Source organism: Nematostella vectensis, chromosome 1 (genome assembly GCF_932526225.1).
Source record: "Nematostella vectensis chromosome 1, jaNemVect1.1, whole genome shotgun sequence".
NCBI lineage: Eukaryota > Metazoa > Cnidaria > Anthozoa > Actiniaria > Edwardsiidae > Nematostella > Nematostella vectensis.
The window spans coordinates 6,968,609-7,220,731 of record NC_064034.1 but is presented as its reverse complement, the minus strand read 5'-3'; the positions used below and the strand labels follow the sequence as shown (position 1 = coordinate 7,220,731).

Below are 252,123 nucleotides of genomic sequence, written 5' to 3'. Positions count from 1 at the left end.
GAAACATAAAACGAAATCCTGTTTCGGTTGAAATAAAGGTTGCCAAAAAGCAACAAATGGCTAGAGACCAGCTAAAGAACGCCTTCTATCTAATAAACGCCCCCCTAAGCTTACAAGTTTGTAATAAACGCCCCTCTCTATAAAACGCCTCCCCCTACCCTCCCTTATAGCTTAAAAAAGAAACGACATAGGAATTTCGGTAATATAAATCAAATTTAATTAATCAGAGTTTGGCATCTACCGGGTGAGACTAGCTTAATGTCAAGAACCGCTTCAAACTTTTTCTCTTACAATATTTACTGTGTATCCAAAAATACAAATTGGGGAATACACATCAAAGCTGCGAATTAATTGCACATAAAGTTCAAAACGTCATCAGGCCAAATGCAGTAGTAATTTCATAGTCCTACAAGTATTTTACGAGATTTGAAGCAGGCGGATCACAGTATTTGTGATCTTGGACGCGATGTTCCCCCAGAACACCATGTTAGAAGGTTGTAAAAATAGCTCGCTTACACATTACTTGATGTCAGCCGAGGTGGTGCAAGCCATGGCATGTGATGTTGGCGCTAGATAGGTTTTCACCGCGCTACAAACAGCCAATCGCAAGAAAGTCAAAGATCAGCAAAATACTACAAACAAACATGGAAACTGTGTGTCAGAGAACAAGCATATGGAAAGAAGCGGTTTTATTTAGCATCTCTTGAATTTCGCTATTTACATACACATCTTTAATTTTCTTCTATTTTTAATTCACAACATCTTATCACAGCCCTTTGACGCAGTTCGGGAATCTGTAATCCATAATTCTTATCAGAAAATCTTTTTAATAGACGATTCTATGTCCACACGATTCCAATACTCATCTAATAACCATGTCTCAACCATGCCTTCCATTCCGACGCCCCCCCCCCCCCCCCCCAACCCCCATGATGCAACTCAAACAAACAAGAATTATGAAGGCAATTTATACAACTGGTTTACCTTTTGGGTCCCATACTTAAATTTTAAGTCCATCCGCTTCATGTGACAGGTTGTCATGGCCAATATGTCACGATTCTATATAAATATTTAAATCACTAGCTCCAACTACAAAATAACCGGCTAAAAAGGCTGCGTCACGAGTTCTACCCAACAAACTGACACCGTAATGGATACTTCGAGATACTGCCACTCAAATGGATAGTGAAGAACCTGAAGGGCCCCACATGATTTTCCTAGCCATTATCTTGGCCTTATATACCCATGTCAAATAAAGTTGCACTGTTTTGTAACTCACAGTGCTTCAGTGTAATCAAATAAACAAGTAATGGCCGTGGATCAAACAAATCCAGTTTTGAAAAAGCTTCATTCTTGTTCGTGTACTTGATTCAACCATTTATACGTAACATAGAGCCACTTCGGAATATGATACACGGATTCTTGAGTGCAAACTTATTTGAAATAAGTGTATATTGAAACTAGAATCATGGGGGTTTGGAGGGGGAGGGGGGGCTACGGAAGACTGATGAAAAACCGGTAAAAGCGATTGAATTCACATGAGTCGTAGTAAACTTGTGGTACCTTATCAAGCAGCTATACCCTTGGGACCAAAACAAGTGAACATTTAATTTTTTTAAAGAAACCTTATAGAGGTATCTAAATAAAGGATCTCAAGGATCGGGACTATTTATAGTGACCGCAGAATATACGAGTTTGGCTTGCATTATTAGTTGGGCCTATTGATCATTTCATACGACTGCGCTGTCAGGAAGTCGTGGATACACTCGTTCACAACTTCGGGTTCCTCTTGCTGGACCCAATGGGACGCACCGTCAACATACCTGAACAACAAACAACACAGGAATGTGATAAGGAAAGGATAATGATCCACCCTCAACAAATAAGAACAAAAACCAACACAGGAATGGAATGAGGAAAGATAAGAGGACCCATACGAGCCTTATTGCTCCTGAATTTATTATTATTTTAGGTTTCGCACCGTGTACCACGTACTACCCAAATTCCCAAACTGGTAAGAGTGTTCCGTTTACGCATTAACCATAATGCGGCCTCCAGACACTTGCCATAGGTTAATTTAGGGTATTAGTTATTGATGCTTTTAGTTTTCAGAGTCATACAATTCAAGGTTCTCACCTGATTGTCAAATTTGGAGCGAAGTCAGCAGTTCCTTCAAGCATACCAGATTCAAGAGCACGATCGCCAGTTCCCTGAAAAAAGACAGAAAATTACCAGACTCAAGAAAAAATAATCAGTTCCCTGAGAATGGGTTAAACTGAAAATTACCATTTTTTCCTAGAGGGCGCAACAATGAATTCTGAGTCCTGATTGGTTCACCGGTAGCCGAAGCTCTTTATTTGTCTCTATTGATTTTACGGTAAACATAGGGCGACAAACAAAATTAGTAAACATTAAAAACTACTTGTTGAAAAGACGTGTGACGTGTAGTCTAGTGTTGTGTTTATGTTTATTTTTTGCGTGTTCTTTAGCCGTATTCAAGCGCCTTTTTCAAGATTCAAAATTCACGATTTAAAATTTTTAACGAACGAAGTGAGGATTTCGCCTTGATTTGAGCGCCATTAAGCGGGAGGAAGTGTGTTTTTTTAGGACGGAATGTGAGGTATTTCCAAAATTACTTTCCTACCACTTCGTTCGTTTAAAATTTCAAATCGTGAATCTTGAATCTTGAAAAAAAGGCGCTTTAATACGACCAAAGAACACGCAAAAAAAGTAAACATAAACACAACACTAGACTACACACGTCTTTTCAAAAAGTTTTTTTTTCTCACTAATTTTGTTTTTTGCCCTATGTTTACCGTAAAATCAATAGGGACAAATAAAGAACTTGGGCTACCTGTGATTGGTTCAAAGAGCGTGCGCGGTCATTTTCGGAAGGCTGCCCCATGCTAGCTACTTTACATCATTTAGAGAGCCTGATGGCCAGCTCTCATTTGGGGTATTTTGAATTTTTTTGTTTTCAAACGCACAGAGGCCATGGTTTTCTGCCGCCGATGGTTCCTTTGTGTACCACATGTTTCACAATTTTAGTGCATCCTCAATGAAAATAGGAGCCACATTGTTAAGAATATTACCTCCCGTAAACTTACCCAAATGACAAGGACGGGTTTCCTAAATCTTGCCTTAAATAAGTCCCTGTCACTCTTGGTGCGGACCAGCACATTGCGGTAGTAGTTCAGGGGAGGTGTGAGAGCCCCTTCGCGGCTGAACATATATCTATATGCTGCCAGATCTTCGTCTGTTAAAGATCCTGGCTTTCTCACTCCCTGAAACATAACAAAAATGCTAACTAAACTTTCAATTTTCGTGACGTCAAACTTTTTTGAAATGCCTATATTTTGCGATACATTATTTTTGCAATTTCACTATTTTCGTAAAAAAACTGGTAACTTTATTTTTGCGATTATGGGGATTAGAGTAAAAAATAACTCTAGCAATGAAAAAAAAACAAATTCAATTTTTTCCAATTAATTTGTGTGTACGATTCATTTTTGGCGTCATTTTATGTTTGCGTTAACTTATTTTCGAGGATTTTAAAAATAGTATATATTCTAAAAAACGGGTCCTCTCGTGAGCCGGGTTCAAATCCCTTCGGGGCGGTTATCTACGCGCTTGGTTTGGCATTCAGTAAACCTGCTTTTTTTGTCGGGAAAAAGCATGTAGCGAGAAACAATCGGAGTAATCACACTGGAAATGATAACAATCTTTGAGGCTGGTACATTTTTTGTTGTTTTCTAAAGAAACTGAGAAATAAGGCAAATTATTCAGCTTTTTTTGCATTCTTTAGGTTTTTTACTCATTACTCGCACTTTTCGTAGAAAAGTGTCAAGTATTAAATTCAGTGTTCTTTTTGTTCATCTTGGTCAATAAAATAAAGTACGTCATCATGTAACTATAGAAACGTTTCAACCAATTACAGATAACTACAAAAACAAAGCCGATCATCACAAAAACAAAGCCGATCATCACATGGTCGATCGGCCATGCATGACGAGACTGTCATAGGAGCCGCCATATTGTAGTATTTCAGTAGGTCGAAGTTATGGATAAGCTATCGCTACCAAGTACGCTCAAATCACTTACAGATGCACACACCGTTCGCGGTAGACCCAACCTAAAAGATGTCGAGCGATTTCGAAACGGGTCAAACCATTTGAGAGGCCGCGAACTCATTGAGAGACTTGTTTTACGAAAAAAATCTGGACATGCCTATGCCTTAGACGATAATCATAGTACAATGTAAATCCCCAGCTCTCTACACAAAGAAATTCACAAAATCATATTTTAATTTTACTTCCAGAATCATGAAGTTTTCTGATCGCCGTTCTTATTTTCTTGAGACTCATACTGTACACGAACGGGTTCACAACACATGTCCATTGAGACAGTGCTGAACCGAGAGGTATTGCTATAGCTCTGAGCTCCGGACTTGGCGAACCAATTTTACCACTATTTAGAAAAAAGAGCACAGCAATAACAATATAGACTGTAAAGTGGAAAAGCGTCACGAGACAAATGACCGTTGCATGCTTTGTGTCTCTTATCCTGGCTTTACGATCCTCTATGTCGGCCATTTCTTCAGTGGAGGGAGCGACAGCTAGGCGTTTCTGCTGCTTTCTCGCCGTAACATACACTGCGATCCACATCACAATACGAAGACCAAAGGCTGATGCTAGAGCTTGATTGGAACGCTAATTAAATGATCAAGCTGGGTTTTCATGAGAGTTAAAACTGTATTATAAGCCATCACAGCGAAACACCAGCTGACCATAAAGACTGTGTTGGTTATCCATGCACCGTACCAGTAAGGAAAGTGGATCACAAGGAATCGTTCGACGTTTACGGCTAAGAGTGTAGCGAGCCGCAGTCCAATAGATAGGGTGTAGATGTAATCCATGCCATCGAATAAGTCACAGTCCAAATGGCCTCTAAGATCGTTCACTCTTAACGCGATAAAAATGGGCTGTACCAGCGTACCCATCACCAGATCAGAAACTGACAGACAAACCAAACCCAGCATTTGGTTGAGTTCTTGAAACTGGGGCGTTCGTAACACAGCTACTATGAGGACGCTATTTAATAAAATGGCGAAAATAACCCCGGGAACAGAACAGCCGATCATTGCCTGGAACGCCGATTGTAAAGCAAGGCTGTTCTGCAACACCCATGTGTTTCGGGCATGGATATCGCAGGCAGTACTGGGGAAGGTGGCGTTTCTCTGACTGAACTGGTCCATTTTCGTGTTTGTGACGAATAAACTTGAGCTTACCACGTGAAACATCCTGCAGGTGATTGGACTTGTGCAAGTGAGGATTTGGAAAGAATAAGACTTTAACAATACATTAACATCCTCATTATAGGACATCTGCACAGCGAAAAGTTATTATTTCATACTCAACAAATTACAAAAACATTACAGAGAGGAAGGGAATTTTTACTTGAAAGATTGTATGAATAAAAAATCCTTCATCCAAATGAAAAATACAGTGAAAACAAAGGCAAGTAGCTTTTATTAAAAATGGCTAACAGGAAAAAAATAGGGAAGGCAACTTCATAATTGATCGCCGGGTACTTTGTTAGGGATTGGTACTAATTGAGTATTCAGAATAAGGTGGGAGTCAAAGTTAAATAACAACATTCTTAACAGCACCAAAATACTTTATGAATTTTACTTTTAGTTTTCTACGTTCCGTGCAGACAAGATTAAGTGCCCGGATATGAGGATGAAGTAACAACAAAGCAGCCCAAAGAATGCAATGATACAAAACTGGACTTGATTGACATGTGGAAAAGTTTAAAATATGCAAATCAAATCGATTCGCCCTTTGGATTTCAGTTCCTAAAAACAAGGCAATAGCTACCTGGTAGTAAGAAAAGCCATCTTAGTAACAATGACAATATTAGCGCAATTGAAAATATATATTGTATTGACTATAAAACAGAAAAGCGAAAAAAGGTTCGAATTCTTGACATCGCGGTTTGACACCGCTTATAGGGTATAAAGCTCTTACCATAAGGCTTATTCTATATAAGGATAAAAACCTGTTAACCGGGTTTGAAATCGCTTATAAACGATAAAGCTGTTACCATAAGCTGTTCTTTACAAAAAAAAAAGGACAAAAAAAACCCTGTTAATCTGGTTTGATACCACTTATAGAGAACAAAGCTCTCACCATAAGGCTTTTTCTTTATAAGGATAAAAACCTGTTAATCAGGTTTGATACCTTACCATTTGTTCTCCCCTGAACATATCCTCAAAAACTTCATAGTTATTGAGAGCTATCCAGAACTCGGGTAGGTAGGGTAGCTGGAAGAAGTAGACATACTGGGAAACAGACACACTGAGTTAACAATCATTTATAAAGCAGGACTGGAAAAGAGTGATAAAGCAGGTCTGGAAAACAGACACGATGAGTTAACAATAGATAAAGCACATAGCAAAAAACCGGGAAAACATAAAGCGGGAGTCAAATATAGATTTCAGCTTCTACACATTTATTTCAATAACGCAGTTCAAGTTTCCATAATCAGTTCGAGCTTGAATCTGACTCTTCTGTGCACTTCAAGCTCGATTATTGAGATCGAGAACCAAAACAGAGTAGCAAAATATGCCAGTGTTTCCTACTTTTATTTAGTCCTTCTCCATGGCAAAATGTCGGCATATTTTTCGACCCTATTTTGATTTTCCATTTTAATCCTCATATACACACAAACCAAGGCATCCCATAGGTTCCAAAGAGCATAGCTGTTTGCTCAAATCATTTTTTCATCAAATAAACTAGGGTACTGGTAACGTTACAGTTGAGTTACCCGAGTAAACTAGTGCATATTTGTTGCTACAAAGAGTATTCCCTGGAGGGATACTTTTTTATATTTCAAACCTTGCGTGAGATTTAGGGGTTTTCAAAAGTGAGATAGGTAAGACGGCAGGTAAGGCTGTTTTGGTTTTCGACACCCCACCTCCCCTTGGCTGACCTTCTCTTCCATAACTCCTCCCAGACAACAAGTGCCATTAAAATGAAAATGTTTCACTGTTTTTTGTGATCTAAGAATAAACGAAATAAAAATACTCCTAACATCCCACTCAAAGTGAGTATACTTATTAGTCTATTTATTTATTTATTTATTTATTTATTTATTTATATATTTATTTATATATTTATTTATATATTTATTTATATATTTATATATAAAATGATGGTTGAAGGCTTTCATAGAAAGTGCTCAATACTCGAAAGTAGAGCGGTGTATAGTGTTGGTTTGAGAAAAATACAAACTACATAGGTTTCCCTACAGGTCTGTTTCGTGGTTGCCCCCTGATGAGTGGGCAACCACGAAACAGACCTGTAGGGAAACCTATGTAGTTTGTATTTTTCTCAAACCAACACTATATATATATATATATATATATATATATATATATATATATATATATATATATATATATATATATATATATATATATATATATATATATATATATATATATATTTATTTATTTATTTATATATTTTTATTTATTTATATTGTTAAAATGTCACCCTCGTAAAATGAAGGATATTGAATTGTATTGTATTGGTTTTAACATTAAAGCTGTCTTTTATCAAAACAATTTCGCAGGCCAGTTTGTTTAAACATTTAGAGGTGGATGGTTCTTCAGAATCCCCCGAATTCCCCCTGGCTATGGGCCTGTTTAGGTGCAACTCCATAAAGGACTTTATGTGCATGACTCACCCACGATCTCAACAACTGTGATGGATGGGTAAAGACGTATTTCTCAGCAGCCCTGACATTACAATAGCATAACGACACAATAAGTGTGAAAATCTGATAGGTAAAAAGTTTAGCTAAATGATTATGCTTACATTGGGTGTGGACAGTTGACAATAATCAGTCTCTCCACCATATCTGGAAATTGATGAGCAAATGTCCTGAAATGAATATTCATAACATATATTACTAAAACTCTCTACAGAAGGGCATCCAGCTATCTGGGAAATGAATAATTTTTCTGTCATCACTGTGTAATAGTAGCTGATGACATCTATCACGTGCCTCCTGAAGTGATCTCTTAGACACCACTTTTCACCCAACCAGGTGTCTACCATCCTTCATTGTAACTCTGCCATCTGAAGCCCCCCCCCCCCCAATCCACACACCAACTCCCCCCTTTACTGCCCAATTCACCAAAATGCAAGAGTGTGTTCAGAAGTGATTTAGACTTACCATCCAATGAACCCTCCCCAGTCATGACAGGCCAGGATACAAGATGAAAACCCTAGGCCACTCATCTAAAAACAATGATTCCAGATGAGTGTTTTACATGCATGATAACATAGCCAAATTTAAGACCTGGCTAAACATGTTTGTCAAACATTGAAATATCCCATTCATATTTACAGTCATTTATTATACATTTATGTGCATGTATTTCTTTGACCCTTTGTTGTATTCTAATCACCATGTACACCTTACACCTTATAAGCCATTTTTGCTTCTGGTCTATACCTTCCCTACCCACTGTCCCCTACCCTACCCCACTATACACTTCTTATACCTCCCCCTTCACCCTAGATGACATGGTATGTATACCCTGTTTTTACCAACAACATCTGCCTTTTACCCACACCCTTATAACCCTGTACCCTACTGACAGCCCAACTCCACTAAGCACTATCTCCATAATTACCCTCCCGTTCTCAACCCTGCCACCAACCTCTACCCATACCACTATTCCCCTTTTATGGCCCCTTTACCCTGGGTTCCATGGCCCGAATACCCGTTTAAAAAACGATTATAATGAGATTGAGACTGTATAGATTAAGACTACTTACAACTTCCCTGACATCTTGTGTTAATTTTGTCATTACATATTCACCTCTTCCCTTAGGGTGGTCGCTTTCACCATATCCCCTAACAAATGCATTCAAGAATTAGTTTTATCTATTCATCTGTCCAGAAACAATTTAGAAGCAGACCTGGATTCTTCCTTCTTTTTTAGCATGAGTGTATAAACTCCACCAGGTCTACAAGAGAGGTTCTTTATAGCTCAAGCGCATGAGAAATATGAAAAATAATGTTAAAAAAGTTGCACAATAGAGAGTCCATGAAGTCATTGGAGGGAGAGGAGAGGGCATAATAGTTTAGACTGATAATCTCAAAAAAATGTATGAAAATTGAAATCTAGAAATTCATCATATATAAATATATTTATATATTGATGCCTGCCCCCTTTCTTTAAGATGCCCTCACCATCTAAAGGAGTTCTCTCCCTCCCCCCCCCCCTCCCTCCCTCCCTCCCCCCCTCCCTCCCTCTCACAAAAATTCTTGGATCTTCCACTGGTTGTACCTCATGTCCATTGCAACAACTCTATAATTCTCACTAAGCCATTGAAGCTGATATCTCCAAGAATACCAGAACTGTAAAAAAGATCAATAATGCTTGTTTTTTTTTCTGGAAAAAACCAGGATTACTGTATTTTGTACTTAACTTAAAGAGATCTATTGATAAAAAGAGAACATCAAATGCTGGGTAATCTTAGGATATCTCATACCTCAGGGAACCCATGCAGGCAGAGCATCAACGGTTTGTTTAGATCACCTTTGGCGACATAGTGGAAGTTTAGGCCTGATGGTGTACGCATATAGCAGTGCTCACCAAACTCAGGGTTGGTCAATGATGTAGGAGCTTTAAAAAAATCAAAAGGTTTGTAATAAAGTAATACAATGCATCTTTAGCTTATTACAAGGGGCACTCCTCCACAGGAATCTTAATCAGAAAAAAAAGAGCCTTTTTGAGATTTGGACTTCCTGTGTAACATGGTTTTTGTTCTTTTTTGTATAGGTTATTTTCCAGATTAAGAGTCATTTCGAGGGGGCAAAGGCACTTGCATGGTTGTAGCAAAGGGCACTTGTAGCCTCCTCCATAGGCATCTTAATCAGAAAAAGAAGAAAAAAGAGCTTTTTTTGAGATTTGGGCTTCCTGTGTAACATGGTTTTTGTTCTTTTTTGTATAGGTTATTTGGGCTTTGTGTTTGAGGTTCAGGGAACATTACACCTCAGAAAAACAGGGTTTCTTTCTCTTTTTATATAGGTTCTTTTTCAGATTGGGAGTCCTGTTGAGGAGGCTAGAGCACTTGCATGGTTGTAGCAAAACAAATGTGACAAAGAGTTAGACAAAACATCCAATAAATAAACACAAAGAAACTAATTTCCCCCAAAAAGATGCAAGAAAAGCAAAGTCCTGAAAATCATTGTTCAGGCCAATAGCAAGATCAGCGTTAAATGGACGCAACATCAAGGAGGTAGATTCCTTTACCTATTTAGGAAGTTTATTGTCAGAATTCCTTACAAAAGATTTGGGCCCCTCAAAATATGCAACACAAACATCGAGCAGTCTTGCTATAATGGAGCAGATATGGGCAAATGACAGCGAAGACAATAAAGAAACATACATGAAGCACTGTCTTTGCACAACTCTTAAGATACACTGGTCAGACAAGATCATGAAAGAAGAGCTGTGGGAGAGAGGAAAAAAACCAGGTGAGGAAAAGGAAGTGTGAGGCCCACTGACACTTGAGATGGAACCCTTAGGGCAAAAGAGAAAGAGGTTGTCAACACCTGGAGTAGGGACACAGAGAAGAAAATACAGGTTCTTGACATGAATTGGAGGGAAACAGGACAACTGGCACAGCAGAGGAGACATTAGAAGAGCTTAAGTAAGTAAGAAAGTTTACACAACAACATGACGACACTCTTTGTTAGAAATCGGAGGAGTTGATATGATAATTGGACACTATTCGCTAAATATTTTTAAAACATTTTTTTATTTTTTTAATATCTTTTAATTTAATTTTTCACTAAATACTTTATTAAAAATTGGAGGAGTTGGTATGATGATGGTTTGACACTCTTTGCTAAAATTGGCACTAGCGTTGACACATTGACAGTAATGCCTGGTGCACACTAGTGACATAACGACATAACAACTTTGGTGCGCACTCTGTAGTTTTTTTCTCTTATGGCATTATGTCCATGTCATTATGTTGGGCCTATGTCAAAATGTTTAACCATTCACAATTAAGAAGATAACAGTTCACGCACCCATGTCATTATGTCACTAGTGTGCACCAGGCATAAGGGATAATCATTCAGTGGGAGTATGCTGCAATATATCCCAGTACACAAAGCCTGGCACAAAAGGGGCAAAAAAACAAAAATGTCAAAAGCATTAAGATATACATGTATGTATATATGATGTATGAGATGTTTCCTGGAGTTCTACAAGATCAGCTGTAACCTTTCCAGTCTATGAAGATTTTATCAATTTCATTAGATTTCGCATATTTGAGTCATCATCCTAAATCATAGGCACTCGCTTTGCATAATTTCTGCGCAATTTATGCGGTAACTGCGAAGGGGAGGGGGGGGGGGGGTTGACAAGAAATCTGAATTCTGGAAGCATGGGGGGTTAAGGTAGTTCAGAATTCCTAAGACAGGGGGGGGGGGTTAGCATTCTGGAATTTCTAGAAGCATGGGGGGTAAAAAAAACGAAGCCTACGGGTACGGATATTTTCTGGAATTAGTCTAAGGAATAACTTAGGAATGAGTCTGCTGTTAGACAAATATCTAAGGGTTCCAGAATGAGCTTCAAAAAGACAAAATAAATAAAAGTTATAGCAATCTAAAAAAAAATATTAACAATTGTTTGCTGTTTATACTATAAGTAATAATTACTACAATTGGTCTACCCTTAGCTATGGCAAGGGTACTAAACGAAATGATGTTGCAAATCGTATAAGTATAATAAAAATACTTACATTCTATCTTAATATTTGTGTTGAAAATCAAACGAATTATGTGCTTACCATAATAATCTAAAAGAACTGTTGCATACCTGTGATTTTGACCGCCTTCAAGGCCGATGGGTTACGAATTATTGTCCAGGCAATTCTCAACAATACCAGACAGCCAAAGAACAGGGCAAGGATATGAACCAAAATAAACGATATTACGGAGAATGACTCGAAGATGGACATAGCTTGTCTGTAGTCTATGGTCTGCCGGTCTACCTATGTCAATTACGATGAGGGCTGCTAATGTAATAATAAAGTAAAATTGCACAAAACAAGATGGCTGACATAAGTCCAGTGTAGGAAGACTGGGTCGAGTCGTGAACAAGCAAACTTCCCCCCACCCCACCCCTTTACTTCTTGATTGGTTTTTCTTGAGCAACTTTTTTGCGACTTTCTTAAATTATCATTGTTAAATCAAAGGTACTTAATATTATTTTAGCTTTTTTTTACATTTTCCTGAGCTCAATTGGACCAATTAGAAGATCGTCAAATTTGTTTGTTGAGGCTAGGCCGTTCTTTTTTTTTTTCTTTTTTTTGGAGCATTAACAGTACAGGGCTGAAAGTTCTTATATATTTATTTATATTATATATATTTAGTTTTTTTTTTTTTTCAAATTGCTATGTTGATTTTCGAATGTGTGTAATAACTAACACCGTCAAGCATACATAAGTATTAGAAACACAATTTGATTTTACATTTCAGAACGCATTACTCTATAACAAAATAGGCTTTTCGTTTGTTGCTTAATTAAGCCAGGGTATGTTATGAGAATTTCTCAGACTGAACGTCCTATTTTCGTTTCCGCAAGCATAGACCGGATAATCTAGACTCGGAAATAACTTAAAGTATAGGGTTATACCGAACAGACCACATTTCACCTTCTTGGAATTAAAGGAATTGATAATGACAGTCAGCAGGCAAGCAAAACTCCAAAACGAGCACAAGGCAACAAAACAGCTATGAAGCAAAGCCGTCTTTGCTGTATGTTCAATGCTTTTCTACACCATTTGCATATATTTTATCGAGTGTAGAAGCTTTGAATATGTCATATTTAAAATGTTCCTATGAACCTAGTTGCGGTGATGCGTTGTATTTGTTTTTGTTTCTCTGCAAACCTCGAAGTAAAGTAAACCACACTGCCTAGTACCAACGACATAACTCGTAGAAATTTTGACACCCTCTCGTTGCCCTTCGCCGCACACCTAACCTTCCCGACATTCTTTTAAACCTTAAACTACGATCTTCCTTATCTGTCACCATCTGTCGCCCGGTGCTTTCCGTTTGAAAAAAAAAAAACTGTTTAACCTGTCCTTCATATCATAAGTGACGGCTTTTCAAAAACTCTTCTCAACAGTCAAAACACGATTTTTAACTTCTCAATAACCAGCAATACATATAGAACGTGATTTATAATGGTTCAATGTTACTGATGAGATTTCAAAAATAGGTGAAACTAATAAATGGAAGATTTAAAAGTTGATTTTACAAACATTGCAGAGCTGTAGACTCGCAATGAACTACGAGGTCGCTGGATATTCTCTTAAACCTTATCATTCCACTTTTAATATAGGTATTACACCAATAGAAAAAGGCTATCGTGATCCCACTCGCAAGCTAGAGAGGCCACACTCATAGCTTGTGCAGGCACGCTAGAACCCTCAATAGACACGCTGATATACACCTACTTCAATAAAGGTTATCAGTTTGGCGAATGGCAATTGCCAAATGGCAGTTCTACCACCGAAAGGTGTTTATGGGTAGCTTTTTTTTGTAAAAATAAAGGTGATAAATAAACTCAAGCGATATCAGAAGCATTTATTAATTATATTAAATGGATAGCTGTATGTTAAATTTACATATTTTTTTAATTTGGAACAAATATTATGGGAACCATGAGTCCTTTCGGTCGTAGAACTGCCAATTGTGGATGGCCATTTGCCATTTGCACTGACAACGTTTATTGAATTAGGTGTACATCATTTCCTCCTGTAATACATATATTTTTATTTTTGCTTGCTTTGTTTCTTGATTGTTAAGTATAGTCGAATTTGCTCATATTGGCGTGAAAATGCCATTGTATTCTTTTGACTGTAAAAGTCGTAAGTGTAGAAAGCAACTTTACGTTGTGTTGACTTTTAAAGTCCACTCCCTGGCTGTGCATTTGGCACCCAAAAGAAAGAGGCCAGATGGGGGGGGGGGGGGGGGGGGCTTTGTCCCGGCATAGTACATAGTACGAAGTGCTATCTTGATCTAATGCTGTTAGTTTGAGTTATTCATGTCAAAAAGAGCTAAAGCGTCGTTCAGATATAAATTTTCAGCCACAGTCTAATGCGCGCGGTGATTTTTGACCTGTTTTGTAGATGGATATCTAGTTGCGTCTTGCGGGGGCAATTGGGAGATGCCGCTGTTACTCACTTGACCTCTGATTTCGTATCAAAGATAATCTTACGTCAACTTCTGGAATTTCACCAGACTACACTCTTCTACTGCCAACAGTAGTCTTTAGTACTCTAGATTTAAAGCGACAAACGGACACGGGCGTTATTCTGTTGGTGGTTGTCGCTGAAATCTTCTTATCATGGCCTTTTCGAAAAGTCGAATGCTGGTGTTTGTGATGAGTGTGTTCCTAATGAACAAGTGTTTAGGTAAGTGGCCACGTTCGGCTTAACGCATTTGTAACATTTCTAATTGTAGAGCCGCATTGCACAAACTGAACTCGCAGTGCGCTTTTCAATATTTCGAAGCATAGTTCGAAGGCAATTTATAGTTAACCCTGTCTTCATTAGACCTAAATAAATAACTTGAGATGCCATCTTATATAACGATGATATACCTCCCAATTACTACAATGCTTTTTATCATATCTTACCCTCTCTTGATCGCTTACTCTTCACACAGATAATGCGTTGTCAGAATTGGCTGATAATTGTCCGATCCCGCGAATATAACTACACAGAATTCTGTTAAAATAATAATGACGATAACCTAAAAAGCTTCTAGCGCGCACTTTTCATGACAATGTAATAAAGTGCGTACTGAATAGTATCTAATCAAAAGTCACGCGCTCCAACAGCTAATAATTGCTAAACTATAAGCAATTGTACACAGATTAAGAAGTTGAAGAAAGTACATTTTCAAAATAGCTTTAATAACGATATTGTTCACTATGTACGTATGCCGTTGAAATATATAATTGTCCATTTCAGTGCGTTAACTGCGTCATGCCTATTCGAATGCCCCCCACCCCACACCCCTCGATACTTCGCCATGTCTAGTCACACAACCCACCCCACACCCCTTAGTACTGTGTCTCGTTAAGTTGCAAACTTCGTCCCTCCCTCTCGGTTGTTATTTATCAAGTCTAGACCTTAAATCCACGGGTCTGATTTACGCCGAATCGCATACCCCACCCTACACCCCTAAGTACTGCCATGTACCAAAACCCACATCCCACCCCACACCCCTAAGTATTGCAGTCATGTCAATTCGCACACCCCGCCCCACACCTGCTGACAGATTTTTCCTGTGTTTATCACGTGTTTTTGAATACTTTCCCATAAGGCGTGTCGGTCCCACGGCGAAAACCTCGCGATAGCCCGTGCACAAGTGCCAATTATAGAAAATCGCCGAGGGATTGATAATGCTTATTTATATTAACACACAATGCCAAGGCTAAATCTTGACTTTTTTCTTGATTTTCAAGATTATGTGGATTATATCCTACTACTCCGAATTTTAACTAAAAACCATAGAATGACCTTATCAGTATGGTTTGAATGACGAGCTGACTCCCCTCGGGGAATTAACTTCTTAATGCCACTATGCCCTGTCTGGAGCCTAATCCATTTCACGTGTAGCCCACACGTCTGAGAAGGGTTTGAGCCACGAGATTTGACTTTACAATACAATGAAACAAGATATCCATTTGCGGTTTTACCTTGGAAAATATTTACATTCTTTACACACGTGCTATTCGCGCGTGTGATTTACAATTCCAGGCTCCACCGCTTCCCAATAGTTTTGGTTGGTCGAGCCATTAACCATGCTGCATGGAAGAAGATGACAGCAGGGTTAAAACGATTAGGATTATAGGCTAAGGGCTTGGCATTATCTTCTAACAAGGGTACTTAAAATAATATATTTTTGAGCAGGTGAGCTCCAGTTGCGACTTAGGGGTGGCCTTAGCCCTTCGGAGGGGCGCGTTGAGGTGCAGTATCGAGGGGTGTGGGGCGCGGTGTGTGACGATTACTGGGAGCTAAATGACGGCCACGTGGCATGCCGTAGCCTCGGCTATCGGCTCGGCGCGGAGAGTGTCTCGTGCTGCTCCCGGTACGGACATAGTGCTTCTGGACGCATCTTTCTCGACGATGTCAACTGTCAAGGGCACGAGGATTCGCTAGACCAGTGCAAAAGCGAGCCACTTGGAACACACGACTGTGACCCTATGAGAGAGGCGGCGGGGCTGGTGTGCAGGAGTGAAACTAGAAACACGCCAGGTATGTAGATGTGGTTTCTGTTAGTGCTTGTTAAAATGTCTTTAATGCCTGGTGCACACTAGTGACATAACGACATAGCAACATGGGCGCGCGTGCTCTTTTAACTCCGACATAACGACATTGGCATAATGACATGTTTTTCTCTTTAGTCGTTATATCCATGTCTTTATGTCGGGCTCATGTCTAAACATAGGAGTGTGCGCGCCTATGTCGTTATGTCACTATGTCGTTATGTTGTTATGTCGTTATGTCACTAGTATGCGCCAGGCATAAGCGCTTCACATTACTGACCGTTATTAATATAATAATACTGATCTTCTATTGTAATACTGACCTCCTCCCTGCTGTTTTAGAGATCCCAGTACGTCTTATGGACGGGGCTGACTTGACCGAGGGTCGAGTGGAAGTGATGTACAAAAGGGAATGGGGAGCAATCTGTGACGACATGTGGGATATGCGCGACGGTCACGTGGTCTGCCGCATGCTTGGTTTCGATTCTGCTACAAGTACTTCTTGCTGTGGAAAGTAAAAAAGCATGCTCATTATAATTTTCTACCAAGCTATTATTCTTTAGAGTTTTCCGCTATATTCTCGAGTGTATGCTCATACTCTTTCCTCTTTTCCTGATTGATCCAAAATTGATATAATTGTAGGTATGGTCCCAGTAAAAGCAGGCGTGTCTGGTTGGATGACGTTCAGTGCAAGGGCGAGGAAAAGTCTATTAGCGAATGCAACAAGCGAGAGTGGGGCTCCAACAACTGCAACTACCACGAAACAGCCGGTGTGGTCTGCAAACGAGCCAAACCGACCACCGTACCAAGTAAGTAATAGTAGTGATAGTAGAATAAAAGAAGTTGAATAATGGTTTGGTCCAAGTCAAGCTATTAACAAAAAACTTAGTATTTGCTTGCTAAAGTCATCCTTCATTCAGTCTTGTAGCGTTCGTATAACTCATTTGGCTTTAGCTAGTTCCGATTTGACCCCTAACCCTGCGATCGGGCAGTGAGATAAATGTGCCAAGGCATAAGGCCTCTTCTTATTTAGCGATTTGAAACACTATCACCTTAGGTAGGTCTGTCGTCGCGATCGCCGACTGAGGTGATCTTGGGACGGCGTTTGGCCTTTCCATGGTTAGCGGATGGGTGATTGGCGATCGGAGAATCCTTCTGCTCAATAAGGACACATTCTCTCTTTTCCCGCGGATTCCTCGTGATAAAACAATAATTAGCATTAATAGGAAACACAAATGCTTCTTTAATTAGTAAATAATATGAAGACCCGGAGCCCGCGGGTCAACCCACTAGTCTGATACGAGAATAGTCCATTGACTAGAGAGAAGAATCCTAGCCTTGGGGCAGTATGCCCTACGGCCACACTCCCTTTCTCGACGGGGGTATTTTTTATGACAACTCACCGTTTCTTACTAGAACTTTCCTATTTTTTTACCATACAGAAGTCAAGTTTCGGCTAGAAGGAGGTCGATCTCCAAACCAGGGTCGCCTTGAGGTGGAGTACAATGGGCAGTGGGGAGGCGTATGCGATGATCACTGGACACTTAGCAACGCACATGTCGTATGCCGAGAGCTGGGCTTCGAACGAGGCCTCAGCGTGGCCTGCTGTTCCAAATATGGTACCAGTCTATCCAACCGTATATGGCTCGATGATGTTATTTGCGATGGTAATGAAGAGAGCTTAGCATCATGCTCGCATCGACCTTGGGGACGACACAACTGCGACACGCTGAAAGAGATGGTTGGGTTGGAGTGCGTTGGAGCCACACTGCTCCCTACCCCTCCCCCAACACTTGGTAAGTATTTAACAAATAGATCTCATTCTTGCGTGCGTCTGTCCTCTAATAGATGCGCAGATGACATCACAGCGTGTCCTGAACAAACAAGTACGTGCGTGACTGTTGTTTATACAACGTTACAATATTGTTTTTGCGAGCGCGCGCGCATACTGACGCCAAGCGTGCACGAGTGTTGTTGTATAAAGGATAATACCGCTTACCAATGGATATCGGTAACCCGGCTCTCACCCCAAAAACTTGCTCTTTTATCGCAGTTTCTTGCTAGAGGATAATTTTACTTAAAATAATGGATATTTGCGCTGGCTCCTACTGACTCTTATTGACTGCATTCTTGCCCCGCAGCACCTTGCCCAAATGGTTTAGAGCGGACGCTGGATGGCTCCATTTGTACTGGTAATGTTATAATATCGCTCATCTGATGCGCTTAATAATGTGAAGTCATTTCAATGTTTAGTGATTTTGTTGTTGCATAAACAATATGTTCCAGGCCCTTGACTGTGAATTTGCATTTTTGCAGAGCCTTGCGCAGAGGGTTATGAACGATCAGTCTTGGGATCTAGCTGTGTAGGTAAACATACAAAATCTTGGGTTTTAAGTCTTTCTTTAAATAAAGCAAATACAACACAAAGATTAGGGGGTAGCATTGCAAGCGTTTTGAAGTACAAAATAATGATTAAAAATGACCAACAGCTAAACAAGGTAAACAGGCCCATAGCCAGAATTTTGAGGGTGTGGGGATAAGGGGGGGTTCGTTTACCCACAAAGCGGACCATTCTCTCTCAGGCATCCTCGGGGACCCAGGGCGTCGCGGAGATCGGGCACACAGGGAGCGCGCGAGAAAGAAAGAGCACTGGATAGACCAGGCCCATAGCCTGGATTTTGAGTGTGTGGGGGGAGAAGGGGTCGTTGACCCATAAAGCGGACCATGCTCTCTTAGGTAGATCGTCCGAGCTCGCAGTGGTACTCAATTTTCCTTCATTAAAGCGGACCTTCCAGTCGAGTGTGTGTGTGTGTGTGTGTGTGTGTGTGTGTGTGTGTGTGTGTGTGTGTGTGTGTGTGTGTGTGTGTGTGTGTGTGTGTGTGTGCGGAGGGGTGTGGGTGGGGGGGGCTTGATGACTCAGACTGGTTTGTTGGAGATAAACCTGTCTGATTGCTGTGTTACAGATGTGAATGAGTGTAATAACAGTGCCCGTGTTGCCTGTCCATACGAGTGCATCAACACCGTCGGAAGCTTCACGTGCGTTTGTCCCGAGGGGTACGAGGGCGATGGCCAAATGTGCACAGGTATTACACGAATAATAAGCACTGCGATGGCCACACCTATCCACCCTATCATTTCTTGTGTCATTCATTAATTTTCCTGGTCATGGTGACCTTCAATATATAACTACCCTATAATTTCTCTTGTCAACTATATATGTTCCTGGTCCTGGTGACTTTCCATACATAACTACCCTATCATTTCTCGTGTCAACTATATATCTAGTTCTTGCCATGGCGATCTTCAATATATAACTACCCTATCATTTCTCGTGTCAACTATATATCTAGTTCTTGCCATGGCGATCTTCAATATATAACTACCCTATCATTTCTCTTGTCAGTTATCTCTATTCCCGGTCCTGGCGACCCTCACGTGCGCCTTACAAACGGGCCTTCGCCAAATGAAGGGACGGTAGAGGTTTTTAGGGACGGTCAGTGGGCCACCGTGTGCGATGATTTCTGGGATCTTCGCGATGCTCACGTTGTGTGCCGGATGCTGGGGTATACGCATGCTGACCGCGCGTATTGTTGTGGGAGACACCGCAGTAACATTACGCGGGCGATCATGCTGGATGACGTGCAGTGCCGCGGAGATGAGGAGTCTATTTTCCAGTGCCGTACTAGTGAGTGGGGAGTGCACAACTGTCAGCCGGGGCAGGAGGAAGCTAGTGTTTCGTGCGTCCATGTGGCTAGCTTCCCTTCCACGCCACCTCCGAGTAAGTTCAGCTTGATGTGCACTTGACAGTGTTAACGTGATTCCGTCCTTCTATTCTCTGTATACCAAAGATACAATGGTAGGCTAATCATCATATTCTAATTCGATTAATTTCTTTAAACATTAGTTTCATAGTGTTGAAGACACATTTAAGAATGTCAAATTTAATCAACATATTAAAAAAATGTTTCTTGGAGGTCAATGCCTTTTTTACATATTTATGTCTAAACATGTCTGTTTTTCTGTGCTTACCTATTATTCCATCAGCCCTGTACGCTCCGACCGACGTGGAATTCCGTCTCACCGGTGGGCCTAGCCCTAACGAAGGCCGTGTTGAAATGTTCTACCGTGGGGAGTGGGGTGCGGTGTGCGATGACAACTGGCGCCTCAGAAATGGTCACGTGATTTGCCGTTACCTAGGATACCAGATGGGTGCTAGAAGCGTGTCGTGTTGTAGTCGCTATGCTGCAAGTGCATCCCGCAAAATTTGGCTGGATGATGTTGTTTGCCGTGGAACGGAGAAATCGTTACTGCGCTGTATTCATCGCCTAGGATCAAGTAATTGTAATAACTTTGAGACCGCTGGTGTGGTGTGCGAGCGTCCCACTACTGATCCCCCCACCACTACGCCCATACCGACAACTGAGGCGACCACTACACGCTCGCTTTATTGTAAGTCTCTTAAAACCTGTTAGTTATAGCTCTTTCTAAGTCTAGATCTCTGTCACGTCTGCACGGGCTACTGTAATCAGACTGCTATTTTTATTACTCATTGATTGATCACAGGCCCGTAACCAGGATTTTTTTCTTGGGGGGGGGGATAAGTTCTTCGATAAAAATCTGACCATCCCCGAAAGAACAAAAGGTATTTTTTATGCCTATGGAGTATCTCCACGGGACGTTTTTGTCGGATTTGGCTAGGTACCGGAGTGGTCTAGCTTATGCTTGATAGTTTTGATTACAAAATATACGTCCATTGGGAACCGAAAGTGGACCTTCGGCCGTTTTGGGGGGTGCGTTCGCATCCCCCTGGGTACGGGCCTGGATCATATATCTTTTGAACGTCCAAAATAGCTGAATAAATGACTTTCTTCTAGACACACTTAAGCGGAAGTCGCAGACCGTGCGCCTTATGAATTTCGGCGATCATCGCGGTATGGGTCACGTGGAGGTCTTGCGTAACGGAGTGTGGGGCGCAATCTGTGACGAAGGCTGGGATATTAACGACGGTCACGTGGTATGCAGGTCGCTAGGATACCGCGAGGCGTCGTTTGTCTCGTGTTGCAGTAAGTACGGATCGACGTCCACAGGGCGCGCGTGGATGCGAAACGTGCAGTGCAAAGGGACGGAAGAGACACTGGACCAGTGCCCGCATCAGCGTGTGGAGGGGAGGCATAAATGCAGCAGATTTACCCTGGCAGGAGTGGTGTGCGAGATGTATGGACCAACCTCTGCCGGTACGCGTTACCTGTATATATATAAATATTATAATATATATATAAATAATGATTTTTATTCACCCTTAAGGTGTTCAGAGTCTCGTCGTCATGCCAAAGTCTTAAAAATTGACCCGGTGAAACATCACAATGTTTTTGTAGCCTTTGTGTGCCTGTTCTTTTGTCTTGTGTAGTGATGCGCTTCAAGTGCGTTCTCGTTGTTCACTTCACGGCCATGTCTACAAAAAGGCTTTCTTTGTGTGGGATGTATTGTTACATTGTAATACATTTTGAGACGTTGTTTTATGTTGTTGTTTGATAATAATAATGATTATGTTGTTATCAATTATAATTGATAATAAAAATGAAAAAAAAATAACAATTGATATGATGCACCATGTTATCCAGTTTGTGACGATAATTTTAACATCGCAAAATTTATATATTTCCTCGTAGCACCGACCCCTCCCCCGTACGTGTGGGTGCGCCTTGTAAATGGCAACCGTCGCGAGGAAGGGGCAGTCATGGTGCGCCTTAACAACGAGTGGCGTTACGTGTGTGACGATAACTGGGGCCTGGACGAGGGTCACGTGGTATGTCGCATGTTGGGCTACACGCACGCTGTGAGGACGCCTTGCTGTAACAGGTTAGAGTCACTAAATACACGATGCACACACGCTGTAAGGGCGCCATGCTGTAACAGGTTAGAGTCACTAAATACACGATGCACACACAATGTAAGGGCGCCATGCTGTAACAGGTTAGAGTCACTAAATACATGATGCACACACGCTGTGAGGACGCCTTGCTGTAACAGGTTAGAGTCACTAAATACACGATGCACACACGCTGTAAGGGCGCCATGCTGTAACAGGTTAGAGTCACTAAATACACGATGCACACACAATGTAAGGGCGCCACGCTGTAACAGGTTAGAGTCACTAAATACACGATGCACACACGCTGTAAGGGCGCCATGCTGTAACAGGTTAGAGTCACTAAATACACGATGCACACACAATGTAAGGGCGCCATGCTGTAACAGGTTAGAGTCACTAAACACACGATTCACACACGCTGTAAGGGCGCCATGCTGTAACAGGTTAGAGTCACTAAATACACGATGCACACACGCTGTAAGGGCGCCATGCTGTAACTGGTTAGAGTCACTAAATACACGATGCACACACGCTGTAAGGGCGCCATGCTGTAACATGTTAGAGTCACTAAATACACGATGCACTCACGCTGTAAGGATGCCACGCTGTAACAGGTTAGAGTCACTAAATACACGATGCACACACGCTGTAACAGGTTAGAGTCACTAAACACACGATGCACACACAATGTAAGGGAGCCATGCTGTAACAGGTTAGTGTTACTAATTTACCGAGCAAACTTTTTATATTATTGCCTCCATTTGCCTGAAAATACACATTCTCTGACCTGTCACCATGCTGCAACAGCTCAACTCACGATGTTTTCTTTATTTGCCCTGTAAATACAATATTCTACGATTGGGTAGTAGTCTATATTTTGGCAATATTCTATTGTTGTTGCCGTTTAGGTTGCATTTCTATGTCTTCACACTCTGCTTTGTTTACCATCTAGATACAATGCTCCTGAAATGGAGTCTTTCTGGATGGATGACGTCAGATGCACCGGTAACGAGACAAGCATTTCCGCATGTCGCCACCGGGGATGGGGAGAACATGATTGCCGGAAGTCAGAGATTGCGGGTGTGCAATGCTTCACGGGAACTACCACAGTGTCGCCATATCAGCACCAACGTATGTATTATCACTAAAGATTTTCATTAGTAGAGCTCCTAGCTATATACAGAAGCCTTATTACAAATTGTACGATGTAGTATTATAACAAACAGAAGCAATAAATGTTTTCGTACTTATTTTACAGGGGGAGGGGAAGGGAAGGCTCGGGGGGTTAGGAGGACCACCCCACTTGACTGGAAAGTCCGCTCAAATGAATGACTGAGTGAGAATATGATACACTAAATGGTTAAAAGAACCCCCTCTCCCTTCCCCGTTTCTCAAAATACTGGCTACGGGTCTGCTGTCATCACTAAAGCTTTGTGCTAGACAAACAAACAAACAAACAGAGTGTAATCTATTTTTGTGTTTACATGCTGCAAAATGACCATAATTATTTTATTTTATTCTTTTTGCAGTGACTTCAAGTCCACGTGTCGTGAAATTCCGGCTGACAGGCGGTTCTCGCGAGAGTGAAGGCAGAGTGGAGCTCTTCCACCGAGGAGAATGGGGCTCAGTGTGTGACGACAACTGGCGCATACGTAACGGGCACGTGATTTGTCGTCACCTTGGCTACCCACGTGCTTTAAGCGTGTCCTGCTGTAGCGAGTTCGGTATCAGTCCCTCGCGACGTATTTGGCTAGATGACGTCATATGTCGTGGAAATGAGAAATCATTAATGGACTGCCGACATCGTGAATTAGGTTTGAATAATTGCAACCAGTGGGAGATAGCAAGTGTTAAGTGCGACCCTGGATCCAATACTGCTTCGCCGGTGTTCACTACAGTTCCTGTTACATCGACAGGTGCGTTTAGCTAGTTAACCCTCGCGTTTAGCTTAACCCTCACCTTGCTGTCCTAGCTGTGATGAACACCTTTTCTCTGGCGAAAATTGGAATCAAATTATTTATTATTTATTAAGAACACGAGGGTGTTATGAATAAACGAAAGTTAACTAACAGTAATCTCCATTGTCTATACCATCTTATGCCTACCCTTAAATCATTAATTTACCAGTCTGCGTTCCACAAGTTTTAGCCCACATTTAACGAGTTTCACATTTTTTCATATTTTCATGTGTTCTATCTCATGTCGCTCCCATAAATTAATTCACAGCTCTTTTGCAGCTCCTTCTTTTAGTACCAGGGCACCAGTCCAGCGCGTCCGTCTGGTTGGCGGCGCTAGTCCAAACGAAGGTCGCGTCGAGATTTACCATAATGGGGAATGGGGAGCAGTTTGTGATGATTTCTGGAATCTGCTGGATGGTCACGTTGTTTGCCGTATGCTCGGGTTCCCCAAGGTATAGATAAGGTGGAACAAAATGGAAGAAAACAGATTCTTTTATAAAAGCCTCCTTGCATTTTTGTATACCGTGCGCGCGAGAAGTGGGACGTATATTTATAAGTTCAAGCATGGTGCGAAGGAAATTTCTTGATTAAATTTCCCAGACCGCAACCCAGGCTGGGGTAATCTGGCCCCAACTTCCTGTTCCCTCCATGTTCATAGTGTCTCGTGCTGTAGAACATACGTGTCTCGCTGTCACAATGTGTGTCGTGCTGTAGAACATTCGTGTCTCGCTGTCACAATGTGTGTCGTGCTGTTGTACATACGTGTCTCGCTGTCTCAGGCAGAGAGTGTGTCGTGCTGTAGTACATATGGGTCTCACTGGGCCAGCAAGATGCTCCTTGACGACGTCAAGTGTTCTGGTATGGAGTCCAGCCTGTTAGACTGCTCGCATAAAGAAATTGGCCAACACGATTGCCATCCAGGTGAAGAGACCGCAGGCGTTCATTGTCAGCCATTCATCTCATCAACTACTCATCGAGGTCAGATAAGTGAAAAGATAAATCATCAGGCATGCCCGTAAAAATACGCTTGTTACCATTTAGTAGTAAGGTAGCATTTTCTTTATCCGCTTCCAGTTTCAGTTCCGACGACTCAGCCGGCCGTGCAGGTAGCCGTACCGGTCCGTCTGCGGGGAGGACGTTCAGCACATGAGGGCCGGATTGAGGTGTACCACGAGGGCGTGTGGGGTGCGGTATGTGACGATGGCTGGAGGATACCGCATGGAAACGTCATTTGCCGTATGCTGGGGTACGAAAAGGCTACCGCGGTCACGTGCTGTGGAGCCTTCGTTCATGACCCACCTTCAAATATATGGCTAGACGACGTACGTTGCCGTGGAAACGAGCGTTCGATTTTCCGCTGTGCACATCGTCCTTGGGGGATTAATAACTGCAATATGAAGGAGTTGGCAGGTGTGGTTTGTCACCTGGTCGGTGCCACGCCTTCTCCTCCTGGTAAGTACCATCTTATTTTCTATGTTAGTACATTCACATATAAGATATTGTTAGTGCATTATAAACTATATCAGAATGCATTTTAAATCCAGAACTAACAGCCAGCATTGCCTTTTCATTCTTCGTCCGCGAAAATGTTCGGCCGTGAAGACCACCTTGGTCCTAGCCTGCTTACAGGCGTTTACCCGGTGTTTTGTTCGCTATGTGCCGAGTCGGGGCCGCCATCTTGTTTTGTTTTGACCGCGCGAAAGCCGGAACGAGCGCAAAGTGCCAAGCCAGCGCGGCGAAAAACAAGATGGCGGCCGCGAAAAAACACCGAGTAAACGCCTGCAAGCAGGCTATCTTGGACCACGTAAGCTGCTAGGCCGGGGTAGAAAAGAGGGAGCTATTTATCAATTTATGTTCCAGCATGCGGGATCAAGCCAAGCCTTCCCTCAACCGGATTCGCCCGAGCGGGTCCCGCCCGGCCAGAAGACTGGCCATGGCAGACGATGATTCTTAACCGGCGACGGTTTCCATTTTGTAGCGGCGTTTTGATCTCGGCCCGTCACGTGATCACTGCCGCTCACTGCTTCGACAGGATTATCCGAACTGACCAGATCATTGTGAGGTGGAGATCTATTTTATCATAATCGCATTGAAATTTCTTCGTTATATTGCTTGTTTTGTCCGTTTATATAGTCTAAAAAGTTCAAGGCTCGTTCGTACGTTAACACTAGTTCATTTTGTTTTGTTTTGTTTTCTTGGTCGTCAGACTCGGAGCCTACATAGCGCGGTCAGGGAGACTGGACTGGGGAATGGGTAGCCGCTGGGAACAAGAGATTGCGGTCGCAGCAATTCATAAGCACCCTAGCTACCAAGCCCCCACACGCTGGGCCAATGATATTGCTGTATTGAAGCTCGCGCGACCAGCGATCCTCAATAAGCGAGTAAACGTGGTTTGCATGGAGAACGAAACAAACATTTTCCCAGGTAAGGACTGGATGTAGGAAAAGAAGGGGAGCGGATACTTAGATAGTTAGAGCGGATAGTCAACATGCATGACTATCTGTTTGTCACGCCTTCTCTTATTCGTAGACACTCTCTGTTTGACAACAGGGCCTACTTACTATATTGTTATTGTCACGCTTTCTCTTGTTCTGGGGCCTTTGTCACGCTTTCTCTTGTTCTGGGGCCTACTTACTATAATGAGTTTGTCACTATTTCTCTTGTTCAGGGACGCCCTGCTGGACAACAGGCTGGGGGCTACTTGGCGTTCTCCCTGGAGATATGCGGATAATCCAGCAAATCTCAGTCCCAATCGTGTCCTTTAGGACGTGCCAAAAAAACTACCCGAGTATCCACCGCTCCATGACATGTGCTGGGTACGACGATGGGCGAGGCGTGTCGTGCTCAGGGGACTCGGGGAGTCCATTGGTCTGTCAATCCGCAGGACAGTGGCATCTCATCGGTGTTTCAAGCTGGGACGGTGGTTGTGGGTGGCCACGATTTTACGGGGTGTACACCACAGCATCGTACTTTGCTAGCTGGCTTACGAGTCGGACAAGCTCTTAGTGCTGGCTATTGCTCTACTATTGCGTCTGCTATTTATAGATGCTATGTGTCTGATTCTTGTGTCAGGACTGATTATGGATGTATGCGTCTGAATGCCCCCCCCCCCCCCCCCCCCTGCCTGCATGATGTAATGAAATGGAAGTAGCAATTCTCTTTTTGTGGCGGCGAAGGAAGGAATCACTGGTATGTCAGACATTAAGACAATTACCATATAAGTCCTATGTAAAACAAAGAACGGGAGAACGATGGTCGTATTACACGATTGCTACAATTTTCTAGCCGGTCGGGACTTATAACGCTAAGCCTCGTCACGCTAGGCCTCGTCACGCTAGTTCTCGTCACGAAAGGCCTCGTCACTCCAGAACTTGCCACGCTAGGGCTCGTCACGCTAACTTTTGGCACGCTAAGCCTCGTCACGCTAGGCCTCGTCACGCTAGGCCTCATCACGCTGGGCCTCGTCACGCTAGTTCTCGTCACGATAGGCCTCGTCACGCCAGAACTCGCCACGCTAGGGCTCGTCACGCTAACTCTTGGCACGCTAAGCCTCGTCACGCTAGGTCTTGGCACGCTAAGCCTCGTCACGCTAGGTCTCATCACGCTCGGCCTCATCAAGCTACGCCTCGTTACGCTAGGCCTCATCACGCTGGGCCTCGTCACGCTAGTTCTCGTCACGATAGGCCTCGTCACGCCAGAACTCGCCACGCTAGGGCTCGTCACGCTAACTTTTGGCACGCTAAGCCTCGTCACGCTAGGTCTCATCACGCTAGGGCTCGTCACGCTAGGTCTCGTCACGCTAGGCCTCATCAAGCTACGCCTCGTCACGCTAGGTCTCGTCACGCTAGGTCTCGTCACGCTAGGCCTCTTCAGGCTAGACCACGTCACGCTAGGTCTTTGCACGCTAAGCTTCGTCACGCTAGGACTTGGCACGCTTAGCCTCGTCACGCTAGGTCTTGGCACGCTAAGCTTCGTCACGCTAAGCCTCGTCACGCTAGGTCTTTGCACGCTAAGCCTCGTCACGCTAGGTCTTTGCACGCTAAGCCTCGTCACGCTAGGTCTTTGCACGCTAAGCCTCGTCACGCTAGGTCTTGGCACGCTAACCCTCGTGCCGCTAAGCCTCGTCACGCTAGGTCTTGGCACGCTAAGCCTCGTCACGCTAGGTCTTGGCACTCTAAGCCTCGTCACGCTAGGTCTCGTCACGCTAAGCCTCGTCACGCTAAGTCTTGTCACCATAGGTCTCGTCACGCTAGGTCTTGGCACGCTTATCCTCGTCACGCTAGGTCTCGTCACGCTAAGCCTCGTCAAGCTAAGTCTCGTCACCATAGGTCTCGTCACGCTAGGTCTTGGCACGCTTAGCCTCGTCACGCTAGGTCTTGGCACCCTAGGTCTCGTCACGCTAGGTCTTTGCACGCTAAGCCTCGTCACGCTAGGTCTCGTCAAGCTAGGCCTCTTCACTGCCTCGTCACGCTAGGTCTTGGCACGCTAAGCCTCGTCACGCTAGGTCTTGGCACGCTTATCCTCGTCACGCTAGGTCTCGTCACGCTAAGCCTCGTCAAGCTAAGTCTTGTCACCATAGGTCTCGTCACGCTAGGTCTTGGCACGCTTAGCCTCGTCACGCTAGGTCTTGGCACCCTAGGTCTCGTCACGCTAGGTCTTTGCACGCTAAGCCTCGTCACGCTAGGTCTCGTCACGCTAGGTCTCGTCAAGCTAGGCCTCTTCACTGCCTCGTCACGCTAGGTCTTGGCACGCTAGGTCTTGGCACGCTAAGCCTCGTCACGCTAGTTCTTGTCACGCTAGGTCTCGTCACGCTAGGGCTTGGAGAATAATCCCGACCTAATTGATCCAACGAGATCGAACAAATTTTATCGGTGGAACGCCAATCGTTCGATTGGTTTTGATTGAGTCCGATAATCGAACATAATCGATAAAAAAAAAACCCTGTTAAATTACTGGGACGATTTTAAGGGACGATGCCATTATGTTGTGACACTTTAAGGGGGGGGGGAGGAATTTGTTGAGGGCTCTGAAAATTTTACAAAGGCTTCGAAAAATAATACTAGGGATTGTTAAAGGGAGCAGGGGTGGGGGGGGGGGGGGGGGGGTGAAGAGTTACACTGAAGTGGGGCTCTGAAATTTTAATGGTGTCCCGAATGTTTGATGCGTCACATCAGGAATAATCAATCAACAAGTTCAACCTAAACAACATCAGGAGATGCTGGGATGAACCCAAATATTTGAAACCGTCTTCAGATCGTTTTATTTTCATGCGAAAAGCGCTGCTGCAAGTATCTTATTTTAGCCCCGGATAGGGCTATCTGACCAAGAACAGGCATTTACTATGGTCAGATGTCACATAGCAATTTCACGTAAGGTCCTTCATTCCATTCATATAAGCAATATTTGGATGAGATAAACAACTTTTACATTCGACTTTGCACAATGCCTTCTCAAGTTACCCCCTCGTACTCTGAATTATAAACTATAAAAGGTACTCGCCTAAAAGCAGAACAGTAAGATATTGTCAATAGCATTTTCAAAAATATGGTTTAATACACGAAGAAATACGAGCTTGATGAGCTGCTTGGACTTTACAATGCTGGCGCTGGGCCAGACCGGGTTACTATGTGAACTGACATGACCCCTTTAACCCTTGATAAAGATGTGATAAGTAAAAACAAGTCAGAGTACATGTTGATGAGTGCAGCAAGATGTTTTTTACTGCATGATTTGTTTGCAGTGCGCCTCATGGACGATCTCTACTTATGATTTACGTAACTCTGTGTGTTTTCGTTGTTCAGGATCCCCGTTTTTTGGTCGCCACAGGAATCCCGACACCCCCAAAACAGGAATTTCCGAATTAACCCACTGGAGAGCCGAATCATAGGCTATGATTTAGGTAAATAACGACGTAAATAATTGACGAATTATCCTTGCAATTAAACTCACAACTATGGATTTATATTTCCATAGGAAAAATATAATCTGACCACTAGAGTTGGATAAATAAATAAAAATGTTCGTTTTATATTTGCGGTATCTTGAACGGATTGAAACGGTTCAAAGGTGTTCCATTATCGATGAATTTTCCGTTAGCTAAAAAAAACAAATTTATAGAATAAAGGACTCTCGAGTGAAATGCCGTTTCTGGCCTGAACGCACACTTGAGACAATCTGGAATGGACCGACTGGAAGTGATGGACTACTACCGTGTCTTTTTAGGCTGGAGTGCCAGAGGCTGTTGGGCTTGCACGGCTTAGCTCCTCCAGTGAGCAAACACTCCGACCCGAGCTTGACAGCTTCCGCCGGCATTTATTAAAGGCTTCTTTAGCAGAAACTAGCTTTTCACTGTAGTAGCTAGAGCTACTAATTTCAACCGAACAGGGTCGCTCCGAGTTATCCCTTGCAATCCATGACAGGTCCCTTGTGAGCGATATCGCCTTAGCTAGGAGAAGTTGAGCTAGCCATTCATTTCTCTCTTCTTCGCAAAAACAGGACAGTAAAATAGATCGTACTCCTGAGACCGAGCGTTTGACTATTCTAATACAGTACTTGGTTTTCGGTTGCTTATCCGAGATCTCCTCTATGTAAAGTGACATGTCGTTAAAGAATATCACTTCTCTTGGGGTTTCTTTCTCGGATTCTTTTTCTGTTCTGTAGTAACACAGGCATTCTCTGGTCAGCACGAAGTACCTAAGGTGCCATTGGACCTTGATCATGTCTCCTTGTTTTAGTAAATAACCATCCTTTAGCACTGCACCATTGTTTTGCTTGATTATTCCCATCTTCGTGTCTCTAGAAGTTCGTGTCTCCAGAACCTCTTTTAGACAGTGCAAAAAACAATACAGGCAACTACAGGCAATGAACTACGTGCTATTTCAGAAGTAGTGTAACAGGCATGATCTAGCAAATCCCTTGGGCGCTGTCTAAAATCTTGTAGCAAGCAAAGAAAGGCTTACAGGAATAGTGTAACACGAATCCAATCGCCCCATATCCAATCACCCCATAAATGTGAACTGGAGCTTAAGATCTTCAAAAGAACTTATCTAGATGATCGCTAAAAGCCTCTGCTCTGACAAGGCGTCCCCTCAGTTTGACTTGTCATTTCTAAAGTTATGTTATTTGTAATGCCAATCACTTAGGCTTTGGCCAATAGCCTTCGATGACCTGACCCTTGTAAAGTAATGGTTTCATCGCTTCATAGTAATCTTATACCAAAAAACCTAGAAGGCTTAAATTTTAGCATTTATTTCATTGTTGGTATTTGTTACACAAATAACTAGAGAGAGGCGGACCATTTAACCTATATGAGATCGCCGTGGGGGTAGGGTGGGGACCGTTGCGACTATTGAGGTATCTGGGCGAGAGAGTCTGGAAACTAATCATCTTGAATAAGCACATAAGCAGATAAGTGTAAACATATTTTACATATTTTAGGTCAACTATTTAATAAAAGCTCCCTAATGAGAGGACTATCCTATTACCTCCGAGCATGACATGCCATTACATGTTTAAGAATTCTTAATCAGAGAGCATTTTGTCGAGTGCAATTTTGATCCAAAAAAATTTTAAGAACCCTGAATCTCACCCACTTTACTAGAAAAGGTTTTTTATTACGCCCTTTTCTATATATTTTTGCCAAATTTTATGAGAAAAAAATGCTTGTTTTGATATATTCTTGGTCAATTCATAAAATGACCAGACTAAATGTTCCGTCAGTTAGTTTGCTGTTGTTATTGTACTAGTCACGTGTTTAGTATCAGTGTGACCGCTATGGGATCGCGGGCGCACTCCTTTTCTCTCTCTCTCTCCCTTTCCCCACCCTCTTCCCTCTCTGTCTGTCTGACTGTCTGTCTGTCTGTCTGTCTGTCTGTCTGTCTGTCTGTTTGTCTCTGTCCCTCCGTCCGTCCGTCTGTCTGTCTGTCCGAACGTCTGTCCGTCCCTACCTACCTACCTCCTCCCCCCCCCCCCCCCCCCCTACTAGCCTACCAGCAGTAGTCATGATATTGCAGCGCATAACCAGGATTTTCACACGGTGTGGCATGTATGAAGTCTACATGCCAACACATTGTTCCGGAAGTTCCGTTTCTGTGAACCGGAAGTTGTTACAGTTATTAGTTTATGATCACCAATTATGTAATATGTAATTAGTAATAGGATCGCGTATCGTTGTACCAGGCACGGGGTAAACTCGTGAGAGGGAAAGACAGATTGTAGAGAGATTGAGAGCTGATTCGAATAAAGGGCGAAGAAAGACCATTGCTGGTTTCGCGATGACCGCGGCAAACTACGGCGCTGCTATCGAAATACTTCGCAAGCTATATGGCAAAACCGAGGCTATACAGCGGTCGCACATTAACGACCTACTTAACCTGTCGCCTGTTTTTAACGATGGGGACTTAACGAGGCTGAGGCGGTTGTACGATGTAGCGGAGAGGCATTTCCGGGCTGATCCTCGGTGTAAGAACCTCACAACTGACGTCACAAGCCACTAACAGTGTTTATGCTGATAACATGTTATATCAATACCTCAACTGCATAAGTTATCTCAGGAGAAACTGACTCGATGGAACGCTAGATCCGCATATCTTTAAATCGCTAGACCGTTGGGTCGATGGATCGCTAGGCCGATGAATATCTGGGCCGATGGATCGCTGGGCCGATGGTTCGCTGGGCCGATGGTTTGCTGGGTCGATGGATCTCTGGGTCGATGGTTCGCTGGGCCAATGGATCGCTAGGCCGATGAATATCTGGGTCGATTGTTTGCTGGGTCGATGGATCGCTGGGCCGATAGATCTCTGGGTCGATGGATCTCTGGGTTGATCGGGTCGATCGAAGAGGCCGCGTTTTTTGGTCTGCCTGTGTGGCTAGGGTCCAGTCGAAGAGACTTCACGGCCAAGATGGCGGCATCAGTCCGACTTCGTGTTCGGCGTGTAACAAACGAAGAAATCACTTATATGTGGGTAAATGGCCGTAGTTAGTGAATAAGGTCACAATGTTGCTATTTTCAGTTATTCTGGACATTTTATTTTATTTCAGACAATTTAAAATACGGCTGCGCAGGAACCCTACCGATTTCGAGAAATTTCATCAGAAACAGCAGATTGTAGTAAAAAACAATCTCAAAGTAATTTCAGCAATTCTAAGTAAACCCTTTAAAGGGGTGATATCAAAGTACTAGTGCTTTCTATGATTGTATTGCTTGTAGACATAATTGTTTTGTGTGGGAAGTTGTTCGGTACAATACACTCCAGGCAATTAGCTGAATAAAATCTCACAAAATTTTGCTGAGTGAGATAAGAAGTAAGAATTCAAAACTTTCGTGGATTTGTTCCCAGACCGCTGTATTCAACAAGGCAAGGGTGTTCCAGAACACCACGTTTTTGGCCAACAATAGTGTTCCTGATTAAGAGGTAAAGCCCATTTCCGAGGGCTAGAAGCTCTAAATGTAAGTGAAACAAGTTATTCGGGGATCGTGGTACCGGCCCTGCTATAGAAGTTGCCGAGCTCGTTCCGGCTCACTATCACTCATGGATACCAAGACTTCATGTCATCGAGTATGGAAAGACTGTTGGCTGAGATATGAGCGGAGGTAGAGCTGAGAGAAGAGCACAAGCCTATTTCTTCTGGGGCAAGTAACAAGAAACCACAAGACGGTATGCAAAGGCAAACAAGCGGGAGCGCATTATTTGTTGAAGCTAATGGACAAGGGACGTGTGTTTATTGTCTTGGAAAACACAAGTCAGAGAACTGTGAGAGATTCAAGTCCCCGGGAGAGCGAAAGAAAATCTTAATTAAGTATGCTAGATGTTTTAGATGCCTTAGAAAAAATTACAGGTCCTACGAGTGTAGATCGAAAGATAGTAACTGTAAGGGCTGCGCGGGCGCGCATCATCTTTCAATATGCGAAAATCAAGCTAGTGGCCAAACAGAAACGCCACAGCAGGAACGGGGGGAGAGCGAGCAAGCGGGAGAAGCTACTTCAAATCACGTAACTTCGGGGTTTGCGGAAAGTTTTCATGTTGGCTCTGGTACGCACAAACAGCGCAGGGCATTATTAGCTGGGATGGGGGCGGTTTTTGTTTGACGCCGGAAGTCACCGCTCATTCATTACGGCGTCGGCAGCGCGCAAAGCCAAACTTCCTGTCGTTAGGCGTGAATGGCTTTGCATTAACGCGTTTGGTCAGCGCGACCAGAAAGGCACGCTCAGAGAGGTAGTAGAGTTTAATGTAAGTCCTGTAAATGGAGGTGCAAGCATTAATGTGCAGGCGTTCGTAGTGCCAGAGATTTCAAGCATACCCAATGGTCATGTAGAGTTAGCTGGAGATCAGTTTCCACACCTCAAAGGTTTATGGTTCTCAGATGTGAATAGGAATGAGGAAAGACTAGAAATAGAGATTTTAGTTGGAGCGGATTATCTTTGGCATTTTCAGAAAGGTGGAGTAATTCGAGGCAAAGTAGAGGAACCCGTCGCCATAGAGACAGAGTTAGGATGGGTATTGTCAGGCCCTATGACAGTAGATAGTGAATGTGTAGAGAATGTACAGATAGTACAGGCTAATTTGTTAGTCCAAGACCGGTCAGCAGAGCAATCAGAGAGTTTGGAGAGTGAGATAGCGAGACTGTGGGATTTAGAGACCCTAGTTATTAGAGAGACACAGGGAGTACAGGAAGAATTTCTGGATAACATTTGTTTCAATAGAGAGAGGTATTCGGTTAAGTTACCATGGAAGGTCAACCACAGACCGTTACCTTCTAATTACGAAAACAGCCTAGGACGCCTTCATGGCACAATGAGAAAGCTTAGGCAAGAGCCAGAAATGCTAGACCAGTATGAGGCAGTAATTAAGGGTCAGTTAGAGTGGGGAGTGATAGAGCCGGTTCATGCGTTAGAAGATGGTAGCAAGATCCATTACTTACCACATAGAGCGGTAGTGCGTAGGAATGTTGCTACTAGTACACCGGTAAGAGTGATCTATGATGCGTCGGCGAAGACAGGTAAAAGGGGCGTGTTACCAGAGGACCCGAGAAAGGAGGATTCCGTAATCATGGTATACCGGTTTTGTAGAGTGGTGTTTGGTCTGAACGCCTCGCCATTTCTATTGAATGGAACCTTGAGGCACCACCTCATGAAGTTTAAAGAGATAGATCCTGAGTTTGTAGAGATGTTAGTCAACAGTTTTTATGTAGATGACTTGGTGACAGGGAGTAACACCCCGGAAGAGGCGTATGAGTTATACGTGAAGTCCAAGTCGAGATTGGCAGAAGGTGGGTTTAACCTGCGCAAGTGGCAGACTAACGATAGCGAGCTCAGAGGTAGGGTGGATGTTAGCCACGGGAGATGTATGCCAGCTAGTCAAGAAGGTGTGGCGCGTGGTAAGACTAACCAGGGCGTGGCAAGCGACTGTGATATTCAGAAGGTGTTAGGCCTACCCTGGAATAACAGTAGTGACACTATAGGACTCACATTTGGCCACCTGTATGATAAGGCGCAACAGTCGCCAGCGACGAAGCGAAATGTGCTCAGTGTTCTTGCAGGTATGTCCGATCCCCTAGGAATAGCAAGCCCAGTAACTGTAGCTGCAAGAATCCTTTTTCAGACCCTGTTTCGAATGACCGAGTTAACCTGGGACAAGGAATTGACTGGAGAGGTAAGGAAAGAGTGGGAGGCCTGGGTTAAAGACCTGGGAAATTTGATGAGTGCTGAAGTACCTCAGTGAGTATTGGACACGTCCGACCGTAAGGTGCAGATTCACGGGTTTGCTGATGCGAGTCGCAAGGCGTACTGTGCCGTCGTATACCTCGTATACGACGTGGGGGGAGAGAGGCAGGTAAGGTTACTTTGCAGCAAGACTAGAGTGGCCCCTCTTCAGGAGATGACAATACCCAGGTTAGAGCTAATGGCCGCGTTAATCCTTGCCCGTCTAGTCAGCCATGTTAAAGAAGCCCTAGGCAAACTCATTGAAGTAGAAAGGGAGGTGTACTGTTCAGATAGCAAAACAGTGTTATACTGGTTGGCGAACAAAAATGAGTGGAAACAGTTTGTTAAGCACAGAGTAGATAATATTGGAGCTAACTAGGAACGGTGAGTGGAGACATTGCCCGGGAGAACAGAACCCGGCCTACATTGGGTCACGGGGTGCATCGCCTCCAAACTTAAGCTACTTAAGAGTAGTGCACTGTGGTGGAATGGGCCACCCTGGCTGACTGTTCCCGAACAGGGATGGCCAGCATTAAAGATCGAGAGAACGCCAGCTGGGGGCGGAAGAGGAGAAGGGCACTGTAAGTATGGTGGTCAACACCAGAGTACCGAGGATAGAGACATATCTAGTTTAATCAACCCTAACAATTTCAGTAATTGTAGCAAGTTGTTCAAGGTAACAGCGTATGTTCGGAGGTTCATGCACAATGTTAGGGCAGAGAAAGTAGAAGACAGGATGACAGGCAGGTTATCTAGAGAGGAGATGACGAACGCAGAGCTAGAGTGGATAAAGTCAGCACAAGTAGACTTGACGCAACAAGCGACGTTTAATCAGGTGACCAAGCAGCTGGATTTAGTAGAAGAGGCAGGCATACTTAGGTGCAGAGGGAGACTGGGTAATTCCGAGCTTGCGACAGACGCTAGAATGCCCATAATATTACCGAGAGATCACAGGCTGACAGAGCTGGTTATACTAGACTGCCATAATATTACCGAGAGATCACAGGCCGACAGAGCTGGTTATACTAGACTGCCATAATATTACCGAGAGATCACAGGCTGACAGAGCTGGTTATACTAGACTGCCCATAATATTACCGAGAGATCACAGGCCGACAGAGCTGGTTATACTAGACTGCCATAATATTACCGAGAGATCACAGGCTGACAGAGCTGGTTATACTAGACTGCCATAATATTACCGAGAGATCACAGGCTGACAGAGCTGGTTATACTAGACTGCCCATAGTATTACCGAGAGATCACAGGCTGACAGAGCTGGTTATACTAGACTGCCATAGTAAGTTACACCACAGTGGTGTTAGCGGCACCTTAGCGCAGTTGCGGACAAGGTTCTGGGTTCCGAAAGGTAGACAAGTTGTGAAGAAGATAGTGCATAGGTGTGTCACGTGTAAGAAGCTAGAAGGCAGGGCATACGCAAAGCCTCCCGTGGCGGATTTACCAGGCTTTAGAGTCACGCAGGCAGAGCCATTATCCAAAGTAGGAGTAGACTTGCAGGTCCTCTCTATTACAAGAGTAGCACAGGTATGATGCAGAAGGCGTATGTGGCACTTTTCCCGTGTTGCGTGACACGAGCATTATATCTCGATTTAGTGGTAGATTTAGAGGCTTGTACTTTCAGGAGATGCCTTAGAAGGTTTGCAGCCAGGAGGGGAGCTCCAACGCTTACAGTGTCAGACAATGCGAAAACGTTCAAAGCCGCAGCAAAGGCCCTGAGGGAGCTACATGACCACCCGGAGGTACAAGCATATTTAGAGGTCAACAGAGTATCTTGGCAATTCAACCTAGAGAAGGCTCCATGGTGGGGTGGGTTGAGAGAATGGTAGGAAGCGTCAAGCAGTGTTTGAGGAAGACCTTGGGCGAGGCACGATTGACCTATGATGAGCTAATTACAGTTTTGGTGGAGGTCGAGAGCACACTGAACGACAGGCCGCTTACATATGTGTACGATGAGGTCGGAGAGGTGGAGCTTACACCAGCCCATCACTGGGCTGCACTGTCTACCAGAGCCAGGTCCACTCGGGCAGCAGCACTGCACGCGCAGAATAGAATCGCGATCGGAGCGTTGCTTGACTCCTAAGAGTCAAAGGGGGGAGTGTGTTCCGGAAGTTCCGTTTCTGTGTACCGGAAGTTGTTACAGTTATTAGTTTATGATCACCAATTATGTAATATGTAATTAGTAATAGGATCGCGTATCGTTGACCAAGGCACGGGGTGAACTCGTGAGAGGGAAAGACAGATTGTAGAAAGGTTGAGAGCTGATTCGAATAGAGGGGGAAGAAAGTCGGAGATCGTTAATTCAGAGTGTCGTTTGGTTCGAAACATTACCAACACACATACCACAGTAACCATAAGAATAATTATATATATTCCTAGCCGTAGTTAGTAGAGGGTCCTAGCTGAATTTCGAGATCCGTTATCTGGTTATTCATCATGTTTAAATAATCAATATGCTTGTCGAGTTGTAGTGAAATCTGATCACAGAGGCAACGCTCTACCTCGTACCAAGGCGCTAACTAGCGTGACGGGGACTAAGCGCTCATTCTGACCCTTCTCTTGTTCCTTTGCACCAGCGTTATCCATGGCTCATAGTATATTTTTCACCTGTTTTAACTGACTTGAGACGCTTTGGTACGAGTCAGTGGGGAACCATTACAATGCTTTAATACGTGAACAGGTGAACCCAGTGAGTTCAGCCCAGTTAGAAGTGGACCAATCACGGCTAACATTTTATGCGATCAATTATTAACCAATCAGGTTTAATCTCTGTCTAATTATTTGCTATGTAGCTGTCACCGAGCGCCTCCCTGCTAGCAGAGGCCTCTTTTCTCTGTATTTCGCTGTGCTGGCGTTCGCGAGGAAAAGAGACCTCTGCCATGGGTCGAAAATGTTTTCGTTGCGCATGCGTGAGCGTTAATAAGCGACCGCATGACGTGCCAAAACCCGTACCATCGCGCGAAAGCTGTCAATATGCTATTTTTTGTCGCAAATTATGAATCAAACTCCCGGTTAGTTCTCCTCTCCGAAAAAAGAAAACAACTGTTCAATTTCAATCACCTAAAACGCCACTAAAAATATTGAACAGCAAACGCAGCAAAGACGAGTTTTGTCTTGTTTGTGGAATAAATCATCTGAAAGACATCTGTGCAGGCGAGTTTCTTCAATGTAAATATCGCACAGTTGGACTCGAAGAAAATGTTACAAAACTTTTTGGTAAACTTAGATTAGCTAATTCCAGAAGAATATACAAAGGCTGTAAACGGTAGATTGACTCGTAAGTCAAAAGAGAGAAAAATCTGAATGAAGACAAGGCGTTGAATGGCTTCTTTTATAATTCGTCGAGTGGGACGGAGGACGGAGGACGCCGTTTCGAATGCGGGCTTATTATCCCCAAAAGCGGATAAACGCTTCACGCATGCGCTAGTCATTGTGAGCTCAAAACTTGTCTAGTAATTAATGAACGGAGCATGCGCTCTGGATCTCCAGTCCACGATCGTGGACGGCGGTTTGATCAAACGAACTTGCGACCCATGGCAGAGGTATCTTTTCCTCGCGAACTCCAGCCCAGCGAAATACAGAGAAAAGAGGCCTCTGCTAGCAGGGAAACCGAGCGCCTAAAAAGATTGTTAACAAGTTTTCGAAGGTAGGCTAAGTTCAAACGCCGTATTATCTATTCATGAGCCGTATTCAATGCAAATGTATGAAGATGAAACAATTGACTTGATTCATTTGAATGCATTTGCATTGAATACGTTTCATGGATATCTTTCACTACATATTGGAAATTTATTACTTGTTCTTTTCTCTGCCGATGCTACGGCGGCATTGTTTTGTGTGTCACGACGAGCTAGGACTCAAATTCAATAACTATTTAGCCAATCTATTTATAACCTTTAAAATTTATGTGCTTATCGGGAGCCCGTAAACAACAACAGGGAGAATACCGCTGCTTTGAGAACGCATTTCCGCAACCGAAAAAGTATCCTGAAAGATCTCCCCGATAACCTAACGGGGCCGGTATTACCGGACTTTTCATATCACAAATGACCCTTCAGACACTACCCGCATTTCTAATGCAATAGTATAGTACTACAATCTTCATTAACCCTCCCATATCTCTCTCATAATAACAGAGCCTTTGTCACCCAACTGCACTGGCCCCTGTCGATTGTTAAAAAACAAATTATCTCCAAAGAAAGATACTGTATGGTCCTTCGTGTAAATGGTCTATGGGAGACTGGGATGAGCACGCGTGAATTGAGAAAAAGGACTCTTGGTTTACTTTTACGGTCGAAAGGCGCATCGCACGCATGCTCATATCGCGTTGTTGGAAATGAAATAATGTTATACAGATGATCTGGAGTTGCTTTGCTTCCTTGAATAAATACTCAAGAATTCTTATTTGTTGATGTACCGGGTTTCCTGTGTAAATTGTACTCATCAAACCAGTCTTTTACTCGCTTACCCCGGGGATAGGCGCAATTACCGGGAAAAGTTGAATTAATCGGCCTTTCAGGTACCGACCCCAGAATGTTCTCTTTAAATTTATTGGTTAAAAAAACATTAACACAAAAAAAGCTGATTTTCAAATAATTTATTTAAATATCAATAAATATTTTGCATTTTTATGTTCAATAAATAATCGATCTTTTCATTTTCTGAATTGTTTCTGCTCGTTCTCGTTTTTCTAGTTTTCCCGACACTATGCTTACACGCGAAGGTCAATCTTTTAAATGCGTTACGGTCTTGTGTGTCGCTAATTATCTTTTCTTCCCGCAAGCGATGTTCAGCAAATTGCAAGAATTCCTCGCATATTTTTTCTTGTTGGCGTAATACCATTTCGTAGCCTTGGTGTTTAGGGCCAATGTCGGATTGTCCGTGCATTACATGTTCCATTTTGATGCACATTTTAGTAACGTTTTTGAGTTTCCTTGTTTTTAGAGTCTTCCCTCTGGCGTTTTGTTAGGAAACCGTCAGTCCTGAAGTTGTTTAGTAAAAGTTTTTCTTGCGGTTTCTTTAACCTTTGCCGACCTTGATGGTGGACATTTTATTCCAGTCTCTTTTTCAAAATGATATTCAAACAACGTTTTCTTGCTTCAACATTCTTCTAGACATAGCAAGAGCTAGGAAGCAGCCGAGAACCAAAACGACAATGCTGAACTCGAACACTAGCTCTTGTATGGACAAAAGTCTTTGAGCCCGCGTCTCCCTGCTATAAGTTGGAATTGAGGCTTTTTCGAAGACTGGCCTTGTCTTTGTGCTTGCATTTTGCTCCACCAAGCAGATGTGCTTAGAATAGGCGTCCATTGCGTAAGACTTCAATAACTGCGCTTTGATTTGTTACCGTGATTGAGTTGAGAATCGTTATGCCGGTGTTTTATGGTCGGTTTCATTTTATAGACTTGCAATGTGGCCGGCTTCCGTCACACACTGATTGCATCACCAGTAACCCGACTCTAGCAGAACTGGATTTCATATCCGGTAGAATGAACCAGACCCCGAGGAAATGGTCACCGATTGGTGGATGGCCTGACGTCTCCGTCAGCACAGCGGCTTATTGCGTGTTACGGATCAACAGTTACATTCGAACCCACGAAAGCGACGTTTGTCATCACTAGGGCGGTCCAAAAATACCGCCGACCACAGGAGCTAACATGAGATAGCATCACTCCCTCTGACGCCGGAGTCGCGCTAAAAGCGGTATACATATCGCTTTGGTATTAAACAACAGGGCAAACGCTGCGTGTATGAAGGTGTTTTATTTAGCACGCAGTAAAATAGCCCAGCAAACCCCATCAATCGTGAACAAAACACTCTTGTCGATCTGCTATCAGTTACCAAGTCCCGGTCACCTTCGAGAGGGCTTTAAGAGAACTTACTCATCCAGGTTGATAGAAATACATTTAATAAGTTCCGTTTGACGTAAATCGGTGGTAAACAAAGCTACTTATTAGGAAGATATCTGATAAACACGGTGTTTACGGTTTAAGGTGTTTGCGTGGTTAAGCGCACCCCTCGTGTCACGCTACAGCTACTTAATTACGCTACTTAATACGCTAATTACGTAATACGCTTAATTACTTAATTAATTACTTAATTAATTAATTAATTAATTACTTAATACGCTAATTACTTAATACGCTTAATTACGCTACTTAATTGCATTAAGTCCTTACCTTACAATTCCTTCATAGAACAACTGAAATTGCATTTATTAAATAATCAGAATTAATATTGATCCACCCTGGCCAGATTTACTTTTCCTCACTCTAAAATATTATATTTTGTTTATTTATATATTATATATTGTAAAAAAAAAAAAAAAAAAAAATATAATAATAATAATAATATTATAATAATATTATAATAATATCCTGTAAGACCCTCGAAATCTGACTGTGGCAGTGACCATCTCGAAAGCTTATGCTTCTATGGTCACTGCGCACCTTAAATTTTTTTTCTTCTTAAGTACCGTAAATAGTTAACTTCCCCTTTTTTCTACCTGTATCCAAATATTCTTTATCTTATTCAAAATAGTGCAAAATAAAAAATGAATGAATGAATGAATGAATGAATGAATGAATGAAACGCACTTGCATCATGCTGAGTGTCCGATGGAGAGGAGACTTTTATACAAACCTTTGTGCAAGCGCTAACAACGGCAAGGCCGATCTCGAGTGGATGTCTGTAAGCCGCGGAAGATGTAAGGACATAACAAAGCAGCCGAAATATACCTGTGATATCCATACATAAGAGATCCGTATAACAAAGCTGCCGAAATATAACCTTTTATTTCCACCACACATGCGGGATCAGCAGAAAGTCGGAACTGTGGTTTCTTGCCGCGGTCGATAAGATGACAGGCTCTTCCCTCCCATCACACACACACCTATCAACCACCTACAGAGAAGGGACGTGAGCTGTATCGCCCTCACACCAATAAGTATCATAACATCTCCTCCCGCGAAGCGGACATGTGGGATATGATAGCGCCGTATTTTGGGCAACGTGGGTAACCGGAGTTTACCCCAAAACGACGATAATCATGAGGGGTGGGCGACGGATAAATGATCGCTGTAAGCACAGTGAGATCTCCATGCGGCCAGTACACTCTTGCCTACTTTTACCGGATATTTTTACCTCCGTCGATAGGCTTTTAAATAATTAAAAATAGATCTGCGTAGCAAGTTTAAAGAGCCGTTTTTAAAGATAATCATTTACTACCGTGACCGTGAAATAGATTCCGTGAGTCGGAAACAGTTTTATCAATGAATACGCTCCTCTCCTCGGATACAGCATGTATGGCTATGTCACGCTATATTAGAACTGCTCCACTCACGAAAACGTTATCCTGCACCTCAGCATCGTGCTACACTTCGGAACTACATACGAGTTATTCAGCATTGTGCTGCAGCTCGGGGTTATGTGCTACACTTCGGAACTACATACGAGTATACTCAGCATTGTGCTGCAGCTCGGGGTTACATACGAGTTATTCAGCATTGTGCTACACTTCGGAACTACATACGAGTATACTCAGCATTGTGCTGCAGCTCGGGGTTACATACGAGTTATTCAGAATTGTGCTTCACCCTCGAGCTACATAAGAGCATATTCGTAAGCTAGATTCTCAACTCTTCAAAATCACCTTTAAATCACATTTGAATCACCTCAAAGAACGTTGGAAGCATTTTCCAGGAGTTTGGCCCTTGGGTATTCTATTTCAATCACAATCATAATTACTCGATTTTATTTTTTGCGGTTAGATACATGTCCGTGGTAATAAATACGCTAACGCTAAGAAATGTTTAAATAAATAACTCCGTGCGGTCACTAAATAAAATAATATAAATAAAACCATATGAATGTGTAAAATTTCGATTCGACGAGAATATCTCAAAGCAACATGGAACCGTTCTTCCTAGCTCCAGTGTCCACATATTTCCCCCATTAGAGTATTTGACCCTTGGCTGTCAATCTACTGGTGCGACCGTCAAACCAACAGTGCGGCAAGCTACTTCTAGAGGCAAATTTTAGAGACAAAATAAAATATAAAAACTAAACAGTCAAGCTTGTTTGACTTCAATAACGGCCAATAGTCACTAGCAAATGGTCTCGTATACACCTATTTCAAATAACGTTGTCAGTGCAAACGGCAAATTGCGATTGTCAAATGACAGTTGTTCTATCAAAAAATGCCATGGTGCTTGTCAAATTTCTACTGACTGTAGGAACATGTGGATAATTTCTGCGATATTACTTATAATCTTTATTCTTACAAATAATTATGCCCATAAGCAGTTATTGGTCTTAGAACTGCCATTTGCCAATTGCCATTCGCCTTTTGCACTGACAACGTTTATTGAAATAGGTGTAATTCAAATATATACATACACGTTTGCTCCATTGAAAAATACGGAGAAACACAGAGCCATCGCATTCCTGACCAATCTAAGTGAGAATCCTATTGTACGTAAAAGTACAGAGCCACCTAATGAGGGGTCTCTTGCAGCCGTAGGGATCTCCCTTGCGACTGCGAGGGAGACGAAGAGGCCCAAAACTCCTAAACAATCTTAGTTCAAATCCTATTGTGTACAGAGCCTGAGAGAACGCACGAATATATTACATAGGAGCATAACGCAACATCTAGTAATATGATATAATACGTTATCGTAGAATGGCGTCGATGCGATTATATTTAGCAATGAGATCAGGCAACAAGCTTGAGTGACTGACCTCATTATATCTTGCTAGGGTGGTTATTTATGGTTGGGAATCCTGTGGCTCAAAACTCGTTCTCAGAGCCCTTTCGAGCTATTTATAAGTTATACACCTATGTTTAGAGGCTTCTTAGCCTGCTTGCAGGCGGTACTCGGTTATCATCGCGGAAAACCCTCTCCGTTCGATGATCGGGCGCAGGGCCCTGCGTCCGTTTTTGCGCTCGCCCCCAGGAACCGTGCGGCTTAGAATACAATATGGCGCCCGATCATCGAACGGAGAGGGTTTTCCGCGATGATAACGATTTTCCGCGATGATAACCGGGTACCGTCTGCAAGCAGGCTAGAGGCTTCTTAGTCTGCTTAGCAGCCGCGTGACACAAAGAGCGGTTGCTAAGCAAGCTAGAGGCTTCTAAAAAAAGTTTCAACTGTTCAAGTTGACACCAGAAATAAACTATACTTAGATCTTCAGGCTACTTGAGCTGCCGCTGTATCCTTTGTTTACAGGAGACGATGATTTGAGGGTATCGTCCACCTCACGACCTGTAAGTGAGTGAACAGAAGGACGACGAGTGAGCAAAAGGGATTACGTCTCCATCGTCGTGTCATCGACGAGAATTATCAACAGCAGGATAAAATAAGCCAGGTGAGACGGTGAGAATAAACCGGTAACTAATAGCGGGCTTGCTTAATTTTAGCCAGCTGCGGCATCAGCTTCCAAACACATTAAACAGTTCTTATAAATATAAAAGAAGAGAAGTAGTCATGTGGCGATATGTCTGTAAGCCCTGGGTGCAGACTTACCGTCATAATCAGGCGGAGGAATGTAGAAGCCATCATTTTGCACGGGCTGTGACTGTTGGACACCTGCCGATTGTCCTCGCGTGTTTTTCTCGGGAAGTTCCACGTTCTCGCTCTTTGGGTGGACGGGCGAAGCGCGCCCGGACTTGTTGTGACGATCAGATACTTGTGCTGAGAGGTATGGCGCGGGACCGATAGACGATAGGAGGACGGGTAGGTAAGCCATGCCATGCCACATGCCAAACAGAACCACCAGGAAGAAGATCTATGATAGATAATGAGCAGCTTAGACAGGCCAAGAGACAGGCTAGACAGGAATGGATGTAGGCTAGACAGGCAAGGGAGCAGGCTAGACAGGCAAGGGTGTAGGCTAGACAGGCAAGGGTGTAGGCTAGACTGGCAAGGGTGTAGGCTAGACAAGCAAGGGTATAGGCTAGACAGGTAAGGGTGTAGGCTAGACAGGTAAGGGTGTAGGCTAGACAGACAAGGGTGTAGGCTAGACAAGCAAGGGTGTAGGCTAGACAGGTAAGGGTGTAGGCTAGACAGACAAGGGTGTAGGCTAGACTCGAAAGGGTGCAGGCTAGACTGACAAGGGTGTTGGCTAGACAGGCAAGGGTGTAGGCTAGACAGGCAAGGGAGCAGGCTAGACAGGCATGGGTGTAGGCTAGACTGGCAAGGGAGAATATACTTAAGTACAAGAGAGCAAGCTAGACTGGCATGTTAGGAAGATCTACATATGATAGGTGACGAGTAGCTTTGACAAGGAAGGGGTAAGGAAAATAAGGGGTACGATGGCAGCACAGAGAACAAGTTAGCAGGCAACAAACAAGAAAGAAACCAGTTTTACCGAAAATGCTTAGAGATAGCAAACCAGATTTAAATGATCCTTGTGAGACTGACCTTGAAAAATACGCCAAAGATGTAGGAGTCTGACGCTGCAAGAAGAACAAAGGCGAGGAACGTGCTGAAGCCTCCGTTCAACACTGCTGGGCCCATGTCACGCATTGTGATGCGAGCCCGGTCTGTAGGGAAAAAAACACGAAATATATAACAATACAATATACAATAAAATATATAACCGAATTAATTACATACCTTCGTGCGTGCCTGGAGTGATCATGAACATGTGCCCAATATGCGAAGAGTAGTCCACTGCTAAGCCAACCGCAAGCACCAGCTGGATCGTGGTGATGGTGTCGATAGTCAGACCCCAAAAGTACATAAACCCGCACAGGTCCACCTAGAATACGGAACAATATCTGAACGCATAAGCAAGGTAGCATGGGTATTCAGGTGGCAAGAGTAACCATATAACTAATTTGTGATATATCCTCACCAGTCCCATTGTGCTCAATAAGTTATGGGACCGGGACCTGGTGAGCCCAGTGATCACGGAAAAGAATGAGGGAGGGAGAGTGGGGAAAAAGGGAAGTGGGCAACGACCAGGCCCAAAGAGCACGACAAGACCGCAGTAAGCAAGACGATAGGTGTGCCCTTAAATGGGAGAACCGAATGAGAAATATGCTAGGAAGGGTATGCCTTATATTCACAGGCCTGGTGAGAATAAACATTAATATTCAGGTGGCAACTGGTGGTACTGTACTAAGGCTAACAAAGTAGTACGATGTTTATACTGTAACATACTGAGTCTAGGCAAACTCACCAGCGTAAAGGCAACACAAGTAAACACCATCAGGGCTGTCCACAGATTTGCAATAACGACAATAGTAACAATAAACACAGCCAGAAGAGCCAGAGCAATATTACGATACAGCTCTAGTAATATAATCTGAAATGAACAAGAATTTGTTTGAATAACAATGGAAGGACATACTGACAAACAAACAGATACATAGGTATACCTTGTTGGTTTCCCACCCAGGATACTGGGCGCCATAAGTGAACACAATCATGTCGTCTGGGTAGATTTCTTTAACTCGGTCACGCAAGCTCTCCATAGCCTTCACCTCATCTTGGGAGGAGTCCATGGCTTTATGATTATAAGTAATGCGGGTAGCCTGTGATTTAAGTCAGTAGTGTAAGGTCATATGGGCAGAAATTTACTTTACTCTTGAGAATGATGGATCTCAAAGTATGTATACTCTACCTTTATTTACCATGTCTATTAAACACCCTAACTAAATGTATCTGAACAACTTCCACCTTCCTGCTAAATGGATATGGGAGCCCTGTTAAATGGATAGGGGGATCTTGAATGTGCATTAGAAGAGTATACTGTAAATGTGTGTGAGCACTATACTTACAGATATTCGTTTTCCATTGGATGTGTTGTACATCTTAACATCACTTGCATACGTTCTGCCAGGACCACCAAGGTATTCATTCAACCAAGTGTAAAACAGCGTTTCATTAAGGATCTTGCTTTTCTCTAGGAATCAATGTTCAAGATGTCAGTATTGATAAAAAAAGGGGGGGGGTGTGTCGGATTGACAATAATGATACAGTAAATGCTTTCCATTATGGTTGCAAGGACTTTTACAAATTATTCTATTATTGCTTGAATAATAGAAGACTGTCATTTATCTATCATATAATATTTTTTTTAGTATTATTTATTTAGTACTAAGCATTCTACTTGCCAGCATTAAAGTTGGCGGCAGGCTTGCTGACTTTAGCCCAGTCCACGTAGTCATCAAACCAGCTCTTCACAGATGAGTCTACGACGCCTGAGTCAGCAATGGTAACCTCACGTAATTTATGGAGCTTTAGCTGATCTTCAAAGTAATTGATTTTCCCTAAAAAAATAAAATCAGAACTTGTTAATGCCAGAATGGAAACTTCTCATCATACACAGCGAAACAATCCTTTATGCTTGATATAAATAAGATTTATGATAATAGCACATCAAACAGACATGTTACTGGACTTTAAACCAAATTATCCCTAAATCATGTTCTGATCAAGAGATGCCTGATCTACACTTTATTTAGTTAACATGAGTTGGTGCATAAGGTGGGCATGTACCATGAGAGGATGTCATGTTATGTTTTACCTGCATATAACGCAGCTCTTTCCCCTGATGAAGGGAAGAACTGGAAATAACAAGAGAGATGTTATCACATGTTGACTAGAAGTCCATCTTAAAGCAAGCAAACAGTTGATAAAAGGTACAGTATACAGATTTTTGCTTCAGTGGCAATCTTGTTCGTAGGCCCCTGCAATGACTAACCTTATCATTTTCAATGGTGTATTTGTAAGCCATAGACTTGGTGGGGAGGAACCAAATAGCGTCAAAATCCTGCTTCAACATGAGAGTGCCGTACAGACTTAAGCCAAATAGGACTCCAGTGATAATCATGACGATGACCTGCACACAAATCACACACAATAAAACAGGGCAACCACAGACAAAACATATCACAAACATTACAGGGAAAATTGCCCCAGTTTACTTTCGGCAGGTTGAAAGAAACCTCAACAGGCAAAAGAATCCATTAGAATCTGTGCTATTATAAGGTGATCCACTCTAAATTATAAGTCCTACATTGAAGAAACTTCCAATAAACACACTCCTTTTACAATTTTGAAATAATTATTTTCTTTTTTGCATTTTCTGTTATGGTAAATCATCAGAGAGTGTTACATATTTGGCTGAAATTAAACTGTGGTGATTGCAACAGACAGGCAACTCTATTAGCAAAAAAGCGCTGTCAGAGTTTCGGGTATCTGGAAAGAAGTTTTGCTTCCCACACAGGGAGCCCGGTTCGCGTTTTCTTTTTTTACCATATTTTCTTTTATCTTTTCAAGAGATGCCTGCGGAGGAGGCTACTAGCTGAGGTTACAGTCTTTTTGTAGCTGAACCTACTGTACCTTTCCAGGAAGACTTAGGATAGCTTTGCAGTAGTAGCTTTCAAAAAACACTTTCATAAGCTCCCGGCTGCCACATTGAGACTCAGTATAATCAACAGGAAGCACAATACAGCAGCAGCAACAACCATCACGTTTCCGGTCTTCCCTGTGATAGATATGTAAGTGTATGTGGATCAGCTTATATTCACTCACATGCTGCTTTCTAGGGGTATGAAGAAAGATCCAACCAGAGAGATCCAACAAGATTGAAAAACCAAACCAACCCATACATATACATATTTGAAAAAAAATTGAAATTAAACCTCATAATTATTATTGCAGGTAACTGTTTGGCAGTTTGGAAATAGTACATAGGAAAGCTAAAACAAGTTGTACTGTATATTACCTTCTTCCATCAAGGGTGAGAAATGCAGAGAACAGGGTGATTTGTAGTATAAAGTCTATGAGAATTCCTAAAACAACAGCAAAAACTGGAATAAGCCTACTGAGGTCTTGTGGTGAATGCTATTTTTTCCAAACAAAGTGGATTTCATGTTATTAAGAGGAGAATAATTGTGACTGTCTTACCTAGTCCAGCATAAATACAAAATGACTGCAAACCAGGAAGGACCTGTGGCAGGAAACATGTAGCTTGAAATTTATATGTGTAAAAGTAATAGAAAAAGGAGAGATATCCTTTTTCCAAACCTATAATAATCATAAAAAAGAGCAATAGTATCAAATTTTCCAGTGAATATTAAAATACTTGTGAGAAGGGCAATAGACAAAGGGGAAACATTAGAAAAAATGTACAAATCACTTACAGTAGAAGCACCAATCAGGAAGGCTAGAAAATCTGTCAGTGATGTAATTGTGATGGAACATCCCTGTAAAGTAAGAAGCCCCAATTAAAAGGATATAACTTAAAACATGGCAGAAGGTTTTTAATTGGCTTTTGAGTGCCTCTATCTATAGGAGAGAATGGGTTAACAAAGTTCTCTTTAAAGGTGTGTCTAAAAAGACGTTGTGTCCTCTTACTGCATGCTGAAGTGTCAGAGCAATGCGCTCGTGCACTTCCTTGGTCTTATGCTCCTCAGGAGTTAGGTTATTCCAGGCTTGTACAATGACAAACATATCATCCACCCCAATACCTGAAGAAGAAGAAAATGAGTGACCCATTAAGTCATAGAACATGTCGGTTTATATCATACTGTACAGTCTGTAGGTGTAACATGTTCATCATAGAATAAATAAGTTTATACAATACTAGTTTGGGTTAATAATTACATAAAGAAGCAACATGTTTGCTCCAAGATATCTTGGATTATACTGTATGGTTCTGCATATTTGCCATTAGGACATGTTTGTTTATTCATAGGGTGCAACAAGTCTCACAAAGGGTAGGTTGGTTAAAATGTTTGGGATGTTTGCTATAGGATATGTTAGCTTAGAAGTTGAAGCACACTTTGCTACTCTGAATTTGCATATTCCTTTTTCTCTCTACAAAGAGATCTTCTCTTATGAGGAAGAATTGTGCAGGGTGTTGTGAAAGATAGTAGTACAAAAATGTTCTTTGATTGGATTCATTTATAATAGATGAGGAGCAGACCTGTAATTTTGTGTGTGTCATATGAAATGCCTTCTTTTTGCGAAACATTCCAAAAACATACAGTACACAGTTTTTCCTAGAATAAAGTACAGTATATTACCAAACCAAACATACCTAGCAGAAGAAATGGTAATACAGAATGGACAGGGCCATAGAATACCCCAAAGGCACTGGACATTCCAAAGCTGACGCCAATGGACAGTCCAACACATATGACGCCTGCCACACCTAGCCATGCCTAACAACAACAGTTAAACATAGAAATATATAAACCATTTTATTTCTGTTTATAACAGGTGCTGTACTACAGTATAAGAGTAGAATAAAAATTGAATTAATGTACCTTAAGCCTTAGTCTTGTAAACTGGCCAAGCATAATGACGACATAAACAATGATTAACATGTAGCCAGCAGACAACAGGGTTACATCACCCTGAATGGAATTCCCAGCCGCATCAGAAAAGCTGAAATCCAGTCAGCAATGATTAACACATTAGACAAATGAATCATGTAACTTTACTGTACATACCTATTTCAAATAAGGCTGCACTCGAAGAATCTGTGTATTGTAACCTGCAGTGCTACCATGGGAGCAAGTAAAAAAGCATATAAGCTGTTTTTACCCTACCCATGAACCATCCCGGGTTTATGATACATGGATTCTCTAGTGCAACCTTTTTTGAAATAGGTGTAGACTAGTTTTCTTAAAAAGACACTTACGTGTATCGAGAGAAGTAGTAATATGTTCCTGGAGCCGTTGATGGCAAGTTGTCAAGTATCTTGCCAAATTCTTTCTCCCAGTCTTCATTTTTAGGGAAGGACTAATAAATACAAAAAGTTTAATAAAAGGGTGCCACTTCATTAAATAAGTTGATTAATAAACTCCATCAGCCAGGATAAAAAAACTGATAATGCTTATTAGGATGCTGCTGCATTTTTTTTCATGATGCCTTATGATTTTACAAAATGTATAGCAATAAAAAGAAAAACCGCATACCGCTGATCCACTTGAAGATACTTCCTCTACAGCTTTAATCCCATATGATGCCTTCATTGCGCCTGCTCCTGTTATCTTCCCACTGGAACCTTTTTTCATTTCTCCGAGGACTTCATCTTTAACAAACAGCCTTCCTGTAATTGGGCTAAAAATATCCGGAAACAGTTATAAAACTAATAATAGTAATGATAATGATAATCATAATAATGGCAATAATATGATGTCTTTTATTTATCAAACAATTAGATACCAGTATTAATTTCTCAAATAATGCATTAGGGTGGATTGTCACCAGTTCTCTTTTGAAAGGGCTGATGGAAACCTCCACCGACAAGAGACAGAAGAATCTATTAGAATCCGTGCAATAAAACAGACCACCCACTCTAAATTATCAGTCACATCCTCAAAGAGACTTCCAAGACAACACTGCTATACAATTTTGAAATATTTTTCACAGTTTGCATTAAAAATCATCTGAGATTGTTACGTAAATGACTGGAAGTAAATTGGTGACAATACGGCTTTAAGGAGTTAACTATCGTACATTAGTATCACTTAAAAGTTTCAGTATTTGCCAGAACTTATCAAAATTATTTTACTAAAATCCATTGTTGGTACTGTTCATCCATGGTGGTTTGATACATTGTCTTTCTAATGCACATTTTCACAAGTTCCATGTTAGCGAGGCATGGGACTTGATTTTCATCATCATTAAAAAGCAATCTGCATTTATGTTTTTATTGATCTGAATCTTGAACAATTCTTGTTTACTCAGTCTGATTTAGTTAGAAACATACTTCATGTAGGAATAATGTGTTCCTACCTCCTTAGATTGGGCTGGTTGATTTTATCCAAGATGTCAGACTGTGAAAGTGCCCTGATTGTTGTCTCATTAAAAGACCATAGTTCCAGAAGGCTTGAGTCAAAGCAGTTAGGCCCCAACCTAGGATATCCATTAAAATCAGTTAGAGAAAGTGTGCTACTACACTCAACGTATACAAGCAAAATCTGTGCATGCACTACACATTCAAAATCTGTGCAAAAAACGTGTGCGACGCTTTTAAGTCTCTTCCAGGATGTACAGTATTACAGAAGAAACCTGTTTTAAATTGAGCTTATTTGGAAATGTTTGTCTCCACACACTGGGAATCCTGTGACACAAAAAGGGAAAAGGTGCAATAAATAAATAATAAATACTGTAGCTTTGCATGCTGCAGTAGTTGAGAGCTTGAAACAAAAACAAAAAACTCATTTCTTTTTTGCTTTGTAGATCTCAAAATGAAATCCAAGCTTTTTGTTCAATAAAACTGTAACTTGCAAGAGAAGAAATACTGTAAAGCAGTATCTGCTTACCAAACAGTCTTGCATACCTCAAGTTTTTGTTCAAAGCAGTAAGGCTCAACACTAAAAAAGCAGCGGAAACCTGCAGCCATGGTTACAATAACAAAAATTTGGGACTCTACTATCCAATTTAAAAATCTGAGACTCTGAGACTGTAGTATTAACAAAAAAAATAACAAGACTCCGAGACCTCTAAAACAAGAGACTTGCCTGAAAATGAAGAGATTCTGAGACTAAGAGAGGCTTTAGAAATTTCTTGGTACCCATGGCTACTCTTTACTGCATTTTTTATGATATACTGTTCATTTACAGGAAAAATAAAATTTCACAGGGCAGGGCAATACAGTGTACTTTCCAAATCTCCAGTTAACAGGGAAGTTCCTGTATTGATTTAACAAGTAATTCCATATACCTGAAGCATAATTTCTCCCAGCTGTTTTCAGTTCCATTTTTGATCAGCTTCACTTTCTTGTCAATTTCCAAGAGCTGAGGAACAAAACATGAATGTTTGCTACAGCATCACAACAATGTATGATCAGTGTTTACTATAACAGTAAGCAAGAGCTTCTAACTTACACATCTTACAATGAAATATTCAATAAAATACTCTTTCACATTTTTTGTATTAGTTGGTATAAAAAAAACAAGTCTGCTTTCTTTACCGTTTTTTATTATGAACAATAAGCCAGCCAACATCTGTCATCTTTTGCAGTTGCTTAATTAATTAGTTTATTATATTCATGATAAAAGTGTAGAATTCTAATTAAATTGAAATAAAATTAGTTTTAACAATAATTCCTTAGAACTTTCCCATGTCTATGTTTTCTCCATATGCATATGCAAGTACTAAGAATAAAAGAGACAATGTAGTCTTACCTGAGTGAGTACAGCAGGAATGAGTACATTACTTGCCACAACAAGAATACTAGAGATTCTAGACTGCGACGGAAAGTTTGCACTGACCCAGTCGCCATGTTTGATGGCAATAGAATCATCTGCAGCCCAAAGTTTTTCCCCACGGTTCTCCTCAGTAAAGTTCAAAAGTCCAATTATCCATAGACCAGATACAACAAAGCAGATAATAATTGTAATCCAGGGATTTCTGCCAATCTTTGCCCCTAGCCTGTCAAAAAGACAAAATGTTTTGATCTCCTTATCATTGAAAACAGTGATGAATTATACTACATTTATGCAGATCACACAATATGTTAAAATAGCCTGCTACTTATAAATAGTTATTCAGCTGCATGTGTCCAGAAGGGGGGTCCGAGGGCACTGGACCCCACCCTACCCATTCGTTAGTAGTTAAGACAGTTAATTTTATAAATTTGAATAGATTAAGTTTCTAGATGGATCAAGTGACCTATTACCAGAGCTAAGGATGCTGACTTAATTGATCCGTGGTCATTACTGCTCTGAATTACTACTCTGGATCCCACAGTGCGTTTTTCTCTAGACATACCCTTGTTTATTTTTATTGCAGACTAGTGCACGTTTTCCGCATTACACTAGTACCCAAATTGTAAAATCTTCTGTGTATGAGTTTTGTTTTATTTCTTCTTTTGGCAAAGGAATAGTGGTAATTTTCCAAAAGAAAAGCAAAGAAAATTGGGCATTGAATTTGGATGTATGGAGAGATTAACCTTTCTTAATTGTTTTTTTTCCCGAAATTATAAATGTGCTACACTCTTTTTGTTTTATAACAACCTTTTTCTAGCCTGAGCCTGAGCTCAGCCTGAGATCTCATCAAAATATAAGAAAAAGCTAAAAACATGTCCAGTCTCTGTTAGCAGCAAATATATGTCTATGATTTATGTGTTTTGAACAAGAGCAAATTTTTCCATAATGGCAACTTAAATGTTAAAGTATTATAATAATTTATCATTAGTGTAATAGGAGACTTAAGGGATCACGTGATATTTTCGGTTGCAAAATCAAAACAAAATAAACACAGAATTGACTGCACTCGGCTTGCCTGATAAAAAATACAGTAAAATGTTTCAAGTAAAAAACTCTTTCTTCAAAAAAACTTTCTGGCTTTGTTCGTAAGCTCTAAAAAAAGTTGCTTTTTGTTGCTCACCTGAGCGTGAGCGTGTTTGCCACCCAAAATGTGACATGATCTGTTTTTGATACTTTATTCATACTATTTAACAATTAGACTACATTTTCAATTACTCAATAGATAGTCAATGAGGCACGTATAGTGCCGTGTAGACTATTTTTGATTCATAAGAAAATAATTGTTTTAGTATAAATCCACTCACATACTACAAAAAAAAATTACGATTTTAATAATTCTCAGTAATAAATAACTGCTTTAGTCACAAAAACACCAGCTTTTTCGCTACTGGAGCCAATCAAATTGTGAGATTTGTGATAGTATGTGAGTGGATTTATAATAAATTCTCATAGGGCCTAATCGCACTACGAGGACAAAGTTTGTCTTGCCAGGACAAGCAGCCAGCCAAATTTTGTCCTGGCCGATCGATTGGCTTGTAAATTGCATTTGCACTAGAGGTCAAACAAAAAGCCGAACACGACCCAGACATCGATCAAGAGTAGATAAAAAGTAGACTCGGATTTCTCATGCTTTAATTTGCACATGTTTCCTGCTAGCATTAACAGTTTTTTTTTTGTTAAAACAAACAAACTTTTTTTCTAGTGCGAATAGGCCCATATACACAAGCTGGTGGTGTTACTAAAACGTCTGTAATAACATCTTCAGCCTTAAATGCTTCAAAAGTAAGAACGGCTAAGCCCCAGCAGAAAATTAGACGAGTTAAAAATGAAAACTATACGTGTTAATTAAAAAAGAGAGAGGGTACTTATTATGCGTCTTTTTTTAAATATGCGAATTATGCGCTAAGCGAGCGTTTTCGCCTCGGTGCATAATTCCTAAAAGGCTGTTAAAAGAAATAAAAGCCAAAAACAATCGATTTATTTCGAGAAATAGTAAAAAAATCATCATGAAATACTTGGTAATAACTTTGAATATGTCATTCGCCATTTTCATTTTCATTTTCGAGGTGTGAAATTTGGTATCCAACGGTGTGAGGCATAACAGACAAGCGACTGAAATAGTAATTCAATTTTGTGGAAATTTGGCAGATTCTCATAACCTAACATCTATTTTTATTCTGTTATCTTCTAATATACTTAAAGAAACTGAACATTATTACACTATGATGACGATAGCGATGTACATATCGGCAAATCGGTGAAAACAGTGCACAACAAACGTGATTACGTAACAGGTACATATCCTGTTGAAAGTTTCGTGTTTTTCTTTACAGACTGGCTAAGCCTACCAATAAAAGAATCTTTCCAAAGAAGTATTAACGAAGTTACTGCAAGTCTGTAGACATCCACAGTCGCAGCACTTTTTAGACTTGGGTGAGTTTCCTGTCTTTGGTTCATCCGCCATGGCCGCGATCGGTGACAACCGTCAACACAGCTGCTTATCAACAAAGAAAGAGAGATTAAAAAAAGGTGATAATAACCCCGCTAAATCCCAGTAACCGCGTGTTTTCAAGGACGTACTTGATCCTCAAGAGGCGATGTAACACTATACTATGATCACTACCCAAGCACTGGAGGAAAGCAAACAACTTGTAATATTTAAAAGCCGCTGACCGGTGTACGAGTATCCGACGTATGACTTCACACGCACCCGGTTCATTCTAACTTTCAGCTGGGCACCGGCTTCCCAGGCTCTGAGCGAGTACGGGTGAAAAGCTGAATTATGGGCTGACTGTGATAGGCTTTTAACGGCTATTCATATGAATTCATAATATCCCTTTTCAAAACCTTATTTTTTTAAACTTTTAAGTAAGATGCTTATTAACATTTGTGAAGTGATTATTTTCGAGTTTGAAGCGTTCGAGGGGGGGGGGGGGGGGGGGGGGGGGGGAGGGGGAGGGGGACTTGAGAGTGGGAGAGTTTACAAATCCCCATCTGACCAGCCCACGATATAACAATCAAAAGGCAAGGCCCTTGCCAAGTCGTGGATAATAAAATGGTAATTTGGGACAAAAGCTTGGTTTTGGTGCATTTTAACCAACTTAAGGGTAAAATGTTATGTAGAGTATTGACCTTAAACCAATAAATTTCTTTTATTTATACATAGAGTAGTTTGTCTGTTAAGTCACAGGCTCACCAACCTCTCAATTGGAGTACGAGTAAAATCTCGAAAATCACCCACCACAGTGCGGTAGAATATAAATGTCTCCATGTCCCCAGCGAAAATCGGCCTCCCAAACAAACTCTTTCTACCAGAAAAGGCTAAGTTTTTACACATTTCGGTGTGAACGCCTGCACATTAACAAAATAAAATATGGCTGCTATCAGAGGTTTCATATTTGTACTAGCTTTCACCAGTGTTACTGTGGAAAGCACAACAGATCACAACAGATCTAGGCTCCAATCAAGCGCTCCCGTGTGTGTATTGTAAGTAAGCACTGTTAGTGAACTTAGTCAATTCCAGAGGGTTAATTGCGTCCCAAGTAATTCTTTTACATCCCTTCGTTCGACTCAGTAGTGTAGTTCAGCTTGAAGTGACGTGACCTCCGGTTTAGTGTCCTTATCCAGAAGACTGGAAACATAGCAGAAATAACTTTAACTCACTTTCTGCTGCATGTTGCTTTGTTCTCCGTCTGTCTCAATGTTGCATGCGCCATAGATTGATGTTTGTCTTGTTATGTATGACCAATAGATAGCCGTCTGTCTAGTGCGTTGTATGACGCCATAGAGTGCCGTCTGTCTTGTGGGTTGTACGGCGCCATAGATTGCCGTCTGTCTTGTGTGTTGTACGGCGCCATAGATTGCCGTCTGTCTTGTGTGCTGTGTGACGCCATAGATTGCCGTCTGTTTTGTGTGCTGTATGACGCCATAGATTGCCGTCTGTCTTGTTATGTATGACGCCATAGATTGATGTTTGTCTTGTTATGTATGACCAATAGATTGCCGTCTGTCTTGTGTGCTGTATGACGCCATAGATAGCCGTCTGTCTTGTGTGCTGTATGACGCCATAGACTGCCGTCTGTCTTGTGTTATGTATGACGCCATAGATTGCCGTCTGTCTTGTGTGATGTATGACGCCATAGACTGCCGTCTGTCTTGTGTGCTGTATGACGCCATAGATTGCCGTCTGTCTTGTGTGCTGTATGACGCCATAGATTGCCGTCTGTCTAGTGTGATGTATGACCCCATAGATTGCCGCCTGTCTTGTGTGCTGTATGACGCCTTGGATTGCCGTCTGTCTTGTGTGCTGTAAGACGCCATAGATTGCCGTCTGTCTTGTGTGTTGTATGACGCCATAGACTGCCGTCTGTCTTGTGTGCTGTATGTCGCCATAGATTGCCGTCTGTCTTGTGTGCTGTATGACGCCATAGATTGCCGTCTGTCTAGTGTGCTGTATGACGCCATAGACTGCCGTCTGTCTTGTGTGCTGTATGTCGCCATAGATTGCCGTCTGTCTTGTGTGCTGTATGACGCCATAGATTGCCGTCTGTCTAGTGTGCTGTATGACGCCATAGATTGATGTTTGTCTTGTTATGTATGACGCCATGGATTGCCGTCTGTCTTGTGTGCTGTATGACCAATAGATTGCCGTCTGTCTTGTGTGCTGTATGACGCCATAGACTGCCGTCTGTCTAGTTTGTTGTATGACGCTATAGATTGCCGTCTGTCTTGTGTGCTGTATGACGCCATAAATTGCCGTCTGTCTTGTTATGTATGACGCCATAGATTGATGTTTGTCTTGTTATGTATGACGCCATAGAGTGCCGTCTGTCTTGTTATGTATGACGCCATAGATTGCCGTCTGTCTTGTGTGCTGTATGACGCCATAGATTGCCGTCTGTCTTGTGTGCTGTATGACGCCATAGATTGCCGTCTGTCTTGTGTGCTGTATGACGCCATAGACTGCCGTCTGTCTTGTGTGTTGTATGACGCCATAGATTGCCGTCTGTCTTGTGTGCTGTATGACGCCATAGACTGCCGTCTGTCTTGTGTGCTGTATAACGCCATAGATTGCCGTCTGTCTTGTGTGCTGTATGACGCCATAGACTGCCGTCTGTCTTGTGTGCTGTATGACGCCATAGATTGCCGTCTGTCTAGTGTGCTGTATGACGCCATAGATTGATGTTTGTCTTGTTATGTATGACGCCATGGATTGCCGTCTGTCTTGTGTGCTGTATGACCAATAGATTGCCGTCTGTCTTGTGTGCTGTATGACGCCATAGACTGCCGTCTGTCTTGTGTGCTGTATGACGCCATAGACTGCCGTCTGTCTTGTGTGTTGTATGACGCCATAGATTGCCGTCTGTCTTGTGTGCTGTATGACGCCATAGACTGCCGTCTGACTTGTGTGTTGTATGACGCCATAGATTGCCGCCTGTCTTGTGTGATGTATGACGCCATAGACTGCCGTCTGTCTTGTGTGCTGTATGACGCCATAGATTGCCGTCTGTCTTGTGTGCTGTATGACGCCATAGACTGCCGTCTGTCTTGTGTGCTGTATGACGCCATAGACTGCCGTCTGTCTTGTGTGTTGTATGACTCCATAGATTGCCGTCTGTCTTGTGTGCTGTATGACGCCATAGATTGCCGTCTGTCTAGTGTGATGTATGACCCCATAGATTGCCGCCTGTCTTGTTAGCTGTATGACGCCATAGATTGCCGTCTGTCTTGTGTGCTGTATGACGCCATAGATTGCCGTCTGTCTTGTGTGCTGTATGACGCCATAGATTGCCGTCTGTCTTGTGTGTTGTATGACGCCATAGATTGCCGTCTGTCTTGTGTGATGTACGACGCCATAGATTGCCGTCTGTCTTGTGTGCTGTATGACGCCATAGATTGCCGTCTGTCTTGTTATGTATGACGCCATAGATTGATGTTTGTCTTGTTATGTATGACCCCATAGATTGCCGCCTGTCTTGTGTGCTGTATGACGCCAGAGATTGATGTTTGTCTTGTTATGTATGACCCCATAGATTGATGTTTGTCTTGTTATGTATGACCCCATAGATTGCCGTCTGTCTTGTGTGATGTACGACGCCATAGATTGCCGTCTGTCTTGTGTGCTGTATGACGCCATAGATTGCCGTCTGTCTTGTTATGTATGACGCCATAGATTGATGTTTGTCTTGTTATGTATGACCCCATAGATTGTCGTCTGTCTTGTGTGTTGTATGACCCCATAGATTGCCGCCTGTCTTGTGTGCTGTATGACGCCATAGACTGCCGTCTGTCTAGTGTGATGTATGACGCCATAGATTGCCGCCTGTCTTGTGTGCTGTATGACGCCATAGATTGCCGTCTGTCTTGTGTGCTGTATGACGCCATAGATTGCCGTCTGTCTAGTGTGATGTATGACCCCATAGATTGCCGCCTGTCTTGTTATGTATGACGCCATAGAGTGCCGTCTGTCTTGTGTGTTGTACGGCGCCATAGATTGCCGTCTGTCTAGTGTGCTGTATGACGCCATAGATTGCCGTCTGTCTGATGTGTTGTATGACGCCATAGACTGCCGTCTGTCTTGTGTGCTGTATGACGCCATAGATTGCCGTCTGTCTTGTGTGCTGTATGACGCCATAGACTGCCGTCTGTCTTGTGTGCTGTATGACGCCATAGATTGCCGTCTGTCTGGTGTGTTGTATGACGCCATAGACTGCCGTCTGTCTTGTTATGTATGACGCCATAGATTGATGTTTGTCTTGTTATGTATGACCAATAGATTGCCGTCTGTCTTGTGTGCTGTATGACCCCATAGAGTCCGTCTGTCTTGTGCGCTGTATGACGCCATAGAGTGCCGCCTGTCTTGTGTGCTGTATGACGCCATAGACTGCCGTCTGTCTTGTGTGCTGTATGACGCCATAGATTGCCGTCTGTCTTGTGTGTTGTATGGCGCCATAGATAGCCGTCTGTCTTGTGTGATGTATGACGCCATAGAGTGCCGTCTGTCTTGTGTGTTGTATGGCGCCATAGATAGCCGTCTGTCTTGTGTGCTGTATGACGCCATAGATTGCCGCCTGTCTTGTTTGAATTATGACGCCATAGATTGCCGTCTGTCTGATGTGCTGTATGACGCCACAGATTGCCGTCTGTCTGGTGTGCTGTATGACGCCATAGATTGCCGTCTGTCTTGTGTGTTGTATGGCGCCATAGATAGCCGTCTGTCTTGTGTGATGTATGACGCCATAGACTGCCGTCTGTCTTGTGTGCTGTATGACGCCATAGATTGCCGCCTGTCTTGTGTGATGTATGACGCCATGGATTGCCGTCTGTCTTGTGTGCTGTATGACGCCATAGATTGCCGTCTGTCTTGTGTGCTGTATGACGCCATAGATTGCCGTCTGTCTTGTGTGCTGTATGACGCCATAGATTGCCGTCTGTCTTGTGTGCTGTATGACGCCATAGATTGCCGCCTGTCTTGTGTGCTGTATGACGCCATAGACTGCCGTCTGTCTAGTGTGCTGTATGATGCCATAGATTGCCGTCTGTCTTGTGTGCTGTATGACGCCATAGACTGCCGTCTGTCTTGTGTGCTGTATGACGCCATAGATTGCCGTCTGTCTAGTGTGCTGTATGACGCCATAGATTGATGTTTGTCTTGTTATGTATGACGCCATGGATTGCCGTCTGTCTTGTGTGCTGTATGACCAATAGATTGCCGTCTGTCTTGTGTGCTGTATGACGCCATAGACTGCCGTCTGTCTTGTGTGCTGTATGACGCCATAGACTGCCGTCTGTCTTGTGTGTTGTATGACGCCATAGATTGCCGTCTGTCTTGTGTGCTGTATGACGCCATAGACTGCCGTCTGTCTTGTGTGTTGTATGACGCCATAGATTGCCGCTTGTCTTGTGTGATGTATGACGCCATAGACTGCCGTCTGTCTTGTGTGCTGTATGACGCCATAGATTGCCGTCTGTCTTGTGTGCTGTATGACGCCATAGACTGCCGTCTGTCTTGTGTGCTGTATGACGCCATAGACTGCCGTCTGTCTTGTGTGTTGTATGACTCCATAGATTGCCGTCTGTCTTGTGTGCTGTATGACGCCATAGATTGCCGTCTGTCTAGTGTGATGTATGACCCCATAGATTGCCGCCTGTCTTGTGTGCTGTATGACGCCATAGATTGCCGTCTGTCTTGTGTGCTGTATGACGCCATAGATTGCCGTCTGTCTTGTGTGCTGTATGACGCCATAGATTGCCGTCTGTCTTGTGTGTTGTATGACGCCATAGATTGCCGTCTGTCTTGTGTGATGTACGACGCCACAGATTGCCGTCTGTCTTGTGTGCTGTATGACGCCATAGATTTCCGTCTGTCTTGTTATGTATGACGCCATAGATTGATGTTTGTCTTGTTATGTATGACCCCATAGATTGCCGCCTGTCTTGTGTGCTGTATGACGCCATAGATTGATGTTTGTCTTGTTATGTATGACCCCATAGATTGATGTTTGTCTTGTTATGTATGACCCCATAGATTGCCGTCTGTCTTGTGTGATGTACGACGCCATAGATTGCCGTCTGTCTTGTGTGCTGTATGACGCCATAGATTGCCGTCTGTCTTGTTATGTATGACGCCATAGATTGATGTTTGTCTTGTTATGTATGACCCCATAGATTGTCGTCTGTCTTGTGTGTTGTATGACCCCATAGATTGCCGCCTGTCTTGTGTGCTGTATGACGCCATAGACTGCCGTCTGTCTAGTGTGATGTATGACGCCATAGATTGCCGCCTGTCTTGTGTGCTGTATGACGCCATAGATTGCCGTCTGTCTTGTGTGCTGTATGACGCCATAGATTGCCGTCTGTCTAGTGTGATGTATGACCCCATAGATTGCCGCCTGTCTTGTTATGTATGACGCCATAGAGTGCCGTCTGTCTTGTGTGTTGTACGGCGCCATAGATTGCCGTCTGTCTAGTGTGCTGTATGACGCCATAGATTGCCGTCTGTCTGATGTGTTGTATGACGCCATAGACTGCCGTCTGTCTTGTGTGCTGTATGACGCCATAGATTGCCGTCTGTCTTGTGTGCTGTATGACGCCATAGACTGCCGTCTGTCTTGTGTGCTGTATGACGCCATAGATTGCCGTCTGTCTGGTGTGTTGTATGACGCCATAGACTGCCGTCTGACTTGTTATGTATGACGCCATAAATTGATGTTTGTCTTGTTATGTATGACCAATAGATTGTCGTCTGTCTTGTGTGCTGTATGACGCCATAGAGTCCGTCTGTCTTGTGCGCTGTATGACGCCATAGAGTGCCGCCTGTCTTGTGTGCTGTATGACGCCATAGACTGCCGTCTGTCTTGTGTGCTGTATGACGCCATAGATTGCCGTCTGTCTTGTGTGATGTATGGCGCCATAGATTGCCGTCTGTCTTGTGTGCTGTATGACGCCATAGATTGCCGCCTGTCTTGTGTGCTGTATGACGCCATAGACTGCCGTCTGTCTAGTGTGCTGTATGATGCCATAGATTGCCGTCTGTCTTGTGTGCTGTATGACGCCATAGATTGCCGTCTGTCTTGTGTGCTGTATGACGCCATAGATAGCCGTCTGTCTTGTGTTGTATGACGCCATAGATTGCCGTCTGTCTTGTGTGCTGTATGACGCCATAGAGTGCCGTCTGTCTTGTGTGTTGTACGGCGCCATAGATTGCCGTCTGTCTTGTGTGCTGTATGACGCCATAGATTGCCGCCTGTCTGGTGTGCTGTATGACGCCATAGATTGCCGTCTGTCTTGTGTGTTGTATGGCGCCATAGATAGCCGTCTGTCTTGTGTGATGTATGACGCCATAGACTGCCGTCTGTCTTGTGTGTTGTATGGCGCCATAGATAGCCGTCTGTCTTGTGTGCTGTATGACGCCATAGATTGCCGCCTGTCTTGTGTGATGTATGACGCCATGGATTGCCGTCTGTCTTGTGTGCTGTATGACGCCATAGATTGCCGTCTGTCTTGTGTGCTGTATGACGCCATGGATTGCCGTCTGTCTTGTGTGCTGTATGACGCCATAGATTGCCGTCTGTCTTGTGTGCTGTATGACGCCATAGATTGCCGCCTGTCTTGTGTGCTGTATGACGCCATAGACTGCCGTCTGTCTAGTGTGCTGTATGATGCCATAGATTGCCGTCTGTCTTGTGTGCTGTATGACGCCATAGATTGCCGCCTGTCTTGTGTGCTGTATGACGCCATAGACTGCCGTCTGTCTTGTGTGCTGTATGACGCCATAGACTGCCGTCTGTCTGGTGTGTTGTATGATGCCATAGATTGCCGTCTGTCTTGTGTGCTGTATGACGCCATAGATTGCCGCCTGTCTTGTGTGCTGTATGACGCCATAGATTGCCGTCTGTCTTGTGTGCTGTATGACGCCATAGACTGCCGTCTGTCTTGTGTGCTGTATGTCGCCATAGATTGCCGTCTGTCTTGTTTGAATTATGACGCCATAGATTGCCGTCTGTCTGATGTGCTGTATGACGCCATAGATTGCCGTCTGTCTGGTGTGCTGTATGACGCCATAGATTGCCGTCTGTCTGGTGTGTTGTATGATGCCATAGACTGCCGTCTGTCTTGTGTGTTGTATGACGCCTTAGATTGCCGTCTGTCTTGTGTGCTGTATGACGCCATAGATTGCCGTCTGTCTTGTGTGCTGTATGACGCCATAGATTGCCGTCTGTCTAGTTTGTTGTATGACGCTATAGATTGCCGTCTGTCTTGTGTGCTGTATGACGCCATAGATTGCCGTCTGTCTTGTTATGTATGACGCCATAGATTGATGTTTGTCTTGTTATGTATGACGCCATAGAGTGCCGTCTGTCTTGTTATGTATGACGCCATAGATTGCCGTCTGTCTTGTGTGCTGTATGACGCCATAGATTGCCGTCTGTCTTGTGTGCTGTATGACGCCATAGATTGCCGTCTGTCTTGTGTGCTGTATGACGCCATAGACTGTTGTCTGTCTTGTGTGTTGTATGACGCCATAGATTGCCGTCTGTCTTGTGTGCTGTATGACGCCATAGACTGCCGTCTGTCTTGTGTGCTGTATGACGCCATAGATTGCCGTCTGTCTTGTGTGCTGTATGACGCCATAGACTGCCGTCTGTCTTGTGTGCTGTATGACGCCATAGATTGCCGTCTGTCTAGTGTGCTGTATGACGCCATAGATTGATGTTTGTCTTGTTATGTATGACGCCATGGATTGCCGTCTGTCTTGTGTATTGTATGACCAATAGATTGCCGTCTGTCTTGTGTGCTGTATGACGCCATAGACGGCCGTCTGTCTTGTGTGCTGTATGACGCCATAGACTGCCGTCTGTCTTGTGTGTTGTATGACGCCATAGATTGCCGTCTGTCTTGTGTGCTGTATGACGCCATAGACTGCCGTCTGTCTTGTGTGATGTATGACGCCATAGACTGCCGTCTGTCTTGTGTGCTGTATGACGCCATAGATTGCCGTCTGTCTTGTGTGCTGTATGACGCCATAGACTGCCGTCTGTCTTGTGTGCTGTATGACGCCATAGACTGCCGTCTGTCTTGTGTGTTGTATGACTCCATAGATTGCCGTCTGTCTTGTGTGCTGTATGACGCCATAGATTGCCGTCTGTCTAGTGTGATGTATGACCCCATAGATTGCCGCCTGTCTTGTGTGCTGTATGACGCCATAGATTGCCGTCTGTCTTGTGTGCTGTATGACGCCATAGATTGCCGTCTGTCTTGTGTGCTGTATGACGCCATAGATTGCCGTCTGTCTTGTGTGTTGTATGACGCCATAGATTGCCGTCTGTCTTGTGTGATGTACGACGCCATAGATTGCCGTCTGTCTTGTGTGCTGTATGACGCCATAGATTGCCGTCTGTCTTGTTATGTATGACGCCATAGATTGATGTTTGTCTTGTTATGTATGACCCCATAGATTGCCGCCTGTCTTGTGTGCTGTATGACGCCATAGATTGATGTTTGTCTTGTTATGTATGACCCCATAGATTGATGTTTGTCTTGTTATGTATGACCCCATAGATTGCCGTCTGTCTTGTGTGATGTACGACGCCATAGATTGCCGTCTGTCTTGTGTGCTGTATGACGCCATAGATTGCCGTCTGTCTTGTGTGCTGTATGACGCCATAGATTGCCGTCTGTCTTGTTATGTATGACCCCATAGATTGTCGTCTGTCTTGTGTGTTGTATGACCCCATAGATTGCCGCCTGTCTTGTGTGCTGTATGACGCCATAGACTGCCGTCTGTCTAGTGTGATGTATGACGCCATAGATTGCCGCCTGTCTTGTGTGCTGTATGACGCCATAGATTGCCGTCTGTCTTGTGTGCTGTATGACGCCATAGATTGCCGTCTGTCTAGTGTGATGTATGACCCCATAGATTGCCGCCTGTCTTGTTATGTATGACGCCATAGAGTGCCGTCTGTCTTGTGTGTTGTACGGCGCCATAGATTGCCGTCTGTCTAGTGTGCTGTATGACGCCATAGATTGCCGTCTGTCTGATGTGTTGTATGACGCCATAGACTGCCGTCTGTCTTGTGTGCTGTATGACGCCATAGATTGCCGTCTGTCTTGTGTGCTGTATGACGCCATAGACTGCCGTCTGTCTTGTGTGCTGTATGACGCCATAGATTGCCGTCTGTCTGGTGTGTTGTATGACGCCATAGACTGCCGTCTGTCTTGTTATGTATGACGCCATAGATTGATGTTTGTCTTGTTATGTATGACCAATAGATTGCCGTCTGTCTTGTGTGCTGTATGACGCCATAGAGTCCGTCTGTCTTGTGCGCTGTATGACGCCATAGAGTGCCGCCTGTCTTGTGTGCTGTATGACGCCATAGACTGCCGTCTGTCTTGTGTGCTGTATGACGCCATAGATTGCCGTCTGTCTTGTGTGATGTATGGCGCCATAGATTGCCGTCTGTCTTGTGTGCTATATGACGCCATAGATTGCCGCCTGTCTTGTGTGCTGTATGACGCCATAGATTGCCGTCTGTCTTGTGTGATGTATGGCGCCATAGATTGCCGTCTGTCTTGTGTTATGTATGATGCCATAGACTGCCGTCTGTCTTGTGTGCTGTATGACGCCATAGATTGCCGTCTGTCTTGTGTGTTGTATGACTCCATAGATTGCCGTCTGTCTTGTGTGCTGTATGACGCCATAGATTGCCGTCTGTCTAGTGTGATGTATGACCCCATAGATTGCCGCCTGTCTTGTGTGCTGTATGACGCCATAGATTGCCGTCTGTCTTGTGTGCTGTATGACGCCATAGATTGCCGTCTGTCTTGTGTGCTGTATGACGCCATAGATTGCCGTCTGTCTTGTGTGTTGTATGACGCCATAGATTGCCGTCTGTCTTGTGTGATGTACGACGCCATAGATTGCCGTCTGTCTTGTGTGCTGTATGACGCCATAGATTGCCGTCTGTCTTGTTATGTATGACGCCATAGATTGATGTTTGTCTTGTTATGTATGACCCCATAGATTGCCGCCTGTCTTGTGTGCTGTATGACGCCATAGATTGATGTTTGTCTTGTTATGTATGACCCCATAGATTGATGTTTGTCTTGTTATGTATGACCCCATAGATTGCCGTCTGTCTTGTGTGATGTACGACGCCATAGATTGCCGTCTGTCTTGTGTGCTGTATGACGCCATAGATTGCCGTCTGTCTTGTGTGCTGTATGACGCCATAGATTGCCGTCTGTCTTGTGTGCTGTATGACGCCATAGATTGCCGTCTGTCTAGTTTGTTGTATGACGCTATAGATTGCCGTCTGTCTTGTGTGCTGTATGACGCCATAGATTGCCGTCTGTCTTGTTATGTATGACGCCATAGATTGATGTTTGTCTTGTTATGTATGACGCCATAGAGTGCCGTCTGTCTTGTTATGTATGACGCCATAGATTGCCGTCTGTCTTGTGTGCTGTATGACGCCATAGATTGCCGTCTGTCTTGTGTGCTGTATGACGCCATAGATTGCCGTCTGTCTTGTGTGCTGTATGACGCCATAGACTGTTGTCTGTCTTGTGTGTTGTATGACGCCATAGATTGCCGTCTGTCTTGTGTGCTGTATGACGCCATAGACTGCCGTCTGTCTTGTGTGCTGTATGACGCCATAGATTGCCGTCTGTCTTGTGTGCTGTATGACGCCATAGACTGCCGTCTGTCTTGTGTGCTGTATGACGCCATAGATTGCCGTCTGTCTAGTGTGCTGTATGACGCCATAGATTGATGTTTGTCTTGTTATGTATGACGCCATGGATTGCCGTCTGTCTTGTGTGCTGTATGACCAATAGATTGCCGTCTGTCTTGTGTGCTGTATGACGCCATAGACGGCCGTCTGTCTTGTGTGCTGTATGACGCCATAGACTGCCGTCTGTCTTGTGTGTTGTATGACGCCATAGATTGCCGTCTGTCTTGTGTGCTGTATGACGCCATAGACTGCCGTCTGTCTTGTGTGATGTATGACGCCATAGACTGCCGTCTGTCTTGTGTGCTGTATGACGCCATAGATTGCCGTCTGTCTTGTGTGCTGTATGACGCCATAGACTGCCGTCTGTCTTGTGTGCTGTATGACGCCATAGATTGCCGTCTGTCTGGTGTGTTGTATGACGCCATAGACTGCCGTCTGTCTTGTTATGTATGACGCCATAGATTGATGTTTGTCTTGTTATGTATGACCAATAGATTGCCGTCTGTCTTGTGTGCTGTATGACGCCATAGAGTCCGTCTGTCTTGTGCGCTGTATGACGCCATAGAGTGCCGCCTGTCTTGTGTGCTGTATGACGCCATAGACTGCCGTCTGTCTTGTGTGCTGTATGACGCCATAGATTGCCGTCTGTCTTGTGTGATGTATGGCGCCATAGATTGCCGTCTGTCTTGTGTGCTGTATGACGCCATAGATTGCCGCCTGTCTTGTGTGCTGTATGACGCCATAGATTGCCGTCTGTCTTGTGTGATGTATGGCGCCATAGATTGCCGTCTGTCTTGTGTTATGTATGACGCCATAGATTGCCGTCTGTCTTGTGTGCTGTATGACGCCATAGATTGCCGTCTGTCTTGTGTGCTGTATGACGCCATAGATAGCCGTCTGTCTTGTGTTGTATGACGCCATAGATTGCCGTCTGTCTTGTGTGCTTTATGACGCCATAGAGTGCCGTCTGTCTTGTGTGTTGTACGGCGCCATAGATTGCCGTCTGTCTTGTGTGCTGTATGACGCCATAGATTGCCGTCTGTCTAGTGTGCTGTATGACGCCATAGACTGCCGTCTGTCTTGTGTGCTGTATGACGCCATAGATTGCCGTCTGTCTTGTGTGTTGTATGGCGCCATAGATAGCCGTCTGTCTTGTGTGATGTATGACGCCATAGAGTGCCGTCTGTCTTGTGTGTTGTATGGCGCCATAGATAGCCGTCTGTCTTGTGTGCTGTATGACGCCATAGATTGCCGCCTGTCTTGTTTGAATTATGACGCCATAGATTGCCGTCTGTCTGATGTGCTGTATGACGCCATAGATTGCCGTCTGTCTGGTGTGCTGTATGACGCCATAGATTGCCGTCTGTCTTGTGTGTTGTATGGCGCCATAGATAGCCGTCTGTCTTGTGTGATGTATGACGCCATAGACTGCCGTCTGTCTTGTGTGTTGTATGGCGCCATAGATAGCCGTCTGTCTTGTGTGCTGTATGACGCCATAGATTGCCGCCTGTCTTGTGTGATGTATGACGCCATGGATTGCCGTCTGTCTTGTGTGCTGTATGACGCCATAGATTGCCGTCTGTCTTGTGTGCTGTATGACGCCATAGATTGCCGTCTGTCTTGTGTGCTGAATGACGCCATAGATTGCCGTCTGTCTTGTGTGCTGTATGACGCCATAGATTGCCGCCTGTCTTGTGTGCTGTATGACGCCATAGACTGCCGTCTGTCTAGTGTGCTGTATGATGCCATAGATTGCCGTCTGTCTTGTGTGCTGTATGACGCCATAGATTGCCGTCTGTCTTGTGTGCTGTATGACGCCATAGATAGCCGTCTGTCTTGTGTTGTATGACGCCATAGATTGCCGTCTGTCTTGTGTGCTGTATGACGCCATAGATTGCCGTCTGTCTTGTGTGTTGTACGGCGCCATAGATTTCCGTCTGTCTTGTGTGCTGTATGACGCCATAGATTGCCGTCTGTCTAGTGTGCTGTATGACGCCATAGACTGCCGTCTGTCTTGTGTGCTGTATGACGCCATAGATTGCCGTCTGTCTTGTGTGTTGTATGGCGCCATAGATAGCCGTCTGTCTTGTGTGATGTATGACGCCATAGAGTGCCGTCTGTCTTGTGTGTTGTATGGCGCCATAGATAGCCGTCTGTCTTGTGTGCTGTATGACGCCATAGATTGCCGCCTGTCTTGTTTGATTTATGACGCCATAGATTGCCGTCTGTCTGATGTGCTGTATGACGCCATAGATTGCCGTCTGTCTGGTGTGCTGTATGACGCCATAGATTGCCGTCTGTCTTGTGTGTTGTATGGCGCCATAGATAGCCGTCTGTCTTGTGTGATGTATGACGCCATAGACTGCCGTTTGTCTTGTGTGTTGTATGGCGCCATAGATAGCCGTCTGTCTTGTGCGCTGTATGACGCCATAGATTGCCGTCTGTCTTGTGTGATGTATGACGCCATGGATTGCCGTCTGTCTTGTGTGCTTTATGACGCCATAGATTGCCGTCTGTCTTGTGTGCTGTATGACGCCATAGATTGCCGCCTGTCTTGTGTGCTGTATGACGCCATAGACTGCCGTCTGTCTTTTGTGCTGTATGACGCCATAGACTGCCGTCTGTCTTGTGTGCTGTATGACGCCATAGATTGCTGTCTGTCTTGTGTGCTGTATGACGCCATAGATTGCCGTCTGTCTTGTGTGCTGTATGACGCCATAGATTGCCGTCTGTCTTGTGTGCTGTATGACGCCATGGATTGCCGTCTGTCTTGTGTGTTGTATGGCGCCATAGATAGCCGTTTGTCTTGTGTGCCGTATGACGCCATAGACTGCCGTCTGTCTAGTGTGCTGTATGATGCCATAGACTGCCGTCTGTCTTGTGTGCTGTATGACGCCATAGACTGCCGTCTGTCTTGTGTGTTGTATGACGCCATAGATTGCCGTCTGTCTAGTGTGCTGTATGACGCCATAGATTGCCGCCTGTCTTGTGTGCTGTATGACGCCATAGACTGCCGTCTGTCTTGTGTGCTGTATGACGCCATAGACTGCCGTCTGTCTGGTGTGTTGTATGATGCCATAGATTGCCGTCTGTCTTGTGTTGTATGACGCCATAGATTGCCGTCTGTCTTGTGTGCTGTATGACGCCATAGATTGCCGTCTGTCTTGTGTGTTGTACGGCGCCATAGATTTCCGTCTGTCTTGTGTGCTGTATGACGCCATAGATTGCCGTCTGTCTAGTGTGCTGTATGACGCCATAGACTGCCGTCTGTCTTGTGTGCTGTATGACGCCATAGATTGCCGTCTGTCTTGTGTGTTGTATGGCGCCATAGATAGCCGTCTGTCTTGTGTGATGTATGACGCCATAGAGTGCCGTCTGTCTTGTGTGTTGTATGGCGCCATAGATAGCCGTCTGTCTTGTGTGCTGTATGACGCCATAGATTGCCGCCTGTCTTGTTTGAATTATGACGCCATAGATTGCCGTCTGTCTGATGTGCTGTATGACGCCATAGATTGCCGTCTGTCTGGTGTGCTGTATGACGCCATAGATTGCCGTCTGTCTTGTGTGTTGTATGGCGCCATAGATAGCCGTCTGTCTTGTGTGATGTATGACGCCATAGACTGCCGTTTGTCTTGTGTGTTGTATGGCGCCATAGATAGCCGTCTGTCTTGTGCGCTGTATGACGCCATAGATTGTCGTCTGTCTTGTGTGATGTATGACGCCATGGATTGCCGTCTGTCTTGTGTGCTGTATGACGCCATAGATTGCCGTCTGTCTTGTGTGCTGTATGACGCCATAGATTGCCGCCTGTCTTGTGTGCTGTATGACGCCATAGACTGCCGTCTGTCTTTTGTGCTGTATGACGCCATAGACTGCCGTCTGTCTTGTGTGCTGTATGACGCCATAGATTGCTGTCTGTCTTGTGTGCTGTATGACGCCATAGATTGCCGTCTGTCTTGTGTGCTGTATGACGCCATAGATTGCCGTCTGTCTTGTGTGCTGTATGACGCCATGGATTGCCGTCTGTCTTGTGTGTTGTATGGCGCCATAGATAGCCGTTTGTCTTGTGTGCCGTATGACGCCATAGACTGCCGTCTGTCTAGTGTGCTGTATGATGCCATAGACTGCCGTCTGTCTTGTGTGCTGTATGACGCCATAGACTGCCGTCTGTCTTGTGTGTTGTATGACGCCATAGATTGCCGTCTGTCTAGTGTGCTGTATGACGCCATAGATTGCCGCCTGTCTTGTGTGCTGTATGACGCCATAGACTGCCGTCTGTCTTGTGTGCTGTATGACGCCATAGACTGCCGTCTGTCTGGTGTGTTGTATGATGCCATAGATTGCCGTCTGTCTTGTGTGCTGTATGACGCCATAGATTGCCGCCTGTCTTGTGTGCTGTATGACGCCATAGATTGCCGTCTGTCTTGTGTGCTGTATGACGCCATAGACTGCCGTCTGTCTTGTGTGCTGTATGTCGCCATAGATTGCCGTCTGTCTTGTTTGAATTATGACGCCATAGATTGCCGTCTGTCTGATGTGCTGTATGACGCCATAGATTGCCGTCTGTCTGGTGTGCTGTATGACGCCATAGATTGCCGTCTGTCTGGTGTGTTGTATGATGCCATAGACTGCCGTCTGTCTTGTGTGTTGTATGACGCCTTAGATTGCCGTCTGTCTTGTGTGCTGTATGACGCCATAGATTGCCGTCTGTCTTGTGTGCTGTATGACGCCATAGACTGCCGTCTGTCTTGTTATGTATGACGCCATAGATTGCCGTCTGTCTTGTGTGCTGTATGACGCCTTAGATTGCCGTCTGTCTTGTGTGTTGTATGACTCCATAGTGTGCCGTCTGTCTTGTGCGCTGTATGACGCCATAGAGTGCCGTCTGTCTAGTGTGTTGTATGACGCCATAGATAGCCGTCTGTCTAGTGTACAGTACGGCGCCATAGACTGCCTTCTGTGTTGTGATGCATGAACTAACAGCATGCATGAACTAACAGCCAGACTGCTCGTCTGAAGCACTTTGCGTAAATCACAATGGCGTGATTTGCCACTACAAAATATTGTTTGTTTTCTCAGTCTCCATTCACTAATCGGGATCCAATTTGTATATATTAAATACAAATAGTATATATATCATATAATGTCTTCTTAAATAAAGTCTTTTGTGTAAAGTCAATGAGCAGCAGAGTCCGTTCAGACCGATAGAAGTTCTCGAGACAGAAAGTCTACCATCGGTGCTGTACCACTCGTTTGATGTACATTTAATTGGCCAGGAACAAAGGTTACAGGCAGACTAGCGGGCGACTAGGCGTGCTCGACAGGCACCATGGACAAAAGAGAAGAACAATAGATGAATAATGCGAGTCTATTAAGAAGTAAAGAAATCCGGACTCTATCACGGGCATCGCTCGGGCTCGGCTTGCAATACACACACCTAAACAATCTAATAGAGCCGTTTGCTGGTAATACTTACTAGGGAACATGTTATTTTGTCTGTGGCCCATGTCAATCATTCCACAAGTTACGCGTTCTGTCACGTATGGGTGAGAAGGGAAGTTTACTTAGCATTTGATTGTAGATATCACAATTGTAAAATTAACAGGCACAAATAGAAACAGCACATAGAAAATAGAGAAAAACGGCTGCACTAATAATAATAAATAATTTTTGCGTAAATCTTACATATATTTCATCCCAATACATTTTTATTGTCCATGAGCCTCAAGCCTGCCCGAGAACCACCATAAACCTTTTGAGGGAAAGGACTAGTAGAATTGAGGTATTTTAGCACAAAGACTTGTCTGGCGTGGGAAGTGTTCGTTTGTTTTGCCGGTGTTTTGCGGTATTCGGAAAACGGCCGCGAGATTGACCGGCATCAATGCACACAACTCCCTTGTGACCTCTCCAATCAACAGGCCACCGATATTTTAATTTTAGATGCAACTTTTGTTTGTTTCTTTTGACACAACCTTAAACGGGTCCAATTGAAGCAAACCTCGGCTAATTAACTCTGTTCTGTTGGATAAACTAAGGAGCTATAATTTCTTATTCATCGCTGGCGCCGTTGACAGTGATACGGGTCTCGGCATTTAGAACACGCTTCATTCAGCTAGCTGCCTTTTTGCGGATCGCTTGCGCAAGTTCATTCTCCCGTGCCTTTACACACTGTCTGACTGCTACTAGGTCAATATGTTTTCACGAGTTTCCCTTCACTTCCTCGCCTTCATTCTCACCATCACTCGGCCTAAGGTTGGATATGCCGGTAAGTCCGCGCGATACGGGAGTTTTTTTTCCATCAATGTAAATTATTACTAGAAATTCAACTATCAGCTATCAATTCTTAGAGAGCTTAATAATGCTATTAGTATTTTCTACGTTCGTCACGTGATTTTGAATGTAATTGCTATAAAAATAGCGTGAGTTTTCTTTTTTCTAGCGAACACTTAGCCTACTAAAGGAAGCTTTCGCTTTTAAACTCGATTTAAATGAGCAATAACTTTCCTCCCATAAGTCTGCATGCAAATCAAACATCATGCTGTGTGTTTTCGTGTTGCTTCAAGAAAAAAAATGTTAGATCCTTTTTCAAGATTCATCAGACTACAAACATATCAATGTCCGTGATGTGTTGATTTATTTGTTTACTCGTGGCTTTGATAATAGTGCAGGATTAAACCATACTGCTACTAGTATATATAAATTATTTATTGTTATTCGTACTACTTTGAAATGTGCTATGCTCAGGTTTTAGGTGTGGAATAAAGTTATCATGTGGCAACTGTTTGATTATTTGGGGATACCACAACAAATTGTTTAACTTTCAAATACTTTCAAATACACATTTGTCAGAATTACGTTCGTCCATTTTGGCTTCCGGTCCTAATTCCTTGAACTGTTTAGAACATCATTCTAGAACAGACAAGGAAAATGGTTTGTAGTTTCTAAAATCAACTATTGCTATTCTAATACTAAAATAGGATAATACTTTATTTCCTAACGCAGCAAAAAGTCATTTGTCTTCTCAAGAGATCATCAAGGCAGCAGAACAATCCGCTTCACGGCCAGAAAAACTAGCAAATGGTTTGAAAACACAGAGCATAGAAGCTGCTGAGCCAAACGCTCGAAGTGCGAGGCAGCCTCGCTTTAAAGGAACCTCATACATGTCGTTACCAAGGTTACCACGAAGTGCACGTACATCATTCGAGCTGTCAATCATGTTCAAAGCAAGTAGTGGGGATGGACTATTGTTATATGGCGGGAGAAAGGACAAGAGAAAAGATTTTCTGGCTTTAGGGCTTAGAAATGGGCATGTGGAATTTAGGTATGTGTCAACATTAATAATGTACGAAACAAGCCCATTTGAAGATGATTTTGATGGATAATTCGCAGCTCTCAAACACACTATTGTAATGCCTTTAACGCTCATCCACTAAGTCAGGGCCTCGTTTACACATGTAACACTTTTCCCAAGGACTGCTAAGACCTCATCCACACTATGCAACGTAATGATCTCTATATGACAGATTTAGCTGCGGAGCAGACATAGCCCAAGTGCGATCTCGCCAGAACATCACTCTCAACCAGTGGCACAACGTGGTTGTGTTCCGTGACAAGCGTGACGCACACCTTATGGTCGACAATGGTGACCTAGTCACGCAATCTCTTAAAGGCACGCAAAGCATGATGGATTTAAAGACCCGTTTGTTTCTTGGTGGCGTTCCACGCATGCGTAGAGTCACTTCAGACGCTGTCCCTTATCATAGTGGCTTTACTGGTTGTGTCAAGAGCTTTGTGGTGGATGGGCGCATGCTGGACCTTTCTCAGGCTCTTGGAGACGTTGTCAAGTCCCGCCAAGTTGGTAGGTCGACAGCGATCAAGTAATTCTCGACGGTCGCACGGCTTGCATCAGCGGCGTAGCCAGGATTTTTAACAGGAGGGGGCCCAAAAGGGACTTTCAAGGCATTTTCTTCTGTATTTTAGATAATGTCTCATACATTTACTTTGTTTTTGGCTGCTAAAAGGGGGGTCCTGGATCCCCTAGGCCACCCCCTGGCTACGCCCCTGTGCTACATTTAACTATTACTACATAATACTGTAATATAGTATACTATTGGATTATATTAAACTTTCACTATACTGTACTAGTGGATTATCTATATAAACCTTTCTCTAATAAATATATACTAGAGTAATATATAAACCTTTCAATATCAAGTATATATACTGGTGGATTATATAAACTTTTCACTATAAATTATATAAAGAATTAATAAACCTTTCACTATTAAATACTAGTGGATTATTTAAACCTTTCACTATAAATTATATACAAGTGAGTTATATAAACCTTTCACTATAAACTATATACTAGTTAATTATATAAACCTTTCGCTATAAGGTAAATACTAGTGGATTTTATAAACCTTTCACTATATCTATTTCAGATGCCCTCCTCTTTGTGGCCTATCTGATGAAGCTTACAATCTGACATTGAAGTTATGCGTAGGTAATAATCGAGAAATGATTTAATGCTATAAACATGTTGTTTGTTCTCCAGAGGAGTGCGGCGAATCACGTGACTGCGAGTGTCACCACAACGCTCCATGTCACTATGCCGTCAGCGGAGAGCCTATTTGCGCATGCCCATTAGGAACGTATGGTCGTTTGTGTGAACACGGTAAGAAGAAAAAGGAATTATCGACTACGTTGCTTTAAAGCACTAACTCTTAATTTTAATGTTCTTTTGCAGATTTTAAACTTGTCATGCCATCGTTTTCTGGACAATCTTATCTAACATACCCATCGTTCGGGCAATCAACACTAAGGACGTTTACCATCAGCCTCGTCTTGAAGCCGAGGTCAGATACGGGCCTCATTCTTTTCAACAGCCAGAAAAAACATGGGAAAACAGACTTTATATCCTTGTCATTGAGAGAAGGGATAGTGGAGTTCATTTTTGACTGCGGCTCTGGGCCTGCTGTCATAAGGTAAGCTGTCTGCCTGTAATAGGTTGGGATTGGGATTAACGGTTCTGTAATCGGATTAGATCAAGTTGAAAGGTGTTCCTGAGGTCGGTTGGGATAATGTCAAGCGGTACTCATTTGGTTGTCTAGGATTAGATAGTGAACGGTCTTCTTGTTGTTAGGATTAAGTTGAACGAGAAGAGCAACCGGGCTGTCACGCACACACGTTACGATCATGTCACGCACATATGTCACGATCATGTCACGCACACATGTTACGGTCGTGCAAGGCGCAGGTCTAGATACTTGGTGTTTGCCCCTCTTTCACGGGTGTAATATTAATGTTTTTGTGTCTGATCCCTCAGAAGTAGCGCACCGATCATGGCCGACATCTGGCATACTATCGTCATTTCAAGGGATGGAAGAACAGGGGGTCTATCTCTTGATGGTGGACCGCCTGTGGTAGGTACATCGCCTGGTCGAATGAGCTTAATCAGCTTGGAGCAGGAAGTGTATTTGGGAGGAATGGCGGACTACAAGCAGCAACCTGCCATCGTAGACATGCCACACGGATTCAATGGGTGCATACAGGAGGTTAGCCATTTATAACATTCTTATGTACCCAGAAAAAACACCACATAAAGGCCCGTAGCCAGGGTTCTTACGAAACACCCCCCCTCCTCCTCCCACGCACACATTAACTCTACTGAAAGGTCGCTAGGACGAGCAACAAAGGAGAAAATGGTCTACAAAATGGGTAAAAGAACCCCAAGCTCAAAATCCAGGCTACCACTGTACGTCGAGTTTCATCCAAAAACAAATCTTTCACAATTTTCCAGGTAAAAGTTAATTCCAGAGAGCTGCACCTCCCTTCTGCTCGCTCTGGTCTCAACGTGCTGAATTGTGATCACATCTGTGTCACGCACTTACTGTGTTTCAATGGCGGCACATGCCAAGCAAAGATGGATCACTACAAGTGTCACTGTGCAGTGGGATACACGGGCATGATGTGCGAGAGAGGTGAGCCACAAGTCACACGGGACCCGTGACAAATAACCAATGACATTCAAGTAATGCGTAAAATTTAAATGTTTTTTTTTTACATGCTAGCTCGGCGGGTAAGCGCTCCTACTTTTGCTGGAGACGGGTTCATGAAATTCAAAGGCTCGGAAATTCTATCAAGGTAAGATCGACTTTTAAGCCTCGAAGGTGGAGACACGGCGAGTTGATATAAGACCTCTCACCCTTGTTTGTGTGTCTTAGGTTGTCTGGGAAAAATACGGAACTGGAATTTCTCTTTCGGACTCAGGAAAGCAGTGGCTTGCTGCTTAGTGTGCAGAAGGTAAAGACGGTGCCATTTGTTTGCTTGCTTTTATAGCTGTCCTTTCAATGTCTCTTGCGTGTATAACTAAGTTTAGTTTGTTGTTTAAGGAAAGCGTCAGTCATGGAGATCACATCACGATTGGTCTTATAGATGGAATACTGGAAGTCAGGTAAGAGAGAAGCAATTGGTTATAGTTACAGGAGTAGGCAATTGGATCTATTTATATACAAAATTATAGCAAATATTTTATATACAAAACAAAGGTGTACACTATCGCATGCTTACTAGCTTCAAAAGGAAAAAACGCAAATTACACTTGACAGATAGGGGTAAAACCAACAATATTTTGTCTTGTCTGAGCATATTAACTCAGGTCTGCGTCTTTAATGTGCGACGGAAGAGAGTCGAAAATAAGCTATAGCAATAGTCCTCCTGTGAATGTATTATGAAACGTCACTTTGCTTCGTCATTTTTGTCACCTTAACATTCGGCGTAATTTATAAAATGCTGTACCGTTTCGATATTCTAATGGTCCCTTTTTGCAGGTATGACCTAGGGGCTGGTCGTGAGACTGTCATTAGGTCCACCGCAACACTGGATGATGGCTACTGGCACAGCGTGAAGTTTGTCAGGTATGCTGTCGCGCAACAAATCACGTTTGGTTGTCTCAGTCACGAAGCATCACGTGAGCCTTTTATTTACGCATCACGCAACACTTGAGTAAGGACATGCAGCAAACTGTATGCCCTCTCGTGAAGAGCCATCGCTCTATGTACTGCAATAAGCGGGTACCAGCGACCTTTCTTGGGGAGGACGTATAACAAAGGCGCAGCTCCCACATCAAGCCACGCTAACAAAGCAGAAATAGCACCTTGCCCGTCAGCTCTTCCCCAACTGTTAGTAACTTGATCATTTTCCAACATGAATTGATGTCTGTTTGCAGAAAGTCCCTCGCAGCCTACCTTAAGGTCGACGACGAAATTAAAGCCGGTATCGCTAGTGATTCCCAGTATCGACAACTCAACAGTGACGTTTTGTTTATTGGTAAGTTATGAGGAGTAGTTCCTTTAGTATTTCCAAAGAAGCTCCCCGGTTCAACACACATGTAGACCCCGGTAGCACCGAATATGCAACCCCCTAGGACTATGTTCCTTTTAATTTTAAAGTTAGTTATTCCAGGTTTGTTTGTCAAATAAACATAATAAATAAAATCTAACATGTCTAAAAAAGCAAAACCTCACAATGACAAACACTTCGCACTTTTGATTCAGGTGGTGCACCGACAGTCGACAGACGATTCATGTCAGGGCTTGTCGGATGTCTAAAGGATTTAATTGTCGGTGACGTTCCTGTCGATTTAGCGTCGGAAGTAACTTCCGGACAAAATGTCCGACCGTGTTCTGCGTACTAGAAACATACAGATATCCATAACGGATTCGGCCACAAAATACCAACATCAATTACTGAGAAGTTTTAGTCACTTCTCAATTATTTATTTAAAGTAAAACAATATATATTTGACACTACAAATAAAGATGTATATAATTAATGTAAACTGATGCAATGAATATATTCTTGTGAGAAATAGCAGACGCAGAAATAGAAAAATCGGGGTCAAATCTATAATATATGTATAATAAAATAGAATGATATCCGTGTTGACTGTGTTGATTGATATAATGTAATAGAGAGAGGAAAAAAACTTATCAATAGAATACGACTTTTAATCCAACAGCTGAATTCACACTCTTTAACAAAATAGAAATTAGATTGAAGACTTCTACGTATATGAATTTTATCAACGAGCAATTCTGTTTCTGTGGAAGATTGTAGAATGACCTGTTATATGGTAACGGGGTACTTGGCGGAAGATTGTGGCATGGACTGTTACTATGGCATCAAGGGTCTTGGTGGAAGATTATAAAGTGGCCTGTCAAACGGCAAGAGAGGCACGCAATGGCTGATGGGAAACCCTAGTTTGTTAAACTCGGGTCCAGGATACTCCCCACCGAACACTGGCGCCATGGGACCGAGGCGAGGTTGCTGAAAGGGGTTGGAGTGCGGCATTATTGGGTACCCTGTGGCGTACATTGTTCCTAGGTAGTCGTGGTATCGCTGTGGCTTGACGTTGTTTGCTACACTATGGATATAGGCGAGTTTTGAGATGTAGTCTTGGTGCATTTGCTCTTGGCGTTTTCGCTTGACTTTCATTCGTCTGTTTTGAAACCACGTCTTCACCTGCTGGTCCGTCATGTTCAACTCTTTGGCGAGCTTCTGGCGTTCACTTGAGCACACGTACCGCCGGTTCGCGAAAACACGCTGCAGACACGCCACCTGGTGCTCGGTAAAAAATGAACGAGTAGTGGTTCGAGTGTCGGGGGACGAGCAGAGACTAGGCCGAGTGCCGGGGGACGAGCAGGGACTAGATCGAGTGCCTGGGGACGAGCAAGGACTAGATCGAGTGCCGGTGGACGAGCAGGGACTTGGCCGAGTGCCGGTGGACGAATAGGGACTTGGCCGAGTGCCTGGGGACGAATAGGGACTTGGCCGAGTGCCTGGGGACGAATAGGGACTTGGCCGAGTGCCTGGGGACGAATAGGGACTTGGCCGAGTGCCTGGGGACGAATAGGGACTTGACCGAGTGCCTGGGGACGAGCAAACCGAGGCACTGGTTCTTGGACCTGCGAAAGACAAACGAGAATAAAAAGATTTTAAAATAACTCTTGGACGCCAGGAATTGGACATATTGGATACAGAATACTCGGCGATATATTACTGATTAAATACATTCATTACAGTATCTTTTTATATGGCCACGATAGTACGCGCGCTGTGATTGGCTAATTGGTAGTCGTGACATTCCCGTATTGCCCGTCGGAATTCCGCATAACAGAATTCCGTATTGTCCTACGAAAAAAAAAATTCACAATCTTCGGTTTGTTGAATTTTTTTCTACCTTCAAACTGCAAAATGAGCGACAGCGAACATTCTAGTAGAGAATTCTAACACCCAGAAGAAGCAGAAATGGTTGGTTGGCGGGCATTCTTTTTCCGTATCCGGAGCGGGACATTTTGTGAGCTTTTTTGTGTTGTTTTGTTCGGTTGCACGAATTTCGCTAAAACAGAATCGACCAAAAAACCAAAGCCACAAAAAAAAAAAAACAAGAAACAAAACAAGGTCTTAAAATAGATAATGGGAGAGGACGAGCACTCTGAGTCGGAGCTTTATTATCCTGAAAAGATTGAAGAGGAAAATTTAAGATAAGTACTGCCTGTTATTCGTAAATGCAAGATCGCCATACCTCGGCTTTGGCGCATCGACCTCGCAAAGCCCCGGTCGGTACGCCAAAGCCTCAGTTTGGTATTTCCAGGCATGACCTCACTCTCGGTTAGTAAGTAGTTAGTACAATGCGCTATTGTCTAGGTAATTGGGTTCTATGGTATTTGAACGCATTAGCGAAGCTTTAGTAGGCTGGAGGTGGTTTATTATTTCACAATTTGCTCAAACCTAGAAAAAGCATATTATAAGGATAGTAAACGGACTCGACCTACAAAAGCCTCGCTTTCGCGCAAATATTCTACTGGACCTCCATATCTGAAGAAAGGTCAAATGCCAAGGTGAATTTCGAAAATAAAAACTCGTACCTTCGTCATAAATGGGAGCAAACGTTCTCTTGCACAAGACTGGTGGAACATATGATGGCGAATCGTCTGATTGGCTGCGATGTGATCTTCTACTCTTCACATAACTTAGTGACCTGGCCCTGCGGCTCGACCGAGGGCTGTATGGCGATCTTGATTGAGAAACTGAAGAGCATCGAACACAACGATTAACTTTATTTTGTCGATCACATTTTGCTCTTTCGAAAAGTTTTGTAAAAGCGGTAATGAGTGCTAGTGCTAGGTGTTTAGTGTTCTTTCTGTCTCGATAAACTCACCTGTATCACAGGAAAGATGCTCTCTCTTGATGGGAAATCCATGTCTTTGCTCGCTCTTTGGGGTCGAAGTGTGGACTGAGGACAGATCTTCGTGGCTGCTTGTCGTAGATGCACTGCTAATATTGTGTGTAGGGACCAGCTCGAACGATAAGTTCCGCTCATAGGCTTGAGGGAAAAGCTCGCGAATGCTAAATCTGTTCTGAGATTCCGACCTCGAGCCCATCGTGGTGGTGTGTGCGGCACGCTACGCAGGGATAGACTTTTGATCGGTTTATATAAGCGCCAGGAATAAATACATAAAAAATTGCCCCAAATTTGCGGCATGTTGATTTAATGGTTTGCAGTAATTGTCTGTTATTGCGCATGACATTGTATTGCAGCTCAGGCCTACTTGGCTAATTAGCGCTTACAGATAAAATGGCGGGTAATTTGAATGTAACAGCCTATTGCGCCTTTCTGCTTTTATGAAAACAATGCATCCCATACAACAATGTGCTTTCTAATGAAGGGAATGGAGAAATAACATAGGAGCTCTTTGTGATATTCCTCCATAGAAGAATACGCTAATTATAACACACAAAAGACAAAAGCGCTCGTCAATCTGGTAAGTCAGTTAAGATGCATAAAGTATAATTCATTCATTTGTCGAGACTTGCTGGATAGAATTAGCTGCATGAACTCGTCAGCTTTACCCTGCGTGTGAATTCCGATAATCTAAATATCTAAAATATAGAGTAGATAAGGGTACTTCTACGACTACAAAGTGAGTTTTTGTGGTCGTTATACCAAACTAGAGGTAGAGTTTTCGCAAATGATATATGCGCACGCACACCACCCTTAAAACCCACCACCTTTAAATCCTGGAAAACGGCTGCAAATTGATGGGGATCATTTGTGACGCAGCTGACAGAACGTCGCTCTGTATTGCCCTTCTCTCCTCACCATTGGATTCTCGCCTTTGTTCCGAGGGCTTTACTCCGGGTTCTCCGGTTTTCAAAAATAAATAAAAAATACAATTTAAGCGCCATTCCGTGATTAGCCAAAAATTTGGCGGCTGCTTCAGCCTCTCATGTCGCTACCACTTCTTTAAGCCAGCACCTGCCAGCTTTGCTGGCGAATTTTCGCTCGACTGACTACAAGACAAAGGAAATGTGGCATTTGTGACATTTCCTTTGTATTGTGGTCAGTTGAGCAAGAATTCGCCAGCAATGCTGGCAGGTGCTGGCGCAGTAAATAGATTTAAGATGTCTCCAATGTCCATTATGTCTCTTAAATCTTCATATCTGCATATATCATGCAGCCACAGAAACAAAGCGCTTTTACGCAACAATTGAGCCATTCAAATTTCGCGCAAAATGTTTATGTAAATGATGTATACAGATTGAGTATACGTGATGGCAATGATTATTTTTAATAAATCTACCACGAAACAGGCATTTCAACTTCCAGCCGTCCGGACCGAAGTGGCAAAACGGTCCTTTTGATGGATGTGCAATTTTTAATGAATTATCTAGATAACCTTTAACATATATTTATATCTGTATTTTTACTGAACGCCCATATTATACTCGTTTTTATATGTTTTATATTTTGTATGTTTCATCTGTCACGGGTTTGTCATCATCTGTCACGTGTCCGTTATCATCTGTCACGTGTCCGCCATCACCTGTCACGTGTCCACCATCATCTGTCACGTGTCCACCATCATCTGTCACGTGTCCGTCATCATCTGTCACGGGTCCGTTATCATCTGTCACAGGTTTGTCATCATCTGTCACGGGTCCGTTATCATCTGTCACGGGTCTGTCATCATTTGTCACGTGTCCGTTATCATCTGACACGTGTCCGTTATCATCTGTCACGTTTCCGCCATCATCTGTCCCGGGTCTGTCATCATCTGTCACGGGTCTGTCATTATATCTCACGTGTCCGTTATCATCTGTCACGTGTCCGCCATCATCTGTCACGGGTCTGTCATCATCTGTCACGTGTCCGTTATCATCTGTCATGGGTCTGTCATCATCTGTCACGTGTCCGTTATCATATGTCACGTGCCCGTTATCATCTATCACGTGTCCGCTATCATCTGTCACGGGTCTGTCATCATCTGTAGCGTGTCCGTTATCATCTATCACGTGTCCGCTATCATCTGTCACGGGTCTGTCATTACTTGTCACTTGTCCGCCATCATCTATCACGTGTCCGCTATGATCTGTCACGTGTCCGCCATGGTAAGTCACGTGTCCACCATCATCTGTCGATACTCGAGCTGGTCCCTCTGCATCTTGAGGAAAACCTTGTGCTTCTTCTCATAAAATCTGAGAGAAAAAAGGCAATCCAGACATGGATAGTAGTTATCTTGAATCTTACGAAAGGTAATGTCAAAACAAAGCACACTGTTACTAGCGCAAAACACACATAATCTTGTCACGTCACGGCGCGTAAAGGTAATACCACGCTAACGTCACGGTTACGTCATGGCACCTCACGCTAACCTCATGGTACATTACGGTAACGCACGGTAAATTGACGGAATAATTTGTGTCTAATTGCGACCTCAGGCTAAATTGTGTAATGTGTGGGATCTTATTCGTATTGCAACTTGTTATGAAAACATGTTATACAGACTGAGGACAAGAGCCATTAGGACATTGGCCATTAGATATTTTGTGGGTGGTGGGAATAACCAATATAAAAATCCGCACGCAAAGAAAACCCCCAAGAGAAAAAAAGACGAAAAACATATTGTGCAGAGGTCATGTGAACGGCTTGGTTCTTACTTCTGTAGTCGTGGATCAGGTCGGACTATACTCCCTACAGCGGTCATTGCCTTCATTGCCTCCTGTAGGCAAGAAAAAACCGTTAAAACGCGAGGCAACAAACAAGTCAAAGAATTTAAAGTACCTCAAATACATAACAGTACCTGGAGGGAGCTGAAGTCACGTGCCGCGCATGCGCCAAGAATACCAGATCCAACAAGTACCGAGTCCTCCTCTCTAGGCAGCACACAAGGCATCCCTTTGAAAAAAATAAAAATAAAAATGATAATGATAATATTGATTATTAGGTTCGATTGTTAGAAAGATATATTGACGGTGAAATAGGGAAAATAAGAAATTACAAAAAGGAACACGGGTATTTTGATAATACACGAATAAACACACACAGGCACACATGCATATACAAGCAAATTCACGCTCATATTTGCAATTATACGCACATACACGCACACACACGCAAGTACATGTAAATACACGCAAGTTCACGCACATACAAGCAAATACATGCAAATACACGCACATACACGTAAATAAACGCACATACACGCAAGTACACGCAGACATACGCATATACACGCACAAACACACATATGTAAACATGATGCCAATCCTGCTCACCAGTGATGTCTGCATGCACTTGAACGTACAAGGTATTCTTGGTCAGCCCTCCACACATAAACAACGTACTGACGTGATGTCCACTCACGTTCATCGAGTCTATGATATGACGCGTTCCATGCTACAATCACAATAAACAGCCATCATCACCATAGGAATCATCATCACACTTATCATTATAATCATCATAGTCATCACCATCATCATCATAATCATCATCAATTTCATCAGGCTTATCATCATTATCATTATCATAATTATTAATATAATTATTCATCATCATCATCATCATTTTCATATGAATCATTATCATCATCACAATAACCAATACCTAACACCATTGTCAGCATAATCGTCTCATAATGTGGCAGCACTGTTTTCAATCCGATCCATCAGCTATATGTAATCAATCCTTAATCACCAGCTACCTACTTACAGCTAGGGATTGTGTTTATCTTATGTTAGCTAAGTCATCTAGCTTGTGATCTAACGCAATATCATCAGTACTTACAGCAAGGGCTTGGATTGATGCTAAATACTTTATAGCTAAGTCATCTAGGCTTGTGGATAGATTGAGGCCGCAGACCTGTAAAGCATGTAGCAAGTGCATGAAGGCATTGTCATTTCAAAGACATAGACTATAACAGTCTTACCATTCCTCTCATATCTGCATCAGCTATTGGTGATCTGTTACCATGGAAGTCAGGAAGCATGTGGAAATGACAGGTAAGAAAGGCTGGGCTGCTAAGCCCTCTCTCACTGGCAAGCTTCTCAGCTTGCTGGTTTAGTAAGTCATACACAGAGATGCCACTGTAAAAAATGTGGGAGTGGGATTTTAGAAGAAAGAGTGAAAACAGAATTACCACTACATCAGCATAACATGACTCATTTTCAAGCAATGCATTTAAGTTGTAGCTTTTAAACATCAATAGAGTATCTATTAAGAAGTTAATTCAATGATATAATGACTTGATTTGTTTAACTTTTGGGTAAAAAGAGACTTTGGAGCAAAGAAACTTTCCTTATGGATTCTGTCCTTGTGGATATTTCACAAAAGTTAATTCAATGATATAATGACTTGATTTGTTTAACTTTTTGGTAAAAAGAGACTTTGGAGCAAAGAAACTTTCCATATGGAAAGCCAGAACGGCATTTAAAGTGCAGGTTAATATTGAGCATCTGACCCAGCCAGGCAGTCACTTATTATTATAGTGCAGATAATAGCGAGGATGACAGAGCACATCTTTAGTACTAACACACACTTGTTAACATAACGTGGCCTTGTGCACTTACCTGGTCTCAGCTTTTTCTTTAAGTTTATCATAAGAGGGGTGTGTCTCGATCATGTGATCAATCTAATGTTCAAAGAATTCTTATTTAAGAGGATTAAGCAATTTTACAATCCAAGCAGAAAAATACCTTATAAAAATATAATAAGGTATAAATTACCAGTTTTCCAGTAGCAGTTTGTCCTCCCTCGTTCAACCAGAACCCTGGCACCATGTTGGAGAAGTATGGGCCCCAAACACCCTTCACAAACAGGGCTTCCTCACTTAACTATAAAATAGATAGCAGCATAAGTGCCCCAAACAAACATGGCTTCTCCGCCATTGGTAGTATACAAGGTTTAGTACACAGGCAAACTCATGGCTATGTGGCAAGTCATTGTCCCACAAATCAAGGCTTGTAGCATAAAATACAGGCATAAACTCACAGCTATATGGCAAGTCGATGTTCCACAAACCAAGGCGAGGCAAGATGTGATGGGTTGGTTTTTACAAGGAAGAGAATGGCCACTGATATCAGCTCCAATCACTCCTGTAAAAAAATTATATTTCATCCATTCCGCAGCCACAAAAAGACGGGGTACAGGGCTTTCATTAACTTTCAGAGTAGGCGGTGGGGATTGATAAGTAGAGGGCGGAAGTTTTTTTTTATCTTTTTAGTTCATATAAAACTTAAGTCGAATTTTTAAAAAAAGTAGTCAGTGCTCGGTGGGAAATAGCTGGCGTTCTGTCGGCTGACGGGGTTTAATGAAACCCCTGGGGTATGAGTTCTGTTTTTGGCTTAATCATTACTTGTGAAAACACATGTGCCCCTGGGTCATAAGGATGAAAAACCACACACCCTATTGTTCAAAAAGTAGGTCCAGTACTTTATTTAAATACCTGCATGCTATTCACAACTGGGCTTAACCTAACTGCATTAGAATTAAGCAAAATGGACTGAACATTAGGTCACTGAGTTAATTTAACATTACTTTACTTTTTTACTTTATTTTTTTTTACTGTATTTTAAGACTTAAGTTGTTATTGTCCACTATAGTCTTTGTTTTGTTGATTTGTACAACCTACCAAGGCCTCCAGCATATGCATCTATCATTGAGCAGCCAACAGGAAGCCCCGCCAACAGTCCCATCTCCTCCGCAGCATCATGTGACAATCCTTGGTTTAGCACACTACCAGGATGAGTAAAATCACTCCCTGTCATCAAATAGGACCTCAACTAACGTTCAATGGCTTTGAGTCAAATAGCACTTCAGCTAGCATTCAAATGAGTCAAATAGCACTAATGGTCAAATGAGGCAAATAGCACTAATGCTCAAATGAGGCAAATAGCACTAAAATAGCAAAGGTTCAAAAAGGGCCAAATAGCACTATTGTTTCAATTTGGCAAATAGTACTTCAGCTAATAACCAAGGGAGTTACTCCCTGAGCTACTGCTCAATGTGTGTGAGTCAGATAAATGTTCGATAGTACGGCATATGACTAAAAAGGTTTTAGCCTACCAAGTTTGGTATAACCTTCCTCTACTAAATCTTGTAGTCCTATTGCCTTCCAATATGAGTCAATCCATCCACTTGATGACCCTACAATAAGTTTAACAGCTGTGTAAGAACTAAGGAAGTTATGAAAGGAAAGGAAATTGTAATTACACAAAGTCAGTCCAGGTCAGACAAACCATCAGTTCAAAGACTAAATCCTGGAATAAAGCATCCAGAAGCAAACACAAAATGGGGGCAAATGATGTTAATACCTTTATCTCTTTGTGATTCATCTCCCATAAAATTAAACTTTGATACAACAGAACACATTGACCTACAGAATTACACACAAATGATAAGTAGAGTAACTCTGATAAATAATATCTGACAATTACAAGCAGATGATGGAGTACAAGAGATAGGCAAACCACAAGACCAATTGTCTGGCAGAAAAGAGAGCCAGAGCAGGCTATCAAAATAACAATGCTTTCAGGATCAGGATACTTGTGGTCCAAAAAATGCTTGTCAGAGGAATCATTAAACCGTGAAAAAAATTAACCCTCCACTGGACAGCTGGCTAGCAGGCTTATCTTGAGCTGTACATTATAGTTTTCAACCCAACTTGGACAAAAACCTGGTGAAATACATTAAAATGTGAAAAAAAAACAAAGAGAGACAATGTTGGGGAATACAGAGAATGTAGAACATTCTAACAAAAATTAGGCTTGTGATGAGGTCCAAAATCTTGTGACACCAGCCTAATGCAGGTGAGTTGACAGCTATGATACTTCCTTTTCTAAAGAATGCGAACATTATTTATTTTTGCTTTCAAAACAAAATATTACCTCTGAAAACTCCCTGTGGCTCTGTAAGTAAGATACTCAGGAAGATCTAAAAACTTTGCTGCCTTTTTCCAGGTCTCATTCAAATTTTCCTTCAACCACAGCATCTTGGCAGCCTGCTGTTCAGGGGAGAGTAAACCACCAACATACTTCAATACGTAGTGGTCTGTTTGGTTTATTGCACCAGCCTGGCAAGGAAACAATATACTTCAATATCTTGGAGGGAGGAGTATGGAACCAACTGTATACAATATCAACTGAACATGTGGATAATACAACCGAAAAACTTTAAATTTTTAGGGGGAAAAATAGTTTGGGTCTGCAGTCCATATTTGCCAACCTTGAAAGCTCAAAAACCAGGAGAATGTTCTTCAAATACAAGAACTGTATAGGAAATTCTAGATGAATTTTCCTGGGAAATCATACAGTAATTGTATAGGAGGTTCAGTTTTTTTGCCAAGAGATGAAGGCGAAAAAAAAATGGGATTCTCCCACAAAAAACTGGAATAGTTGGCAGGCATGAGTCCCCTTGGTTTGCAGAGAATTTGCTGATTGTTATTTATAGTAGCTATGATAACGATGCATACAGCCCATACATAACCATGGAGACATAAGCAGAGAGGGATTTAAAATCAGAGACTTTTCATGTACACAGGAGTCTGGTGACTTATAAGTAAATTCAAGATATTATTTAAAGCTCTGTGTGGCTCATACATTTTAAGGAGAGAGTGTAAAGGGGGTCTTAAAACCAAAAACCAAATTCTCAAAATTCTTGCTAAATCGCATTGCTGTGTTGTGTTGTTAAAACAACTGAGCTACAGTTTGGGTATTCAAGGAAGGCTTAAATTTTTTGGTCTTAATTTGCAAGAACTAGAAGATGGCTATGAATTTTAAACAAGACAAAAGGTAATAGCATCCATAAATAGCAGTAATCAGATCCACAGCACTACCGCAGAAAAAATGACTTTTATAGAAAATAAACTTTCACAATATACCACAAACTGTGTAGCTTCCTAATAACTGGCTGAGGGGGGTGCGCAGTCATAGGAATCACATGGAAAAAGCATAGAATTTGAAGATTCCTAAATAAGAAATGACCCACGTTTTGGCCGCCAAGGGGGGGGGGGGGGGTGCGTGCACCCTGCGCATCCCCCTGTGTTCGCGGCTGACCTATCATGCCTCTTTTAATGCAAAGGACCCAGGATTCTCCTCTTCTCAGATTTGGAGAGAAAAGACAATCAACTAACCTGAGAAATGGCTCTGTGATCTAGCCACATTATGATGTCCTTCTGGGGGTCTCCTGATAGGCTGACTGACAAGCCCCGCCCATCCTGTCCAACAACGGCCAGGGAACATGTCGCATCAAAACCAATCCCTCTAACCAAGCTCTTGTCAACTCCTGAGCACACTTTCTGTAGGAAGGGCAAAACCAATCCCTCTAAGGAAAGCAGCAAAAATAATGGCAAAACCTGAAAGTTATTTGATAAACGTCCCCCACCCTCACCTTTATGACTTGACACACCCCTCCCCACACATCTTTAGTTGATTGCTCGTACACTTCTGTGCCGTCTGGGTGCCAAATTTTCAGGGGAGTGCCCGCATGTGCAAGAAGACGTCCAGACGTAGTATCCTGACATATTCATGCCATAAAGCGCGTCCCTAGAATCTCAAAGTAAACTTATCGCAGTCTCGTTCTTTACCAAAGAGAAAACTTTTTTTTTATCGGGATACCTGTCTCGTGTCTCGCCGCTGACCAGGACACAGAAATCCCAGTTTAGAAGTTTTTCGTTGTTGTTGTTTATGGCCCTACGTGGCCCTTAAAAGAAGAAAGAAAGACGATAAAACCAAGAATAAAGCAAGATGGGCGATGTTTTGGATCCACCGAGCGAAATAACATTTTGAAAGCGTTTTCGATGTGGCTTCTTCCCTCTGTTGACTCTTGATAAATGAGCGAGTCGGATGAAAGCCCTTTGCTTGCTGAGGATTCCATTGTCCAGTTCCACACCAAAAGTCGAGTTAAGTCACAGACAAAGTGGAACTCAACAAAGGTAAATAGAATAACAACATGCATTTCCAAGAAGTCCACTTATGTATACTTTGGTAGGAATCTATCGCTGCTGATTTTAGAAGAACACCACATTATGGCTGCCGTGTAGGTAGTCTCCCGGGCAGCTTTTTCATGTGTCGGTCAAGTAACGCTCCCATCCCCACTTAGTCATGCAATGTTCCCACCCCCACTGCGCGGCTGCTCGGGAAACTACCGTGTCCGGAGGGAAATGAATACACTGTTGCTTCTAGTTTCCAGCTTGTTTTCGTCTCTGAAACCTACAATTATGTAAATCAGTCTAGCCTGACAGATAATGTCTCATTGGCCAATACTTCATTACTCTAAAGTCTATCATTTCTATAGGTTACTTTCAGCAAAGGTGTAAGAGGGGACCATACAAGCAGAGATGAGCTAGAAAACAGTGCTCCTGATTTTTTCGGGAACAGCTATAATGCAAAAGTCAAGACAAGTAACTATTTTTCTTACTTTGGATTTGCTTCACTCACAATTATAATAACTATACTTATTGTACTTCTTCTACTAACTTATGAACTTAAGCTAAACTGCTCACAACATGCAAATAAAGGGATAAGAGCAGAAAAGAGATACCATGCTGATGCGATCAAATTCCTAGTAGCCTCTGATTTACATTATGATACATTCTATGATGAGAGTGTATCAGAGGAAAATACTTTATGCCGTAAGCTTGGTAATTATAATAGCGCAAAGTTCAATGCAACACTTGGAAGAGTAGGATGCGATTCACCAATGTCACTTATGACCAGCTGGCTGAAGCATATGAAGAGTACGCATGAGAAGAACCCAGCTGACTTCTTGCTCATAACAGGTTGGCATAGTGATAGAAGGGCTTTGTAATGATAATGGGCCTTTTCCTTCAGCAACCCTGTGTGATAAGGATTAGAGCTGTGGGAGCTTTTTCAATTTTGGGTTCTTGGGGTGTTGGCACTTATTTTAAGGTGGACTCTTATTATTCGAGTCTCGCTTGAATGAATGTGTTGCAACAAAACAGGTCTAATGAGTAAGAGATGACATTTAAATATTCAAGAAAAGTTTTGGTTGATAAAAGCCCTGAAGGCTACTTATACACTGTTGGGGTGGGTAGGTGTTGCTTAACTAGTATTTTACACATTAGGGGGCACTAATTAGAGGGGTGTGCTAGACACTAAGCAAGCATTTATAGTATGTTTTAGGGGGATCACCCTTTGACTCGCTCCCCTAAACAGCCACCCTTGCCATTATCAAAACTAGCCCTAAACAGCCACCTCCACTGCCATTATCAGAACTAGCCCTAAACGGCCACTCCCTTGCCATTATCAGAACTAGCCCTAAATACCCACCTCCCTTACCTTTATCAGAACTAGCCCTAAACGGCCACTCCCTTGACATTATCAGAACTAGCCCTAAACGGCCACCTCCCTTGCCATTATCAGAACTAGCCTTAAACGGCCACTCCCTTGCCATTATCAGAACTAGCCCTAAATACCCACCTCCCTTACCTTTATCAGAACTAGCCCTAAACGGCCACTCCCTTGACATTATCAGAACTAGCCCTAAACGGCCACCTCCCTTGCCATTATCAGAACTAGCCCTAAACAGCCACCTCCCTTGCCATTATCAGAACTAGCCCTAAACGGCCACCTCCCTTGCCATTATCAAAACTAGCCCTAAACGGCCACCTCCCTTGCCATTATCAAAACTAGCCCTAAACGGCCACCTCCCTTGCCATTATTAGAACTAGCCCTAAACAGCCACCTCCCTTGCCATTATCAAAACTAGCCCTAAACGGCCACCTCCCTTGCCATTATCAGAACTAGCCCTAAACAGCCACCTCCCTTGCCATTATTAGAACTAGCCCTAAACAGCCACCTCCCTTGCCATTATCAGAACTAGCCCTAAACAGCCACCTCCCTTGCCATTATTAGAACTAGCCCTAAACAGCCACCTCCCTTGCCATTATCAGAACTAGCCCTAAACAGCTATCACCATCAACACCAACCCTGTCAAGCTGTAAACTGTGATACTGTACCTGGATAGACATAGATATCTGCTGTATACCTAAGATAACAATTGCATTTGATGGTGTTCAGGTGACTTCAATGCGCATCGAACAGATGAATCATATTTCCCACACGGCTCTGGGCGGCAAAGACTTCTCAGTAGTATCAAATCTATTACACTGGAGATCCACAATGCATTTCCAGACCTTCCAGTCTTCCCACTCTTTGGCAACAATGACTTTCAGCCGCACAACACTTTGCCCTCTAATGAGCAGGTTTGTGGGAAGTAATCGCTATTGACGTATTCAGGAAACAGACATGTTTGAAATAAACATGATCTCTGTGTACAAAGAGATTGTGCTTTTATGTGCTGAAGTATTGTATTCTCAAGCAAAAAACTGCCGCAAGAATTTCCGGCAGGGATAACAAGTTCTCAAAAACATTTCAGCGAGATTTTATATTGCGTAAGCATTGAAAGTACTTTGAAAAACGGCCGAATTTGTTTTTTACAGGATCAATTTTACAGCCAGGCATTGGATTTATTTCTTCCCATGATACTGTGTGATAAATGTTCTCCTGATCGAAATCGTCCAACAACGCAGCAAGAATTAAGAGAGACGTTTGTGAATGGCGGGTATTACAAAGTGGATATTGCAGGTTAGTACACCTTTCCTCAAAAACTGAGAGAGTCTGGGAGAGACAGTTGTGAACGGTGGGTAGGGCAAAGCGGGTATTGCAGGTTATAGGGGGGTGAATAGGGGTTTGTAAATCCGCCGATCCGCTACATTTTTGGGGCAAATCCGTGGACCCACATAATTTTTTTAGATCCGCATGGTTTGACAGATAAACAATAGCATCGATTGAAATTTATTTAAAATCCGAAATCCGCGCCCGAATTGTGAAGAGATCCGTGATAGCCGTACTTCCAAAATCCGCCAATCCGCTTAAATATTAAACAAAATCCGTAACCCGTGAGCATTTCGAATCCGCCGATCCGCGAACCTATTCACCCCCTCAATACATTTTACCAAGTGCTGTGATGTGATGGAAGCTATTATTACGAACTGCTTTTACAAAGGTCACACTTCAAACACACCCATGGGCTTGAAGCAAAAAAGTGCTAGCCCAGTATTGTACCAATGGTGACGCCACATGCGCTCACTCAGCTCGTATTTACACGACAAAAAATTGCTAGTATTAACTGGCCTTGTGCAGCAATAATTCACTCATGCGCTCCATGTTGCATGAAACATGTATTTCGCCATAATTGTTAAACAATTTGTTTTTAGTTTGCGGTCGATACTGACGATCAACAGATTAATCTTCAATTATTATAACCGGCAATATTACTGATTCTATAATATTACGACATGGTAGCATTCTTTCTTTCTGTTTGGTCCTGTGGTCCAGGTGGTCGAATGGTACTTCTCGCATTGAACAGCATGTATTGGTATGTGGACGCGCATTCTGATTCTGAATCTGACTCAACATATATCCAGACGAAGGCGGCACAGCAATTCAACTGGTTGGAAGGACAACTGGAACAAGCAAAACAGCAGGGCAAGAAAGTCATTATTACCAGCCACGTCCCTCTCGGGTGAGCCCTAGCTTTTAGCCTTAGATGATGTCCCTCCCGATGAGCCCTTGTTTGTGGCCTTAGAACATGTCCCTCCCGGGTGAGCCCTTATTTTTAGCCTTTGAACATGCTCCTCCCGGGTGAGCCCTTATAGCCTTAGATGATGTCCCTCCCGGGTGAGCCCTTATTTTTAGCCTTTGAACATGCTCCTCCCGGGTGAGCCCTTATAGCCTTAGATGATGTCCCTCCCGGGTGAGCCCATGTTTTTAGCCTTTGAACATGCGCCTCCCGGGTGAGCCCTTGTAGCCTTAGATGATGTCCCTCCTGGGTGAGCCCATGTTTTGAGCCTTAGAACATGTCCCTCCCGATGAGCCCTTGTTTGTGGCCTTAGAACATGTCCCTCCCGATGAGCCCTTGTTTGTGGCCTTAGAACATGTCCCTCCCGATGAGCCCTTGTTGGTGGCCTTAGAAAATGTCCCTCCTAATGAGCCCTTGTTGGTGGCCTTAGAACATGTCCCTCCCAATGAGCCCTTGTTGTAAGCCTTTCAACATGTCCCTCCTGGGTGAGCCCTTGTTTTTAGCCTTAAATCATGTCCCTCCTGTGTGAGCCTTTATTTGTAGCCTTAGAATATGTATCTCCTGGGTGAGCTCTTGTTTTTAGCCTTAAAACATGTTCCTCCCGGGCGAGCCCTTGTTTGTAGTCTAAGATCATGGCACTCCCGAGTGACTCCTTGTTTTAGCCTTAGCACAAGTCCCTTCTTGGTGGCCTTAGCATACCTTATTACACGAAATTTTCACGACGTCAAAATTTCGCGATTTTGAAATGGCGATATTTCGCGACTCTTTATTTTCGCGAGTTTCCTATTTTCGTAAAAATCAGATCACTTTATTTTTGCGATTTTGGGATCATAAAATCAAGCAAAACAAGTGGAATTAAAATGTGCTGTGTAATCATCAAAACTGAAACCATTTGTAACAAAAAGATGCGTAAGCTAAATTTAATTTCATAAAAAAATATAAATACAAGTCCAAATCAACCCCATTAGATAACTAAATAGATAAGGTGTTTCCATAAAGCTTATTAAACGGCCTATATTTCCCCTAAGGCTTCTTGTGTACTCACTTAATTTTCGCGCATCCTAATTTTTGCGACACTTTATTTTCGTGTCACTTTATTTTCGCGAATCTTTTAAAATCGCGAAATTCGCGAAATTAAAGTGACGCGAAAATTAAGTGTTTTAAGTACGTTCTTTCTGGGAAGTCCTTTTTTGTGGCCTTAGCACATTCGGTTGCTTTGATTTGTGTTGCGTTCTTGTCGTACCAGGATTGACCGCTTATCAATCTTCTTATGCCAGGATCGATTCGTACAGCAACAAGCCTCTATGGCTGGATGACGCTACTCGTCGTTTCACAGAGCTGGTTGCCGGTCGCTACCACGAGGTTGTCGCAGGTACGAACGAGTGTTTTTAGTGTGGTTGTCTGCCCAATGTTTTCATATTTTCTATGTTTCAATAGCTCAGTTATACGGACACGTGCATAGGGATGACATCAGACTACAGGCCATCCAAGGAGACGAGGAATCTGTTAATCGCTCATTCGCCTTGCTCACGCCATCCGTCTCTCCCATATTTGCCAATAACCCGTCATACCGCCAGTTCTACCTCCATCCAGATAAACTGGTTTTGTTGGATTACGATCAATACTTCATGGACATTGTCATGGCAACACGTATGTATTGTTGTGTGTGATGTTTTGAGGGGAAGGTTGGATTTTACAGGATCTCCTTCATAAGGGTGAGGGAATGTTGAATTCTTGAATCATGCATATATGTTTAACAATCTATTTATAACTCGTTCTCAACTCTGTCCTTTCTTGTGTAGAGTTCCAATCCGCTCAATGGCAACTGGATTATCGATTTAGTAAGCGTTATCCATCCACATCTGAACAAATCGACGCCACAAGACTTAACGAGCTGAACCAAAACCTTCTAAACCAGACCAGCAAAGAGGCATGGGTGAGGTACGCGTTTGGTCGAGCGGTAAACTACCAGACGTCGAGCTATTCCCGCTTCAATCTGTACTGCTGCATGCGGTTTGTCGAGAAGGCAGAGTACGAGGCGTGCACAACCAAGTATTATGTACCAGGGGGTTGATAATAACCGGTCATTTGGTCAGGCCCAAGTATTATGTACCAGGGGTATGATAATAACCGGTCATTTGGACAGCCCAAATATTATGTACCAGGGAGTTGATAATAACCATCTTTGGTCATGAGATTTGTAACACAAAGTCGGACCCAAGTATTATGTACCAGGGGGGTGATAATAACCAGTCATTTGGTTCGGCCCAAGTGTAATATACGAAGGGGCTGAGAGTAACCATCTTTGTTCATGAAATGTATAACACAAAGTCGGACCCAAGTATTATTTACCATGCTGAGAGTGGCCATCTTTGGTCATGAAAATTATGACACAATATCGGACCCAAATATTATGTACCGAGGGGCTGACAGGAGCGTTCTTAGGGTGTGCAGAGAGGGGGAGAAGTGCGCAAATAATAGGCTTCATATGGAATAAGGATAGCATCCGGAGGGGAGAAGCGTTCGCACCTCCTTGTACATGCATGCTGAGAATAACTATCTTTCTATATGAGGTTTATAACACAATTCCCCCACCCTCCACCACCCAATAAACAATGACTGTTTCCCTGAAGGCCGGTAGAATAGGTAAATTGCTTGTTTATTTATTGGTTCGTCATCAAAATTAAATTAATTTTATAGAATACAATAAGTTTTATAAAGATTATTTAGCTAGTTCAAACAATATTTTTGTTTAGTAATGTCTGTATTTATATGTTTTCTCAAACACTTAATGTGCTCATGGTATGCAGAATAATAATTTAGAAATATAGTTTTAAATTATACCTTTGGGAATAGCTTAGTACAACATTGAATTCTTTTTGTCTGACATGTCTACAATAAATGCACGAGAGAACGTAAATTAAATTGCAAATGCATTCAACGTTGAGTCATGTTTTGTGTGGCGATGTAAGAAGTTTTCCTTCGAGCGTTCTCAAGTTCTTTGAAGGAGGCTTGATGAAATGACGATGGTAGGCCAGTTTTTACATGATTTCTAATTCAAGCCATCGATGATGAGTTTTTATTTGAGCAGAAGTTATTTGGATATGTCTAAGTAACTACCCTGAGTACTAGTGAAGCTTTAAAAATCGTTGTTCTTTAATCAGTGAGTTTCTGTTTTGCCTACTACTATTTGCGGTTTATTTCTTTACCGGCGTATCTTAGCTTGCGAAGTGTTGAATGGATTATATTGGTTTAACGAATCGAGTGATGTTTTTAAGACGTTTTATTCTGCTTAGTTCAAATCATAAATAACTATACTGATACTCGTAAGCCTAGAATCTAAAGACGACTCTTTTCCCAAAATAAGAAAGGTCATCAGAAGCTTAGATAACTGAAAATCCGCCGCTAAGCACGTCGATGAAGGTTTGTTACGATTTTAATGCCAAACTCCGATCCGCCATCTTGTTTATCAATCTGGCTTGGCGACTTAGCCCTCCCTGTTAGGAACAGCATTTCCCATGTGACCGGGCGCTATCTTTATCCCTAGGGAGAGGGGCATCCTATCTTCATGTGAAAAAGGCCTGAGTAGTGGTAAAAATATTTCATCAGGACAAGAAGGCCACATTGCTGTGCCTGTGACTGCATAATTTGGCATTGGTCTTACCCGTGACGCCATACCTAACTGCTTTCAACAGTAAGAAAATGTACGAGACAAAGAAAAACGGCACAATCGACGGTAAGAGAACTGTTGTGTGTAGTCTTTATCAAAGTGCTTTCCTTTTTCGGTTTTCTAACAGTACCGCCCTTGTTTTTTAGGTCAGTTTGTTGCACCCTCTGCAAATCCAGTAAGTACACGCCCTTAATGCATGGCCGAAGGAGATCGAACAGGAAATGAACCTTGCTTGGATGATCTTGTCTAAGCTCGAAGGACCATTCTATCCCGTTAGAGCTGCTAAGGCTAAGTTTGAATCATTATCCTTAGGAAAGGTTCAAACGTCGTATTATCCCTGAGCCGTATTCAATGCAAATGCATGCAAATAAAGATGAAACAATCGACTCGATTCATTTGCATGCATTTATATTGAATATACGGCTCATGGATAATACGACGTTTGAACCTTTCCTAAGGATAATGATTTTTATAATTCATCAGGTGTTAGGGGTGGGGCACGCCGTCCCGCTAGGGGTTATAGTTTGAGTGATTTCTGTAATTCCTCATTTGGAAGGAAGGGGTAGGCCACTTATTTCCTCCGCTGTTAGGTTTGGGGCATGCCGTCCTACTAGGGTTAAGGGTATGGATAATTTGATTGTTTTTCAGCTGGTAGGCGGCATGCCATGGTGGATGTCACCGGTCGCTGTGTTGTGTTTGATCGGGCTCAGTTTTGCAGTGGGCTTCATTCTTTTTATCAAGGTCAAGCTAGCAGGCATGAGTAAGTGCAGTGCTGTAGCGAGCCTCGAATTATTGGAGGGGCGCAATACAGAAACATAATATATAAAATATTTAGGGGCACGGCCACGCCCCTACTGGTCATTTCCTTATACTTTGTGAAAATATTGGGGGGCACGTGCCCCCAGTGCCCCACCCCCTTTTACTGCCCTGTGGCGAGATTCGGGCAACTCAGCGTATCTTGTTTAAAAGATTGATGATTTTACTTATTCCTCATGTCGCGTTCATCATCCCTTGCTATCCCTTTACCCCTTGGGTCAGATAAAAATGTTTGCTTTCTTTCCATTGCCTTGACAACTAAATTTTTGTTACCATTTTATGACGTAAACTAGTCTCGCAGTTTGTTGGTAAAGCTAGCGATAAATTGAAATTAACTGTAATTAGTAACTATCTGATAATAATATTCTCCCGCAATTGTTTTTTGTTTTGTTTTTGTTTTTGCTCTGCGCTTCCAGAAACCGTAAAGCAAGAAAAAAAGACATCTAAGAAAGAAGACAAAAACAGCATCGAGGTGATAGCTGTCAAGGTACCAGACAAACATGGTCCCCAGTCCCCCACGCGCGAGAATGTGCGGCGACGCAGCTCCATTTCTCCGTCTCACGACCTAGGCAATACGCCTTCTATGGGCTCCTATGGACTGGTCCAGGCTCAACAGGTCCGCACGCCGCCAAAGCTGACCGAGGGAGAGACTGAGCCGGGCCATCCCCCTGAGAGTGCAGAACGAAAGAAAAGACGTGGTCCTACTGCTCCCCAGCCAGGTGCACGTGAGTATTTTGTATGTTTCCTATGACAGCCAAACCACCACTTACATTGATTTACTTGAAAGCCTTGTTTTCTGTGAGAGCGCGAGAGACGATTAATTCAAAGCATTTTAACCTTGACGTAAATGAATAAAAATGTGTCGAGAATTTCAACCGAGCTTCTGTCAGTCTTTTACTTTAACCGAGTTGGTACGTTGTTTCGTCCTGGCGGGCACGCTTACCATCCTCAAAAAAATGATCTCTCAATGTAACACGGTTTTTAAAATGTTTGTCAGGCACACACAGGGTGAGCCCTGAGACGAGGCAGTACCGAAGCCGTCCCCCAAAAGGACAAAAAGACCGTATTCCTGGGCAAGCCTTGCGCAAGGTCAAGTCTGACCCATACCATCTTAGGGAGCCACTCTACATGGGCCCTATAGAACTCAAGAAGACCAGGGCCGCGAAAACCCAACAGGGACAGCCACTGACGAAGGTTTCTTCAGACTCAGCCTTAGGGAGTAATGCATACCCTATTCCTGTATCAAGAAGTCCAAGAGAGCTCCCCCCACTGACGAGCTCAAGGAAGTTGCCAAGTATCGCTGACGACGGTGGAGACTATGACGAGGTAGCAGTGACAGCAAAGAAGGCGTCTAAAGCTTCCTGTGTTTCTGACGACCCGCTGCAGACTGGGTTCAAAAGTCGCTGGTCTCGAAAGTCTGACATCACCTCTGCTAGCCAGTCGAAGTCCTTTGCTAATCCGTTCTACGACACCCTTGAGGTTTGCGACCCATATTTGCACAGAGCGAGCAAAGGAGAAGAGCACTCGACCGAATACGGGGTTGCTCAAGTCTTAGAGGAGCGTCCAGTACACTTCGAAATGATCGATTCGGTGTATGAGAACATAGAACAAGAGAGTGTCTTTCAGGACAAAAGAGCCGACAGTTCAACGCCAGACGTGAAGAGAACCAAAAGGCGGAGCAGCTGCGCCGCACAGCACCGCCCTCGTGGGAGTGATAGAGGGGAGGCACCAGGAGTGGAGTACGCCAAGGTGCAGAAGGGAGGCAAGAAGGGAGGCAAGAATGGCACAAAGGCACCGGAGGAAGCGATTTATGACGATGTCGCCATATCTCCCATTAACCACACCGAAACAAAAGATGAGATATTGCATCAAAATGTCGATGAGTGGATGACAGCCGAGGGAGAGTCGCGAAAACAGAGGTCAAAGGTTAAGGTACGCTATCCATTTTTTTCTCGTAGTTTTACAAGATCCCTTAGTAGTCCATGCTGTTTATTTGTGGTTGCAATATTAGCGATGGCAATGATGTTGATAACGATGATAAAATGGTATATTTGCTGATACTTCTGTGTTCGTTGTGGATAATATTGGTAATTATGTTGATAATGATAATAGTGGGGGTGATTATGAATAAGGTAGAAAATTCGATAAAATGATTACAGCAAAATGTGTCTTGTTCAGTCCCTGCCAAGTATATACTAAAACAATTATTCTCCTATGGCTCAGCGAATGGTTTTGGTAAGTTCCCTCGAAACGTCTTGGGGACTATCCACCTCTATTCACTTAACCTGAGTATCAGGCCCTCCTATGTTTCTATCGCGCGGCGAGAAACAAGACAAGGGCCTGATACAAGTACTGTCAAATCGCATGTTCTCATGCCGGATTCCGGCATGGCTCCTGATTGGTCGAAAAAACAAAGGGCACTCGAATGGGACGCGCTGATTGGTTCAGCTATATATACTACCCTAACCCGTCGACTGCCCGTTCTCAGAGTAATGGCGGGCTCCAAAAGTGCTTTCGACCTTGCGTTAGCAGAATCAGAGAAATCGTTTTCTATAACATTAAAAAATATATATTTTTCCTCTCCTCATTTTTTTCGGAAAAATTAAAATTCCGCCTGATACTCAGGTTAGATGTTCAAATGTCTTGCCCAGGCTGGTCATTGCGTGTGTTTATTTCTCATTGGTATCATTTTTCGAAGCGAGGACCTACTAGTTATACGAAAGGCGCTGGAAATATGGATGTCATAAAAGCTGCTTAATACTACGGACATCATAAATAGTAGTTATCAAATTTTTAGACAGACCAGGCGCCGAGTATTCAAGAAATTTGTCTGTGAGAGCACGAAGAATGCTTGGGATTGTTTGCAGCACTTCCCGTGAGTTGTTGATCGAGTGAGCTTATCAAATAATGGCATTTGTGTTCAGCGGTTTGTCTATTTAGACAAAAAAGCCTGTAGTAAATTGGTGATGTGAATATCCGGTAGTAATTTAGTGATGTGTGGATCTTTAGGTATATACTTAATTTGTAAATCTCCTGAGCCGTGAACTATCTTTGCGTTTCAAATCATTTAGCATAAATTTACCCTCACCTGGGTTCATCGTTACTAAAATTATTACCCTTGCATAAAACACCAAATAAGTTTTTTTTTTTTACATTAAATGCTGTTTATAATTTGATTTGGGCATTTGATTGTGCCACCACGCTAGTCATTGGAAAAATGACAGCCGACGTATTTTGACAGCGGCCTGAAAAGGGGGTACGCAGGGTGCGGACAAAAAGTTGGGTCATTTCTTTTTAAGGAATCTTCAAATTCTATGCCTTTTCCATATGATTCCTATGACTGCGCATGACCCCCCCCCCCCCCCCCCCCCCTTCCCCCAGCCAATCCTGGGTACGCACCTGTTCGCCTTTGGCGAATAATTTTAAATTAAGTCGATAATAATGATATGTGTGATTTTGTGTGATGATGATTATGGTATGATGATGGCTACTAGAGAGGATAGTGATAATGCTAGTGCTAAAATTGTTGTTAGCGATAGAAGTCACGATTATGTGGTGATGTTTTTTTTTTACAGAAATCAAGGTCAAGCCAAAGTTTCCTGACAGAACGAATACCGGGAGATACGTACATGGAAGTGAACGAGCTGGCTCAGTGATGTGTCCAGGTTTATTGTATCTAAGCGGAACAATGTTGAATAAAGGTCAACTAGCTCGGCTAAGTGATGTGTCCACATCTATTTTAATATATCCAGGTTTATTGTACCCAGGCGTAACGATGCTGATTAAAATTTAACAGCGCTACCGCGGCTCAGTGATGGGTCCAGGTTTATTGTATCTAAGCGGAACAATGTTGAATAAATGTCGAAACCACTACCTCGGCCCAGGCTAACGGGAGACGTTTCGCTCTAGGTCAACAGTAACATTACAGTACAATCTTGGTTTCGCCTTTGAATTCAGCGGCAATAATGGTCTGCATTATTTTTTACCACTACTGGGTAACTCTCAAAATAGTCACTTCAATTTGGACCATTCTTATGGTGTACGGATTGAATATCACTTTCAATATAAACTTTTTATGTTTTGAATTTTTCTCTAAAAAAGGTCATCACGACAATTACAATATTTCCGTTCGATATTATTTATCTCTGTGGTTTAAGTCTAGCGCAAACTTTAAAAGGAAAATGCGATAATTGGAAATATTCTTGTTTTCAGAGATAACGCTAGTATTCCTTTGTGGTATGCGCTCAGTCATATATCAATGAAATATCATCAATAAATCACGTCATAATAAATAACTAAATAAATCAACTACCAAGCAATCGCATAATGGCATGCGTGGATCGCAAGGGATTATGGGACTATGTACATCGTCTGTACATGAGCAATAAATCTCCGTATATGTAAAAATTCTCACGTGACTAGCGTGAACTGTTCATCGGCGGGAATCCACGACACAGTAATCCCAGTGTTCGTGAATATATAAACTATCAACGACGTCCTTGGCGACGTCGTATTGATCTCTGTGAAGTCATTGCCTTCATCTAGTTTTGATTGTCCCAGGCGTTAGTCAAAATCAACAAAACGCAAGCCGTCAGTGCGGCAAACAAAACATGCCAAGATCTCGCTCATCAACAGCGTGACGTCATCAGCTAGAGTGAGAATAAGGTGTTCCATGTGACGAGCGCGGGTATGACGTCATATGGTATGACAGCAAGACCTTGCTTGACCTTTTTGTGACATCATCAGCTATACAGTAGGTATAGCATGCCCCACGTGGCGAGCGCGAGACTTGTTCCAGTCCCCGACAGATGTATGCAGTCGCTCGTAGACTCCACCTTGGCTTGTACGGGAGCTGTAAGCAACATACACACTTTACTTTAAAGGTGGAGGAGCTAGGTATATGTCGAACAAAACACTCTTTAGAAGTGAAGAAATTGGGTATGGATTGATCACAACTTTCTTTAGAAGGTGGAGGGGCTGGTTGTAGGTCGAAAGGGCCAAGTCGAAGGCTGATACTGGTAGGGGTAGAAGACGTTAATAAAGGTTTGACAAAGTCGTAAGGGGAGCTGGCGCTTTTTTACTTTCTCCTAATAAACTCTCTTCATTCCCTCTTGATTACTGTTTTATATTGTTTTCTTTATTAAACGTTTCATCCTTCTCCTTAAACAACCCACCTCTTCCTGCTTTTACTGGGTCTGAACGCGGGCCAATCACAAAGTGCTGTCCATCAACCAATCGGAAGGCAGCAACTTGGAAATGGTACACGTGACCGTTTTCCAGCCTCGTTATTGTGCGCTTGTTCCGGTCCATGTCGACATCCACTGATTCGACTATGTTGTCCTCGCCCCAGTAATACACCTGTGTGCCAGCATACAAACGTCAAACCTCATATTCTCTATAATGTTTTTTTCAATTCTTGTTGCTATGATTACCTTGTATCCATCCACGCGCGACGCCACGCGTATCCACGTGACCTTAGCCTCGCGCTGAAACTCATCGTAATTGACTCGCACAAACGTGGGAGGTTTTCGAGGAACTGGAAAGAGAAACGATGTCCGTTAGAAAAGAAACAAAGTTTAGCCACAACAATACGACCGGACTGAGGGAAAAAAAATCTAGAATCTCTTTAGATTTTAGACATTGTGCCTTATGTTATCAAGTGATCATGCCATGTGATCTTGTTATCGCGTTATGAGTGAGTGTTATGAAATGCGTCATCACTTACAAAGTTCCATATCGAACTCTCCGACCACTGGAGGACTCGCGCCGATATGGTTTCTGGCCATGATCGCAAACTGGTATCTGGACCGGAGGTTGAGGTTGTGGACTCGGAGTTCGGTCGTACCGTTTGTCTCGCCACTTACAGTTTTGCCGTCACTCAGCCTGGATCAGGAAATGAACAGCATCAGTCAGTACAACAACATGATAAACAACAAACAAGACCGACAACAATTTAATAAACAACAAACAAGACCGACAACAACTCGATAAACAAAAAGTTCTGAGAACAGCTTGATAAACAAAAAACCTGAATTGAATAGCAACAAACAATGACAACAATAACATCCATAATGAATAAAAATAAATAAAAGATATGAAAGAACTTGTTCGCTTTGCTGGAAACGATAAACGAAATATATTATTTTAATCATTGAAAATTAGTTACAATCAATAAAATGGAAAGCCAAACCAAGGATGCGAGCAGTCGTGCACTTTATGGAATACATCCAAAATGTGCATATAGATTTGTGAAAAACTTCCAAATTGTGCATATAGCTTTATGGAATACATCCAAGTTGTGCATATAGCTTTGTCGAAAACTTCCAAACTGTGCATTTAGCTTTATGTGTTATGGACTACATCCAAATTGTGCATTTAGCTTTGAGGATACCAGCTCAACACCATATATGAAGTACTCACCTTTTTACTGAGACGCTGTACGACAGGATAGGACCGTTGGGTTTGATGGGGGGATGCCAGCTCAATACCACGTAAGAGGTATTCTGCATCCCAACCACAATTGCCGCAGGGGGGTCGGGTACTGCGTAGACACATGACAGTTACTATCAAGTTCTCAACACAAATAAGGGCTATCCCATGATGCAAGTTGACAGTCACGTGACAAGGAAGGGTGATCATGTGACAATCTTCTTAATCGCATTGCAATAGCCAGTTCTTAGCGTTATCAAACTTAGCAAAAGACGTTCTATATTTTTAGGCATGCCTCAGTTTAGATCTCTAGCAAAAGGTGTTCTATATTTTCAGGCATGCCTCAGTTTAGATCTCTAGCAAAAGGTGTTCTATATTTTCAGGCATGCCTCAGTTTAGATCTCTAGCAAAAGGCATTTTATATTTAAAGGGATGCCTCAGTTTAGATCTCTAGCAAAAGGCATTTTATATTTAAAGGCATGCCTCAGTTTAGATCTCTATCAAAAGGTATACTTTATTATCAGGCTTTCCTCAGTTTAGATCCTCTACCAAAAGGTATACTATATTTTCAGGCATGCCTTAGTTTAGATTTCTCAAGGCAAACCATATTTGCAGCCATGCCTTAGCATTGATAAATCTTAGCAGAGTATATTATTATTTCTGACTTTTTCAAAGGCCATGCAACACGCTGTAGATGACGTCATAAGGTTAATAGTAATGTTGTGTTAATAGTAATTAGTAAATTATTCAGTTATCCGTCGATAAGCACATAAAGATTTACTTTTTCCATACTTATCAGTAAATCATGCAGATATATCCTTTTTAACCAGACTTTTATTCATATTTTTTATTGCCCACTTTCCTAGATGAAGTTGGATTTTGTTCACTTGGTAAATATTAAGGTTGAAAATGGTTTATTTATTATCATACCTACTTTCTCACCATAACCATTCTCACGCATTAGAAATGATTAACATCTAAGCGTTATATTACTTATTAACTGTATCCCTTACCATAGATCTTATCAAACGTCTAAACTCGGCTAACAATAGATGGTCATTTATACGCCAAAATCCAACGTTTGTACGAAAGTGGGCAATCCCATGCAAAGGCCGTTTTTTTTTTCTCTGCACAACTTACTTCTGTAAATATCTGGAGTGAGAATTCTTGGGGTTGGATCAGGAGATTGTCTTTTAGCTGATTTATTTTCTTCCTCTAAGCCTGGGAACATGAAAATGCCACCGAGTTTAGCACGGTAACCCTGTGAATGTTTGTTTGTTGTGAAAGTGGTTCGTCATGTTCAAGCGACTTCTGCACGAGTACATACTGGACTTATCAATCATTTTAATTAGATACATAACTTTTTAACAGTATGCTTTTAGATGCTATTTGACCACTCAGAGAAGTATTAGTTCTTTATAATAAACCCGATCTTTAGCAGGTCGGGTTTTTTTCCTAATTTGATATAATCGTCATCAGATACTTTAATGGCGTTTTTTAAGGAAATAACTTTAAAATCATGGAGTAAATGAAGTTTATACAAGAGAGCATAAGATAAGAGAGGGACACTTTGGTATTACCCGCGCGCCATGCCGATTCCGAATCCGGCTATTTTTAGTAACCATCACCCCACCACTGCGCGTGAGGATTTGCTCCTTTTGTTTTGTCCTACTCCCCCGCGGGTTGCGTGATGTTGTTTTGCCATTTCGATAGAAATGAAAAGAGATCATGTAAAATAACTCGGAAGAAGAAAACAGGTCTAACTTAAGTTAACAAGATTGGCAAATATACTCACAGAAAGCTAAATCCCTGAATAGTTTGACTGTTTTGTTTGTCTGAGCGGCGAAGTCAAATTAGAAAGAAAAAACCGACGAGAGATAAAATGGCTGTGATACTGCGTTTGATTCAAATGCCGACACCAGCTTGTATAATAACAACATAATAATATAACATATAATAATAACAACATCCTAGAAATACAGTAATATCTCCCTCTTTATTTCCTCACTTTTACAAAAGCTCAGATACTTCAGCTTGCTGGCTTTGATCATCACAAAAATGCATTCCCTCGCTACAAGGATAACTTTTATTAAATGTATTTTTCTTGGATTCCTTCTCAATTCACAGGAATACTCACAAAAATCAATATTATATCTAATGTCTAACTTACAGATTTCGTTTGACCATTAGGAAGATAATGAATGTTGAGAAACCAGGAAGAAGCAGCAAGTTAGAGCAAAATCGGTGATTGAAGCACGAGGTTTTCCGCTTTTGATTTTGAATGAAGTCTCGTTTTGGAAATCTTGCAATCCTCGAAGTACTACATCCCCTTAATAAACCGCAAGTGCCTGTATCCTTGATGCTAGAATAAAATTTTCGATGGCATTTGTGCAAATAGGGTGGTTTTTTTTTCGGTTTCAAGTCACAAAACAGCGGCAAACAACAAGATGTAAATGCCGAGGCGCGGGGGTAGGGTGAGTAAAAATGCTCACGCGCAGTAGTGGGGTGGTGGTTACTAAAAATAGCCGGATTCGGACGCGACATGGCGCGCGGGTAATAACAAAGTGTCCCTCTCTTATCTTATGCTCTCTTGGTTTATATTCTCTTTGAAGTCGTTGTGCCGTTTACATGTTTTAAAGTTATATTATTAGTGAGTGAGTAGGCGGTTAATCATCAGTACTGTAGTATTAGAGTTATTGGTTATTGTGCAGTCATTCAGTGTACTTAGTCTGTAAGGTCAGTTTGTGGGTTACATTACAAAGAGTAAAAAAAAGAAAAACATTGAAACTAATGAATTCACCTACACTCTTTCGTTGGCATTTACTTACTTGCCATCGGAGTTCGGATCGGACCAACAATGTTAGAACCCGGGCCATCTCCTCTGCCGTTGAACGCGACGACCTGGAAACGATAGGAAGTGAACGCGTCGAGGTCGAGCACGGTGGAGGCTCGAATGCTGGACTTGAATGGCGACTTCCCCGGGCGGATATCTGTCACGTCTGTCCAGAAGTACACCTGTATAGAGTGGAGAGTTAGAACACACACTTGCTCAAGCCGAACATAGCTCTCGCTTGGATACCAAGTCATCTGCGCCAGTCATACAAGACAACAACTCAGAAGACAACTAGGCAACTCCGCAGCAGACACAGCCTTGGCAAGTGGTGGAATAACCCGAAGACTCGTCTTATTTTCCGTGCATAGCTTTGCATAAAAATGGTACCTTATATCCCAGTAGCTTTCCTCCAGCCACTTCTCGTGAGTCTACGATAGATGTCCACGTGGCAAGAGCAGACGTTGGCGAAGTGATCTCTATTTTTAAGTTGGTCGGTCTGCCCACAGGATCTGTGAACAAGACGGGTTTTAAATGTTAACTGGGGTGTTAAAAATCATTATACAGTCTATTTTCCTCCTATACACCTGGTAGTTAAACCAGGGGTGAGGGTTGGGGCTAGCAAAAAGGATTCTCTCAAGAAAAAAAAATTGATCATGGTTATCAATAAATTCAGAAATGAATAAATAGATACTAACATCTCTCGCCTGAGAAGCCGAACATAATTCCGCTTTTGGGACCAAAACCGCGGTCGTTGGCAGCCTGAACTTGGAAGGCGTACTTTACGTAGTAATCCGTGCCTACGATGGTGAACCGCGTCTTGTTGTGAACTTCGTTACGTTTCATGGCGTCTTTCACGTCTGCGCGCTTGTAATATACGATGTAGTAAATGCCGGGCGCGTTCTCCTCCAAGCGGGAAAGAGGCTGCGAGTAGAACAAGGCAAAGTTACCGACTAACTTCAAGTCACTAATTAACCAACTTTGAATTTGCACATTGTAATAATAACTAGCCGAATATTGTTCTGCTGGTTTTATAAATTCTGTTCAGAATAAGTCTCACCTTCCATGTGATCTGCATGGTATTGGGGCCTTTGCCTTTACTCTTGATCCCACTTGGAAACTTTGATGGAGCTAAAAATATAAAGATTCTGATCAAGATTTCAACCTTTTCAAGAGCCTTAGGGGCTGACTGACAAGGTCAGATGACCATAGATATGTTCACATAACTTGTATCACGCATGCGCACTAACCTTCAGGCCTTGTGCTGACTGACATTGACACCTGACTGGGCGTGCTGTTTCCTATTGCATTTCCAGCAATTACTCTGAACTTGTACTCCGCCCATGGCGAGAGGGTCACTTCAGCTATCCTCGTCTTCGGGTCCCGGATGACCTTGGCCACGGTCCACTTGTCCGATGCCGACCCCACGTGTTGCTGGATAATCACGTGAGTGATTGGGCTGCCGTTGTCGCGGCCAAGTTTCCACGTGAGATTCACTAGGTGTGAGAACTGGGTGTTGGGGAGGATGGTGACGCCATGAGGCTTCTCGGGCGCTCCTGAAAACAATGAAACTCGTCAAGCAAAGGTAATCGACACTGACTTTGTGTTTATCTGATCTACTAAGAGACCAGGTTGATGCTGAGGTCACGGTTTATGCTACACGGGCGCTAGACGTATTTTTTTTTAATGAGAAGATTAAGTTAATCCGTTCTCTTGTAAGATCTTTACCTACCTTGTACATTTAGAAGAGCAAAGGCCTCAGAAGAGGCGTCAGCCTTTTGGATGGATCCTGTCGCCTTGCACGCGTAAAGACCCTGGTCCGAGAACTCTACTCCGCGAATTTCTAGAAAGCCAGTTTGTTCGCCGATTTTGCCCATACTTATTCGCGAACTTGGTTGAAGCAGGAACGCAAACCGCCTCCACTGAAAAACTACTTCCGTCACTCCGGACGTGGTCACACCGCAGGTGAAGCGGACGGTGCCGCCAACAGTAGCAATCTTGTTATCCGGTGGGTGGGTCACCGCAATCTTGTCTAATGAATAGAAACATAGTGATTTCAACTATAACCATGTACGAATGTTGATGATCACTGAATGTCAATTTTCCGACGTTTTGGCATCGTCTTCTTCAACAGGAATCAATCCTTACAGGTAGGATTGAATGGGCACTTACATGCAAGCCTTACCTTGCACATTTAGCCTCCCTGTCCTGGAGGCGGAGCCTAGCCTGTTAGACACCTCACACGTGTAGCGGCCGCTATCCAGTGACGTCACATTACTGATCATGAGGTCCCCGGATGTAAGGAACTGGTATCTAGGGCCGCTTGACAAGTAAACAGAGCCTTTGCGCCAGCGAACAATTGGTTTGGGGTTTCCCGAGGGTCGACAATGAAGCGTAACAGTAGAGTCTACAAGCGCATTCTTGCTGGCTTCTGGCGCGCGACTTCCCTGGCCAAATCCTGCTGGCGTCTCTATGCATAAAGAGAGTGGATATTATCAGCATTTATCACTAAAGTATTTGTCAAATGTGAAAGATTGTCACTTACCGGCTACCGTGAGTTCAGCGGATGCAATCAACTGTCCATGTGTGTTGGTAACCACGCACTGGTACATCCCACCGTCACTGTACCTCAGCTCCTTGAGAATAAGGTCCCCTTGATGTAGAATATGCCTTTGTGATGTGACCAGCGGTTGCCCATTGTAGTACCACTGATAGAATACGCGCGGAGCGCCCGAGGCATGGCACCTCAGCGTGGTGTTACTATTCACGCCAGTTATCGTGTCTTGAGGTCTCGTGATCCACTCTGGCTTGGCTACATTAGGGAAACACTGCTATTAAGCTTAGCTATACGATCGAGCAACTTAACGCAATTAATGTTTTACGTAATATTAGGTGCCTTTTGAAATCAAGGAAATTTTTTTTCCACTGTTAGAAAGGAGGGATTCTTCGTATATTATATGACATGGATAGGCAAATGGCATCACTTGAACAGGGTGCCAGCAACAACCTATAGCGGTAATCTTATGGCTTACATTACCCACAAAGCTACCAGCAGTTTTCTTTGAAATACGTGCACAAACACTCTCCTAATTCTTCTCACCTTCCATTCGGACGATGGTGGTACTGGTGTCTGTTCTGCCACTCGTGTCCGTAGCCTTGCATTTGTACTTGCCCGCGTGATTGGCGGTAAACTTTGGGATATAGTGACGGCGCGCGTTACCGGTCACTTGACCTAGAATCATGTGAACGCCTTTCTTGCGGAGCGTTATCTTGGGCACAGGCCTGAAAACAATGGAATGAACCGATCAATGAAAATCGTTTTTCTTTCGCATCCGTCCTCTTTTCTCAAAATCCTTGCATAGCGCGAAACAGAGGAACAACAGGAAGGGATATCACTGCATGTACTTACATTCCGTACACGATGCATTCCAAGACAAAGCGTTCCCCCTTTAGGGCAATCTTGGTCACGGAAAACTCGGTGGAGATTTTTGGCGGCTGAGGGATGAGCGGGCGCACTGTAAGGAGTAATTATAGTAAGCAAGAATAGTTAGATGTAGTTAACTATATAAAGAATTAGATGATTAAGCACGAGCATTAAGGGCAAACACGCGCTGAGCTAAAAATACAAAACGATATAATGGAATAAGTATTGAAACAAGCTATGGTATGAGTATTGAACCAAGGTATACAAAGAAGGAGATACGATAGCATGAGTATTGAACCAATATAAAAGGAAGTAGATACCATGAGTATTTAACCAAGGTATACAAGGGGTAGATTGTATGGCATGTGTAAAACAATAACCAAGGCGTATAATACAACACGCCATCCCTCACCAGGCATGACGTTAAGCACGACGGTCCGTACTTGCTGCTTGTTGATGTTGTTGTTTGTGACAGTGCATACGTAATCTCCAGAATCTGATTGCTCTAGGTATGCAAAATGCAAATCGCCTTCAGAGCTGATCGTGTACTTGGAGGACTGGGGCAGAGGTCGTCGTCGCCCGGGAAAGTTTGGGTCTTGCTTTGACCACTGAATTTGCCTATCAGGATAAGAATCCGGAGCCTGACAGTGAAGCACAGCGCTGTGGCTTTCCTCTTTTCCTATCACAAAATTTGTAACCGCGAAAGGCATGAGGTCTGCAAGGGAGAAAACAGGCGTTAAAGGTATCCCTGTGGAAAGAGCGCACAGGAAACCCGTACACGTGGTGATGATAATAGATGAGATAAAGATGATTTGGTGAAGTTTTGATCAAGAAATATAAAAATTACCTAAAGAGACAGCATGAAAAATCTCCATGTCAGGGAGGCCTAATTATTGATAGATACACATTTAAACATTATAATGATATAAGAAACGAATTCAAATATAGGTAGTACTTAAGTAAATCAAGATGGCGGTATTACAACAGTTTCAGCGAGATACGCGCTTTTTACTATATGATCACAATATCACGACGATTGGTGTAAAATGTCGCAGCTGTTGTATTTAATCACAGGACATAACAGCTGATGGAGGTGATAAAATAGATACAGCTGATAGATATAGTTGATGATATCTAGTAATTTTTGTTAACTCATGTCCTTAGTGCAAAATGACATCATTAGTTTTGTAGTTTTATTTGTGGTTCATATGATAATAGAGAGTGTAAAAAGCATATCCATTCAATGGCCAAGGTATTTTTAATTAGCTGAGTGATACTTAATTATCAAGGTATTTGTAATTAACTAATGGCAAAGGAATATCTAATTTAAGTGATCAAGATATCCGTAAGTATAATTGATTACCAAAATGTTTGCAACCAACTTACAAGGGAATTTGACATTTGCTCTTCTGCTAATGATAGTCCCTCTAGAATTAGAAACCACACATCGGTACGGCCCCTTGTCACGTGAACTGATGGCATTTGTTACATGAAGGGAGCCATCTTTTGATTGCTGCATGTTTGTCTGCCACTGAAAGTCAATCCTGTTTCCATCATGGTACCATGTGACTGTGGAGTCCTTGGTTGCAATGCACATCAAGGTGAAGCTCGTCCCATGAACTAAAGTGTCCTTGGGTCCAACGATAATCTGTGGCTTTGAAGTGGAGCCTGTAATATTAATTGAAAATAAACAAATGAAGAATATTAAAATTATACAGTTATAAATATATACAGCACATACAAATTAAAAAGAAAATATAAAAAAAAACTAGTTTTTTGGCCAGCAGGTTTTATCCTCTTTATAATAGAGAGAGGATATTTATTTTTTTTTTTTTGGGGGGGGGGGGGGGGGTGGGGGTGCATTTTAATGGCACTTAATATCTTCTGTGTGCACAAATATATGGGTAGAATAGCATGGTTGTTTTTTATTACTTGATCTATCATCCCTGTTATTCTGGAAGAAGACACATAATAAAGTAACTGGTGTATTTTTTTTTACTTTCTGTACAGATTGATACAAATACACTTTCTTTTACCCACTTTTGATGTCAAACTGAGGGGTTTAGTTAATTTTTTTTACATAATGCTTGTATCCCCCTTGAAAAATAATTTAAAATTAAGGATAAACTTATCATTATTAAAAACAGTGAAAGACAGGAAAAACCCTTGATACTCTAAGACTAAAAGCTCTCCAAAATAATAATGGCCTCCTCTGGTAACACAGCATGAAAACAGTAGAAAAAAAAAGGTGCTTGAAGTTTTTAGATAATAACAAAGCAATTTGAACTTACCCAGAGCTTCTAAGCTGCCCAAAATGAGCAGATACAACAACAGTTGTATCTTCAACATTCCAAGTTTCTCAGAATTATTTCTGTAAAGAAGAAGAAGAAGATTGTGTCAAGAACAATGCCAAGCCCACAATAACACATCAGGTGGCAGAAACACAACCTGTATTTGTAAGGTGTGCTTTCGTGTCCTCAGCGCTGTTTTTTGATTAATTGTCAAAGAAATATCCCCTCCGTGCAAATACCTACAGCTAAGTATTTTTAACTTAATATATCTAAGTGCATTGCTTTGGCTAATTCTCATACACAACCAATGAAATTTCTCATTAGAAGCCTAACGATTAGCTCTTATCTCGAGCAAAATGAAAATTCAAAAACCTTTTTACGGAAGCGGGGTTTGGGATTCCCTAATTAATACCCTTCTTTGCGGTTTGCATAATCCAGCGTTTGCTGCGTCTGGAAAACATAGTTTTTTTTCCAGCACCTTTGCTTGTATTGTAGACACGATCATGAAAAATCTGACCGCGTTGGTTAAGATTGCTAATCAATTGCAAAAATCATAAGCAAAAACAGTGTTTTTTGCGATTCGCGTTTCTTATCACCTCAATAAAATATTAGTGTGTTTCTTTCTATATCGAAACAACAGTAAACAGCGGGGCAGCTCGTCGCAGTTGTCAATGTATGCGTGTACTAATCGATAGCCTAACACATCTTACTCAATGTTATCTTGTCCTCCGAGGGCGCAAGGGAGATCTTTATTTATTTTATTCAGATTTTGGTGTGGTTATAACAGTCTCATGTATTTAACAGCAATTCGCGATATCTTGAATACACGTACTGGCTACCGTGTCAATAATAAATCTAACTCGAGTTTTGACTTGTGGAGCACAGACTAATGGGGCTCGTACAGCACAGTTCTTTTTAAATTATGATCGTGAGAAACTTGGCATACAAGTAGACCTTGTTATTGACAAGATTTCACATTTACATGACATAATACAATTGAAGTTTGAGTGTTTCATTTCATATTTCCAAACAAGGATGATGTGAAAAAAGTGTAATAAGACAAACACATTTTAGATTGAAAAATTGTAAGAGTTGATTTGTATAAATCAAAAGTAATATTTCCAAATGCTGTGTTGCCATAGTTACGTCAGATGTAGCAAGATGAGAACGGGGCTGCCCAGCAAGGAAATAAACAATTTAACAACAGTAACGGAATTCAGGGAGAAAGGGAAGAAATATGTCTAGAATTGCCATTATAAAGTTCACGAAATACGATAAACTGATCAAATCCCCACTTTGTATTGGGTGGGACATGGTCCTGGACGTAAAACAAAGCGTAAGGGTCGCAGCCTTTAACTCAATTTGATTAAGTCCGTGACTTACAGACTACTATAATCAGGGAAGTGCGGTAATATAGTGTGTTTTTTCTTCATCATATTGCGTTGAAAGGTTCGAATACCTCAAAACTGATGATTCAATTGCGATTGTTCTATGTTGATGTCATATGTTGATGGCATATAGACAAAGATAAAGTCTGCTTTGAGATCATTTTGGGGTGAGATCAGGCTGTGATATTTTACACTCATTTCATGCTTTACGAATGTGACTTTGTGTCAGAATCGGATAAGATGTACACGATTTATCTATGTCAGTGAGCCTCGGAGAATGTTGCACAGTGTAAAGCGAGTAATTTGTTTTCATTCTTTTATAAATATGGACGATAAAGATATATCTCGATAAGGTATCTCCAACTCACCAATACCTCCAAATCGCGATGAAAATGTAACAATGACGAAGACCCAGCCAACAAACCTCATCCCCATGCTCAAACCTCTCTAAAGAAGTGATCTCGAGTGGTTTTCAGCTGGGCTTTACAACCTTTTCACGTTGAGTCATCGAAATCGTAAATTCCTGTTGAGTCCATCGGGATGTCGACTCATAAATTATTAAGGTTCCGTGTGTTGTCCTTTATCAAAACAATACAAATGATTCAGTTCCCGCGAATTGGCAAGCCGCGAAAAAAACTATTACGCGACACATTCGCCAATTGGCTACCGACGGAGGCGGGTAATTGACGAACGATACAATCCCTGCCGAACAATTCCAATGGCTATTATTTCGGTCTAGTTCCTTTGTCTGGATTTAGTAGAGAATCGGCTCGAGGCTAGAACGTTAGACCCGCCGTAGAAGCCGCAAATCTTTGTTAGTTTTAAGATTAAGCCTCACAACAAACCCAAGCCACAAATTTTGTTGCCAATTACTGATTACGAAAATTCCGACTGCGCACATATATATATATGGCTTTGGAGTAAAAAACTGTTCATTAAATAATATAGTCCATTAAACTTAGGAGAGACGAATGAGATTCCCCTAAAACGCGTTTTCACTCTTTTGTCCTCCATACAGTTATCAATATGTATACCGTTGATAACTGTATGGAGGACAAAGGAGTGAAAACGCGTTTTATTATTTAATGGACAGTTTTTTACTCCAAAGCTCCCCTCGACTGTTTTCGTGTTTTTGAGGAAGTGTGTAAGGATATCTTTGCTAATGTCCTCATTAGACAAACGTCTTGTCAGATCAGAGCTATTAAAACTTGTACTCCAATCCAAACCTGTGAAACTGCGGTTGAAAGTATTAAACCTTGCATTAACATATCCCTGTTCCCTAGTATAAGTAACTTTACTTAAAGGTTATCGCGAAATTGAGATGCTGTAACAGGGGGGATGTAAGACATCGCTCAAGCCCCCCAAGGTATGCTATTGGCCGCCAGTTAGGCTATCGACGGCGCAGATGCAGATTCTGAGATGTGAACAAGCGAAGAACAATTCACCGCCTGGCGGAAAGCCACAAGTTGATAGAGATCCAGTAACAAGTCTTTTGATTTGTCACGGAGATCGTTAGGTGTGAACCAGGAGTGGAATCAGCTTAACGGAAAATGCGCACTTAACAACAAACGTACCCACAGTTATAAATAAACAGTAGAACATGTTATAGCGATCTACCGAGGAAAACTGAAAAACCTGTCGCTACACAAAGATCTCTGTTTTCTAGAGCTTTCAATTCGGCTAGAATGATAACCGATACGCAAAAGAGAATACTATTTATCGCCAAAATATTTCCATTTAAAAGTTCCTGTATCAGAACACGAGTCTGTTTCCTAAGCCTCTTTTGACGATGACACAGTAAAAGTTTTAAGTGTAAATCCCAACTCCTTTAAGGATTGCTAGCCTAAACCTCCTTTAGCCAAGGGTTAAGAAACTTAGCTGTTCATTATACCCACACCCATTGTACTTCTAATAAGTTACCTCTATCGACGGTGTTTTCGCAGTATGGTACTTGGTTTGTTTGTCGTTCGGAGTAACAGAGCCACCACCATAACACGAAACCATAACCTAAACTCTTGTCACTGATTCCAAGCTGGCGATAACCTCTCTAAGCTCTGCTGAAGCGCTCTTCGTATAGCGTAACGTTCGAGTTATTCATAAAATTTTAAGAATTTCGATTTTCAGTTTTAATATTGAGGCTAACCGCACTCTTTCTGGCCATCCAGAAATAGAACTCCCTAAAGGTTTACGGGACGGGATCGACTTCTTGGCAGTCTAGTAATGCGCCTCATGACATTCAATACCCTTTTTTGATTATACGGTATCGTGTTTTCAATCAGTTTATCCGCAATAAAAATAAAACGATAAAGTACTTTAGGTGGCGTATATTTCTTCGCTTGCGCTCTCTGCATCTGAGTGCAGTACGAGACTAGCTATTTACGTGTGAAGGGTATCAGGGAAGAGCTCACGTGAAGGTTTTTAGCACGATTTTATATCTTTGGTAACCTTCTTCGTATTTATCCCTAAAGCACACGTACCCTTTAAGTTGCAACTTGTCTCGCAAAAAAAAATATAATTGCAAGTCGTACCCGCTATGTCACACGTGAATTTTTTCTTGTAGCATTTGTTGCAGAAACCTTTCGTGCGACTTTGAGCAATGCATAACATGTTACAAAAGGGGTATCACACGCAAAACATGCGCGTGCGACCTGCAACAGTTTTTTTTTGCGAGACAGGTCGCAAGAGAAAAAACGTACACGTGACAGGGCCTCAATATAACTAATGTACGATTTTCAAGATTTATTGCAATCCCAGACGTTATGATCACTGAATGATATGATGCTTTCCACTTTCGTGACCAATAGCTGAGGTCGATAATTTTAAGTAGAAAATGATAGACAATACGATAAATGGGAATTTTATAGTGGGCATAATATAACAAACGGGTAAGCGACTCGTTGACTTGGATAATTCTAGTCAAGCTTGTAATACGCCTACGTTTCGACTTATTTGTTAACACTCACATGAAAACTGACAATGCTTGGGAGAAAAGAAAAACTGCTGTCGACCAGGGGCGGATCTAAGACGTCTGGATAAACTTACTGTAAAAGTTAATTTAAAATGAGTCTAGTATAGAGCTAACCAAATGAAATGAAATCTTACTCCCAGAATCCGAATTGAAGTCTAAATTCTATCGAAAGACAAAATATTCCGATTTTAAAAGATTTCATATTTTAGCTGACTACATTTTAAATATTTTAATACTTTGGGCAAATGTTATCTTTGTGGTTTGTACCGTGGAAACCAATAAATTGCATTGGAAAGGGATAAAAAAAACGTGTTCACTATAAAGCCTCATAGAATGAGGTAGAAAAGGATTACTGTAACACACACACAAGTCCTCGCACGAGATTCTCGTAGGTGTCCGGCGTTTTTTTTCCTTCTAAGAAAAGCTATTTGCATTTCGATGGGGATTGTAGCAGTTTCGTTTGGTCCACTAATCTATATAAAGCTGTTTTTGTTGATAAAATAACGGAGTACTGTATACTTTAAGAGAGAGACCAGAGATCCCTTGTCATTTTCTGAGTCAATCAAAGCCAACGCAGCGTTGCGTAGGCTTCAAATATATGCCAAATTATGATATGTCAGAAGATAACAGATTGTACAATGTTTTTCTTTTCAAGACTTTAGAAGTTACATAATGTATAAAAAGGATCAGAATCATATGAAAGCGCATAGAACATACACATTCTGCACATACACCTTACCTTGAGTGCGATACGAAAACCGTCGTAAATTTTAACAAATAGAATTAACTTACAATTCTATCAGGGCCAACCATAGAGTTAGATGTTAATTTTTATCGATTAGGGACACAGTCGGAAGTCACATTTTGGTGTTTCTGCTTGATCGTGCATTAGTTTTTCACACTACGCACTATTTGTGGCAAAACACTTAGACTCCGCCAAAAAATATTGACTATTAATATCGCAGTTGTTGTTCCCCGTCATCTAAAAGTGAAAATTCTTCATAGACTCTCTGCATACTTTGTGCAATGGAACGTTCACAACACAAGATAAGAAACTTGGCATGAGTCGAAAAGTCAACCGATAGCCATTCCTTTTTATATCATTTTCGTTGAAAAAGATAGGTACACATTATGTGCAAACGACCCGTCTTTATTCTACTATACTACTGCCCATAATGCAAAAGCCGAATCTCTAATCTAGCAAACCCGTGTGAGCACTTACAAGTTAATAATACATAGTACTATACATATATATATATATATCACGTGTTACTGTACATGTAGATAAATGTTAGATATTCCCAATAAACCAAAACTCTTAATCTTAAGACCTTTTTGCTTCTCAAGTGGGTGGTAATGTGTCACGTCTGAGGAATCCTTTACGATAATCATGTAACATTTTGGAGCATTTTCGGAATAAAAACTTTACTTTTCATGCGATATGAAATAGTTTTCATTCTTTGATGATCATCAGGTTTGTTCAGATAGTATCATGAATATAACGTAGCGAGGATAAGAATTTTACATGATAAGTTATAGGTTGACTACGAAATCCAAAATCAAAGCTTGAAAATATAATAATAATCCATCATGGTTGTAGTAATGTAGCGGTTCCGTGGTTTTGTTAGTTCAGCATGTGAAATAAATAACATAGTAAAAATGCCACTAGAATGTGGGGATGACTCACCGTTCGTGACGCTCCTGTAAAATAGCACTCGCACTTTACCGCTGGTACCTCAAACTAGACTACCGTCACTTTGTGTTCATCCTTATAAACAGTGTTTGTGTTCGTATTTACGCGTAGTTAAATTCCATTGTGTTGTAATTTAGCGTGTTTAAGTAATTGTAAAGCAGCGCGCGACTTTCTAATACAGCTGTCGAGGTGCGCGTGGCACGGCGCTAGACTACTTAAACCCTGACAGATGGTTCCTTTCAATTTGTCTTAATTTCCTTTAAAACAAAACTGAATAGTCTTTAAAAGACTTTAAAGGGATAAAGTAGATAAAACTCATCCTTCTTCGCAGATAGAAGCTTTTTATCTGGAAATCTAATCTTCCTTACTGGAATTGACCTTCTTTTGATTAGTTCAAAAATGAAACAGGGTTTGTTTTTCATTAATAGAGAAGTTTTGTAAAGAACGATAGAAACTATGTAAACAATCTCTTGAAGCTAATCCTATATTTTACCAACTTTGATATTGAGGGTGATATTGAGAGTACTCTTATTGACTGTATACATTGAGTTTTAGATGGCTTAAGGTGTGTACAGGGTCACACTGGGTAAAAAAGGCTAAAGTTACTAAGTTTATTTTTTGAACAAAATACTAATTTATTCATGTGTAAGAGCGTCTTTATTGAACTAAAACAAAACCACGTGTTAGGCTAATTATGTCGTATCGCGAATTGAATGGTGTATGTACGTATGTTTATCCCTGGTCTTTACAAAGTCAAGCTTTACTATGGAAGGTGTTAATAGCCTAAAAGTTAACCCAAAACATCACCAGAGTGCCATGCAAGGCGAACAAAACCCTCTTGGCATTAGCGGGAACTTGCGAAAAGCTACGAAACACAAAAGCAATTGATACCTGTTGTATTAAGAGTGGTACATTGTGGGTCTTTGGCGAAATAGAGAACCCCTTCGATGCCACCTTGTTTAGGAAAAGTACTCCATGAACGCAAACTACGCTACTGATAACATAATAAGCCACGATCATAATTCAGCAGAATTTTAAAACACATCCTAACCGATTCTACGACCATACGAAGGACATAACATGATTGAGAGATAAATATCCATAACAGCTCAATTTGCTTTGGTTACATTTTGTGTTACTATTATGCTTTATACCTTTTTATACCATTCCGACTAGAGAAAATATCCTTACATTTTTTTGTAAATATTTTGCTTTGCCAGGCATACCTTTTGAGCCCTACCATTTCGACAAGATCGTGAAATATCGTTTTCATTTGCTTTGATATCACCATAATCGCGATCACAATATGTATTACCCCTTTCGAGTGCGCCGTCCGAGACTATTGGAGTATTGTGTGCGCGATGCTGGGAGGAGATCGGTTTAAGTTGGCGCAATCTTGCCAGCGTTTTGGGATAAGCATTACTCTGTGAATTATATAGTCTTAGTAATTAAAGAGTTGATCGATTTTGCTGGCGTCTATATGGCGTGCGCTTTTCGACCTGTGATTAAAGAATCGACAATTTAAAGCGAAGTAGCATTTTAGATTTCACTGTAGATAACAAAATATTTAAAAAAAATGTAAAATAGGAAACATCGCATAACATGCAATAATTGTGTTAAAAGGATCATTTTTGTTTTCGCAACAAAAAATGTTTTTACCTTTAAATATAGCATCTTGCGCCGAGCCCTTCCAATGAGACTTGCAAAGCTGACACGATGTTCGGACTGTATTACGACTCACTCCCTGCAACCCATATCAGCCATACCATCATTTATAAAAACACAGGATAATTGGATGCTTTATGACTGACTCCTGTATTGGTATTGTACAAAAAAGAAATACAAAGACTACCAGTGAGCCTCATTAACTTGGTGGAATTCAATTTCTCCAAATGCTTATTATTTGCTTGTTCCTAGAAGCCCAGCTTTAGATTGTTTAATTGACTAGCTCGATTTACAAGTCGCCCTGGGGGATCTACACCTGCCAGCAGCCGAAACTAATATACAAGCGTGTCACTGGAAAACCGAGCCATGGCTATAAACTGTTGTGACAAATCGGTTGTAACCGCGACTTAGACGATGTAAGGCCTCGCGAGATAGTAAAGATTGAGTCAAGGGTTAAGCAAGGCTAGGCGCTTGGTGAAACTGGAATATCATATTTTGTTATAGTGTTTGTCACTAGAGGAAATCGATGAATTTTTTGTTGTTATTATGGTTTGTCATTGTCCTTGGAATCAATAAACAAAGTGTTCATTTAAAAAAATCAGGAAATTTTTTTGAAAGCCTCCAGAACAACGTGCAAATAGAAAAGATACACCTATTTCAAATAAAATAACATTGACAGTGCAAACGGCAAATGGGCAATTGTCAAATGGCAGATCCATAAAAAAAAAAAAACATGGAACTTGTCAAATTGTACTGGAAAATGTGGATAATTTCTGTGATTATATTACTTATCATCTTTATTCTTACAAATAATTATACCCATAAGCAGTGATTGGTCTTATAACTTCCATTTGCCATTCGCCATACGCCATTTACACTAACGTTTATTGAAATAGGAGTACATAGATAGTGCATGCTATAAATGGGTTAAGAATGAAAAAACGAAGGACCCTCCTTATATTTCAATGTTGTCGATTTGTATTTATTTTCGAGTAGTCGGGGATTCCGGTTATTGAAGGGATGCAGAAATAACTTCGAGTTAATTAGGATTCAAGTCATTGAAGGTACACAAAACATAGCTTTATGTTGCCGAAACCTCAAGCTATCGATGGGATGCACTCTTTTCGAGATATCGAGAGTTTCGAGTGCTTCAAGGGGTTCTGGAATGGAACTTTGAGATATCGAGAGTTTCGAGTTATTTCTCTATTATCGATCATCAAGAGACCTAAACAACAAGCTAGAGACCTAAACTTCTCCGTTTGTACGCGTGCAATAAAGACGATAAATTTCATGGAGACATTCAAATCTATTAACACATTAAAAAGGAGTAAAGATTATCTTTTCACCACTCTCTGATATCAATGTATTAAACATAAAAGGCCGGTAGCATCTTAAATCAAATACCTAGTTGTACAATGTTCCATCGAGAGCGATATACTGATATAGTTAGCGTGATGTCAAGCATCCGTTATCACTTAACTCGATTATTAGCCCGAGTGGAATCAACAGAAAAACAAGCTCTCAGTTTTGTTTGACAACATCTGTCTCGTAACAGCTGTAACTAGCACAGAACAAAGGTGTGGTTGTCTTGGCCCACCGCCTGCTGGGATGTTTGGTGTAAGCGCTGACCGTTTTCAAAAATTTACATCGCTGTCATCGCTCGAGGTCTATAAAAGAATGGCATAAGGCACGCTACGAATAGGACACTCCCGACGGAACATGGCCTTGCGGCGCACCGAATAAAAGAACCAGTAACTTTAACTTTCGCATATCTTTGGAAATCTATAAATATATTTTACACGGTTTAAGAATTATACAAATATTTAGAGATCAAATCAATATCCCATGCTGTTATGTTTATTTCACGGAACGAATTTAACACCTCCAGGTAAGAAATACACAGCAATAAAAGTATTCAGAGAAGAGACCCTTTCAATTCTCACCTAGCAGCCGATAAATGCGGACACTAAAGCATAATGCTAGATGTTTCGGATTTTTAGCTTAAGCTGCCAGTTATGACACTGCGCTAATTGTTGCGGGACAAAGCATGACATCAACACGATATTGTGTCGACTTTCTAACGGACACAGAACTTTATCACTGCTGCGACAGATTTGTCTCACTCGAGCAGATTCCCGTACTGATGATGCTTTCGCGCAAACTTACGCAAGCCACACAAAAATGCAGGCCTACGCCACTTCAAGGGATTAAGCTGTGTAAGCGCTGCATAATTTGTAAGGAAGTGATAACAAAAGATTTGAATCTGCATTAGAACGTAGAATCGTGGGTCTCCGTAAAGCGTTCACTCTCAGACTATGATTTCTTCGAAGGGTTGTTTGACGGTGTTTTATTAGCACGTGCACATGAGCTGCAAACACGGTCTTCTCACAACTCTCTCAAAATCCCTTGATAATGTCACAGTTGACAGTAGTTTGTATTACCACAGCACCGTAAGATCAGTCGCGCTTCACTAACCCACCTAGCTCTACTTTCATCACTAACATACCCTATTGACTCGCACTGCATTTATATGACTGATACTTTCTGAATGTAAAAACAACAACCTAGCATCTGTTTAAAATGTCATGGAAAATTGTCAAGCTGTTTAGCAAAACGTAAGATGGAATTTAACAAACTAATTCGTGTTTGTAAAAAACATCACTAGCAACGATATCCCAAAATGTTTACTTTTTGACTTTATAGCAAAACGAAGGATTTTCTGACCTTGTACGTCTTCATGCTGTAGCCGGAGCCTTGTTGTAAGCGCGGTTCGAATATCGCGGGTCTAGTTTCCTTCGTGAGCTCAAGGGCTAGCCCGAAACAAATACCACATTTAATTCTAGTCAGAGCTCCTTCTCTAGAAGCCAGTCACTCGCAGACATCACATGGTTAGATTTGAGCGTTCTGCTTAAGGGATTCTTTTCCTGTTCTGGTAAAGGGCGATGTAATGCCGACGATCGCGAGGGATGAATTCGCGTTGATGTTGCGGGCTGGGACATTCCTTACACATAACTCACAGACTGCTAACCCTCTTACCTTACTGAAGGCACTGGGGTCAGTGTCATAGCGCCAGTTGACAGCGCGCACGACTAACAGTCCACAATCATTTAGGCGAACTCGCTGATATCCCCATAACTATCGACTCCCTCAAGTGTTGACGAACTGTACAACATCCAAAAGTACATCGGCACCAAGAACGATCAGATGATTGACAGCCTGATCGGAGCTCGCTTGCTAATTAGTCTAAGACGCATACAGGGCCAATTAAAATAATGGATGTTTTGGCAAAACACCATTCGAAGTTATTGGAATGTAATTTGCGCATTTTAGGAGGCCAAACCAAAAAGTGATATTCAACTCGTCGTAAATGGCCTGTAAGTATCGAACTTAACTATAGCTGGGTCATGCCCCGCACCAAACACCCAAAATACCCCCTATGGTAGCTGAGTTCTTGGCAGCCTCTCTTCAGGTTCAGCTTACAATCGGCCAAGTGGAATTCAGACAAGTAATAGATGCCTTCGCACAGGAAACATGGGTTAAGAGAGAGAGAGAGCAAACAGAGCACAAGATTTTGTTTGCTGATTAATATTAGTATACTTTGTAACTACAAGCTATTGGTGTGGCTTTAAACAGTTCCGTGAAAAAATCTAATAACTAGCAACAATTACAATAGTTTTTCGGCCGATGGAACATAGGTAAACTGCAGTTCTATGAGAGAAAAAAAACTTACTTGCATTATCTTGTCTGCGGTTGACTCCATCATGGGATTCAGTGCGACTATTAAAATGCTATTAGCAAAAATCCATACTTTGACTCTGTGCGGTCTGTCGCACGCCCTTTGTGGCGTGTTTTGGTAGAGAAACACAGTTTGGATAAGATCAAAATCTATCCCACACCAAAACATGCCAGCGCGCTCCCTCGGCTTGTTTATATGTTGATGTAGTTGATCCCATTGCCGCCTGCTGCTCCATTTTTTTAAACATAACCTAGTGTAATACAGATTTCAGAGCTAGTTCCCGCGCTTCAAGTGTAGTTTTCATAAGGACTGATATAGCAAGCGATAGAAAGTTGCGTGGTTTTGACGCCACGAACCGCAAGCAAGATAACGGCACAGTTGATCAGCGTTTTGTGGATTGACGACATATTGGTTTCTTGATTAAGGCAACAGGATAACAAACAACATCATTTTTAAGCATCAATTCCCCGGGCACTCCATTAACCTCGATTGGCATTGAGGCTTCAGGTCTGACGCGTTGACGCTGAAATCGATATTTTGGGACAAAATTGTATAGAAATAAGAATTGAGAACTTGACCTTACAGGAATGTCCCAATTTATGAACATAAAGTGTGCAGTTTTGCGCTGGAATGTTTTACATTTACCTAATGGCTGCGTTTTGTGCTAATTAAGGCAGGGATCACGCTATCTTTACTTTATAATCTGTTCTAAAAACAAAATCTGTAAAGTCTTTTCCCTAAACCTAGAATAAACAATATGATTGGCCTGGAGATTAGTAGTGCAAGTTTCTAGTGCAAGTTCTTTGATGACTTGATATCATCCATCTTTACCTGAAATTCCGTAGCATCAGGAATCAGCAGGAGCAAGCAAAAATACTTTACTTTTAAAAGGTTTGATCTACAAATAGATCATTGTGCTGTTAACCGGGTCTTGCTTATTGTCCTTACTTTATACATATTACAAAGATAACTGAAAACCACGGATAGGAACGGACACGGACAAGGTTACGGTAACAAAAATATGCGACAATTGACCTCGGAAACTGGTAACTAAGATATGTCTGTCCATATGCTGCTTATGAAATCGACTTATAAGGGATATAGGCCTGAGCCCACTTTCACCACACCACATACCACAGGTAGACCGAAGATGCTCTAAGGAGAGTCCAAGTACAGGACTAAGAATTGACGGGGCTAGGACTAACACAGGTAGCCCAGGCAATGGTTGCTTGTTCGTAGCTCGGAATTCGGCTGTTCTGAGAGGGGACGAGTAAAGCGTTTTTTTGTGTGAAATGTTGTCAATAAAATTGCCTTAGAACTTAGAACATGCCTTTTGGTTGTCAAATTCACGTGTAATACATGATCTGGGGGGTTTTCTTAACGGAATTTATGACTTCTCTCCCCTCTCCCCCTTACGATGCTCGCGATACAATGAACCCGCCTGATCCTTTTATCTCTCAATGCATCAAGTAAGTCTCCTTCCCTTTGAAGAGACACCAAGAACGACTGCGCAGGAGTTAACGTATTCTCTTGCAATCATTTGGGTCAAAGTAGATAGAAAGAAATCCAGTTTCATCCACAGTTTTTCATACACAGGTAGCCCAGGCTCACGGCGAGTTGTAGAAGGTCTATTCCAGAGTTTGTATGGCGAACTGAGGTTGTTGTAAAACTTGTTGAAATAAATACTCTGACTTCAAAACAAAACAGAAGTTTGACGGTGTACTATCTTGCAATACTGGTGTACCTGTGTTTAATCGAGGACAAAAATCATAGTAAATAACTGCAACTAATTTAAAGCCTCCTCTGGAGGCTAATATTACAGTGGAACCTCGATACTACGATACTCGGAATATAGCGATAAAGTATCGGTCGATAAGTATCGGTATAACGATATCGATTTCTGGTCCCGCCAACCATGAAATATGTAGAAAAATATCGGTAAAACGATACTCGATAAATTAATGCAAAAAAACGTCTAAAGTGAGTTTTTGCCCCAGCTACAGTCAGCTAGAATTAGAACACATATGATATCATTCACGCAAGCCACAGTGAAGGTGTGTAGTAATATAATTTTGTGTGTCTTGGCTAGTACGGAAATCACATGAATGAAACAGCGTTTGATAAAAAAAAAGGACCAAAAGGACATTTATGGTGGTCGGTTGAGAATTGTTTTCGCATATCCTGAACTCGTTAGTGTGTTAACTGAACCTTTCAATATTTATTGCTCGCTTTATTGCTCGCTTCCGTTAACCCCTATCACATCTCTAGAGGCACAAAGGAAAAAAATTCCGAAACTCAGGTTGTAACTACAACCATGGCTCCCCTGAAAGGTCGCATAGCCCTAAAAGTAGAAGTTCACATTTACCTTTTGACAAGCTCTCTATTGCAATCCCAACGTCTAATGGTGTCCGGGCGTCACACAGATACGCCGGTCGACATGTAGCTTCCTGTGAAGCACTAACTATCTATGGCAGAGTGCTTACGCCTAGTCGGGTATGTTTGCCCAAAGCTGTCACGTAACGATTCTAGATGCAGTAGAGTTATGGCTTTGGCTACGGTACCAGCTGATGGGGCTATAGGGTCGCGGCAACCTTTTATCTTATCTTAGTGGCGATGTAAAGGCGGATCACGTTCATTTTTGTGTTTTGTCAACATCGCATCATTGTCTCCAGAGAAAAGGTCACCTGTTAACACAACCTGGGGACATTCCTAGTTCCTTACCTGGGATTTCTGCTGAATACGCCGGTTATCATCGGTTCAGAATCATCGACCTTTTCAATGACCATGTACTATTTACCCGAGGTACGCCTGAGTAAGAACGACTCTCTTTACCTGACCTATAAGTGTCATCAAATGTACACTATTATTGTCAGATTGTAATTCAGAAAAACATCTTTATGGCTAAGTTATACACGTTTTGTGTGACGCAAGAGCTCGAGGGAGACTTTCCTTACATTTAGGGAAATATGGGCCATAGACATATATAGACATAGCTAAGGCCCTAAGATAACTGACCTATTCCTTATCTTTTCGTGTGCCATATTTAGGCCACCCTGTTTTAATAACTGGATATAATAAACAGAAATCGCACAAGAATAATATTGTGCTATAACGCTTGCATATTATCACACACATCGGACTCTTTTACAAGAACAAGTGGGATGCTTGTGGGGTAGCTTCTAGTCGAAAAGTACGATTAAACTTACTGGAGTAGAAGTATAGATATAACACATATTGTAAGCTAACCCAAGGTCGGATATGTTGCGGTAAGCCTAATGGACGTTCCTTTGTGGTATTCAGTAACAAGGGCGGTCCGCTTGCTAGTAGGACGAGAGATAAGGAAAGACGCGCCTCGTATCACAATCACCGGAAGGAGAGAAAACATTGCGACTTTTGAAGTAATTATTGTGTTATTAGAACGTGTCAAATGGCATTTTCGAAGGCATCCTACCACCTACGTATCACTAACCATAAAATCTTTTGAACCCGTGCAAACCCGTTGTGTACGTAGACTTTACGCTAAGCAGTAATTGTTTGTTAGACCCTATTTCATGACGTTAACCTCAAATACGTTTTGTTATTTTGTTTCATTAAATGTCAGGGCAATTACTAGTGCTTTAACACCGACGTCAGCAACCCACAGCAGTTACCCTAAACCCCAGGGGAGGGGCTCCGATAAAAACAGACGGGGGTATGATCGTCGGCAAAATCAATTAGGGATATCACTTTTTATCACTATTGGTGTGGTCAACAGAAATCTAAGAGATAGCAGAATCGAAATAAAACGTTAAACATCCCCTAAGGAATAGCAGTTGGTGGAATTTTACACTATTGGAGAATCAGAAGGAAATCCTTAAACACCACCAAGCGATAGCAATTAGATAGATAGATAGGACGATCATCCCCGTCTACTTTTCTGAAGTGTCCCCCCCTGGCACTTAACGTTCTCAAGTCGAGCTTATAGTGATGAGGGGGGGGGGGGGGGGGGGGGGGGAAAGGGCGTGACTCCAAAACAAATAACATGGCAAAGTCCTCTTATCTGTTTATGTAGTTTATTTGAATAGAGTTCCTAACTAGTTATGGCTAGTACTCTGGCCCTGAGCAGGTTCACGTCATTGCCCTTACAACATACACTGACTCATCTCCACGCGAACTCGATAGACTTTTACTGATTAGACAACACTTTCGAAACTTCTAGAGTACAATTCAACCTTACAATATCTTGATATGTAGGAATTTAGTTAGTTAATGAATTATGGGAATTTTGCTTTCAGCTTTTATGGGCTCTTGAAAAGGTATTTTTTTAGAGATGTTGGCGCCCGTTATCACAGGAGATATATAAAATTTCAGTATTTTTCCCGCTCGTGAGTGAGATTTTTTTTGCGCGCATTTCACCTCTTTCCCATTGTCAGCTACAAGCAGGTTTGCTTAAATTGTATACAACACCTGAACTATGGACTCTCGAGAGACAGTGCTACCACAAAAATAGATAGTATTCTTAGAATCTTTGCCATACCAAATTACAAAAACCTTTTTTTATCAAGTTATATCTGAATCTACAAAGTTCAACAAAGATAAGCTATTCTACGCTACTTAGAAAGATGCAGTAGAAAAGGTACAAAATTTTATAGTTTTTTTTGGCTTGTAATCGTTCACTCTTACGGAATCTTATTTGCCCATGCGAGTTAGACGGCGTTTAACGATTTACAATTAAAGGAAAGATTTCTTAGAATTCTTAATTAAGTTCTTTTACAAATAAATTCATCGCCTTAATGATCGGGTTAGACAGTTACGTGGAAAGGACTTCCAGGGATATGCTTTTCGCCCCAAAGCACCTTCAGAATGTAGGTTCCCGGCTCTTCAAGGGCGTAGTTTACAGCGTACACGTTGCTGCCAGTGTGCTTGACGTTAATCTCTTTCGCGGGAATTGCGGGTCCTTCCACGCCGACCATGAGAGAGCCTCGCCCGGCGTTACTAGCGTTGACGGTGAAGGAGTTGGGTTGACCGAGAACTGCCCTGTGTAGACCGGTTCCTCGGGAGGTACACTTGGACGCGTCGCCTTCGCTGTGCTGGAGGTGCCCGCTTGGCGGGAAGATGGTAACGTTGTAAGGACTGTCGGGGATGTGTTGACCTGCGAACTTTATACTAATGGTGTACTCTCCAGCAACTACTGGGCAGTAGGTGACCTGGTAGGTGCCATCTTGATTCTCTGTGCAATTCATCTTGACCTTGGCTGGGCCATCTACAGACAGAGCGAGCGCTCCAGAGCCTGCTTCTAGCGCATTCACTGTGAATTCTGCTGATTTTCCAGCATGACCACTGCTCAGACCAGGACCGTACGCCTTGACCTTCTCAGGGTGAGCACCGCCTCCACCGACACGGATCTTGAACGGGCTGCCGGGAATGTGGGTCTCGTCGAATTTAACATTCACCAAGTGATCGCCGAACTCTTTTGGTACGAACCTAATAGCGTAGTTGCCTTTCCCGAGATCGGAGATGACAGCTTTGGATTCGGTTCCAGAGGGCGCGATGACAGTCGCCGAGACTTTACCTACTGGAGCGTTGGTCTGGACAGAAAAGGATGCTGGTTGTCCCACCTTTAAACCGGAACTCTCAAGATCGCTGAGTTTCAGGTCGCGGAAGCGGTCTTCTACTTCTGTGGTAACGAAAACCTTGAAGGGACTTCCGGGGATGTCTTCATCGGCAAATCGTATGTGGATAGTGTACTCTCCGGGGGCAGTAGGGAGGTAGCTGATGTTGCACGATCCATCGCCGTTATCGTGGCACGTGATTTCTGCCTTTGCAGGCCCCTCGACAGCGATGGCGAGACCTCCAGGTCCTGCATCCCTCGTCCAAACGGTGAAGTCACCAGGGTGACCGACCACTCCCCTTTCCAAACCTGGTCCAGCAGCAGTGCACTTTGCGGCGCCACCCCAGACCGGCGCCTCTACGTACACCTTGAAGGGACTTCCCGAGATATGTCTGCCTCGGTATTTGACGTTGATAACGTGCTCGCCGCTTTCTTTTGGCATGAAGCGGATGGTATAGCTGTTAGTGCCACTCTCGACTATCTCTGCAGGCAGAACTTCGCCATCCGGACTGATAACTGTCGTCTCTAAATCTTCTACATTGTATCCCTTGAGGTCGAAGACGAAGTCGTGTGGCTGTGGTGCCGCAGCGCCGAAACTGACGAGGTCTTCGAACACTTGGCTTACTCGCTGCGTCGGTTCAGACTCGACGCCATCTTCCGACATTGCTACGATCTCCTCCTCACCAGGTCGCCGTATATTCGCCTTGAAAGGGCTACCAGGAACGTGCTCGTCTGCGAACTTGATGTTGATGGTGTACTTGCCGGGCTCCGTTGGGAGGTAATCAACGGAACACGTGCCATCTTCGTTGTCGACGCAATTGATCTCAGCTTTAGAGGGGCCTTCAATAGATAGACCCAAGCCACCATAGCCTGCATCACGGGTGTTGACAGTGAAGCGAGCGGGCTCGCCTGTGACTCCCTTGCGGAGACCTGAAAAGACAATCACAATTGCTTATTACAAATGACATTTGCTTAATCTAGAAATAAAGGGTAAGAATGAGGTGCTAATACATTGCTTAAAAGTTTACCCTCGAAACAGAACATACCATCGCCAGTGACTTTGACCTTTGAGGCGTCGGCTGGTCCAGGACCGCTGACCATTACCGAGAATGGACTACCAGTCACATGTTTGCCAGATTTCTTGACGCTAACGAAGTGTTCGCCGGTTTCCTGAGGCACGAACGACACACTGAGTGTGTTATCCGAGTTCAGGGTAAGGTTGAGCGAATCTTCGCATGTTTTGGATGGCCTTCTAAGACTTCCTGTGAGTAAGTCGAAGTCTTCTGGGAGGCGAAGTCCAGGGATCTCCAGACCGACGCCACATGGTCTTCCAATGGCGTTAGCCTCTGGTGCGACAACCATGACAGAGAATGGACTGCCATCGATGTGCCTGCCGAATTTCTTGACATTGATGATATGCTCTCCCGTTTCATTTGGTATAAACACAGCGCTGAGAGTCTTGTCAGAGTTGAGTTTAAGTTTGAGCGGCTCTTCTGTTCTACTTGATGGTCTCTTAAGTGTAGCGTTCAGCCTCCTCAGGTCGTCTTCGTCGAATCTGCCAGGTAGACAGCAGTCACACGGCTTTCCAACGGCGTTGACAGCCTCAGCAGCTTCTACCATCACGGAGTAAGGGCTTCCGGGCACGTCCTTGCCTTCCTTCTTGATTCTGATTTTGTGCTCTCCGGGTTCAACTGGAACAAAGGACACTCCTAGGGTGTTGTCTTTTTTGTTGAGGGTCAAAGTCAAGGGTTCTTCTTTGTCGCTCGTCGGCCTCTTAAGTGATCCACTAAGCTTCTTGAAGTCGTCTGGGAGGGTGACTCCAGGTATGTCGAGGCTGAGGTCGCACGTCTTCTTTACTGGGTGGACCTCTTCGACCTTTTCATCTTTACCGACCACCATGATAGAAATGGGGCTCTCTGGAAGCTCGCAGCCGTCCTTCCTCACATGCACAAGATGCTCACCGACCTCACGAGGAGTAAAGGCCACGCCCAAGGTGTTATCGCCATTGAGGAGCAAATTCAGTTTCTCTTCTTTGTTGGACGATGGTCTCTTGAGTGTGGCCGTGAGGTGGGCGTAGTCGTCGCAGGGGTTTACGCCATCGAAGTCCAGGCCAAGGCCGTATGGGCGGCCCACCTGGCTAACAGCCTCAGGCGCAGTGACATTCAGTGGGAAGGGGCTTCCAGTAATATCACGGCCGTTCTTTCGGATGTGAATCAGGTGCATGCCAGTTTCTCGGGGGATGAAGGAGCAGCTGAGAGAGAGGTCAGAGTTCAGCTTGAGTCCGACAGGTTCCTCTTTGTCAGTGTTTGGTCTTGTAATCGTCGCTTTCAGTTTGTCAAGCTCATCAGGTAGGTTCACATCATCCTTGATATCAAAGCAGTAATCCACAGGGCAACCGACGGCTTCGATCGGTTCCTCCGCCTCGACGAGGATAGAGAAGGGACTACCAGGGATGGGCTGTTTGTCCTTCTTGACGGTAAGAAAGTGCTCGCCTGGCTCCCTGGGTAGGAAAGAGCAGCTGATACTATTGTCTGGGTTCTTGTGAAGCTGAACGGACTCCTCTGCGTTGCTATGAGGACGACGCAGAGTAGCAGTCAACTTGCGCAGATCGCCAAAGTCTTCCAATCCAGGGATACCTACATCAGCGGTGTGTCCCACTGGATACACGTCCCCTATTCTCTGAGCCTGCACCATTACGGAGAAGGGGCTGTTTTGCACATGGCGCCCGTTCTTCTTGATGCTTATGAGATGCTCTCCTGGCTCGTATGGTACAAACGTGATGCCAAGGCTGTCGTCGTCATTTATACGGATCTCAATGGGCTCTTCCTTGTTGCTTGATGGTCGTTTCAAAGTTCCCTTGAGGACGGATACATCTGGTGGGAGATCTGGAATGTCCAGGCCGACATCGCAGGGTTTACCCACTGTTGGGCGTGGTTTGGCAGCGTCGAGATCGTCCCAGGTGTTGTAGATCTGAGCCAAGAACGGACTGCCAGGAATATGTTTGTCGGCGAATTTGACGTTGATGTTGTATTCTCCTACAATACAGGAATTGAAAGTTTAGTCGCGACAAACTAATTATATTAATGATTGATTATCTAAGATGGCGTACATTGTAATGCGAATCACGAACTCTTTAAGCAGCTTGTTCTTAAATCTATACTTTGAGCTAACGGGCCTCGCAGCGTAAGAAACGGTTTTCGCAGAATCTGCTTTTAAAATTGAAGATTTAAGATTAATCGATAATTCGATTATTGTAACGTCCGAATACTCAAAGTATCGACGAGGGAAATATCGACCTTGCTATTTTGTGCACTTCACAAAAACCTAATTCCAATAACCGCCATTAAAAATCTGCATTGTTCAAATAGTTTTTCTTACCAGGCTCATCTGGGACGTATGTTACGTTGCAGGAGCCATCTCCATTGTCTTGGCATTTGATTTCTGCTTTGCTCGGGCCTTCTACAGCAAGAGAAAGGCCTCCAGGGCCAGCGTCCCGAGTAACGACAGTAAATTCGCATGGTTCCTTAGCAAGACCGCGTTCAAGACCTACAGATACAGGTATCCAGAACTAAGTTAATGCTCTTAACATACTTCAAAGATTATTGTTTAAGTTTAAATTATTCCTACCTTTTCCGAAGGCCTTGACAGCTCCTGGTCCTCCCTCTACGGCATTAAACTTGAATGGACTTCCTGGAATTGGTTGGTCATCGTACTTGACTGTCAACTCGTGCGGCCCAGGAGTCTTGGGTACACATGCCACGTCGTAGGTGCCATCCTTGTTGTTGCGTACCTTGACTGGCTCCTTCTTTCCAGAGGGCGTCAGCAGAGAACCATTGACCAGGCCTTGTCCAGGAACAGGTTCAGCGGCAGCAGCGTCGACAGCGTAGACCAGCTCTTTGTTAACAGGCGGTTCGTCCACAGGATTACGAGGCGCACACTTGATCTTGTCAAAGTCCAGACCCTTCTCGGCTTTGACCAGGAAGGGGCTTCCTGGTACATTGTCTCCAGCGAATTTGACATCCACCGAGTGTCGGCCCTCGTCTTCTGGAGTGTAATAGCAGCTATAAGTTCCGTCCTTGTTGGGGACCACATCTACAGGGACGTCTTTCTTGTTGGGTCCGATGCATGTACAAACCGGGGTTCCTGTGCAACAGATTTCCAACATATTAATATGCAGTGTAATTAGAATAACATTAGATGTTTCTTTCTCTTTTCTATTTGTGTCAGGTAATAAACTTCTATAAATACACCATAGGGCTCATTGCTTTATTTTCATAACATTGTAACGTGGTTATACCAGTCTGGTTCTACTTCACCATACAAGAATGTTATTTTGAAAGGGACTTGATCACCTACCTTTCCCAGCATTTCTTGCGTCAACAAGGAAATCGTTCTCTTGGTTGGTCATGACTTTCTCATTGGGTCCTAGTCCCTTGACCTTCACCTTGGAAGCATCTCCGCTCGGCTTGACAGTTGGTCTGAACGGACTCCTTGGCACCCTCCGGTCGCCATACTTCACGTCAATATTATAGCGGCCAGGCTTGTCCGGGACGTAGGCAACAGTGTAGGTGCCATCGCCGTTGTCCTTCACGTCTGGTTTGAGATCGGGTCCAGATGGTGGCGACACGGTTACTGTAAATACAGACGTGGGGACACTTTTAGGTGCATGCTCTATGGCGAGGAGGCTCTCACATCAGAGTAAGGCTTAAGACTTCTTTCGCTGTTTTCACATAATGTTCAGGTTTTATACAAAATTGTTCTTTTTTTCCCTATAAAGGAGCCATATATACAAACATAGTGTTGGAAAACATCTCCGGAAAAGTTTGTCAGTAAAAGGCGCCATTGTAAAATAGTTAAGGCTGGTATAGCCACGCAGCTCTAGAGAAACATTTTTCAAGATAGTCCAGAACAACGCGAACATGTTTGATGTGATTGCTTCCTTACGTACCTCCCAAAGGAGCGGTGCCAGCCTCACTGCAGTCACACAAGAACTCGACGGGCTCGCAAGTGTATGGGGTCTCGTCCACTCCCGGGCCGGACACCTTTACTTTAGATGCGTCGAAGGGTGGCCCGGCACGCACGTTGAAGGGGCTATTAGGTACGTGTGTTGAGGCGTACTTGACATTTACTTTGTAGCGACCTTTAAAATGAAAATGAAATATTAATCAAGTGAATAAAACGTGAACTATAATCTCCAGTTCTTCGAGGACTATTGTTAACAGGTGTGGAGGTAAGACCTACTCTGATCTGTAGGGGCGTGGCCAGGGGGAGGGACCAGGGACTCCCTTTTAGCAGCAAAAAATCGGTAAACGTATGATACATTACTTAAAATGAAGATAAAAATGTCTTATATGGGCCTTTTTTGGCCTCTCCTGTTAAAACTCCTGGCTACGTCCCTGATCTGAACTATGATTTTTATGAACTTTGATCTGCTGCTCTTTGAGGACTTACCTTCGTCTTCAGGCGTGTATGTAACGGCATGGATTCCAGGCTTCTCCTCTACCACGCTGTCTGGCTTGATAGTTCGCCTGTTGGGGGTTTCGACAGACACGTCAAGTGGCGCGACACCGGCCTCTGTGGTGTCCACGGTGAAGCGCTGCGGAGTCTTTGAGAAGAGTGGGTTGACACGGTCAACACCGGGCCCGTGGCATTTTACCTGATATGGAAACGCAATTAGCTTAAGACTTCAATGGTAGGGCATCGGCGTAGCTTCTTACAATCCACTCACATACATAAGTAAAATGCGACCGGTAACGTCTAGTGGTTTCAAGAAAAGTCTCGCCAGTAAAGAGGTAGGGCCAATTACCTTGGAGGGGTCCACCGGGCGACCCGCCTTGGCTGTAAAGGGGCTGCCAGGGATATGCTCGTCTGCGAACTTGATATGGATGTCATAGTCTCCCTCCTCCACGGGAATGTAGCTGACAGAGCATGTTCCATCTCCGTTGTCTTGGCATGTAAGTTTGGCTTCGGACGGGCCCTCGATAGCGAGGCTCAGCCCTCCAGCACCCGCACCTACACGTGTAAGGCTCATTAGAAACTATGGAGGGACGGGTGTGGTATATTACCCGCACCTACACGTGTAAGGCTCATTAGAAATTCTAGAGGGACGGGTGGGGTATATTACATGGATTCTCGATGCTGTTCAAAATATATATTTGTACCATGTTTTGCATACTGGGATTCTAATTGTGTGGAAATTTATCCACGAACCTTTGGTTTCGACGGTAAAGTCGGCGGGTTTGTTCAGTTGGGCATGCTGGAGGCCTGGTCCATAAGCCTTGCACTTGGATGGATCGGTGACCGGAAGTACATCGACCTTGAAGGGGCTTCCGGGTATGTGGTCATCTCCGAACTTGACGGCGAGATCGTGAATGCCCTCTTCGAATGGAGTGTAGGAGACGCCAAAGGATCCATCTTGGTTGTCAGTTATCAATGTGTCTGTGTGAGCACCGGAAGGGTTGGTCACAGATGCCATTAGTTGACCTTCGCCTGAGGAAACGTTAATGTTAAGAAAAGCCAATGGGAATATGTCAAAATGTATGGCAGTTCCTTTTTAGATTTTTTTTATTAGACTTTGTTTGAAGTGTTTTGCCAAAATTTTTATAGAAGAACATAAGAAATCCGCGTAAGAGATTAGCGAAATAGAAGTGACGCGATCTTTTGCCCGTCATAAGGAAGCTAGAAAACAACATACGTCGCTAAATCTAACCCATTTCCCCACCGCTAGCTAAGGCTTTAAAAATAATCTCGAGCTTTTCATTTAATCTAGTGTCGAATAACGGTAAAAATTGCCAAGAAACTAGGGACAACAACAATGTCTGTGTACACTCTTTTTGATGAGAACGTCTAATTTTTATTTTTGGAGCATTTTAAGGCTGAATATGTTCTTAACAATGTTCTTAAATTTTAGTGTATATAATTAAATAATACCCGATTAATTATTATGAAAAGAAATTAAACAAATTATCAATAGCAATACAATCTTTTTCTTATAAGAACGTCTCATTTTCAGTTGAGGCTGGGTCGTTCTTATCTTAGATGTTTATTTTATTTTATTTTAGTCCTTATACAGTACCCACTGAATTTTTAGGACGAGAATTACACAAATGATCAATAGCAATAATAGTAGCAAATATTTGAGATTATCATTGATTAACACAATTTGACACTACATTTTGAGCCTCGGCATGTTCTTAGCATGTTCGTAAATTTGGTGAAGTCTCAGCCTGGACGTTGTTATAAACAAGGATCTTATATAAAAAAGGAGTGTATGTATAAGGCTGTCGATATGGAGCACAATTTGATTCTGCCTTTTAGAACGCATCAGGACTAAAAAGCAAAATTTTTTCTGCAATCTGAGCCTTGGCATGTTCTTTTAGCATGTTCTTAAAATTTGGTGAAATCTCAGGCTGGACGTTCTTATAAAAAAGGTTCTAAAAAAAGTGTACAGTAATCGAAAGGACTCAAAGATTTCCTCAAACATTTGATTCGGTATCAGTTTTGTCAAAACTGACCAATCACGTTTCCATTGGAGTCGACTTGTACCACGTGAGAGAGAGTTGAAGCGCGAAAACGAAAACAAACGTCGATCGAGCGAGTATATTATTTGTATTGATCACAAGGAATACCTTTGATTTATTATGCCTTGTACCGATACAGCAGTATCAGAGGTTAGCTTATTGATGTAACTGCCCATAAGGATGCTTTCATCGTGGATTTCACATACCTGCTTGTGAGCAGTCCACATCGAACTCGGCGAGCTGATTGATAATGGCGGTCTCGAGCCCATCTCCTTGGGCTTTGCACTTCCCGGCGTTGCCTGCTTTCGCCACATTCACCCTGAAGGGGCTACCGGGCGCTGGCTTGTCGCCGAAAGACACCTTGACGTTGTATGGACCTTCGGCGGGTGCAATATAGTCGCATTTGTAGTTATCTTTGGAGACTTCGTCAACGGTGATTTTCTCCACGGGTTTGCCTCCTTTAGCTAAAATCAGAAGAAAAATGATTTTAATTCCTTATAGACACGTACGTGTTTAGGTACGTGTTTAGATAGTTTGTTGAGTGGGAGCTTCAATGAGTGTTTTAGGGGCATGGCTTAGAAACATATTTATAAGTTTATAATTTTTTTATGTACCAGCCATGATTTTATAGTCCTGCTAATTGCTGAAAGTAGCTGTTTAAATGTTATTAACAGACTGACAATGTGTGTTCTACCTGCGGGCTCGACGGTGACATGGACATCTCCCTTGCCGGCATCCTTGCAGTCTATAGTGAACCATGTTGGTTTTCCAGGATTTACACCAGTAGGTGCAACACCTGGTCCCGCGACCTTGACTTTAGATGAATCACCGGCGGGCTTGATGGGAACTTTAAAAGGGCTGCCAGGGACGTGCTTGGACCCGTAGGTGACATTAACTCTGTGGGGTACTACAAAAGATAATTATGAACCAGTTTAAATAGGTCCTGGCTATGACAGGATGGTAGCAGAGTAATTATTATACATAATAATGGCTAGTTTAAATTTTTTTTTTGAAAAATAATGTACCAAGGGTTTCCAAGAATGCAATGCAATGTCTATATTTTCGCCCCTACTTTTGTCTTTAAAGTATTAATTACACATTTTATAGAGACCTTAAGATCCAGGTTTTTCACAATTTATGGCTGACTGCAAACCTCAAGCGGTCACATGACCAGGGCTTGCTGTTGCGTTTGCTGTTCGAAGTTCACATTTTATACAGCTGGGACCCCTTCTAGAGTACAGTCATTTACAGCAAGGTTTTTCGTATTCTTGAACACCGAAATCCCATGTTTAACACAGAAAGTTAGCTTTTACTATGTGTTAACTTTCAACTGATATTTGTTTTACAATTGAAAAATACTTTTGAGAATGATTTCTTTGGTAAAAAAGTCCAAGTGGTCGTCATTAATGAAAACATGGCACCAGAATAAATGCTTCTTGTTAAACCTGTTGCTTCAAAAAAATCTTAAGTTTATCGATGGAAAGACCTTATTTTCTTACCAGTTCTGTTATAGCGATGTTATTTACACGTTTTAGATGGCTCCTTTTAGATGACCATTGCTATACAATGATTTGTACAGACAACCTTGAATCTTAATTTTAAAAATAGGCATACATCTGACGTGGAACCCCTGCCTGTGGTTCGCTGTTCACGGTAAACTGGTCAAACCTCAATCTTAAGGTCTCTTATTGCAACCGGATAGACATGTGACTGAGATGACTCACCATCTTTCTCGGGTGTGTAGGTACAAGCGTACATGCCATATTCCTCCTCCTCAATATCACACTTCACAGGTTGGTTCAGATCATCAACAACCTTGACCTCAAGAAGATTATCTCCTGCTAGCCTGGTGTCTATGTCAATATCTGCCGGATCACCTACACAAATTCCAGGCTCTATTCCAGGACCCTCAACCTTGACCTTGGAGGGATCAAATGGATGGCTGATCCTTGCTTTGAAAGGACTTCCAGGAATGTGTTTGTCAGCATACAGGATGTTCACCATGTAATCTCCAGGCTCATTTGGCCAGTAATGAACATCACATGACCCATCTCCATTATCAATACAATCAATCTTAGCTTCTGATGGCCCCTCAATGGTCAAGCCAAGTCCTCCCTCTCCGGCACCCTTTGTTTCAATCTTGAAGTCATTCCTCTGGTCAACAAAGCCCTTCTCTAGGCCAGGGCCATAAGCACGACACTTGGAGGTATTGGTGGAGCAAATATTGACCTTGAATGGGCTCTTGGGGATAGGCTTGTCATTGAAGTGGACAGCAACTGTGTGCATACCAGGTTTATCAGGGTAGTAAGTGACAGTGTAGGTACCATCTTTGTTGTCTTTGATCTCTGAAGGGGATTTTTTGCCCTGGCTATCCATCACTTTGATATCAACATCGCCATCACCAGCCTCATTAGTGTACACTGTAAATTCTGCAGGGCAACCTGTAACAGAAACATCAATGTAAACTTTACAGGAGTTTATGTGCAATAGAAAGTACTGTCAATGCTAGCTTCTAGAAACCTGACTAACACTAACTTGAATGAGAGGGGTAATTTATTTTAGGCTGCATGCTGATTTCAAATTCAAACTTCATTTTTATAGGAATAAGTGTGGATGTGTTTATTAGTATAGAACAGTAACAAGTCTAAAGAAAAACAACAGTTGGTTGGCAACTACTGTATTTAAACAAGATGCTACAATTTATGTTAATATGTTGTATGTTAGCATACCAGCACAGACACCCTCTGGCTCCAGGCCTGGCCCCTTAGCGTAAACCTTGGAGGCATCACCAGCAGGTGAAATGGGGACCATAAAGGGGCTGTTCTTGATGTCAACATCACCACAAGTCACATGCACAGCATACTTTCCAGGAACAAGAGGGTAGTAGGTAACCTCACACTTGCCGTCACCAACATCAACACACTTAATCTCTGCTTGGGCTGGGCCTTCGATTGCAAAGCCAAGACTGTCTACACCTGCTCCCTTGGTCTCTACAGTGAAGTGGCAAGGCTTGTTTGCAATGCCTACAGCAATGATAAACACAAGAAAATAATAAGTTACTGGATGCCAGTGGATGGTGATGTAGTTGATGGTAGTTTTATTGTATTATGAACTCAATACAAAAAGGTGCATGGTGGATGTAGTGCCCTAGTCTCCTTTGCAGCCATCCTCTTTTGTCAGTCAGGCAAATTGGAGTGCTTTCGTGACTGACGGCTGCAAAGGAGACTAGTAATGCCCTAGTAGCATAGAAGTAGCCTAGGGTGGTGTTTTATACTGTAGTAGTGCAATATGGTATCAGTTTTAAAGACAGTTTTACCTCGCTCAAGACCTGGTCCATATGCCTTGATCCTACTGGCATCGACAGCGGTAGCAACTTTCACTTCATACGGGCTCTTGGCTGCTTGTTCACCACTCCAGGTTACGGATACCACATATTTGCCAAACTTTGACGGGAAATAGATGCAAGAGTAAGTGCCATCATTGTTGTTCTTGATGTCAACCTTCTCCTCCCCAAGAGGGCCCTCAACAAAAACATCCAATTCACCATCTCCAGCTCCTCGTGTGTCGACAGTGAAGGGGGCACGCATGCCAGCCTTCAGGCCAGTAGGCTCAACACCTGTGGCATAGAAAAAAATATGTTTGTATATTATATCTACTTTAGCTTGATCACCTTGCGTGATTAAAAAAAAAAAAAGACTGCATAGGAGACAAGTAATAGGATTTTGGTAAGAGGGAATACCTCTTACCTGGTGTGTTAGGGTTCTTCAGGGTAAAAGAGATAGGGATGCTTGTCGGGAAATTTGAAAAACTCCTGTACCCCTAAAAAATACCTGCACGACCAAATATTGCTACCCTAAAAATACCCCAAAAGACCTAAAAATACCATTTCTAAGAGAAAGGGCCATTTTTTCTCTGATACCCCCTAAAATACCTGATTCCTAATTTTGACCCCTAAAATATTATGAGCATCCCTATCAGGTAGACATGGGGAGAACCTCTCCCGGGCCCTCTATACATAGTAAAATATTTGTAATTTTTTTGAGGCAATAGAGATGTGGGCATCATCTGTTTCTCACCTGCTCCAAAGACCTTGACCTTGCTTGGGATAGGATCGACCTTGGGTGGGCTGACCATGACATGGAATGGGCTGCCGTGGATTGGCTGCCCACCATATCCAACCTTGATGGTATGCTTTCCAGTGTTGACTGGCTGGTATTCAACAAGGAATTCCTGGTTGTCTTGTGGCTCAATGATCACATCAACATCTTCTCCACCACGTGGATCAATCACCTTCACAGAAACCTTGCCTTCTCCAGCTCCTGCTGTAAAGACAGTGAAGTCGGTGTATTTTCCAGCCACTACGCCTGTGGGTGCCAGGCCAGGCCCTTTGGCATAGGCTTTGCCGGCATCAAGATCAGAAGACACTTCAACACGGAAAGGACTCTTGGGAATGTGTCTGCCATTCCATTTCACATGGACGTCATATTTGCCTAAAAGCATGACAGAAAATATATAAGGAGGGGTGACAAAGGAATGACAGTTATCTGCCAGTCAATTTTGTACCTTGTGTGCTAGCCATACATTTCTTACCTGGTGTGTTACACACATATATCTTACCTTGTGTATTAGACACATATCTCTTACCTGGTGTATTAGACAAATATCTCTTACCTGGTGTATTAGACAAATATCTCTTACCTGGTGTGTTAGGCACATATCTCTTACCTGGTGTATTAGACACATATATCTTACCTGGTGTATTAGACACATATCTCTTACCTGGTGTGTTAGACACATATCTCTTACCTGGTGTGTTAGACAAATATCTATTATCTGGTGTATTAGACAAATATCTCTTATCTGGTGTATTAGACACATATCTCTTACCTGGTATATTAGACACATATCTCTTACTATCATGTTAGGCACATATCTCTTACCTGGTTTGTTAGGCACATTATCTCTTACCTGGTGTATTAGACACATATCTTTTACCTGGTGTATTAGACACATATCTCTTACCTGGTGTGTTAGGCACATATCTCTTACCTGGTGTGTTAGACAAATATCTCTTATCTGGTGTATTAGACAAATATCTCTTATCTGGTGTATTAGACACATATCTCTTACCTGGTGTATTAGACACATATCTCTTACTATCATGTTAGGCACATATCTCTTACCTGGTTTGTTAGGCACATTATCTCTTACCTGGTGTATTAGACACATATCTCTTACCTGGTGTGTTAGACAAATATCTATTATCTGGTGTATTAGACAAATATCTCTTATCTGGTGTATTAGACACATATCTCTTACCTGGTATATTAGACACATATCTCTTACTATCATGTTAGGCACATATCTCTTACCTGGTTTGTTAGGCACATTATCTCTTACCTGGTGTATTAGACACATATCTTTTACCTGGTGTATTAGACACATATCTCTTACCTGGTGTGTTAGGCACATATCTCTTACCTGGTGTGTTAGACAAATATCTCTTATCTGGTGTATTAGACAAATATCTCTTATCTGGTGTATTAGACACATATCTCTTACCTGGTGTATTAGACACATATCTCTTACTATCATGTTAGGCACATATCTCTTACCTGGTTTGTTAGGCACATTATCTCTTACCTGGTGTATTAGACACATATCTTTTACCTGGTGTATTAGACACATATCTCTTACCTGGTGTGTTAGGCACATATCTGCAGGAGTAAGTGTGGTCCTCATTGTCCTTAACAACAACTTCTTGCTCTGTCTTTCCAGGTCCATAGACTTGCACACCAAGTTTACCCAGGCCGGCACCTTGTGCGAACACAGTGAAGTCAGCTGGTCTCTTGGCCACATTGCCCTTTGGTTCAATACCAGGACCCTTGGCATGGCATCTGGAGGCAGGATGGACCCTGGGGCGGAGGGGTGCTCCAGGCTTCAATTTTGCTTCTGGGAAGTAGGAGACGTAGGTCATCATACTAAGCTCATCAACCTTGGGGTTCACCATGTCAGCTGGATCTAAGACCTTCGAGAATACAAGAAAATAGGTATAAATTAGATAAGATTATATTAATTTTTCACTATGTTGAGGTATAAAATGATTAAATGCATTATTCTCTACTCTAGCACCACTTTCTTTCCTGATCACTATATACCTGTGGAATATCCAGCCAGTCTTGTGCAAGCTTCATTGCTTGTTGTGCATTCTGCAGTGCATCCTTAGGATCAAGGTCCTCACACTCAGGCAGTAAGCCAGGTGCAACAGCGTCAACCAGACAGGCAATGGCGCGACCATCGTTCCAGTGGGTGGTAAAGTTGTCCATTGGAACACTCTCTGGCATCTTGCTCTTGACCCACGCCAGCAGTGCCTGCTTGGGCGTCATCTTATGGTTTTCGTCATCGTCATCATCCAGGTAGGGCATGCTGATCTGGTACTTCAGGATAAGTGTCCATATCAGACCAAGAATAAGCTTCAGGTTCCCCTTCACAATATCACTAGCATCTGTAAAACAATGTCAAACACTATGATCTTGCATCTATTAAACGTAATCAGCGATGTTTAGACCATGATATAAGACTAGTAACTGTAAGCCAATTGCAAACATCTATATTAATATCACTCCCATCTGAAAAACAGTGGGAAATGTTTGAATCATGATTTACTGTAACACCAGCATCTGTAAGCCAATGGCTAATGCCCATCATATAAAACTCTCTTGCAAACATGATTTTTTTATTATCATAAATAATTAAAAGAATAAAAAAATGATCTAAAAATTATCAAAGCATAAAAAAATAGGAGTAATTGTATAGGGGATTTGATATCTAAACAAATAAGAGTTGTTTTTAAGTCGTGGATAGCAAAGCTATTCAGGACTTTTTGCGGTAGCGGGGTTGTGTCACTCCCTAATCGCTAATAGCTTACTAATCGTCGACTCAAGTGTAACCCATAGCCAATTATGACTCTTCTAATATCACAAAACTTGGCCAATCAAATCAAACGTTTTAGCGAAAAAGCCTGCGAATTGTCAGCGGTTTTCCAAACCATGTAAGAAAAAACATGGCGGCAATAGTTGAATTCTTTGAAGGTTAAGACTATGATTTAACATCATTCCTGCCTTTCTTGCTAATTAAAAATCGAGCCACGTTCGATAAATAGCTATCTGAATACAAGGTTTCGCTTCAAAGTCCGTTCGTTATCAGTTCAACTTTCACGATATATCATGTTGTCAACAGACTTACGAAACGCCACTGGTAAGCCATTTCCACTTCCCCTCTACTACTGCTGGCTGTGCACCAAATTCTTTGTTTATTTCTTGCATGCATGCTTGCTGAATTAGCTCCAACATATTCTTGCTCTTATAATTTAAGCTTCGGAATTTATCCGTACTTCGCTACGAATAGCGTTGTTTCCAATGTCTCCATGAATAACATTTCTAGACTGAACTTCGTTTGCCAAGAGCAGGAATCAGTTTTTTAAATGTCTGTAAGCAAAATCACCCAATGAGGGCTGGAGGGCCCCTTTCCATCAATGGTATCTGGGTCGACTGGTTGTCCCCAGGGAATCAATCAGATGGGCATTGACAACTTCAGGCCCGTAGCCAGGATTTTGAGCAGGGTGGTTTGTTTTTTCCATGTTAGCGGACCAAATTCCCGGTATACCCCTCTCCTCGCCTTATTACATTAGGCATGTTATTAATAGGGTACTTTTTAACATATAGCGATAATAATAAAGATAATTAAGATTTTTATAGTCATTTTAAAGACATATTGATGTGCACGGTATATCTTCAGCCAAACATTATATATTTTTGTTTGCTCTGAGCGGACCTTCAAGCTGGGTGGAGGGGTTCGTCTGAACCCCCCGAACCCCCCTTGCTACGGGCCTGTACCTGAAGCAGTTATTTTAACATCACAGTAGTACCATTGTTTACACTTGTCTGAGACAAAATACCCTATGTATAAATAAAACCACATAAAGCCAATAAATTTATTAGTTTGGTCCATACTCTACATACCATTTTACCCTAAAGTGTGTTAAAAATAAATTCACCAAAGCTTTTGTCCCAAATTACCATTTTATTATCCACGACTTGGCAAGGGCCTTGCCTTTTGATTCTATAATGGCTCCAAAGGATGATTTTAAAGCCAAACTAAGGTTATCATAAAACAATTAGAATTATACTTATATATAGCCATTCCTGTTAACTATTTATGGACTAATATGGTATGCTTTTTTATAATCAATGTGACTACTCGTGTGTTGATAATATCAGGTTTAGTCAAAAGGAATTGATCTTTTAGAGCTTGTGATTTCCCTAAAAGATAAGAAAGAAGATTATAACCTTGACTCCAAATGATATATTACTCTGATTTATTATGTCTAAACTTCAAGTGTTGGTCCGTAAAGAGGATAAACACAATTTTTATTGGGATTTGAAAAGAGCACACTTTTCATTATCACTTTTCATTCTCTGTGCCCTTGTAGCTCGTAACTCTTCAACAAGTCCCTTACTACACTACCCAGTAAAATGAATCAAGTATTTAGGAGTTTTCTTATAATCTATTTTGTTGCAGATGGGAAACATGAGACAAAAAGCTTGAGGCAAAGTCATATTTTTATCTTATGAGTTATCTTGTAAGATAGTCTATCATTCAGTACCAAGACCCCATACTTAGGGGAGAACAATATTTCTAAACATTTTGTCTAAGGCTGGGGGAGTGAAAAACAATCCTTGTTGTTTTCATTTGAATGACATTTACCCTTAACTATAACAATCTTTATAATAGTTTGTCTAATGCTGGGGAGCAAAACACAAGCTTTGTTTTCATGACATTTGTTGATAACTATGAAATTTTAAGATTTCAGCATGAGCACTTAGACTAATGAATAATGTTTTCTAAAACTAATGAATAATGTTTTCTAAAAGAACTTGTGATAGTATCAGAATTTTCCATTAATGTCCATATTTTTTTATGAGAGAGCCCGTTTGTTTATTTGTGACTCTGTAGCCAAGAGCGTAATCTTATATCTGTGAAGGGCTGGGGACGCAGTCTAAATGAATATAGTTAAAGTTCAGACATAATAGTATGCAAATGCTATGTATCCAAGAGCAAAGAAAGTATAATAGCGCTCCTCGCATCATTAGTCATGAGTCCTACAACTTTGATAAATAATTGTTGAGTATATTTCCCCCAGTTTTACCCAAAAGCATGCCGGACTTTTATAACTTCATTGCTAACTCAGTAGTGGTCATGAGTTAAGGAGGGCTTAAATACAAACCCTGGAAATTAAATTCTGAATTGTCAATTCCGAGGGTCAGTCAATCCGAAAAGGGCACATTTTTAGAATACATTTGCAGGACCTACAGTATAACAAATAATTAAATGTAGATCGAAGTAAACATAAGAGTAGTTAAAGGAGCTTAGAAAAGCATTAAGAAGCTGCATGTCAGACTCGAAGCGCATTTCTAATCACTAGTTATTGATTGGCGGTGCTCGCTTGACTATAGACTGATATTGTATCAGACTCTGCATGGTCGCAGATACTTCTAGAGCAATTCAAAATTCAAATTTTCATCCCTCATGTCGTACTAATAATAGAGCTTGGAAAAATCTGTAAGAAGCTTAGGATATTCATTTCTCTACGAGTAAAGAGCATTTCCTAGCATGATATGTTGATAGCTTGGACTGGTGCCTGTTTGAAGTCGTCAGCTTCCAAGTAAAACAATGTATTTGTCGAGCCCTTATTAAAAACACACAGGCCATTCACAAAACAATTCCACAGTACAATGCCAGCATAGTGGCTTGGGAATAGCAAGCTTTTGGCCCGGGATTATGTGAGCAAGAAAGGTAGTAATCGGTCATTTATAAACCCAAGTCGACAACAATAAATGTTCAATTTTAATCTTCGCGCGGCATCGTTATCCCAGTCTATATATTTGCATAGATCTGCTATACGAACTGTGGAATGAATTGTATTCGCCTCCTGCGGTGGAGTTAAAAGGAGAGGAGTGCTATGGCGTGACATGGAGCGTATTATTGCGGTGGTGAGCCCTTCTTCCCGTGCGCTGTTTTATAGTATCCCCTTACGTGGACACCCTGCGATTAATTTCACTAAGATTGGCATACTAATGTACACAATGAACAGCTCGATCTGTTATAGAGCTGCTGTAAACTTTTAGTAGAAGGCCAACATGTTACAAAGAGATAACTCGCTCTTTACAACAGTTGCATTTTCACCAAGCCATCGCCGCTCGGCCGTGAGATTTGGCAATCCGTGATTACTATTCCAGAGAGTTCGTTTGTTTGCTTGCCTATGAGTCACGGAAGCTTCCTTATAAATCCAGTTCTTACTGGACGCCTCTTCTAATCGCCTGACTTTAAGAGCTGAAGGCGTGCAATTTTTAGAGAATATTTTGGGGTCAACGCCCAGGCGAGCTTCCACCGTGAACACAAAAATAGAGTCGTTGGTCGCTCTTATTGAACGCCGGGCCTACATAACAGCGCTTAACATAGTTTGACGATTCTACACACCCGCTATAACCTCACTGTTTATTACTAACCATGCTTAATAAATATACTGGCGAAACACCGCATTGAATAGTCAACATATGTACATTTAGTTCCAAACTACCGTCTGATTTGATGAAGCTATGCCTAAATATGGAAACTGAGGCGGCTACAGAATTCAGTTTATTCCTAAGTAATGTTTGATCCTGCGGTTAGGAGCGGTACTCGAGCCACTAAAATGCACTACAAGTCGATAGGGGTACTGCCTGAAAGGAGTGTAACGTTAGGGAAAAACGTCTTATTATTTTAGGTCGTGAGTTTGGTAGGCTGCTTGACATTTGTTTAAGATGTCGCTAGTATGGAGTTACTCTTCTATTATGCATACTAATGATAGTACAAGAACTATCGACCTATAAACTTATAAACTTAAACAAGTAAATGCAGGCCTTAGTGAACTCCAGTCACTTACCTATGTTCACGAGTCGAATGTTCTCGTCCTCGATAAATTTGAGCGAAATGGAAACATTCTCAATCTTCTGGGATTTGAAGACTGGTTTCTTATTGAACCGGGGAAGCCGCTTTTGCGAGAGGACTTGGAGAAGTGCAATAAGTTTGAGGCCGTCACATAGATCGGTCTCAAGGCTATACACAAATTGTTTCACACATTTCAGATGCTCGTTGCACCATCGAGTGAATGTGTTCTGTTGGATCTTCTTCCACTCGGCGTCCGCGGCCGTCGGATCAGTGTCCGGCATATTAAAGTCAAAGTCCTGAAACAGATAGAAACTTTTAGAGTGGACAACTTCTAGAGAATTTGCTACGGCTGTTTGCTCTAGCAAGTCACTCAGGGACTTGTTCCAGCCACCAACTAAACGCCTCAGAGGTCGTAAAGACTATGCAAACCTAAGTTTGTCTAAATCTCTTGAGAGCGACGGAAACTACAGGCCAATCAATGTTTATATGAATTATTCATGTTTGTAAAGTATACACGGTTCGATGGCTGTCGAGTCAAAATAAGCTACTGAACCGGAGCTCCGCTTACATCCATTTTGCTGACGCTGGTCCCAGCGGGCTAGTTCCTATTTGGGTCTATTTTCCAGTATTAATTTCTTCCCTAGGCCTCAGATTTAAAGCGGAGAGAACCCACGAAACACGCTCCAACAGGCCAGGGTGCACACGGGCTGGAGCGAAGCTAGTGAACGAGCCGACTAGGAACGGCTCACTATAACCTATTCAATCGTCCCAAAAATGCATGCAAAGCCAATTGGAGTACAGGGTGTGGAATTGAGGTGTGTAATCGATTGTGGCCATCGACCTTTAAAGCTGACCCCGCGCGTTGATCGACGTCGTATCGGCCTGAACAATCCATCTGAAGTCACGCTCTCCTTTTACTTACCGCAGATTTACGGTAATTGCTGGGCTCGGAAGCCATCGTACGGACCTTCGTTTGGCTGTTTGATCCCTGAAAGTAAGTACAAGGTGCCTGTGAGGGTGGATGACTGGTGGGAGCCCGAGAAAGACATGTTTGCGGCTTTGTCACGGACTCACATTATCTGAATTAAATATACATTTTGTCAAGCTGGATGGCGTGTATAGCAACAGATGAATGCGCGATTCCTAAGATCCCTCGCGCCTGTATGCTTACGACGGACCACTGGGATGGGTAAGGGTCGTGTGTAGCAGTGCAGTGCTGGGTCTGTTAGTACAGTTTTGGTGTGTGGAGAATTAGGGAAGGGAACAGATATAATGTCACACCAGACGAATGTTGTGTTACATCGGCCTGTTTGTCACCGCAGGGAACAATAATAAAATACACAAAACACATTGAGACCATTGCTAACAGAGTTCGCTTTGTGCTGGATCGAGCCTATTCGTACCGCATAGCAACAAATTCAGTTGGCTTCTCGTCGTCTTGTTAGCAGGGGGAATGTTAATTGAGCTGGCCAACCTGTGCCTGGGGCCTCGGCGGTGGTTTTGGTTACAAAGACATGAGACCAATCGAGTCTCTATCACTCTATAGCCCACGTGTAGGCGCGATATTTTCGCGAGTCAGCGGCTACACGTAGCTATCACTCTAGTGTCACTGAAGAGATCTTGCTATACACTCATGCATAATTACGCTAATCAGCTAAGCATATCAGCAGCATCAACTCGCTGAGACAGGCACAGGATTTCAGATGAACCTGTACTTCAAAGTCGGACTTGATTTATCACCTGTAACTGATTTATTAGTGATATTTTCACGAGATTCAGGGGGGGGGGGGGGGAGAGTTTATCGTGCACAGCAGTCCGAAAGCAGCAGGTAACATATCAAATCATCTTCTCACGATCCTCCATATGGAATTTGCTTTACCTCCTAACCCACGCATAGCGTGTCGAGCCTTCCCAAACCCGGGCTTTCGATGAATTATCCCACATGGATGAGATTGGCAAACGGAATTATGAGCATGTGAAATGTGGGAGGCGTCTCTTCGACGCCGAATGAAAAATTGCTTAAAAAAATTTCGAATGATTGGTTTCAAATATCCAGGGTATTAAATGCTGTTAATTATAAAAAGACAGGGTTTCTCATCATATCAACAGGGTACGTGAGACTTTGTGCAACACGCAGAGAGGGGATTCTCCGGCAACACGAGAAGGGTCAGCCATCTTGAGGTTGACGTGTGTGACGTACATGACTCTGTTTTCACTAAGAGCAGGGGAAAGAGTCACTCGCTTATCACGTAAACTGACAGCTTCTCGCTGGTATTTTTATTGCTATAACAAATATTTATCCGGGCAGGAAGGCGCGCCAGCAAAATAGTTATCAATCGAGATCGCGCCAACAGAAATAATGTAGTCTTGATTGAAAGAGTTAGGAGTTTTCCCGCCACGGGAAGGTCAGCGAATGGAATGCGACTTTATTATAGATAGTTGTGTCTAGTTCTAGAATGTTCCGCAATATTTAAAGAAGTTCAGAAATTAACCGTTAAAAAGCAGAGTATTTAAAGTTCATCGAAGTCTTAAGACTTATTATGTCGGTGCTGATAAACACTCGAAGAGAGCTTTGTTTTTTCTGCCTTGTTCTTGTTCATTCTTGTACATTTTCTTTTATCGGTAAGGAAAACTATAAATTGCACACATCTGAAAGTTCAAACAGCACCCTCTAGAACGAATTCATTTTTGCTCTCCCCGTGGGTAGCTATGTTGATTTGATTCAAATGTATGAATACTGGTAAACAACCCTTGCTGTTCCCAGGTTTTCACGCTAATCTACGATTTAACGGGAGGTGTCGTCATCAACAGGCTGGGCCGATGCAAGGTTGGCATTATATCGCGACAAACCTATTTTGAAAACTCCATACAAAAAATAACAAGCTAGAGGCACGACTGTCCTTTTGATTGCCCTCATATCCTGACAGTGATCATATTGTTTTCAAAAGGGCTAATTCATTATTGTTAATTGTATTTGTTTCGAGTTCGAAATAACCGTCATTGTTTATACATATCAGGCAATCCATGCATTCCGTGGTCAGTACTTAATAGGATGTGATTTTGTTTTGCATAATCGAAACCCCGCGATAAAGCCCTAAGAAGACGTAAATAACAAGATTACCACGAGTAGGCGTATATCGGGCGTGTGGTATAGGGAGTGAGACAACACTTTTTCTATCTTCTAATCTTTTTATCACCCTGGAATTTCTCACAAATTCATTTTTTTTTAAATATTTTTATCTTCCTGATCTTTTAATCAACTGTGAACACGCAACAGATTTCTCTGATCATCTGGGAGGGATGTGAAAAACTAATTTCAAATCAGAACCGCCCACGTTGTACTTTTTGCAGAAGACTAACTAAGAAGGATATTGAAGTTTGATCGAAATTTCTAGATTCAAGTGTAGTGATCAAACATGCCTTGCAATAGAAACTGGATATCATTCCGATCAATGATAGCGATTCAACGTCACTTCATTGAACAATCTGATAGAGTCATTCAACGTCACTTCTTTGAACCCCTATAACCACACGCAGTATCACGCGGACCACACAATTATTTATACGTGATGCGAGCAAGGTTTAGGGTCGCTATGTATTCCGTGTTTTTCTCGCTTCCTGCATGGTAGGTTTGCGTTTTCATTTTATGCAACTGTATTTCCAGCTTCGACACAGACATACATGCTTGTGTGTTTTGGAAGCTTTGTGATGGAGCAAGAGGAGGGGCCGCCTGTGCATTTTGTCACGCAGTACACTTGCAAATACTGTCACGCAGTGCTCTTACACAAGATCTGTCACGCAGTGCGCTCGCTTGCATATCTGATTCATCAATTGCGGCACATGTAACCGAAGAAAAAGACACGCTGACTTATATTTACTTCCCATGATCCTCCGCAAACCTTATAACCTAAAATTGCTGCATTGATCGATCACCGTGACCATGGCAACAGACATCTCGGACATTTCCAAGAGAGCATTCGTTATTTGACAATCTCACGGTTAAAAGATGGCGTGTCATATAGAGGCATCTTCCCACGTCAGAAAAGCTGGATCCTCAAAGTTAAATTACGTGCACATGTATGAAACATTTCTTTCCTTGTGAATAATGCCTCTTCATATGAACAAAAATGCAATCTCATAATTTCGCTATTGAAACATTCCATACGATGTATAGTAACTAGATAGGTCCTGTGACAAAATAAGTATCTTTTAATAGCAGCCCTTGCATCGCAAGGGAAGGGATAAAAGGAACATGATGATACGACAAAGAGAAATGTGAGATGTGAGATATTTATGACTTTATTCTCTTCTGCCTCGAAGAAGGGCTATTTTCGAAACTATTTTTCAGAGGAGCGTTCAACATTTAAATTATACCCAGTATTTTTGGCGAGTAGCCAGATGTTCTCAGGGTGTGTGATTGGTGTAATGTGCACGACTTTTATCTCCAGGTTGCGGTGGTCGTATTACCCAGGGTGTGTGATAGGTGTAAAAAACAGGACTCGTCTCTACTGAATGAGCTGTTCGTATTATCCAGGGTGTGTGATTGGTGTAATGTGCACGGACTCGTATCACCAAGGTGTGGTGGTCGTATAACCCAGGATGTATGATTGATGTTATTTGCGTGGATTCGTCTCTTTAAGGTGTGGTGGTCGTATTATCCAGGGTGTGTGATTGGTTTAGTGTGCGTGTATTCGTCTCACCAAGGTGTGGTGGTCGTATTATCCAGGGTGTGATTGGTTTAGGGTGCGTGTAATCATCTCACTAGGTTGCGCTATTCGTGTTGTCCAGGGTGTGCGCTGGTCGCGTTACATAGGTGCGCTGGTTAGATTGTTACCTACCTGGTTGATGAACCTCTTGTAATTCTTGGCGAGCCCATTGTTTATCTTCTTGCCGCCCTTGGCGACTTGATTCCCCTCCTCACTCCACTCGTCTCTTATATCCTTCCAGCTTTGCGAGCGAAGTACCGGGGTGCCAACCTTACAAACCACATCTTCACTTTCAATAGCACGCTCAGATTTACTACGAGCCAATACCCCGTTCGCTTGTACACTGCTCCTGCCGCTTCCGTTGGAACTTCGAACGCTGTCGTCCTGCGTTCGGTTCGCAATCGGAAAGGCTGCGAGGCCGTAATCGCCGTCGTCATTGAAGGATGTAAGGCTTTTGGATCTCCTTGGCAGTGGGTTCGTTTGCTCGGTGTTCAAGTAGCGGCCATCGTGAGTAAGGGCGTGGCTATTGTAATAACGTGGCCACTGTCTGTCCTCGTCACCACGTGACCAGAGTCTGTCGTCAGCACCACGTGACCACTGTCTGTCATCGTCACCACGTGACCAATGTCTGTCCTCGTCACCACGTGACCAATGTCTGTCATCAGCACCACGTGACCACTGCGCATTATCAGCAGCACGTGACCTCCACCTGTCGTCGTCACGTGACCTGTCATCAAAGGGGGAGGACCCGCTCTCGTCCAGTAATGGCGGCGGCGGCGGTGGCAGGGGATCAAGGTCCTGACTCGCGTAGAAATCATATTCTTTTCTCGCGGTCGCGGTGTTTACGCCGTTTCTTAGCCCCCCGTTTTGCTCATGTGTTCCTTGTGGGAATCTCTGCTCAGCCGGGGTCGCGTAAGAGTCGATTGCTCTCCCCACGGCTTGCTGTGATGACTGCCCGGGCCTTTCTTGTGTGTGTGGGTCGCTTTCTCTCCTTAAGGCTTGCTGGCCGTGAGGTACGGACTGCAGGGGCTTTTCAACGAATGCAGATTGTAGGAACACATCATCTGCATCTTCACTCAAGTAAAACGTCCGAGCCTCCATCGCCTGAAAGCAACACATAAGTTACACAATTAGGGCGGCACTTCCTGTTTGTGGTTAATATAAAACGCATTTATCCTTGTACAAACATGTTCGCACCTCGAGATCTTCCTTGTCAGAAGAAATAACACATCGAATTACAAGCGACCGATTTCTGTTATTGTTAGGTAGAAGGTGTATTAAAATGCTTTTTTCGTGAGCCAGGAATCACTAAATTCTCTCTGGAGTTTTTGCTCGTTTCCCTATAGATGCTATTGGAATATCCCCGTTACTGATTTCCATACGATCTCATTTTTTTAAGTATGCATGATTTTATGTGTGCTTCGATAGGTGAATTGTGGGACCACAAGGCCGTGAGTTTTGACGTGTGATAAATAACTGAGAGATAGAGGTCGCGTAAACGTCTTTATTTTTTCCATTGTCTTTTTTCTGATTTTTGTAATGTAAATAATTGGCACAATTGATCAATATTCATGCTATATAGTTGCCAAAATATTAATAGACTGCCATCAGATGCCTGATGCGGCGATGATTCATGTGAAAGCCTGTTACTCATGAAATATTTCGAATTATTGTCTTTTATTTTTTGAAACTACAAAATAAGGCTAGTTAGTGTAGTAACATCTATGATGTTAGAACGAAAAAAAAACACATGAGCGAACAATGACATCTATGTAACACATTGCGAAAATAGAATCTAAATAAAATTCGTCTATTCGGCTAGTAAGTAGTAACTTCTATGATGTTTAGAGGGAAAAAATGACATGACAAACCTCGAACCTAAAAAAAATCACGAATACTACCCTCAGTAGTAGCCTTAGAGCATTGCACACAAACCACTGATCAGAGTTCCGCTATACACACATGTGGCAGCATGGTTAAATAAATGCAGAAAAGAAAAACATTATTCCTTTGGCTAACTCAGGACAGCGACTGGCATAAAATGCCAATTTCTGCTGGCTGCCATCCTTGGCTGTCACAGTAGCTTTTGTTTCCAAGCACGTCAATCAGGCGTCCCCGCCTATTTCCATATAATTTGATATTCCACTAGCATAATAGAAATAGCACACGTTTTGTTTCGTATATTAGCCGCAAAAATTCCTAAGTGAGAAATTAGTGGGTTTTGATCGACTGACCATACCTCGAGAATGTGATTAAAAGTGCAATATTTCTATATAACACAAGGATATTGGGAAGTTTTGTTATGCCAATAGTAAATAAATCCTATGTCGAATATGCAAGAGAATATTCTCAATCGTAATCGGAAGAAGGAAAATTCCCATCCCTCCCAGACTCCCATTCAGCCACTTTACAGACCGGTTTAATTCGCCAGCCCACCAACAGTAATCAGAAAAAAACACGTCTTAACAAATTATTATTCGCGATTTGCAGTAATACTCAAGGTCTGGGTATTCACGTTTTGTAAATAAAAAGCGACATTGGGCAAGATTCACGTAAAACCGTAAAGATTAGATCATGAAACTGCATCTTTACCTTTAAGAATTATTAACCGCAGTGCTCTTGACGGAAGAAATCATACTGCATACTGTTGGCTTTTCTTCTCAAAATATCTCCAAGTCGAGTGCTGTGTCATGGACGCCCTGAAAGCAGCTTTTCTATTTTTGCTCCTGACTGCATCGCCAGTTTGTTATTGATTTCACCAACTCGCGCCGCCGTCGTACGCTAGCGGCGAGACGCGCCGTGATTGGCTGAGCTCGGTCGCCACCTGCGTTGCCGAGGTTCAATTGACACTATAGGCACTAGCAAAACCACACAAGCTCATGTTAGTGATAGTATCAGTGAGATATACGCGGGTCCATTTCTTTTTTATAAACTTATTACGGATTATACGGACTTTTCGTGTCTCAATATTCGCTAACGACAGCCGTGCAGACTACATAATTTTCCACATAAAGTTTATTTTTTAATTTTTTTTTATTGTAGATTGTTGTTTATGGAAAGAAAATTGGGCGAATTTGTTGGCAACACTAAAGAGTGACAAACTCTTTTGTTTTGTGGTTGTTAAATGGGAGATGAAGTGCGCTTTGGAACCTTGTTGCTGGGGATATATATGGAAAACGTTAAACTAAACTTCTGAATACCCTGCCACATAATTTGGCTCCATCGTCTCATTGTATTAATGCCTCGTCGTTATAGAAAATTTATGTGCCACGATTTTGGCACGGTAAGTTGCTCGACATTCTCCAAGTTAAACATGTTTTTTTTTTTTTGCGGGGCGTCCCCCCCCCCCCCCCCCCCCCGGCGGCCAAAAAGTCATTTCTTATCAAGGAATCTTCAAATTCTATGCTTTTTCCATATGATGCCGATGATACCGATGTCTTTCTGTAGCTATGATCACCCCCCCCCCCCCCCCCCCCCAGCCAATATTGGAACGCGCCTGTAAAATATATGGCATTTCCTTCCCAGAAGTAAAGATCCATCAATTTTCCCATGGTGCAGTTGGTTATAATTATTTGTTTGTTTGTTTAGACATTTTTGATTGATTGGCATGGTTACTGTTTTGACGCTCAGTATTGCACGTACAAAAATAACTTCTTGCCATAGAGAGCTTGTGTTGGTTCTATGCAAAGCCAACAACCGACAAATCACTCACAAAGCATTGTTTAAAGACCCATCAATAATCAACGTTGGCCTGAGTTTGATCTTGACTTGTCAGTAACTCACACTTTCGAGGCTCTGAGACTAGATAGTATTCATCGGAAAGTAATCAGAAATAATTGAACGTGTCGTGTACGACTTTTATGACATCATTTTGCCAAAACATCGTATTATGCACATAATCTACTGTGCGCATTTCATAAATCGTGCGGGTATATGCGATCACATTGCCTCAAACGAGTGCTTGATCCATTATTAAACTCACTATTGCATCTCGTGAAGCAAGTCAGACGGCATTATCGGTTCTTCCCAAATTTTAGGGTGCTAGGGAGCCTTTGCATAGTAATTCAATGGTTTTAGAGACTGTAACCAACTTTTGACAAAGACGTAGCCACTACCTACTTTAATATTTAGTCAATTGAATTGTGGCCTCCAGCGCATCAGTCTTTAATAGTAGTGTTAGCAGTCGATAGAGAAAGGATTTTTGCTCTTTTCGCGGCGAGCGTATTATTCCGTGTGCAAAAAAAACCCACAAACATCTAGCATTGGTCTTCATTGAACCAAAACTTGGAAAACTGCTAACTTGTTTTAATAAGAGCCCAGAAAAACTTATATCAAATAACTGTTTTTGACTGTTTATTGACAACCACTTTGCGCCTTCTGTTAGTAACACCACAATTCACCAAAAGAGCTAGAACTCTTGGTGAACTAGAGTTCACCAAGAGCTTTTGGTTTGTGTGTATCTGGGTCAAGAGGGAGGTTCTTTACTTGATACCGAGGTCGCGGTGTTTATGCCACTCCTTGCCCCTACCCCTCCCCCCCGTTTTACTCATGCGTGCCTGGTGGGACTTTCTGCTCCGCCGGGGTCGCGTAGGGACGCTGTGTGTGCGGGTCGATTGCTCTCCCTACGGCTTGCTGTGATGACTGCCGAGGTATATCTTGTGTGTCCGGGTCGCTTTCTTTCCCTAAGACTTGCTGGCTGTCCGGTACGGACTGCCGAGGTATATCTTGTGTGTCCGGGTCGCTTTCTTTCTCTAAGGCTTGCTGGCTGTCCGGTACGGACTGCAGAGGCCTTTCTTGTGTGTCCGGGTCGCTTTCTTTCCCTAAGGCTTGCTGGCTGTCCGGTACGGACTGCAGATGCCTTTCTTGTGTGTCCGGGTCGCTTTCTTTCTCTAAGGCTTGCTGGCTGTCCGGTACGGACTGCAGATGCCTTTCTTGTGTGTCCGGGTCGCTTTCTTTCCCTAAGGCTTGCTGGCTGTCCGGTACGGACTGCAGATGCCTTTCTTGTGTGTCCGGGTCGCTTTCTTTCTCTAAGGCTTGCTGGCTGTCCGGTACGGACTGCAGATGCCTTTCTTGTGTGTCCGGGTCGCTTTCTTTCTCTAAGGCTTGCTGGCTGTCCGGTACGGACTGCAGATGCCTTTCTTGTGTGTCCGGGTCGCTTTCTTTCCCTAAGGCTTGCTGGCTGTCCGGTACGGACTGCAGAGGCCTTTCTTGTGTGTCCGGGTCGCTTTCTTTCTCTAAGGCTTGCTGGCTGTCCGGTACGGACTGCAGATGCCTTTCTTGTGTGTCCGGGTCGCTTTCTTTCCCTGAGACTTGCTGGCTGTCCGGTACGGACTGCAGATGCCTTTCTTGTGTGTCCGGGTCGCTTTCTTTCCCTAAGACTTGCTGGCTGTCCGGTTCGGACTGCAGAGGCCTTTCTTGTGTGTCCGGGTCGCTTTCTTTCTCTAAGGCTTGCTGGCTGTCCGGTACGGACTGCAGATGCCTTTCAGCGAATGAAGATTGTAGGAACACGTCATCTGCATCTTCACTCAGGTAAAACATCCGAGCATCCATCGCCTGAGAGCATCGCAACAGTTTAAACAATTATGTTCGCACAAAGGGCTAGTGAGTACTAACATTCGTCTATTCAGCTTATAAATAGTAACATCTATGATAAAAAAATAAAAGTAACATGGCTAAAACTGACATCTATGAATCACCCCCGAAACTGCATCCTGACCGTCATGCGCTTCTTCAGCCTCCCCAAAATGTATAGCAAAATGCATCGCATCTGGGAACGAGACTGCATGAAAGGTACAACGTTCGCCGCGAATAAGTTCGAGTGTGGTCAATAGATCGAGTCAGCGAGTCGTGTGTGACGCGGCCTAGCTGATTACGTCTATTTTGGACCAAATAAGATAAATATATTATGTAAATGATTGATTCAAATCCAAACTTTTGCACAAAATTCGCATGAGCACCCTCTCCCCCTAAGAAATAGACAGATCCCCCCTTAAAGAGCATGCGCTCTACGTATTGATCCACAACATTGCGAATTATGTACGTATACGTACGTATGAGAATCTATGTGTTTTGACATAAAACTGATCTCGGTACTAATTATATTTTCCTTGTCGCGTGTAGCAGCATCCTTTATTTTCAAAACGCACGCACGACTGGGTCCTTCGCATGGGAAAGTGCATATTCCCGTTTTTTTTTTTTTTTTGTTCTGCGGCAATGAAATCTTATAACAGTCTCGCAAACTTACGTGCGAATTCCACGAAAGTAGAAAGTTGATTACTTTAAAAGGATTGTCTCCTGTAGAAAAGGGTCGACGTTTGCCTCCGCTCGACTCTGACCCGCTCCAGATATAAATTTGCTAGCCTCGTTCACAGGCTTCCCCTTCAGTCAGCTGCTTTGTCTACTCCTTTGTAGATCCCATAATGCAACGCGATCATACTTTATTTTCAAAACGACTTTTGTAGCGCTGAAGCGGCAAATTCTCCTTCCCCACTACCGTGAAAACGAGGATTAAAACAAACTTAGCCTTGTTTACAATTTTGACGACGACCTCGGTTTCACGCGCGCTTCGCAAAGAGTTATGGGAAGAAGTGGGGAAGGTGAATTAAACGTGGCGTCACTAACGAGAAGCCGCCCATGGCAACACTCAAGAGTCTCAAACTAGGTAATAAGCAACAGTGCATCAATGCCTTTCCAGCTAACAGCTAATGCGTTTTTTTTTCTGATTTCGTAATACAAAAAAAGCTAATTAATAGATACACTCCCAATCTGTCAATTGATATTCATTGGATCCACCCTTAATTGATATTCATTGGATCCACCCTTAATTGATATTCATTGGATCCACCCTTAATTGATATTTATTGGATCCACCCTTAATTGATATTCATTGGATCCACCCTTAATTGATATTCATTGGATCCACCCTTAATTGATATTTATTGGATCCACCCTTAATTGATATTCATTGGATCCACCCTTAATTGATATTCATTGGATCCACCCTTAATTGATATTCATTGGATCCACCCTTAATTGATAAGTTCAACCAAAGTCAATGAGCTTGCTTCTGAACATTTTTAAGGCCCATCAATTAATCAACGTTGGCCTGAGTTTGATCTTGGCTTGTCAGAAACTCACAATTTCGAGGCTCTATAACCGGTGACTGAAACGTGTAGGGTACGACTTTTATGACGGCTATCGGCATCATTTTCCCTAAACATCAAAAGTTACGCGTTACGTATAGAATTCTATAGTCAAATTCTCACGCGCATTTTTAGTCCAATAAACGGTAGCGCAGCCGTCCTTATAGAGTCGGTCCCAATCAGGCCCCCAAAAACGACTGGCAAACGAATTTTTAACAATTCTTGCTTTTTTCGTATCGGCCATCTGATTCCGTGTGCAAAAAAATAAAATATAATAAATAAATAAATAAATAAATAAATAAATAAGTAAATAAATAAATAAATCTAGCCTTGGCCTTTATTGAACCAGAACTCAGAAAATTGTTACCGTGAAAGGTAAATTCAAAAACTATTATCAAATTCAACTGTTTTTGAACTGTTTGTTGACACACACTTTGCGCCTTCTGTTAGTAGCTTTCATCACCATTCACCCAAAGAGCACTTTTCACTACAGTTCACCCAATAGAGATGAAAGTTCCTTCGGTTTGTGTGTATCTGGGTGAAGGAGGACGTAATGGTTTGGACGTTTTCTCTCACTGCTAATACGTTGCGTGAGCGAGCAATGCTTGGTTTGTATAATTGACATTATTGAATTCCAATAGCTGCAATAATACAGCTCCTGACTGATCGACAGATCACAAGGAAGGTCAACATTTCCGAGAGGATTTATCGAAGGGAGGCGATGAAAACACTAACGCTGATCATGGGGAACAGATGTCTGGAGATACAGTAGCAATTTGTTTTATCCATATACCATCACTCTTAAAATGCGACTTCGCATTTGACATCTCAAGAGATGGTTAAACGAACTCATTTTACTTTCAAATCACGGACTCCTCATTAGCGTAACAATCAATCGTGCTACCGCCAATAAAGCACGCGAACGTTGTCCTTATAAGCATTAGTGTATCTCGACGGTGAGCCACGAACTTATTTACGAAGCCTATCTGTGACAGATAGTGCACGTCTGCTGGTAAAAACAAGCAAGAACTCGACTAAGCGGCGAAGTGATGGTATGAACCATGGCGAGTGACGAGGAGCGACATACTAGCATTAGATCGGGCCTCTCCAAGTGGGAACGAGACGAACTCAAAACAGAGCGCAGAAAATTACTCACCAAGTTCGAGCTGAAAAGAGAGGTGATCGCTGAGCGCTTGCGATGCCCGCTGTGTTTTAGCCTGCCATGCGCCATTATCGCGCTCATGCTGCTAATTCTGATGGGGATCTTCATCGTTCAGCCACATCAAGTCGGTGAGATCTCGTGATGGGGATGATGTATAATATATAACGGGATCCATCGCTATTTGATTTGCTCTACTGTAAACACTTCTACACAACCGACCCTCTTTAATCGGCGCGCTTCACATCCTAGGCGCCGTGTATAACGGAATGAATAAGCCGACACATTTGCGCTCGCTTGCCAACTCTCGCTATGACATGGCGCTCGACTGCTGAGCGCTTGATCCTGAGGAAAGATTACTTTAGACTAATTTGCGCTTTCACTTAATGTAGGCTGTGATAAGGAGAGGGTGACTGTTATTTTATTGTGCCGAGATAACTCTGTAGAGTATCATACAAATCTACTGTTATTGTCAAGTCCTGCTGCGCCAGTATGTACTGTACGCTGAATGCGTGCAACTCTTTCATATTGTCGGTATTTTTGCCTTTAAGTGGACAGCCAATTAGCAGTATCACCTAGAATTTAATAAAATTTCTCTAGAGCGGTTGTTTTCGTGAATGTAGGGTTAAAATATGATGATTAGAAAGGAGCTCATTGATGTTATCAGTTATTAGAAACGCTGACCTCAATTACAGCTCCGATTAGTGAGTATACATTTCCGATTCAAACGCAAGGTTCAAAACTAACAAAGATTCTTCTGATATCAATATGCATCAGTTTTTAGATTACATTTGCATTGGAATATCCAACAATCATTTTGTCAGACGAATACTGCATTACTGTGAGCGCAAGTGATCACTGACAGACCACAAGGTGTCAGGGGTGCTGTAGATGACAATTTGCGTGTTCGTGGGGGTCTTGGCCAAATAAAATGACACAAAAATGTCACGAGTGCTCCATGGAAACACCGACATTCTATCAATTTCTCGTTGTGTGCGTCATAAAGCGTGATAAACGGGTGACAAGATGTTGTTTCGTCTAGTTTTTATGTTTTAGTGCTACATGCCCATGGGAAACACTTTAGTCTTGTTAGGGGGTGAAAACGGAAATTGGAAGATACAATGAAAATCTGGACTTCTCCAGTCTCAATTACTTTTGATATTCTTACGCGCCTTCTCTTTTTGATGTGTACAGTAATACTGATCTCTTATGCCATGTCCGTTTTGTGTCAACAGGGAGAACGTTACAAAAGACAATATGCAGGTACAACCGAACCGAGCTCTTGGGAGTAACGGGTGACTGCAGTCACAGAACCGACCCATTCTCTTGTATCAGAATCTACGTAAGTCGACAAAGAGTAGAATTCCCCCTATGCCGGTCCCTTGTGCTATCTGTATTTTCCCCCATCATAATCACCCCAAGGGAGTGGTGGGAAAGGTTATTCCTGTGTGTTATTTCAGTACCAAGCAAGGGAGGGGTGGTGTAAAATCATTCTTGTGTTATTCCAGTACCTACCGAGCAAGGGAGGGGTGGACTAAAGTCATTCTTGAGTTATTCCAGTACCTACCAAGCAAGGGAGGGGTGGTGTAAAGTCATTCTTGAGTTATTCTAGTACCTACCAAGCAAGGGAGGGGAGGGTAATGTTATTCAAGTGTGTTATTCCAGTACCTGCCAAGCAAGGGAGGGATTGGGTAAAGTCATTTTCGAGTTGTTTCAGTGCCCTTCAAATAACAATCAACTTTATAAATAAAATTTTAAGCACCTTGTTTTTTGTTACAGATCCACTTCAATACATCAAGTATAATTAACCACGAAGCCGTTCTTATGGAGAATGAAAAGTCTTTAGTGCACTGTAACAAGGTGGGTTGTATGGCCAGATATTCTAAGGTTGCATGACTGTGGGGATGAGTGTAACACGACAGGTTGTATGGCCAGATATTCTAAGGTCGCATGACTGTGGGGATGATTGTAACACGACGGGTTGTATGGCCAGATAGTCTAAGGTCACCTAACTGGGGATGATTGTAACACAATGTCCTAAGGTATTGAGACAAATATTTGTGGATTAAACTTGATATTTTATGATCATCTGATAAAAGAGAGAGGGACTATGATCACCACCTGATATAAATGGGGCATTACCTGGTATTCTAAGGTCATGTGATGAGGATTTTACCTTGACACAGTGCAGTAGCAGGGGTGGGGCACTTAGGGCATTTTCTTTATTTTTCTGTATTGTGCCCACCAGACACACCACCCCGTTAGCTCATGTACTAAAGACCCAATAGAATACTTATATCCTAGCCTCACAACCCCTTTCTTTTAGTGTTCATTTACAAATGGAATGAGTGACTTGTTTGGTCGGAGGACCACGTGTTCCTGGAATGCTGATCTGGACAGCAATGCTTGTTTTGCCGCCTACATGGGAAAGTTTGCAAGTGTGAGTAAAACGCTTCAATCATTTCTAGCAACGATTGCTGGTGAAACATTTTTTTACCCCTTATTGTCATTTGCTTGATGCAGGAAAACGCTTCGTACTTGTGTTACTACGATCCAGAAAATCTAGACAGCGTCGCCCGTACTCTTGAAGTAAGTACTCACTGTATTTACAAGGAGATCTAGACACCTTTTTGTGCACACCCCTTTCATCATTTCCCTGCGCATATGAAAGGGTATTCGTGTCTTGAGTCATTCTGTGCTCCATTTTACAATTCCATACACTGGGATTTCCTCTCTTTCGATACTCAATATTCGATCTCTTGTATGTAGAACTCAAGCCATTACCCCGTAGCACAAGAGAACCACTTCGCTATTCCCTCTCTTTGTGAAGCTGTAATACCCTCTGTATTGCAGGTTACCGAGGCAGAGGCTGCGATGGCGATATGTCTCCCTCTACTAGTAGTGGTGCTGTGGGTCGCTGCTTTTGCTTTCTTGCTTTACGACAGATATAAGAGAAGGTAGGAATGTTCGCTTCCATGAATAAGCCGAACAGTAGAGCATGTATAGACCGGGTCTGGTGGCACCTGAATACCACATGAACGGAACTAGTTGAGCACCTGAATACAGTAAAAACCCGCGTTTAAGAACCTTTTTTTTCAAGTTTGGCAAACAGGTTATTATTGTTGGGGGAGCTTACTAACAATTAAGGCAAAATAGGTTCTTATAAGGTTCTTAAAATTTTTTTCGAAGTTGCTTAATCAACAGTAGGATTCAGAATACCGAAATGTGACTGATTACATAGCAATTTTGTGATAGAGATATCCTGCTGTATGTTGTATGTAATCGTATCTTAATGGAAAAGCAAAATGTTTAGCAAATTTATATTTCAAAGCCCCATAATTTGTTTCATTTTCAATGGAGTAACCCGTCGTATAAGAAGGCTTAGTAAGTTCTTATATTTTGGGTATTTATATCCAAAAATATCTGCCTTAGGGTCTTAAATTACTAGCTTCTTACACGCGTGTTTCTAATGTATCACAAGTTGGAAAAGAGGAATCAGGAACTGTACCAGTTGGGAACAGGGTATCATAATAAACCGGACTAGTTGGTGATTTCCGTCTTCGCAGTCGGGTGTCCTCATTCACTCTACGTGAATCTTTCCCCAGTTCTGTCCATGTTTTTCCTCAGTCTTTAAATAAATGCTGTAGATATCAAGTGCTGCTGTGTCTTAATAGCCCTTAGTAGGTTATTCTCACCACCTTGTCTACATCACTAGCTCACGGTGAAGACGAGGAAAGAACCAGTCCACTGACACCGAGTCCAACAACTCAGTGACCTCTCTGTGAGCTTCTTTTAGCCTGCCCACCGTGTGTGTGACCTCTCTGTGAGCTTCTCTTAGCCTGCCCACCGTGTGTGTGACCTCTCTGTGAGCTTCTTTTAGCCTGCCCACCGTGTGTGTGACCTCTCTGTGAGCTTCTCTTAGCCTGCCCACCGTGTGTGTGACCTCTCTGTGAGCTTCTCTTAGCCTGCCCACCGTGCGTGTGACCTCTTTGTGAGCTTCTCTTAGCCTGCCTACCGTGTGTGTGACCTCTCTGTGAGCTTCTCTTAGCCTGCCAACCGTGTGTGTGACCTCTCTGTGAGCTTCTCTTAGCCTGCCCACCGTGTGTGACCTCTCTGTGAGCTTCTCTTAGCCTGCCCACCGTGTGTGTGACCTCTCTGTGAGCTTCTCTTAGCCTGCCCACCGTGTTTGTCGCGTCTTCTGGGCTGGGGAAGGTGGTGGACTGGTTCTAATGCATGCGCTAATCGTACGCACATGTCGTTCCGATCTTAACGAAAGAACAGCCCGTAAACAAACTACACAGATATTCTGTTCTTGTCCTAGGGCTGTCGATGACCAAATTCTTCTTAAGAGACACCATGGTAGTCAGGGAAACGGAGAACTTGGAAACGGACGAGCAGGCAAGCTTGCAAACCATTTTCCCGTGAAGGTGGACTTCCAACTGGACAATTCATTAAACGAAACAGAAGTACACGGCGTGTCTACGCCTCCGCCTCTTCGGATCAAAAAGAAAAAGAAGCTTCCATGCACGCGGTCACATCACCAGTACCAGCTAGACTACCTGGACGAGAGTATAGTACTGGACTGTAAGCCCATATCCCCATTAGACTTGGAGCAGCCTTTAAGTTTTAGTTACCTTACGGTAGATGCATATTCGTCTCCGCCTTGCGCCAGCTGCCAACAATACGATAATCACGCTATGAACTTCGATGTCCTTCTCAATGGTAGAAGTTACCCTCACCGGACACCACTCCGCGGGAACCAAACAACGCCCTCGCAGACCGGCCGTATATTAAGATATCTACCGGAGTCATTTGTATAACGGTGGGTGAATAACCTTTTACAAGACGGGCTCCACGTTGAGATATCTACCGAAATAATTTGTATAACGTTGGATGAAAAACATACAGATGGGCTGCATATTGAGATATCTTCCTATGTGCGGGCCGTGACGTATCTGCCAGTCCGTTCTTGTTGAAAAGGCATCATTGCTGTAGAGAACTTCGGCCAAAAATTTCACGAAAGCCAGCGTTTATGATAAATACTGAGAATATAGATTATTGTAAATAATAAATTTGTATAACAGATAGAATAAAATAGACACAAAGAGCGTAAATATGGCCGGGCTACCACTACCCCCATAAGCGCAAGTACCACTACCCCCATTACAATATTCCACAAGCGCAAGTACCACTTCCCCCATTACAATATTCCACAAGCGCAGGTACCACTACCCCATTGCACTTCCCCCCCCATAAGCGCAAGTACCACTACCCCCATTACAATATTCCACAAGCGCAAGTACCACTACCCCCATTACAATATTCCACAAGCGCAAGTACCACTACCCCCATTACAATATTCCACAAGCGCAAGTACCAATACCCCCATTACAATATTCCACAAGCGCAGGTACCACTACCCCATTGCACTTCTCCCCCATAAGCGCAAGTACCACTACCCCATTACAATATTCCACAAGCGCAAGTATCACTACCCCCATTACAATATTCCACAAGCGCAAGTACCACTACCCCCATTACAATATTCCACAAGCGAGCGCAAGTACCACTACCCCCATTACAATATTCCACAAACGCAAGTATCACTACCCCCATTACAATATTCCACAAGCGCAAGTACCACTACCCCCATTACAATATTCCACAAGCGCAAGTACCACTACCCCCATTACAATATTCCACAAGCGAGCGCAAGTACCACTACCCCCATTACAATATTCCACAAGCGCAAGTACCACTACCCCCATTACAATATTCCACAAGCGCAAGTACCAATACCCCCATTACAATATTCCACAAGCGCAGGTACCACTACCCCCATTACAATATTCCACAAGCGCAGGTACCACTACCCCCATTACAATATTCCACAAGCGCAAGTACCACTACCCCCATTACAATATTCCACAAGCGAGCGCAAGTACCACTACCCCCATTACAATATTCCACAAGCGAGCGCAAGTACCACTACCCCCATTACAATATTCCACAAGCGCAAGTATCACTACCCCCATTACAATATTCCACAAGCGCAAGTACCAATACCCCCATTACAATATTCCACAAGCGCAGGTACCACTACCCCCATTACAATATTCCACAAGCGCAAGTACCACTACCCCCATTACAATATTCCACAAGCGCAGGTACCACTACCCCCATTACAATATTCCACAAGCGCAAGTACCTCTACCCCCATTACAATATTCCACAAGCGTTTGGATCTAGGGCAACATTTTGTCCAAATCTTGGACTTGAATCTATTTTTTTTAAACAAAATTCCATTTAACTATAAAGCCATCTTTATAACTAGGTCCTAATCCCCCCTTCCTTTGGCGCACCTCAACCTCCCCCCACGTTCGCGCGCTCCATCCCAAGCAGATAATGATTAAAATCGGTGTATAGTTTCAATACATTTATTCAAAGTAGAAAAATTATTTAACTGAAAATGCAAGTATTACACAAAGCAAGGATTCCAAGCAGAAGAAACACCTACAAAAATAACACACACCATGGACGCCACGCCGACAAAATGACGCATCCAACAAAACAACCATACTTCATATTTTAAAAACGTGTAATTAGGCCCAGAGGAATGATAGTAGTAAATATATTGTCACGAAGCATGCAAGTACCATAAGTACGTTAAGAAGGCCGTGCGACTAAAGACGTTAGGAAGGAGAGTTGGATGCAGACTTTTTCCCACCAGCAGAGATCGAGATTAAACCCAACGCGTATGCAAGAGTCATAGCGAGAACAGCGATCAGGACGGAGACCAGCATATTCCTCTGCAAGAAAGACATCGAAAAGGTCAGGTAAGCTGTCACCAATTAATGCCGCTTGTCCTATCCTTTCGACAGCAATAAATATGCCAACGCCCCTTAGGCATATTTTTTGACAACTATAATTAGAACAGCTTCCTTAGTTCCTCAATCCTCCAGACATTACTCTTTATAAAACTTCTCCTTCGGCACCTTCCCAAGGCCTATTCTATCGACAACTAGAAAAAAGAGCCACCTATAAACACCATAAACAGAACAACCTCTCCCGGTATTTTAGACGTCCTTTTTCAACAATTTCAAATACAAAGCTCTCCCAGGGCTTCAATCCTCATTCAACAATTAATTAGACCAAATGTCTCGGCGGTCTTACCAGCTGGGTGATGCTCTGTTGTGCTTGGGTAATTGTGCGCGTTGACTCCTCTTCCTTCTCCTTCAGTGCCTTCTCCGCGAGCCAAAGACGATCCTCTAACTCGATGGCCTAAAATGACAGACACATTAGCAATCGTCAAAAGGCGATCCTGAAGTGAAGAGATACATATTAGTAATCGTAAAAAGTAGATCCTCTAAATCGATAGCCTGAGAAGACAGATATTAGCATTCATAAAAAGACGATCCTGAAAAAGTGACACATAAGTGTTCGTAAATGACGATCCCCTAAATCGATAGCCTGAGAAGACAGACACATTATCATTCGTAAAAAGACGATCCTGAAGAGAGACATATTAGTGATCGTAAAAAGACGATCCTCTAAATCGATAGCCTGAGAAGACAGACATATTAGCATTCGTAAAAAAAAAAAACGATCCTCAAAATCGGTAGTCGAGAAAAGAGACAATATCAATAGTACTTGCTTGATAAAGTACTTACTCACCTTATCTGTGGAGTCCCTCCTCGCTTTGGCTTCGTGCTCCACTTTACCTTCCAAGGAAAGCTGTGGTGACAAATTGGTGGTTTAGTTTTAAAAAGTTCCTCCCTTTCCCCCCACTGCGCTGCTACAGTTAAAGAACAGACGAAACACAATTACACAGTTCTGATGTAAGATAGTGTATAGCAAAAATGGTTCTACTATCTCTGCTTAGCAAAGCAGTTCTTAGTTGCCGTTCAGTGTCTCGCCTCTCATGGACATGTATCCCATCGTTATCAGCAACTAGGCAAAGTGCTGACTTTTCTTTCTACCTTCTATTTACCCTAGATAAAGAATTCCATCTTCTAAATGTATGTAATGTCGTACCTTCTGTTTGACGTGTCTATCGTGCTATGCAATGTCGTACCTTCTGTTTAACATGTCTATCGTGCTCTTCGCGATTTTCATCCTCCAGTTTCTTAAGGGACATCTGTAGATTTGTGTGGTCCACGGACAAACGGTTATTTTCTCGCCGGTATCTGAATAACATTGACATAGATAAAGATTATTTTCGTCTTATAAAACATAGTTCTGCAACAAGCAGCATAGCGATTTCAGAATTGGTTGAACCTAACCTTTTTAACTCGCTTTCGAGGGTTTGTATTCTCTGTCTCAACGTGGTATTATCCTCCCCAAGGGCACTCAGCTCGACTGAAACAATCAGAATTCAGTGGTCAACCATGGGTTAAGGTAATACGGCACGAGTTAAGGTAATAAGCATGATACCTACCCATGGATAAAGGTAACAAGTATGATACCTACCCATAAATAAAGGGAACAAGTATGATACCTACCCGTGGGTTAAGGTAATAAGTGTGATACCTACCCATGGGTTAAGGTAATGAGTAAGATACCTACTCGTGGGTTAAGGTAATGAGTAAGATACCTACTCGTGGGTTAAGGTAATAAGTATGATACCTACCCATGGGTTAAGGTAATAAGTATGATACCTACCCATGGGTTAAGGTAATAAGTATGATACCTACACATGTATAAAAGGAACAAGTATGATACCTACCCATGGGTTAAGGTAACAAGTATGATACCTACCCATGGGTTAAGGTAACAAGTATGATACCTACCCATGGGTTAAGGTAACAAGTACGATACCTACCCATGGGTAAAGGGAACAAGTATAATACCTACCCATGGGTAAAGGTAACAAGTATGATACCTACCTGTGGGTTAAGATAATTAGTATGACACCTACTCGTGGGTTAAGGTAATAAGTATGACATTTATCCGTGGATAAAGGGAACAAGTATGATACCTACCCGTGGGTAAAGGGAACAAGTATAATACCTACCCGTGGGTTAAGGTAATAAGTATGATACCTACCCACGGGAAAAGGTAATAAGTATGATACATATGCGTGGGTTAAGGTAATAAGTATAAGGTAATAAGTATGATACCTACCCATGGGTAAAGGGAAAAGTATAATACCTACCCGTGGGTTAAGGTAATAAGTATGATACCTACCCATGGGTTAAGGTAATAAGTATGATACCTACACATGTATAAAAGGAACAAGTATGATACCTACCCGTGGGTTAAGGTAATAAGTGTGATACCTACCCGTGGGTTAAGGTAATAAGTGTGATACCTACCCGTGGATAAAGGGAACAAGTATGATACCTACCCATGGGTAAAGGGAACAAGTATAATACCTACCCATGGGTAAAGGTAACAAGTATGATACCTACCTGTGGGTTAAGATAATTAGTATGACACCTACTCGTGGGTTAAGGTAATAAGTATGACATTTATCCGTGGATAAAGGGAACAAGTATGATACCTACCCGTGGGTTAAGGTAATAAGTGTGATACCTACCCATGGGTTAAGGTAACAAGTATGATACATATGCGTGGGTTAAGGTAATAAGTATAAGGTAATAAATATGATACCTACCCATGGGTAAAGGGAACAAGTATAATACCTACCCGTGGGTTAAGGTAATAAGTATGATACCTACCCACGGGAAAAGGTAATAAGTATGATACATATGCGTGGGTTAAGGTAATAAGTATAAGGTAATAAGTATGATACCTACCCATGGGTAAAGGGAACAAGTATAATACCTACCCGTGGGTTAAGGTAATAAGTATGATACCTACCCGTGGGTTAAGGTAATAAGTATGATACCTACCCACGGGAAAAGGTAATAAGTATGATACATATGCGTGGGTTAAGGTAATAAGTATAAGGTAATAAGTATGACACCTACCCATGGGTAAAGGTAACAAGTATGATACCTACTCGTGGGTTAGGGTAATAAGTATGATACCTACCCATGGGAAAAGATAATAAGTATGATACCTACCCGTGGGTTAAGGTAATAAGTATGATACCTACCCGTGGGTAAAGGTAATAAGTATACCAACCCGTGGGTAAAGGTAACAAGTATATGATACCTACCCGTGGGTAAAGGTAACAAGTATATGATACCAACCCGTGGGTAATTTAATAAGTATGATACCTACCCATGGGAAAGGTAATAAGTATGATACCTACCCATAGGTTAAGGTAACAAGTACGATACCTACCCGTGGGTTAGGTAATAAGTATGATACCTACCCATGGGTAAAGGTAATAAGTATGATACCTACTCGTGGGTTAAGGTAATAAGTATGATACCTACCTGTGGGTTAAGGTAATAAGTATGATACTTACCCGTGGGTTAGGGTAATAAGTATGATACCTTCCCATGGGAAAAGGTAATAAGTATGATACCTACCCGTGGGTAAAGGTAATAAGTATGATACCTAGCCGTGGGTAAAGGAAATAAGTATGAGACATACACATGGGAAAAGCAATAAATCTGCTGTACCTTTATACTTGCCCGCCTCCTCTGCACTCTTAGCCGCTTGTCTCTGCATCTCCCGGGCAGAACTTTGCGCTGATACCACTGAATGAAGATCACCAGTTCTCTCAACTTTGAGAAGATCTCGCTCATGGGTCAGCTCGCCAACTTGACCTGGAGCAAAGAGGAACTGATCAGTACAACAAGGAACAAAGACAAAATGACCAGCAAAAAAAAAAAAAAAAAAAAAAAAGAACAAGCAAGACATGACCAGTACAACCAGGAACAAAGAAGAGAAGATCAGCAAAACTAAGAACACGCAAGATATTATGACCAGCACAACAAGGAACAAAAAAGAGATGCGCTATGGAGCTAAAGAATCTACTTTCTTTTCGAGGTAGGAATAATGCCCCTCTAAATAACGATAAAAGGACGGTTGTGTTTTAAAATCTATGCAATACAACTACGGCAAGTATTCGAATTCTTTTTCAAATTTGATTTTCCGCGCGCTCGAAGGTTTGTTTACACATCTTCGAAATTGTCTAGAATAAGATCTCTTCTCTACGATGATATTTTTGGAGATAGACTTATTACGGTATACTTTTAGTGTGTTTTTCTTGAGAGACACGGATGCACGAAGGTCATTTGTCCTTTTTGCTGCGGGAAATAAATTATTTTTGTGCTTCTGTGAAATCTTGAATATGGCGCCTTTGCGAGTGTGATCCTCTCGCTTACAAAAACAAATGAGTAGAACTTATCTATCCGGTATAATCTTGAGATAAAAACCATTTTGCACGCCTCCTCTCCGGCAATGTGTTGAAATGGCGTGATTTCGGAGTTTTCTAACTAAGCCGTTTTTTGTAAAAGGTGGACAACAGTCCATTCCTTGGCGTATTATCTATAGTATAGATAACGACTAGAGTTTTCATCCATACGTTTAATAACCATAACCCTTAATTAAACAAGACCTTACAGCACAACAAGAAACACCATGAATATATACGTAATGACTTAAGTCCTTAGCCATATGTTTACTAACCCTTACCCTTTATCAAACAAGACCTTATCAGCGCAATAAGTAACACCAAACGTCTCAAGTCTTTATACATACGTTTCAAGTTTGCGGCATATTCCTCCTTTTTGCGCGACTGTTCCTGTTCTTCGAGAATTTTGTCTACAGAGATAATGACATATTTACATTAAAAAGATTTAACTCCGGCTGTATCGGAAAATAATAGAGATCCGACTATAAAACAGCTAAAACAGTGTCAAACAACAAATACTATAATCACCTCGTAAATCTAAGACTTGTTGCTTGAACTCTTTGGTGTACGCCTGTGCATTTCGTAACTCCTCTACGAACAAGACGAGATAGCGACTTAATAAATATGAAGATCAAAGAAGAACCCCAGCTACATTGATAACTCTCGGCCTGATTATAAATCAATGTAACAACACAAGAGAATTAGCCTTTCGCACAATATGACTAGTTACCTTTAAGCTGAAGACCCCCTTCATGCTCGGAGTCGATTAATTTTTCAATATCTGCTACATAATCTGCAAAACAACACACGTTGAGTAAGATAGTTACTGTTTGATACAGCACTTGCCAAAACCTGAACAACAGGACAGGATAGGTTTACCTTCAATATCTTTGAGGTTTTTTAATCCATTTGACATAAAGACCTCCGCTTCCTTGCTCCCTTCACGTTCAAGTATCGTCTCGTCTATAACAATACATTAAATGTTGCTACATACATACCTGTTATACTCAATCAGACGTTACCCACGAAGAGTATCTAACAGACAGTTATGCTTACCATGTGACTGGCTTTCAGAGTTAGCCATGAGTTCTGCGACTACGTGTTGTCTGTCTTCGTCCGACTCTGTAAGTTGGTGTAAAAAGAAATTTAAAAGGTGTCTTGAAAGAGAGAGGAAAAGGATAAGCAGACCATCCTTACCAGCCCATTGCAGTAGTAAGTTTCTTCTTTCTTTTACAAGAGCTTTAACGTGGAAAATTTTATCTTGGAATAAAAATGTCAGAGAACGGTTAAGTAAAATATAAATTTCAAATGGTGGCAAAAGGATAGCACATGTCAACATTTATTTATGTGAAAACGACTCTTAACTTTATTCATACATACAGTTTGGCCAGCCCTTAGTAAGGACTCACCGAATAGTTCTTGGAATCTATCATGGAAACTTTGTGTTCTAGGTTTTACAGACTCTTCGCCATCAACTGAAAGAGACGGGTAGAGACTGTTACTAGGCAGTGTGCACCAAATTGCTCAGGACCATATGGGTTCTTGGCCCATGTATGCATGCATTTTGCGCTGAGGTAACTGTAATAGTCAACGTCTTTTTTTGGTCTCATTACTGTCGAATCCATTGAATCGCGACCCGCGTTTTCAAAACACGATTTGTTTTGGTTTTCTGTTCCGTCAGTAAAACCATTCTGAGCCAATCAGGGTCTCGCTTTGTGCACTTCCCTGGCTATCCTCTGGACGAAAACCAGACAGTGTCGGGACAGAAAGCCGGGCAACTGCACTAGGCGAAAGATGGCAAGAATCTGATTGGCTTAGAATAATTTGACTGGCGAAACAGAAAATCCCAAAAGACAAAAACAAATCGATGTTTTGAGAATGCGGCGTCACGATACAACGGATTCGACAGTAACTTGCCCCTAGCTACACTACGTGTTATGGCAAACGTTACAATAATCAAGGCCATCTACGTTGGTATGAGTTTGTCTATGGTTATATATGCGCTATCGTTTGTATAATCACTGACGTCCTCGTACCTTCTTCAGTGGCACTATCATCCCCTGCGAGCTGATCGATAGATTTCAAGTAATATTCCATGACTTGTTCTGCAGAAAAAAGACACAAAGTTTAGAAGCGTAAAACAGCACACATAACACGTTTAATAATCAGCGAAATAAAAAGATACCTTCAAAAACAACCCACGGAAAACAATATAACAAGCAAAAATAAAACTAAAATATATATAGCCACGAGACGTTTCAGATGCAGTTAATGACTACAATGCTTAAGAATCAACATTTAATGAACACATTTGGTACTTTATCACCTTCTAATTCTCTAATCTTTGTTTTGTCTTCTTGTAATTGGTGCTCGGTTGATGACAAAATATCTGAAGAAAATAACAGTGAACGATAAGATGAGCACAAAGTCAGACCTCCAACCTTACACATGTACACATAGCAAACAAATGTTGCGGTCTGAATGTCCGCACCTTTCAATGAACAGACTTCTTCTTGTGATTCCACAAGTGAATTCCTCGTCTGTTGGAGTTTAACTGCATAGAGGCAGACATCTCATTAGACTGACAAAAGAGCAAAGTAAAACATTCCTATTATATTCCAACTTACCTTCAAGTGACGAGAGTAACCTTTCCTTATGCACCACATCGTCTTCGAGTTTAACAAGGTTGGCTGTAAGAGTACAGAAGAACCTTAAAAAGTGTTTTTTATACTCGGGTGCAGAGGCAAATGAAGAGAACCGTGTGGGGAGGAGAAGAGAATAGTCACGATAGAAAGACAGGTGACTTCCAAAGCCGCTGTTTACGCCATGGCACCAAGGCAGTTCCGATATACAACTTGCAGGAGCTTCTCTATAGAAGCGTGGCCAGATAAAAGCAAATACGATTATGATTATGGTGACGACGACGACGACGACGACGATGATGATGATATTAATTGTGAAGAGGATGGTTGTTATAATCATGATAACTATGACAATAAAGGTAGCGATGGTGATTATGATGAATGGCGATAAAGGAAGCGATGATGGTGATAATTATGATGATGAAGGTAGTAATAATAAAGGTAATTGTGATAGTAATGATATTAATTGTGAAGAGGATAGTTGTAATAATCATGATAAGTATGAAAATAAAGGTAGCGATGGTGATTATAATGGCGATAAAGGAAGCGATGATGGTGATAATTATGATGATGAAGGTAGTAATGGTAATGGGGAGTATGGCAATGTAGGTGTCGACGACGGGTAACGTCTAAAGCGTGACGGGTAACGTCTAAAGCGTGACGGGTAACGTCTAAAGCGTGACGGGAGTGTTCCCATAATACCTTGTAAAAGCTTGACGTCATCTGTGCTGCTAAAATCAACTTCAGGTCTATCTTCAATCTCACCGTTAGCTGCAAAGAAATACACACATGAATATTACACATTTCACAGCATATTCCACGGCACATTTCACTGTACATTTTACGTACATTGCCACAACAAAACATGGTACATTTCATTCACGGTACTAAATTTTAGTGCACACTAAATTTTATGGCACATTTCACGGGATATTTCAAGGCACAATTCACAGTTCAATTTCAAGGCACATTTATTTCATGAGGTCTTGGCATACAGGTAATTTAATAAGGCTGGGCGTATAGGGGGACGTACAGGGGAGGGGATAAATTCAGAGGTCTTGGTGCACAGGGGGGAGGGTAATTCAGCTAGTGGCAGTTGGATTAACTATCTAACTGGATGTAGTTTTAAGTGCTAGCCTTCTCACCGTGGAATAGCTCTGGCTGGCTAGCTATAGGCGCAGGGTTGGAGGGCACTTGATCGATGGTGTTACACGGTGACAGCAACGGTTCACTGGCGAGATGCGGCACCCTGACGGCAGAGATGTCAGACGAGACCTCACGGACTTCATCCCCATCTGAATGGCAGAAAAACACGGTTAGAAAAAAGTAGGAAAAAAAGAACTTATACTGAGCTCAGAGAAAAAAAGGAATTCTAATGAGTAACTCCCTTGGCGCCCGAGTCGAACATCATTACAACTCTCGAACATTTGTTTTATCGCACCATTAAGAAAGTGTGACCGGTGTCCTGCGATCGCGAATAACATCAAGGGAGTTGTTATTTTAAGAAATGTCCGGAATTGCTGCACTTGTCTTGTTATTGCGCCTAGCAAGGCTTCGAAAATGGAATAAAAATACTCCCTCGTGGTGAAGTCAAAATAAACAACACAACGGCACCTACAAAAAAACCGCACTTGTAGCAAATCCCCAGACTATATAAGACATCACCATTATCAACCCTAAAATATTTTTTTTTTTTACTTAACTGTTAATGTTTACCAACGATAGGAATGAAACTAAAGGAAGTTGTGCGTTTTTCATTTTCAAAGTTTTGAACACAGTAATAGCAGAGTACCTGCTATGACCTGCAGATACCGTACCGCTAATCCACTGCCGTAATTAGGTTATACCTGCGCTAATACATATAATATACACATCCGATCCACTGCCGTAATAAGGTCATAACTGCGCTAATGTCTTGATACAAGTTTTATGCTGATCGTTATTCTAGATCGTTATTCCTCACAAAAAATCTAGAGGAATATGAAAGTCGCAACATGTTTAAGGACAGAACCCGTCTTTTTTCTCGTTTATAAATTAAAGAATATCATACAATGGTGATGAACAAGATACCGTCATTTCTTGTGGCTGATTGGAGTTCTAAAGTACGAAGTGACAAGTCTTTTCTCGGTGTAAGAACTGATGGCTTGCAAAACCACTAAATGATTGCGGTGAAGGACCACAATGAATGCCAGAATTGGTAACTGCGACATATATCGAACATAGCCTGACACAAACCATGTTACTAGACGATAATATAAGAGCTCATTAGACACAAAAACGGAAGCGTAAATATGTGCTTTTTGACCCATGCACATGTTAAACTGATGCTCTAATTGAAATAACAAAGATTCTAATGCAAGATTTCAGCTCTCATAAAATGTTAACAGATGGAAGCAAGGCGAACTTGTAGACGATTTAACAAAAAAGAAAAAAAATACCTGTTAAAAATATGAACCAAAACGTCTGGTTTTTAGGAGATGGAATGGTCCAGCTCTCAGTGTAAAAAATCAGCGAGTCTGAAAAATCCATTTTGGCCGCCAAACAAGTCTGCTATTCGACGAGGTTAAAATACAGCGATTCTTAATAATACATTTGAGCAGCCAAACAAGTGCTGCTTAAAGTCTGCTTCTCGACAGGGGAAAGAAAACAGAGTAAGCGGATGGCAAACTGCCATGAATTGTCTGAATTTTGAATAGGGAAAAGCAATGGACCAATCACAATTCCTACATAAAGTGCTCTAATAATTATTAATCGTGCATTTTGATGTTCGAGCTACGGAGTAACCAATATTTTTATTTCTTCTTTAACATATCGGTGCATGAAGTTCATTTCCCAAACTACACCAGTTTTGAATAAAAAAAGGGCACGAAAGATGGCGATCAAAGCGACTCGGTGTGAAAACAAAAACAAAAACAAAACGAAACGATTTAAAATATCATCACAATTTCAATATCACTCGTTTTCTAGTATAATACAATACAATAATTGTACTTCTGTCGAGAATTAATCGAGATTTCACCGATACTTTATCAAGACTTTACTGAGTCTTAACCGAGCTGTCACCGAGTGCACAAAGAACGGCGAGCGGCAATGACCCTTACCGATCACGTGGCTTCTAATTAACAACATTGGAGTGCTAGCTCGTATGGGAACACGTCCCACTTGTACTGTTTAATATAGTTGTGTCTGACCCATCCCAGTGTTCCTTGATACCGTTATGTCTAACTCAATCTCACATGTGCTGTTTAACATAGTTGTTTCCGACCCATCTCACCTGTGTTGTTTAACATAGTTGTTTCCGACCCATCTCACCTGTGTTGTTTAAATAGTTGTGGCTCACCTGTGTTGTTTAACATACTTGTGTCCGACCCATCTCACCTGTGTTGTTTAACATAGTTGTGTCCGACCCATCTCACCTGTGTTGTATAACATTGTTGTGTCCGACCCATCTCACCTGTGTTGTTTAATATAGTTGTTTACGACCCACCTCACCTGTGTTGTTTAACATAGTTGTGTCCGACCCATCTCACCTGTGTTGTTTAACATAGTTGTTTCTGACCCATCTCACCTGTGTTGTTTAACATAGTTGTGTCCGACCCATCTCACCTGTGTTGTTTAACATTCTTGTTTCCGACCCATCTCACCTGTATTGTTTAAAATAGTTGTGTCCGACCCATCTCACCTGTGTTGTTTAATATAGTTGTGTCCGACCCATCTCACCTGTGTTGTTTAACATAGTTGTGTCCGACCCATCTCACCTGTGTTGTTTAACATAGTTGTGTCCGACCCATCTCACCTGTGTTGTTTAATATAGTTGTGTCCGACCCATCTCACCTGTGTTGTTTAACATAGTTGTGTCCGACCCATCTCACCTGTGTTGTTTAACATAGTTGTTTCCGACCCATCTCACCTGTGTTGTTTAACATAGTTGTGTCCGACCCATCTCACCTGTGTTGTTTAACAAAGTTGTTTCCGACCCATCTCACCTGTGTTGTTTAACATTCTTGTTTCCGACCCATCTCACCTGTATTGTTTAAAATAGTTGTGTCCGACCCATCTCACCTGTGTTGTTTAATATAGTTGTGTCCGACCCATCTCACCTGTGTTGTTTAACATACTTGTGTCCGACCCATCTCACCTGTGTTGTTTAACATAGTTGTGTCCGACCCATCTCACCTGTGTTGTTTAACATAGTTGTGTCCGACTGACTTTTTGCTGGGTTCGTGGCGTGTTCCCTTGTCTTGGCCAAATGGGCTGATAAAAAGAAAAACATCAATATGGCTCCAACATTATTCTGCAAAAAATATAGCAGAGATACTGTTTTCGTCTGTAAGGTTCAGTCTAAAAGAAGACAAAACAAGGAAGCAGGGCGGCTGCTACCGACCTTTCATAGCGGAGAGTTGTTGCTTGGTAAAATCACATTCGGCTTGTAAAGATTCAGCCTGCACGATAATAAACACACGTTAAAATGCACGAAAAAGGAAAAGACATAGAGTTGTTGCTTGGTAAAATTACATTCGGCTTGTTAAGATTCAGCCTGCACGATAATAAACACACGTTAAAATGCACGAAAAAGGAAAAGACATTAAGTAGTTCATGATGCTAACCTTTCTGAAAGTGGGAAAGTCGCGCTAGACATAGTCTACTATCACTACATATCTGCACAATAGCATTATGAATCATTATACACGACTCTTTTATCCCTGAGTGTATTAATGTTAGATGTACTCGTTTACTGAATCAAGTTTAGATATGTTGTACGACTTAATAAATTTATTAAGCTACGAGTCTTTGACGACGGCCACAAATCGAATATCACTGATATAATGTTTCTTTGCTCATTGGGACAAGCTTTTTAGATAAGATTAGATTCTTACTTGTAAATTGGGTAGAAATCACTTAAATATTTTGTTCGGTTAGTAAATTTCTTTCTCCCGACTATTCAACTTGATCTCGTCTGATGGATTTAATGCATACCATTCGGGAATTCAGAAGCGGATTGTGTCGTCATTAGCGCGCGCAAGAGCTACATCGTCAGCTAAGCGAAAACGTTCAGACACAGCGAACCGTCAGCTTGCGGCAGTACTCAGAGATAGCGCCAGTGAGGCAAAGCCTATTTCTACTCATTTGCTCAACACTGCGACACTCCAGATTCGAAATAGTACTGGGCCGGCGTTGTCTAATTTATAGTGCGCGCATATAGGGCAACGCCAACAAAAATACATTTTGAATGATAAATCAAACTACTACTAATACATTTCTTTTCACTACATCCCCTTTATGAATTCTGTTAAACCACGTAAGTCTAAGAATTAAAAAAAAACTTGCAAGAAATTATTGTTAAGGTATAATCATAGGGATTATAACGATACGTGAGTGTTACTTTATATCACGAAATCATGAAGAAGTTCAGTCATGTCTCGTTCTTTATTCAACACAGTAAAAGTGATTCCTACTAAGTATCAGCATCTATGAAATTGCGCGGCTCCAATAGGCTATCGTGCTATTCTACGATTGGCGCCCGATAGGCTATCGTGCTGTTCTACGATTGGCGCCCAATAGGCTATCGTGCTGTTCTACGATTGGCGCCCGATAGGCTATCGTGCTGTTCTACGATTGGCGCCCGATAGGCTATCGTGCTGTTCTACGATTGGCGCCCAATAGGCTATCGTGCTGTTCTACGATTGGCGCCCGATAGGCTATCGTGCTGTTCTACGATTGGGGCCCGATAGGCTATCGTGCTGTTCTACGATTGGCGCCCGATAGGCTATCGTGCTGTTCTACGATTGGCGCCCGATAGGCTATCGTGCTGTTCTACGATTGGCGCCCGATAGGCTATCGTGCTGTTCTACGATTGGCGCCCGATAGGCTATCGTGCTGTTCTACGATTGGGGCCCGATAGGCTATCGTGCTGTTCTACGATTGGCGCCCGATAGGCTATGGTGCTGTTATACGATTGGCGCCCGATAGGCTATCGTGCTGTTCTACGATTGGCGCCCGATAGGCTATCGTGCTGTTCTACGATTGGCGCCCGATAGGCTATCGTGCTGTTCTACGATTGGGGCCCGATAGGCTATCGTGCTGTTCTACGATTGGGGCCCGATAGGCTATCGTGCTGTTCTACGATTGGCGCCCGATAGGCTATCGTGCTGTTCTACGATTGGCGCCCGATAGGCTATCGTGCTGTTCTACGATTGGCGCCCGATAGGCTATCGTGCTGTTCTACGATTGGCGCCCGATAGGCTATCGTGCTGTTCTACGATTGGGGCCCGATAGGCTATCGTGCTGTTCTACGATTGGCGCCCGATAGGCTATCGTGCTGTTCTACGATTGGGGCCCGATACCGGACCGTAAGTGCGCGCAAACTAATTACGAATGAGTTTTCTTTGTCTGCGCTCACTCAGTGCCCTTATACCAGGGTCCTTCCGTACAATGAAATACCCTGACAGACGTCTCCCAGGTAACGCCTAACAAAACGGACCTCCAAGCTGGTAAATAACATTGCGTAAAATGTCAGGTATTTATGACGGTTTTTTTAAACATCTGCTATGTCATAAACATCATCATGTCACCACCTTAACCTTGCAGCAAACCATATCACCATGGCAACCACATTCTGACTACCACATCACCCTTGCATAAGCACCGTATTACCATGGCAACTACACTTTGAAACATGGCACCTTGCCCCAAGCATCATATCACCATGGCAAACACATTCTCAGTTATGACACCACCTTACCTTTCCGCAAGCACCATATCACCATGGCAACTAAACTTGAGATATGACACCTTACCCTTTCCGCAAGCACCATATCACCATGACAACTACTTTTTGAAACATGACACCTTACCCTTGCCGCAAGCACTATATCACCATGGCAACTACACCTTGAAACATGACACCTTAAACTTGCCACAGGCACCATATCACCATGGCAACTAAACTTGAGATATGACACCTTACCCTTGCCGCAAGCACTATATCACCATTGAACTACACTTTGAAACATGACACCTTAAACTTGCCACAAGCACCATATCACCATGGCAACTACACTTTGAAACATGACACCTTAAACTTGCCACAAGCATCATATCACCATGGCAACTACACTTTTAAACATGACACCTTACCCTTGCTGCAAGCATGGCCTCCTGACAGCGTGCATCCTCAAGCCTGCTTTCAATGTCACTTCTCTCCTGAGATGCCTGTGGTGAAGATGAGGTGGTGTTAGATGGAAGGTTAGAACGGGTGGCCTTAGTTGTGTTTAGTGCAGCTTGTTAAACATGTAAATAAATTTGTGCAAAAGTAAAAATAATAAAGATCAGTCATTATATCAATTACAAAAAATAACATTATCTTTAATATAATGCATTTACCGTTACATTAAAATTTACTTAGATATATGTACTTTGAATAATAAAGTGCTGTGGATTAGCAAAAGTGGCCATGATATTAGTATTTCCATAGATTAGTGCTACAGGTGATGGCAGATGGTTGCAGATGTGATGTGATATGAATGCACAGCAGACAGTGGAGGCATGACTCTTCTGTAGCTAGAAAATTCAGTCAAGGGAGAAGGGGGAACCCTCAATTTTCTTTTATTTGCAAGCGGAATAGGTGCAAGAAGATACCATTTTTTTCACGCATCGCCCTGCTAGCTTCAGCTGTGGGTCAGGGATGAGGATGGTTGCATAGCAAAAGATGGGTGGTCATTGATGAAGATGGTGCTGATGGTACATATGATGTTGATGCAATGACATAGCAGATGGCCTAATCCGAACAGCATAAAGACCATCTCATCTTTCACTCAAAAAGACAAGCTCTGGTGGCTAAATCTGTAGAATATTATCTAAGTGACCTTTGAAATTTAGATTGCTGTTTACATCATTACTTATTCTTGATTACTTTTATTATTATTTTAGAAATAATAATAAAATGATAAACAAACTAACATTACTGATGTAGAAAGCAATGATTTCATCCCAGTTCTATAACAAACAACAACATGTGTATATGTCAATTGAAATATGTAATCAAATAGATGCTTGAAAAATAAAGTAATGTTTTTTTTTTTTGCTTTGCTGTTTCATCCTTGACATTGTGTTATACACCTCTTTCAAATCAGCCTTCAACTTCCATTTGCTGTTATGTTGATAGTGGCTACAGAGTGTTATGATTTTGACATTTCTTCAGTTACACAGTACTAACACAGAGAAAATGGTACAACATCCACAATGCATTTAAGCCCTCCCTGCTATTACCACCCATCTACTCATCAGCTTCTCTACCGTCTGTGCTACTACCGCCCACCTTCTTTTCAGCTGTACCCCCATCTACATCTACCATTACCACCCAGCTTCTCATCAGCTGTTGCATGACAGCTCTACCACACCTCTACTGTCTGACTACCACCCAGCTTCTCATCAGCTGTTGCATGACAGCTCTACCACACCTTTACTGTCTGACTACCACCAACCTTCTAGAGGTATGGGATGACAGCTCTCTACCACACCTCTACTGTCTGACTACCACCCTGCTTCTCACCAGCTGTCGCATGAAAACTCTCTACCACACCTCTACTGTCTGACTACCACCCACCTTCTCATCGGCTGTTGCATGACGGCTCTCTACTACACCTCTACTGTCTGACTACCACCCTGCTTCTCATCAGCTGTCACATGACGGCTCTACCACCCCTCTACTGTCTGATTACCACGGACCTTCTCATGAGGTATGGGATGACAGCTCTCTGCCACACCTCTACTGTCTGACTACCACCCACCTTCTCATCGGCTGTTGCATGACGGCTCTCTACCACACCTCTACTGTCTGTACTGTCTGACTACCACCCACCTTCTCATCAGCTGTCACATGATGGCTCTACCCCCCCCTCTACTGTCTGACTTCCACCGACCTTCTCATGAGGTATGGGATGACAGCTCTCTACCACACCTCTACTGTCTGACTACCACCGACCTTCTCATGAGGTATGGGATGACAGCTCTCTACCACACCTCTACCGTCTGTACTGTCCAACTACCACCCACCTTCTCATCAGCTGTCACATGATGGCTCTACCCCCCCCCCCCTCTACTGTCTGACTTCCACCCACCTTCTCATCAGCTGCTGCATGACGGCTCTCTACCACCCCTCTACTGTCTGACTACCACCAACCTACTCATCAGCTGTTGGATGACGGCTCTACCACACCACACCTCTACTGACTTCCACCCACCTTCTCATCAGCTGCTGCATGACGGCTCTCTGCCTCTTCAACCTGTTGTTGTAATGTTTTCATCTCCTTTAACCTCTAAAATAAGATCAGACTTTAGTTACCCTCTTTACTACTGAATCATTGATTTGATTATTTTACAATTACATAGCTATTGTATATTATTATATGGCTGAGAAAGTCAATGCTGAAAAAGAGTGTTCAAAAATAGGAATTCAATCCATGGATACTATATTGTCCAAGGAGAATAAAAGTTGATTGTGATCGGGTAAAACAACAGATGGATGCTGGTTACTGAATTGCTAATATGGTATATGAATCACATCCATGACTATTAGTGCCAGATAGTGTGTCTCACTTTGAAGAAACTCTACCCTCTTCCTCTAATCCATCATATATTAGAATGCCCCTCAACCCCACTAAACCACTACCCCCTTACGTTGGAATGAAACCCCACTACCCCTTTATTTTGGAATAATGCTCCCCCCCCCCCTTGCCTCATAATGCCTAACCTCCTCTTAGGACCTCTAATACAAACTCTGTCATCCCCCCTCCCCTTGCCTCATAATGCATAACCTCCTCTTAGGACCTCTAATACAAACTCTGTCACCCCCCCCTTGCTTCATAATGCCTAACCTCCTCTTAGGACCTCTAATACAAACTCTGTCATCCCCCCCCTCCCCTTGCCTCATAATGCCTAACCTCCTCTTAGGACCTCTAATACAAACTCTGTCATCCTTCCCCCCCTTGCCTCATAATGCCTAACCTCCTCTTAGGACCTCTAATACAAACTCTGTCATCCCCCCTCCCCCTTGCCTCATAATGCATAGCCTTCTCTTAGGACCTCTAATACAAACTCTGTCATCCCCCCCTCCCCCTTGCCTCATAATGCCTAACCTCCTCTTAGGACCTCTAATACAAACTCTGTCATCCCCCCCTTGCCTCATAATGCCTAACCTCCTCTTAGGACCTCTAATACAAACTCTGTCATCCCCCCTCCCCTTGCCTCATAATGCATAACCTCCTCTTAGGACCTCTAATACAAACTCTGTCACCCCCCCCCCCCCCCTCCCCCTTGCCTCATAATGCCTAACCTCCTCTTAGGACCTCTAATACAAACTCTGTCACCCCCCCTTGCTTCATAATGCCTAACCTCCTCTTAGGACCTCTAATACAAACTCTGTCATCCCCCCCCTCCCCTTGCCTCATAATGCCTAACCTCCTCTTAGGACCTCTAATACAAACTTTGTCATCCTTCCCCCCCTTGCCTCATAATGCCTAACCTCCTCTTAGGACCTCTAATACAAACTCTGTCATCCCCCCCTCCGCCTTGCCTCATAATGCCTAACCTCCTCTTAGGACCTCTAATACAAACTCTGTCACCCCCCCTCCCCTCCTCCCCCATTTTTCCTGCCCTTACCTCAGAATGCCTGTTACTAAGATCCCTCATTTCCTCTTGGGACCTCTCATACAAACTCTTGAAGTGAAGACATTCATCTTCTGTATTACTACAGGTGCGCTAAAATACATAAAAAACTCACACTCATAATCACAATCTGTGCATCCAAAATATGTCAAAATAACATAGTATTCAAATCACACTTATTTGAAGCTGGGCACTTAAATGAGCATTAGTTAATATAAAACATTTATCAATAAGACCACTTTGATTAACCAAAATAACTAGTATAGAGAAGATTGAACATCATCAAATGCGATACATAAGCATTAAAACCTTATTACACATGTCTGATGGGAGAATAGAGGTTGGGATTTATAGTGAGAAAACCCTAACGTTTCTGAGGGTCAGGGTAGTTCTAACAGATGTCTAAAAGGCAACCTGCTATTAATAGGAGCCCAGAGCACAATTACATTACAATATATAAGTTGATAGCTAATGCATAAAATATCACCTCTGCTTCTGCTAGTTTCTGCACAGCTTCAAGTTTCTCTTGCAAGATTCGCTTCAAGGATTCCTGTTAAAAACAAATTTCAGTTTCTCTCTTCTTTGAAGTTAGATTAAATAAAGCTTTTTTTGCCTTTATGTACTTATATTATAATGCTTCATCTAACAAATGAAACCTAATATGGCCTTTCCAGTTAATTATGAGGTATAAAAAATACAAAGCAACTTCACATAGGAGGGGAAAAATAGAGGTAAATTGCTGCCATGAGAAAGCAACCAACAGAAACAAATACTGTACATGAGCAACCTCTACTATAAATAGAAATAAGAGTTGGTTAATCATTCTAACCTTTGCCCTCATCTCATATGTATGTCTGTCTTCTTGTAGGTTGAGTAACTGCCTTTTGATGTCTTCCTCACTTAAATTCTGCACAAATCAAATACCAAATCAAATCACATACTGTTTAAACACTAATAATTATCAACTATTGCAAATGTGGAGGTAAAATACAATGAGAGCTTGCAGTTATACATGAATGAGCTATATTTAATCCCTTACCCTAGTAAGTGCTTCTACTTGACTTTCTAAAGTCTCCAATCTAGAGAGAAGCTTGTCTTCTTGAGCAAATTTCTAATATAAAATAAGTTTTTTTTACTATATATTCAGTTCGTTGGGGGAATACCAAGTTTGGCTATGCTGTAGCAGCTTTCCAGCCTTTGTCCTGTATTTCTCTTAATTAGGTCAAAATCAAATAAATAAATAAATACAAAGAAAAAAATACAAAATTAGTAAATACACAAAAAACAAGTAAAAAAAAAAAAGTAAAAAAACACAAACTATCAATTTGAATATCATAACCTCACCCCTTCCCCCTCTCACCAAACCTTCCATTCCCCCCCACCCTGCCTGCCACTGTTTACCTGTGCATTTTCATCCAGAATAATCTGGGAGTTGCCAATTAGCCTCTGTAGTGCCGCTAGCTTTGTTTCCAGCATTTCTTCTCTGTACAATGCATCCTAAGAATAACAGACAGTGAATGGTTGAAACTACACAGCAGAAAAAAGTTTATTACACTGTACTCCCAATTGTGTGCAAAACAGGCTAGAATTGTTGAATTTATTATTCTTTACTCTAACTTGTGCGTGGTTGGCCACACTAAGTGTTCTATTAACCAAGTGTTTACAACATGGTCTCCTGTTTTTTTAACAATAGCAGTGGATATATTTGATGACCAAGGGTACCCTTACTTGTAAATATTGCGAGAGTTGCCATAGTTCTTGTACCTGCAGGCCTCCTTCACTCTGAAAATAAAGACATTGAAGAGTTTGGATCAATGGAGTCATTCATACCTAGCACTCTGAAGATAAAGACATTGAAGAGTTTGGATTAATGAAGTCATTATACTAGCCATATAAATGTAACCTTATATACTGTATGAAAACTATGTGAAGCATCAATCCTTGATTATGTTAACGTTTTGATTTTTTTTTCTTTTTGGTGCTATTTGTTTAATGTACACATTTTCAATGATTTATCAATATTGTTGTCTATTATTACTTTGACTCTATAATTATAATCTGGCCAACACTATTGGATATTCCAGTCTTGAATGTATCTACATAACTTTGAATACTCACAACTGATGATCCCTTAGTTGAACTGCTTCTAAAACATTCCAATTTTTTTTAATTAGCTTGACTCATCAGGCAAAAGGGAATTAAGTAAAGGCTTGGGCATAACACACATAAACCGTGTTACAAGGCTGGGGATTTCACTTAAAACAAACACATCTTCAGGCACATGAACATAGGGGTGCAAGAGGCGTACGCCCATCTCCTCCCCCAAACAAAAAAGTTGGTCATTCCTTATTAAAGGATCGTTAAATACTATCCTTTTCTATGTGATACCTGCACCTGATGTATTATTTCAATCTTGGAAGATTCGGTTAAAAAATTTATCCCAATAATTTTTTTAATGGATTTTATTCTTAGTACTTACACAACAACAACAAAAAACTAGTCAGAGCCTTTTCTCAATATCATAGTAAATAAATAAAAATCCAATCTAATTCCAACATTTCACCTTATTGCTTCTTGTCCATCAGGAAGAAACAAAGTAACGTTTGCAATGATACAGCCATGAGTAACTAAAGCAGACAAAACACACAGTTAGAATAAGATCATGTATATGTTTGTGTTATAAAACAATACTATTGGTGTCAAATGTACATTATTGGTGTCTATTATACACTCTTGGTGTCTGATGTACACTCTTGGTGTCTGATGTACACTCTTGGTGTCTGATGCACACTCTTGGTGTCTGATGTACACTATTTGTGTCTGATGTACACTATTTGTGTCTGATGTACACTCTTGGTGTCTGATGTACACTCTTGGTGCCTAATGTACACTCTTGGTGTCTGATGTACACTCTTGGTGTCTAATGTACACTCTTGGTGTCTGATGTACACTCTTGGTGTCTGATGTACACTCTTGGTGTCTGATGTACACTCTTGGTGCCTAATGTACACTCTTGGTGTCTGATGTACACTATTTGTGCCTAATGTACACTCTTGGTGTCTGATGTACACTATTTGTGTCTGATGTACACTCTTGGTGTCTAATGTACACTTTTTGTGTCTGATGTACACTCTTGGTACCTGATGTACACTTTTTGTGTCTGATGTACACTCTTGGTGTCTGATGTACACTCAAAGTGTCTGATGTACACTCTTGGTGTTTGATGTACACTCTTGGTGTCTGATGTACACTCTTGGTGTTTGATGTACACTCAAAGTGTCTGATGTACACTCTTGGTGTCTGATGTACACTCAAGGTGTCTGAAATACACTACACCAAAAACTGGAAATCGACTCTGCCAAATTTTCGTCTTTAATAAGACTTTTTCAGGGCAGACTGAAGAACTTACTAAAGACGAAAATTTGGCAGAGTCGATTTCCAGTTTTTGGTGTATTGTATTCATTGTTCTGGTACGAGATCGCGACAGTTTGGGCTTTTTGATTCTCAAAGTGTCTGATGTACACTCTTGGTGTTTGATGTACACTCAAAGTGTCTGATGTACACTCTTGGTGTCTGATGTACACTCAAAGTGTCTGATGTACACTCTTGGTGTCTGATGTACACTCTTGGTGTCTGATGTACACTCAAAGTGTCTGATGTACACTCTTGGTGTTTGATGTACACTCAAAGTGTCTGATGTACACTCAAAGTGTCTGATGTACACTCAAAGTGTCTGATGTACACTCTTGGTGTTTGATGTACACTCAAAGTGTCTGATGTACACTCAAAGTGTCTGATGTACACTCAAAGTGTCTGATGTACACTCAAAGTGTCTGATGTACACTCTTGGTGTCTGATGTACACTCAAAGTGTCTGATGTACACTCTTGGTGTCTGATGTACACTCAAAGTGTCTGATGTACACTCAAAGTGTCTGATGTACAATGTACACTCAAAGTGTCTGATGTACACTCAAAGTGTCTGATGTGCACTCTTGGTGTCTGATGTACACTCTTGGTGTCTGATGTACACTCTTGGTGTCTGATGTACACTCTTGGTGTCTGATGTACACTCTTGGTGTCTGATGTACACTCTTGGTGTTTGATGTACACTCTTGGTGTCTGATGTACACTCTTGGTGTCTGATGTACACTCAAAGTGTCTGATGTACACTCAAAGTGTCTGATGTACACTCTTGGTGTCTGATGTACACTCTTGGTGTTTGATGTACACTCTTGGTGTCTGATGTACACTCAAAGTGTCTGATGTACACCCTTGGTGTCTGATGTACACTCTTGGTGTCTGATGTACACTCAAAGTGTCTGATGTACACTCTTGGTGTCTGATGTACACTCTTGGTGTCTGATGTACACTCTTGGTGTCTGATGTACACTCAAAGTGTCTGATGTACACTCAAAGTGTCTGATGTACACTCTTGGTGTCTGATGTACACTCTTGGTGTCTGGTGTACACTCTTGGTGTCTGATGTACACTCTTGGTGTTTGATGTACACTCAAAGTGTCTGATGTACACTCTTGGTGTCTGATGTACACTCTTGGTGTCTGATGTACACTCAAAGTGTCTGATGTACACTCTTGGTACCTGATGTTCACTCAAAGTGTCTGATATAAACTCTTGGTGTCTGATGTACACTCAAAGTGTCTGATGTACACTCAAAAGTGTCTAATGTCTCCTGACTCTTGAGACGCGCCGCAATAATCTATGCCGCCAGTATGTAGCCAACCTTCCACCCTAGCATCCCGTCCTACAGCTGATGGACTCAAGTACATGTGTAGTACCCGCCAAATACAGTCTTAGGTCGGGTACTACGAGGCGCACACAAATGACAAAAACCAAAAGACTAAACGATTTTGTAACTGTAAAATATGTTAATTGTGTGTACTGTAAGTTTGTTGGCGCTCTCCCTGCAATTCAGTCTCAACTGCAATAGGGAATAATAATAAACATATATTATTAATGTACACTCTTGTTGTCTGATGCACACTATTGGTGCCTGATATACACTCTTGGTGCCTGATATACACTCTTGGTGTACACTTTTGTTATTTGATTTACACATATGGTGTCTGATGTACACTCAAAGTGTCTGATGGCCACTGATGTTTATGACATACCTTTTTTTGAATTCTCTACAACATCGACTCCAAATTGGACTATATCCCCAGATCTCAGCTCCCTTGGTTCACTTTCCTCAGACCCCTTGCTTAGCCGTACATTATTTACATAAGTCCCATTACTACTTTTGGTGTCTTGAAGGAAAAACTGAAAACATAAATTGTGTTATGATCAACAGAAGAACTTAAAACCTTTAAAAGGCACATTCAGCTATAACAAATAAGGCTGCACTTGAGAATCCATATGTCCATCATAACCCGCAGTGGTTCATGGGTATCAAATACAACAAACACACAAAAAAATCCAGCTTTGGAAAGCTGTAGCATTTTTGTTTTTGTCCCTGTAAACATTCAAATAGCTTTCAGAGAACAGGATTCAGCCATTTGTATGTTACCAACAGACTATTGTGGGTTACAACACATAGATTCTCAAGAAACTTGAATCACAAAAAGGTGAAATAAGTTTCATGGCTTTCCCTTCTTCACTTAAGCATTTTCAACTAACAGCAGTGACCTTGTACGATAAATTATAAAACAACTCTGTCTATGTGTACATTACACTTTGAAATCTGCATGTTATTCACAGATGATTTGTTGGTTGATTCTGTCCAATGAAATAATGGGGCAATATTCTTGGACAATTTCCCATTGGATTATTCACTTCTATGTATACTGTGCAAGTAACCTTATTTGCAAAGATACCAAGAAATAGGTTTAAAATTGCATAATCCAAAGGCATAATCACTACAAGTGCCAACATCTGTCATAAATTGCCAATCCAGATTAGTACAATATATATTTACAATGTCACTTACAATTTTGCTAATAACAAATCAAAAATGAGCACATATTTATCATAGAGACGATTCATGCTAGAAAAGTGAGGTCTGGGTTATTCAGGTTGATTGTATTTGGTTATTACAGGCTTCAGAGGTTTTTACTTGCCATATATTGGCTACACAGCACCTCCAGTTGTGTACATCTATACTTCCTCTGAGTGCCCCAGGCTTTTTAGATACCACCCCCTAAGGATAACAGTCCTAAACTTGATTATGCTCTTAAGCCATAAATTATTTCACTTATTCAATTTGAATAAGAAAATCTATAATATTTTTAAAAATAACACTACAGAGTAAAAAAAAATAATATCGATCGAGCTCAAACCTGGATCAGTCTTTTGAACTCTTAGGCAATGTGACCGAGAATCGAGATAACTAAGCCAGATTTGAGAAATGACAAGGCGATAGAAGGTAGAGATAAGGATGACAATAGTGGTAAGATAATAACAGAGGACATGTAGAAACATCGCATTACAACAGATCAGAGATCACAACACCATAATATTGGATTGACTAACATTTCGTTTGTGTCAAACAACCTCTTATGGTTCCAGAACTGAATTTGTCCACTTTTCCACTCTATAGTTAGATATTTCTAAAATTTTGTAGCTCCTGGCATTCACGAGGCAAACTCATTTGACAATGTGTTTGTTATACGCAGAAGAAAATAACGCTACAAAATATTTCGTTTTCAATTTTGAATCGAGTGAAAGACATGCTCGAGCATATCTTTGACTCAGGAATTACGAGTCATTCTTGATATTACGTGCCGCAAGTCCACAAGCATATCTAGCAAGGCATCTAGAGGGTCGAGAAAATATTCATAGCGGCAGTGAAGTGTTGAATTGAGCTAAAAATAAGAGCAAAATTTGCGCCAAGACTAACCTTTCCATCTTGGAACCAAAGGATAGCATGGTTTCTCGAAAGAACCTTACAGTCGAAGATACAGTTGTTTGGAGCTGGTCTATTTTTTGCTACAGAACGTCCGACTTTAGCTGTTTCTGTTAGCAAAACTTTTCTCTCTTCAAAAATATGTGAGTTAGGCCTAGCAGTGAGAATTGCCATCGCCATTTTCCACTCCAAATCATGTTGTTCTGAACACAGCACAGGAATTGACACTACGCGGCGCATGCGCACTTCCGAACAAGCCGGCTCTACATGTCACGTGACCATGCTAAGTTTTCCGGCCGTCACATGACTCTCAGACAACCTACCCTTCCCCACTAGTACCGATCTATAATATCTATAATAATCTATAATATTTGATTGTTTTCTGTGTCAGTGGATGAGGCCGTTTTACCCGCCTCCTGTTAGCATACAAAAATGTAGATCCTCCAAGACTTCTTAGGGGAGGTTTTCCGTCTTCGTTTTCTTCATTATAATGTAACGGGTGACCACTTAGGTAAAGCTGGAAAGAGGAGTATCGTTAGGAGCTGGAGAATGGGATCTTTTGATGAGACAAAATAATGATACTCATAAATATCGAGAAAACAAATTAATAAATAGTGCTTATTTCAATTTACCAGGTAAGTACCCTGGGCGATATCCTCGGAAACTTTTTTTTACTGTATTTTTGTTTTACTATGCACGAAAATGTTATATTTTACTGAACAACACATCGGAGATTGTTACGTAATCGATCGGAAGTAAACATTGTCACCAGTTTACTTCCGGCTGACGCAGAATAATGCACTAGTCATTTGAAACTCCCACCCCCATGGTCCCGGGGAAGTGTGGGGTTAACGTGGGGGTTATTACAAGATTGACACGGTTTCCATTGTTTTCTGTAGGGCTTTATTCACGTACAAACCTCATTAATAGGCAAGTAGCTTAGAGTCCGGGGAGGGTTTTGATATTCAGCAGGGAAGAACGGGGCTGATGAATTGAATTGCTCATAATAAATGCAAGGGATGTATAAAGATGCATCCCGGGGACTCGTATACATCCCTTGCAATTATAATAAGCAATTAAATCAATTCACTGCCTGCACTCTTCCATGCTGGATATCAAAACCCAACCATATGGCACTTAACTTTACACTTTTTTTAAAATCTATTGGACCATAAACATAAACATTTTTAAACATTTTTTTTGTTAAACATTTTTGAACATTTTGTTTACATCTGCAGGGGGGGGGGGGGGGTGAATAGGTTCGCGGATCTGTTAACAATTTGGGAGCGGATTTCGGATTTTGACTGCTTTGACGGTCGAATTTCGGAGTTTAAATGAATTTCAATCGATGCTATTTTTTATCTCTCAAACCATGCGGATCTAAAAATATCTGCGGATCCACGGATTAGCCCCGAAAATGTAGCGGATCGGCGGATTTACATACCCCTATTCACCCCCCCCCCCCCCCCCCCCCCTCTGCAGGTCTTTTTAGAAGGTTTATTGCCACTTCCGCCCTCGCTCTTTATGAATTTATCAGCCTTACAAATATCCGCTCTCATTACTTCATCAACCCTACAATCGAACACCTTTGATACTATTGAAACTTATAAAACTATCCGATCCTGCCACAGCTCTGGTTCTAATTCCTCTCTTTTCCCACTTGCCAGGTACGAACAGCCCACACCGTGTTGGTTTTTGCGTGTTCTCCGGAATCCTGTCGTCCTTTCTCTTCTCCACTTAGATTCGTCCCCGTAATATCATGGGTAGTTGGTCCAAGGATCGTTCCGACAAAATCAAAATCGGGAAAAAGCTAATCGGCTTGCGAAAACGTATTCTCTGTCAGTTCGGACATGTCTTCGTCGCTTTTCATCTCAGAAAAATAAGAGCGTTATGCAAACTTAAGGGTGCAACAAATCTCATTCAAACGCTTTGTAAAGGAAATTACTTGCTTATTGCATGATTTTTATTTCCTTCAATTAGAGCACATTTTTATACGAAAAACTGTCCTGAGGGGTGGAGGAATTAACAGTTGGCAGTTGATGGCGCAGTTGACATTCGCCCTGTAGTGCCTGTGCCTCTCATCACTGGGTTCTGGGTTTGATTTAAGGTTCCGACGTGAGTTTAGTTAGTTGGTCTCGCCTTTGCTCCGAGGGTTTTTTCCCCGGTTTTCTTCCCAACCAACAATTTTCGATCTTAGCTGTGATCGTGGTCAGACACGAGTTGTATGGTGGTGTCATTCCGAAAGGGGTAAATATTTTCCTATGTCAAACAGGCTCGAGAATTCATGAACACTTTAATGAATATTGAACTCTATTTACAATTTTCTATTGCAAGAAACCTTCCAGAAAAGAGATATAAACCATGAAAAAGTGATCCACTCTAAAATTATAATGACCCAATTACCTTGTATATTCCTCATATTTGATTTGAAGACTGGCCATAAAAATCAGGTCATAGCACACGACTTCTAACAATGCGACGCACCCTAGTGTGGTTACACCATGACTGGGCTTCCTTTGTTGCAGTGCGACGCGCGCTTGTGTGGTTACACCATGACTGGGCTTCCTTTGTTGCAGTGCGACGCGCGCTAGTGTGGTTACACCATGACTGGGCTTCCTTTGCTGCAGTGCGACGCGCGCTTGTGTGGTTACACCATGACTGGGCTTCCTTTGCTGCAGTGCGACGCGCGCTAGTGAGGTTACACCATTACTGGGCTTTCTTTGTTGCAGTGCGACGCGCGCTAGTGAGGTTACACCATGACTGGGCTTCCTTTGTTGCAGTGCGACGCGCGCTAGTGAGGTTACACCATGACTGGGCTTCCTTTGTTGCAGTGCGACGCGCGCTAGTGTGGTTACACCATGACTGGGCTTCCTTTGTTGCAGTGCGACGCGCGCTAGTGAGGTTACACCATGACTGGGCTTCCTTTGTTGCAGCGCGACGCGCGCTAGTGTGGTTACACTATGACTGGGCTTCCTTTGTTGCAGTACGACGCGCGCTAGTGTGGTTACATCATGAAAGTTCTGTTAAGTGAACCAATAAAAAACAATGAAGATGCGAGCATCGTACTATCTGATTGACATGAATTTCACTAGCCAACTAGCGATGCGAAGAACTACTTGAGCGCAAATCAGGGAATGTCAAAATCCTCCTAGCTTTTAAGCTCGTGACAGTCAAAACTATTTATTGCTTGCTTTCTTAAAACTTTGTATTAGTGGCCACGGTAGCGCGCGTTACACTATAACACTTTGTATTGGTGGCTACGGTAGCGCGTGTCGCACTATGACAACTTGTATTAGTGGCCAAGGTAGCCGTGCAGCACTATATATCTTTGTAACGGTGGCCACGGTAGCGCGCGTCTCACTTAAATAATCCCTATTACTGTTTGTTTGATTTCAGCTTTTAGACAAATAAATTCCATGATTTTGGTCGCCAGATCCCCACGGAAAGGTCACTTGACGCTGACGCCAGCACACCAGAGCAGCTATTGACCTAGAAGTAGCACAAAAGATGATAAGGTCACTGGCAGGAATAAGGACGGGGGGAGGGGGGGTTGAAGCTTCCCACGCCAATAGGCAACAGCACGTGCAACATCATCGTGCCACATAGGAAGACCCTGTACAACATCATGTAAGTTAGACCGATACTCACTGAGGCAACATCTCCTGTATGTCTGTTTAATGAGCAAATTTCTGTAGGGACTTGGGATGGCTCTAAAATCTGGATACAATACAAACCATGCATTAGTAGCAGGAATCGTATTACAGGAGTGCAGCCAAAGGCAGAATAGAAAAGGACAGGAATGGGCTTAGCTACTAAAGCCTCCCCCCCCCCTTCCCCACACACACATTATGGCACAAGTAATCACATGCACTTCTATGGCAAAAACTTTCCAATTCTGTTATCTTTAAGATTATAAAATTCAACCAACTGCTTTTCCTTAGGCTGTATTTATAACGGGTTTTCCAATTCTGCTATCTCTTAGGGTTAAAAATTCCTTCTACCGCACCCAATTTGCTATCTCTTAGGGTTAAGAATTTTTGTTGACCACACACAAAGTGCTATCCCGATCATCCCAGTCTGTTTTTATCGAAGTCCCCCCTCCCTGGTAGCAAAATGGTAACCCAAGCTTAAATAGCAACTGATAAATCATCTCACCTTGATGGAGTGGTCACTAGAAGACGCCACCACAGCTCCCCCATAGTGACAAATCCCATTTATTTTCCCTTTAGGGCCTAATTCTAGGTCTATGCTTGACTGAAACAAAGATGCAAACTATTAAAAGCAGGCACAAGGTTAGTGTGTGGGGGGTACTTGATACTTTTACAGGAAGGAGAAGAGATCAGAAGCAGCAGTCATCTCTGTCATTACCCCTTCCCAAATAGCAATCCCACGTTCTCTGCTAGCCACACCCAATTCCCTATTTGCTATGAGCCAGAAAACAAATCAGCAAAACTTGACCAAGTTAATCATTTCCTGGGGGATGAGGGGGTCCCACTGATTTTGTCTACTACAAAAAAAGGAAGGAAAGACTAAATTTTGTTTCACCTCCACTGGGTTGTAAGCTTCATTTGTGACATCTATAAGATATATATTTCCAGCTCTTCCACCGACGCGTAGGTAGTTATATCCTGTGCGAAGACTGTGACACATGCTGAAGGCAGGACTTGCAAGCTACAAAAACATAATATACAACAAATGTTAGTATATTATTGGTGAAATAATCATAAGCATTTGTAAGCTAACTTTTTTTCTTTTTTATACATCAAGTTTGTTTCATTATTATGTCATGCTATAAGCCCACCAAAAATGTTAAGGAAAATTGTAAGCACACATATGCTAACAAATGATGAAAAACAGACCTGTAGACAGTAGAACATTCACATTCAAGGTTTTTAATTTGATGATTTCCATCTGACCTGACAATAGTAAGTTTCCTTGGATACTAGTCAAGGTTTGAGAAGAGGGGAGAAAAAGGTATGTTACTTAACCTTGTAAAGGGGGTCATGTTTACCTGTATGGTTTTGAGAAGAGAGCAAGCTCGTCTGTCATATACACACATTGTTTTATCCTCACTACCACTAACAATAAAGTGGTCATCAACAGTAAGGCATAACACAGGACGACTATGGTACTTCAATTTTGCAATGACACGGTTGGAATCTAATTAAAAGAGAAGAATAAAATGAAATGTTTCAGAAACAATAAATCACCTCTAATTTCAAACATTCTGACATGAATGTCCGCTCGTAAAAGGAGAAGTGACAATCTCACCTCTAAGATCAAACATTCTGACATGTTTGTCATAGCATCCAGTAACAAGAACATCCTGCTTCCATTCCATGCATAACACAGCAGCTCGATGCTCCCTGAAAAATGATTAGCCTCATTGGACTAGCTGCAACAGATGTGGTTAATTCAGAACTAAAACTGGTGAGACTGTTGTCTCCTTTGCAGCCGCTTGTGTGGAGCCATGCGACTTGTGTCGGAGTCACATGACTGGTGTTGGAGTCGTGCAAAGTTGAGTGACTCCGACACGAGCAGCTCCAAAGGGGACTAGTGTGACTGTGCCACTGATATCCAATAGGCCATTCCAGCTATAAGCATGCGTGCGCATTCACCATGGGAACATACGTCAACTACTGGCATGCAGCGCACGCTTCATTTGCTGCAAGCTTAAAAAAGCGCAAACTGCATTCTGGTAGTTGAGGTTGGTTTCTATGGTAATGCGGCATGCAAACTTATAGCTGGAATGGCCTATTATTAGCAACCGAGTCATTAGGCAAGCATCCACTAGGCAACCATCCTAACAAGCTGGTTAGTTAATAAGCATAAACCAATTCTAGATCTTATCATTCACTTGTAATTGGAAATACTTTTTTAAGAATAAAATTCAATCTTTAAGGCAAAGACATATTTGTTTGTAATTGTCAGGTAATTTTCCTACCTTATACTTGTCATTTCCACAATGCTCCCTCTCAGATCCCAGACTTTGACAGAATTATCCCAAGAGCCTGAGCACAATCTTGATTCACCCATAGGGTCACAAGCAAGAGACCACACCCAGCCCTTATGGGAGCAAACAGACCAGTTAAGTCATATAGCACAGATAAACACATGCAACCCACTAATGTCACTTCATCACAAAGACTCCTTTTGCCTTAAAAACCTCTAGCCAGTGTTACATATAAGGTTTCAGTCTAAATAAAAATTGTCCCAACAATGCCAATAAAATTTGATGATGTATTTGTTGTGTATAGTAATGCCAGAGAACCACATAGTGTTAACAAAGGAAATATGTGAACATACAGTATTGTATTCCAAATAATCACTGGTGCATTATCATAAGTATGACAAGATGATTACTTTTAATAAGTCTCTTAGAAAGAGCATTTAGTTGTCAAGCCCATTCCTAGGATAAAGAAGCAATGGCTGGAAAGAGTTATTTTAACCTTTTAACAGACTACTCCCTTATGGGTAGCCTTCCCTAACATGCAAACATTAACTTTCTTTTATTAAAAGCAGGGTGTTTTTTTTTCTAAAACCCCTGGCTAGTTCATGTAAAGTGTTCTATGTACAACACACCTTATGTCCATCTAAAGACTGCTTAAATGCTTTCTGTGGCTCCTCTTCGGTAAGCTTAGTGAGGTCCCAAATCCCTATGGATCTGTCCCGGGAACCAGACACACAGAGCCTTCCTCCTGCCATGATTAGCACTGCATCAACTGGTGCAAAGTGCTGCTTCAGCTGGAAGAATTGCAGGTCCTCCCCAGGATTTCTCCAGAACTTATCCATGTCTTCATGCTCAACACAAACTTTCTTCCAACTGACAATGAGAATAAAAGATTATCAAAAGAATCAGCTTCACATGATACATAGACTTATCCTTTTTTTCAAACTGACAATGACAAATAAAAAAAAAGCAGCTTCAAATATGCATAGTCATATCCTATTCAACTTTATGTCCACTAGCATCTTGCACCTATCAGCCCCTTTTTCAAGACAGGTGTAAGGCATTGTCATAATATAGCATCAGAGTAGCTGTTCTAGAGCAATTTGCAGTAAGACCTTGAGTAAAATAAACTGGTGGGTATTTTAGTCAATTAGTTTAGTCTATCTTTTTCCTCAGAGGTCACTTTGACTAGATGATCGTCAAAGCAAACTTCACATTATCCTCATACCTTGTTGTGTATATTTGTGTCTCCTTTGATCTTATAATTTAAACATAAATAGCTCTGCTGCCTAGCTTGATAAGCCTTTCAGTTATTTTCTAGCATCGCACCAGTTTTGCCATGTATATTTTCATGTATAATCTTTTTTGTGAATGTTCTGTTCTTATCTAAGCTAATTTATATTTTTGTTTTTGTCTTTGTCTAATGACTAAATCTTTGGTTATTCTAAATCTAAAGTTATTCAATTTTAGCTGTCTCTAGAAACTTCTTCTTAACTACAGTACCAACAAAGTGGTCAACTAGAGTCAAACCCATCTCCTCACTTTATCAGGGTGGGGCCTGGACCCCTTGGACCACCCTCTGGGCACGCGCCTGATACATAGTATTTGTTGTTACCTTGCAACATAACCATAGTCTTCCTTTCTGTCTCTATGGGGCCATCTCTTGGCAAACCTGGTTTTCCAACTTGCCTCCGAGCATAGTAGATGATAGAAGGTCTTACAAACTTGGCACAGAATACACAGGGTGAACCTTGCATCCAGAAATGCTAGAATATGCAGTATTACTTCAGGGGGCAAATCTAAAAGAGTCAATTTAAGTTTATTTCTTGTAGAGGGATCTTTATTGCCTGTAAAGGAATGTCGACAAGGGTGACCATTTTCTTGTGACATCTCCAGACTTTCTATTTTTCTGTTGTTGCCTTGTTTAGAAATGTCATTGACTATGTTGTCCATGCTCCTTTGTGTACAATAAACGTCTTTGCAATAGTGCTGTATAGATTAAAATGTACAAAAAAAAAAATTACTCGTATCCTCATAGCATGAATTCATCACATACATAATTTAACATAACTGAAGAAATCTCTGTATCTAGAAGATATTTAGTAAAGACACCTTTTTATGGCGGCTTTACTAATAAGCGGAAACGACTGAACGAGCATACTGTATTTTCAATGCAAAGGTGGTATAGGGGTAGGGATGTTAAACAAGAATTATGATTTATTTTCAAAATAATCCATCAAAAAATTTTTGTTTGTTTGTTTGTTTCTCTGTTCTAACTTTTCAGAAGGTAAAGGCAATTATTGACCACTCATTCCGTTGTGACTTGCTGAAACAACATCACTAAGCACAAATGTGCTAGGTTATTTCACGCACATTTGACACTGTCATATGCGATTTGTAAGAAAAAAAATTCTGTTGAAAGTTCCAGATAAGTAGCAGACAAAAAAAGAACAAAGTATTTTAACACTTTGTTTATTTGTCATACCATACTACTAACGTATTACCTTATTTAACAATTTCTACATGTGTGTAAACTCATGGTCGTCATGGACTCGTCATGCTATGTGGAGTTTGATGGGGCTAACACGAGCGTGACGAGTCCAGACAACCACGAGGCTATGAAGCTGGTACAGTATTTGGAACTGTTACTGTTATTGTATTTGCTCGCATAGAAAGACGCCGCATTTACGGTGAGGATAAATCGTAAAGAACAGGACTTTTTTTAAGTTTAAACAATTAGCGTAGTAGTCATTTGCTCTTGCGTTGACTTATTCGGTATTTCGTTATCGTATAAAAAAAAAAACGATTTTTCAAAAATAAATCGTAATCCTTGTATAACATCGCTACCCCTATATCCCCCTTCGCCCCTGAAGGACTCAAAATAAGCTGGTTCCACTGTTTCGGCCAGTTCCGCTTTCTAGTAATGCCGCTTTTTTGGCGTTGAGGTTTTTCGCGTAAAACTTCACGCTATACCTATAATTTTACTTTTCTTACAGCAATTTTGTTTTGGTTGCTTTCTTTATACCTTACTTTTTCTTGCGTGACTCCAAACTGTCCATTGACTTTTGTTTCTTCAACAATTTTACGAATATATACAATCTTTTCTTTAGTTCTCCATAAACCTCAAAACATCCAGGCACCCTCGATTGCTCGTGTGCAGGCTGGACACGAGAAAGCGAGAGGGCTCCCTGTGGTGCTTCACTAGTTCCCAGTTCCAGCTCATGGAAATAAACATAATCGAGGGTCGTCGAACCGAAAAGCGAAAAGCGACGACGGAAGAATATGAAATGCTTGATTATGTAATGCATGCCCCTAAAGCTCCTTCGTCATACCTTTGGGAATGAAGGACTGAAAGCTATAAATATTGCAACGAATACTACCTTAAAGGAATTGTGTACACAAACAAGGTTGTCGAAAACTCATCTTCATCGAAAAATATTAGTAAGCGTATCATTTTTATGACAGCGACCTACGTGTTTTACCATCAACAAGAAAACATTTCACGAGTTCTGACCCCGATTTACTCCGAGCTGTGGATACTAGATGCAAGATTACCATTGATCTGACGTTAGGTTTATTTTAACGGGAAAAGCAACGCGAAGATCTTTGCTTGATTTCGGTCCCTATCTTGGCCCCTTTGGCCCTCGGTGACCCAGCAGAATGAAGTTCTTTACACAACTCAAACTACTACTTTGGAAGAATTTCACGCTTCGCAGACGACAAACGGTGAGTATTTTATTGGTAGCTACATTTGTTTTTTAGTATTTCTTTTAAGTATAAGGACAAATGTGTGTTTTTATTGACAAATTTCTAAATCGGCGTTTCATTGTGAAGACGAAATAAAAAATGCAGCTGTATGCCGTCAAGGTTAGTTGGTAATGGAAAATTTAATTAAATGTATTTTACCAACCGATTTTAATTTTAGAAAGTTTGAAATATAAATATCGGCTGCATTTGTTGTTATAAATCGTAAGGCCTTATATTGAAGAGAGTAATTGTCCTTCAGCCGCCTGACAGAAAATATTATAACTTTGATGATTATATTTTTACGCGATTATTCTTAGGTTGGTTTAAACTGTTACATAGAAATGCTGAATTTTACTTCTTTCAGGTTCAAGTTTCATAATGAGCTATGTATAATTACTTTATTATTCATTAATTTATTTTTTATCATTCAAAATTTGAGAGAACAAGAGCTCTCTCTGCTCACTAGCAGATGGTAAACACACGATAATCAAACGGAACATTAATTTAGAGAATGAATAGTCCTATGAGACTTTAAAACAATGGCATGATTGCCCAGAAGGAAGTAGACAACACTTTGCATTAAAATATTTTGAAATCCCAAAGTTTTTTTTTTTTTTCATGTGTCTCTTAGTAGATGAATGCCCTTTTACTGAAAGTAAAGGTTTTGTTTTGACGATGATCATCAGGGACATTCAAAAATGATCCTAAAATATATCTGGGTTTGTCATGTATCTTAATTCCATACCCCTAAAAAATTGAAAAAAAAATACAAAGCTAAATAATGCTATATCACCATCTTTTGTTCTAATGCCACAACCTCCCCACCCATGCTATTTACTTTTGAAATCAACTGCACAAGACACCCTCACCCACCCCCTGTCGAGTAGCTCCAAACCACACCCCATCCCTCTCCTCTCTGTTGTCTCTTCTACATAATTTGACCAAGTGTCAAATCAGACTTCTTGGTTCAACGAGTCTCTGTTTGGGGACAGTTATTTGGCATCCACAATCCAGGAGTCCAGGATACGTATTAAACTGTTTTACCTTCTCTATTTCCTCCAGTGGCCTGGATTTTTTCAGGCAATAAATACCTGCCAGCTCTCCCGGTTTTTGCAGGAGACTCCCAGTTTTTAGCCTTCATCTCCTAGCAAAACAATTGAAACCTATATATTTACTATATTCTCCCAGGAAATTCATCAATAATTTCTTATACTGTACAGTTCATCTCCCGCTTTTTGAGCATTCAAGGTTGGCAAGTATGACAATGTCATGCATAAATATAATATTGTATTGATACATCCACCAATGGATTTCTGTGCAAAATATATGTCTTATTAATTGAAGATTTCTTGATTTTACAGCTAAGGAATGTCATAGAGCTGGTATGGCCTTTAGTGCTTTTCTTCATTCTCGTTGCTGTCAGATTCAGGAGGGAACCAGAATACAGGTCAAACTGTAAGTAAACATGATTCTTTTGTTGTTGATTTGTTGACATTGGGTGCTATGAGAAGCCTAAGCCAGCCAGAAATAGTACTGTATGGTGATTTCACTTTTTTCGACATTTTAGCGATATCACAAAAAAATCGCAGAATTTGGTTAAAATTGTAAAAAAATGACGAAATTACCTGGAAATCACGGGCCCACATCTGTACAATTTATCAGAAGGCCTGCATGTTTGGCTATAAAGTTTAACCATATTCCCACATATAGTATATCCAATATTTCATAAGCAGATGTGTGCAACTGGAGTTATTCGAAGTGCGGTCATGAAATTTAATCCAATTAACACCAGAATGGCTGCATGGTGTGAATAAGCAGCCCGGTTCATACCGTTTCTGTGACAAGATGCAGTGTCATGCGTGAAGGCTTTGAACACTAAGTGCCGGCACGAACAATGTAACACTATCCCAATAATCCGGTCATGAGATCCAATTAATGTATATAGTCTGGCTTGATTGCAACACAATCATTCCGAATAAATCTAGCCTAAACTACAAGTCATAACTCATTGTTGTGCTTAATCATAATAAGGTCCATGACATTATTACAGTTTCCAACTGGCTGGGGCTTCTCATGGTGGTAACAATTAAAAGGTACTTTATATAATGAAAATAACAGCTTATAGCATAAATAATTATAACCATCTGTTGTTTGTTCCAGCTTTTTATCGACCAAGAGCACTCCCCTCTGCTGGCTTGCTGCCATTTGTCCAGTCTTTTCTCTGTGATTACAGATCCAGTGGATTACCGTACCCATCTACAAATCTTCCTGACATTCAAAGCTCAAGGTATAACTAGCCCTCCTCTCCCTACTCTTAGGGTGTAACTAACCTTCTGCAATCAATGGTTGATGTATTACTTATTTCCAATAAGTGGAAATATGACTTAAATGAAGCGTGAGTGAGGGAAGGAGGGAGGGAGGGACACCCAGCTTTGATTCTGTAATTGTTTATTAAAATTTAATATAAGATTAACATGGCTCTTGTGTTATTATTCCATCATTGACACTTCCAGTGTACCGTATTGACACTTCCAGTGTACAGTACCATGTAGCAAAAGGCTCACATAAGCTTTCTTGTGTTTCTTGTCTTATACCCAGCTTAGCCAAATTCTTGGAGGATGCACTTCCAATGATTGGGAACAGCACTGTAAGAGATAGATTCCTCCGTCTGAATCAGGATCTGCAGAACTACATGAGAGACAGAGACCAGCTGAATGAGCTTCAAAGAAGATATTCCCAGCTCAGCCAAAATATGACAGGTTATAAGCGCCATACAAACATGATTTCTACATGATTATTTGTGACACTAATGAAGGTTATTTCAAATACAGGTCTGGAGCTTACAAGGTTTTTACGTGACCCAGATGGATTCCGTGAATACCTCTTGAATGTCACACAACTTGACCCAGAAGTTGTCTCACAGTTGCTGAACTCTACTATCAACATTACTATGGTATAAAAAATAATCTTGAAACTTGATATGACCATGATATGCAACATGGAAAGAATTTCATTAAAGCCTACGAGATGACTATTAGTATGTGGAACTTTTATATCAGCCATAGGAAAAATACTAATTACTATGCTGACTTGTAGATATATGGTACTCTGGACCAGGGAAGATCCTTTCTCCCGAGCCTAACATCAACACCATTATCGTTGGATGGTGCCCGCCAGCTTTACGGCCTCTTGGGAAACCTTGGGCAGGGGTCGCTGGAGGTGCAGTGGCTTTTGTGGTATTATGAGAACAGAAACCTTATCAACCGGGCTCTGTCTCAAGTAAGTGTCACATTACATAGCATAGAGGGGTAGATCAAGTAAGTGTCAGATTACATGGCATAGAGGAGTAGATCAAGTAAGTGTCACATTACATGGCATAGAGGGGTGGATCAAGTAAGTTTCACATTACATAGCATAGAGGGGTAGATCAAGTAAGTGTCACATTACATGGCATAGAGGAGTGGATCAAGTAAGTTTCACATTACATGGCATAGAGGGGTGGATCAAGTAAGTGTCACATTACATAGCATAGAGGGGTAGATCAAGTAAGTGTCACATTACATGGCATAGAGGGGTAGATCAAGTAAGTGTCACATTACATGGCATAGAGGGGTGGATCAAGTGTCACATTACATGGCATAGAGGGGTGGATCAAGTGTCACATTACATGGCATAGAGGGGTGGATCAAGTGTCACATTACATGGCATAGAGGGGTGGATCAAGTGTCACATTACATGGCATAGAGGGGTGGATCAAGTGTCACATTACATGGCATAGAGGGGTAGATCAAGTAAATGTCAGATTACATGGCATAGAGGGGTAGATCAAGTAAGTGTCACATTACATGGCATAGAGGGGTAGATCAAGTAAGTGTCACATTACATGGCATAGAGGAGTGGATCAAGTAAGTGTCAGATTACATGGCATAGAGGGGTGGATCAAGTAAGTGTCACATTACATGGCATAGAGGGGTGGATCAAGTAAGTGTCACATTACATGGCATAGAGGGGTAGATCAAGTAAGTGTCACATTACATGGCATAGAGGGGTAGATCAAGTAAGTGTCACATTACATGGCATAGAGGGATGGATCAAGTAAGTGTCACATTACATGGCATAGAGGGGTAGATCAAGTAAGTGTCACATTACATGGCATAGAGGGGTAGATCAAGTAAGTGTCAGATTACATGGCATAGAGGGGTAGATCAAGTAAGTGTCACATTACATGGCATAGAGGAGTAGGTCAAGTAAGTGTCACATTACATGGCATAGAGGGGTAGATCAAGTAAGTGTCACATTACATGGCATAGAGGGGTAGATCAAGTAAGTGTCACATTACATGGCATAGAGGAGTGGATCAAGTAAGTGTCAGATTACATGGCATAGAGGGGTGGATCAAGTAAGTGTCAGATTACATGGCATAGAGGGGTAGATCAAGTAAGTGTCACATTACATGGCATAGAGGGGTGGTTCAAGTGTCACATTACATGACATAGAGGGGTAGATCAAGTAAGTGTCACATTACATGGCATAGAGGGGTGGATCAAGTAAGTGTCACATTACATGGCATAGAGGAGTAGATCAAGTAAGTGTCAGATTACATGGCATAGAGGGGTGGATCAAGTAAGTGTCACATTACATGGCATAGAGGGGTGGATCAAGTAAGTGTCAGATTACATGGCATAGAGGGGTGGATCAAGTAAGTGTCACATTACATGGCATAGAGGAGTAGGTCAAGTAAGTGTCACATTACATGGCATAGAGGGGTAGATCAAGTAAGTGTCACATTATGTGGCATAGAGGGGTGGATCAAGTGTCACATTACATGGCATAGAGGGGTATATTAAGTATTCCAGTATTGTAGAATGTGTGTTTCTAAGTGTGTTTCCTTTTATACCATATTTTCAATTATTGTTATATGTTGCATATACGTATTACCTTTTATACATATTATTTTCCCAGTATTGTTTTTTTTTTTAATTTTAAAAAAATTGCTTCCTATTGCCAGAATGATAGTACAGCAGCCGGTGAATTGTCTCGGAAGATTCTGTGTGATAACAGCTTTCCACTGGACATAAACAGCATTATAACACCCCCTCAAGGCAACATGGTAATTAACCAGTGCATATCCATCTCCTTTTAATGATTGTCGTACATAATCATCTTTTTAAAATAATAAAACTTTCATTTGATATGAGCTCTTATATTTCACAGAGCTCTATCCGAAATGCTCTTTGTGATTTGGATAACACTGCACTCCAAGACGTTGCAAATGAGCTACGATCACAGCTTCAATGGCCCAACATCACAGACCTCGACCAACTGCGTAATTTGGTAAGTGCTTATAAAAAATTGTTGTCAGTGTCATTGGGAATAGACCACTGCAGTTCTACGCCCAAAAGATGCTGATGGGTGCTAATTATTCATAAGTGATTAACTCCTGTGATGCCAGAACATTGATAAATATACGATTTCTACGTTTTTTCTTCTGCATTTGGTGGAAATATATCCTTGATTCATGGTTCCTTTGAGTCGAAAACCTGGAAATTAAGCATTGGCCATCTGACAACGTTTTTTTTAAATATGTGTATTATACACTTTACTATTTATGGTTATATATGGCGCAGCTTTAGGTCAAGAATTAGACCATTGTCTACTCCATTTTAGTGTCAGAAACATTGTATTTTTTTTTCTTCTCCATTAGACTTTCTTGAATGAGACCAGATTGTTTCTCATGCAGACATTAACTGTCGATCTTGCAAACTTGGCAGCCGATGTAAGTCCTTTAAACTTTGAATATCATTTATCGATGTGATTGTGTCTACCTAGAACTAGCTATTAAGAATGGACTTTTTCCACTTCTTAAGGTCTCGGCCCTACAGTCATTTGAGACTGTCATTCTGGATTACTTGATGCTGGCAGATGACATGGCATCCCAGGGTGGCTTCCGGGGGGTGCTTTGTGGCCAGCGGCAGATGCCAGACAGATCAGCTGTCAACAAAACTCAAGGACTTAACAGTTCGCAGTCGTCACAGAATGGTGTTCGGCAGGCATATGCTGTTTTATTGAACATGACGCTGAGCCAACAGCAAAATAATGAGAGCCAAATGCTCCCTATGCTTACCTCTACCACGTGCCAGTCACTAATTGGCAAGGAATACAGGGAATACCAGAGTATACTGGCAAATGATTCAATCAACCAAGGCAAAGGTGAGAACAGTGAATATCACAGTATCCTAGCAAATGATTCTATCAAATGGGAGTAAAGGTTAGAACAGGGAATACCAGAGTATACTGGCAAATGATTCAATCAACCAAGGCAAAGGTGAGAACAGTGAATATCACAGTATCCTAGCAAATGATTCTATCAAATGGGAGTAAAGGTTAGAACAGGTAATACCAGAGTATACTGGCAAATGATTCAATCAACCAAGGCAAAGGTGAGAACAGTGAATATCACAGTATCCTAGCAAATGATTCTATCAAATGGGAGTAAAGGTTAGAACAGTGAATATCAGAGTATACTGGCAAATGATTCAATCAACCAAGGCAAAGGTGAGAACAGTGAATATCACAGTATCCTAGCAAATGATTCTATCAAATGGGAGTAAAGGTTAGAACAGGGAATACCAGAGTATACTGGCAAATGATTCAATCAACCAAGGCAAAGGTGAGAACAGTGAATATCACAGTATCCTAGCAAATGATTCTATCAAATGGGAGTAAAGGTTAGAACAGGTAATACCAGAGTATACTGGCAAATGATTCAATCAACCAAGGCAAAGGTGAGAACAGTGAATATCACAGTATCCTAGCAAATGATTCTATCAAATGGGAGTAAAGGTTAGAACAGTGAATATCAGAGTATACTGGCAAATGATTCAATCAACCAAGGCAAAGGTGAGAACAGTGAATATCACAGTATCCTAGCAAATGATTCTATCAAATGGGAGTAAAGGTTAGAACAGGGAATACCAGAGTATACTGGCAAATGATTCAATCAACCAAGGCAAAGGTGAGAACAGTGAATATCACAGTATCCTAGCAAATGATTCTATCAAATGGGAGTAAAGGTTAGAACAGGGAATATCAGAGTATCCTGGCAAATGATTCCATCAACCAAGGCAAAGGTGGGAACCAAATGGGAGTAAAGGTGGGAATCAAATGGGAGTAAAGGTTAGAACAGTGAAAATCAGAGTATAGCAAATGATTCTATCGACCATGACAAACGTGTACAGAAATAGCTTTCCGAATTCCTTTTGTTCCACACCAGTTAAAATTCATTGACCCATTTCTGTTTGTTGTTTTCTTCCACTACAGACCAGTGTAACGTGATTGACCCGTTTATGCGTGTGGACTGTGGCTGGCCAGGGATCTCGCCCTCGACTTGTCGCCAGATGGGATGCTGCTTCGATTCGAGTGTTGAGAAAACTCGCTTCTGCTTTTTCAAAGTTGGTCAGTATAACCTATGCATTGTCCAAAATAATGATGACTATATCGATGGAAAATGACAGCGCTACTAATAAAATTATGTTAGTTCTCGTCATATTTCTACTGAATGCATGGATAAACATGTTATTATTTTAGTCATTATTCGTTATTGCAAAATTCTAGCACAATATTAAGTGATGAGTCTTTCGTGGAACTCCCTTCGACATTTGCACTGACAAATTTTTTTTAGAATAGGTGTATGCTAGAAATAAGTTTAAAATCGAAGCATTTAAACTTGATATATTGTACCCAATGTACTCGGGGTTTTTATAGCATTAAAAGCTTAAAAGCATTTTGGCCATTTATTTGGTTGTGTTTCCTGAGCAATATTTTAATGAAAAGGTTAAATGCCTTGTTTGTGATAGATAAAGCCCAGTGTGGATGCGTGGTAAACACATTTGTTCGGCGATCATCGGGTGCAAGTGGTGAGCCTGGCCAGGGTAGTGCTGACTCTGGCTTTATCCAACTGGCGCAGCTTTTCCTTAAGGGCGAGATTCTCTACACACCAGACAACAACAACACACAACAGATCATCAACGAGGTATTGCACAAAATATACTGGATTCAGACACTGTGTATAATTCAGTGTTCTGTAACGACCATGTCACGCCCCAATATTTGTGTCCTCGGTGTACCTAAATTATAGTGAGTTCTCAAAGGATGTGGCTGTATAGAACACCTACAATGCTAGACAAAACTTGTTGTCGCATCCATAAAAAAGTGTCTTTCTCTCGTACTTATTGCTAGTCGATAAGTTTTTTTTCTCCATGATAGTATCACTCCTCTCTCTCCCGTTTAAATGTTGCTTGTAACATTTGGAGAAAGACAATCGAATGAATCCACGTTGAAGTGAGGGTGGCAGGTGGAGCTATTAATTACATTTTATCTATTTGTACCGTGAGAAAAAACAAATTGGCAACCATACTTCAGTGGGGTATTGTGGGTTTTAGCGAGTTTTGTTTCTCTATGCTTTTCTTTCCCATCTTCTCCAAATTATTCATACTAGGGATTTCTTGCGTAAAGGTTTTTTTGACAAGTACTCATTTTAAATCCGTACCAAATCACCCAGCTTCCCGTTTCAAAGATGTTAATCTTTCAAATACTTTGCCTTAGGTTGTAAGGCGCGCAGGTTGACACGTGTAAATTTTATTTTTCAGATCAAGAATTCGTTTTCAGACGTTCAGTCACTTGAGCAATTTGCTGAATGGTGGTTAAACAACTCTGACGCTATCAGGATAAGCGTGCTACAAGCCAGTGAATATCTCAACAATCTGCCTTTTGGCAACAGGTCACAGGTATTCAGCAGCTAAACCATACTAGAAATACAGCCTTTGATATTATGTCACAGGTATTCCGCTGCTAAACCATACTAGAAATTCTACCTGTGATATTATGTCTCAGGAATTCAGGTATTTTATAGTTGTAAATGCTTGGTGAAACGACTAGTCTGTTTTGTAGCTCCTGTCTTTTTGTTTACTCATTTCCATTCTAAGTATTGTGTCTTTTAACTTGTAACTTTTACGTTTATTAATTCCAGCAGCTGTCTCGTCAAGGCAACATGTCTCAGCTTGTTAATGGTAACGCCAGTTTTCCTGGTAACATGTCCAGACAAAACCTGACAGTGGTGCTTGATGGCTTGTATAACTCGTTCAGTGAGATGGTGACGGCATATAAGTGCATCCAGCATGAGTACTTCATGCCTTATTCAGACGAAGAGTCACTCGTTAGGCGGGCCATCAACACTTCTGCCACGCCAGTCATAGCAAGTAAGTAAGAAAACTTCCGCCATGGCAGCCTTAGCAAGTGAGTAACGCCATCAACACTTCTGCCACGCCAGCCATAGCAAGTAAGTAAGAAAACTTCCGCCATGGCAGCCTTAGCAAGTGAGTAACGCCATCAACAGTTCAGCCACGCCAGTCATAGCAAGTAAGTAAGAAAACTTCCGCCATGGCAGCCTTAGCAAGTGAGTAACGCCATCAACAGTTCAGTCACGCCAGTTATATCAAGTGAGTTAAGCTATCAACATCCCTTTCATGCTAGTCAAAGCAGTGTGTAATGCCATCAACACTTTTGTCATGCCAGTCATGGCAAACTATTACCGCCATCAACTCTTTCGTCACGCTAGTCATTGCAAGTGAGTAGCCCCATCAAAACTTGTACCAGATGGTTCCAGATCACAGATCAGTGAACATGTTAGAGCCTTACTGTCAAGTGTTTCATTAGCTTGTAATGTTTATCTCTACTGTTCTGTGACGTAACACCTTCGATTTTTGCAGGTCTAGTATTCGAAAATGTTGATTCGGGCGCGGAATTGCCAAAGCACATCAAATATAAGATCCGACAAGATGTTGACTTCACTCCAAGAACCGACCGAATACGCGACTGGTAAGACCCAACATCCTACCAAAACCGTTCTTGCTCTTTCCTTGAGTTAACTTTTATGTACATGTAAGCTTGACCTGAAATGTACAGAAAATAACACAATGGATGACATGAAGTGCAATCATATAATCTTGCTTTCGCATGAAGTAAAATGCTTCATCCATATTATATTGATATTGTTTTTGTTGTTATTTTTATTTCATTTTCTAGTTGTTTTCAATACTCTCTTTTCCCTCCAGGTACTGGCGGCCCGGTCCTAATGGATGGTTCTCCAAACAGGGATACATGAATTTCGGTTTCGTGTTCCTACAAGACATGATAGACCGCGCACTTTTGACAATATCCTTCAATGAAACGGTGTTTGAGCCTGGTACTTACGCCCAGATGTTTCCTTACCCATGCTACATACGCGACAGGTGAGTTCCACCACAGCACCCATACTACGTACAGGTACAACGTCACTCGTAGTGCCTAATGTCCCAATGCTGACATTACTGTTTGCCAATAAATTGTGTGGTAAATCGGTGATGTAATTTTAACATACTGCATATGGTATTTCATTTGCTGGTCTGGTGTTTCTATAGGTTCGTGTTTTATATTGGTGGGACTATGCCGCTCTTCATGACTCTCGCGTGGATTTACACGGCGGCCATGATCATAAAGAGTATCGTTTACGAGAAGGAGAAGCGACTAAAGGAAGTCATGAAGGTGCGTCACCTTACAGCTTCACCTTGCCTTGCCTTCACCTTTCCTTTACCTTCACCTTGCCTTGCCTTCACCTTTCCTTTACCTTCACCTTGCTTTGCCTTCACCTTTCCTTTACCTTCACCTTGCCTTGCCTTCACCTTTCCTTTACCTTCACCTCGCCTTGCCTTCACCTTTCCTTTACCTTCTCCTTGCCTTGCCTTCACCTTTCCTTTACCTTCACCTTGCCTTGCCTTCACCTTTCCTTTACCTTCACCTCGCCTTGCCTTCACCTTTCTTTTACCTTCACCTCGCCTTGCCTTTACCTTTCTTTTACCTTCACCTTGCCTTGCCTTCACCTTTTTTTACCTTCACCTCTCCTTGCCTTCACCTTTCCTTTACCTTTACCTTCACCTCGCCTTGCCTTTACCTTTCTTTTACCTTCACCTTGCCTTGCCTTCACCTTTCCTTTACCTTCACCTTGCCTTGCCTTTGCCCTTCTTTTACCTTCACCTCGCCTTGTCTTCACCTTTCCTTTACCTTCACCTCGCCTTGCCTTTACCTTTCTTTTACCTTCACCTTGCCTTGCCTTCACCTTTCCTTTACCTTCACCTCGCCTTGCCTTCACCTTTCCTTTACCTTCACCTCGCCTTGCCTTTACCTTTCTTTTACCTTCACCTTGCCTTGCCTTCACCTTTCCTTTACCTTCACCTCGCCTTGCCTTCACCTTTCTTTTACCTTCACCTCGCCTTGCCTTTACCTTTCTTTTACCTTCACCTTGCCTTGCCTTCACCTTTTTTTACCTTCACCTCTCCTTGCCTTCACCTTTCCTTTACCTTTACCTTCACCTCGCCTTGCCTTTACCTTTCTTTTACCTTCACCTTGCCTTGCCTTCACCTTTCCTTTACCTTCACCTTGCCTTGCCTATACCTTTCTTTTACCTACAGCTTGCCTTGCCTTTACCTTTCCTTTACCTACGCCTTGCCTTCACCTTTCCTTTACCTTCACCTCGCCTCGCCTTGCCTTTACCTTGCCTTGCCGTCACCTTTAATTTATCTTGCCTTCACCTTGCCTTGCCTTCTCCTTGCCTTGCCTTCACCTTTCCTTTACCTTCACCTCGCCTTGCCTTCACCTTTCCTTTACCTTCACCTTGCCTTGCCTTCACCTTTCCTTTACCTTCACCTCGCCTTGCCTTTACCTTGCCTTGCCTTCACCTTTAATTTACCTTGCCTTCACCTTTCCTTTACCTAAACCTCGCCTTGCCTTTACCTTTCTTTTACCTTCACCTTGCCTTGCCTTCACCTTTCCTTTATCTTCACCTTGCCTTGCCTACACCTTTAATTTACCTTGCCTCCACCTTTCATTTACCTTCACCTTGCCTTGCCTTCACCTTTTTTTACCTTCACCTCGCCTTGCCTTCACCTTTCCTTTACCTTTACCTTCACCTCGCCTTGCCTTTACCTTTCTTTTACCTTCACCTTGCCTTGCCTTCACCTTTCCTTTACCTTCACCTTGCCTTGCCTATACCTTTCTTTTACCTACAGCTTGCCTTGCCTTCACCTTTCCTTTACCTTCACCTTGCCTTGCCTTCACCTTTCCTTTACCTTCACCTCGCCTTGCCTTTACCTTTCCTTTACCTACGCCTTGCCTTGCCTTCACCTTTCCTTTACCTTCACCTCGCCTCGCCTTGCCTTTACCTTGCCTTGCCTTCACCTTTAATTTATCTCGCCTTCACCTTGCCTTGCCTTAACCTTGCCTTGCCTTTACCTTTCTTTTACCTTCACCTCGCCTTGCCTTCACCTTTCCTTTACCTTCACCTTGCCTTGCCTTCACCTTTCCTTTACCTTCACCTCGCCTTGCCTTTACCTTGCCTTGCCTTCACCTTTAATTTACCTTGCCTTCACCTTTCCTTTACCTTCACCTCGCCTTGCCTTTACCTTTCATTTACCTTCACCTTGCCTTGCCTTTACCTTTCATTTACCTTCACCTTGCCTTGCCTTTACCCTTCTTTTACCTTCACCTCGCCTTGCCTTCGCCATTCCTTTACCTTCACCTCGCCTTGCCTTCACCTCTCTTTTACCTTCACCTCGCCTTGCCTTCACCTTTCCTTTACCTTCACCTTGCCTTGCCTATACCTTTCTTTTACCTACAGCTTGCCTTGCCTTTACCTTTCCTTTACCTACGCCTTGCCTTCACCTTTCCTTTACCTTCACCTCGCCTCGCCTTGCCTTTACCTTGCCTTGCCGTCACCTTTAATTTATCTTGCCTTCACCTTGCCTTGCCTTCTCCTTGCCTTGCCTTCACCTTTCCTTTACCTTCACCTCGCCTTGCCTTCACCTTTCCTTTACCTTCACCTTGCCTTGCCTTCACCTTTCCTTTACCTTCACCTCGCCTTGCCTTTACCTTGCCTTGCCTTCACCTTTAATTTACCTTGCCTTCACCTTTCCTTTACCTAAACCTCGCCTTGCCTTTACCTTTCTTTTACCTTCACCTTGCCTTGCCTTCACCTTTCCTTTATCTTCACCTTGCCTTGCCTACACCTTTAATTTACCTTGCCTCCACCTTTCATTTACCTTCACCTTGCCTTGCCTTCACCTTTTTTTACCTTCACCTCGCCTTGCCTTCACCTTTCCTTTACCTTTACCTTCACCTCGCCTTGCCTTTACCTTTCTTTTACCTTCACCTTGCCTTGCCTTCACCTTTCCTTTACCTTCACCTTGCCTTGCCTATACCTTTCTTTTACCTACAGCTTGCCTTGCCTTCACCTTTCCTTTACCTTCACCTTGCCTTGCCTTCACCTTTCCTTTACCTTCACCTCGCCTTGCCTTTACCTTTCCTTTACCTACGCCTTGCCTTGCCTTCACCTTTCCTTTACCTTCACCTCGCCTCGCCTTGCCTTTACCTTGCCTTGCCTTCACCTTTAATTTATCTCGCCTTCACCTTGCCTTGCCTTAACCTTGCCTTGCCTTTACCTTTACCTTTCCTTTACCTTCACCTCGCCTTGCCTTCACCTTTCCTTTACCTTCACCTTGCCTTGCCTTCACCTTTCCTTTACCTTCACCTCGCCTTGCCTTTACCTTGCCTTGCCTTCACCTTTAATTTACCTTGCCTTCACCTTTCCTTTACCTTCACCTCGCCTTGCCTTTACCTTTCATTTACCTTCACCTTGCCTTGCCTTTACCTTTCATTTACCTTCACCTTGCCTTGCCTTTACCCTTCTTTTACCTTCACCTCGCCTTGCCTTCGCCATTCCTTTACCTTCACCTCGCCTTGCCTTCACCTCTCTTTTACCTTCACCTCGCCTTGCCTTCACCTTTCCTTTACCTTCACCTTGCCTTGCCTGCCTCATTCTTACATTTCTTGCTTTACTTTCTTGTCTTATGAACCCTCACCTCGCCTTGCTTGCCTCATTTTTAAAGTGAGATATGTGTTGTCCTGTGTGCGAAATCCATCTATAAGAGCTGTATTGCGATAACATTCCCTGCTAGCAGAGGCCTCTTTTCTCTGTATTTCGCTGGGCTGGCGTTCGCGAGGAAGAGACCTCTGACATGGGTCGCAATGGACGGGAGATCTAGAGCGCATGCTCCGTTCATTAATTACTGGCCACTATTTGAGCCCACAATGACTAGCGCATGCGTGAAGCGTATATCTGTTGCGGGATAATAAGCCCGCATTCCGTAGAAATATCACGCGACGAATTATAAAAGAAGCCATACAAAGCCTCATTTCATTCAGAATTTTCTCTCTTTTGACTAACGAGTCAATCTTCCGTTTACAGCTTTTGCATGTTCTTCTGGAATAAACTGATCTAAGTTTAACAAAAGGTTTTATAACATTTTCTTCGAGTCAAACTGTGCGATATTTACATTGAAGAAACTCGCCTGCTTAGATGTCTTAAATTTATCTCACAAACAAGACGAAACTCGTCTTTTCTGTGTTTGCTGTTCAATCTTTTTAGTGACGTTTTAGGTGATTGAAATTGAACAGTTGTTTTCTTTTATCGTAAAGGAGAACTAACCGGAGTTTGATTCATAATTTGCGACAAAACCCATGCAAAGTATATTAGCATATTGACAGCTTTACAAAACCCGCGATAGTACGGGTTTTGGCACTTCATGCGGTCGCTTAGAAACGCACACGCATGCGCAACGAATACAGTTGCGACCCATGGCAGAGATCTCTTTTCCTCGCGAACGCCAGCGCAGCGAAATACAGAGAAAAGAGGCCTGTGCTAGCAGTGAAGCGATGACAAAGTATCAAATAATAATTTTATCACTAGAATGTGGTACCTATAATGCATCTCACTGTTACTGACATTATTTGATGGCTTTTAGGTGATGGGACTTGGTCGTACAGTGCACTGGGTTGCGTGGTTCATCAACAGTGCGTCCACGATGCTCATCACCATCATATTTCTCGTGATCACGCTTAAGGCGGGCCGCATCTTACAGCACAGTGACCCGTTCATCATCTTTCTCTTCCTGGTCGTTTTCATGTTCGCCACCATTATGATGTGCTTTCTTATCAGCGTGTTCTTCTCTCGCGCTAACGTGTCCGCCGCATGTGGAGGTATCATCTTCTTCGTCACCTACCTGCCTTATACAATGGTGCGCTGGTTCGAAGCCTTCATGAACTCTTCTCAGATTGCTGCAGCGGTAAGTATTACCGAGGTCTTCATGAACTTTTCTCAGATTGCTGCAGCGGCAAATATTACCGAGGTCTTCATGAACTCTAATAAGATTGCTGCAGCGGTAAATATTACCTAGGTCTTCATGAACTCTCCTAAGATTGCTGCAGCGGTAAGTATTACCGAGGTCTTCATGAACTCTACTAAGATTGCTGCAGCGGTAAATATTACCGAGGTCTTCATGAACTCTAATAAGATTGCTGCAGCGGTAAGTATTACCGAGGTCTTCATGAACTGTACTAAGATTGCTGCAGCGGTAAGTATTACCGAGGTCTTCATGAACTGTACTAAGATTGCTGCAGCGGTAAATACTGTATTACCGAGGTCTTCATGAACTCTACTAAGATTGCTGCAGCGGTAAATATTACCGAGGTCTTCATGAACTCTAATAAGATTGCTGCAGCGGTAAGTATTACCGAGGTCTTCATGAACTCTACTAAGATTGCTGCAGCGGCAAATATTACCGAGGTCTTCATGAACTCTAATAAGATTGCTGCAGCGGTAAATATTACCTAGGTCTTCATGAACTCTCCTAAGATTGCTGCAGCGGTAAGTATTACCGAGGTCTTCATGAACTGTACTAAGATTGCTGCAGCGGTAAATACTGTATTACCGAGGTCTTCGTGAACTCTACTAAGATTGCTGCAGCGGTAAATATTACCTAGGTCTTCATGAACTCTCCTAAGATTGCTGCAGCGGTAAGTATTACCGAGGTCTTCATGAACTCTCCTAAGATTGCTACAGCGGTAAGTATTACCTAGGTCTTCATGAACTCTCCTAAGATTGCTGCAGCGGTAAGTATTACCGGGGTCTTCATGAACTCTACTAAGATTGCTGCAGCGGTAAGTATTTCCAAGGTCTTCATGAACTCTACTAAGATTGCTTCAGCGGTAAATACTGTATTACCGAGGTCTTCATGAACTGTAATCAGATTACATGAAATCAATACCCGCTCATTTGACATTCTCGAATTTTTTTTTCCGGTGAACAATTAATGTTCAAATGTCCAACAAAAGTATTCCTCACACCGTTTATCGTTTTTCAGTGCTTGTCTTCTACCACTGCGTTCGGCGTGGCGTGTAACTACCTCGCGCGGTACGAGGAGCAGGGCGTGGGCGCTCAGTGGAACAACCTGTACGCCAGTCCCATCGCAGGGGACGAATTCAGCCTGGGCTACGCCATGGGGATGATGATGATCGATGGCGTGCTGTACGCTCTTGCCACCTTCTACATCGAAGCCGTGATGCCAGGTACATACGCCAGGAATGGGGAAAAACATGGCTAAAGAGGGGGAGGGTCTGGTTGACAGATGGGCAGGTCCACTATGCCGTTTCTGCAAACATGCCTCGTAGCTAAGTTGATGAATGATTGTCTTTGCTACCCCGGGCGTTGCTGCTGTTGCCTCGCATTAGGCTTTGAATGATCTAATCCACTGGTTCTTTGTTTACAGGCCAGTATGGCATTCCTCGGCCTTGGTATTTCCCGCTTCAGAAATCCTATTGGTTCCCCCAGAAGCCAGTTGTCAATGAGATGCCTCTTAACCAGACCCCACGATCAAGTACGGCGACGTCTAGACATTCGGTAAGCTCGGTAGGCGAGGTTGATACATTACCATTGGGGCACTACGAAAGTACAGCGCTTTGCACAGCATTACAGGCATTGATTTTTTTTTATATATTTGTATCCCCTTCTAGGCCTCACCAGATATGGACGACGTGGCCTTTTCCCCAGACGGTGCCACAAATAATGACGTTGCCATGGAAACGGAACCGTCACATCTTTCTATGGGCGTTTCCATTCGTAATCTTGTTAAGGTCAGTTTCTATTTTGTCCGTGAACGACATGAAGATCTGAATGAAATACTACTACCTTGAAAAAAGGCTGGATGGTATACATTATTACCTACTTGAAAGTGGAGCCATATGCCCCAAATGATGTTCCATGTTAACCTATTGTTTTCAAATTGGTACTTGCATTGATCTTCCAGATCTACAAAGAGGGAAAAAAACTGGCCGTTGATGGACTTAACCTTAACCTTTACGAGGGGCAAATCCTGTCTTTTCTCGGCCACAATGGTGCCGGCAAAACCACCACTATGTCAGTCCTCACGGGGCTATTCCCGCCGACTCACGGGACGGCACTGATTAGCGGCTACGACATCCGTACAGATATCGATATGGTGCGAAGGAACCTCGGCATGTGTCCTCAGCACAACGTGTTGTTTGACTGTTTGACGGTTGAGGAGCACTTGTGGTTTTACGCGTCGCTTAAGGGCATGGAGAAGTCGCGCATTCCAGGAGAGATTGAGAAGTAAGGGCGTATAGTCGCACAGATACAGTCGTTTGACAAAAGACTGTCGTCAACCGGCTTTGCGACTACGCGACAAGCCCGCATGTAAGCATGAGTAAAAACTACTGAAGTGCCTAGCTGCATATATTAGCCACCACTACCGCGTCCAATACCGCATTCACACCAGCACCTAAACCAGTTTAATTAAACTGATTTAAATCTCAATCTCCCAAGAGTGGACAGAACTAATAACAAAACTGAATAGACGGTGCTGTACATTTTACTAAGTGATTATTCAGCAAGTAAGAATTCAACACAATGAGAAACTTGGCAAGTTATCAGGCAAAGAAAAAACTTGTTTAACTAAAAAGGGTTTTGGTGTGAATGCAGCATTAGTCTGAAGTTTTTCAGTGACTAATATATGCAGCTAGGCTTCAGTAGTTTTTACCCATGCTTACATATAGTCGCAAAGCCGGTTGACGACAACCTTTTGTCAAACGACTGTTTATGGAGCCATGTGTTATGCCTCTGTAGGGAGGGCTGAGAAAGAGTTAAAAACATCTCGTAGGAGAAATGGAGCGAGTATTTTCATTAAACATGACTCCGGTTTACAAATTGTTTTGCCTCCGCTTGGCTATGGATGAAACAGTCTGTCAGCAATAATTGCTCATTGGCTTGCGACAAGTTAACCTCAACAGAAGGTTGAAGTGTATAAAACCTGTAAACAGAATAGTTTTTATGACATTTCAGGCATTAGCACTGATTTTGCTCCGAAAAAGGGCTAATTCTTAGTGAAACTACTCCATATCACAGAGGCAGAAAACTTACCTTTTCATCCTTTTTTTACTTATTTTCCTGATTTCGCCATACCTACGCAGACTACCTAGTTTGTCTAGCTTAGTCGTGTTAGTATACCTTTTAAACTCGATGCGGAACTTCTCGCTTTGCCTACCCTCCCCAATGTCGTCAACTTACTCCCGTTTGTCGTCAACTCACTCTCGTTTGTCGTCAGCTCACTCTCGTTTGTCGTCAACTCACTCTCGTTTATCGTCAATTCACTCTCGTTTGTCGTCAGCTCACTCTCGTTTGTCGTCAACTCACTCTCGTTTGTCGTCAGCTCACTCTCGTTTTGGTCGTAAACTCACTCTCATCTCGCGTTGTCTCAGGTTCTTAAAGGACGTCGGTCTGACCAACAAGCGTCACGAACTATCTGCTAATCTCTCAGGCGGCATGAAGCGAAAGCTTTCCGTTGCCATGGCATTTGTAGCGGAGTCACGTGTAGTGATCCTTGATGAGCCGACCGCTGGCGTGGACCCGTATGCTCGCAGGAGCATCTGGGACCTCTTGCTCAAGTATAAGAAAGGTATTGCAGCTTGCCAAACCCTAGTGCTAGGTATCTTGTGCTGTATGATGGTATGATCTAGATAAAGCCTATACAGGACCCTAATATACTGCCGCTCTGTTTGTAATGTACTGCCGTATTGTTTGTAATAACCGATGTAACCCTAATGTACTGATGTTGCAATAAAAGATGTAACGCCCCATTTGGTCAAATAGACTTCCCGTCTACATATACCGACGTCCTAGTCCGTGTGTGTAGACGGGAAATAATGATGCTACGTTCTATTTCAGATCGTGCCCTTTCTTAAAAGTAATATTGTAACGTTCTTTTTCAGATCCTACCCTTTCTCAGAATGATATATTTCAGATCTGTACACTTTCTTAGAAGTAATGATGTTACGTTACAACCTCCAATTTTAGATCGTACAGTCCTCCTGTCTACTCACCACATGGACGAGGCTGACGTGCTCGGAGACCGCATCGCCATCATCTCTCAGGGGAAACTCCAGTGCTGTGGAACCTCGCTGTTCCTTAAGAGCCATTACGGTAACGGCTACTACCTTACCCTCACTAAGAAAACCCCTGGTGACCTGGGCACTCCCTGGCCAAGTCGAACAGGCACCGCTGGGACCCTGGACTCTGTGGAACCCATTCGACCAGGCACCGCCGGGACCCTTCGAGACGTCAAGCTTGAAGATCTGACGGAGACAAACTCTAGCTCCACGGATGAAGGACTGGGGCTTGACTCCGTAGACGCATCAGAACGAGACAGTTTGGGATCGAGGTCGAGTGACTCGGACCCAATCTCAGACAGCGTGTTGGGTGATTATAGTGATGTATATTGCAATGAAAAGTCTGTGACGTCATTCATTAAGTCGCATATCCCTTCGGCTAGCCTTGTTGAGCACGTGGGCACGGAGCTTACGTATGTGTTGCCTAGTCACGCCGCTAAGGAGGGCAAGTTCCAGGACATGTTTGAGGAGCTGGACCGCAACCTTCACAAGCTGCACGTGGGCAGCTACGGCGTGTCAGACACCACCCTTGAAGAGGTGTGTACTCCATAGAATGGCGCCGAGTTAAATGGGGCTAAAGGAAATCAGGGCCGAGTAGAAAGGGGCTAAAGAAAAATAGCGCGAGGGGAGAATGGCAAGAGATAAACAGAGTCAGGGGAGATGGGCTAGAGGACAGGAGGGACGAGGGGTGAAATTCTACAAAAAAATAAAAATAAGGCCGAGTAGAAAGAGGCAAGTGGGAAATAGCGCGAGGGTAGAGAAGCAAAAGGAAAATCGAGCCGATTAGCAAAGAGGCAGCGAGTTGAGCGAATGATGATACTAGACTAGTGGACCGCTTGCAATCGCCACAGAAGTCGCTCAAAGGAGATGGACTGGTTGTTTAGTGTTGTCCGATCGTTACATTCCCTTATCCTCTTCTAGGTGTTCCTCAAGGTGGCAGAGGAGGCCCAGTCCGAGGAAGCAGGTACGTGTTTCCGTGATACAGGATGTGCATAATTTGTGGTCATCTTTTTTTATCTGTTTTTTATTTATTTGTTTGAAGGTCATTCTTTTAAAAGATAATAGTGTAGTTGATAAACTGTCGATTTAGATGTCGATTTCCAGGGTATTATTTCTACAAAGAATCAGTGAAAAGCTATATATCAAATATATCATTTGTATATTATTATACCATTTATACCCTTTCAGATAAGGTAGCTGCCGAGGTTCCTGTCCGCCGATCGAGTTTCCGGCGCCACCTTTTCCGTCGCTCACGTGTGCACACGCGCATCCCTTCAGACAGGGCGGAGCTCCTTGAGGCCATGGAAGTGGAACATCGTGAGTGAAACGTCAATCAAAGATCACTAAGGCACCCACATACCTGAATAGTACTGGGCAAATCTTCACACTTTTTATATAGCATCTGCGTACTGCGTACGTTTTTAGATTATTTTTTGGGTGTTTTTTTTTTTGTTGTTTACGATTGAAGTCTCAGAACACGCTGGCATGTAGGCCACTCCTATATGCCCTGTTTTGTGGCTTATATCTTAAAGCCCTGTCCTTATAAACTTGTGACTTATACGTTAACTAAAGCACTGTCGTATAAACCTAGCCCTTTATTCTGAAGTCCTGTGCTTACGCTTGTGTGTTATATCTTTAAGTCCTGTCTTATAAACTGGTGTCCTCACCTTATACGCTTATGGCTTTTATCTCAAAGCCCTGTTTTATACGCTTGTGTCTTTTGTCTTAAAGTTCTGTCTTATGAACTGGTTTGTTGTATTATTAAGTAAAGTCCTTATACGCTTGTGTCTTATATCCTAAAGTCCTCACCTTATACGCTTATGACTTTTATCTCAAAGCCCTGTTTTATACGCTTGTGTCTTTTGTCTTAAAGTTCTGTCTTATGAACTGGTTTGTTGTATTATTAAGTACAGTCCTTATACGCTTGTGTCTTATATCCTAAAGTCCTCACCTTATACGCTTATGACTTTTATCTCAAAGCCCTGTTTTATATGCTTGTGTCTTTTGTCTTAAAGTTCTGTCTTATGAACTGGTTTGTTGTATTATTAAGTACAGTCCTTATACGCTTGTGTCTTATATCCTAAAGTCCTCACCTTATACGCTTATGACTTTTATCTCAAAGCCCTGTTTTATACGGTTGTGTCTTTTGTCTTAAAGTTCTGTCTTATGAACTGGTTTGTTGTATTATTAAGTACAGTCCTTATACGCTTGTGTCTTATATCCTAAAGTCCTCACCTTATACGCTTATGACTTTTATCTCAAAGCCTTGTTTTATATGCTTGTGTCTTTTGTCTTAAAGTTCTGTCTTATGAACTGGTTTGTTGTATTATTAAGTACAGTCCTTATACGCTTGTGCCTTATATCCTAAAGTCCTCACCTTATACGCTTATGACTTTTATCTCAAAGCCCTGTTTTATACGCTTGTGTCTTTTGTCTTAAAGTTCTGTCTTATGAACTGGTTTGTTGTATTATTAAGTACAGTCCTTATACGCTTGTGTCTTATATCCTAAAGTCCTCACCTTATACGCTTATGAATTTTATCTCAAAGCCCTGTTTTATACGCTTGTGTCTTTTGTCTTAAAGTTCTGTCTTATGAACTGGTTTGTTGAAATATTAAGTACAGTCCTTATACGCTTGTGTCTTTTATTCTAAAGTCCTCACCTTATACGCTTATGTCATTCATCCCAAAGCCCTGTTTTATACGCTTGTGTCTTTTATCTCACTGCTAGGTCTCCACTCGCATTTCTCCGTGCCTTCGCCCTTCTCCCCTTCTCTATCTCCTTCTATTTTGGTCCCTTCACCCTGTATCGTAGACTCCAAGTTTCAGGACGTCACCAAACCCGCCAAAGTCGAAACGAGAATCGCGAAAGGTCAGCGGCATGGCCCACAACCTAAACAGATACCATTATTCTCTATGTATCACTTTCTAATCTTTGTATCCTTAACGATCTTTTTTTCTTTCAATAATTTTCTCATGCACTTGTCCTGCCATATAATGTGTTATATGGCGGCTGCCTTAGACGCCTTCCTTTTCCTTCGACTGGATCTCGTTGTGCGTTTTCGTTGTACCTACGAGGGTGATAAGCTTGACAAATTAATTTAATTCATTTAATTTATGTAATTACACCTTTAACACATTCCAAGCTATTAAGTTGATGTGATTTTATAGCATTTACTTTTTCTTCTCACCCTGTAAAATGCCTTCAACCTCCAGCCCAAGGTGACTCCAAGAATGATTCCGTGGATGGAAGCCTGGAGTTTGACGATAGAGAGTCTGGTCTTGCGCTGCTGCTCCGACAGTTTTTTGCGCTTCTCGTGAAGCGTTTTCATCACTGCCGTCGTAACCGCAAGGCGTTCATCGCGCAGATTATACTACCCGCCGTGTTCGTATGCTTGGCTATGATCGTCGCCCAAATCCGACCCTTCTATGAGAAGCCCGCCCTTGAGCTGACCCCTCACATGTTCGTGAAAGAGGAACCTTATGAGAACTACGTGTTGTATGCCAATGATGACCCCGGGGAGCCCCTGGCACGCAATCTGAGTGATGCGTTCTTGCAGTACCCGGGCTTAGGTACGTATAACAGTCTAGAAACCCAAATATCGGCCTTCGAAATTCGGCCTGTCTTCCCGTGACCCATAGACTCGCGAAAAATAAGGACCGCGAACTTTGGTCTCGCGAAATTTAATAGATATAGAAAAATAATGGAAGGGTTAGATCGCGATTACTTGGCAGAGTTTTGTTTAACCTTTTAACTTTAGCCCTCTCTGGGGGTGTATTAACTCAGGTATTGGCAATGGTTGTGTTTGCCTTTTTCCATCAAGACACTCTTTCACCCTGTACTAATCAAGACTCGCTATTTTCCACTCTACCAATCAAAACTCTTCTCCTTCTACTTATGTACTCGATTTCCCCCTGCAGAAATCAAGACTCTCTATCCCTCCTCTACCAATGAACTCACTCTATTTCCCCCCTGTACAAATCAAGACTCGCTATTTTCCCCTCTACCAATCAAAACTATTTTCCTTTTACTTAGGTAATCTATTTCCCCTGTACAAATCAAGACTCTCTATTTCGTAGGAACTTGGTGCATGTCAAACAACTGTTCTCGAAAGCCCATCGCATTTCAACCGTCACTCTCCCCCGTGCCTACCCCCTCACCGGACTGTGACTGTTCAGAGGCGATGAACGTGTGCCCTGCCGGCGCCGGGGGTCCACCTCCGCCTACATGGACATCATATGATGGTAACATCATCCAGAAGATGAGCGGCAGAAACATCAGTGACTACCTGCTTAAGACTTACATGAAGTTTGTCAAGAAAAGGTAGTAAGATTGATTCATTAAAAATTTAAACCAGTTAAAATTGTTTATTCATCAAAGCTGTGTATGCAGATATATTAAGGTTTTCAAACCTATTTCCTGTTAAATAGATAGTATAAATAAAATTGAAATAATGATCGTACGGGAGTGTTTATTTGTGATTTGACGGCAATGTGCTGGTTTCAGGTATGGCGGATTGTCGTTTGGTGACAACTATAACAACCTTCCAGCCAACGTACGTAATTCTAGTGACCCAGCCATACGAAGGCTAATCTCACCTCGCAACGTCAAGGTAACATGGCGTCATCATAATAGCTTCCCCATATTTATGCCCGCTTTGCTTCTAATCGAGCGTTTTGCGTTGTTTGTAGATCTGGTATAACAACAAAGGGTACCACGCCCTGCCCGCTTTCCTAAACACCCTATCCAACACAGTCCTACGCGCGAAGGCCAAGGCAAGGGGCCTAGACCCCAGCCAATATGGCATCACTGCGTATAACCATCCAATGAACTACACCAAAGAACAGCTCGACGACGAGACCTTGTAAGTAAAATGAACAACACCAAGGAATGAATAGACCAGAATTGACACCTCTGCGATTCAACGAAGGTTTATGAATGATTTCTTAAAGTCGAAGGCAATAGAAACCGTTATGCTCATTCATAATTAAAGTCTATATTTTTACCTTACTCTTTATCCAGTGTCAAACGTGCCGTGGACGTACTGGTCGCTATATGTGTGGTGTTCGCCCTGTCCTTCGTGCCCGCCAGTTTTGTAGTGTTCCTGGTCAGCGAACGAGTGAGCAAGGCCAAGCATCTGCACCTAGTCAGTGGGGTCAAACCGTACATCTATTGGCTGGCAAACTATGTATGGGACATGGTGAGTGCACCTTATTCAGACGCGTACCCAGGATTGGGGGGGGGGGCAGTCATACGTATCTAGCCTGCGTAGCGGCTACGTATCATATGAAAAAGGCATAGTATTTGAAGATTTCTTAACCCTGCGCACTTGGTGTACGCGCCTCTTATTTACCATATTTCATATTTTCTGTTTGTTAATTAGACCCCGTTGTTATCTTTCAGTGTAACTATTTCATACCTGCGATGTTGTGCGTGTTCATCTTCTTGGCGTTTGGCGACGAGTCCTACACGACGGCTATGAACTTTCCACCAACCTTCTGCCTACTGTTACTTTACGGGTATTTACCGGTGCCCCTCATCCCTATCCCACTATCTTGTCGCCTATTTTGAAATGCATCAGTAGTCACGCTGTGATTACAGAAATGTGAATGAATTCCCTAAATGTTAAATAATGTCAATCACCCCCTCCTTGTTATTCTTTATCATTGACAATACAGCGGTTTATTCGCAAGGAAACTTCAAAATAACAATCTACGAATGAAGTCTGATATGTTATGGACGATATTTGATTGAGAATATTTTGGTTATTTGCTTGAATTAGCCGATGGAAATGGATGCTTACTCGCCATTGAGCGGGAGCACAAAATGGCGGCGTGATTGGCCTTCTTTATTTTTAGTGCACAAATGACGTTGTACCCTTTTACATTAAAGTGTTTAATGTGTCAGGTGGTCGATTACTCCGCTCATGTATCCTGCGTCACACTTCTTCTCGGTGTCAAGTACTGCATACATCGTGCTCATTAGCATCAACTTATTTGTCGGCATCAACTGCACCCTCGCCACCTTCATCCTCGAGCTCTTTGAAGATGACAAGGTGGGTGACGATTCCATATGTGACCGCTTTAGAGGTAGCCAAGATTCACAACAGTAGCAACAGCAACTATAGCAACGAATTCAAGACGAAGACGACAGCAGCAACAACAACAACAACAGCAACAGCAACAGCAGCAACAACAACAACAACAACAACAACAACAACAGAGCTAGCTATGAAACATTAGCAACAGGGACAGTCCAGCAGTTGCAACAACAACACGAATTTGGAAACGAATTTGGGAACCGTTACTTCAGACTTAGCAAGTCGACATGTTCAATGTTTTCCTTTTTTAAGGAAAAGAAAAACGGACTTTCATAGGGCTCCTTTCGGTGGTGGCATTTGTGGCGTTTTTGCTGAGCCTTATCTGTTGTATTCTATAGGAACTGACTGACATCAATACCGTGTTAAAGAGTGTCTTCCTCGTGTTCCCTAACTACTGCCTCGGCAGGGGACTTATCGACCTCGCCAAGAACCAGTTCCTTGGCATCTTCTCGAGATTCGGTAAAACGTTTCTCTTATCCATCTCACTACTGCTAAACAATAGGGCTTTTTCGAAAGTTTGTTGACAAGGATGATGGGAGGGGAGGTAGGGGTATGCTTTCATGGGGGCATACTTCCTGTCCACCCAGGTTGTTATTGCTCTTATATCTTGTCCTTAATTAGTTTTAAAAATGCTTGTGTAAGTAATGCTGATGATTTTGTGTTTAGGAGTGAATTTAACACGTGACCCCTTCAGCTGGGATATCACCGGCCGTAACATTTTTGCCATGATTATTGAGGGATTTGTCTTCTTTACTCTCACGGTGCTGATAGAGTACAGATTCTTCATCAAATTAAGGTAAGGCATATTATACTCATCTAACGTCATCATCACCATTATCATTATCATCATCGCCATCATCATAATTATCATAAACATCTATCATCGGCATCATCATCATCACCGCCACCATCGTCATCATCAATGTCATCGCCATCACCATTGCTGCCGAAGAGTAACTGTAGAGCTGAGCCAGGTGTGTAGATGTTTTGATACTTAATTGACATTGTGTTCATTTTCCAGGCCTGTTAAGGTTGTTCTGAAACCCGTCGAAGAAGAAGACGATGATGTTCAACGAGAAAGACAGAGGGTCAACAGTGGTTTAGGCCACGCCACGGACGCCCTTCGGCTTATGAACCTGACCAAGGTACACATATAAATGAATAAATAAATAACAAACATCAAGAAGCAACTTCACAAATGATACACTTTTAGCGACATTTTTATTCCTTTCAATGTAATGGATTGGATGCCTGAGTTCTTGGGGGGTATTGATCATAATGCGCTTCCTCATTCAACCTGTAGGTGTACAGGTCGCGTCGAAAGCGGATTGTAGCTGTTGATCGACTTTGCGTAGGAGTCCCCAAGGGAGAGGTTTGTACTATCTATCCCGTTCTATTATCTATCCCTATATGTAAAGACTTATCTATCTGATCACTCAAATCACTCTCTGAGGGCCAATATTGACTCTTCTCTTCTCTTTCCCTTGTTTAGCGTTTCCCTTCTCTTTGTTGTAAACAGTTTAGGCAAGGAGGTGACGTTAACACTAACCACCATGTACGTTCTCTTGTCTACTGTTGTCTCTTGTGTATACCATACATGGAAGGTGGTAATGACATTGCCGCCGGTTCATACTAGCTACCATTTTCTATCCCTGGTTCTGGCTTTCCCTGTCATTGCAGGGGCGTTGGCCAAGCCCCCCCCCCCCCCCCTTCTAGCAGCCAAAAATATAGTAAATTTATTACTGAGACATTATCTAAAACACAGGAGACAATGCCTTGAAAATGCCCTTGAAAATGCCCTCTCCTGTTAAAAATCATGGCTACGCCCCTGCCTTGTTTCCTGTGTGAATTTCGCCCGGATAATAATAATGTCGTCTATTCCTACTGACCAACATATACTTTTTCTGGTTCAGTGTTTCTGTCATCTAGGTGTTAACGGTGCACGCAAAAAAACAACGTTTATATTGACCACTATTTGCTTTCCCTGGTTCAGTGCTTTGGCCTTCTTGGTGTGAACGGTGCAGGCAAGACGACGACGTTCAAGATGTTGACGGGTGATATCCCTGTCACGTCTGGTGAGGGATTCGTGGACGGTCACAGGTCAGTAGAATTCTACTATTCTAGAACACGGATTGTGTGCTGGAATGTATTTAAGTAGCGATCTCGGTAATCTCGTGGTAACGATAGTGTTTATGCTACGCAATTCTATGAAATCTAGATGTTCAATGTTTTGGTATTTGCAGATGGTAGTTTTAATATGCGTCCATAAACATGCTTTTCTTTGCCTCTTAAGCATTCTTAGCGACATCAACGGTGCACACCAAAGTATGGGCTACTGCCCTCAGTTCGACGCTCTTGATGATTTGCTAACTGCTAAGGACCACCTTCGACTATATGCACGGCTGAGGGGCGTGCCTGAACGTTATATACCCAAGGTAAGGAGCATCTTCGAATTTATGCACGGCTGTGGGGCGTGCCTGAACGTTATATACCCAACGTAGGGAGCATCTAGCTGAGGGGCGTGCCTGAACGCTATACATTAAAAGCAAGAGGCCACCTTTGACTATATGCACGGCTGAGGGACGTGACTGATAGCTATATTCCCATAGTAAGCCTTTTAATATATGCACTTCTTAGCAAATGCTCTATTAGGTAATGCATAGCGACTGGAAGAACACTATGGTCGTGAGAGAGCCGTGGTTTGAGAAAGGCCATGACGTGAAAGACGTCACGTGGCTGGGATCTTGTATTGCTGGTTTATTTGCAAAAGTGGGCTGTTGCCTGTAGCATATTTATATATTTTTTATACTTTTCTAGATTATATCAAGTGCCATAGATAATGGATATGGCGCTATAAAAAATGCTTTGTTTTATATATTTATTATATCTTTTCCATGCAGGTCGTCAACAGCTTGATTCAAAGGATGAACCTTGTCCAGTATCAGGACGTATGCGCAGGGAAGTACAGCGGCGGAAATAAGAGGAAGCTGTCTACAGCCATCGCACTAGTCGGCAACCCCGCCATTGTTTTCATGGTAAGCCTGTGTCTATTCAAAAAGGACTAACCATTCTAACCATCCTCATCATGGTAAACCTACTTCTCCAGTTTAAACGAATATCACTTTAGTAGTTATTAGTAGAAACAAAAATCCTAATATGGAAGTAGAAAGGTAACAGAAAGTGTTAAAGCGCTCCTTGCGCACTCGAAAGTCTAAATTAGGTAGTTATTTGCCCTGAAGGAATTTTGTAATTCTTGTCTCACATTCTATTAATGTTACTTTCTGCTTGTTTCACCGCCGTCTAGGATGAGCCTACGACTGGCATGGACCCTAAGGCGCGTCGCTTTCTGTGGAACATCATCACCGGCATCATGAAGGAAGGAAGGACCGTTATCCTTACTTCGCATAGGTGCGGGGATGTTTCAGTCTTTACCTTATATGGAATAGAATGGAGTACCGTGCCAAATATAGAATAGGATAAGGTACCATGCCAAATATGGAATAGGATGAGGCACCATGCCAATTATGGAATTGAATGGGGTGCCATGCCAAATATAGAATAGGATGAGTCACCATGCCAATTATTGAATTGAGTGGGGTACCATGATAAAATATGGTGAGGGACAGCAATGCAAGTACATCTTTAACAAGACTTGCTAAGCGCCTATCGGTTTTGTTTGGGTGGATTTTGGGTGGCGAATACCGGTTGCCATCATCACCAGTATGTTATACTTTTTCGCCGCTTTCGTTTCCTCTTAGTGTAATATTTTATTTGCTGTTTCATAGTATGGAGGAGTGCGAGGCGCTGTGTAACAGAGTTGCCATCATGGTGAATGGACAGATGAAGTGCCTTGGTAGTCCACAGCATCTCAAAAACAAGTAAGTTATTTGGTACCCCGCATCATCTTTACTTTTCCTATAAGTTGTTGTGAAAGCTTTTGCTTCTTTCCTCTACAATTGTCGTGAATGTTCTTCTTTTCGCAATTTCGTTTCCAACCTTTGTTTGTGTTGTATTTTTTTATAATCGGCCTTTTAGTTAGCTCCCTTTTAGTTGGTTTATTTTAAAGAGGGTATTGTTGTTGATGAAACTACTGATGGCTACATGGTAATGGAGGGTGTTGTTGTTGGAAGGTGTTCGAGAGGGTGTTATTGTTGTTATTCATTTGTTGTTGTTGATGTTATTATGAATTCCCCTGCAGATTTGGCGATGGATACACGGTAATCTTGAGAGTGGCTGGTTCTAACCCCGACACCGAACAAGTCTGCCAGTTCATCATCCAGTGCTTCCCCAATGCTGTTCTTAAGGTTTGTCTTTACTGAAAACAAAACATACAATATACAGATGTCGATATGAAGAAGTCTCTCGTAGCATGGGGAAGGGGTTTGACATTTGTGTACGTTCCCTACCTTTTTCTACTTTTCGCGATTTTTTTTTTCTTTTCGCGTCATGCCAAGTCATTTTAGTGGGAAGATATAGGTAACATTGTTCTATTTATTTTGGATGCCGGGTGAACTGCCCCACTGATTGTATAATAACGAACTGCTCACTCACTGTATGATATTGTTTTCTGGCAAACAGGACAAACACCATAACATGGTGGAGTATCAGATCCCTTGCCAGGGGCTGTCCGTATCCCGTCTATTCGGACACCTTGAGGCCAACCGGAAGATGTTCGACATAGAAGACTACTCCGTCACACAAACCACCCTAGACCAGGTAGGCTTGTCACGCAAACCACATTAAAACAAATGGGCTTGTCCCGCCACCACCCTCGACCAGGTAGGCTTGTCACGCCAAACCTCCTCGACCAGGTAGGCTTGTCACGCATACCATATTCGACCAGAAGGGCTTGTCACGCCAGCACCCTCGACCAGGTAGGCTTATCACGCCAAACACCCTCGACCAAGTAGGCTTGTCACGCCAAACCCCCTCGACCAGGTAGGCTTGTCACGCATACCATATTCGACCAGGTGGGCTTGTCACGCCAACCAACCTCGACCAGGTAAGCCTGTCACGCCACCACCCTCGACCAGGTAGGCTTGTCACGCATACCATATTCGACCAGGTGGGCTTGTCACGCCAATCAACCACGACCAGGTAGGCTTGTTATGCCACCACTTTCGACCAGTTAGGCCTGTCACGCCAGACCTCCTCGAACAGGTAGGCTTGACACGCCAAACCCCCTCGACCAGGTAGGCTTGTCACGCAAGCCACATTCGAGCTGACCTGTTGTTACGCCAAAACGGTAACGCCACGCTCTCTTTTTTGTTACAAGTTCATATTCCACTCCCCTCCCCTTCCCACGCCTAGTCATAGAGCCACCGCCCCGGGGCAGACCATTCACGAATGCTGCTTCACCTGTCAATTATCTCACGCCCTGTGTTGTAGGTTTTTATCAACTTTGCCAAGGATCAGACTGACGGTTTGGATGACGAGCAGTGCAATGAGCAAGCACAGCCTGGCGACACAAAGATGGAGACCTTCCGCTCCAGTCACGCGATCTCTGGTGACCATCAAACTGCTGCTGTCGACGTTTAACTATAGCAATGAACTTATTAATGTGATTTCAGGGAAGCTCACCTGATCCCGTTAGGAAAATGGCATGCTTATTTGTGGTCGGTGACCTCTAAAGACGTCATTGGTGACCTCGTTAAAGCACCACTTTAAGTGTGTTTTCGAGACCCCACATCACGCATGGTGCAACATCGAAATAATCTTAATTAAGTAGGGAGGAAAGAGAGAAGAGTAGATTGAGGTTATATGAGAAAATCCGATTATGACGGAGGGAGGGGGGGGGGGGGAGGGTTGTTACGGAGGACAGAGTTTGGGAGGAGGGAAAGAGTAGGTTTTATCGGGATTCGGGTTTAATTTTGTCTATTCAAGGCCAGTAGAAACAGAGTTTGTTAGGCTCAGTTCTGTTACTTAACCAGGAAATTCCCTCTAATTTGGCTGATATATGCTATGTGTGCTAGGCGCTCTCCGTGTTTGATAAGAAAACCCGGTCAAGTTACGTTGCGTACCTGAGCTAATACCTCGAGCACTTTTAAGGCAAAAAAGTATCAGAACCGAGCCCAACAAACTCCGTTCCTACAGCTCTTGCCCATTCGCACGTTTTAATCGATTTTTATTTCTAACTGCGCCCCAGCGTATTGTAAGTATTATATCTTCGATTGTTCAATATTACTAAAATAGGGTTGTACATAATATACATTGTATAACAATATGCACACAACGGTGCATTTTCGATTCGACGCGTTGGTCTTGGTGTAGTCGCTCAAGTTATTAGACGGGATTCTTTAAACCCTCGGCATGACATGTTGCATGAATATCCTAGTAAGTATCAGCATTAAATGCAAGTATTGTCCCTCTGATTCCGTGAAGTGTTCAGTTAAGACTTGTTTCAGGTTAATAATTTATGCTCGATTATTGCACCAGGACCTTGCCTATTTTTAGTTAAGACTTCCGGTGTTATGTTTTCGTCGCTTCACTTTTTCTATGTGTTTATTATAGCCTACTTGTAGGCTTTGATAGTTTTTCCGGCACGAAAACCCCGAAAACACGACAGACATAAGAAAGCATGTGTGGCGAAAGATAAGCAATAGAGAGCCCTTGTGTTGTTATGATTCGCATGAGAAAACTCTTGTCACGCATAAGTATTTGCCGTCACATTTCTAGTCTCGGCAATTCAGATTACTTGCAATCCATGTAGAGAACGGGAGGCCTTATATGGATACTTATCGGTATTTATTTAAAAGCGATAAGTGCTTAGGTGTTTTTTATTACCACCATTTTTGTTATGTAGTCATCTGGTCTTTGCAACAAATGAATAAATGAACTCAAGAACTTTGTATAATTGTTATCGTTTCTGCGCAACACAACAAATCAGCTCAGTGATTTAACAAAACTAAAAAACAAAACCTCGAAGAGGTGTACATCTTATGTCATCAAAGCTGACAATTCCGTTCTTTGACCCAGCTGAAAGCTGCTGAAACGAAAAAAGTGGTAACATTTCATTCGGCGTCGTCTGAATGTAATGGTGTAACGCAAAGTCCCTTACGTTATACGGAAGTAAATACCTCTAGTCAACAGAAAAAGTCCCGGGAGCCAAACATGTAAGACTGCGCAACACAACAAATCAGTTCAGTGATAACCTAGAAGGTTATTAGTATACATTTGACGCAATATCACAAAATAGCGACGCATATAAATTTGTTTTACAAGCAGCTTCAATCTTCTAGCAATCCATGTTTTTGTGTGCATAAGAATAGACAAAAAAAATACTCAAATGAAGTGCAAGTTAGGATGATTTTTACTTTTTGAATTATCTGTTATTCGTGTTTTTTACGCCGGATTATTAGCTTATGCGTAGTAGATTGCATGCATAGTTTACAATGACCGAGCCGGAAGCAAATGCCATGTCTACCCAGGTACTAGCCAAGCAATCAAAGGCGCCAAAGTCATACCAAATAGGTTAGGCTAGATTTTCTTGTAGAGCATTTCTTCTTTGTAAAAATAAATAATCGTAACAATAAATTTTATAAGCACATTTATGGGCACATCCATATCGTGACGACTTTTGAGTCCGGTTATTATGGGATATGATGATCCATTAGTATGAAACCCCCTCAAGAATACAGAATCGGAATTATTGTTGACCATCCCCCTAAGTGATAGCATTTGATAGAATTTTATATATAGGACGACCAACCCTGTCTACTTTTATGGAGAGTCTCAACCCGGGGGATTTGAATGTTGCGGAATGTGCCCACTATGTGACGCCTGGCTAGACGTGGCCATTTGCATTCTAAAATTGATTAATTTGAACCGATTTATCTTTAAAAATGCAGTAGTTCGAATTAACGTTATGCTTCTGTTTGTCTGACTTTTAGAATTCAAATAACAGACATAAGAAAGCATGTGTGGGGAAAGATAAGCAATAGAGAGCCCTTTTGTTGTTATGATTCGCATGAGAAAACTCTTGTCACGAATAAGTATTGGCCGTCACATTTCAAGTCTCGCCAATTCAGATTACTTGCAATTTATGTAGAGAACGGAAGGCCTTATATTTAAGAAAATTCTATACACTTATGGGTATTTATTTAAAAGCGATAAGTGCTTAAGTTTTTTTATTAACACCATTTCTGTTATGTAGTCATCTGGTCTTTGCAACAAATGAATAAATGAACTCAAGAACTTTGTATAATTGTTATCGTTCCTGCGCAACACAACAGATCAGCTCAGTGATTTAACAAAACTAAAAACCAAAACCTCGAAGAGGTGTACATCTTATGTCATCAAAGCTGACAATTCCGTTCTTTGACCCAGCTGAAAGCTGCTAAAACGAAAAAAGTGGTAACATTTCATCGATACGGTTAAGGTGTCGTCCGAATGTAATGGTGTAACGCAAAGTCCCTTGCGTTATACGGAAGTAAATACCTCTAGTCAACAGAAAAAGTCCCGGGAGCCAAACATGTAAGACTACGCAACACAACAAATCAGCTCAGTGATTTAGAAGCAGAGAAAGATGCCAGACGAGGATAACGGCGCTGCGCGCAAAGCTTCGGAAGATCAAGGTGAGAAAAGACTCTCTGGTACCCGAATAAAGAACTAAATACGCAACAGAATTAATACCTGTACAGCATGTTTAGGGTATTACGGTATTTGCATGCAAACGAAGATCAAGCGAGCGAATACCTCTACATCATGTTAAGGTTATTATGGTATTTGAGCAAAAGAGCATTAGATGCTCCACACCATGTTGATGGTGTGCAGACCCTAGAAGGTTATTAGTATGCATTTGACGCAATATCACAAAATAGCGACGAATATAAATTTGTGTTACAAGCAGCTTCAATCTTCTAGCAATCCATGTTTTTGTGTGCATAAGAATAGACAAAAAAATACTCAAATGAAGTGCAAGTTAGGGTAATTTTTACTTTTTGAATTATCTGTTATTCGTGTTTTTTTTTACGCCGGATTATTAGCTTATGCGTAGTAGATTGCATTCATAGAGTTTACCATGACCGAGCCGGAACCAAATGCCATGTTTTTGTGTGCATAAGAATAGACAAAAAAATACTCAAATGAAGTGCAAGTTAGGGTAATTTTTACTTTTTGAATTATCTGTTATTCGTGTTTTTTTTTTACGCCGGATTATTAGCTTATGCGTAGTAGATTGCATGCATAGAGTTTACCATGACCGAGCCGGAAGCAAATGCCATGTTTTTGTGTGCATAAGAATAGACAAAAAAATACTCAAATGAAGTGCAAGTTAGGGTAATTTTTACTTTTTGAATTATCTGTTATTCGTGTTTTTTTTTTACGCCGGATTATTAGCTTATGCGTAGTGGATTGCATGCATAGAGATTACCATGACCGAGCCGGAAGCAAATGCCATGTCTACCCAGGCACTAGCCAAGCACTAGCCAAGGATAACAGAATCGGAATTATTGTTGACCATCCTCCTAAGTGATAGCATTTGATAGAATTTTATATATATGACGATCAACTCCGTCTACTTTTATGGAGAGTCTCAAACCGGGGGGGCTAAATGTTGCGGAATGTGCCTTCTAGCACTTCTGGCGCCTGGCTAGACGTGGCCATTTGTCGACATTTGCACGTTATGCTTCTGTTTTAGAATTCAAATAACAGATATTTGAAAGCATGTGTTGGGAAAGATAAGCAGTAGGGAGCCCTTGTGTTGTTGCATTTTGATGACCACGGAAAACTTATTCAAGTCCATTTTCAGGTTGTGACCGGAAACCATTCAATATCTATATTAGCCACGCTCAAAGTGTAATCGTTGGTGACAATGGAGCTATCACAGATAGAAAGACAGGTAAAAGAAAACAAGAGCTCAATCGTAATTTAGTAATTATTGCTTTTATTAAAATAAACTATGATAAACGATATTAAAAGCTGTTAAAATATCTTTTACAAAATTGCAGATCTGCAGGATGTTGGTGCGATGAATACAGATAAGCCAGGTGAAGAGCAGCCAAGCCTTGATGACGACACTGTAATGCAGCCAGGCCTTGATGACGAAACTGCAAACAAGACGACAGACGTACATGACGCGCGGCCAGGACTTGGTGGCAGCGAAGCTGTTGACTCGGGACCTGTAGTGGCTGACAGTGCTGAGGACAATAATGCAACCGACACAAAGGACAATTTTACCGAGCAGGAACCACCGTACTATGAGATGCGATCAAGAAGCAAATGTGTTGAAAACGTTGAAATGCGGCCAGTCAGGAAAGTCAGTTATCGTCCGCGAGCTCTTTCGCATTCCATTGTTAACAGAGGCTTTAGTACAGGTAAGTTTGGTGATGACCAGGAAACAGGAATGAAAAGATAGAGATTCACACAGGCCACCTATGTGCAAAACATATTTTTCCATGATCTTTGTCTTTACTGACTAGCATTTTGATATACAGACTCGGTCTGGACCGCAGACCATCTTTTCAAGAATCCAGATGGCTTCCTCCGTGCGCTGTCAGCAGCAGATGAAATGGAGCGACAGCGCTTGGAAAATGTTCTATTCCAGATCCTCCTTACATTGGAAAAAGAACACAGAGCAATTAAAAGCAAGGACATTTATAATACGCTGACTACACTCGCATGTAATGACATCGGAGAAACCGCGACACGACATACACTGAATCTGCTATTGGAAGAATTGTCAAGAAAGGCTGACGACTTTAAAGGACTTTTCTCGGTTGAACAAGCTCTTAGAGGGTCGATCCTGCGGGAAGGCGGGGGCTTGTTTGATAAGGAATCGCTTTCCATGCAAGAACTTAGACTGGGGGTGTACAGTAGGGTCCTTGCGCTTCTGTTTGTAGATCGCACACTGGGAAATTTGACGCCTTTGGACGCTGAGATTAGCAAGCTTCGTGATAAACTTTTGGAAATGTTGAAAAATCATCGATACCAGAAGCACAATGATCTGCGGCACGCAATGGAGTTCATCATAGAGGTAGCTGAAAGAACGTATCCTGATCCTAAAAGGAAAAAACGAGACGGTGGGATAAAGCGAAATCTCGTCGAAATATTAGAGTGGTAAGTTTACTAAGCCAGAACCAAAACCAAGTCTACCAACCATAGTAGTTAGTTCAGCACTTGCAAGTAGATTCCCATGCGAACCTTAATTGCACCAGAGAAGGGCTCAATTATGTAAATGGAGTTATTGATTTTAAGGGCACATGAAGCCAAAGATGATACTCTGAGTGAAAATCGAACAAAACAGTTCAAGCTCTTGTTCAACAGCTGGTTTGAGCTTCATTTGGTGGTCTTTGTTTTACAGTTAAAGGTAATTGCAATTAAACTGACTTTGACAGCTGCAGAAAATCCCATGATTTATCGTTATCTGTTCATTATTTTTGCCTTTTCAGGTCTACAGAAAACCGAAGATAATGTCGGTATTGAAAAGCTTGATAGACGAATATGTTGCATATGGCGAAAAAAAGAGACTTGCTAGAAGGGAGATTGAGTGGCAAAACGGGCTCATCTTTGGCAGCGTGCTTCTCGACATTGCTTTCTACAACAAAGATATTAGTAAGCACATCCACGTACAAGCATTTAAACAAAGACTAAAAGGGATTTCAGTAAATGTTTTGATGAATTGACATTGTACTCACCAAATATCCATCTTATAAGTGTTCTTTTTTCCTAAGCCGCTCGTTCACAAGCAAGCGCGTGTCTTGCCAATTTCTACAAAAATAGCAAAGATATGGAGAAATGCGAAGGCGTGAAGATTGCGATCACAAGGTGCTGCAAAAGAGTGTTGTTTTCTCCTGACCAATTAAGCCGATGCTTGGTCGGGCCTCACATCAACAACGTCAGCTCAGAGGACGATGTTGATTATCTAATGTGGCAGTACCGCAAGTTTGTCCCTCCAGGGAATTATGAGATCCTTAGAAGAGATGGCGCTATCACAGTTTTCAGCGCGACATTTCGAGACAAGCCAGTCATCATCAAGCTCTGCCATGCTTCCTCGGGTAAGAAACACATAACAACAGCACATCAACCAAGCTATTCTCAATTTTCTATACTTGTTTTTTTAGTTTAATGTAGTCGGTCAAATTCATTGATATTGGCGTCTATTTATCAAAGATCTCGACGGTGTAAATTACAAGCGCATGCGCGATGAGGTTTATGCAATGTACCGGCTGAACTCTTCAACCATGCTTCACCCGAACATCCCGCGGGTCTTCGCGTACGACACGGAACAACTGCCCTATCACGTGATTTTGGAGAGGTTGCCGGAGGGGGACCTTCTTAGCTATCTGGAAAACTCTAGGTATTACTACAATGTTTGGTGCTGTACTCGGGAATTTAATCTTTTATCTTTCTTAAACATCTCGAAGTGTTGGTTTCTATGCGTGTGCTGGATAATTATAAACTTTTACTTGTCCTAGGCGTGATTTGCTTCCCATGCTGCCCCAGTCCATATTGACCGGCATGTGTCTGGACGTACTGAGAGCAGTGAAGTTCCTACATCAGCTCGGACTGGTCCACCGGTCCATATGCCCCTCTAATGTAATGGTCGGGGAGGATAACGTTTGCATGCTGTCGGGTCTTGGCACAGTCCGGGAATTGAAGAGTCAGGTATTTTGAAAAAATAGAAAAACATATATTAGCACATCCAAATCCGTGCTGATTTGTGATTGGTCCAATAGTGTTCTAGGGTGATTTGTGATTGGTCCAATTGTGTTCTAAGGTGATTTGTGTTTAGTCCAATTACGTTCTAGGGTAATTTGTGATTGGTCCAACTGTGTTCTAGGGTGAAGGTACAACGCCGGAGTACGTCTCTAATAAATCCACTCAAGTGCGACATGACGCCCCCGAAAGTTTATTAGATGGGCGCTTCTCATGCGCGTCAGACATGTGGAGCTATGGCGTACTGATGTACCAGGTGTTTACCCTAGGGGTGACCCCGTACAGTCGCGGTAATGGAAGGGGCTGCGATACGGACGAACAAGTCAGACAATATGTAAGTAACTGATCGAATGCCCCTCTTTCTATTCTCTTAGGGATAGGGACTGCCCAAGTTTCTAGAAAGATTTTTACTGAGTGGTCTTAGATCATAATGTGTAATCATACATTGAAAACTTTTCCGGTGTTTTCTTATGCCAAGTAATGCAGCTATAATAATGTTGCGCGTCTAAGTAAGCATTATTACTCGTAGTAAACGTGACACATTCAGTGTCTTCGTCCCGTAGGTCTTAAAAGGAGGAAAGCTTTTGTCAGAGGCCTGCATTCCCAAGCAAATAGCTGCCCTTATCGAGCGGTGTACAGAATTTGACAGCCGCGAGAGACCCACTGCCGAGGAAGTGGAGAATGAATTGGAAGCTTACCAAAGTTATATAAGATCATCAGGTAAGATTAAAACAAATGCACGTCACAATTATTACAAGTCAGCCCATAACCCATTTTCTTGACGCAGGCGAAGATCACGCCCCTGAAAGTCCTCCACCTTTAAGAAAGCAGCTGATTCCCATTTGTGTAAGTATATAATGTTCATCGTACGCAAGAAAAATGAAAATTGTTTCTAATGTATAATTTTGATTACATTCTTCTTTTCAGAACTCTTCCTCCTCGACTCCAGTCGATGAAAATGAGCCAACATTTCCAGATGTCTTTGAACCGCCTTCTCCTGACTCTCTGACGAAGTCCAGGTGGCACGGGGTAAGGGTAGAATTCCTCCTGTCTCCCTCCGAGGTGGTACAGGTTAAGGGTAGAATTTCGCGCGGTAGATTTCAAGAGTTCGGACGTCGACTCTAAAGGGTAGACGCGTTTCATAAGACATGCGCATGATTTTAGAAATGATGTATAACTCTCATGCAATTCACCTTTACAGGAGATCGTGAACAGGGAAGTCGTGAATAAAGACAAGTTAGAATGTCTTAGGAGCTTACGGCCGCTCCGCCATGAAAACCTTGCTGAAATTAAGTCAATATCTCCTCTAGGAAGTGATTTTGAAGTGGTAAGACATATTAGTATTTCAAAATAGTGTTTCTGAAAAAAACTATTGAAACCTAAAGTAGTAGGGTCAAACCATTATTGATTACATCACAGATTTTATCACTGTGCGTTCGAAGAAAGCAGCAAACTACAAAGTAATTTGACTCACTCGAGTATCTATTTCACCAGATAACCGAGTACTTCAGAGATGGGGATTTACTACGCCATGTGAGGGACGGCAAATGTTCACCTTTTGACTTAGTGAGCGCGCTTGCGCAAATTGCCATGGTGATTCAGTACATACACCAGAGCGACATTGTCCACTGCAGCCTAAGACCAGATAACATCATGGTGGCGCAGCAAGCGCCTCTCAAGGTACATCGCTTGCTAATGGTTATATAGATTACCCATTGCAATCGGAGGCTCACTTATCGAATAGGCTCACACCTTTAAGTTGCTCGGAGTGCACTTATCACATGGCCTTTCACATGACCTATCATGGGCTGCACATTGCGACTACTTGGTGAAGAAAGCCAACAGGCGGCTTTTCGCCCTTCGACAACTGAAAAAATGTAATGTTCCACCTGCCGATATTGTGTTGAGCGTCGATTGAATATGCCTGAGTTGTTTTCGCTGGTTTACCCAAATATCTTAACAATCAATGTGAGAACATTCAAAAGAGGGCCTTAGGTATCATTTGGCCTGAAATGATGTATTGTAACGCCCTAGCACGAGCCAACATCATGACTTTAGAAGATAGACGTGTGGATAAGTGTAAGAAATTCGTTAACGATATTAAACAAGGACCCACGGTATAAAAGGCGCGGACCTGGGGGTCGTTTCTCAAAACTCCCGGTAATATCCGGGCCCGTTAGGGTACCGGGAGAGTTTTCGGGATACTTTTCCGCGCGAGGAAGAGCGTTTCTCAAAGCTTGCGGTAAGGTGCCTGTTGTTTACGGGTTCCCGATAAGCAAATTATAATTTTCAGATTTAATGAATAAATTGGCTAAATAATTATTGTATATCAGTAAAAATCGTAGATTTGTACCCCAAACACTGCTGTGGCATCGGCACTTTTCGAAAAAAAGACAAAGAACAAGTAGATAAAGTCTCATTTTGTAGCAAACTTCCAATATCTTTCGCAAAGTTGTTTACATTTTTTTAGGCGCACGGTGACAGCTAAATGTCAAATCATTTGACAGAAAAGAAACTTGATTGGCTGGTAGGGGATCCCATAAATTGATGTTAGCCGTGATTGGCGCACTTCTTTCCGGGCAGTGATATGGTTTCCTCAAGTGATGAAAATTCACTACAACTCGACACAACTTGAAAATGGCGAGATTTAATCGGAAAGAAAGCACCAAATTGGATAGTTCAACTTGGCCAATTCTAGATGAATAGTTGATCTATGAAAATATTAAGGAAATTTGGGGTATCAATTTTTGCATTAAAAGTAATTCCCGGTAAGTTAACGGAAGCTCGTGAGCTCCCAAAAGTTACCGGGCGAGTTACCGGTATTTTTTCCGGGCCCGAAAATAGCGGGCGCTTTGAGAAACACCCGTAAAGTTTATCGGGGGCTTACCGGGTTACTTTCCGGGTTTTCGGGTTTATCGGGACTTTTGAGAAACGACCCCCTGGTCCAAGTCGTCATTCTCGCTAGTCCACGTCAAGTGGAAAAAGCAGAGCCGTAGATTAACTTTGATAATTTCGAAGTTGAAAATAATGTTCTGTATAAACAAGGCAATAACGGCGAGCTTCTTGGGGGCAGTTTTCTACGGCAATAACGACAAAATTTGTGATTGAAAATTTAATTCAAAAACAGCGCGCTCTCGTTTGAAATGACGCTATTTTTCAGCGCGCGCGTTAAAAAAAACGAAACCTGAAAACTTATTTAATTCAAAATCGCTCCATTCCCTATTTCTTATTTGTCCAGTCATCAGAGAAAATATAGTTGTCTTCGCACTATTGATGTTTAAGACATTATTTCGAACTTGATCATATCTCTTTTGCTTCTTTTAATGGAGCTCTGCTCTCGACTAAGTCTAGTGGGAATGACGACTTGGACCAGGTGCGCGCTTTTTATACCGCAGGTTTATGCCCTGGGGGTCGTTTCTCAAAAGTCCCGATAAACCCGGAAAGTCACCCGGTAAGCCCCCGATAAACTTTACGGGTGTTTCTCAAAACGCCCGTTATTGTCGGGCCTGGGGGTCGTTTCTCAAAAGTCCCGATAAACCCGGAAAGTCACCCGGTGAGCCCCCGATAAACTTTACGGATGTTTCTCAAAACGCCCGTTATTTTCGGGCCCGGAAAAAATCCCGGTAACTCGCCCGGTAACTTACGGGAGCTCAAGAGCTCCCGTTAACTTCCCGGGGATTACTTTAAATACGATATTTGATACCCAAAACGATGTTTTTCCTTAATATTTGGCAGCTGAGTTTATAGATCAACCATTCATCTCGAATTGGCCAAGTTGAACTAATCAATTTGGTGCTTTTTTCCGATTATATCTCGCCATTTTCAAGTTGTGTCGAGTTGTAGTGAATTTTCATCACTTGAGAAAACCATATCACTGCCCGGAAAGAAGTGGGCCAATCACGGCTAACATCATTTTATGGGATTCCCTACCAGCCAATCAGGTTTCTTTTCTGTCAAATGATTTGACATTTAGCTGTCACCGTGCGCCTAAAAAGTATAAACAACTTTATCGGGAATCCGTAAACAACCGGGACGCTACCGCTAGCTTTGAGAAACGCTCTTCCTCGCCCGGAAAAGTATCCCGAAAACTCTCCCGGTACCCTAACGGGCCCGGATATTACCGGGAGTTTTGAGAAACGACCCCCGGACCCCCATAACAGAATTATTGATTAAAACACAGCATGTGTCTTAGGTCTGGAAGGAAGTCTCAACTACTTAATTAGAATTCCTTTAGTTGCGCACATAACCTGTAATTCAGTCACACTGCAAAAGGCTTTAAAAAACTATATTATTATTGCTGTAGTTGTTGTTTTTGTTGTTGTTGTACATTTACTGTACACATTCTCTACAGCACTACAGTTATTCTGGCAGTATCTGTGTAAGAATTGTATAGATTTTCACATTTTTTTTTCAGGTGAAACTAACGCGCTTTGGGCGAATAGAGGAAATTATTGTCACCTCCTACATGAAAACAAGCGCGGACGGGTTTGTTGTGAAACCTATGCCCATTGATGATTCGGCATGGTATGTGATGAAAATATAAACTACTAGACTACACTTCTATTTATATTTATGAAATATCATTAGGAAATTAATGAATTTATGTGAACAGGAGCGCGCCAGAGGTGAAAAACGATAATTACTATTCACAAGCGGCTGATGTGTACTCCTTCGGAAAGGTTGCCTTTGAGATGTTCAATACGCTAGACGAACTAGAGGCATCGGCAGCCGCGGCCATGGATGACCAGGTAATAAGTGTCTGCTTTAGAAGGAACCGATTCCTGCAACCCCCATTTTAGTTTCCCAATTTCCAGCTATGCCTGGTCAAAGTCATGCAAATTTTACTATAATACAGCTATCACTGATCCAATTTTCACTCCTTGATTATTTTTGTGTGTGTGTTCAGACCAAGTCATCGTTTGAGGGGAATTATCCAGTTCAACCGCAGAGTATGCCATGCTGGTTGTACATCACACTCAAACAGTGTCTTCTGCATTATCCACGTGAAAGACCAACCTTCCTGCTCCTGGTCGACACCCTAACGAGCAGGTGAGTAAAGCATGTAACGTATAAAGCTATCGTTGCATGTGGGTATGTGAAGCTATCGTTGCATGTGGGTATGTGAAGCTATTGTTGCATGTGGGTATGTGAAGTTATCGTTACACGTGGTAATGTAAAGCTATCGTTACACGTGGGTATGTAAAGCTATCGTTACACGTGGGTATGTAAAGCTATCGTTACACGTGGGTATGTAAAGCTATCGTTACACGTGGGTATGTAAACCTATCGTTACACATGGTTATGTAAAGCTATCGTTGCATGTGGGTAAGTAAAGCTATCGTTACGCATTACTAACCTAAACCCTGCTGCAGTGCCGATTAGTTTCTCTAGGATAAAGATACCTGGAGAAATATAATTCATAAATGGTTTATTTATTTCATAAATGGGGATGTCACCGCACTCTCGCCACGGTCTTTTTTATATATTGTATTATTTTTTTTTAGAAAGCCATTTGATTCCTGGATGCTAAAGCATTGGAAGAAGATTCACAACGACGTTAATGTTGATTTTGGTGTCACCCAACCCGAGAATGCTCCGCACGTTCTTCCCGAGGAAAAACATCTCAACCACGCAGAAATACGTAAAACCGTCACAGATAGTCTTTACGCTCCTCACTGCTACGACTACCAGCTGGGACTTCTGCGTGAAACGACAGAAGAAGAAACGTATGAGTATATTACAGAGAACGTGTATGAAGAATTTCCAAGTCAAGAAATACAAGTTGATGGATTGCCAGCATCGTCAAGATCGCCCAAACAGGATTTCAAAAATTCACTACTCACCCTGAAAGGAAACCCACCACCACTACCCCCAAGACCACCCATTCATGGGTTGTTGGACACTAAGAGAATGCTATTACAACCACAAAGAGACCTACAAGGAGATTTTTATGGTTGCTCATTTATTTACGAAAAAGATGGTAACGAATCTGATGAAGGCTCAGGAGATGATGAAACTCTTTGTGGAATTGGCAGCAACCTATACGAGCCAGTTTGTGAATATACTGCAATGTTGCCCGATCATCAATATGTGCGCAAATGTCAAGATTTACTGTACGAAAATATAACCCAGCCAAGCCTGGCTACATGTATTATACATCAAGTGTCTCGACCAATCCCTGCCAAGCGTCAAATGCCTGAATCAAACCCAACTGAGCGTCGAGTGTCTCCTCCATTCCCTGCTGAACATCGAATTCCTCCACCGGACCCTGCTGAGCGTCGAGTGCCTCCTCCATTCCCTGCTGAACGTCGAACTCCTGCACCGGACCCTGCTGAGCGTCGAGTGCCTCCTCCATTCCCTGCTGAACGTCGAACTCCTGCACCGGACCCTGGTGAGCGTCAAATATCTTCTCCATTCCCTGCTGAACGTCGAATTCCTCCACTGGACCCTGCTAAGCGTCGAGTGTCTCCTCCATTCCCTGCTGAACGTCGAACTCCTACACCGGACCCTGGTGAGCGTCGAGTGTCTCCTCTATTCCCTGATGAATGTCAAATGCCTCCACCGGACCCTGCTGAGCGTCGAGTGTCTCCTCCATTCCCTGCTGAACGTCGAACTCCTACACCGGTTCCTGCTGAGCGTCGGGTGTCTCCTCCATCCAGACTTCCTCCCCCATCATTACACATACGTCCTTCAGACCGGCCCGGAATGACAGCCACACCTCCTCCCCCACTACCAACCAGACGTCCATCATCCTGCTCCAGACCTGCTCCCCAGTTATCATACAGGCCTCCTGATGTGACAGATGTACTTTGTAGTAATAGTCCCCGCCATCATCAGCCTCTTTATGGAAGAGGTCAACACCAAGGCAGTTATCAGCACGCTAGGCCATTTACCCATATGGCATCAAGTGGAGACCACTACATACCAGGGAGATCTGAAGAGAGAGTATTCCAAGATATGAGCGGTGATCATACATCAAGCGAATGCTATCAGCAAAGATATCACAACATCTATCATTCAGATCCACGCATGAGTCTATCGCACGACTTTTTGTGCGATTATCCCATGGTCCAGCCTTACGACGTAAATAAGGAGGGGTATTGGCATTTCGTCCGTCTCAACTCAGATTGTACACAGTACACTAGGCGTCCAGGCGTCCATCACTGCCGCTCGTGTGGTCACGAGGTGTACGAGAATGTGGAAGGTATGTTCTGTTTTAAATATATTATACGTTCGTGTTTAATGTAAGGTAGTCAGTACAAGGAGCAGCTTATGAGTTTGGTTTTGTCATGATAGTAACTGGTTTGTTCATAGTATTGGTGAATAAAGGTTTTCATTTATCACTAATTCTATTGTCACTTATTTGACTTCTATTCTTACATTACTACTTTGCTGCTGCTCCTGAAATGACCCCCCTCCCCTTATGATGATGCTCTAGCATCAGTGTCGCACTTTTACTGTGCTTATCCCATATCCTCATTTGTTTGCCCAACAGATCACTGCTCAAAGCATGGACGAAGTTGTCGCCCCCTGTCGACACATATGTCATGGAAGCCGATTGCATCAGATATTAGCCACGTGTAATGGAATCCCAATGACATTATAGATTAGCCACGTGTAATGGAAGCCATATGACAACATAAATTAGCCACTTGTATTGGAAGCCCAGTGACATCATAGATTAGTCACGTATAATGAAAACCCAGTTGCATCATAGATGAACTACGTGTACATGTTGTAAAGGAAGCCCAATGCTGACAATGGCATCAAAGATGACTCACCAGTGTTTTGTATAAAGATAATGCTTCTTTGAAGATAAGTAAATACATGTCATATACACCTGTTTCAAAATCTTGTGTAGGTGCACAATGCAAATGGAAATGCCAAATGGCAGTTCTGATTTCGACAAATGCATGGGACTCGTCAAATTTCTAATGATGTCAGAGAAATGTGCGATCATCATTGTTCTTACAAATAACCTCGCAAAGCCTCCGTCGATACGCCAAAGCCTTAGTTTGATATTTACCGGCATGACCTCACTCTCGGTTAGTAAGTAGTTAGTATTGTATTGTATACTGCAATAATTAAAGGATTTGCGTTAAATGCTGGGTAATTACAAGGGTTATAATATAACCTCGGAATATTGTCCGGTAAATGCGAGTATCCGCTATATAAGGTATTCTAGTGATAATGTATAGATTGTTAAACATTTTAAGTGTAGCGTGTATTTTCTTATGGATTTTTTTTTCTACTATTTGTATCGACATTTTTATACATTTTTATATACCAGAACACTTTTGGATAAGTAACCCAGAAAGAACTTAATATGTAAGTTTTTTTTCGTCTCGTTTCGCCGTTATTTCCTTTTATCATGTTAATGATATCTGGTAGCAATTACTTTCACGACTTGTTTATTAAATCAAATAGCACAATTATATTTGATGGCAATACTTTCATGGCTTGTATATTATATCTCATAGCATGTCATGGCTTTTATATTATATCCAATAGAATTTCTTTCATGACTTGTTTTTATATCTATAGCAATACTTTAATAACGTTTTGTTAAAGCAATATTTTCATGACTATTCTACACAGTGGGACTTATGTGGGACATTTAGATTGCACTTAGCTGGCTTCTTTTTGCTGTTTTCTGATTGGATATTCACGCGCGCGTCGGATCTATAGGCACCGATGACTAAAAATCGATATAATTTCGCTTGTTTTACTATAACGGGGACTCGAAATATCGTTGTAAAACCAAATACCAAATATCGCTGTAAAACTGGGTTTGGTAAGATTGTAAGAGTCCATACCGCGGTAAAGAAGTAAGGCCTGGCTAAACACGCAAAAATGTTTGTCAAACATTGCGTTTGACGTAAGTGTTTGTACGTTTAGCCACCCAAAAACATGGTACTCAATTGGCTTCCACAACACGTACAGATGTTTGAACGAGATCAAAACATTTTCATCAAACATTTGCGTTGAACGCCAATGTTTTATCGTTTAGGCCTAGATTAATCGGCGTGCCAGAGTTGCAGCGTTCTGGTTCGGTAGAGGTTCGACAATAAACGTCGAACTTTTTGCTTGTTAAGGTAATTTCCTTGAAATAGTTCTACAACCCAGAATTTTTTAAAACTTCGCACAAAAAATATTGAGGTTAAGGGCTTTTACAAAATGTAATTTTAAAAATGGGGGTACCGAACTCGTTTTCTCAACAGAGGGGCGTAGGTTTGACGCGTTTTTACTGATCGCGCGAGGAAAAATCCCAACCCTTTAGTTTTCAAAAAGAGTGCCTATAGTCTTTAGAAAATCAAGTTCTGTTTGTCTAGCTGCCAAAATCCGATCTCCTAAACAAAACCCATAGTAGCTAATGTTCAAAACAAATTACATTTTAAGAGATCGCACTGAAAGACATTATTTTGCCACTATTCATACGGTAAAAAGCGCCATTTTGAAGTATTAATAAAAAACTCCTAC

The 252,123-nt window shown here is 42.3% G+C and overlaps 17 protein-coding genes and 5 long non-coding RNA genes across 51 annotated transcripts; 11 read left to right on the top strand and 11 right to left on the bottom strand.

Moving 5' to 3' along the window:
• Positions 1-674: 674 nt before the first annotated feature.
• LOC5519029 (epoxide hydrolase 4) lies at positions 675-12,172 on the bottom strand. 2 transcript variants are annotated; one of them, XM_048729139.1, is made up of 11 exons: positions 11,915-12,172; positions 9,573-9,706; positions 9,368-9,438; positions 8,853-8,931; positions 8,245-8,309; positions 7,884-7,949; positions 7,753-7,804; positions 6,248-6,343; positions 3,108-3,284; positions 2,137-2,210; positions 675-1,823 (listed from the first exon to the last, which is right to left on the bottom strand). In XM_048729139.1, the coding sequence occupies exons 1-11, from the start codon at positions 12,054-12,056 to the stop codon at positions 1,709-1,711; spliced, it is 1,071 nt and encodes a 356-aa protein (XP_048585096.1). In that variant the 5' UTR covers positions 12,057-12,172; the 3' UTR covers positions 675-1,708. The 2 variants fall into 2 exon arrangements, with proteins under 2 accessions (XP_048585096.1, XP_048585099.1); XM_048729142.1 differs by having other exon boundaries at positions 3,141-3,284.
• Positions 12,173-14,344: 2,172 nt separating this feature from the next.
• Positions 14,345-27,484, top strand: LOC5519030 (deleted in malignant brain tumors 1 protein). The gene is made up of 20 exons (XM_048729136.1): positions 14,345-14,519; positions 16,026-16,370; positions 16,724-16,895; positions 17,024-17,190; positions 17,824-18,177; positions 18,523-18,573; positions 18,698-18,748; positions 19,345-19,464; positions 19,785-20,159; positions 20,426-20,830; positions 21,256-21,615; positions 22,051-22,240; positions 23,206-23,384; positions 23,783-24,169; positions 24,491-24,663; positions 24,991-25,189; positions 25,286-25,663; positions 26,072-26,273; positions 26,418-26,635; positions 26,880-27,484. Exons 1-20 carry the CDS (start codon positions 14,453-14,455, stop codon positions 27,215-27,217), a joined length of 4,731 nt encoding a protein of 1,576 aa, XP_048585093.1. The 5' UTR covers positions 14,345-14,452; the 3' UTR covers positions 27,218-27,484.
• A 1,963-nt stretch (positions 27,485-29,447) lies between these two features.
• LOC116603012 (pleckstrin homology domain-containing family A member 6) lies at positions 29,448-32,120 on the bottom strand. Its single transcript, XM_032363926.2, has one exon. It carries the CDS (start codon positions 30,994-30,996, stop codon positions 30,430-30,432), a length of 567 nt encoding a protein of 188 aa, XP_032219817.1. The 5' UTR covers positions 30,997-32,120; the 3' UTR covers positions 29,448-30,429.
• Positions 32,121-33,927: 1,807 nt separating this feature from the next.
• On the top strand, positions 33,928-38,392 carry LOC125568310. The gene is made up of 2 exons (XR_007312228.1): positions 33,928-34,009; positions 37,555-38,392. It is a non-coding gene; the product is annotated as an uncharacterized LOC125568310 (long non-coding RNA).
• Positions 38,393-39,429: 1,037 nt separating this feature from the next.
• Positions 39,430-56,677, top strand: LOC116602971. Of its 2 annotated transcripts, XR_004290409.2 has the most exons (4): positions 39,430-39,576; positions 45,158-45,296; positions 48,498-48,579; positions 49,220-50,190. It is a non-coding gene; the product is annotated as an uncharacterized LOC116602971 (long non-coding RNA). The 2 variants fall into 2 exon arrangements; XR_007307594.1 differs by lacking the exons at positions 48,498-48,579; positions 49,220-50,190 and adding an exon at positions 56,502-56,677 and having other exon boundaries at positions 45,158-46,727.
• LOC5519079 (patched domain-containing protein 3) lies at positions 43,667-56,649 on the bottom strand. The gene is made up of 23 exons (XM_032363814.2): positions 56,517-56,649; positions 54,085-54,331; positions 53,621-53,694; positions 52,691-52,810; positions 51,868-52,012; positions 51,591-51,691; positions 51,214-51,334; positions 50,985-51,108; positions 50,300-50,412; positions 50,086-50,148; positions 49,850-49,892; positions 49,668-49,734; positions 49,283-49,427; positions 48,642-48,779; positions 48,465-48,504; positions 48,052-48,207; positions 47,716-47,840; positions 47,314-47,469; positions 47,115-47,240; positions 46,547-46,691; positions 46,352-46,473; positions 45,455-45,716; positions 43,667-45,193 (listed from the first exon to the last, which is right to left on the bottom strand). Exons 1-23 carry the CDS (start codon positions 56,630-56,632, stop codon positions 45,111-45,113), a joined length of 2,832 nt encoding a protein of 943 aa, XP_032219705.2. The 5' UTR covers positions 56,633-56,649; the 3' UTR covers positions 43,667-45,110.
• A 17,621-nt stretch (positions 56,678-74,298) lies between the features above and the next one.
• LOC5519031 (pikachurin) lies at positions 74,299-80,349 on the top strand. The gene is made up of 13 exons (XM_032363916.2): positions 74,299-74,667; positions 75,405-75,723; positions 75,926-76,260; positions 76,960-77,079; positions 77,152-77,389; positions 77,731-77,959; positions 78,205-78,385; positions 78,476-78,548; positions 78,629-78,707; positions 78,797-78,858; positions 79,235-79,321; positions 79,633-79,733; positions 79,961-80,349. Exons 1-13 carry the CDS (start codon positions 74,595-74,597, stop codon positions 80,098-80,100), a joined length of 2,037 nt encoding a protein of 678 aa, XP_032219807.2. The 5' UTR covers positions 74,299-74,594; the 3' UTR covers positions 80,101-80,349.
• Positions 80,350-80,397: 48 nt separating this feature from the next.
• On the bottom strand, positions 80,398-82,904 carry LOC116603007 (homeobox protein pv.1). 2 transcript variants are annotated; one of them, XM_048730889.1, is made up of 4 exons: positions 82,627-82,904; positions 82,334-82,495; positions 81,335-81,370; positions 80,398-81,304 (listed from the first exon to the last, which is right to left on the bottom strand). In XM_048730889.1, the coding sequence occupies exons 1-4, from the start codon at positions 82,847-82,849 to the stop codon at positions 80,580-80,582; spliced, it is 1,146 nt and encodes a 381-aa protein (XP_048586846.1). In that variant the 5' UTR covers positions 82,850-82,904; the 3' UTR covers positions 80,398-80,579. The 2 variants fall into 2 exon arrangements, with proteins under 2 accessions (XP_048586846.1, XP_032219811.2); XM_032363920.2 differs by having other exon boundaries at positions 80,398-81,370.
• Positions 82,905-84,062: 1,158 nt separating this feature from the next.
• Positions 84,063-91,248, bottom strand: LOC5519081 (FGGY carbohydrate kinase domain-containing protein). The gene is made up of 15 exons (XM_001638957.3): positions 91,135-91,248; positions 90,878-91,042; positions 89,634-89,818; positions 89,061-89,122; positions 88,813-88,893; positions 88,379-88,507; positions 87,739-87,842; positions 87,474-87,581; positions 87,318-87,379; positions 86,678-86,834; positions 86,536-86,610; positions 86,025-86,145; positions 85,550-85,644; positions 85,407-85,468; positions 84,063-84,944 (listed from the first exon to the last, which is right to left on the bottom strand). Exons 2-15 carry the CDS (start codon positions 90,905-90,907, stop codon positions 84,863-84,865), a joined length of 1,353 nt encoding a protein of 450 aa, XP_001639007.3. The 5' UTR covers positions 90,908-91,042; positions 91,135-91,248; the 3' UTR covers positions 84,063-84,862.
• A 328-nt stretch (positions 91,249-91,576) lies between these two features.
• LOC5519082 (acid sphingomyelinase-like phosphodiesterase 3a) lies at positions 91,577-98,290 on the top strand. Its single transcript, XM_001638887.3, has 8 exons — positions 91,577-91,678; positions 92,041-92,524; positions 93,786-93,970; positions 94,208-94,352; positions 95,106-95,292; positions 96,627-96,721; positions 96,787-96,999; positions 97,152-98,290. The coding sequence occupies exons 1-8, from the start codon at positions 91,577-91,579 to the stop codon at positions 97,421-97,423; spliced, it is 1,683 nt and encodes a 560-aa protein (XP_001638937.2). The 3' UTR covers positions 97,424-98,290.
• Position 98,291: 1 nt separating this feature from the next.
• LOC5519083 lies at positions 98,292-103,554 on the top strand. Of its 2 annotated transcripts, none has more exons than XM_001638888.3 (7): positions 98,292-98,378; positions 98,897-99,085; positions 99,166-99,194; positions 99,668-99,779; positions 100,252-100,560; positions 100,833-101,767; positions 103,411-103,554. In XM_001638888.3, exons 2-7 carry the CDS (start codon positions 99,052-99,054, stop codon positions 103,489-103,491), a joined length of 1,500 nt encoding a protein of 499 aa, XP_001638938.2. In that variant the 5' UTR covers positions 98,292-98,378; positions 98,897-99,051; the 3' UTR covers positions 103,492-103,554. The 2 variants fall into 2 exon arrangements, with proteins under 2 accessions (XP_001638938.2, XP_048583000.1); XM_048727043.1 differs by lacking the exon at positions 98,292-98,378 and adding an exon at positions 98,480-98,772.
• Positions 103,555-104,428: 874 nt separating this feature from the next.
• On the bottom strand, positions 104,429-128,753 carry LOC5519032 (contactin-6). Of its 13 annotated transcripts, none has more exons than XM_048726984.1 (21): positions 125,560-125,711; positions 125,248-125,333; positions 114,810-114,889; positions 113,905-114,186; positions 112,931-113,233; positions 112,504-112,609; positions 112,195-112,376; positions 111,640-111,906; positions 111,280-111,564; positions 110,827-111,126; positions 110,345-110,650; positions 110,155-110,225; positions 109,793-110,018; positions 109,485-109,606; positions 109,093-109,279; positions 107,405-107,485; positions 106,256-106,376; positions 105,561-105,718; positions 105,268-105,371; positions 105,010-105,193; positions 104,429-104,687 (listed from the first exon to the last, which is right to left on the bottom strand). In XM_048726984.1, the coding sequence occupies exons 3-21, from the start codon at positions 114,865-114,867 to the stop codon at positions 104,578-104,580; spliced, it is 3,453 nt and encodes a 1,150-aa protein (XP_048582941.1). In that variant the 5' UTR covers positions 114,868-114,889; positions 125,248-125,333; positions 125,560-125,711; the 3' UTR covers positions 104,429-104,577. The 13 variants fall into 13 exon arrangements, with proteins under 13 accessions (XP_048582941.1, XP_048582943.1, XP_048582973.1 ...); XM_048726986.1 differs by lacking the exon at positions 125,248-125,333 and adding an exon at positions 122,518-122,602 and having other exon boundaries at positions 125,560-125,684; XM_048727016.1 differs by lacking the exons at positions 125,248-125,333; positions 125,560-125,711 and adding an exon at positions 128,625-128,753.
• Positions 128,754-130,294: 1,541 nt separating this feature from the next.
• Positions 130,295-157,806, bottom strand: LOC5519085 (filamin-A). 2 transcript variants are annotated; one of them, XM_032363896.2, is made up of 21 exons: positions 157,657-157,806; positions 155,197-156,168; positions 151,281-151,346; positions 150,354-150,654; positions 145,528-145,874; positions 145,067-145,397; positions 143,446-143,859; positions 142,686-142,985; positions 142,099-142,392; positions 141,094-141,810; positions 140,064-140,276; positions 139,576-139,833; positions 138,060-138,338; positions 137,656-137,861; positions 137,301-137,505; positions 136,798-136,989; positions 136,206-136,481; positions 135,477-135,992; positions 135,228-135,395; positions 132,896-134,884; positions 130,295-132,779 (listed from the first exon to the last, which is right to left on the bottom strand). In XM_032363896.2, exons 2-21 carry the CDS (start codon positions 156,163-156,165, stop codon positions 131,041-131,043), a joined length of 9,780 nt encoding a protein of 3,259 aa, XP_032219787.2. In that variant the 5' UTR covers positions 156,166-156,168; positions 157,657-157,806; the 3' UTR covers positions 130,295-131,040. The 2 variants fall into 2 exon arrangements, with proteins under 2 accessions (XP_032219787.2, XP_032219788.2); XM_032363897.2 differs by lacking the exons at positions 151,281-151,346; positions 155,197-156,168; positions 157,657-157,806 and adding an exon at positions 150,927-151,126.
• LOC125561940 lies at positions 139,754-140,426 on the top strand. Its single transcript, XR_007307653.1, has 2 exons — positions 139,754-139,886; positions 140,044-140,426. It is a non-coding gene; the product is annotated as an uncharacterized LOC125561940 (long non-coding RNA).
• Positions 145,284-147,357, top strand: LOC116603009. The gene is made up of 2 exons (XR_004290423.2): positions 145,284-145,419; positions 145,499-147,357. It is a non-coding gene; the product is annotated as an uncharacterized LOC116603009 (long non-coding RNA).
• Positions 157,807-159,606: 1,800 nt separating the features above from the next.
• LOC125569624 (clumping factor B-like) lies at positions 159,607-160,614 on the bottom strand. Its single transcript, XM_048730847.1, has one exon. The coding sequence runs from the start codon at positions 160,612-160,614 to the stop codon at positions 159,607-159,609; it is 1,008 nt and encodes a 335-aa protein (XP_048586804.1).
• A 2,305-nt stretch (positions 160,615-162,919) lies between these two features.
• LOC5519034 lies at positions 162,920-168,479 on the top strand. 2 transcript variants are annotated; one of them, XM_032363919.2, is made up of 7 exons: positions 162,920-163,496; positions 164,601-164,707; positions 165,145-165,225; positions 165,692-165,805; positions 165,889-165,954; positions 166,219-166,322; positions 167,667-167,872. In XM_032363919.2, exons 1-7 carry the CDS (start codon positions 163,268-163,270, stop codon positions 167,788-167,790), a joined length of 825 nt encoding a protein of 274 aa, XP_032219810.1. In that variant the 5' UTR covers positions 162,920-163,267; the 3' UTR covers positions 167,791-167,872. The 2 variants fall into 2 exon arrangements, with proteins under 2 accessions (XP_032219810.1, XP_032219809.1); XM_032363918.2 differs by having other exon boundaries at positions 163,078-163,496; positions 167,687-168,479.
• A 1,307-nt stretch (positions 168,480-169,786) lies between these two features.
• On the bottom strand, positions 169,787-195,062 carry LOC5519036 (sarcolemmal membrane-associated protein). 5 transcript variants are annotated; one of them, XM_048726954.1, is made up of 35 exons: positions 194,802-194,935; positions 194,023-194,102; positions 193,078-193,225; positions 190,508-190,571; positions 190,063-190,090; positions 189,673-189,726; positions 189,346-189,441; positions 188,984-189,055; positions 188,774-188,851; positions 188,432-188,494; positions 187,939-188,037; positions 186,522-186,596; positions 185,239-185,274; positions 184,417-184,491; positions 181,664-181,721; positions 181,456-181,533; positions 178,425-178,574; positions 177,982-178,050; positions 177,265-177,327; positions 177,129-177,191; positions 176,964-177,026; positions 176,674-176,742; positions 176,047-176,112; positions 175,835-175,897; positions 175,694-175,759; positions 175,517-175,600; positions 175,368-175,430; positions 175,166-175,228; positions 174,985-175,047; positions 173,901-174,047; positions 171,648-171,723; positions 171,440-171,551; positions 171,040-171,099; positions 170,539-170,646; positions 169,787-170,174 (listed from the first exon to the last, which is right to left on the bottom strand). In XM_048726954.1, exons 2-35 carry the CDS (start codon positions 194,023-194,025, stop codon positions 170,058-170,060), a joined length of 2,592 nt encoding a protein of 863 aa, XP_048582911.1. In that variant the 5' UTR covers positions 194,026-194,102; positions 194,802-194,935; the 3' UTR covers positions 169,787-170,057. The 5 variants fall into 5 exon arrangements, with proteins under 5 accessions (XP_048582911.1, XP_032219803.1, XP_048582904.1 ...); XM_032363912.1 differs by lacking the exon at positions 194,023-194,102 and having other exon boundaries at positions 194,802-195,043; XM_048726947.1 differs by lacking the exon at positions 194,023-194,102 and having other exon boundaries at positions 190,063-190,087; positions 194,802-195,043.
• A 2,019-nt stretch (positions 195,063-197,081) lies between these two features.
• LOC5519086 (F-box/WD repeat-containing protein 9) lies at positions 197,082-203,931 on the bottom strand. Of its 4 annotated transcripts, none has more exons than XM_001638963.3 (10): positions 203,783-203,931; positions 202,373-202,746; positions 201,390-201,630; positions 200,752-200,873; positions 200,079-200,173; positions 199,819-199,967; positions 199,353-199,478; positions 198,963-199,061; positions 198,456-198,524; positions 197,082-198,296 (listed from the first exon to the last, which is right to left on the bottom strand). In XM_001638963.3, the coding sequence occupies exons 2-10, from the start codon at positions 202,708-202,710 to the stop codon at positions 198,207-198,209; spliced, it is 1,329 nt and encodes a 442-aa protein (XP_001639013.2). In that variant the 5' UTR covers positions 202,711-202,746; positions 203,783-203,931; the 3' UTR covers positions 197,082-198,206. The 4 variants fall into 4 exon arrangements, with proteins under 4 accessions (XP_001639013.2, XP_048589379.1, XP_032219822.1 ...); XM_048733422.1 differs by having other exon boundaries at positions 202,373-202,523; positions 203,783-203,923; XM_032363931.2 differs by having other exon boundaries at positions 203,788-203,923.
• Positions 203,932-203,980: 49 nt separating this feature from the next.
• On the top strand, positions 203,981-236,837 carry LOC5519087 (phospholipid-transporting ATPase ABCA1-like). 4 transcript variants are annotated; one of them, XM_048733218.1, is made up of 46 exons: positions 203,981-204,483; positions 205,866-205,959; positions 206,665-206,791; positions 207,103-207,263; positions 207,336-207,457; positions 207,601-207,783; positions 209,513-209,614; positions 209,719-209,838; positions 210,209-210,280; positions 210,372-210,714; positions 211,825-211,959; positions 212,361-212,536; positions 213,153-213,290; positions 213,536-213,761; positions 214,272-214,380; positions 214,617-214,793; positions 214,962-215,085; positions 219,396-219,716; positions 220,794-220,998; positions 221,199-221,329; positions 221,443-221,562; positions 221,736-222,058; positions 223,204-223,400; positions 223,799-224,427; positions 224,812-224,854; positions 225,079-225,207; positions 226,620-226,760; positions 227,105-227,461; positions 227,969-228,212; positions 228,396-228,501; positions 228,581-228,753; positions 228,912-229,089; positions 229,293-229,408; positions 229,797-229,944; positions 230,328-230,448; positions 230,656-230,785; positions 231,011-231,134; positions 231,293-231,361; positions 231,983-232,089; positions 232,283-232,424; positions 232,890-233,024; positions 233,294-233,397; positions 233,775-233,867; positions 234,188-234,293; positions 234,568-234,705; positions 235,378-236,837. In XM_048733218.1, exons 1-46 carry the CDS (start codon positions 204,418-204,420, stop codon positions 235,525-235,527), a joined length of 7,455 nt encoding a protein of 2,484 aa, XP_048589175.1. In that variant the 5' UTR covers positions 203,981-204,417; the 3' UTR covers positions 235,528-236,837. The 4 variants fall into 4 exon arrangements, with proteins under 4 accessions (XP_048589175.1, XP_032219825.2, XP_048589212.1 ...); XM_032363934.2 differs by having other exon boundaries at positions 213,533-213,761; XM_048733255.1 differs by lacking the exon at positions 226,620-226,760 and having other exon boundaries at positions 203,982-204,483; positions 213,533-213,761.
• Positions 236,097-237,163, bottom strand: LOC125573116. The gene is made up of 2 exons (XR_007313971.1): positions 237,066-237,163; positions 236,097-236,974 (listed from the first exon to the last, which is right to left on the bottom strand). It is a non-coding gene; the product is annotated as an uncharacterized LOC125573116 (long non-coding RNA).
• A 1,256-nt stretch (positions 237,164-238,419) lies between these two features.
• LOC5519088 lies at positions 238,420-251,160 on the top strand. Of its 2 annotated transcripts, none has more exons than XM_048733339.1 (20): positions 238,420-238,562; positions 239,738-239,827; positions 239,937-240,302; positions 240,423-241,044; positions 241,252-241,294; positions 241,377-241,539; positions 241,659-241,982; positions 242,098-242,284; positions 242,403-242,592; positions 242,768-242,977; positions 243,207-243,363; positions 243,431-243,489; positions 243,571-243,672; positions 243,845-243,970; positions 244,138-244,323; positions 247,058-247,167; positions 247,256-247,391; positions 247,550-247,692; positions 248,148-249,847; positions 250,139-251,160. In XM_048733339.1, exons 1-20 carry the CDS (start codon positions 238,514-238,516, stop codon positions 250,225-250,227), a joined length of 5,052 nt encoding a protein of 1,683 aa, XP_048589296.1. In that variant the 5' UTR covers positions 238,420-238,513; the 3' UTR covers positions 250,228-251,160. The 2 variants fall into 2 exon arrangements, with proteins under 2 accessions (XP_048589296.1, XP_048589276.1); XM_048733319.1 differs by having other exon boundaries at positions 241,183-241,294.
• The last annotated feature ends 963 nt before the right edge of the window (positions 251,161-252,123 follow it).

Excerpts from the sequence above, each read along its gene's own strand:
- LOC5519029 (XM_048729139.1), bottom strand. The coding sequence starts at position 12,056 with ATGTCCATCTTCGAGTCATTCTCCGTAATATCGTTTATTTTGGTTCAT. Across the intron at positions 7,805-7,883 it reads GTCAACTGTCCACACCCAAT|GGCTGCTGAGAAATACGTCT; the intron begins GTAAGCATAATC and ends TTGTAATGTCAG. Across the intron at positions 2,211-3,107 it reads AACCCGTCCTTGTCATTTGG|GGAACTGGCGATCGTGCTCT; the intron begins GTAAGTTTACGG and ends GTCTTTTTTCAG.
- LOC5519030 (XM_048729136.1), top strand. The coding sequence starts at position 14,453 with ATGGCCTTTTCGAAAAGTCGAATGCTGGTGTTTGTGATGAGTGTGTTC. Across the intron at positions 21,616-22,050 it reads GTATGGACCAACCTCTGCCG|CACCGACCCCTCCCCCGTAC; the intron begins GTACGCGTTACC and ends ATTTCCTCGTAG. Across the intron at positions 24,170-24,490 it reads AGTTCCTGTTACATCGACAG|CTCCTTCTTTTAGTACCAGG; the intron begins GTGCGTTTAGCT and ends GCTCTTTTGCAG.
- LOC116603012 (XM_032363926.2), bottom strand. The coding sequence starts at position 30,996 with ATGGGAATAATCAAGCAAAACAATGGTGCAGTGCTAAAGGATGGTTAT.
- LOC5519079 (XM_032363814.2), bottom strand. The coding sequence starts at position 56,632 with ATGGCGGATGAACCAAAGACAGGAAACTCACCCAAGTCTAAAAAGTGC. Across the intron at positions 53,695-54,084 it reads TTCCTGCTGTACTCACTCAG|CTCTTGGAAATTGACAAGAA; the intron begins GTAAGACTACAT and ends TTTGTTCCTCAG. Across the intron at positions 46,692-47,114 it reads CTTGTGTTGCCTTTACGCTG|GTGGACCTGTGCGGGTTTAT; the intron begins GTGAGTTTGCCT and ends TCCGTATTCTAG.
- LOC5519031 (XM_032363916.2), top strand. The coding sequence starts at position 74,595 with ATGTTTTCACGAGTTTCCCTTCACTTCCTCGCCTTCATTCTCACCATC. Across the intron at positions 76,261-76,959 it reads TGTCAAGTCCCGCCAAGTTG|AGGAGTGCGGCGAATCACGT; the intron begins GTAGGTCGACAG and ends TTTGTTCTCCAG. Across the intron at positions 77,960-78,204 it reads TCAATGGGTGCATACAGGAG|GTAAAAGTTAATTCCAGAGA; the intron begins GTTAGCCATTTA and ends ACAATTTTCCAG.
- LOC116603007 (XM_032363920.2), bottom strand. The coding sequence starts at position 82,849 with ATGGGCTCGAGGTCGGAATCTCAGAACAGATTTAGCATTCGCGAGCTT. Across the intron at positions 82,496-82,626 it reads GCATCTTTCCTGTGATACAG|TTTCTCAATCAAGATCGCCA; the intron begins GTGAGTTTATCG and ends GATGCTCTTCAG. Across the intron at positions 81,371-82,333 it reads TGCTCCCATTTATGACGAAG|GTCCAAGAACCAGTGCCTCG; the intron begins GTACGAGTTTTT and ends TGTCTTTCGCAG.
- LOC5519081 (XM_001638957.3), bottom strand. The coding sequence starts at position 90,907 with ATGTGGCTAGATCACAGAGCCATTTCTCAG. Across the intron at positions 86,835-87,317 it reads AAAGAAAAAGCTGAGACCAG|TGGCATCTCTGTGTATGACT; the intron begins GTAAGTGCACAA and ends CATTTTTTACAG. Across the intron at positions 85,469-85,549 it reads GTGACTTCAGCTCCCTCCAG|GAGGCAATGAAGGCAATGAC; the intron begins GTACTGTTATGT and ends TCTTGCCTACAG.
- LOC5519082 (XM_001638887.3), top strand. The coding sequence starts at position 91,577 with ATGAGCGAGTCGGATGAAAGCCCTTTGCTTGCTGAGGATTCCATTGTC. Across the intron at positions 94,353-95,105 it reads TTACAAAGTGGATATTGCAG|GTGGTCGAATGGTACTTCTC; the intron begins GTTAGTACACCT and ends CCTGTGGTCCAG. Across the intron at positions 96,722-96,786 it reads CTACCACGAGGTTGTCGCAG|CTCAGTTATACGGACACGTG; the intron begins GTACGAACGAGT and ends ATGTTTCAATAG.
- LOC5519083 (XM_001638888.3), top strand. The coding sequence starts at position 99,052 with ATGTACGAGACAAAGAAAAACGGCACAATCGACG. Across the intron at positions 99,086-99,165 it reads GAAAAACGGCACAATCGACG|GTCAGTTTGTTGCACCCTCT; the intron begins GTAAGAGAACTG and ends CTTGTTTTTTAG. Across the intron at positions 99,195-99,667 it reads TTGCACCCTCTGCAAATCCA|CTGGTAGGCGGCATGCCATG; the intron begins GTAAGTACACGC and ends ATTGTTTTTCAG.
- LOC5519032 (XM_048726967.1), bottom strand. The coding sequence starts at position 125,588 with ATGACACTGACCCCAGTGCCTTCAGTAAG. Across the intron at positions 112,377-112,503 it reads GAATGCATCGTGTACGGAAT|GCCTGTGCCCAAGATAACGC; the intron begins GTAAGTACATGC and ends CATTGTTTTCAG. Across the intron at positions 106,377-107,404 it reads CACTCCAGATATTTACAGAA|TACCCGACCCCCCTGCGGCA; the intron begins GTAAGTTGTGCA and ends GTGTCTACGCAG.
- LOC5519085 (XM_032363896.2), bottom strand. The coding sequence starts at position 156,165 with ATGGAGGCTCGGACGTTTTACTTGAGTGAAGATGCAGATGATGTGTTC. Across the intron at positions 145,875-150,353 it reads CATTCGACTCGTGAACATAG|ATGCTAGTGATATTGTGAAG; the intron begins GTAAGTGACTGG and ends ATTGTTTTACAG. Across the intron at positions 145,398-145,527 it reads ACTGGCTGGATATTCCACAG|GTCTTAGATCCAGCTGACAT; the intron begins GTATATAGTGAT and ends GTATTCTCGAAG.
- LOC125569624 (XM_048730847.1), bottom strand. The coding sequence starts at position 160,614 with ATGGATGCTCGGATGTTTTACCTGAGTGAAGATGCAGATGACGTGTTC.
- LOC5519034 (XM_032363918.2), top strand. The coding sequence starts at position 163,268 with ATGGCGAGTGACGAGGAGCGACATACTAGCATTAGATCGGGCCTCTCC. Across the intron at positions 164,708-165,144 it reads TCTCTTGTATCAGAATCTAC|ATCCACTTCAATACATCAAG; the intron begins GTAAGTCGACAA and ends TTTTTGTTACAG. Across the intron at positions 165,955-166,218 it reads GCGTCGCCCGTACTCTTGAA|GTTACCGAGGCAGAGGCTGC; the intron begins GTAAGTACTCAC and ends TCTGTATTGCAG.
- LOC5519036 (XM_032363913.2), bottom strand. The coding sequence starts at position 195,047 with ATGCGCCGCGTAGTGTCAATTCCTGTGCTGTGTTCAGAACAACATGAT. Across the intron at positions 178,051-178,424 it reads CCAGCCAGAGCTATTCCACG|CTAACGGTGAGATTGAAGAT; the intron begins GTGAGAAGGCTA and ends ATTTCTTTGCAG. Across the intron at positions 176,113-176,673 it reads TGATAGTGCCACTGAAGAAG|TTGATGGCGAAGAGTCTGTA; the intron begins GTACGAGGACGT and ends CGTCTCTTTCAG.
- LOC5519086 (XM_001638963.3), bottom strand. The coding sequence starts at position 202,710 with ATGGACAACATAGTCAATGACATTTCTAAACAAGGCAACAACAGAAAA. Across the intron at positions 201,631-202,372 it reads GACTATGGTTATGTTGCAAG|TTGGAAGAAAGTTTGTGTTG; the intron begins GTAACAACAAAT and ends TCTCATTGTCAG. Across the intron at positions 199,479-199,818 it reads CTCTTCTCAAAACCATACAG|CTTGCAAGTCCTGCCTTCAG; the intron begins GTAAACATGACC and ends ATGTTTTTGTAG.
- LOC5519087 (XM_032363934.2), top strand. The coding sequence starts at position 204,418 with ATGAAGTTCTTTACACAACTCAAACTACTACTTTGGAAGAATTTCACG. Across the intron at positions 230,449-230,655 it reads TGGCATCTTCTCGAGATTCG|GAGTGAATTTAACACGTGAC; the intron begins GTAAAACGTTTC and ends TTTTGTGTTTAG. Across the intron at positions 232,425-232,889 it reads CTGAACGTTATATACCCAAG|GTCGTCAACAGCTTGATTCA; the intron begins GTAAGGAGCATC and ends TTTTCCATGCAG.
- LOC5519088 (XM_048733319.1), top strand. The coding sequence starts at position 238,514 with ATGCCAGACGAGGATAACGGCGCTGCGCGCAAAGCTTCGGAAGATCAA. Across the intron at positions 238,563-239,737 it reads CAAAGCTTCGGAAGATCAAG|GTTGTGACCGGAAACCATTC; the intron begins GTGAGAAAAGAC and ends GTCCATTTTCAG. Across the intron at positions 247,168-247,255 it reads CCCATTGATGATTCGGCATG|GAGCGCGCCAGAGGTGAAAA; the intron begins GTATGTGATGAA and ends TTATGTGAACAG.